The sequence below is a fragment of the Anabrus simplex genome, chromosome 7 (assembly GCF_040414725.1).
Source record: "Anabrus simplex isolate iqAnaSimp1 chromosome 7, ASM4041472v1, whole genome shotgun sequence".
NCBI lineage: Eukaryota > Metazoa > Arthropoda > Insecta > Orthoptera > Tettigoniidae > Anabrus > Anabrus simplex.
In genome coordinates this window covers 172,184,209-172,403,016 of record NC_090271.1, presented here as the reverse complement: position 1 = coordinate 172,403,016, position 218,808 = coordinate 172,184,209, and the positions used below count along the sequence as shown (strand labels likewise).

General features: G+C 41.3%; 1 protein-coding gene across 1 annotated transcript; it reads left to right on the top strand.

The window, feature by feature from the left end:
- The first annotated feature begins 11,456 nt into the window (after positions 1–11,456).
- On the top strand, positions 11,457–123,677 carry LOC136877014 (hemocyte protein-glutamine gamma-glutamyltransferase). Its single transcript, XM_067150806.2, has 15 exons — positions 11,457–11,576; positions 55,621–55,795; positions 58,125–58,337; positions 67,431–67,561; positions 76,584–76,719; positions 79,750–79,976; positions 80,817–80,994; positions 88,940–89,194; positions 93,666–93,834; positions 99,762–99,859; positions 109,639–109,805; positions 111,031–111,154; positions 114,187–114,347; positions 117,305–117,441; positions 119,851–123,677. Exons 2-15 carry the CDS (start codon positions 55,654–55,656, stop codon positions 119,990–119,992), a joined length of 2,280 nt encoding a protein of 759 aa, XP_067006907.2. The 5' UTR covers positions 11,457–11,576; positions 55,621–55,653; the 3' UTR covers positions 119,993–123,677.
- The last annotated feature ends 95,131 nt before the right edge of the window (positions 123,678–218,808 follow it).

The following is a 218,808-nucleotide window of genomic DNA, read 5'->3' as shown; positions in this document are numbered from 1 at the left end:
TATAGCACTACGGCAAGTAGTGGAGACTTTGCATGTGCTGTGAGGAAGGGTAGTAGGGGTACATTTTTTCTGCCAAGGTCGTGGCCACTGAGTTATAATTCACCCGCTTGCCGCGCGCATTCATCAGTTTGGCAGTCTCTTTAATGTCTGTTAGTTTCTTAGTGTGTATTTAAATACAAAATGATTTTTAATTGCATAATCATGCCGTACTTCTATTTAATTGTACCGCGCGAAGTGGCCCTGGGGTTAAGGGCGTGCAGCTGTGAGCTTGCACTCGGGAGATAGTGGTTTCGAATCCCACTGTCGGCAGCCCTGAAGATGGTTTTCCGTGGTTTCCCATTTTTACACCAGGCAAGTGCTGGGGCTGTACCTTATTTAGGGCCACGGTCGCTTCCTTTCCACGCGTAGCCCTTTCCTGTCTCATCGTCGCCATAAATTCTATCTATGTCGGTGCGACGTAAAGCCGATTGTAAAAAAATATTCATTTGTAAATATATTTCAACGTTCCTTTCACTGGGCTAAATTATTTCTTTGTGTTATGTTATTGATTAAGTAAATGTATTTAAGCTCATCCGCAGTATGTTTGTGAGACCTGGTGAAAATTTGATTATACAGCATTGAATCAAATTTTCAAAAGAAAACTATTATTATGAATAATCCACAGGGCAGGTTAATTACATTTACATATACAATAACATAATAAAACGAAAGAATTTAGTCCGGTGAAAGTAAAGTTGGTGTTCGCTCGCGTTGAAATTACAATTAAATATAAAACGAATTTTACAATTGACTTTACGTCGCACTGACACAGCGAGAAGGAAGCGGCCGTGGCCTTAATTAAGGTACAGCTCCAGCATTTGCCTGGTATGAAAATGGGAAACCACGGAAATCCATCTTCAGGGCGGCCGACAGTGGGATTCGAAATCACTATCTCCCGAGTTCAAGCTTACAGCTGCGCAACCGTAACTCCACGGCCAGCTCGCCCGGTACAATTACATAGAAGTACGGCATGATAATGCAATTAAAAGTCATTTAGTATTTGAATACACACTAATAAACTAACAGACACTAAAGTGACTGCCCGACTGACGAATGCGCGCGGCAAGCGGATGAATTATAACTCAGTGGCCACGACCATGGCAAAAAAAGTACCCCTAATACCCTTCCTCACAGCACATGCAAAGTCTCCACTACTTGTCGTAGAGTTATACAAGTCGCTTAGACGCGTATTTCCGCCAATAATTATGTTAATTAGAGAAAATAAAGGAAAGATTTAGCATATAAGACAACAAGGCTTGTACAAAGAGCTTTTTAAAAATAATTCCTAGTTCCAGTTGACTGAAGTGGAATAAAAATGTAATGTTTACTCCACAAAGTGAGGGGGGGGGGGCTGTCCCTCCTCGCCCCACCCCCTAATCAAATCGCCGCTACTGTTGGTAGACACGTCAAAGATGCAGTAAAGGATATCTAATTAATTTATATACGTGTAGATATTCAACTCGATAAAAGAGTTGATTGCACTGTTCGGTGAAATACGTGTGTAGAAGACATACGTCTGTTTGGAGCTTCTGTTGCATTCCGACCAGGTTGTCCAGTTTGAAATAATGTCTGTCTATTCATCGCTGCTGAACACACTAGTCATTGTCGATATGCAGACAGCAAATATAGCGCGGCTATACCATACAGCAGCCTAGAAGTATGCGGTGGAAAACGAGGTTTACTAATGCAAGAGGTGCATTAGACCGGTGTCGCTGAGTAACATGCTGCGAGCGACACTCCCATTCATATCTCTTCATATTCTGACGTAACCTGTCCGCTGGCAGTAGTTCCTCTGTGAAAATCAGTTGGTAGACATTCCACTCATCATTTGTGCATGCGGGACATTTATATGTAGAAAGTACGGCGTTCGTGAGCCACCTGGTATATTTTCTTTTTCAGATAGTCTAAGTCTATACATTTATTTATTCAAAATTAATTTCGGCAGACTGGAGAACCTAGCAGTTATAAATTAACTGAGTTGAAACTGAAAAGAAATGGCTTCAGATATCACCGAATAGGGTCACACGTGTTATACACAAATAACTGCACATTCGGTTTTTTTTCTTTTTTGTGAAACTTCCCAATATTAAAGTAGAGGTATCCAGAATTTTCCTATGCTTAGTTATATTTCAGTCAAGTATGAGCTGAGAAATGGCATTTTAACCTCGAGAATACCGTCTTTCAGCCACGGAGAAGCGAACAGTTAGTTCAGCTACTTCCCTCACGAGCCACCGATATCACACCCCGTCCACTGTTGGTTTCGTGTGAACAATAGTGGTTTTGCATTGTACTTCTTGTCTTCAGCTCGCTGTGTAGAATGCAAAGCCATTCGAACCAATTTCTTTCACATCCTTCAAACATGCACTGGCAGCAAGACTTCGCCTGCTTCACTGAGATCTTTGAATTGAATTTTCTTACACTAGCGACACACGTACTGTTGTAAGACTTCGGTTTAGTGCTGTATCATTTCGAGTGACCAGTAGCAGAGTTCCATGTTAAAGTGTAGACTCTCTATTTCTACAGTAACTCACCGCGTGAAATCGAAAGCCATTCGAAGCACCATACATGTTGTTTCGAGACCTCAGTTTTAGTGATGTGCCAATGGAGGTGCCAGTACGAGCATTTCTTGCCGATCGTGGTATTATACTCTCTTTCTCAGCGATTTTCTATGTGTTGCTCCTTTTCTACAGCCCTATTCCTTTCTTCATGCAAATATTCAATTGTTATCAACAAATCAACATAAGCCAATAAGTTCCAACCTCAAAACTTATTGGGAATTGTACAATATCTGAATTACTTATTTGATTACCGCTTGCTTGAAAGAGCTATACCAAATGAACGGAGAGTAGTTATGGTAGACCCGCTGTACGAACGAAAGAATAATGGACATAAAGCGGATAATTACAGGCCAATGTATTGCACGTAAGCTCTGGGAAAGCATTTTTTCTGATTTATTAGACACGTTTGCGAAATTAATAACTGGTTTGATAGAAGGCGGTCCGGGTTTAGGAAAGATATGGCTCACCTTATAAAATTTCAGCAAGATATAACAGATATTTTAGATTCAGGGAGGTCAAATGGACTGTATCGCTATATAGGATAGGAATGGTAGGAGGGGGAGTATTCATCCTGGTGAAAGAAGAATTTGTAAGCCACGAAAAAGTTAAAGATGACAAAAGTGAAATTCTAGGTGTATCATCTCTAAAGATAATAGGCAACTTGACGTCTTTGGAGTGTACAGACCGGGAAATGGTAGCGCAGAAGCTGATTCAGAATTATTTGATAAGATAACCAGCTATGTGGGAAACGACAAGGAAAGGAAGGTGATTGTAGCGAGTGATCTCAATTTACCAAATATCAATTGGGAAGGTAATACGAACGACAGGAAGCATCACCAACAAATGGCGAATAAGTTTTTTTTTGTTAGGGGCTTTACGTCGCACCGACATAGATAGGTCTTATGGCGACGATGGGATAGGAAAGGCCTAGGAGTTGGAAGGAAGCGTCCGTGGCCTTAATAAGGTACAGCCCCAGCATTTGCCTGGTGTAAAAATGGGAAACCACGGAAAACCATCTGCCGATAGTGGGATTCGAACCTACTGTCACCCGGATGCACGCTCACAACTGCGCGCCTCTACGAGCACGGCCAACTCGCCCGGTGGCAAATAAATTAATATGGGAAGGGCAATTGATTCAGAAAGTGATGGAACCGAGTAGAGGGAAGAATATCCTGGATGTGGTGCTGGTAAAACCAGATGAGTTCTATACAGAAACCGAAGTAACATATGGTATTAGTGATCACGAAGCATTTTTGTGGTAGTTAAAAATAATTGTGAAAGAAAGGAAGATATTCAAATTAGGACTATTAGGCAGTACCATATGGCTGATAAAACAGGCATGAGAGAGTTTCTAAAAAGTAACTATGTTCGATGGAAAACGGTAAATAAAAATGTAAACAGACTCTGGGATGGGTTTAAAGCAACTGTTGAGGAATGTGAAAACAGGTTTGTACCTTTAAAGGTGGTAAAGAACGGTAAAGATACAATATACTAAAAGAGAAGTAAACAGACTAATGAAGGAGGTGCAGGTTGGAAAGAAATAGAGTTAGAAATGCCTGTGGAAGTAAGGAGAAATTGAAGAAACTTACTAGAAAATTGAATCTAGCAAAGAAGTCACCTGAGTATAACATGATGGGAAGCATAATTGGCAGTCATACAAATTTTAGTGAAAATGGAAGGGTATATATAGGTACTTTAAGGCATAAACACGTTCCAAGAAGGATATTCCAGGAATCATTAATGAACAAGGGGAGTGCGTATGCGAGGATCTTCAAAAGGCAGAAGTATACAGTCAGCAGTATGCAAAGATTGTTGGTTACAAGGATAATGTTCAGAGAGAGGAGGTGACTAATACTAAAGAAGTATTAAAATTTACCTATGACAACAATGACATTTACAGTAAGATACAAAAGTTGAAAACTAGAAAAGCAGCTGGAATTGATAAGGTTTCGGAAATATACTAAAGGCAATGGGTTGGTATATAGTACCATATCTGAAATACTTATTTGATTATTGTTTGCATGAAGGAGCCAAACCAAATGAATGGAGAGTTGCTATAGTAGCCCCTGTGTATAAAGTAAAGGGTGATAGACATAAAGCTGAAAATTACAGGCCAGTCAGTTTGACATGCATTGCATGTAAGCTTTGGGAAAACATACTTTCTGATTATATTAAACATGTTTGCAAAATTAATAACTGGTTTGATAGAAGGCAGTTTGGGTTTAGGAAAAGTTATTCCACTGAAGCCCAACTTGTAGGATTCCAGCAGGATATAGCAGATATCCTGGAATCAGGAGGTCAAATGGACTGTATTGCGATTGACCTATCTAAGGCATTTGATAGGGTAGATCATGGAAGACTACTGGCAAAAATGAGTGCATTTGGACTTGACAAAAGAGTGTCTGAATGAGTGGCTATGTTTCTAGAAAGAACTCAGAGAATTAGAGTAGGCCAAGCTTTATCTGTCCCTGTAATACTTAAGAGGGGAATTCCTTAAGGCAGTATTATTGGACCTTTATGTTTTCTTATATATATCAACGATATGTGTAAAGAAGTGAAATCAGAGATACGGCGTTTTGCAGATGATGTTATTCTGTGCAGAGTAATAAATAAGTTACAAGATTGTGAGCAACTGCAAAATGACCTCGGTAATGTTGTGAGATGGGCAGCCGACAATAGCATGACGTTAAACAGGATGAAAAGTCTAGTTGTAAGTTTTACCAGGAGGAGAAGTTCTCCCAGTTTTAATTACTGGGTTGACGGGGATCAGGATAAGTAGTTAGATCTTCATTGGAGGGGTCGCAGTAACGAGGCTGTCAATGAAGGTTACGGGTCTCTTCATATGGTTATGACGGTATTGTAGGAATTGTAGTAAGGTTGTAAAGGAGAAGGCGTATATAAGTCTCTCGTAAGACACAACTTAAAGTATCTGGGAACTACACCAGCATTACTTGATTCTAGAACTGGAAATAGTCCCGAGGAAAGCTGCACGAATTTTTCTGGGTGATTTCAGACAAAAGAGTAATGTTATGTATATCCTGCAACGAAGCGGTATGTTCCGAGCTGTCAGAGGAGAGACGGCGTGGAATGATATTAGTAGATGATTAAGCTTGAACGGAGTTTTTGAATGTAGGCCTGATCATTATGGGAAAATAAATCTGGATGTGGCAAATATTCGTTTATAAGAACAGAAATGATTTGGCAAGGGAGATGTTCGATAAGTTTCCATCTTGTTTGAAATCATTTAAGAAAAGACTAGATAAACAATTAATAGAGGATTTGCAATCTGGGAGACAGCCCTAAATGCAGATCAGACTACTGATAAAAAATATTGTTCTCATTTTTTTGTACAGTTTAGACTGTTCATGATTTCTGTAAATGTCCACAAAATTAATTTAACTGAATACAGAGCCGCGAGTAATAACTAGTACGTAGATAAAGTCAGTATGGTTGCGTGTCTGTACATTGGTTATTCCGATAAATGTGTAGGATTTGAGGTGTAATAACAGTCATTTAATATATGTTTAGATTTAGTGTCTGGTTGCTTTTTGTTTGACTCCTTAAATGGAGAATAATGCCGATTATATAAATCTGTTTCTAAATTCTCTCCTTTGTTGCAGCAATCATTTTCATCACTTCGTTATACCTCCTCTTTCTTAATTCCTTTTGTGATTATTCTCTCTTATTTTGCGTAACTTTTTCTTTCCCTCGATATACGTCAACAAATTTCATATCCATGTCTGTTCTAATATATATAAAGAGGACTGTGAGTTCGTTTCATTGTAACGGCAAATCTCAGAAACTAGCGAACACGTTACGAAATTTCTTTCACCATTTGAAGGACAATATCATTCGGGTAATATCATCTGTGTATTATCCAGGAATATCAAAGAGTTCCCGCGAGAACCATGATTAAGGAGAAAAATGACAGCAATAATAAATCTCAAAATTTGTCCTGTCTGTGTTTTTTCACACAAAAACTTCTTTACTGATGGAGTTCAAATTTGGAAGGCTTATAGCTGTTACCTTTGGTAAACATACAAGCTAGTCACTATCACGTTATCTTTTAAGTGGGCTATGTAGAAGAAAGAAAATGTGAAGCAAATACGCTTGGACTTTTAGAATAGAATGCGTTGCATAAATGACTAGCCCTACTGAACAATGAAGCACAGCAAGTGTACCTGGAATTCAATTTCACAGGATTTTTTAAATATGAATTTTCTTCCTATCTCTAATAGTGTTCTCGAGAAGAAAGTTTACCGTGTTTTGGCGCATGCTTTATCCTTGGTCTTCACATAAAAACTACTTGACGGACCGTGCTCAAATTTGGCAAGCATACAACTGGAACCTTCGGTTAACATACAGGCTACTTCTTATTACAGTGTTTCTTAATGGGACCATGTAGAGAAATGCAGTTTCCCGGCAGGCGCGTCCAGCTTATCTGCCTCCCTTTGACTCATCACTCCCCGCTCCGCGGCGTAGCAACAAGGACACCACTTCGCTCACTTGATCCGTGCATGACATGAGATAACAATTAAAATTAAGAAAATAATAATTAAGAAAATTAGTTATTAAGAATTAAGTAAATAAGCTCTTACCTTATGACAGATGTTGGAAATGATCTCTTCCTGCATCCACATTTCTAGCATCGTCTTAGGAAACTTCGATTCACAGGTTGCAATTTTAACATTTTCGTAGGCCGCCATATTGAGCTCTTCTAACCCCCGGTTTCTTCTCCAAGTCGTCTTAGGGATATTGTAGAAGTATGTTCTAATCGTTGTGCGATTTCGTTCACTTTTTCCTCGTTAAGTACACGTTGTTTAACACTTCGCTTCTTATTGAGTAGAGAACCAGTTCCTATCAATTTTTTTACGACTTTCCGCGTGGTCTCTCTATGTGGAGCGCGTACACCTGGAAATTGTGTTATAAATCGCATAACGACTTCCCTGCAAGACTCTGTTTTCACTTAATTATCATACATAAATACCCTTTCCTGTACCGTGTACTCATGTGGAGACATAATGAGAATTATACCCTGAAGTAACACTTCAAAACTCGAGAACAGTTGAAGCGACAGAACAACACTGAATACACGTTCTAAGCGCGGACCTGAACTGCGAAGTGCGGGCATTTCAGTGCTGTCGCTGCCCTATGTAACAGGAAATGATGATGCCATTGATGTTTTCAAGGCCCATACTTATAGACATGATACTCTATAGGCTTTTGGGCTTATGCCGTGTCAAGAAAATAAGGTGAAATTCTTTACGTTTCGCAGAGAACTGTGTTCTGCGTCCTCAGAAGAAATCTCGACTGTCCACGAGAAAGGCTTCTTAAACAACGACTCTTCAAAAATTATACGTTATAATAGAAGTGGAAATGGTACGTTCACTCGCCACCAGATGGCTCCCAGGACGTGGCACAACGCTAGCGTTCGAAGCGGAAGCTGACCGAACCATAGAATCAGTCTAAGCGGTTCACATAAACGTGTGTACGTAACATATGACATTGACACAAGCCTGGAATAAAACATCTGGCGACGATGAACGTACGAATTTGGAAAACACCGAGACGAAATAACAATAGTGAAGGGATAGGGAAGGGAACTATCTACGTAAGTTCTTAATGGCTGGCAACCAGGTATTACTTAATTGATAGCCGGTGACCCTGTTGAAATTGTTAGGATTTCTACGTATTTCCACAGCTTCCCGTATAATCCTGCACCTGTAGTATCTAGTGTGGGTAAGAGATCGAGCATCTTGAAACATGACATCATGACCCGACGATAGAGCGTGCTCAGCTATTGCCGATTTGTCTGGAAATGATGAGTCAACGGGAGGCAGATAATCTGGGCGCGCCTGCCGGCCAACCAATGAGAGAAACCCACTGTACAAGGTGAAGCAAGTGCAGTAGCAGCCGGCCCTTGGGGACTCCCAGACGATGTCCTCCCTAGAATTCGAAGAGAGTTCTTTTATTTTCTCTCGACATTTCAAGTCAAATATTGGATTCGAATAATGCTAAGAAAATTACTTTTCACTTTAAAACTGTAAATTCTCATTAATAAGGAAGACTGTTGGGCAATAAGTTAACAAACTTAGGTGACTGACTTTCAGCGCACAGTTCACTGGTAAATGTTTTCAGGTTGAAGATAAGGCACGGACTCTCGAGCTTCCGTCCGAGGATGTAGTGACGTTGAGGGGGTTGAGATGCAAGGGGGAGGCGCGCAGGTAGACGGTTCCGGGGGAAAGGAAGGGTGCGGGAAGAAGCTTTCACGTGGCCAGAGTCCGTAGCAATGTAGCAGTAAAGAAGTCCTCACAAACTCTTATATGAACATGCGCCAGCCAAATCTCCACGGTTGCATACAATAAAATTAAATAATAATTGCCCTATTATTTATATTTTAAGAAGAAAAATAACCAATAATTATATCGAAATGTAACATTTGAGACCAGGAAATTTCATTCGCGTTTTTTGAGATTTGGCAGCAGTGAATTAGCTTGTTTTCACGCGGAATACTTGAATGCATGCAGTGATACTAGTCAGTAGCAAAGAAAGATTTGTGGGAAAAAGTACTGTGGCCGATCCCCCGATATGAGAGTCCACCGGCCGCCACTGAGAAAGTCATAGGAAAATGTACGCCTGGGACCTTTACAAGTGAATAACTGCCTAAACGGATAGTACTATTAAATAATTAGTTTTCCTAGAAAACGTTTCTAAATATTTACTTCGTAATTCTAACAATATTGCAGTAAAAGATGCTGAAAAAAATAAAAAAAAGTAGACAGAGGTGGTTCAGCCACATCGAACGAAGACCTGAAAATTATATGGTAGAGAGAGTGCGAGTTCTGAAGGTGTCACCAAGATGGAGGGTTTGCAGACTTTTGCTAAGGTGGTAAAAGAAAGTACACATTGAGCTTGATAGCTGCAGTCGCTCAAGTGCGACCAGTATCCAGTAATCGAGAGACAGTGGGTTCGAACCCGAATGTCGGGGCAGTCCTGAAGATGGTTTTCCGAGGTTTCCCGTTTTCACACCAGGTAAATGCTGGGACTGTACCTTAATATTAAGGCCACAGCCGCTTCCTTCCCATTCCTAGGCCATTCCAATCCCATCGTCGCCATAAGACCTGTCTGTGTCGGTGCGACGTAGAGCAAATAGCAAAAAAAGAAACAAAAAAAGAAAATACCTGATCATACAGAAATAGAATGAACGGAAGAATAAAGGATGGAGATGCCGACTCCACACGGAAGTGGGAAAAGGCTTAGTAAAAGAAGAAGTTCTAGAGTATAAATATCGGTTTGATAATCATTTTCAAAATGTATCATGTTCCATTTTTGCCTTAATATATTTGGATTTAGCATAGTTTCTCGGTGCCTTTGCTGGCGGAACCTAGTGTTTACAGTGCACTATGGGCTAGAGCAATTTTGTTACTTTCATTGATCTGTCTCAGCTTTATCCTTGGCTTTGACAAAATGAAAGTGACTGAGGTATGAGTGATACTAGTAATGCCATTCCTTCTGCAGCAAGACCCTGCTATGAATGGTGTGAAAATATTGCTCATAGGGTCGGTTGGTGCATGCATTTCAGTGGGCTTGGCAGACTGATATGTGATAGCAACTTCTGGCTCGGTAAGGAAAGCAACAGGAAACTACCTCACTCCTCATTTCCCTAGTACGCCTCTTCAGTGATGCCTAGGACTGAACATACATACATAGTTTCTCGAATTTATAATTTTAGTGACAATATTGTGGAAAGAAATGAAGCATATTAAGCATATATGTGCACATTTTACAATAGGAAATGAAGTATAGTAAGTACAGTATGTACAAATATCTTACTCTTCTCCTTTTTCTACCGCTTTTCCCACACTTGTGGGGACGTGGGTGCAAACTGTGTCGCACATATGGATTTCGCCCTGTTTTACAGCCGGATGTCCTTCCTGACGCCAACCCTAAAATAAAGTATATTAAATATATTTGTACAAAATATGTTAGGTAAGGGTGGTTCTGCCCTAAGGCAGGTCTGAACCTCTGCGGAGGTGTTCCTGAGCCGGAGTTTACGTGCGGTAGGGTAGCCAGTTCCTTTCCGCTCCTTCGTTCCCTTACCCTCCACCTACAGCGCGTGGCAACCCATCCAACTCCTGACCACGCCCAATGTTGCTTAACTTCGGAGATCTCACGGGATCTGGTGTAGTAGGAAATATGTAGTAGGAAATAAAGTAAAACTCTTAGTGGGAAATTAAACATATTGGTTATATTGGTGCTAACCACTGAGTGAGAAATGAATCTTATTATACAAATTGGTGCTAAATGCTATGTGGGTAAACGAGCATTTTAAACGATCTGGTGCTAAAGTCTACGTGGAAAATTATGTACATTTAACATAACGTTGAGGGAAAACTGAAGCATATTAAACGTATTAGTTCAAAAGTGTTCCCTATGGAAACGGCTGAATTAAGCTGCAATAGACTGCGTTGGTAACTGTTTTTTTTTCTACAATTTGGTTTACGTCGTACTGACACAGACAGGTCTTATCTTACGGTGATGATGGGGTAGGAAAGCGATAGGAATGGGATGGAAGCGACCGTAGCCTTAATTAAGGCACAGCCCCAGGATTCCTGGTATGAAAGTGGGAAACCACGGAATACTATCTTCAGAACTGCTGGCAGTGGGGTTCGAACCTATTATTTCCCGACAGCAAGCTGATAGTTTCGTGACGCCAACCGCGCAACCACTTGCTCGGTACATTGGTAACACTGATTCTTGAGCATATATATTTTTTCTTTTCTTGGAGGTACTCATAATGGGTACGGTAGTAGCTGAGACACGACACGACGCCCGCCTCCAGAGCTGACCAATGGTAGACTGAGAAGGAGAGGTATTTAAGTCTCGTAGAGCGAGGTCGAGTCATCAGTGAGGTCCGCTCCGCCACCCGCCAGTCAGCACAGCGCCCAGCCGCCACATCCTGCGTCACGCTTGCATCAGGTAGGACTCTTTAACTTACTCGAGTTTGTTTGTGATTTCTCATCGATATACAGACATGTCTTCATAAGAAATAATTTAATAAACACTCAACTATTCGTTGCGGTACCACTTGCTATTGAGGAGTCGTCATGACCGACAAAGCAATACTAATTCCAATACTTCAAACACTAATTTCATTTCATAAAACAATAACACTACCCGCGCTTCCGCCCGCATCAAATTCAATTAGAAATCGGATTTCAATACAGTCGATAACAATAGAGACCAGTCCAATACCAACTCATCCATGATCTTTATCTCTGTCGTGTCTCAAGATCTCTCTCTCCCCTCAGCTTACCGAGTGAGCTGGCTACGTGGTAGGAGCCACGTTCCTGTGAGTCTGAATTCGTAACGTTGTGTGTTCGAACCCCACCATCAGCAGCCCTGAAGATTCTTTATTCGAGTCAGAAGTACAATCTAATAATATAACATTGAACTTAGTAATATAAACTAGGAATGTTACACATTTCCTGCTCAAAATGTAGTCACATCCAGAGCATTATGTATAGCTAAAATGAGGTCCTTGATTGTGCGGCTGAGTGGACACAATCTGCATCAGAAGAGACGACGGGTTGTCTGCAGTTGGCTACGACTGCTTGTAGAGTAGTACCTCCTTCTATCTTGCGACTTCACCTTGTAATTTGGGTATGTATTCACGTTTGAAATAGCGATTTAGGTCAAAATTATCAATATTTGGTTTTTGATGTCATTTGAAAGCCTGGAGTTTCTAGACATATAGAACGGCCGTAAATTGCATTTAAATCGACCACTGCGTTCATGATTTCTCTGCTCTGGGGGCTTGGTCTGGTACTGACATTCACTAGCTTTCCATACTCAAGCGGGTAAGAGGCAGGAACACTACCCCTACACCACAGGGCCGGCACTTATGCATCAGGAGGGTTTAATTAGCCAAAGTAAGTCATTTCAATCCCGAAATAAACTTCCAAGATTCAAGTTCGATTTTCCACACAATGATTTTTTCCAGATATTCCATAATTCAAAAAATCATAATGTCTTTAAATTTTAAGTTATAGAATGCAATAATATGTCAAATTGAAGCTTATTAAACGTAGAATGTTTTGAACTAAACATAATAATAAATAAGACTATGATAAAGAAAGTTCCAAATGAAAAATACAAATCTAAATATTCTAAAATTTTGAGCACCATGAAAAATATATATTTTTAAAATACAATGTCAGTATATTCTGTTTAGTTCATCACATTTTAAGGATTATTGGGATGAATTATGCGCAATAATAATTGGAATAGAACTATTTTCCATAAGGCTATGATTTTTCGAAATTTATGAAATTTTGGAGTTTTTGACAGTTATTTAGGAAACGGTACCTTAAGTGTGAAATTTTTGTAGTGTAAATATCTCCGGTAAATACAAGTATTTCATTGTACAAATTTCAAAAAAAATTTTAGAATAGTACATATTTTGGTCCGAAACGTGAATACATACCTTAGGAACCCTGGGAAGTACAAGCACTGAAGATAGTTTTTCGTGGTTTCCTAGTTTCACTTAACTAATGCCACTGTAAACTTGCACTACTGATGAGTACCAAGAAAGATTTTCGCCCTGACAGTTCTACGCTCGACATTCGAGCCCACCAGACCGCATGTACAAAACTCGCCTTTAACACGTAAAACTGTTTACTTAAGAAGAAAATGTATTTTGGCATTTTCATAGAAAATTAGATTCTATATCCTGATATTACTAACAGTTTGCTCCGTATTTTGGCTTTTATCGGATAAAGCATATTCCAAAACACATAAAGGTATTCTTTTCATGGAAACTGCTTCATTTAGGATGCACATGATTTATTTTTTAGAAAATCGAATTCTAAGTACACTTGATGGGATCCACTCTTTACTAGGACTAATAGTTCAGGCAGGGAATTCACTCTAAAGTGCACCGGTAGGAAAATTTCTCCCACTTGGTCTATTTTTTAACGGTTCTCCTGATTTTATATGTATTGTACGGTCTGTAATCATCTGGAAGAAATAAGCTTTCGAACGGTGAAAGAATTGCTGAAGTCGGCTTAGTTTTTTCGGAGATTAACCTCAATATACAAACAAATTTACAAACCTTTCCTCTTTATAATATTAGCAGCTATACATTTATTATTGTACTCTACCTCCTAGATCTTGTTCAGTTCATCAAAATGATAAATACAAGTATTTAAAAAATACCTGTAACATTAATAAAAGTCGGAAACAAAAGCGAAATATAAATCAAGAGATCTTCACTTCCGTTTTAAACTCCTTCCGCAGATTAATGGTAGAGTGTGGTTGAGTGGTAGTGTGTCAGCCTCTGGATCACAAGATCAGGGGTTCAAGCCCGGAAGAGGCAGTAAGAATTTTGAAGGGAGGAAAGATATTCATTTGGCACTTTGTGCCGTAAGATGTTGGTATATACTTATCTATGTCACTCAGTAGAATTACGGTTTCTCTGCCATTTGGTGGAACGACATGTAACGTCGAAATTGCCACGCAGTCAGCCTAAATGGACCGAATGAAAATGCCTCCACACGATGGTTGAGGCCTTGCTATTATCATTACCATCGTTTTTATTTCCCTGAAAAAGATGCTACTGAGGCGGCTTTGCATGACTGTTCCTCGCGAAGTTTCATTCCAAAAATTCCACACGCACTGGTTGGAGTTCGAACCACGGCCATCTTGGTGAGAAGCCAGTGACTCAGCTTCTTGATTCATATGCCTTAAGACACTATAGAAACAGCTTATTTCATCGTTGTAGGTTTCCGCTTGACATAATATAGGCCTATATTAATGCACTCTGCTTTATTGTAATAATGATGACTGCTTTTTACAAAGGAGGGTATTAAGTGACATTCTTCCCCTTCATGTTAGTTCTTACGAGTGAAGACAATCATCACTGAAATGATTTAAAGTTTTCGTTCGCATTCATAAAAAATGATAGAATATTGATATAATCTGCTAGAAGCAATGTTCTAATGTCAAATCGCTGTCGACTGAATTTTGTATATTTTATTTCCTGTTAGTTGAAAAATACCTGTTTTTTAAAAATAATTTGCTTTAGGTCGCCCCGACACAGATAGGTCTTATGGCGTCGATGGGAGAGGAAAGGGCTTGGAGTGGGAAGGATGCGGCCGTGGCATTAATTGAGGTACAACATTTGCCTGGTGTGAAAATGGGAAAGCACCGGAAAACCATCTTCAGGACTGCCGATAGTGGGGTTCGAACCCATTATATCCCGAATGTAAGCGCACCCAATTGCTCGGTAGTTGAAAAATATCCTGAGTAACTGAATCGGTGGAAGTGGAATATTATGAGGCTTAATGGGAAAATTAACCATTATGATTCACAAAGGGTATGAATGTAGTTTACAAAATTCCTCAGCAGGTTTTATCATCTTCAGAAAACTGCATACAAATGCGGTACATGCATGCGCTCAATACTACCACTTTACCAAATTCTACTATCTTGAACGTAGTTTTGTCTGTAGTTGCTGGTAAAATGGGTAAGTTATTATCCAGAAGTATGATATTGAGAACGTTCAACGTTTCATATCGTATTTTTTAGGAATATTTTACATGTAGTTAAATAACTCCTCATAAAATGGCATTTATCATTTCTTTCATTTATTCCTAGTCCTAGTCCAGCTCCATGTCTAAATGGTTAGCGTGCTGGCCTTTGGCCACAGGGGTCCCAGGTTCGATTCACGGTAGGATCGGGAATTTTAACCATAATTGGTTAATCTCGGTGACATGGGGGCTGGGTATATGTGTCGTCTTCATCATCATTTCATCCTCATCACGACTCGCAGGCCGCCTACGGGCGTCAAATCAAAAAAGACCTACACCTGGCGAGCCGAACATGTCCTCGGACACTCCCGGCACTAAAAGTCATACACCATTTCATTTCATTTCCCAGTCCTAGACCTGCTCTATACTAACGTCACCGTAAGATCAATCTGAGTTGGTGGGACGTAAAACCAATAGAAAAATAAAGGAAACTATACACAATCGCACAGCAAGTACATTGACGCAGATTTTATCAGACAGATTTTACATATACAAAGTACATGTGGTTGATGTCCACGGCACTCCAAGTTCCTAATATGAAACAACAACAAATAATAATTTGCTTGGTTCTCTCATTGACAAATTGGGTGTAATATTTCAGCGTCAGGATTCGAACCAATGATCACCTAACCGTGCAAATTTTCAAGTCTTCATATGTATTGTCTGTTGACTTATTCATTTATGGAGATTAGTAAAGCAGAAAGATCTAATATATGTTTCTAGTATTTCTGGTCGTGGAGGGCTCTGTTAAAATTCTAAGACATCTGTCGCAAAGCCTTTTTCAAATACAGATACACTATGAGCGAAGCGAGTTCGGATGTCAGCATTCTTGACATTAGTTACTGTAGCTGTCTAGTGGTAAACTTCTGAATTTATTCAGTTAAACTCTTAGCATCTCAATAGTAGTTTTGGCACGTTGTTAAATGGTTGACAGGTATAGACCAGTTATGGTTCACACTAGCAATAATCTTAGTTAAACTATTCATGACTTTTATTACGTTCTGCTCTGTACGTACTGTACAGTAGGCCTTACACTATACCCGAATACTTGTACAGTAAAAGAAGATGTGAGAAAATATCAACAGGCCCTTAATTTTTGCATTTTATGGTGCATACATGAAAAAATCCCATACGTTGTAAGAAAGTTTCGATTCCACCATACATGGTTACTGTATCATTTCAAGTGAATCATGACCGGGCGAGTTGGCCATGCGGTTAGGGGTGCGCAGTTGTGAGCTTGCATCCCGGAGATAGTGGGTCCGAACCCCACTGTCGTCACCCTGAAGATGGTTTTCCGTGGTTTCCCATTTTCACACCAGACACATGCTGGGGCTGTACCTTAATGGAGGCCACGTCTGTTTCCTTTCCATTCCTAGGCCTTTCTATTCCCAAATTCGCCATAAGACCTGTTGTGTAGATGCGACGTAAAGCAAATTGTAAAAAATAATAACAAAAATGTGAATCATAATTGCACCACCACACCTGAAACTATACTAAAAGTCGTCCGACGTGTTTTTACTGGTCGGAGAAAAAAGCGAAGTTCTATCAGAATTGATAATGTTTACTTTACAGTACCATCTGTTAGACTGACCTTTGAGCAACATAGTGAACGTGTTAGCAGTGTTGCCAGCACACAGGTGGACGGAACGTTTCGTTGGAAAGGTCGCTAAATGAAAATATAGTGTTTTCTCTAAAAATGAAAACCTAAAACCTGTCTTGCAGTCTTTGACCGAATCAGGGTTGTAATGAATGAATCATATATAGGCTGTTAGTACGATGGGGTCACCACTCCCAAAGTGATTGATTAATGACTGATAGATGCTATGAAATGATAATGGAGAGTATTGCTGGAATAAAAGATGACAGGGTAAACCGGAATACCCGGAGAAAAACGTATCCCGCCTCCGCTTTGTCCAGCACAAATCTCACACGGAGTGACCGGGATTTGAACCACGGTATCCCGCGGTGAAAGGCCGGCGCTCTGCCGCCTGAGCCACGAAGGCTCTAGTTCTTTCCGTAAATAGGGTTTTATATGAGCCCACTTTAAACATACATACGTACACACATACATACATACATATATCTTCAGTAATGAAAGTTAATGCCTCTCAGCGTTCAGTCTGCAAGCCTCTGTGAATTTACTAAGCGCCGCCATAATCGTCTATTTGTAACTACTTCCGTGGCCTCGTTTAGTTCTGTACCTCTTATCTTTAAATTATGAGAAACTGCGTCTAAACATCGTCGTCTTGTTCTCCCTTTACTTCTCTTACCCTCCATTACCGAGACCATTATTCTCCTAGGTAACGTATCTTAATCCATTCAACGGGTGAGTTGGCTGTGCGGTTAGGGGCGCGTGGCTGTGTGCTTGCATCCGGGAGATAATGGGTTCGAATCCCACTGTCGGCAGTCCGGAAGATGATTTTCCGTTATTTCCGATTTTCACACCAGGAAAATGCTGGGGCTGTACCTTAATTAAGGCCACGGCCGCTTCCTTCCAACTCCTAGGCCTATCCTATCGTCACCATAAGACCTACCTATGTCGGTGCGACGTAAAGCCACTAGCAAAGAATTAATCCATTCACCTCACATGACTCCACCACCGAAACCGGTTTATGCGTACAACTTCATCAGTTGAGTTCATTCCCAACTTAACCTCTTGCTTTCCCTAGCGATCATTCTCGCTACTTTAACCTGTGCTTCTTCTTACTTACGAATAACATATCCTGAGTCCACCCAGCTTTCACTCTCGTAAACCGAAGTTGCTCTGAAAACAGACCGGTATAAATGTAGTTTCATCCGAAAGTTGACTTCTTTCCTGCAGAATACTCTTGATCGCAAAAGAGAACTCAGTGCTTTAGCTTGGCTGCACTTTGATTCAATCTCGCTTACTATACTACCATCCTGGGTGAACACACGTCCTAAATACTCGATATTATCTACCTGCTCCAGCTTTCTATTCCCAACCTGACATTCAGTTCTCTAATGACATCACTTTGATTTTGGAAATGATAATTTTCATATCATACACACTGCACAAGTTGCGAGATATTAGACTGCAGGTTTTCAGCACAATCTGCCATTAAGACCAAGTCGTCGGCATAGGACAAACTGCTTACTACATTTCCACCTAACTGAATCCCTCCCTGCCACTTTGTACATTTCAGTAGATGATCCATGTAAACTATGAACAACAAAGGTCAAATATTACAGCCTTGTCAAACACCTGTTAGTACCTTGAAACAAGAACTCATTCTACCATCAATTCTCACTGCATTCCAATTTAAACATATATGCCTTTGATTGTTTTCAATAATCTGCCCTTAATCCCGTAGTCCCCATGTATGGCGAACATCTTTTACCACGTCTCTAGATTGACGAAGCATAAGCATAACTGTCTGGGGCCGATGACCTTAGATGTTAAGCCCCTTTAAGCAACAAGCATCGTCATCATCACCATACCTGTCTATTCCTCTAGTGGCATTTTTCAACAAGCTGGCAGATATTGAAAATTCTGAAACTACTCTGGTTCAAATCCAATTTATTCGCAACCACTGATCGCGCCCTCACTTCCAGAATGTCAGTGTACATCTTTTTTGGTATACTGATCAATCACAAATCTCGATAGTTGTTGCAATTCTTCCCGTTCCCTTGCTTATATCGTATATAGTTGACATCACTTCTTCCGTCCAATCTGGAGGTACCTTATTATCATTCCATGCCAATCATGCAATCAGAAGGTGGCTTATTAACATTCCATGCTGATCATATCACTCTATGAAGCCATTTCATCCCTACCTTCCCACTATACTTCACCATGTCAGGTCTAATTTCATCTATTCCTGATGCTTTATGACAAGGAAGTTTATTTACCATTCTTTGCATTTTTCTCAAGCGTATGTTCGCCATCATTGTTCTCCTTCCCATGAACTCGGTTGTTCGCGAAGTCACCTGTGATTTTCTATTATGTTGAGAAGATTTTCAAAATATTCCTTTCCCCTGTCCACTGATTCCTTGGTATCTATTATGAGTTCACCCAAAACACTATTACTTTCCTTTCCGCTTCCCTTTCTAAAATGATTTATTACTGTCCAAAACGTTTTACCTTATATTGACCCAGCCTTTCCACGTCATCACCGAAATCTTCTCACGTCTTCTTCTTGGATTCAACAATTATTTTTTTCGTTCTGTTTCTTTCATCTATGTATAATTCCCTGTCTGCATCAGTCCTTGTTTAGAGCCATTTCTGACAGGCCTTCCTTTTACGTTCGCAAGCTGCTCTCACTTCATCATTCCACCAAGATGTATGATTTTTCCTATATTTACACATAGTTGTTTGCAGGTATTCCGTTGCTGTTTCTACTACAGCATCCTTGTATGCCACCCATTCTCATTCTATAGCCTGGAACTTTTTACTGTCTACTGTGTGAATCTTTTCACAAATAATACTTATGTACTTCTGTTCTGCCTGATTTACTCGTCCAGGAGATTTTTTACCCCATATTCGTCTGCAAACAGATTTCACGTCCTCTGTCCTATGACTAGGGATACTTTGTTCACTACATATCAGATAGTGGTCCGTGTCATATAAAAATACCCGCGAAATACCCGCACATTCCTAACAGATTACCTGAATTCGAAGTCGTCTATAATTTGGTCTGTTATAGATCTGGGGCCACTACTCACCCATGTGTAGCGGTAAATAGCCTTATGCTTGAAGAATATATTTGTAACGGCTAATCCCATACTAGTGCAGAAGTCCCGCAAATGCTTCCAATTCCTATTAGCCTCATATCTTCCCCGCATTTACCCATCACCTTCTCGTATCCTTCAATTCTATTTCGAACTCTCTGACTGAAATCACCCATAAGCACTAGCCTATTTTTGCTGTTGACCCTGGATACGATGTCACCCAGTGCTTCAGAAAACTTGTCCAACTTCCTCCTCATCTGCACCCTCACATGTTGAATACACTAAGACAATTCTCGTCCCAATTCCTCCTAACATTCGCACATTTACGTGCCTAAAAGAGACTATTTTGCGTGCAGTAGTGTTGCTAATGAACAGTCTTACCCCATACTCTGCCCTTCCCTTCTATACACCTGTCAAAAACTGTTTATAATCACCTATTTCTTCCTCGTTATATCCATTTGCCCGAATATCATTAACTCCTAACGCATCCAGGCGCACTTATGTTTTGCTGACTCAACCAATTCTACTTTCTTACATAAGTTACATTTATATTGATAGCTTCCCATCGAATTCCATTTCTGTTTCTGTTTCTACTACAGCATCCCAGTATGTCACCCATTCTCTTTTTATACCCTGAAGCTTTTTACTGTCTATTGTTTGGAACTTTTCACAAATCATAACTTATCATTGTTTCGAAGAAGTCCCTCGCCTGTCGAATGGAAGTGGAACTCCGTTACTCCCATAGGTCTGAGGCTTGCTTAAAATGTTCTCAGATTGGTAAATTCTGTGAACGGGTTAGGGTCCAACAGTAGATTGTTTAATCCTAGCCGCCTGAGCACGAGGAGGGCCACGTCCGAGATGCCCACTCCCATTCCATAGCAAATGGTATCCCGACACTCAGGACCCCTTAGTAGGCCACTCACTTGTTGCCCATGGTTCACGAACTACGGCATGACTACAGTAACCCACACCACGAACATTAAAGAGTATTAAAATATTTTGACTAGAATGAGATATTTTTCAAATTTTTCAGAAATCTGTGTTTTATTTAATTCCTTTAAATTAAAAAATGAACATTTCAGACTGTTTTGCTAGTGGCTTTACGTCGCACCGACACAGATAGGTCTTATGGCGACGATAGGATAGGAAAGGCCTAGGATTTGGAAGGAAGCGGCCGTGACCTTAAGGCAAAGCATGTTGTGAAAATGGGAAACTACGGAAAACCATCTTCATGGGTGCCGACAGTGGAGTTCGACCCACTATCTCCCGAATACTGGATACTGGCCGCACTTAAGCGACTGAAGCTAACGAGCTCGGTAGCGATCAATGTATACGTCTCTTGTGTTCATTGTTTCTCTGTAGAATTTGCTTTTCGTCCATCCCCAAAGTAAAAATCGAAGGCAGTAGATGTGTGTCTGGATAAGTCATTTGCGTGTTTTAATACTTTTGTAAGGTTGTTCGTATGCGTACCATAAAACAGCAGCTGTAACTCTACACAAATTGCAAATTGGACACATGTTTATATGAACATTTCTACTCGAAATAGTCTCTATTTCTGCCGTCTGAGGTGTTTACTATTCTCCCTGAAATACCTTGAATAGTTCCTTCGCACTTAAACGGAAGAAACAAACTACAGCAGTGATTCCCTCAAAAGGTCAGAAGTGAACGCTTAAGAAGCACGTACGCAGTACTTTTTTAAAGTTTCATTCCTTACCCTGAAGGGGTAAGGTGGGCCAGTTAGATGGCGATGCCCTCTCCCTGGCCAGGAGATGTGTGGCGGTGTTCTGAGCTGAGGTGAAGGGTGAGAAGGGAGTGACTGGCCTATGAATTGTAACTGTCCCAGCATTTTCCTGAAGCTAAGAAAACACTCTCACGATTGCCCACAGTGAGGTTCAATCCACCACCTTCCGAATGCAGAGCTCGCATCTAGACACTCACTGATCGGTGGCAGCGATTGACTGAGGAACGTTAATGGAGTCACCAATTACGCTCGTAATCATTTTTTTGTCGAAATGTTCAGCTTTTCAGCCATTGCACGGTAGGATTCCCTAGGTTCAAAATCCCCTACATTCACTTTCATAAATTGTTGAGGTAGTCACTTGTTCTTGTACAGGCTGTACTTGTACAATGTACATTATCAGAATATGAATGTGGATCCAGAAGAATTTATAAGCAATATAATATACTTAAAATATGTGTAATACAGTAAAATCCATGTTAAATACGCGCCATAATCTTTAGAGGGTTTTGAATCGAAAGGATTCAGTACTAACCGTAAGTCAACAGCCCTCACAATACCGCAACCATAAATAAATGACACTGAAGACATCAGTAAGAGCTGCATTTTGTGCAGTCTGAATTAAAAGACACATGTAGAAATAATACAACTCTCAAGTGATAGCAACAACCAGGGAAGATAACCTTTTGCCATCAAATATCGGATATGATCCGACATCACGATATCCTGTCGTGCTCGAAAGACGCAACTCTTCCAATATACTATGATTATTATAAGAATATATTGTGCAATAACGGTAGTAGTTGAGGTCTTAACAACTGTGGACTAATATTGAGATTAGAAGCCACTGAACGAAAAGCCACACTTCATCTAACCACACACTCAGATCACAAGGTCCTATAACTTACTGCGTGCAGTAACAGAAGAACAAAGCAAGGCGAAGAGGAAACCACTTCTTCTCCGAAATCTCTTCAGTAAATATTATAGGCAAGGGATGACGAAGTTGTGTTCACGACCTTGAAACTTCTACATGAAGTGACAGTCACGTAGGGCGCATGAGTACCTGTCTGTATTTTGTTGTGTGTTCTAACATCGAAAATAGACTGTACTTCAGGGTCGGGAGGTACTAGTCAACTTGCATCATGGCGCTGACAAGTTTTACCATTGTCGTTTCGTAATGTGAAAACGATTCGGTCGATATTAATTTAATGAAGTGTGTGTATGCGTTGTTGACATTAGAACACACAACGAAATACAGGCAGGCACTCCCGCGCACTCCTGATATTGGCTTCACGTCATAGTTTCAACGTCGTGAATCCAATCTGGCCATCCGTTATACATACCTCCATCGAGGTGTTTGTTTAAGATTTGGTATACAGTAGGGATGGGACAAATAGTTACTTTCCAGTATCATGTTCCTGTATATCCGTTACACCGTAATATTCAGTTGGAGTATTCGGATATAAAAGTAACATAATGCAAGTTGCAGGTCAACTTTTGGAAGGAACATACCTTATACCTGCTGTCTCCTGTAGCCCCTAACCGCACTTAGTAAGTACTTATAAATAGCAATAGGCCTACTATATCTTCATCTCGCTTTCTTCTCTCCCACTATCTCTTTCGCTAGCTCGTCACCCACATTCCTAACTATTCCTAGAAAAATGTTTGCAATGAACCATTTACATTCCGAGAACTAATACTTCGAAACCTTCATGTATAAAAAGCGCCGTGGCTGCTATGTGCATTCATAGATGTCCAAGGATCTGTAGTTAAACAGACATTACGACCAGACTTTATAAAATGAACGAGTGTCATGTACACTTCAGATGCCGCCGGAATGGGTCATGAGGAAATAGCCCTACCAGGCAAGATGTAAGCAGAGCTTAATCCAGTACTTTATTTTGTTAATTGTTATTTTACGTTGCACTGACACGGACTGATTTCACGGTGACGAAGGGATAGGACAGGATAGAACAGGACTAGGTCGGAATCAACCGTGGCCTTAACTGAGGAACAGTCTCAGCATTTGCTTGATGTGAAAATAGGAAACCACCGAAAACCATCTTGAGGACTTCCGGCAGTGGGGTTCGAATCCACCATCTCCCGAATACAAGCTAACAGCTACGTAACACAAACCGTGTAGCCAACTCGCTCCGTAAATCCAGTATAAAAGGCTTCAAAATAGTCTTTTGTCATTTACAGAAGGTTGTGGATATGTGGTAAACAACATTGTATGTGACTTGTCCAGCGTCTTTTTTTTTCTTTTCTGTATATCACTCCTCTATTGTACTGGTAAAAATTATGATAGCTGCTTTTGCTGCACTGCCTCACAGGTTGCAGTTCATGACGAAATTTCAGGACGCACAGATTCACGTGATGGGACTTGCGATAGCTTTTCAGGACCTGACATTTGAGAACCATGTACATTATCAGAACTATATGAACCGGTAGAAGTTTTATTTTTTAAATTATTATTATTATTATTATTATTATTATTATTATTATTATTATTATTATTATTATTATTATTATTGGGTACCTTATTTCAACGCATTTCTAAGAAACCATTTTCTTGTAATTGAGTTTTTGTCCACATTAATCGTATCGGACGTACTTCCACTCACTCATTGTCCAGAACACGGAGTGAAACTCGAGATGCAAGGTGGGAAGACCACATGTAACTGTTCCTAGGAACTACGCTACTGTATGTATTACCACCAGTAACCCTAATACAAAGCACTTCGAATAAATAAAGAATACCTATAACAGACCAGAAAGTAACAGGATAGGAATATCAGTACTGCCACTAAACTGTTTCAAATGTATCGCTCGCGCCTGCGCAGGAGTGCACGCTTAAAGCGAGCTGCTATGCTTCCTAATACCCGTTAGCAAATCAGAAACTTCCTACCCTTCCCCTCGATAGCTACAGTCGCTTAAGTGCGGCCAGTATCCAGTAATCGGGAGATAGTGGGTTCGAACCCCACTGTCGGCAGCCCTGAAGATGGTTTTCCGTGGTTTCCCATTTTCAGACAAGGCAAATGCCGGGGCTGTACCTTAATTAAGGCCACGGCCGCTTCCTTTCAATTCCTAGGCCTTTCCCATCCCATCGTCGCCATAAGACATATCTGTGTCGGCGCGACGCAAAAAAAAAAAAAAAAAAAAAAAAAAACTCTACCCTTCCCTTGGTTTCGCCGAGACAGTTACTTTTGTATTAGGATCTCCTGAGGAACATAATATTTCTGGAACAGCTTACTGTTATGGATTAGGATACAGTACAATGTTAACGATGTGTAACTCCCATCTGTAGTATACAGAGTGTAAAAGTAAATAACATCTGCATTTCCAGCATTTCTAAAATTAATGCAATCATATAAAGATTTTATTTTTGCTACTTGTTTAACATCGCACGAAGACATCGAAGGATTTCGGTGATAGAAGGATGGGAAAGCGCTAGGATTGAGAAAGGTAGCGGCCGTGGCCTTACTTAAGGTATCGCCCCAGAATTTGCCTGGTGAAAATGGGAAACCATCTTCAGAGCTGCTGACGATGGGATTTGAAACCACTATCTTCCGAGTGCAAGCTCACAGCTGCGCGACCCTAGCCGCACGGCCAGCTCGCTCAGTAGTCACATAAAACAATGGCTTGCTGATAGTGTTAATAGAGGGAGCAGAAATAAAGCAAATGGAACTCGTCGACAGGACTAGTTTGCACCACGACGAAAGCAAAGTTTGTATACAAAGTTTATCTCATCCTCAGAATTCCAAGACGCTCGACGCTTATTGAAGACAAGGCTAAAATTAGGTAACATAAACAAGTATCCTGTGAATTATTCCGGGCTGTATGTTAGTTTAATATAACATATGCCGTGGTGCAGCTATAGGAAGATGTAGGATGGAGGTTCTAGGCGAATTGAAGCACTACTTGAAGTTAAAATTTACGTAGATAAACAAATAAATAAATAAATGCATGTATGAATATTCCATATCTCCTTCTAAACCGCCGGGCTTAGTGGCTCAGACGGTTGAGGCGCTGGCCTTCTGACCCCAGCTGGGCAGGTTCGTTCTTGGCTCAGTCCGGTGGTATTTGAAGGTGCTCAAATACGTCAGCCTCGTGTCAGTAGATTTACGGTGCCGGAATTTTGTCCTACAGCTCGGCGTCTCCAAAAACAGTAAAATCAGTTTGTGGGACGTAAGACCAACAACATCTTATCTATTAGTATTTCCTCCTAAACCACTGGAGCAATTGCAATCAAACTTTGTACACATATGACTTACTATTTGGAGAAAAACACTGTGGGGGTAAGACACCCCCAGCACCCCTAGGGGTGGGAGTGGGTGATATATAAATTAATAGAAAATAGTGTCAAATCCATAGTTTTCGGAGCCACTGGGATGAAGAGTGACTCTTCGTTTGTCGTTTAAGACCAATATAAGAGCCCATCGCTATGGTGGATGAGAAGAGGTGAAAAAGAAAATTTCTAAAATGACTGAGATTATTAGAAGCATGTGTGTATGTTCCAGCATAGTTCTCAACCAATCTTGGTGCACATATGACTGACTCACTATATGAAAAATATACTGTGGGGGGAAAGACATTCATAGCACGACTTTTATCTCGGATTAGGTGTACAAAAGTCGAAAGCTATTTCAATTCAATTCTTTTATGTCTGCCTGTCTGTTTGTTTGTAACGTCGTGAGAAACCGGCTTAACAGAATGTCCCAAAACTTGGTAATTAAGTTCAGGGATAACTGGGTTCTGCACAAAGCTATACATCATTTGATCAGAATGCAGTGGCGTAGCGATATTGAAGGTGACAAATACAAGAAAATGAAAGTTCTCCGTTAATATACTATTAAGCCTGTACGTAATTACATTTATGAAAAATATAATTTCCGACCTTTCATGTTCCATACGTGTTTACCATAAGAGGACCAATATCGGAGGTATTAGCGATTATTACGTTTCCACATACGTACTTCCAAATATGTTCACAAACTGTACAAACTACGACTTCCAAACATCTGTCTTTTACACATTTCTACCGCGCGGGCTATGACAACAGAGATATTCAGAAATGTACATTTCTATTGCTACGTCCATCAACTGGGATGAGGAATTATTGTTCAGACGTCAAGGAACTAGCATGTGATGGTGGTGGTTGTCTTTACAATATTGCTATCGAAATGATACGAGAAACGTGAAATAACTACCAGTTGATGATGATAGTGGTGATTACTGTTTTAAGAGCAAGTATACCTAAGCAGCCATCCTCTTTTAACACTAATCAGAGGAAAAAATGGAAAAGGTCCGACACTTCGAAAAATAAGGAAGAAAGACAAGGGCCAGGAAGGGAATGAAAGACTCGCTAACCCACGGAATCTAATAGCGTTGGGGTCGAAAAATAACAAGAGTTGACCAAGGGAGGTCAGATAGGGTAGATGAAAGTGAGGAGCTTGACACGAGTAAGTGGACGCAATGCCAGGACTGAATTAGGGCCCCGGGTTCAGTGGCTTTGGGTCTCCCTTTTAATTGCCTCTTACGACAGGCAGGGTTACCATGGGTGTTATGCTACCACCCCCACCCACAGGGGGAGAACGATCAGTAGAAGAATGAGGGAAGAAAAGAATCACAAAACGGGTGTTGAAAGACCCTGATATCCTCGAGTCGAAATAAAAGAAACTGTGATTGTCTACAATTTCCTAAGCCCGTAAAACATACCAACAATAGTGTTTACACTGATTGACTTTTGATGTTATTTGAGCGGCGCTCTGTCTCTCCTGCTACATCTAAAATGATGGCATTACTAGTGCAATTACAAAAACACAACCACTAGTAAATAAATCAAATGGGATATTATAACTTCTATCAGATCCTTTCGTACGCTTCTCACACCGTCGACTTCCCTCGTCAATATTATCTTATACCATGATGTAAATACAACCCCTTATGGGCATACGTAATAAATTCAAGTTTATAATGCAATGCTTGCCATGTGAGATAGTCATGATTCACACGGGATATGTCAGAGCTCAATGCAGGATGAGTAACAGCAGGCAAAAACCTACTTACATTTCTGTAACTTGCTATCTGATAATACTGGTATTTTGCTTTAAGTCCCACTAACTACTTTTACGGTCTTCGGAGACACTGAGGTGCCAGAATTTGGGCCCGCAGGAGTTCTTTTGCTTGCCACTAAATCTACCAACAAGAGGCTGACGTATTTGAACACCTTCAAATACCACCGGACTGAGCCAGGATTGAACCTACCAAAATGGGGTAAGAAGGCCAGCGCCTCAACCGTCTGAGCCAATCATCCCGGCCCATGCTATCTAGTGTAGGCCAAATCCGTTTATCTATATCTTATATTATCATTCAGATACTCTTTTTCCTGCTGCAGTTGTTGCGGGAAGATTCTACAAAAATAACTGAAGACCCTCCCGGAATAAGGATGTAACCAACATATCAGTAATTCTTCAGGAGAAAGAAAAATTATTTTTGGGGTTTATTTCATGGTGTACACTACAACTTGAACCAATTGCATATACAAGTACACAAATTAGTTCATCTATTAAAAACAATTTTATTGTTATAATTTAATGTTTTAAAAATAATGTAAGAATTGGAAGTGATAAAATAGAAAATAATCCAAAAGTATGTCTTACGTTTGTATATAACAGAAGAGAAATCCTGTACGTGGGACACCAATGATACTAGATAATATTAGTGTGATAAGAACAATGTTCGCCTCTGTGGTGTAGTGGTTAGTGTGATTAGCTGCCACCCCCGGAGGCCCGGGTTCGATTCCCAGCTCTGCCACGAAATTTGAAAAGTGGTACGAGGGCTGGAACGGGGTCCACTCAGCCTCCTGAGGTCAACTGAATAGAGATAGGTTCAATTCACACTTCAGCCATCCTGGAAGTGCTTTTTCGTGGTTTCCCACTTCTCCTCCAGGCAAATGCCGGGATGGTACCTAACTTAAGGCCACGGCCGCTTCCTTCCTTCTTCCTTGTCTATCCCTTCCAATCTTCCCATCCCCCACCAAGGCCCCTGTTCAACATAGCAGGTGAGGCTCCAGGACACTGCCTTGAGGCGGTAGAGGTGAGATCCCTCGCTGAGTCCGAGGGAAAAACCGACCCTGGAGGGTAAACAGATAAAAAGAAGAAGTGGAAATGAAAACTATAAGTAATTCATTAAAGTAAACGGAGAGCTTTTGGTTTGTTGAACAATAGTAGAGGACCTCTCACAACTGTCCTCTGAAGCGCTTTGATTTGAATTTTAGGTGAATTAATCTAAAAATTTCGTAAACGGTAATATCGCCCTAAATTCTTCAAGCAGTTGGCGGGGAGGGGAGTTCAATAATGTGACGGACAATGTACCATTGTCGAGCTTTCGTGAGGTTAATATACATGGGAACCATGTCAATACCTATTTAGAAATTCTCTCGAATAGGCTTTCATTTTCTAGATTTTAGCGTTTCATCATTCAAACAACTGTTATAAGCCACTATGTCTAGGCTTGTTACAAGAGATCAAAACAAACATTTCGTGGTAAATAAACATGGATCTGGAACGAATTATTGACTGAAAAATCAGAAACTGTATTCTTCAAAACCATCAATATTACATGTTCTATTAAAACATGCCATTACGTCAGAATGCAGTGTCTGCGCTGTGACAACACGGTTCGATTTCGTTCATTAAGAACAGAGCAAGATATTGAAAAATGAAATGGCGTATGGCTTTTAATGCCGGGAGTGTCCGAGAACATGTTCGGCTCGCCAGGTGCAGGTTTTTGATTTGACCCCCATAGGCGACCTGCGCGTCGTAATGAGAATGAAATGATGATGAAGACGACACATACACCCAGGCCCCGTGCCATCGAATTTAACCAATGTTGGTTACAATTCCCGACCCTGCCGCGAATCGAACCCGGGACCACTGTGATCAAAGTTCATCACGATAACCATTTAGCCATGGAGCCGGACAGCAAGATAATGTATGAGACTCCCAACTGAATCCGAGGAAGAACCCGTCACTCGGCTGCTATGAGCTGCGTACTTTCTGCACTTGCCCGGGGTCTTTGAACTCTAACGACAGGCAATGGCACGTCGTTGCAGAGCGTATGTTGAAGCAGGAGGACGTAATTTTGAACAGTTTTTGTAAAAGATTACGAATGCAATAACTTTATTATCAACTGCCTAAGAAAATGACTTCAACAATTGATTTTCCATCTATGGTTATTTAACAAACATATCTGCTGTTGTCTTTTCTATTATCCTTGGAAGTTTAGGTATTAAATTTTGATACACTCTGTATCCGTCAGATGCACCGGGTGCTTCAGATACATACTCCGCTGTATATTGAATTGCCGTGCCTGGAAGGCGCACTCTTCGGGAGAGGAAAGTGAAGTGCGAACCACAATAATATTGTATGAATATAGTTGCATGATTACTCACAGCATATGCTTACTCCCGATCCACACACATACATGATGTATTACTCCTCTCATATTTCTCTCCTTGTATCCTGAGCAAATCCACAACAAACTGAGTTCTCAGTTATTCTGTAGTCCCTGCAACACACGACAACCATTGGACATGGCGTTGTTGAGGGTAGCCGTTTCATGCCTCAGAATGAAAGCCCCTACAGTGGGCCAGGTAGACTACCCACACTACGGTGGAGTAGACTGTTCTTTCTTTCATTTTTTTTCTTTTTTTTTCTTTTTTAGGTAGAACGTTATCAGCCATTCCAAGTAACTTTTACTGTACCAAATCCAGCGTGCTTGAAATATCTTTGTTCAATCCTGCAGACTATGGACTCTTCAACTGAAATGTCCGGCTCCATGGTTAAATGGTTAGCATGCTGGCCTTTGGGCCAGAAGGTCCCGGGTTTGATTCCCGGACCGGTCGGGAATTTTAACCTTTATTGGTTAACTCCATGGCTCCGCGGCTGAGCGTGTGTGCCGTGTTCAGCATTAGAATTCATGATAGGTAGGGCCCCACTCTCACAGATGCGCAGATCGCCTATACGGCGTCAACTCGAAAGACCTGCACCGGGCCCCTTCGGCCCCCTGTGGGTGGGGGAGATAGAAGAACAATCACGTGGCACTTAGCTGTCTACATACATTGCTTCCACTTACGGGTGCCAGGCTCCTCACTTTCATCTAGCCTATCCGACCTCCCTTGGTCAACTCTTGTTGTTTTCCGACCCCGACGATACCGAGAATTCGAGGCCTAGGGAGTCTTTCATTTTCACACCCTTCGTGTCTCCTGTCTTAAACGATACTTTCATTTTTCGAACTGTCGGACCACTTCCACTTTATCTCTCTGATTAGTGTTATATAGAGGATGGTTACGTACTTGTACTTCCTCTTAAAATAATAAGTACCACCACCACCAAGCCTCTCCGGAGACCAAACACCATTATTATTACTATTCTTCTTCTTCTTCTTCTTATTCTTATTATTATTATTATTAAAATAGTCATAATTGTACATATGAAAAAGGAACTATTAGCATTTATTTCTGTGTTTCGTTTCCCTTGATAAAAAATAATGTAGTTTGATTTATTCTCTATTATTATTATTATTATTATTATTATTATTATTATTATTATTTCTTTCTCGCGAACCGGTCAAACTTAGGATCACGCCAGTATCACTTCATTTCCTTCTTATTATCCCTTCTTCCTTCCTCTTTCTTCACAGCGCCTTCATTCTTTCAGAATGTTGCACTCTTCTTCCTTCAGTCCACCTTCCCCCTCTGCGCTCTTTCTTTTCTTCAACAAAAACTTTTATGTTTCCTGAGTTGGTCTCTATCACAACATTCTTCATCTGCAATTCCTAACCTCTTTAGTTCTTCCTTCATCTGCTTGGCATATCGCCCTTAGCTCTTCAATTAGTATAATTTAGTAAAAATTTGTCAACGAAAGATATGAAGATGTTTTTTGGTCGCGCATTGTAATATCTGATTATCATTTTTAGACTCAAGGTTTGATCCTGGCAAGAGCGCCCTCTCCTGAAGCCACCCTGATACTCTCCCAACTTGTGGTCAATTTGCGGTGTCAGTCTGTTCAATAGGAGTTTAGAAAAAATCTTATACGTGACAGATAAAAGTGATATTCCTCGGTAGTTGTTGACGTCTGTTTTCGCTTCTTTCTGACCATGTGTTCATAGAATCGCAACCGTCCTTTCCTTATTGTTGTTTCCAGGTCTTCTGTTATTTTGTATATCTCCTTATTTGATCGTAATCTGTAGTTTCCCTCTACCACCCTTGGGCCGTAAATCCTCCTCAATATTCACCTTTCAATCTTTAGTAGTTTTTCCAGGTTCGTTAGTGTTGCTGTTTCAACCCCATACAGAATCACTGGTTTTACCACAGCATCATAATGTCTTAGTTTGGCATTAATAGAAAGATTCTTTTCGTTGTATATGGTTTTGGTGGCAGTGTTTAGTCTTTCCAACTTAAGTCTTCTATTTTCCATGGCCTCTTTATCCATCCCGTTGCTACTGATAATCTCTCCCAGGTATTTAAACTGCTTTGTGCCCTTCACTTCGCCATATTTCGTCTTCATTGTTCTTTTCACATAATTCCTATCCGTGCTCATCATCTCTGTTTTTGTGAAGGAGATATTTAAGCCTGCTTTCTCGGCTATATCCTATAGTTCATTTATCTGTGTTATTGCTTCCTGTTCTGTCTCAGCGAAGAGTGGCAAATCATCAGCAAAGGCCAAACACTTGGGTTTGACATGTTTATTTTTACTACCTATTATAGCACCTGAGTCATTATGTTTCCACAGTGATTTCATGACCTTATCTAGAACCACGTTGAACAGTGTTGGTGATAAGCTATCACCCTGTCTCAGACCTGTTTTTATCTGGAAGGGTTTACTGATCTCTCCTCGAAATTTGACTTTGGATATGGTGTTTGTTAGTGTTAACTTAAGTAAGATGAGTGCTTTTTGATCGATGCCATATTCTTTCAGAATGTCCATCAATGTGTCTCTATCTATTGAATCGTATGTTTTTTGAAAGTCAACGAAAGATATGAAGATGTTCTTTGGTCGCGCATTGTAATATCTGATTATCATTTCTAGACCCAGGGTTTGATCCTAGCAAGAGCGCCCTCTCCTGAAGCCACCCTGATACTCTCCCAACTTGTGGTCAATTTGCGGTGTCAGTCTGTTCAATAGGAGTTTAGAAAAACATCTTATACGTGACAGATAAAAGTGATATTCCTCGGTAGTTGTTGACGTCTGTTTTCGCTCTTTTTTATGTATCGGGTGTATTAATGTCACTAGCCAGTCTTCTGGTATTTTTTCATCTCTCCAAATATTCCGGAACAGTTCTGTCGCTTTAGTGATAAAGGCGTCATTGGCTATCTTCCACAGCTCTGCTATTACTCCATCTTCACCAGGTGCTTTGTTGTTCCTTAGAGAGTTTATTATTTCCCGTACTCTTCCTCGTCTGATGGTTCAGAATCTGGATTCTGGATTGTGTCCTTCTCAATCTCCAATTTTTCCCATGGCGTTTCACAGTTAACGAGGTTTCCAAAGTACTTTGCAAGGATCTCACAGTTATCTTTATTTTTCAGGGCAAGAGTTCCATCTGTTTTCTTGAAATGCAGGCTCGGTGCTCTATAGCCTTTGATTCTACTTTTAAAGGCCCTATGGAATAATCTGGTATTGTTTTTCTTGAAGTTCTCATCCATTTCTGTGACTTCTGCCCGAAGGTGTTCTCTTCTGACTCTTCTCAGTGTTTGGTGTATTTGTTTCCTTATTTCTCGTGATTTTTCCAAATTTGTCACAGTCTTATTCTCGTTCCATGACTTCCATGTCTCAAATCTTTCTTTGATTGCATTTTAGCATTCTGCATTCCACCATGCATGCTTGCTTCGACGTTTCGTAGATGCTAAATTCAACTGCTGGCTCCTGTAGATTTTTTGCCACTTCATTCCAATTTTTTGGCACCTGTAGCTTTTTCCTGTATTCTTCCCTCTTTCCTTGGATGAGTAATTCACGGTCAATTTTTGGCACTCTATTGCCACAGTTATGTGTTTTTCGCGCGGGTATGAAATTCATCCTAATATGTGATAAGTAATTCTCTGATTTTACATTAACCGATTTTCTAACTTTGACGTTATGAATTTCCTTGTAATTGTTCTTGGATACCGCTACATGGTCCAGTTGAAATTCGCCTAGCAAGGGGTTTGGTGATACCCACGTTTTCTTTTTGTTGGGGCGTGCTTTGAAATGGGTAGACATGAGTTTTAAGCTACTCATGTTGCATAAATTGATCAGTCTTTCTCCGTTTCTATTCGTCCTGTTGTGTGCCGGGTATTGTCCAACTATTTCAATGTACTTCCTTTTCCGCCCCACTTGCACATTTAAATCCCCCAGGAGAATTTTGATGTTATTTTTTGGGATCTTAGTATTTCATCCCCCAGTCTGTCCCAGAACTCTTCAACCATACCGGGGTTCTTTTTATTGTCCTCATTTATTGGTGCATGAGCGTTTATCAGCGTGTATTTCTTATTCGCTGATTTTACCGTCATGAGCGATAGTCTTGAGTTTACACTCTAGAAGTCGACTATAGTTTTTGGAAACTTCTTGTTTACTACAAAGGCTGTTCCCAGTTTCGGGACGTTTTTCGCGATCTTTTTTCCGGCCTTTTCTTTGAAGATTCTGAACCCATCTGATTCAAAGGGTTCTTCATCCATGTACCGCGTTTTCTGGAGGGCCAGTACTGAGATGTCGAGTCTATGTAGCGCCGCTCTTAACTGTTTCAATTTTCCAACCTGAATAAGGGAATTGATGTTGAATGTTCCAAAATAGTATTTTCTCTTATTCTTGAATTTAGCAATGTTCTTGTGGTGCTCCGATTCACCCACGAGCTTCAAAATCTTAGGCACCCTGGAATCTGAAAGCCTGATTTTGTCTTCAGGGTAATTTAATTCACAAGAAGCTTGTTCCATGATATTAATGCTCATTTTAGGGGTTACACATAGTCCAACATTGTACAACTAAGGTTGTTAGCCTTAGAGGGCCTCATGATGTTTTCTGGCGAAAGGCAGGCATTTCCTCCTACCTTAAATAGGTATGGTTTTCCCGCCAATACTCGGGTGGCTAATTGCAGTGGTTACCCACTGGGCGATGGGGTCGCCACATCCCTACGCCTTATTATTACTGGTTCTCCTCCCCAGTTGTATACCTGTCCCAAAGTCTCACGCTCCAGGACACTGCACTTGAAGCGGTAGAGGTGGGATCCCTCGCTGAGTCAAAGGGGAAAACCTACCCTGGAGGGTAAACCTATTAAGGAAGAAAGAAATATTATTATTATTATTATTATTATTATTATTATTATTATTATTAATTAAATACAGAATATGTTTAAAATATTGAATACTGGCCAAGCACTTTGCATTACCTAGGTACGCATGACTCGGTTCATCTTTCTTAAACTCTTTACCCTCCAGGGTTCGTTTTTCCCACGGACTGAGAAAGGAATCCCACCTCTACCGCCTCAAGGACGGTGTCCTGAAGTGTCAGACATCGGGTTGGCAGATACAACTGGCGAGGAGTACCAGTACCTCGCCCAGGCAGCCTCAACTGCTATGCTGAACAGGGGCCTTGTGGGAGAATGGGAAGATTAGAGGGAAGGAAGTGGCCGTGGCCTTAAGTTAGGTATCATCCCAGCATTTGCCTGAAGGAGAAGTGGTAAACTACGGAAAACCACTTCCAGGATGGCTGTGGGGGGAATCGAACCCACCTCTACTCAGTTGACCTCCCGAGGCTGAGTGGACCCCGTTCCAGCCCTCGTACCACTTTTCAAATTTCGTGGTAGAGTCTGGAATCGAACCCGGGACTCTTGGGGTGGCCGCTAATCACGCTAACCACTACACAACAGAGGTGAACAGGATTCGGTGCACGATTACATTTTCGCCAGGGCTAACGTAAAGCATATTACATTAATTACTATTACATCACGGTCGATTGGCCTAATAATCCCATATTTTACAAATAATAAAGAACCCTTGAGGTTCCGTAATGACACAATCCTTTAGAAGACGCGGAATTTTGGGATTCTGTGTGACCATTTTCGACATCGAAGTTCAGGATTTATTTGTCTCACAACTTCGAACTAGTCCCAGTCAGATGCGGTTAGGAGCCATGATACTGTACCGCATTACATACGTTGTCTTCTCCAACATAGCAGCACTGGGTATAAACACGCGAATATTTTTGTTGCATCGGATGTGGGACGGCGCACAGCCGTAAATAACACCGCGATTTCGGTGGAAGCTTATTTTTCCATGGCATGTGCCAAGAGATAGATGAAAAAAATACTGCAACTATCAACAAAATAGCAGCAGGCTGTGGTGACATGTAGATTGGTGAAAAAAATTATACAAACACAAATGGAATTCTTGGTCTAAATATCTAAGTGTCGAACATATCATAATATTGTTGGAGTGCCTCCCAGGCTCAGAGGTGAAGCTCATACAAACATTGCAGAAAATTCGAGTATATGTATATATTTGAAGCCCCAAAATATGAACAAATTTAATAGAGAAGGACATTTCTGTTTGGATAAAACTGGACCTGTATTGTCTTTGAAGTCATTGATTAAATATGCTGTATTTTCAAAAATTCTTCTTCTTCTTCTTCTTCAATTTGAAAAGTGGTACGAGAGTTGGAACGGGGTCCACTCAGCCTCTGGAGGTCAAATGAGTACAGGTGGGTTCGATTACCACGTCAGCCATCCTGGAAGTGATTTTCCGTGGTTTCCCCACTTCTCCTCCAGACAAATGCTGGGATGGTACCTAACTTAAGGCCACAGCCATTTCCTTCCCTCTTCCTTGTCTAATCCTTCCAATCTTCCCATCCCCCCGCAAGGCCTCTGTTCAGCATAGCAGATGAGGCTGCCTGGGCGAGGTACTGGTCATCCTCCGCAGCTGTATCATCCGACCCAGAGTCTGAAGCTCCAGGATACTGCCCTTTAGGCGGTAGAGGTGGAATCCCTCGCTGAGTCCGAGAGAAAAACCGACCCTGGAGGGTAAACGGATTAAAAAAGAAGAAGAAGAAAATATGAACAAATTTAATAGAGAAGGACAAATCTGTTTGGATAAAACTGGACCTGTATTGTTTTTGAAATCATTAATTAAATATGCTATATTTTCAAAATACACTGAATTTATAATTTTCTTGAAGTATTTCGTTACATTGTTCTTTCTAATTTCTTTTAGGGGTCAAGTGTGACCCAGCTTGATAACTGGAGTTGGTCTTACAGCTTATAGTTTGAAGGTTAATGAGTTGCTACCGTGTGGATCAATGTGTATGGTTCGCGCTGAGACAATATTCAAACAAACTGAGCTGATCCTTTTCCGGAAATCCATCTCTTCTCTCTTCTCTTCGTTCCACTGCTTATCACTTGCATGCCGTTTAGCCTAGAGAGAGGTGGAATTGTCCTCTTCTACCTCCGAGCGAGTTGGTCGTGCGTTTAGGGGCGCGCAGCTGTGAGCGTGCATTCGGGATATAGTGGGTTCGAACCCCACTGTTGGCAGCCCCAAGATGGCTTTCCGTGGGTTCCCATTTTTACATCAGGCAAATGCTCAGGATGCACCTTAATTAAGGCCATGGCCGCGTCCTTCATATTCCTAGCCCTATCCTGTCCCATCGTCGCCGTAGGACCTATCTGTGTCGGTGCGACGTAAAGCCAATTGTAAAAAAATCTTTAAATATCCTTTTACCACCTTTTGCCCGTAGGCCTACCTGTGCCTTCCAGAGGGGATTTAATTGGCACTCCGCAAACCTATGGGACTCGCTGTCAGGGAATGCCAAGACATTGTCTCTTCCAAAATTTCAATTGTATATATATGAAGCATTATGTGGAGGAATTGCTGCATACATGCGAGTGTATGAGATAATGAGTGAACGTGGAGTGATAGAGTGAAAGTAAATACGTGAGCACACGAATACGTTGTTGGAAGATTAGAAATTAATCAACTCTTGAATGAGGAAATGAATGAGGAGTGCGAAATTATACGTATATAACACACTATTTATTTAGTAAACCATGTTAATATCTTAAATAATGTCTAATCTTAATCATTGGTCTAGGAAGCATTATTATGTTCACGTGAAGTCCTTTCACTAGACACTTATTTTTGTTGTCAGAAAGGTTAAATACTATAATATTAACAATACTGTGGATAAATGAATGAAGGAATGAATATTCTGGGGTCGTAAATAAGTAGATATTTGTTCTCTTAGGGTTGATGTTAGTATTTCGCCTTCATTGATATTCCTCACAAAGGAAAGTGGGTTATGGGAAACTCGATACCTGTTATATAGTGCACATTGTGGAGGCTGGCGTAGCAAGTTTCTGAGTAAGATGCCATCGCTTACGTCACGTCTAACATGCACGCCGAGTGCAAACTGCTGAGTCTTCCTGTTCACTGAGTTGATGCTGAACATGCAGCAATGACTCTAACATAAACTGTGACGTAACGATCTCCCCAGAATAGAACAGAAGGGTGTCACTGTCCAGCTGATCCACGTTTTGTTCGTCTTGAAGCACGTACTTGCACTGATAACCTCATCAACGAAAAACCAAAGGCATCTCCGCACAAACCGCCAAAGACACTTGGAGGGGTGGAGAATAAGGACTTCCATCATCTGTAACCTCGGCACTAAAATGGGATAGAGTGGTTAGTTCTGTGCCTGGCCACCTTCGCCCACAGGAAGTGACTTGTTACTAATTTTTGGTGTATGCTGAGTGCATCTTCGAGATATGTAACCCTTATGAGACGGGTGTCTAAATTCGTGGCTTACTCACCGGGAACTGAACCCATAACCTCCCAGATAAACCTAGAACTCCTTTACTGCCTCGGATAGGCAGTCACAGATATGTTCCTAATCTCATGAAATAAAAAATAATATCCTTGATAAATAACAGATATATTTTTCATACTTCGGATATTCTTTGAGTTTAACATCACACAAATAAATATAAGTTTTTGGCGTTGATGGGACAGGAAAGGGTTAGTGGCCGTGGCATTAGCAAAGGCGAAGTCGAGGATAAAAATAATAATTCTATATTTCCACCTGTAACCCTAGCAGACACAACCTTCGCAGGGGATCGTCTACTGAAAGTCAGACACTTGCCCTGTTACACATAACTGGTACAATAGGAACGATGGCATATCAGAACTAGGTTTATATTTTTCATATAATTATGTATATTTCACACCGGCTCTGCGATCTATAAGTAGTGAGTCTGTCTCTTACTCCGTGGCTCCAGGTTCGATTCGCAGCCAAGTCTGGAAGTTTTACCTAGATCTGAGGGTTGATTCGAGTTCTACACAGCTTGTGAGGGAACAACTGAGGAAATACTATACTTCACAGTGAGATTGCAGCCCCAGTATAGAAAGCTAAGAATCATGATCGAGGGCATTCATCAGCCAGTCAGCCTGACCATGCGCCACCTCGTATTCTGCAGGCCTTCGGGCTGTAGCGGCATTGTTCTTTTTATATACTTGGCAATATTATAGAAAAGCGCGTGTTTATTTTATTTCTTCAGATGCGCATTGCCAGATAAGCATATAACCATATATTTTTTATTGACGATTAGATCTGACATTTCTTGCTGATGAACGAACACGTGACAATGATAACTGCCGAAATAAATTTTTCGCTCGTATTAAGTTCTATTCGAAAAGAGAACACATATCTTGTCGTTGCGTCTGGCTCGATGGCTAAATGATTAGCACGCTGCCTTTGGTCACAGGGGTCCCGGGTTCGATTCCCGGCAGGGTAGGGAATTTTAACCATCATTGGCTAATTTCGCTGACACAGGGGCTGGGACACTCTCGGCACTAAAAGCCCTACGCCATTTCATTTTCATCGTCGTTGCGCCTGCGAAAACCGCTATGTGATAATATTCTCTGGGAAATACTGACCCGCAGCACATATGTTATCGAGAGCGAGGATCCTTCGATATTACTCGCACATCGAAACTTCAATGACAGAACCTTACCCGCCAAAGCTCTAAGCTAGTGTCTTTTTCAGCACAACGATAATGTCATATTCTGCTTTTGATTAACAAATGACAGTGATTATTGCCAAGCAAATGTTTCGATCATATTTGTAACTTTTTTAGACAAAATAGCAGAAGCTTGGTCTCATTTATAAAGACGTGCGCTCGCCATGGTAGGGAAAGTTGGGAGAAGAGCAGTGAAAAGGCAACGTTCAGGAACCTTCAGGATTTTTTATCCTATTCTTCTTTGATGGTGATGGATAATACGAGGAACGACTGTTCCCGTCACTGCCCCATCATGCTGGACCGTTTTCTGAAGTCGTCTCATGTTCTAGCTGTACACCAGATCATCCCCAAAATCGCATTCAGTGTCATCTTCATCGGTGACTTCTTCATCTACCGTAAGAGTTCTTTCCTCTTCAACAGGAACGTATTCATCAAGTAGCTGTCTTCTAATCTGTTCGAAAACTATGCGATCTACCCTAATTGGATCTTCCTCCGAAATACCGAAAAAATACACTAACAATTTAACGACCGCAGCTGGTTTCATTTTGTAACAGCCTAAACATACAACATGTCACATTCACCTCTAATACTTAACTAGCCTGCAGCCAGTCCCTGCTATGAATGGTGTGAAAATATTGCTTATAGGATCAGTTAGTGCATGCACTTCAGTGGGCTTGGGAGACTGATATATAATAAGAACTTCTGGCCCAGTGAGGAAAGCAACGGGAAACTACCTCACTCATTTCCCTAGTACGCCTCTTCAATGATGCCTAGGCCATCTATGACAGCTGATGGCGGAGCTGTTGAGGATCCAACCAGCCTTCGGGCTGAGGACTAAACATACATATACCTAACTATCAGGCCGTTTTCGCGCCTACTCCTTTCTTTGCGCTCCATACTCCCCTAGGGCTACGGCCCCTTCCTTCCAACTCTTAGGTCTTTCCTATCCTATCGTCGCCATAAGACCTATCTGCGTCGGTGCGACGTAAAGCCACTAGCAATACTACCCTCTCCCTCCTTTCACTTCCAGCGGTCCAGAGCACGTCAAATTGCACCAAATTTCGTATCTGATGTTCTGAAACATAAATAAACTGGTCTAAAAATCAGCGACAATTATAATTGAGTAAACTTCCTTGTAAGTGTAGCGCGATTGGCTTTGTTTTATATTAAACTGGCCTCAGAGCTGAAAGGTATTAGGAGACTATATGAAAAGTGATTTTAAAAATTGCTCATTAAATTAAAACTGACCTTCCAATAACACAAGTATAACCTGAGTAGTTTCTTCACAATATATACCATTAATACATTGTTTTCTTTATGCTCTGTTCGAGTAATGCAATTTTTCTCTCTCCTAAAAGTAGTGAAAAATGACTTAATGCCTTTTAGCTCCCGCCGATTCAATTTCATTTCACCTCATTCCCGATCCCGTATCAGGAAACGGGGCTAAGTGATGCACGTACATACATAGAATATGTTTTTCTGGTCAAGTAAAACACTATGTATATTACATGGTTCGTTTATCTATTTGTGCTTTTCAAACACTATTAGGGCAAATAATAATTGTTTTCTTCCTGGTCTTTTTCCCAACTTATTGGGATCGACACTTGGTGTGTTTTGCGCCAGGGTGCCCTTCCTGATGCCAGCCCTAGTGTTCACTATTACGCGTTTTGTGGTGATTGGAAGGGTGGTGTCTTGTGTGTAAATGGAGAGAAGAACATTACGATAATCACAAACCTGTAGTCCCCGAGCCAGAGGAATTAAATATACGTAGTTATAATCCCCTGCATGATCGGGAATCGAACCCAGGTCTCCTGACCGTTCAGCTAAAGAGCCTGACGTAAATAATAATTGTCCATTAGAATAAATCTGTAATAGTAGTAATAATAAACCACAATGTAGGGTTCTGTTTTTTTTTACAATTTGCTGTACGTCGCACTGACACAGATAAGCCTTACGGCGACGATGGGAAAGGAAGAGCTAGGTGCGGGAAGGAAGTGACCATGGTCTTAATTAAGGTACAGCTGCAGCAACTGCCTGGTATTAAAAGGAGAAACCACAGGAAACCATATTCAGCACTGCCGACAGTGGGGTTTGAACCCCCTATCTCCCAAATGGCCCAAATCGCGCAGCCACTTTCTTGGTTTGTAAATAGTTATCCAATATTAATAAAACAATAACGTTGGAACTTAATGCCTTGGTAGATGACACTTGAGATTATTGGAAGTTCCTCTAAAGAAAAGCGATTATAAATGCAGCATTGTTTTTACATTTTTATGTCGCTTTGTTGCTATATATTATTACCCGGAAACCCCGGGTTTGATTCCCGGGTAGGACAGAGCATCTGAATGCTAGTTCGAGGCCCTCTCTGCCTATGTTATTACTATTGAGGAGCTATCTGACAGTCTGATTGCGACCCCGGTCTGGAAAGTCAAAAATAACGGCCGAGAGGATTCTTCGTGCCGACCAGACGACACCTTGTTATCTGCAGGCCTTCGGGTTGAGCAGCGGTCACTTGATAGGCCATGGTCCTTCGGGGCTGTTATGCCATGGGATTTAGTTTCAGGGTTCGATGCTGTAAAAATACTCTCATAAAACTGTGTATTTCCCGCCTAAAACTGGATAGATTGTTGATTTATAAGGTATTTGCCTATTATATAAACCTGATGAAATAAAAAACATTTAGCCTGTTTTCGATTTTCTTTCAGTTTTCTTTAGCGTTCGTCATATACAAATTATTTTATATTTTTTGCAAAGCTTGTGGAAAAATTATCGACATATTTTCCTGTACCTGGATGAGAAGCTCAGATGTTAGTGGGCTGGTTTTCTGAGCCCAAGTTTGGGGGTTCGATCCCGGCTCTTTCGAATACGCCAGCCCTAGAGTTATGCCACACCCCATATATCCTAAAATATCCATTATTTTTTAATTTCTGGGGATGATTGAAGATAATAGCATACTTTTCGATGATACATTTGAATGGTCGTAATGAAATTCTGGAGAGGGTGGGTTTGAACCTCACCGTCAGCAGTCTTGAAGATGTTTTCATGTATGATTCCAGGGTCGATAAAACCCTATAGGTCCTATACAATATGTGTGTATTTAGGTGATTAAACTGCAAACAAGAATGAAGGATCGATTTCAAGTGTGTAATTTCGTAACCCTCCTGTTGTGTTTGAATACAAGTAAACTATCTCCTTTGCTTTGATTTATAACTGAATTATTTCAGGACGAATATGTCCAATCCTTGGCCAGTTTCTCTACCGTGTCGGGTATAAAATGAAATGATTCTTCATAGCGAGATTTTACGACCGGATGCCCTTCCTGACATCAACCTCATTAGAAGAGTTACGAATGAATTAAAACCTACAACCTGTTTTCCAGTCAATGACCGACTCAGGAATGGAATGAATGAAGCCCCTATCTTGCGGGGAGGCTAGGAATTATGCCGGCTGCTGAAGTCTGTCGCACTCTGTGGGCAATGGTTAATGACTGGCAGTTGAAATGAAATGATAGTGGGGAGTGTTGCTGGAATGAAATATGGCAGGGAAAATTGGAGTACCCGGAGAAAAACCTGTCCCGCCTCCGCTTTGTCCAGCACAAACCTCACACTGAGTGACCGGGATTTGAACCACGGAACCCAGCGGTAAGTGGCCGACGCGCTGCCATCTGAGCCACGGAGGCTTCATGAGAGGAGTTAATAACTTGAAAAGAATGACGTGATATATTATATGATAATAGGAAGGGAGAGGGTGAAAACCGTTTGCGGCACGTGACTTACTCCTGTTGAATAGCACCATGGGGTCTGGTCAAGGCTTAATGTCCCCCTTCGACGAACGAATCATCATCAACAGCGTCGTATGCCCTTTCTCCATATGGGGCACTGCGGAGAGATTTGGAATAGAACCACGGCTTTTGGCACGCAATCAGGTGATGAGAAATTGTATACCACCACCTCTCCTACCCTGCCGGCCAAAATTCTGATGGTGAAAATATTTTCGACCAACAGGATTCGAACCGGCTATCCACTGTGTCAGACCGTATAGACTTTGCGCCTTGCGAGGTAGGTTTAATTATTTCAGGAAGTACATGAAACGAAATTCTAAACGGTTTTCAGAGAAGCCGAATTTCCAGCTTCTCCCGCAGAGGTTTCCTCGCATGCCGGTAAATTTACCGACACTGGGCTGGCGTCAGAATGAAACTGGGATTGAGGCTGGGCTCGGAAAATCAGTGACCTGACGTCTGAGGTTTGACGCACTTAAGTTAGACCTTTGTTAATTTAAAATATTCATTTATACTGTATTAAACACAGAATGGCCCGTATTTTCCTTTACTGCGTTTTAAATATTATAATATTCGCTGGAAGACTGATGAAACTGAGCAATTTTCCCTTACCATGTCTGGTGACGAGAAATTCATTTTGAATATTAGAAAGAAAATGATGATCTCTCTTTTTGGTAACAAATGTTACAAAAGCGATGAGTCAAGAAATTTCCAACAATATCTAGTGGTTCACTCCGTATCTCTTGAGCATACTCCGTTGATGAATCATATGTTACTTTCTACATGCGGGGGTATTCTTGAGAGCCTTGTTTTATTTGACCGTGCTATATCTTATAAACTTCACAGAGTGACGTCACTGTCGGCCAGCTGTTCATTGCCTCAGCTCTTTCTCTCACGTTTCTACAGGATTCGATGTAAACTTGTGATGTTTTAGTCATTGGAACGGTTACCTCGTAGATATAAAATTGTTGTTTGTCAGTATTATTCTCTACAACATAGTAACAAAGAGACCTCCTGCAGGTTTTTCTATTTGACACCAGTGGGAGTCCTGCGCGTCTGGGACCCTACCTAGGATGAAGATGAGGCAAGAAACTCTCTGAGGACTACAAGAACTTGACAAGGCTCGTGTACACCTAGCAGATGTGACAGTTCAACAAATGACAAAAGAAGATAATGTTAATGTTATTTATTTTTACATCCCACTAACTACTCTACATTTACAGTTTTCGGAGACGCCTTAGTTCCTGAATTTTGTCCTGCAGGAGTTATTTATCGTGCCAGTAAATCTACCGACATGAGGCTGACGTATTTGAGCAGTTTCAAATACCACCGTACTGTGCCAGGATCGAACCTGCCAAGTTGGGTTCAGAAGGCCAGCGCTGTCCTGTCTGAGCTACTCATCCCGCCTCAGAAAAAGAGTAGAAGAAAACAACTGTATAGTAATGGGGAATTAAAGCACCCACATAATGAAACAGGACATGTTTTTAACACCACTAGTCTTGAAACTGTAAGATTTCTCTGTCGCTCATCGTTTGAAAATTTTGACGCTTAATATCTCAGAATGTCATTTGTTTACAAAAAATACCTCATTCTCTCTGCAGCCACTGAAGCTACAGTAGAAAATATTTGGCATGTGGCTTATCCCTATATTTTGAATTTTTGCTACTAGGTTTGCTAAATCGGTTTAAGGTAATTGAATCGCACCTTATTATATGATTGGTCTGTAGGACCTATTAATCTTGAACAATCCACTCTGCATGAACCTCGTAACTTCTTTGAACCAGGAACTCATCATATCTCGCAGCAGCATGAACGTCAAAATAAATGCAGCTTCTTGTTGTCTTCAATATTCTATCTTGAATTCCACAAAACTTCAGTAAAACATTTCTTTCTTGCAGGCGCTTCTGTTTACAGTCCGACTCCGTGGCTAAATTGTTAGCGTGTTGGCCTTTGGTCACAGGGATCCCGGGTTCGATTTCCGGCAGGGTCAGGAATGTTAACCATAATTGGTTAATTTCGCTGGCACGGGGGCCGTGTATATGTGTTGTCTTCATCATCATTTCATCCTCATCACGACGCGCAGGTCGCCTACGAGAGTCAAATCAAAAGACCTGCATCTGGCGAGCCGAACATGTCCTTGGACACTCCCGGCACTAAAAGCCATACGCCATTTCATTTTATTTCCTATTTGCAGGTACTTACTTTTTGCGTCAAGTATTTTTTTCTAAAATTCAGCAGATGCAATGATTTTTTTGTTAGAATCAAAGAAAGTATTTTGAATAGTGAAATATTGACTCAGTTTACCCAGTTTACCTAGTCTGCTGCAAACAAGGTGATGTAGGAGATTCTGGACATCACCGCATCTCGTACAGTGCGTTCAATTACATAGTAAGTTGTCCCCACTTCTAATGAGGGAGGGCTTGCCCAGGGGCCAGTTCGTATTTGATATCCAACTTCACGTCTGTAGTTTCGGCGGAATTGGAGGATTTGTGACCTTGAAAGGAAATTCCTCCTAGCTCAATTCGCAGAGCATCCGACATGAAATCGGAAGGCTATAATTTCGGTTCTCAGTGGTGTCTGGTTGGCCATTTTCGTTCTGTACTTAATATCTTCTCGACAAGTATGTAGTGTATGTTCAGTAGGAAATGAACAAGACTTAACACTCTGAAAGTTTATTACAAGTAGCCTTCAGAGCGCTCGTGTAAATTAAATATTCACTTCAGTTATCGTTATCATTGCTGAGACTTGTAACAGCGAAAATGAAATGGCTCTTGCGTAACAAAGTTTTAATACAGCAATTCTTTACAAATAGTCCTACACAGCGCTGGTCCGAGTGGCTCAGACTGTGGAGTGCTACCTTCTGAGTCCAAGTTGACGGGTTCGATTCCGGTTCAATTCAATGGTATTTGGAGTTGCTCAAATACGTCAATCTCGAGTCGATAGATTTACCTACACGTAAAAGAAATGCTGTGGGGCAAGATTCTGTCCCCTCGGCCTCTCCAGAAATCGTAAACGGGAAGTAAAACCGAGATTATTACTTTAAAAATATGTAAGAAAATGCACCGTGGAAAGATGTATAAGAAGGACACACCGGTTTACAAGGAGAAGGTAGTACTGCTGTGAAAGTGTGCACGCCAATGACAGCCGATCTGCACGCGTGCAGGAGCTATGCACGGGTGCAATATCCTCACCCATCCATGAGGTCTTGGTCACGTTCAGCCGCACCTCGCAGTCATTCACGGGTGACGGAGATCAACGCAGTCTTTCACTCACCAGGTGTTGCTGATCAGCTGATGCCTTCTTCGGTGTGATGGAGGGCTGCTCAGAGTAACAATGAAGATCAACAGTGACAGTATACCTACTTGTCACGCGCTTTCCTTATTTCCACCGTTCCTGCTGTGTTCGTGCTATTCTCGACTCTGACAATGTCTTGCTGATGCCAGTAGACATGGAGTATAAACCACAGATTATTTTCGTCTATATGCTCGTTGTTTCCAGGACATCAAACATCTTCTAGGGCTGAAACTTGTCAAACATCTTTTTTAAAATCAATGGAGCAAAAAGCGTTGACGTCGACGTCGAAGCAGCACTCCACCAAGACCTACATGATGAAGAGAGCTTCTCGTGTTTCGAGACCGTTCCGAAAACTGATTTGCGAGTCACTGATACCATAATGCATCCGTAGATTTTATCGTTAAGTTTGTGGAGAGAAAGTTTCAGCGCGTGGTTTTCTGTGGCTGATAATGCTCATGTCAGGATGAAACTTACATCCTGTGGGCGCATTTCAAAGAGTTGAGAAATAGCTACGTAAAAGGGTATCATATGGAATAATAATAATAGTAATAATAATAATAATGGGGGCATGTTTAGCTCAGTGACTGAGCTGCTGGCTTCCCAGCAAAAAGGCTGAGGTCCGATTCCCGGCCGATCCTTGGTTGACATTTTCATGTCAAATATCACATGGTGTCGGGAAGGGTACCCAGCGTAAAATACCCGGCCAGAACTAAAATCAGCCTGTGTGCCTCAAGTGATCCCAAAACTATCTGAGATAACCTGAAGAAAGTTGTTAATATTAATTATAATAGTAAATTATACAACAAGCCTATAATGGCAATAATTAAGACACGAGTATGTTTATAAAGCGACCGTTTAGGCTGGACGATAATTATAACTCTATTTTTTAAATATTCATAAATTTCTGTCGAGATGATCGCTCGACAGTTGAGTTTACTGAACAGAGGGCAGAGCGCATGCGCTGGGTTATTGAATTTCCGTGAGTGGATCAGAGACTTTGACAATGTCATATATTTTCAAAGCTTTGATAGAAGGCTATCATAACCTAGCTTTATTTCAAATAAAAATTGTTTATTGTACAGTTGGTGAAGTGAATTTGCGGGAATGTGCCGTGCGGTTGTAGAATATTGCAAGTAGAAGGTGCATTGGTGTTAATATGTGTGTCCGACATGTTTGATTTTGCAAACAAGTGCGAAGCTAGTACGTTGAGCACAGGTGCGATGCTATCCTTACCTAATTGGTCAAACACCTGTATCATAATGAAAATCTGAACTCTGATTGGTGGAGAACCTGTATCATAATGAAAATCTGAACTCTGATTGGTGGAGAACCTGTATCTTGAATTATAATGAGCCCCATTAAGATTCAGTATTTATATTTCGGCATCGTCGAGCATAAAAATAATAATAACTCGGCTCACCGGCTCAGAAGGTAAAGTGGATGGTAAGTGCGATTACGGTTCTGTCCGGTAGTATTTGAAAGTGCTCAAGTACGCCTGGCTCATGCCGGTAGATTTATCGGAAGAACTCTTGAGGGACAAAATTTCAGGCATCTGGACATCTTGGAGGAACGTGAAACCATAAATGCTATTATTTGAATAGTAATAGTAATAATAATAATAATAATAATAATAATAATAATAATAATAATAATAATAATAATAATAATAATAATAATAATAGCCGAGCTGAGTGGTTCAAACAGTTGAGGTGGTGACCTTCTGACCCCAAGATGCTTAAATACGTCAGTTTAGTGTTGGTAGATTTACTGGCTCGGAAAAGAACTCCTGTGGGGCAAAATTTCGGCACCTCAGCTTTTTGTAAAACCGTCAAAAATAGTTATTGAGACATAAATAATTATAATAATAATAATAATAATAATAATAATAATAATAATAATAATAATAATAATAATAATAGTTGTGACGCTACCTCATGAAGTTATACGACCAGAGGATGGGAAAGGAATAGGACTGGAAGAATAGTGGCCGTGGTCTTAATATTAATTAATGTTATTGGCTTTACATCCCACTAACTACTAGAAGTTCTTTTACGTACCAGTAAATCTACGAACACGAGGCTAACGTATTTGATTGGGCATCTTCAAATACCACCGCCGGACTGCGCCAGGATCGAAGCTGCCAAGTTGGGGTCAGAAGACCTGCGCATCAACCATCTGAGACACTCAGACCGTGGTCTTAATTAAAGTACATAATAATCATTTGCCTGGTGTGAAAACGTCAATCCATGGAAAACCATATTCATGACTTCTGTCGATGATGTTCGAACTCATCGACTCCTAAATGTAAACTTACAACTGCATGAATGACTCGTCCCACGTTATCAACTAACTTTTTATTATTATTATTATTATTATTATTATTATTATTATTATTATTATTGATTGATTGATTGATTGATTGATTGATTGATTGATTGATTGATTGATTGATTGATTGATTGATTGATTGATTGATTGATTGATTGATCTTTTCCTAGTGATTTCGGGTCGCCAATACATGCGTGTTGAGCCAAGTTTTATGTGATGTACTACTTGCTTTACGTCGCACAGACACAGATAGGTCATGAGGCGACCATGGAATAGGTGTGTCTGGTATGTAAATTTGAAACCACATAAAAGCATCTTCAGGGCTGCTGACAATGGAGTTCGAACCCACCATCTTCCGAATGCACATTGATAGCTACGTGACTCAAGGCGCGCAGCCACTTTCTCGGTCCAAGTTTTATGTGTATATACCCTTCCTAACGGTGGGGTGATATAGAGAGATATCTCCATGGTGGTTGGTAGTATGGCGTGAGTGTATGAAGATGAATACAAATACCTAGTCCCCGGCAACCAGACGTTGCTAAAATACCAACTGAGGTAGGGAATCAATGCGAGGTCCACCTGAACCAAAGGCTGTAACGCTACCATTCAACCAAGGATCCTTTATTGTTATTATCGTTATCAGTAGCGAGTTCTCCCAAAATTGGAAGACGTTAAGCAAATAACTCAATCATTTCTTCTGTGGGTTCTTCTTGTTCTTCCAATAGTTTTCCATTCTTTCCGAGAAGGCTTGTTTTCGTTCTGCAGACCACTTTGGTCTGCATTGTTTTTGTTGTGGTTGCTCTGATGTAACTTCCCGGTTGTTTACTTTGTGCCTACAGATGTCTCTGTCTAGGATATCTGTTGAACATATGTTTGCGTTTTTGAGGTCCTTTCGAAGTTCATTAAGCCAGGGTGTTGAGTTCTTAAGCGAGGTTACATAATCTATTATCCTTTTTGTCAATCGATTTTCTGGTAATCTCGTAAGATGACCGAAGAATTTTATTCGTCTGTTCCTAATGCCAATTTCGATGTTAGAATGTTTCTGTTGTTTTGATTGATTGTAACCTGTAACCTTCTTGGGTGTATCTAGCTCCTAAGATTTTCCTAATTATTATTATTGTTATTATTATTATTAATAATAATAATAATAATAATAATAATAATAATAATGTTATTTGTTTTACGTCCCACTAACTACTCTTTTACGGTTTTCGGAGACGCCGAGGTGCCGGAATTTAGTCCCGCAGGTGTTCTTTTACGTGCCAGTAAATCTACTGATACGAGGCTGACGTATTTGAGCACCTTCAAATACCACCGGACTGAGCCAGGATCGAACCTGCCAAGTTGGGGTCAGAAGGCCAGCGCCTTAACCGCCTGAGCCACTCAGCCCGGCTATTATTATTATTATTATTATTATTATTATTATTATTATTATTATTATTATTATTATTATTATTATTATTATTATTATTCGCCTTCTAGGTTTGCCGAGAGCGGTCCCTTGCCTATCCTCCGTTGTGTGTAGCTCGTTCGAGAGTTTAAAAATGATGGATCGTACTCTAAATTCGTAGCACAATAGGGAATGTAACCCTGACCAACGGAATGGTAACCGACGTCGCTAAAAATAGAAAATAAATTGAGTTGGAATATAATTTCCATGGAATGTATTTCACTAAAAGTTTTAAAGTTAAGGAAGTAGTTATAGGCCCTACACACATTAGCTTTTGTAATTTTTGTGTACGAAAGTCAGAAAGGAAAATCTAGAAAGACTGTCAAGTGCATTCCACATTTTTAGTGGCAGTGAATTTGATGAATTGGAGCGTGTTAGTCAGTAACTGTGACTATAAATAACGTTATTACAGGAGCGATAAGTTTTCGTTCATAACCTTGGAGCGTAGCCAAACTTTTAAGTGCGTTCACGTTTCCTATCCGGCTTATTATTACAAGTGGCAGCCTGGGAGCTGGCCACCAAATGTCTCTTTTCTGAGAACTACTAAATGAAGGAAACGAACCGTGTCCGTTCTTGGTGACATTTGTCAGCCGGTTGTTACGTTCCTTTAGCTGTTAACTGCTAACGTATTCAAATAGGAGAACGGTGATATATGTGACGTTTAACAGCAAACACAGTAGCACACGTGGCGGAGGCGAGTTCGGTAGCTGAGTGACTTCTCGAGATATGTATTTCGGTGTTCTGAGATGGAAGGTTAAAACGCTGTTTGAGATTCTACGTAAAATTGGATATCTCTTGGCATTGATGAAGCGCCGATCAAGGAAACCAAGGAATACGGCGGGGAAAGTTGTTACGCTGACCATGTAACACTCCATTTTTTACAAGTTGCTTTACATCACACCAACACAGATACGTTTTGCGGGGACGATGTGATAGGAAAGGGCTAAGGATGGAAAGGAAATGGCCTTGGCCTTAATTAAGGTACAGCCCTTGCATTTGCCTGGTGTGAAAATGGGAAACCACGGAAAACCATGTACAGGGCTGCCGATAGTTGTGTTCGAACCCACTACCTCCCGAATACTGGACACTGGTCGCACTTAAGCGACTACAGCTATCGAGCTTGGTACTCCATTATTTGTAGGCCGTCTGATTGGGAAGGGGTCAACCCGTCTCCCATTACTCTACGGAGTCGGATATAAAACGAGATGAATCTTAATAGGTAAGATTTTACGACCGGGCGCTCTTCCTGACGTCAACCTAAATGAATGACGTGAATACATGAGAGTAGGAAAGGAGAGGTCACCAAGGAGTCTGCTCAAGGCTTAACGTCTCCATCCGACAGGTGAATCACCAGCAACAGTGCCATATAGCCTCACTCCATATGAAGACTGCGGAGAGGTTTAGAATTGAATCCAGACACTTGACACGCAATCTATTGATATTGTATACCACCAACTATCGTACTTTTCTGGCCAATATTCTGACGGTGAAAATGTTTTCGACCAGCGGGACTCGAACCGGGTAACCACGGTGTCAGACAATATAGACTTGACTCTTTATGAATCACGGCCACCAGGTGAGTTACTCATTCAACACACTCCTCTGCCTGTATTGAAAAGAGGGTTATGTTCCACAGATCATGAGCAACCTAACACTATCAGACATTTCTCTTTGTGGGTATTTGAGAGATAAAGTATACAATAATGCTATTCAAAACGGATTTCATTTGTGCTATGTTATTCACGAGTTCAATTTAGTTCCCACTGAGTTGTGCAAATTAAGACTTCAAGCATATATCGACTTGAATAGAGCCCAGGTGGTTCACTGTGTAGGCAATCGATAACCAGGATATTTTTTTCAAATAATATGATATTATTATTATTTGTAAATGCCCTTGCTGGCGAGATGTAGTGTTTACAGTGCACTATGTCTTCTGGTATGAGCTAGAATAAATTTGTTATTTTCATTGACCTGTCACAGTTTCATCCTTGGCTTTGACAATATGAAAGTAACTGAGGGATGAGCGATGCTAGTAATGCCATTCCTTGTGCAGCCAGTCCCTGTTATGAATGGTATAAAAATATCACTCATAGGGTCAGTTGATGCGTGCATTTCAGTGGGCTTGGCAGACTGATATGTGGGAAACTTCTGGATTGGTGAGAAAAGCAACGGGAAACTACCTCACTTCTCATTTCCCTAGTAAGCCTTTTCAGTGATGCCTGAGCCATCTATGACAGCTATAAGCATAGCTGTGCAGGATCTAACGAGCCTTTGGGCCGAATACCCAACATACACAACAATATCATTTGTAATAAGATTTGTTCAATTCCTTCTCAAACATTTTGTTCCTTACTTCGCAGTCATCCTATAAAGTTGTTCAACGGACACTTTGTCTTCCCAGTCTACTCCAATGTCCTTAAGAATCTTCAGGAAGGTATTCCACTTTACTCTGTCAAAGACTTTCGTCCAAGCAATAAAGCTGACATGTATCTCCTAGTCTACCTCCATGCTACTGTCATGATACCTAACCTAACCTAACCTAACCTAACCTAACCTAACCTAACCTAACATTCTCATGAATCCTATGTTGTCTTTTGTTCCTCTACCTTTCCTGAAGCCAAATTTTGTTTCTCCTTTTTCATCTAACTCTCTACTTATCCTTCTCAAAATAATTCCTGTATAATGAAAAGAAATAAACACATATTTAGTGGCAACAACTTCAGGCGGGATTCTTTTCTTCCATGGCTTATTCACACTTTACTTGTGCTCTCTACCTTGTTCTCATTTAGCTGTTCTTTGACCTCAGACCAATCACACATCCCTCTGTTGATATTCTTCATTCCTTTGCATCTTCCTTGTCACCGTAATCTGTGCAGAGTCTTTTCTTAAGATTTCTAGGTAGGCTAGGAAGAGGAACTTCAATTTGTTGGAATTGGATTTCCAAACAACGAAAGCATTGATACGAACGTACCAACTTCGTTGGAGAGTGGTAGAAATGAACAAGCATTCACTTGAGTTCGTCATGCTGTGTAGTAAGTCTGACACAACTTATCATTGATATCGACATAATTGCGTACTCTGATAAGATAAAACTAGTTCTGGCTTCTTCATTTTTACCGTCAGCTGCATTATGATGCATGCTGGAGATAAGTACTACAGCTTTAAACCTCTTCAGGGAATATCAACGGCACTGAAGTATAAATACAAGTATTGCGGAAATATGCTAAAATACACTGGGTGAAAAAAATTTAAGCTCCCAGAAGGAGAGGAGGAAGCGAAATAAAACTTCACGTGTTGAGAGGGTACGAGATTTTATTTCAGTGACTAAAACTCGAGTCAAATTTGCAAAGAACGTGGCAGTACGACTTCACTTATCAGTATGACGTTGGACCCCCTCTGGGCTGGATGCATGCACTGATTCTATTGGGAAGAGTGTCATGATGGCGTTGTATCCTCTCCTAAGGCAAGCTGACATACAGCTGTTGTAAATGGTCTTTGATATCCTGAATACTGGCGCTGTGACGGAGCTGACATCCAAGCCGGCCCCACACATGTTCTATTAGGGACAGATCTGGAGATCTTGCTGGCCACAGGAGCACCCCAAAAACACGCAGACGGTTCATAGAGATACATGCCGTGTGTGGACGAGCAATGTCTTGTTGAAAAATGGCAGCACGATACTGTCGCATGAGAGGTAACACGTGAGGACACAGGATGTCTGTGACGTACAGTTGTGTCATTAGATTTTTCTCAATCACTACGAGCCGTGACCTGAAGTCACGACCGATGGCTCCCCATAACATGACGCTAGAAGTAACACCGCTGTGTCTGTTCAAAACCTTGGAAGAATGCAACTTCTTCCCAGGTCGCCACCATACTTGCAGACGATGGTCATCCAGGGTGGTTCAGAAGCGAGATTCATCGCTGAACACAATGCGATGCCATTCACCAGCAGTCGATGGTTCCCACTCACGGGACCACTCCATACGCAGCCGTTTGTCTTGTGGTGTTAACGGCAGCGAACGCATGGGACGGTAAATCCCAAATCCGGCTGCTGCGGGATGACACAAAATGTTGCAGAGTGCTCTCGGATGGCAGGCGCAGATGTGAATGGGTTACGATGTACTTGGTGCACAAGACGGCAATCTTCCCTTATGGTGGTCAGACGTGGTAGACCGGAACCTTGACGACGAATATGCCTGCCGTCTCGTTCCCATGCAGTTCGGCATAGAGCCACTGTCACATCTGTATGCCCCACAAATCTGGATATTGCACGATTCGAGCAGCTGGCCAAATGGACCCCCCAATGAAGCCCCTTTCAGACTCTGCCAGGTGCTGATAACGCTGTCTCGCACGAGTATGCGGCATCTCCGTATCCTTCACAGTGACCACTCAACATCTGACGCTGTCCACGCCCCTTTATACCCTATCAGGCCTGGTAAAAACACTAAACACGAACAACAGTAATGCACTCTGGTGGCCATTCTACCTGTCGCAGAGAATTACAACTCTAGTCATTTACAGTACATGCCCGCCGGTATTGTGTACGTGTACAAAGTTATATTGACATCCAACCCTTTCTTCTGGTTACTTCAAACTTTGTGTACAAACATGTCTAGATAATATTCTCACCTCTTCCATTCTTCTTACTCTAATCTTCTTGTGTCATATCTCCCATCGTTTCTTCCTCTTCTTTCATCTTTCCATGCGATCTTCTTCTTCTTCCTCCTCCTCTTCTTTTCTCACCTCTTCCACACTTTCTTCTTTCCATGCTCCTGATTTTTTCGAATTCTGATTAATATTAGTATACTTGAGAAGGTTACTTGGTTAGGCTCTACATTCCTCTGCTTAGGGACGTGGGTCGATTCCCAACGCAATTGGTTAGAGAGAGATTTTAAATAAATTAACATACCACCCTTAAGAACAATATTCTGCCATTCAGACGTCTTCTAAAACCGTCATATCATAAACACAGCAGTGGAATAATAATAATAATAATAATAATAATAATAATAATAATAATAATAATAATAATAATAATAATAATAATAATAATAATAATAATAATGGTTTGTTTTGTATCTCACAGGAAAATGTATTTTATCTTTCCGTTCCAGTGTCTGGAGAGATCCTGGTGGTAGTTCTGAGCTATGGCAACTGTGAGATATGCCCGTCCTGGGAACTTCCGGTACATCGGAGACAACCGGACTTACATGAGGAACCTGGCGACTCATTTTGATCATGAGTATGAGAGACACCGAACGGCTGAAAATGTGATAGACTCCGACAGAGGTAAGATGTACCACATATCACCTAAAAGTGAACTACCCTATCTGTTCGTTAGATTGAGAATGACAGGTCTCTTCAAGGGCACATAGCTCCAACTAGTGATCAGTATTTAAAGTATCCTTGTAAAAAATACTCGCTAATATCTCGCCAAGTGTATATTCTTGTTCCAACCAGAATCTTTTAATGGCAATGTTCCTTTATCTAAATAAGATAGGTGACCCGAAGCTAGCAATTTTAAATCATATAATCATTTCTGAAAATATCAAAAGATAGGAAAATAATTTCCTAGAGCAGCGGTTCTCAAAATGTTTCGAATTTCAAACCCCTTTCACAACGATCTAAACTAAACAAGCCATGAATGAAGGCTACTTAATATTCAACCTGGAGTTGCGGTAGTTAAGGTAAATAGGCCTACCTCAGGATTCCCCTCCAAAAAACCCGCAACAACGCCTACAATACTGAAACTAATTCTAATACGTGTATTTCACATTTAAAAATTTAAGGTCGAAATGAAATAGGCATGTAATGACTTATGGCTTTTAATGCCAGGAGTATCCAAGAACATGTTCGGCTCGCCAGGTGCAGGTCTTTTTATTTGACACCCGTATGCGACCTGTGCGTCGTGATGAGGATGAAATTATGATGAAGCGACACATACACCCAGTCCCCATGCCAGGAAAATTAACAAATTATGGTTAAAATTCCCGACCCTGCCAGGAATCGAACCCGGTACCTCTGTGAGCAAAGGCCAGCACGCTAACAATTTAGCCATGGAGCCGGACTTCAACAGTATATATCAGTGCTTCTAACTGCAATATAAAATAGATACTAAATGAAGTAACTTCTATATAATCACATGCACTCAACAATGTGGTGAATACATATCTCAAGCAAGGCGGTACTACTCACGCACGCTCTTCGATATACGAAGTTTCCAAGCACTATGCCAGTTCATACTGCATTCTCTTTGCTAAGTATTAATACGAATAAAACACTTCCTATTTTATCGATCTAATTTAATTTAGGATGACCCAATTAGTACAGACATACAATTATATTCAACCATGAATGACCACACTCCACTAATTCCTGTTTATTTACAAAGTATTTTGTCCTCACTCAGCGGGTGTCCAGCTGGACAGTATTTACCTACAAGGACAACCATCCGTATATCATGATTGATAACTTATCATACTTTCACTTCGCCTCGCACGCCCAACCACCCCGCACAGCAGCCGTACACCGACAGCCTCGAATACAGGCCTGCTGAACACCACAAGACACGATGGCTATTCCTTAGCTCAACTACAGAGAAATTACGTCACTCATTCAATCATCCCACGCGGCTGCTCCGCACAGTGAACTACTAAACACTGACAACTAAACAGCGGTCACATAGCAGCAACAACACAATAGCGCTAACCAGCACTACAATACTCCTCACAACAACAACAACGACAATTAACACTGTTCTAACTCTACTCACACCAACTGTTCCATCCTCTGACTCCACGATGGTCTACAGTTCACGGCAGTACACACAGTACTCCAGGACAGTACACACATTCAGTACTCCAAGGTAGTACACATAGTAGTATTCCATCAACACTCCAATACGACGTTACTCTGGCACTGACTGTGGCGGGACACCCACCACACATTCGACACTGCAACACAACAACAACAACAACAACAACAACAACAAATACAACAACACTAGCTATAGCCAGCGCTGCTGCTGTCCCATTCCAACTACTCACTGTTCGCGGCTAGCCTCCTTTTATATCGCTTGTAATAGAGTTCTAGAATCTTCGGCGCTTGGCTAGAGACATGGCATTCTCGTTTCGTCATCGAGAAGGTACACGGGTAAACCAGACGAAAACACAATAGAAGAAAATGCTGCTGCATATCTACGATATGGCTCGAAGGTTCGCGGCATGGCTTATCCCTGCAAGGAAATACCGAAGGAGGCTCCTATAGGGCTGGTACGTAACAATATTTTATCATCTGTAAAATGACGAGTGGCGAACTTTGGACTACCTACCTTATTTCATGTTTTGTGTTAAATTTTGTTCTGAATGTAATGTAACTTGCATAAACATACATTTATACTTATCCAATATTTATAGATTGAATTTTCAACTATTAAATCGGGCCCATGACCTTCGATGTTAGGCCATTTTAAACAACAGCATCAACTATTAAATCTGGTAATGTGCTCTGAGCAATGCCATAGATATGAAAGGTAAAGCTAAAGAGGTACACAAGATATAAGGGTCCAATAATGTTGCTCTCAATCGTTACGAAAGACTTATATTGTAACTGCTTTCAGTGGAGTCCCCGGAGAACCTGCCGCTGAACGTGGAGATAACGGAGTTCTATGCTCGTGACAACGCTCAGACCCACCACACGGACCTGTACGAGCTGACGCAGATGGTGCCAGCCACCCCTGTCCTCCGGCGAGGACAAACCTTCTTCATGGCTATGCGCTTCGACCGCGTCTACGACAACAAGAAGGACAGCATCAAACTTATTTTCAACTTTGGTGAGTTATGTTCCTCCAGACCAACCCCAGAAACTGTCTTATCTATAGCAATTAATTATCTTAATTACGGGGAACTCTGTTTCTCCTGCTATCATCAACAAACTAAAGGCTTACCTCTTGTTTTTGGAGCCAGCCTCTCCCATGTCTCGCAACTCTTTTTAACTGTTCGCTAGCGGCGCTATAATCAGCGTACAGAGAGCGATGTGGAGTCAGGTAGTTTTCCATTGCTTTCCTCAGTTTTTCATAAAATCATATTGCACTTCACACCGAGACAGATTCCCATTGAAGGTACATTTTGCTCTGGTCTGTGCCAGCGAACACACTAGGAAAGAAAACTCCTACGTTAGCATGAAGAATATAAATAGTCAGTAATTTTAATTTCGTGTGGCTATTTCCAGCCGAGTGCAGCCCTTGTACGGCAGACCCTTCTATGAGGGTGGGCGGCATCTGCCATATGTAGGTAGCCGCGTGTTATTGTGGTGGAGGATAGTGTTATGTGTGGTGTGTGAGTTGCAGAGATGTTGGGGACAGCACAAACACCCAGCCCCCGGGCAACTAGAATTAACCACTGAAGGTTAAAATCCCCGATCCGGCCAGAAATCGAACCCAGGACCCTCTGAACAGAAGGCCAGTACGCTGACCATTCAGCCAACGAGTCGGACTAAATAGTCAGTGAGCCAGGGAGAACATAAAAAATTATTGGTAATTTACGTAAACTATGGTAGTTTATTTGTTTAAGATTGCCTTTGCTGGCAGGACCTAGTGTTTACAGTGCACTATGTCTTCTGGTATAGGCTAGAGCAATTTTGTTACTTTCATTGATCTGTCTCAGTCTTATCCTTGGCTTTGACAATATGAAAGTGACTGAGGTATGAGCGATGCTAGTAATGCCATTCCTTCTGCAGCCAGTCCCTGCTATGAATGGTGTGAAAATGTTGCTCATAGGGTCAGTTGGTGCATGCATTTCGGTGGGCTTGGCAGACTGATATGTAATAGTAACTTCTGGCTCGGTGAGGAAAGCAATGGGAAACTACCTCACACCTCATTTCCCTAGTACGCCTCTTCAGTGATGCCTAGGTCATCTATGACAGCTGATGGCAGAGCTGTTGAGGATCCAACCAGCCTCAGGGCTGAAGACTGAACATACATACATTTGTTTAAGAATCACTCAGTATTAACCGCTTGGAGTGTAGGAATTAAATTTTCCTCATTTATAAACGGAAACAACCTTTTCGTCTCAAGAATTTAGAAGAAGTGTGCCTGGATATTATTGAAATTAGTCCTACTGTTTGCTGGCCCCGTGATGTAGGGGTAGCGTGCCTGCCTCTTACCCGGAGGCCCCGGGTTCGATTCCCGGCCAGGTCAGGGATTTTTACCTGGACCTGAGGGCTGGTTCGAGGTCCACTCAGCCTACGTGATTAAAATTGAGGAGCTATCTGACGGTGAGATAGCGGCCCCGGTCTAGAAAGCCAGGAATAACGGCCGAGAGAATTCGTTGTGCTGACCACACGACACCTCGTAATCTGCAGGCTTTCTGTCTGAGCGGCGGTCGCTTGGTAGACCAAGACCCTTCAAAGGCTGTAGTGCCATGTGGTTTGGGGGGGGGGGGTAGGCCTACTGTTTGTGTTTGGAAACGAAAGTTTTGCCATTTCATCACATTCAATGCTTAGCATATCCAAGAGGCTAAAGCACACACACATCGCACGTATATGTTAGCTGGACCGATCTGATCAATGCTACCTCACCATTTCTCCAAGAATGAGTTAAATCAAGAAAATTTGATGTGGGTCTAAAGATATGGTCGGCAGGAAAATAAGACGAGTAGGATAACACTTCTTAGCCAAAGGGCCAAAATATTTGGCTCTTCGTTGTTTTATTATTCAACGATTACCTCCTGGCAGTCGAATTACAAACGGTATTGGTGTCATGGTAGCCGAGTGACATCGAAACCTGCTTCTCCCCACAGAGGGCGTGTTTCCAGTCACGGCCAATACAAGTGGGTACCTGCTCTTCTGATTCTACGTAATACTGGAGGTCTCATGCTATGATCACGATGTCAACTATTATACAAATTCAAAGTCTTCTTGAATTTTGGAAACGATATTTCAACAATTTTATGATTTTACCATCCAGTTTGCCAGTAGTATTCATACATGAAGAGAATCCGCTGACAGAAATCGAGTAAACCACTTTTGTCATCCTCAGAACAGTATTTAACACTTCTCCATAAGCTGCAGAAGCCTTCCTTCGTACTAGTACTAGTAATGAATGGATTTATTTCGGTAATGGCAAGGAAATATCGTTATGTTTAATTCTTCTTCTTGCCAAGACTTTCCATGCTAAATAACCACTGAAACCAAGATGTCTCCCAGACACATAGTTGGATATTTGAAATGAGGAGGGATTTCGGCAAAATGTCTGTCTTCTTTGTGTAGCTGGCATGTAGAATCCCCCGTTAACGATACCAAATGAACTGGTGTTTATTCATGAACATGTTTAGGCTGTTCCTATGGTATGGCATTATTTTTCTCTCAAAAGTATAATTATAGCCATACTGCTCTTCTTTGTAAAGCTACAGGTCACTTGTGATGATAAGATTTACTGTCCTGTAACTTGTTTGTTTATATTAGATGTTTGAAATGCACATGGTGAACTAAATAAATGCATGATTTAAGGAAAAGACATCTGAAATTATTTCACTCGATTCCAATCAACAGAAAAGGAGTTACAAATGTATGTTGAGAAAATGTAAAACTGAAACATTTTCTATATTCAGTATTCTACACTTTTACAATATTTTATAAGACTGAGCATCCCTAATGAACAGATTAGAAAGCTTTCCTCGAACCCAATTCTCTTATGTTGCAAAAAAACAATCAAATTACATAACTTTTTCGTAATCAATCATAATCATCGTCTCTCTTGGCATTCTCTTGTTCTTGTTCCTCTGTTCCTTGAGTTTGGGTGTCAATGATGTCGACGAAGAACTTGCTCTACAGTAAGGAGACATTCAGTGATAACTGCTGTGTGTCCTTTATTTTTGTAGGAGGTGGGCAATTGAAGAGTCGTACAATTTCTGCAGATTATTTTAAGTTGTAAGGCAGAATTTTTCATGTTTGTAATTTTTGTCATTTTACTTTTGAAGTTTAACTAGTGTTTCCAATTCTAAATTATATTCGCTGGCACACAATGGCTTGAGCAGCAAAAGGGTAAAAGGTAGGTGCACTAAAAATCGCACAGAGGCTTGCGCAAACAACGAATAAAGCTGTTGAGTACGTCATTTGTACTCGCATCCATGTCGTTCAAGATCTTCGTTCAGTTTTCTTCAGTTGCTGGGCTGAGTGCGTCAGACGGTTGAGGCGCTGGCCTTCTGACTCCAACTTGGCAGGTTCGATCCTGGGTCATTCCGGTGGTATCTGAAGGTGCCCAAATTCGTCAGTCTCATGTCGGTAGATTTACTGGCACGTGAAAGAACTCCTGCTCGACTAATTCCGGCACCTCGGCGTCTCCGAAAACTGTACAAGTAGGTAGTGGAACGTAAAGGCAATAACATTATTATTATTATTATTATTATTATTAATTTTCTTCATTTCCTGTTATCAAAACGAAAGATATGCAAATACAATAAAGTTGACTCACATTACTGTTATCCATAGCTCATAATTCTAAAACGTTGAAGAAAATCTTCGTCCCGTTCTGAGTTCGCACTTTATCTTCGCAGCTTCTTGTTTTGCGTTTATCGAGTTATTTCTCTTTTCCGTGATTTCCAATTTTCAAACCAGGAAAATGCTGGGGCTGTACCTTAATTAAGGCCAGTGCCGCTTCCTTCCCAGTTTAGGTCATTCTTATGCCATCGTCGCCATAAGACCTATCTGCGTCGGTGCGACGTAAGCCAGTAGCAAAAAAAAAAGTTATTTCTCGTAACGAATATCCAACTATGTCCCCTCATTAAGATACAGCGACTCCGAAGAGTTGATGACACGCGGCTGCGCGCCGTCGCGGTAAACTTAGAGCTCGTTACGCTCCATATACTTGAGAGATGACGTGACCTCCAACTCGATTAATGTGTGACATCTCCAGTGACACGTCTCTGGCAAGAGTTACTCAGGCTTGACCACGGTCAACTGATGGCAGTTATGATAGTATGATACGGTCTATTCATGATGCACAAAATCATTAATTCGATTGCATCTGATCTCATGAATCATGCATCCGCATGCAAAAAGAAAATATATTAAAAAAAAGCCCTAAAGTCGAGTAGAGGTCTTCTGGCAAAGCAGAGATATCGGTACGAGAATGTTGGAGGGTGTTCAGTGTCTGCAGAATATATGTTAGAATGGGTGTTAAATAAGTAACTTTATTATTTTGGTATGCAAGCTCTTTAGGATTTATCAACTGTGAAATTGCGTGTTTCGCCCCGATGTGGCACTGGGTTCATCAGTTGGATTGCTACACCTGTCCGAGAAGCTGGCGGCTAGTGCACTGTTCAGACACCTCTGAAAGCCACCTTTATAGGACATTGTAGTGACAGAGCTCCACGGGAGGTACGTAGCTCCACTTGCACAAAAATCTGCCTTTGGCTTTTACAGCAAAAAAAAATTCAATTCCCGAAGGAAACGGTAATTACACTTCATTGATTGCGAATATTGAAGCTCTTTAGGATTTCTGAATCGTGAAATTACCAGTTTTTCGCTTCAGTGTGGCATTGGACTCCTCAATATATTATTATTATTATTATTATTATTATTATTATTATTATTATTATTATTATTATTTGTTGGTGTAAATACGCCCGTGCAGGACTACGCGACAGTCGTTTGTTTACCTCTTTTGTTCCCGCACTTATTTCATTCCTTTCCCCCTTTGCTTCAAGTTCTTCCGGTCACTTTCCTTGGTTTATCCTCTTGGTTAACTTGCGATTTGTATATTGAAGATCTAAATATATCCCTGTTTTAGATAGCTTGTTGTATACTTCCTGTCAGTTTAAGATCGTTCTTCTACTAAGCCGATCCATTTGATAGTGTCTGTTTTGGCTTTATTCCTGTCTTCATAGAATTCGACTGCAGTAGGCCTATTTGTTTTGTGAGTATGTCAAGGTTTATTCTTTCTAAGTGTCGATAAAAAATTAATCTGAGTTTTATAATGCCACAATACAAATCTGTGAATTCTTTGATTGATTTTAATTTTCTTATGATTTCACGTTCTTTTTTCTCATTGTTTTCTATGTCTGTACAAAATTAGTGTTTTTGTTCCGTAGAGACATTTTGGTTTAATGACGGCATTGTAACGTCTTCGTTTTGTGCGTTTAGAAGTGCATTCTCAGTTGTAGATATTTTGGGTGAGTGCTGTTTTAATTTATTTTGGATTTTGTTTGTCATTGACTGGTTAGTTCTTGTTCAATTATAGAAAACGTCTCTTTATAATCCCTTCATCAGCAATGCCACCTACTGGAGATAACTGGCAGCAGAAGAGACGGAGCATACCTCAGTTAACAATAATTTAGTCGGCGTGGAATATTTTTGCTCAAGGGCGCTGTAGGCCGGTTTATAGCCCAATAAACAAATAAATCTGAAATCGAACATTTGATTATATGTCACTCATTAGTTAAGATGTTTCATATGATGTGCTTTAAATCAGCCAGACATACATCAAAAGATCAGTAAACTCCATTCATAAGAAATTTGGCGTTCATAAGACAGATGAGTAGAATTGGAGACTGAGTTGCGTCCCCAGGTAAAATCATTCCGTAAGTTTCATCCCGCGGTTTTCTAGAAGTAAGGACTGTCCATGAGCATTAACTAACATGCTGTATTATTTAAGAATAAAATTTCGGTATGACAAAATTATCAATGTTAGCGGAATGTTTAACAATGTTTTGTGTAACTCAGTATTAATATTAAGATATATGTGCACCCACTGCAATGTTTTTTAAAGCTGTGGTGAATTCAGGACAGTTGATATTTACATAGCATGTTAAAGAAACTTGGTACAAGCCTCGTGCGACACATCTTTTGTGTCTCAAACATTCTCCCTGGAAATCATAAACAATCGACGAGATCATGTGATGCAGGTGATTCATTCATGTTTTGTACTGTAGGCAATGTCTGGCTCCGTGGCTAAATGACTAGCGTGCTGGCCTTTGGACACAGGGGTCCCGGGTTCGATTCTCGGCAGGGTCGGGAATTTTAACCATACTTGGTTAATTTCGCTGACACAGGGGCTAGGTGTAGGTGTCGTCTTCATCACCATTTCATCCTCATCACGATGCTCAGGTTGCCTACGGTGTCAAATCAAAAGACCAGCAACTGGCGAGCTGAACTTGTCCTCGGACACTGTCGGCACTAAAAGCCATACGCCATTTAATTTTTTTACTGTAGGCAATACGAATTATAGTTCGTTTGTAATCTGTTTACCCTCCAGGCTCGGTTTTTCCCTCGGACTCAGCGAGGGATCCCACCTCTACTGCCTCAAGGGCAGTGTCCTGGAGATTCAGACTTTGCGTTGGGGATACAACTGGCGAGAATGACCAGTACCTCACCTGCTATGCTGAACAGGGGCCTTGTGGAGGGATGGGAAGATTGGATGGGACAGGCAAAGAAGAGGGAAGGAAGCGGTCGTGGCCTTAAGTTAGGTACCATCCCGGCATTTGCCTGGAGGAGAAGTGGGAAACCACGGAAAACCACTTCCAGGATGGCTGAGGAGGGAATCGAACCCACCTCTACTCTGTTGACCTCCCGAGGCTGAGTGGTCCCCGTTCCAGCCCTCGTACCACTTTTCAAATTTCGTGGCAGAGCCGGGAATCGAACCCGGACCTCCGGGGGTGGCAGCTAATCACGCTAACCACTACACCACAGAGGCGGACACGAATTACAGTTGTTGGTTTATATTGGTTAGAAAAAGTAGTTTTTATTTGTATAGCGTACATGATAAGTTGAAAGTATCTAGAGTGCCATTCAAGCTTTTGGATGGTAATATAGCACAGAATTTTCACAGTTCGATAGTGTATGATACCACTTCTTTTCCCAGAAACCATTAAAGGTTTCAAAATTTAAAAAGGCTTAATATTGAAGGATACAGCATTTCAGCTACATTAAGGGAGAGATTAGATCGAGAAAATACCAAGGGAGAGAATTTCCAAACAGAATCCTAACATTCCAGAGAGATTCGATCTTTTGAACGTCCGGCTAAGAAATGGATCGAGATTACAGTATAACAAGCCACATGGACTAACACTTTTTCAGAAGATATATATTAATATTATTATGGATATTCGTATATATATATATCCTTATAGACTATTATAGCTTTGAGGTTTCAGTCTGCAAGCATCTGTAAATTAACTCTGTACCTCCACAACCCTGTATTTTCAACCAGCTCTCTTAAAATTTAGATCTGCAAGCATTTGTAAATTAACTCTGTACCTCCACAACCCTGTATTTTCAATAAGCTCTGTGACTTACCTCATATATACACTTCTTATCTCTAAATAATTGAAAACTGAGTTTAACCAACGTCATCTTGGTCTCCTTCTACTTCTTTTTACCCTCCATGGCAGAGCCCATTATTCTCCAAGGTAATCGATCCTCCTCCATTTGCACCACCGAAGCAGGTTTATACGCACAGCTTCTATCTTTATCGTCTCATTCCGGGTACCCTCATGCCGTTGTCTCCAGCTTGTAAGACCCTTCATTCTCGCTGCCTTCATTTCAGTTCCTTCCAACTTGCGAATAAGATATTCTGAGTTCACAGTGCAGCAAAGCCAGTCTGAAAACAGAGCAATGTAAAGATACTTTCATCCAAGAACATCAAACTCACAGCATTAGCTTTGTTATTCTTGTTTTTTAGGTATTCTCTACTTGAAATTCCTTTTTGGTTTCTTCCCTACTGAAATCAGTGTTGGAAATACTAATTTTCATGTCATGTCCGCCGCACCTCTTTTCAACCTAGAAGATAGATTACAGGCTTTCAGCACAGTTTATCATTAATACCAAGTCGTCGGGAGAGGCCAGCTGCTTACTAAATGTCCACACAACTGAATTCCTCCCTGCCATTTTATGCTCTTCAGTAAATGATCCATGTAAGTGGCCTCCGTGGCTCAGGCGGAAGCGCTACAGCCTCTGACCGCTAATACTATGGTTCAAATCCCAGTCATTCCATATGAGATTTGTGCTGGACAAGGCGGAGGTGGGACAGGTTTTTCTCCGGGTACTCCGGTTTTCTCTTTCATCTTTCATTCCAGAAACACTCTCCAATATCATTTCATTTCATCTGTCAGTCATTGATCATTGCCCCAGAGGAGTGCGACAGGCCTCGGTAGCCGGCACAATCCCTATCCTCACCGCAAGATGTGGGTTTCATTCATTCTATCCCTGACCCGGTCAATGACTGGAAAACAGGTTGTAGGTTTTCATTTTTCAGTAAATGTTCCATATAAATTATGAAAAATAAGGGAGGGGGATTATAGCCTCTAATTATCGTCCACATAAGTGTATTTGACTACCAGTAATAACCTACCCGATAACCCCTAAAAACTGTGCCAGCATGCCTTCTCTATTTCTCTTGTAGCATTTTTTGAACACTTGACACTTACTGAAAATCTTGTCCTGGCAGCCCGTCTGTGGTCTGAAACCGCCTTAGTTTTAATCCAATTCACTCTCCACCATTGATTGCATCCCCTTTTCTAAAATGTCTGTGAACGCCTTTTCTTGGGGTACTAACAACCTCAGGAGTTGTTTCAATCCTTCCTATTCCCTTACTTTTATTTGGATGCAACTACAGTACTGCTTTCGTCCAATTATCTCGCACTAACTATTGATTCCTGTCACTTTTTCTTTTCTCGGTTCCTTTTGTCTAACCATAGAACTCGTTTCTACTTGGAGATATTTTAGTGTACTTCCTCACAGTATAAAACAATTAGAGGCAAGAAATTCCTGGATACGCGTCTTCATATTTATACATCTGTTGCTCAAAGTATCCAAAAAATTGAGCTCTCAATGTGGTAGATTCTGGGAATCGCCCTGTGTATTTCCATGCACATTTCGCCTGTTGTGTTTACAAGATAGTGAATCCTTCATGTTCTCTTTGTTGAAACAGGTCCAAACCCCGCGGTGAGTAAGGGCACTCGAGTTATCATACCAGTGACCGACCAGCCACAACTCAGCGCAGACAAGAGACGATGGGATGTGATGATCCTCAGACAAGATGGCACCACGCTCACCTTTGAGGTAAACTATCCCGAGAAACCCTAAGCAAGATAACATATGTTAAAGGGATTACCTTGATAAACTTAATTAATCTGAGGGCAGCATACTAACTCATAAATAGATCCTAACTGTAACTTGGTCTACAGAAATACATATTATTATTGCAAAAGAAACATGGAAATTTAGCTCAACTTTATAATCCGAGCTAAACACTGTTGAAGTACATGAACTTTGAAGCGGATGACTTTCGTATTCGCCACTGTCTCCCTAAATATAAATATTAAATACATACATTTTTAAGAATTAGGAAAAAATGTTCAAGAAGAAGTAATCAAAACCCTGAGATTTGTCGATGATACTATTAATTTGTCCATATTTGCAGAAGATTTGTTGAAATTGCTGAATGGCATGGACACAGTCTTACAAAGGGAGCACAAGATAAATAAATAAATAAATAAATAAATAAATAAATAAATAAATAAATAAATAAATAAATAAATAAATAAATAAATAAATAAATAAATAAATAAACCCAAAAAGCAAGGACTGCAGTCGAATAAAGACTGGTGGTGCAGGGAATATATTAGAAGATATATATATTACAGTGTGCTTTCCGTATTACCGACACAGATAAGTCTTGTGGCGATGATTGGATAGTAGTGAAAAGGAGGCAGCCGTGGACTTAATTAAGGTACAGCCCTTGCATTTGCCTGGCGTGAAAATTGGAAACCATCTTCAGGGCTGCCGACAGTGAGGTTAGAAACTACTGCCTCCCGAATGCAAGCTCACAGCTGCGCGACCCTAACCGCACGGCCAACTCGCTCGGTGTATTAGAAGATGAAGTCTTAAATGAGATAGATGGATATTGTTACTACGGTGGCAGAATATGAAAGGAGTCGTCGTATGGCTTTTAGTGCCGGGAGTGTCCGAAGACAAGTTCGGCTCGCCAGATGCAGGTCTTTTGATTTGACTCCCGTAGGCGACCTGCGCATCTTGATGAGGATGAAATGATAATGAAGACGACACATACACCCAGCCTCCGTGCCAGAGAAATTAACCGATTATGGTTCAAATTCCCGACCCTGCCAGGAATCGAATTCGGGACCCCTGTGACCAAAGGCCAGGACGCTAACCATTTAGCTATGGAGCCGGACTATGGAAGAAGTAAGGAGCACAAAAATGCAGACTAGCACAAGCAAGCAAAGCCTTTCTTAAGAAAAATAAATTTTTTCTCATATCAAACATGCATATTAGAAATATATTTTTGAAGACCTGTGTCAAGCGTGGCATTAAATTGAAACATAGAAAATAACAAGTGCATACGGTGAATAGAGGGTTCTGAAACGCTGTGTTTCAGAAGAATGATGAAGGTCAGGTGGGTGGCTCGGATCCTGGACGAAGACATACTGAATCTAGTTGGTGAGAGGAGAACGGAATGGCGAAATTTGGCCAGAAGAAGGGATAAAACTGTGTTGCAAGGTCTACAAGTAAAAAATCGGTAGATTGTACGTAACAATTTTGGGAATTTTAATGAAAATTCGGTGGTTTCTCGAGCACTGAAATGTTATAATAGCCTATAACTAAATTAAATGCAATAGTCATGTGGAGTTATTATGAGAAAAATATACAATTTCAGTCACCCGTATTCTCTGGCCACTCTACGCTTCTTCTTCTTCTTCTTCTTCTTCTTCTTCTTCTTCTTCTCTTTCTCTTTCTCCCCACTCTTCCTGTAGATGTAGTTATTCATCCGGCGTAGAATTTGTGTGTCAATTTTGAAGTCGTAGCAGGATGCAGATTTTGTATTCTATACGCGGGTCGGGGATTTCCCTTCGAATGATACAGTTAAGCCTCAGATTTAAGGTTAATAAGAGGGGAGAGATCACGTAATTCGAGACTAAAATGAATGTGGCGGAGTACCTAACGAGTGATGTTATCGATAAAACGTCACGGAGTGAGACAAGGAAAGAGTTTTTCGCCACAAGTACAGTACATATATTATATACCACTGGGCGAGTTGGTCCGTGCGGTTAGTGGCACGCAGCTGTGAGCTTGCATCCCGGAGATAGTGGGTTCGAACCCCACTGTCGGTAGCGCTGAAGATGGCTTTCCGTGGTTTACCATTTTCACACCAGGCAAATGCTGGGGATGTACCTTAATTAAGGCCACGGCCGCTTCCTTCCCCACTCTTAGACCTTTCCTATCCCATCGTCGCCGTAAGACCTATCTGTGTCGGTGCGACGTAAAACAAATAGCAAAAAAACTGATATACCTTTAATAATTATTATTCATTTTCCTTAAATTTGGATTAGAAGAAATTTCAGATGATTTTTCCTTTTTTTGTTTTTGTTTTCTGGTGTGTTCCAAAAAAATCGGGAGGTCTGCTGAAATTTTGGGAGACATGGCAACATTGGGATAGATTGATAGGAAACATCTTGAGACACCCGGGACTTGTTCGGTAATTTTTTTAGGGAAATGTAGGAGGTAGGAACAGTACTGGTAGACCAGGGCATTAATATTATAAACAGATTACAGTAGATGTAGAAATGAAGTTATCGCAAGACACAGTGGCACAGAGATCTGCATTAAACCAATCTATGGACTGATGACTCGAAAACGAAATCCATTTTAGGTCATTTGGAATCACTTTAAGCCACTTGCCTAATTTTGTCTAATTTGCTTGTTCACGTATATTTTTCTTCTTTGATTCTTTACTTTTTCCTTAGTCTTCATTTCTTTAATACCATAGTTAGGTACAAAAGTTTGCTGTCATATAGTGTTGTCATTTTGTTACTTGTTCCATTCTGTCTTTCCTGCTATCGTAGAAGTCCGTCTGTAAAAGGAAACTCATTGGAATAGTTCCTCAGACTATAAACAAATAACAAGTGACGCGTATTATGAGCTTGTGGTTACAGGTGGAAAGGAAAAGAAGCAATGTAGTCTTCAACAAATATCAGAAACATTAAGAGAGGAAATGCGCTTCGAATTCACGATCATGTGAGGTAATCTACTCTGAGCAGTAATCAAAGAAATTGCTAATCTTCTCCCAGGGACTTCTTATTCGCGTGTTTGAATTAGTTAGCATAACAAGTGGCATCATTCAAGTAGTTCCCCTTAGCAACATGTGAAGTGGGGAGAACATATTCCCAAACATTAGGATATAGCAGTCGCCATTTGGTAATGCTCTTGGCCGCGCAGAGAGAGGAGATGACAGTGCCTGACTGCAATGTTGCCGGCCTTCCTTCCCTCACCACAGCCGAACGGAGAAGCGTTTCTATTTGCACGCTATTGGATAAAGGTCGTCACATGATTTACCGAGGCGCACACCAGGCAAAGGGCCTTCCGAAATGATTACTGCTATAGACATCAGTTTACATTAGAAAATTTACAGAAAATAGCTGAAACCCGTGAAGGCATGAAGGTCAATGGGGTAAATATTTATTGAAGGATTTCCTTTTATACGACATTCCTTGTACTTTATTATTTTACAATTTTCTTTACGTCACTCCGACACATACAAGTCTTACGGAGACGATGCGATAGGAAATGGCTAGAAGTGTGAAGGAAGTGACCGTAACCTTAATTAGGGTACAGCCCAAGGATTTGTCTGGTGTGAAAATGGGAAACCACGGAGAAGCACCTTCCGGGCTGGCGACAGTAAGGCTCGAACCATTATCCCCCGAATGAAAGCTGATAGATACATGACCCAAACCACGTAGCCCTTGCTTGGTGCATTCCTTATACATCAAACCTTGCACCTTTCGGCATTATTACAACTTTTAAATATCGCTCTCTTGACATTGCAATATTTAGCTGGCCATGGCTGAAAACTGGCTGAGGTAAACAGAGAACTTCACGTCCCTTGAGGTTTATTGATCGTGACACAAAATGCCAATCGAACTGGAAATTGATGACTCCTGAAAGAAAATGGAAGCGCTATATCGGATATTCTTAAGTCAATTCGAGGGATCAGAGCTCTCTCTCCAGCTTTATCTTCACTTAATATATCCAAATCTAAACAATGTGCGTACATACTTCTCAGAATTAGGCCCTAATCTGGTTCCGTTTAGGAGCCGTTGGGAAACGTTTCGATATTTAAGGAGCATAACTATGGCTCCAATTTTGAGAATAAGTCTACGTCGAGGAAAACTATTAATTCCAGGGAATTCAAGAATAATGTAGCTAAATTGCAGTAGCTAGCTTTCATCTTCAGTATTAATTTGCTGATGCTAGTGTATGGTTTTGAATTACCGGATATAAGCCCAGTGACTTTCAAATTAATTAATTAATTAAGAATGGAAACTTTCGAGAAAATTAAATCTTTCGCAAGTGAACGTTTTACTATAACGATATTATGTGCTAAAATTCTGGCTGGTAGGTCAATAACATTTGATCCGTCACCATCTACAGAGGGGCAGTCGTCGTTACCGATTTCTTGTAAAACATCATCATCATCATCATCATCATCATCATCATCATCATCTGTTTACCCTCCAGGTTCGGTTTTTCCCTCGGACTTAGCGAGGGATCCCACCTCTACCGCCTCAAGGGCAGTGTCCTGGAGATTCAGACTCTTGGTCGGGGATACAACTGGGGAGTATGGCCAGTACCTCGCCCAGGCGGCCACACCTGCTATGCTGAACAGGGGCCTTGTGGAGGGATGGGAAGATTGGAAGGGATAGGCAAGGAAGAGGGAAGGAACCGGCCGTGGCCTTAAGTTAGGTACCATCCCGGCATTCGCCTGGAGGAGAAGTGGGAAACCACGGAAAACCACTTCCAGGATGGCTGAGGTGGGAATCGAACCTACCTCTACTCAGTTGACCTCCCGAGGCTGAGTGGACCCCGTTCCAGCCCTCGTACCACTTTTCAAATTTCGTGGCAGAGCCGGGAATCGAACCCGGGCCTCCGGGGGTGGCAGCTAATCACGCTAACCAATACACCACAGAGGCGGACTCTTGTAAAACAAATCAATGAATTCCATTTATTTTGTGGTTTTGTCCGCATATCTTTATGTAAGCTACGTGGCGTATTTTGAAAACGTTTCAAGGAGGAGATTATTTAATACAATTATAAATACATGTTTGGCGATAAGCATGTGGCAAAAGGAACAAAACCTTTATGAAATCTCTTCATAGAGCAATAATATTCCCACCAGAAGGAATGGAATGTCGTTAACTATGATATATTTTAGAAGACGATTCACACACATTAATGAATGACTATTTGCCATTGAGGCTTTATTCCATATTGAGCCGTGTTAATCCAATATCGCCAGCTGCTTTGGAATTTAATTTTTAACCAGACACCAAATTCTCGTGTAAATTTAGAGGAATTTTGAATGTAATGCGCACTGTTCAACAGCTGGGTGGCTATTCCTATCCACGAAGTAGAGTACAGTTCACCAGTAAGATACTGACTGAGCACGCATGCCTACTCCCCTTCCAACACCCCTCCCCCCTATCAAGCCTGCTGTTCAGGAGGGCTTGAAGTACTGGCGAACGCAATCAGAATGCTATATGTTTCTTTGACAATTGAAAAATGTATAGCAAGAAGTGTTTATGCTTTTAAGGCCACTCTGCAGATCTACAGACTAAGAGCTTTCGTCAGAATGATTTACGATGCCAATCGATTCAGCCGTTCTCTAAAACTCGATGTAACAAAAGTCATCCTAATGATATTTCTTCGTGACGTCGACCTTTATAGATCTTTCGTCACTACTTTCACCATATGATAGGGACCTGCGTGTTAGTGGGATTGCGGAAGTGTAGACTCTTGAATGTGAGTAAAGGAACGTTAAGGACGACAGAAACGCCCAATCCCCAGGCCAGGGATATTAATTATTTACAATTAAAACCCTTGACCTGGCCGGGAATCGAACCCGGGACCGCCGGGTGACAGGCGGACGCCTTGCCCCCTACACCGCAGGGCCGGACGTCCTAGTTTTTTAAATACATAGATTATTTTCTCACTCATAATAGCAATTAAAGTAGGAAAACCACAATGCCGTATGTCCAATTTGTTGCTGTTGTTGGGGTGGTAGTATGATTCTACGGCAAACAAGAGAATCTAAAAGGAACATTGCAGTATTACAAGTGGATAGACGGAGAGCAGTAATTTGAACAAGGTGGCAGGAACCTCCTCGTATTTCTCAGTTCATTAAACGATTTTAATTCATTTACAATTATGTATATCTATTGTAATAGTAGGATGTTTGCCTGTATTTTATTTAGAAAACCATTCCTGCTATGGCGGACAATTGAATTTGAACTCCTTCGCTTTGAAACAGTCTACGTGGAGATGGTTGCCCATCTTCTTAAAACAATTATCACCATCACCACCTCAGAGAATCGCTATGTTGGCCTTCCGAAACAACACGATGAGATGAATAATCGACCCTACAGTATTAACACTGATCGACAAATAATTACTTTCGAAGGATATCTTGGCATCCAATACGCGTTCTAAGTCAATTGAAATCATTTAAATATGTATCAAGGAAACCAACTCACAGACAGAAGATTCACTACAGCATTAACTGCTACACGGAATTCTAATGAACATTACTTTAGCTAATATTAGTGCAAGTGCATCACATTGCACTTACTGGATTTGTTTGTTACAAAACCGCACACGTAGCCAAACAGATCTGGTGATTTTATGCAACTTCTGGAGTACATAATGTTCACTCTCACTGACAGTTAAAAAGAAACAAATGAAATTATCCGGCCTTGCATGAAAAATAACGAAAAATAATGTAAACAATTCTCGATCAACGCTGTTCCATGAAAAGTACAACTTTTTCAACATCTTCAAAATCTGACGTGATAGAGCAAATCGGATTTCAGATTTGAAATCAGCATTAAAGACTGCACTAGAAACAGTAAACATCATGCCAGATATTTGCCCCTTGTAAATCAGTTTAATCGAGATCCGCTCAGAACAACCAGCTGAAACCAAGTGTACTACAACGCTACAATTTCTCACTACAAAGTTAAGTACCAACTGTCAGACATCTCGGAGATTGGCCAGATGGTAGGGTATAGCAGGGTGCGAAGTCAGAAAGAAATTGGGGGGGAGAGAAGGATCATAGAGCTTAACTACTAGTGTTTATTTCAAGTTGGTATAACATGAATGATAAACATTGGGAAGTTATTCCCGGGTTTCAGACGGACCTGAGAGTGAGTCGTGAACAATAGGCTGCATGTGCGGAGTTGCCACCGCTATATTGCTTTATTGCTGAAGGTCTGACAGTCATACTAATATTTCTATATTATGTGTATTATTGCTGAAGTTTTTATGAAAATATGCTCAGTAAAACATTAATTTCAGTGGTTTATTTATTATTATTTTTTTTTGCTAGGGGCTTTACGTCGCACCGACACAGATAGGTCTTATGGCGACTATGGGATAGGAAAGGCCTAGGAGTTGGAAGGAAGCGGCCGTGGCCTTAATTAAGGTACAGCCCCAGCATTTGCCTGGTGTGAAAATGGGAAACCACGGAAAACCATCTTCAGGGCTGCCGATAGTGGGATTCGAACCTACTATCTCCCGGATGCAAGCTCACAGCCGCGCGCCTCTACGCGCACGGCCAACTCGCCCGGTCAGTGGTTTATATGTGTTCTACATTTTCTTCATTATTTTATAATAAAATAATTCCACCCCCTCCCCGGGCAATTTTAGTGGGGACGAACCTTTGAGATAAAATCACGATTTCGCACCCTAGGATACGGGGGAAATATCACCCAACATATTGTCCAGTTCTGTTGACAGTTTGGCCTAGATAAGACCCTAATATTGCAATCACGCCCTACAGGGTTACATAACCATCCTCAGGACACACTCGAATGGTATAAGACAAGTGTTCCATAAATAATTCAGTTATCATATGATCGTTTTGATATACAGTATACATACTGTATATTAATCATAATGGCTTTTGAAATACGGCTTTAGGTTTTTTTTTTGTTTTTTTTTGCTAGGGGCTTTACGTCGCACCGACACAGATAGGTCTTATGGCGACGATGGGATAGGAAAGGCCTAGGAGTTGGAAGGAAGCGGCCGTGGCCTTAATTAAGGTACAGCCCCAGCATTTGCCTGGTGTGAAAATGGGAAACCACGGAAAACCATTTTCAGCGCTGCCGATAGTGGGATTCGAACCTACTATCTCCCGGATGCAAGCTCACAGCCGCGCGCCTCTACACGCACGGCCAACTCGCCCGGTGGCTTTAGGTTTGATTTATTTTATAAGTACTTTATAAACCAATGGCTTAGTATACTCTGTACTTGTACTGTACTTGGAGCAGTCCTGTAAATAAATAAATTAATTAATTAATTAAAAATTCGTTCAGTCCGCCTCTGTGGTGTAGTGGTTGGTGTGGTAAGCTGCCCAGGTTCGATTCCCGGCTCTGCCACGAAATTTGAAAAGTGTTACGAGGGCTGGAACGGGGTCCACTTATCCTCGGGAGGTCAACTGAGTAGAGGGGGTTCGATTCCCACCTCAGTCATCCTTGAAGTGGTTTTTCGTGGTTTCCCACTTCTGTTCCAGAAAAATGCCGGGATGATACCTAACTTAAGGCCACGGTCGCTTCTTTCCCTCTTCCTTACCTATCCCTTCCTATCTTCCCCCTCCCCCCCTCCCATAGCAGGTGAGGCCGCCTGGGCGAGGTACTCGTCCTCCACCCCAGTTTTATCCCCCGACCCAAAGTTTCACACTCCAGGACATTGGCCTTGGGGCGCTATAGGTGGGACCCTTAGTTTAGTCCGAGGGAAAAACAAACCCTGGGCGCTAAACGGTAGAAAAAAGAAACTCCGTTCAATTGCTGTAGATATTACGAGCCGCGAGGTTATTCCCGCAGAAGTTATTTAACTTGCTGGAAGTCGTTGATTCGGAGTTATAGCATTTGGACATCCTCAAGTACGACTGACCTTATTCGGGATCGACGCTTCGCTCTTAGGAACAGAAGGGTAAAAACAAATCGATTGTGCTATACATTGGAATAACTGTATTTCATGATGCCAATGGTGAAACAATCTTACATTCTTTCAGGTCCAGGTTCCACCGTCAGCCAAGGTCGGCTTGTGGCGCTGTGTGCTGAGAACAGACCGCCTTGATCAAAAAGTGGTGAAGAAGGACTTCAATTGCCCTGAAGACGTGTACATCCTCTTTAATCCGTGGTGCAAAGGTGAGTCACTACGGCTGCATGGATCATCCATCGATCTCTGTCAGACGTAATATGTGCAGTACACTATACCGTAAAGGCGTACTCTGTTCACCCTGAAGTGTATGAGTTCGATTCCCCGCCGGAGTGTCGAAAATTTTAGAAATTATCCTTCCTTTTCTGACGAGGCACATGACTCTGGGATTCACTGACAAGTGAACCATTCCACCTGGGCCACAGCTAGTGTAATAAAAATACACAACTAATTTCTGTATGTTAAACATAATGGTAATAGGTGGTTTATTATTATTATTATTATTATTATTATTATTATTATTATTATTATTATTATTATTATTTTGCTACTTGCTTTACGTCGCACCGACACAGATAGGTCTTATGGCGATGGTGGAATATGAAGGGATTAGGAGTGGGAAGGAAGCGGCTGTGGCCTTAATTAAGGTACAGCCCCAGCATTTGCCTGGTGTGATAATGGAAAACCACGGAAAACCATCTTCAGGGCTGGCGACAGTGGGGCTCGAACCCACTATCTCCCGAATGCAAGCTCACAGCTGCGCACTTCTAACCACACGGCCAACTCTCCCGGTAATAGGTGTTTATGCCGCTTTTTTGTTATTGAAGTATATAAAATCTTGAAGTTACAGTTCATATATTCCGCCCTTGCAATTAAATGGGACACTAACCAAAGTATACAGTCTGATTTTGATGAAACTAGTTTCACTAAAAAACAATTTTGAACAATAACACATATTTTGTCGGCAATCATCAATGCGCAAGTGACCAACCACCTGTATTTCTCGTCATTATCAACACTTAGCAAGGTAAAATAATGTTTGGTTTACTAATGTTACTCATCACTGACCGTACTTTAATTGATTAGCGATGTAGAGTTTAACTTGTATCTTCTTCTTCTTCTTAATCTGTTTACTCTCCAGGGTTGGCTTTTCCCTCGGACTCAGCGAGGAATCCCACCTCTACTGCCTCAAGGGCAGTGTCCTGGAACTTCAGACCCTGGGTCGGGGGATACAACTGGGGAGAATGAACAGTACCTCACCCAGGCGGCCTCACCCGCTATGCTGAACAGGGGCCTCCGTGGGGGATGGGAAGATTGGAAGGGATAGACAAGGAGGGGGGAAGGACGCGGCCGTGTCCTTAAGTTAAGTACCATTCCGGCATTTTCCTGGAGGAGAGGTTGGAAACCACGGAAAACCACTTCCCGGATGGCTGAGGTGGGAATCGAACCAAACTCTACTCAGTTGACCTCCCGGGGCTGAGTGGACCCCGTTCCAGCCCTTGTACCACTTTTCAAATTTCGTGGCAGAGTCGGGAATCGAAACCGGGCCTCCGGCGGTGGAAGCTAATCACATTAACCACTACACCACAGAGGTGGACTTATCTTATATCTGAACACTAATATTCTTAAAAAATGTATAGTGTTCCTAATTTATTAAATTTTACAGGTATAACTGACATCTACAATGTGATCCAGACTTCAAATGTTAATAACGTGTCCACTGTCCATCCTCTAACGTGCGAAGTTTGTAATTATGAATATGGTTCAAATAAATCCAATGAACGTATTAACGTTGCTCATTTACTTTCTTATTTTGTTTTTGTTTTTAATTTTTTGCTGGTGGTTTAACGTCGCATTAACACATTGAAGGTTTTTAGCGACGCAAGGACGGGAAAGGCTAGGATTGGAAAGGATTTCGCCGTGGCCTTAATTAGGGTACATCCCCAGTATTTCCCTAGTTTGAATGTGAGAAACCACGGAAAACCATCTCCAGAGCTGTTGACGGTGGAAATCGAACCCAGTATCTCTCGAATGCAAGTTTGCAACTGCGCGACCTTAACTGCATGATAAACTTGCTCGGAAACAGTTTTTTTTCCTTTGATGGTTAGGCTTTCAGCCACAAAAGGAACTTCTGATTTAATTGCTGTGGTATAGTGTCTCAGTTTTGCATTGATCGATATGAGTTTCTTTGGTAAACCTTCCTGCATAGATTGTAGGCTATATCCATTTTTCTGACCCTTTCTTCATATTCTTTGTCATTTTTGAGATCCTGATTTATCCACTTCCCTAGATACATGAACTCTTTTCAACTTTTTGGATTTTCTTGATCGGCGAGAAGTATTCGGCACAAACAAGATATTGTCGTTGGTCTTGAAGACTGTTTTCTCGTAGAATCAGCAAAGGTCTGTCATTTTTGGTTATGTATTAGAGGGTTTGGATTTGGACTATTACTGTTCCCACGGAGTCGGCTATATCATCCACAAAGGCTAAGCAATCAACTTAAGTATTTAGTTTTTAATTTTCTAATTTAGGCTATAATGCCTGTACCCGATAGAAATCATCTCCATTATCGTATTATCCTTTCGAGTACACAGTAGAATGAGGTAGGTGAGAGCCCATCTCCCTGCCTGACTTCAGGTTTAATCTGAAAAGTGTCTGAAACATTTCCCCTAAATTTGATTTTGAAGAGGGTGTTCGTTAGAGTAATATTTGACGATGTTTAATGTTTCGTGGCCAAATCTCAATTCTTGCTGCGTAGTACATAAATTCACCCTATCTGTGGAGTCATGAGTTTTCCTAAAACCATCAAATTCAACTAACTGTAAATTATTGTACTTCTTCTTAGTTTTTGAGTCGTTCGATTTTAGATTGTGTGTTATTTTTTTCCTTGCATTATCTACCCTTCTGGAGAATCCTTGTATTTATTTATCTAGCTGCATTTCCAATCTTGTGAGTTGTATCTTGGAGGGAATTTTCTACGTTACAGAGAGCAAGGAAGTACATCTATAGTTGTTTCCATCGTCTGTGTTTCCTTTCTTGTGCAGAATGTGGATTAAAGCCATCTGGGATTTCTTCTTTTTCCTCTTTTTCTATTATTATGATTATTATTAACTGGTCGTTTACGTCAATTTGGAACATGAATCGTGTTTCGAGTTATTACCGTCATCGTGTGGAACAGTTTAAATTCAATAGATTTGGAAAATAGGATCTGATTTCTGTGTTCAACGTTTCCTGTACAGAGGATGCTGTGTACGTGGACAACGACGCGCTGCGAGAAGAATGTGTTCTGAACGACGTGGGAAAGGTGTGGATGGGCTCAGCCAGGAATCCTCGCGGGCATCGCTGGATTTACGGCCAGTTCGATGACGTGATACTGCCAGTGGTGTCATACCTGCTGGAGCTGTCCAATCTACCGCCAGTGGACCGAGGTAGTCCTGTTCATGTCACTCGGGCCATCTCAACTGTGGTGAGTTGTGAACTTCATCCTCTTAGATGTCTGATACAGCATGTGTGACAACTAGTCAAAAAACGAAATTCTTGCATGACTGCAGGGCCCTGGAGGAATGTAAGAAGTCTTTTACTTGCTCTCTATTTCCGTTTCCTGCTTTAACTTTCTATTTGCCACTCTTGACTTAGCCCTGCCTCCTTAGGCTAAAAGTAATCAACAATAACATTACACTATGATTCGTCTCTTCTGCTATCACTCATCGCGGATAGATGGCATTACTACTGCAATTATAACATATCTAACTTCTTAACGAGGGGTACAACAGCTAGTTATACGCACAATTATACGACCCGTACTGCGTAGCTATTATCTTAAGCTCCTCAACCCAAAGGTTGGTGGGCAACCTACAGGTAGTGTATTGGGTGCCATCACTCAGCCAGTTGTTTGATTTCCTGATAAGGTTGTCCTTGTCTGCTGTTATCGAGGAATACTGCTCTAGGTCTCTCTCTCTGCGTATTCTGCCTTAACACATACTTTCAGTAATGTGGTACACCGATTGAAGTGTCTTATCAGGTGGCCGATAAGTTGCGTTTTCCTTTTCCTAATGACATCAACGAGGCTGAACCTTTCTTGTATTAAAAGGAATATTTCTTCATTCCTTTCCCTTTCTGCCCAAGACATTCGTAACCTATGTCATCAACACCACATTTACAATACTCTTACTTTATCTATTTATAACGGTATTTAAATATCGTGGTCAAGCAAACATATGTAAGCTTATAATATATCTTGTTGTTAATGAGAGTTAGATAAGATAGGATTTGATCTGATGTGATGTTTTCGTTTTTGTAATGTAAGATCAACGCTAACGACGAGGGTGGATTGCTTGTCGGCAAGTGGTGGGGTAACTTCAACTACGGCACACCACCCACGGCCTGGACGGGGAGTATTGCCATCATGGAGCAGTACCTCAACAGTGGGTGGCGTCCTGTCCGCTACGGCCAGTGCTGGGTCTTCTCCGCCCTGGTGGTCACAGGTCAGTACCATCAGCTTACTTAACACATTTGATGTATCTATTGTACCTATTATAGTAGATTTATTCTGCCTGTGTTGAATACAAACACTCAAAAACTATAAACAGTATTTTGGAAATGTACCTTGTTCGTTAGGAGCTGCCTGTCCGAGGCAGTAAAGGCGTGCTCGGTTCACCCGGAAGGACGTGGGTTCGATTCCCCGCCAGGAAGTCGAAAAATTTGAGAAGCGAGGTTTCCACTTCCGTAGGTGCATATGGCCGTGCGTTTCACTCAGCCTACACCAAAAATGAGTACCAGGTTATTTCCTGGGGCAAAGGTGGCCGGGTGTAAAGCTAACCACTCTAGCCCATCAAGTACCGAGGTTACGGATAGTGGAAGCCTTTACCTTCCACCCCTCCAAGGGCCTTCATGGCCTGTACGGAGATGACTTTGCTTTCTTACTGTGTTCGTTATAATTATTTATTTACGGAAAATTGTGATACTAATTAAGAATGGAAAATGAGGAATGACTGAGCTCCAGCTACACATTTGTGTCTACATCACCGTGAATAAACTAATATACTAAGGGTGATGGGGCTAAGTTAGGTATTATATACACTATGTATATGGTTATCAATATTTACAATATATACAATATATTGATCTCATTTCCATATTCTCTCCTTCTCTCTGACACGCTTTGTCACATGTTCTGTCTTTCTCGCTCTTTTTCTGCTTCACTCACTCACTCACTCACTCGTTCACTCACACACGCACTACAGGATATTTTGTAACAGGATATTTTGGTAGAATGATTGGTTGAGGTCTAACACATCATACCGTTATAAGTAATCAACATATTTGAATGAAATATTTAAAAGTAACATTTGAACTTATTTACTTTGCTTCAGGTAGGATACACATACATTTCGAATCATTTGTTTCAGAATTGGCTTTTAGCTTAACACACTCCTCGTAGGCATTTGTGAATTAATGCACATACACACCTTCAAAATGTAATAAAACAATTCGTCGCCTTTGAACTAAATATAAATTCCGTCATTAAACACAGAAAGAATATAGTGCATTATACTGGTTAGAAAAAGTTATAATCATTTTACCTGACCATTACATAAGACAACTACTTCACTGGCGATACCTATTGTTTACAGTGCACAGTGTCTTCTGGTATGGACTAGAACTTTTTTAATTTCATTGATCAGTTTCACCCTTAGATTTGACAATATGAAAGTGACTGAGATATGAGTATTGATAGTTATACCATTCCTTATGCGACCAGTCCCTATCATGGTGTGAAAATATCATTCATAGGGGTGGTTAGTGGGCTTGGTAGAATGATATATAATACCTAACAACGGCTGGGCCGTTGAGGAAAACAACTGTAAACTACATCACTCCTCATTTCCATGGTATGACTCTTCCGTATCACCTAGGACATCTATAACAGCTTATATGGTGAAGCTGTTGAGGACCCAACCAGCCTTTGGGCTGAGTACTAAAAAAAAAAAAAAAAGGCAAACAAACAAACAAGCAAACGAACAAACGAAACATGAGACAAAACTTCACGAAACGTCATTTATAATTTCATTAATAAAATGCCCCAGGACAACCAATATACCACATCTTGTTCAGTCCCATTGTCTTTCCTCATCTCTGTTCTTCCACCAAGGAACATTCAGCACATTAAAACACACACACTGCAACCCAGTACAACCCGATACAACGCAACGGGACACAATATGGAACTTAAGATACTTCCCATAGTCCTTCTTCTTCTTCTTCTTCTTCTTGTTCTTCTTGTTCTTCCGACCGGTGAGTCTTCTGCAAATGTCAAAGTTTCTTAAAACGTGCAATTTCGAAAGTTGATCGTTAAAATTACAGCGTGTGGCCTCTAAAGAGGCCTGGTGCAGATCTTTCGAGCAGACACCATATAGGCGACCTGCGTTTCTGTGAGGACGGGACCCTACCTGTGATGAATTCTAAAGATGAAGACAGCACCACACACCCAGCCCTCGAGCCATTGGAATTAAGCAATTAAGGTTAAAATCCCCTAATCTGCCAGGAATCAAACCCACGACAACTGGACCGAAGGTCAGAGCGCTAACCATTCAGTTATTGATCAGGACATTTAACTGTTGATTCTATTTCTACCATCTCTACACCATTCACTAATTAGTCACAACAAACAGCAGAGCCTCAGGAAGTTGCCTGTATGGCGCGAAGGTATTAAGGTTTGCCTGCCCTGCAGGCGGTGCATTGCTCTATTTTCGACATCTACTGTTGTCTCTTAATGCATCCTCGTCTTTCTTTCGCATATGGCTTAATGAATAATAATAATAATAATAATAATAATAATAATAATAATAATAATAATAATAATAATAATAATAATAATAATAATAATGTCCGCCTCTGTGGTGTTGTGGTTAGTGTGATTAGCTGCCACTCCCGCAGGCTCAGGTTCGATTCTTGGCTCTGCCACGAAATTTGAAAAGTGGTACGAGGGCTGCAACGGGGTCCACTCAGCCTCGGGAGGTCAAGTGAGTAGAGGGGGTTTCGATTCCCACCTCACCCATCCCCGAAGTGGTTTTCCGTTATTTCCCACTTCTCCTCCAGCCAAATGTCGGGATGGTACCTGACTTAAAGCCACGGCCACTTCCTTCCCTCTTCCTTGTCTATCCCTTCCAATCTTCCCATCACACCACAAGGCGCCTGGTTAGCATAGCAGGTGAGGCCGCCTGAGTGAAGTACTGGTCCTCCTCCCTCTCGTTTCCACGACCCGAACCCTCACGCTCCAGGACACTGCACTTGAGGTGGTAGAGGTGGGATCCCTCGCTGAGTCCGAAGGTAAAACCAACCCTGGAGGGTGAATGGATTAAGAAATTTGAATTGAATTGAATTGAACTGAATTTATTGAATTTATTGATGATTTACATGGCACTGAGGCTGAAAAGCCCCTTTATGTAGCGTCTTCGTATAATAAAATACAGGTTTATGAACACACTAACTATACACTAATTACAGGAATGAGAGAAAGAAAGAGAGAAATAATAATAATAATAATAATAATAATAATAATAATAATAATAATAATAATAATAATAATAATAGCTTGATGGCCTTCTGATTTATATTTAACAATACTCAGGAATACCAGAAGTGTGTCCTAAAACGGAATTCTTTAACGTGCCAATAAATCTACCGATGTGATTCTCTCGAATTTCTCTCTTCTTTCTTTCTTAAGCTGTTTATTGTCCAGGGTTGGCTTTTCCCTCGGACTTAGCGAGGGATCCCACCTCTACCGCATCAAGGGCAGTGCCCTGGGGCTTCAAACATCGGATCGGGGGATACACCTGGGGAGAATGGTCAGTACCTCGTCCAGGCGGCCTCACCTGCTATATTGAACAGGGGCCTTGGTTGGGGATGGGAAGATTGGAAGGGATAGACAAGGAAGAGGGAAGGAAGCGGCCGTGGCCTTAAGTTAGGTCCCATCCCGGCATTTGCCTGGAGGAGAAGTGGGAAACCACGGAAAACCACTTCCAGGATGGCGGGGGTGGGAATCGAACCCACCTCTACTCAGTTGACCTCCCGAGGCTGAGTGGACCCCGTTCCAGCCCTCGTACCACTTTTCAAATTTCATGGCAGAGCTGGGAATCGAACCCGGGCCTCCGGGGGTGGCAGCTAATCACACTAACCACTACACCACAGAGGCGGACTCTCTCGAATTTAAGTTTCCTTATTTATAAACCATCTACACTAGGATTCGAACCCGAAATCTGGAGAACAGAAATGGAAAACTTCAGACACTTAAACACATTCTGTGCTGTTCATGGAATCTTCAACTATTGTAGAAATGAATTGGTGATGATGATGATGATGATGATGATGATGATGATGATGCTTGTTGTTTAAAGAGGCCTTACATCGAAGGTCATCGTCCCAAGTGAAATTAATTAGAAATTAAGGATGTGTTATATGCGATGTTATATCTGACCTGTGTTACTGTATGACATGGAGTCCTGCACGCTGAATCTTCACTAATAAATATGAAATGTTTGAGATGTGGACATATCACATCGCCTATTGTCCGACTCGTTAGCTGAATGTTCAGCGTACTGGCCTTCGGTTCAGAGGGCCCCGGGTTCGATTCCCGGCCGGGTCGGGGATTTTAACCTTCATTGGTTAATTCCAGTAGCTCGGGGGCTGGGTGTTCGCGCTGTCCCCAACATCCCTGCAACTCACACACCACACATAACACTATCCTCCACCACAATAACACGCAGTTCCCTACACATGGCAGATGCCGCCCACCCTCATCGGAGGGTCTGCCTTACAAGGGCTGCACTCGGCTAGAAATAGCCACACGAAATTATTATACATAGCCTATTGAACGTTCCCTGGACTGATCGAGTACAGAATGGTGGCATCTTGGAAATAATAGGGGAAACAGACAGAATTAATCCAGACACATACGCGCAGAAAGTACGTTTTATTTAGGCCACATAATGTAGAATCCAAGATATAAAAAATTAAACGTTTCCCTTTGCAAGAAATCAACTGATCATGAATATATCTCACATTGATAGAAAACAATACACTCTATTTAACAAGTGTTCAGACAATCAATACGTGTATTATTTTAAGTATTATTATCTCAAAAGCCCGTCACATACAGCGCATTAGTACCTTGCTCTACTGAGATAACTCCTGTCCATTTAGATGGTCAGCACGCTGATTATCAAGAAGACGGTGGCGATGCGGCGTGGCATGGATTCTACAAGACATCGTAAGCTTTCGGGAGTCATAATTGACCTCTGGGCAGCCTCCCATAATGCAGCAGAACTGGTCGAAGGAGGGTCCACGGCGTACGCAATTTCTTGACAGCTTCCCAGGGTGCTCAAAAGGATTGAGATTGGGTGACCATAGGGCCAGGCAAGCATCCTCACGTCCGTGAGAATGTTCATCGAACCGATCGGCCACGTTTCGGGTGCGATGAGTGGGTGTATTGTTGTATGTACAAGTCTCTGCAGGATGCTGGGGGCGAACAAATGGGTGGATACAATCTTATGATCTGACAGCAGGGTCATGTATTGTTAGCCGGTGAGGGACGGTGGTTTGTGTACCTGGGATCCCATTTCATCCGACGCAGAACAGTCCCTACACGAGGATACCACAGCCACCACTGGTATGAACTGTACCCGGCTGGAAAGAGGACTCCATTGCCTCATGTGCTTGGCGACGCACTCGTATCCTACCCTCGGCATGTACCAACTGGTACCTCGACTCAGTAGTCCAAGTGATCTATTTCCATGTTTCGAGATTCAAATGCGCTTTGTAACGTGTGACATGTGGCCACCAGTGGTACCCTGCTGAGACAGTAGCTTATATACTCCGTTGCGAGAAGGTGATTCATGAAGTACGGTTACTTACGCTTTGTTGTTGTCCAGCACTGAATCTTCGAGTGATTCGCTGCAGTATGGACCGTGTATCCACTCTTACCATCCGAGTTAACGGACGCGGAGGCGACACCTGTCATCAGCATGTTATGTACCACGGCTGTTGACCCTCGAGGCAGTGGTTTCGACAGAATACGCGTACTCTTGACATGCCGGCCCGTGATAAACCTAATGCCTGTACGACTTCGATCATAAATGATCCATATGGCTGACACCTACAATCTCGCCACGACGAAATGAGCTGAGCTTTCCTCTTTTACCTCAATTGCTGTTCACACGGCTAGTTAGAGGTCATGTGCCACGTTGTACTATTGCTTTCGCTGGGCCGTCCACAGTGCCATTTTACCAAAATCACAGCCCTCTATACTTCCATTACTCATCAGTGTATGATCATGTGATCAACGTGACAGCTTAGCCATCTTGACCTGGTCTTATACCTCTCATATCAGATATCTCCACAGTTGAACTTATGAGGCTGTGTGAATCTTGTTTTAAGCCTCAGTACAACGTCAAGATCCTTTAACAATCCAGGAATCGAACCAGGAACCTGCATGTGAAAGGCAGAAATGCTAGCGAAGACTGGTCCTTCTTCTTTTTTTCCGCATAGGCCAACTAAGGACCACGATATCCAACTATTGCATTTGGGGTGGTTTTGATATTTGCCCAGTAATTGCGAATCCTCTGCCTGTGTTGTTCCTTTCTCGCCGTTGTCCATTTATTTATTTTCTGGTTTATTTATTTATTTATTTATTTATTTATTTATTTATTTATTTATTTATTTATTTATTTATTTATTATTCGGTAATCGGCCGACTAGGACAATGATAAGTGACTTTACATTCTGGCGTTTGTTCGGTTTTCGATCGATCCAGTAGGTGTGTCGACCACGGCGTACATCCGACCATTGCAGTCCAACTTCGCATCCCGGAAAGCCCCCAAAGTCTCGATGCTTGTTCTGAAAAGGTCTTGTTTGTGCGCGTCATCTGGTCGTAGGCCCATTTCTTCGAGGTCTTTCTTGACGTTAGCTTACCAGGGAATTGTTGTTTTTACGTAGGTCGCGTCATAAGTCATGGCAACTATTTTTTTATCGCGAACAGGAGACAACACGGAAAATCTAAGATATGCATTTGGAAACGTACGGTATGTACTTAAACAGTGTGGGTCTAAACATGCCCCCAAGTTCAGTGTGTGAGTGAGAGCGTCACTAAATGGAAATCAACAAGCAGGAGCAACGATTGTATATTAAAATAGCAGTTCTCCGCGACAGCTCTGCACGCCAATGCCATGCAGAGCTGCGGGAAGCATTAGGTGTGCATGCCATGCCCTATAGAACAGTGGCGAGGTGGGTGGAGACGTTCAAACGGGGTAGAGTATCAACTGCCGATTTGCTTCGCGCAGGCCGTTCAGTGTACATGGACAACGATGTACCGCTGGCAACGCACAGTGGAAAACTTGGGTGATTATTTCGAAGGTCTGTAACCAGTGGAGACCTGTCCTTTGTACGTAGTCTTGCGTGTTTGCTGTCTACACCATAATAAAACAATGTTTACCAATGGCCTGTGTTCTGTCGCTTTCCTACGAGAATCTCCTGAAGTCAGAATTTGTAATGCAATGCTAGTTGCTTTACGTCGCACCGACACAGATGGGTTTTATGGCGACGATGGGACAGGGAAGGACTAGGAGTGGGAAGGAAGCGACCGTGGCCTTAATTAAGGTACAGCCCCAGCATTTGCCTGGTGTGAAAATAGGCAACCACGAAAAACCATTTTCAGGACAGAATTTGTCTTCAGGCACTATGCATAAGTACATGCCCTATATTTACAAATGCATATCTTAGATTTTTTGTGTTGTCTGCTGTTTGCGAGAAAAAAATAGTTGCCATGACTTATGACTCGACCGTCGTAGTTCCGACTCAAAATAGTTTAAAATGCGTTTTGTCCATCGAGAGTCGTCAATCCGTCGTAGATGACCGTAGAAGTGAGACCTGTGTTTTGAACATTGTGTCCGTGATCTTCTCCATCTTAGAGTATTGCTGTTATTATTATTATTATTATTATTAATATTATTATTATTATTACCGAGCTCGATAGCTGCAGTCGCTTAAGTGCGGCCAGTATCCAGTAGTCTGGAGATAGTAGGTTCGAACCCCACTGTCGGCAGCCCTGAAAATGGTTTTCCGTGGTTTCTCATTTTCACACCAGGCAAATGCTGGGGCTTTACCTTAATGAAGGCCACGGCCACTTCCTTCCCACTCCTAGCCCTTTCCTGTCCCATCGTCGCCGTAAGACCTATCTGTGTCGGTGCGACGTAAAACAACTAGCAAAAAATTATTATTATTATTATTATTATTATTATTATTATTATTATTATTATATACGAACTCGTATAAAGCGATAAATAAATATTGTGAAATGTACTCGACTAACAATGTTCTTTCACAGCTTTAAATGATTGAGTCATCGTTAAAGAAGTACTATTTTTTTCTCTGCAGTTTGTCGCGCTCTGGGTATCCCCTGCCGCTCTGTGACCAACTACGTCTCTGCGCATGACACAAACCGCTCCCTAACAGTGGACAAGTACTTCCGGCGTGATGGAGAGGAGATATACGGCGGTCCTGACGGTAACTGCCGTGACTCTTGCTGGAACTTCCACGTGTGGAACGAGGTATGGATGGCTCGACCCGACTTGCCCAGCGGTTATGGGGGTTGGCAGATCATTGATGCCACTCCCCAGGAGGAGAGCGATGGTAAGTCACATTCACTATGTAGAGCACCGCCCAAGAGAGGGGTATAGTCACTGGTTTCGCATTTAGGGGTCTGTGGTTCGAATTCCTGTACATTATTTTTGAATTTTTGAAATGACATTTCACATCCCTGTGGTTCAGATACCACGTAACTCTGGATTCTTGCGGTTATAATCATGAAATGACGTAGGTATTATCACCAAGCTTATGTTTTTCACGTTAAGATTAGAGGGTTATCTTCAAGACACGTCATAAAAATTACTTAAAATTCGTATACCGATTTATCTTAGCATATACTGGGTGAGTGTCTGCGTGGTTTGGGCCACGTAGCTGTCAGCTTGCATTCGGAAGACAGTAGGTTAGAAACCCACTGTCGGCAGCCCTAAAGATGGCTGTTTGTTTTCCCATTTACACACCATAATTAAGGTCACGGCCGCTTCTTTCCCACTCCTAGCCCTTTCCTATCCAATCGTCGCTGTAAGATTAATCAGTATCTGTGCAACGTAAAGCAAATCGTAAAAAAAGGGAAAAAAAGGTTGCGCCAGACTGACAGCAGTCAAGAGAAATTATTATTATTATTATTATTATTATTATTATTATTATTATTATTATTATTATTATTATTATTATCATTATTATTATTATTTTTATTATTACTATTATTATTATTATTATTATTATTATTATTATTATTATTATTATTATTATTATTATTATTATTATTATTATTATTATTATTATTATTAAACTTCGTAGTTTTGTAGTATTGTCTGTTTTAAAACTCAACTCACAATCTCATGGGGTCTTTTGTGGTTCTGTATCTACGTTCCCACTTTAAAATCACGTCCTCAATGGTAGACCAGGGTAAATTTAGAAATTTTTTCGCTAGTAGTTCAATGTTTCCAATAACATATAGAATGTTTTCAATGAAGCAAGGATGGAACAGGGCTAGGCCAGTGAACATAACAGCCAAGGCTTTAATTAAGGTTCAAGCACGGGAATTGCTTGGTGTGAAAATGAGAAATTATGGTAACTCATTTTCAGGTTTAAATCCACCGAGATTGAAATGTCACCGAGATATTAATTACTTTATATGGCGACCAATATCAAGTGAATATTTGAAGTCACCTAAATGCCGTAATTTATGAATTCTGCTATTACTTCATATCAGAGATCAACGCACTTCACCCGGCTTCATTCCGAAATTAAGCGGTGAAAAGTTTTTCCTCACAGACACTAGAGTGCGAAAATCAAGGTTGTAGTTTTACATTACATTTGGTATCGCAACATCAAATCCGGAATCTGGACTTCGAACTGCAGGAATGTGATTCTTTAAAATCTTATATACATATCCCGGGAGTGAAACCAAGACCGCCTTGGTTCGAGTCTAATGATAACAGTGGCCTATCTCGTCATCCAAAACGTGATACACTATTTTTCTTATATGGCCTGAAATGAGGTTTTAAAATGACTGGGTGAGGGAGAAGAGGAAGGATGTATATACTTTCTGAGGGCAAAGAAAAGTCACTTTATCACTTTGTACCATATAAAAGTGAAATCAATTTTCACCTTCATATCTGTGAAAACTGTCTGCATACCTCCATGAGACGGAGCGAGTTATGAATGAAAATGTACACCACTGTGGTCAGGGTTGGTGGACGTTTAAATGGACTTCAGCCTGTCACGCCTACATGTATCGCTTATTTTCCCTAAAACTAACGTTTTAACCATTTATACCATAACTTCTACACTTTTCAGCATAACTGCATGAACTTTTTGCATTAGTATCCTTCCTAGCACTGTCTATAGCCTGAACCTCTGTCTTTACCCTATATTTAATAGTAAATTTAATACAGAAAGCGAGGGAAAAGAAAATTAATAGTGTTTTGGGTGATTCAGGTGAATTCATAATAGATCCCAGGGAATCACAGGACAGGTGGAAGGAACATTTTGAAAATCTTCTCAACGTAAAAGGAAAATTCTTTATGGTGGTGTCGCGAACAACGGAGCTCATGGGAAGGAGGAAAATGATGTTGGTGAAATTTCGCTTGAGGAAGTGCAAAGGATGGTAAATAAACTTCATTGTCATAAAGCAGCAGGTAAATAGATTAAATTAGACCTGAAATGGTGAAGTGTAGTGGCAAGTCAGGGATGAAATAGCTTCATAAAATAATACGATTAGCATGGATTCTTGGTAAGGTACCTTCAGATTGGACAAAATCAGTAATTGCACCTATCTATAAGCAAGGGAAGAGGCAGGGTTGCAACAACTATCGAGGTATCTCATTGATTAGTATACCAGGCAAAGTATTCACTGGCATCTTGGAAGGGAGGGTGCGATCAGTGGTTGAGAGGAAGTTGGATGAAAACTAGTGTGGTTTCAAACCACAGAGGGGCTGTCATGATCAGATTTTCAGCATTCGCCAGGTAATTAAAAAAATCCTACGAGAGGAATAGACAATTGTGTTTATGTTTCGTATATCTAGAGAAAGCATATGATAGGGTACCGAGGGAAAAGATGTTCACTATACTGGGGGACTATGGGATCAAGGGTAGATTATTAACATCAATCAAAGGCATTTATGTTGACATTGGGCTGCAGTGAGAATTGATGGTAGGATGAGTTCTTGGTTCAGGGTGCTTACAGGAGTTAGACAAGGCTGTAATCTTTCACCTTTGTTGTTCGCGGTTTACATGGATCATCTGCTGGCAGGGAGGGATTCAGTTAGGTGGAAATGAAGTAAGTAGTCTGGCCCATGATGACGACTTGGTCTTAACTTGCAGACTGTGCCGATAGCCTGGAGTCTAATATCCTGGGACTTGAAAATAGGTGCAATGAGAATCGTATGAAAATTAGCCTTTCGAAGACTAAATTGATGTCCGTAGGTAAGAAATTCAACAGAAAAAAAGTTGTATTAGTGGTACAAACCTGAAACAGGTAGATAATTTCAAGTATTTAGGTTTTGTGTTCTCCCAGGATCGTAATATAGTAAGTGAGATTGAATCAAGGTGTATTAAGGCTAATGCAGTGAGCTTGCAGTTTCGATCAACAGTGTTCTGTAAGAAGGAAGTCAGCTCCCGGACGAAACTATCATTATATCGGTCTGTTTTCAGACCAACTTTGCTTTACGAGAGCGAAAGCTGGGTGAACTCAGGATATCTTATTCATAATTTAGAAGTAACAGACATGAAAGTAGCGAGAATGATTGCTGGTACAAACAGGTGGGAGCAATGGCAGGAGGGTACTCGGAATGAGGAGATAAAGGCTAAGTTAGGAATGAACTCGATGGCATAAGCTGTACGCATAAACTGGCTTCGGTGTTGGGATCATTTGAGGTGAATGGAGGAAGATAAGTTACCTAGGAGGAAAATGGACTCTGTTATGGGGGGTAAGAGCAGTAGAAGGAGACCAAGACGACGATGGTTTCTAACGATTTAAAGATAAGAGGTATAGAATTAATTGAGGTCACAGCAATAGTTGCAAATATAGGTTTGTGGCGACATTTAATAAATTCACAGAGGCTTGCAGAATGAACTCTGAAAGGCATAACGGTCCATAATGATGATGTATGTATGTGTGTGTGTGTTAATACAGAATATTTTCTGATGAAAAATATGTCATAATTTAATGAATATAAACAATGTATTTCATTTACTAGACAAATGTCCTAACCGTTGGGGTCTAGGTTGATAATCTATTTACTTTACCTCAAAATGTTAAACAATCTTGGAAGTAATTTGGAAACGATCGGTTAGTGCTAATTTTACAGTGATAATTTCAAAACCTAGCAATAAGAAACATTTTAAGGTATTGCATTTTTCTGCAGATTAAGGAGAATATTTCAAATATAAGGCACACTAAATTTAATTGTGATAGGGCTTGCAGGTTTGTGGGAACAACATTTATGAAAGAATGTCAAGTTTTCGCCGCCTCTGTGGTGTAGTGGTTAGCGTGATTAGCTGCCACCCCCGGAGGTCCGGGTTCGATTCCCGGCTCTGCCACGAAATTTGAAAAGTGGTACGAGGGCTGGAACGGGGTCCACTCAGCCTCGGGAGGTCAACTGAGTAGAGGTGGGTTCGATTCCCACCTCAGCCATCCTGGAAGTGGTTTTCCGTGGTTTCCCACTTCTCCTCCAGGCGAATGCCGGGATGGTACCTAACTTAAGGCCACGGCCGCTTCCTTCCCTCTTCCTTGCCTATCCCATCCAGTCTTCCCATCCCTCCCCAAGGCCCCTGTTCAGCATAGCAGGAGAGGCCGCCTGGGCGAGGTACTGGTCATACTCCCCAGTTGTATCCCCCGACCAAGAGTCTGAAGCTCCAGGACACTGCCCTTGAGGCGGTAGAGGTGGGATCCCTCGCTAAGTCCGAGGGAAAAACCGAACCTGGAGGGTAAACAGATGATGATGATGATGTCAAGTTTTCTATATTGGAAGGTGTATGAGTCACCTCAATACTCATGACATGTTGTTTCCAGGCAAGTATCGAGTTGGTCCTGCTTCCTTGGAAGCTGTACGTCGTGGCCAGGTTGGTTTCTCCTTTGACACTCCGTTCGTGTTCGCCGAGGTGAACGCTGATCTTTGTCACTTTCAGGAGAGTGACGAGTCTGACTGGGGCTTCGCTGCCCTCTTCATCGATCATTACCAGTAAGTACGACAGCCTGAATTAGTAAATAATTCAGCCTTTAAGTTTTACAATCATTTACTAACCTATTCATGTTGACTTTCTTTTTATGTTTGGATAAAATTAATGTGCATATTCATTAAGACAGAGCCTCCGTGGCTCAGGCGGAAGCGAGCCGGTCTTTCACCCCTTGATACCGTGGTTCGAATCCCGGTCACACCATGTGAGGTTTTTGTTGGACAAAGTGGAGGCGGGACTAGTTTTTTCCGGTTACTCCGGTTTTCCCTGTCATCTTTCATTCCAGCAATACTCTCCACTATCATTTAATTTCATCTGTCAGTCATTAGTCATTGCCCTAGAGGAGTGTGACAGGCCTAGACAGCCGGCACAATTCCTATCCTCACCGCAAGTTCGGGTCTTCATACATCCAATCCCTGACCCGGTTATTGACTAGAAAACAGGTTGTTGGTTTTCATTCATTCTCTAACATGTCGCCATTTCACCTAGAAAAAACGCTACGGTATGTGATAATATTTCAGCTTAGAAGTCTAACCAGAAAGGTCCTGTCACCAAGGTTCAGTATTGCATGAACTATACATGTGCCGCGGGTCAGTATCCCTCCCTTCAATATCGCCACATAACTGTATTTCGAGGCGCAATGACGGTATGATTGTATCCCAGCCCAGATCCTTGTCTGGTGAGGTGCAGTGTTTACAGTGTATTGTCTTCTTCTATGGGCTATAACACGTTATGACTGTCATAGATTTCTCTCAGTCTGAGCCTTGGATTTGACACTATGAAAGGTATAAGCAATGCTAGTAATACCACTCCGTATGCAGCCAGCCCTGTGATAAATGGTGCAAAATTATGTCTTTGTATGGTTCGTCGGGCCTCTGTGGTGTAGTGGTTAGCGTGATTAGCTGCCACCCCCGGAGGTCCGGGTTCGATTCCAGGCTCTGCCACGAAATTTGAAAAGTGGTACGAGGGCTGGAACGGGGTTCACTCAGCCTCGGGAGGTCAACTGAGTAGAGGTGGGTTCGTTTCCCACCTCAACCATCCTCGAAGTGGTTTTCCGTGGTTTCCCACTTCACCTCCAGGCGAATGGCGGGATGGTACCTAACTTAAGGCCACAGCCGCTTCCTTCCCTCTTCCTTGCCTATCCCTTCCAATCTTCCCATCCCCCTACAAGGCCCCTGTTCACCATGGCAGGTGAGGCCGCCTGGGCGAGGTACTGGTCATACCCCCAGTTGTATCCCCCGACCAAGAGTCTGAAGCTCCAGGACACTGCCCTTCAGGCGGTAGAGGTGGGATCCCTCGCTGAGTCCGAGGGAAAAGCCGAACCTGGAGGGAAAACATATGATGAATGAATGAATGAATGAATGGTTCGTCGGTTTATGCGCTTTAGTGCCATTGACAAACTGGCAGCAGATGAAGGAACGGTTGAGGATTCGACATACATACATACACCTCGATGTGCCTTCCCGTTACATCGATGGGGCTCCAAAACCTCTCCAGGATATGAATCCGAGGCGAAGTTCTGTACTATTTGGTAAATCTGGAATGAATGTCTTCTGTGCACGTATGATGGTAGTCTGGAGAACTTTGCCGAAACCTCGTCAGTGTTGCTACAGTGGGTGGAAGACTTGGGCATGTGTATCAAGATCTGTATTCTCCTATGAATATTCTTCTTCTTATTCTTCAAGGTGGTGTATCAAATCCACCTGACTTTGGTTATCAATCTAGTGTATTCGTCTTTGTTTTCTGCAAGACGGAAAAGCTTCTGAGGATTTCGTATACCCGTCCAAACATGGATGTTTCTCATTCACAATGCTCGTTTTCTTCCAACACTTCGGGAGATAGTGAGTTCGAACCCCAATGTCGGTAGCCCTGAAGATGGTTTTCCGTGGTTTTCCATATTCACACTAGGAAAATGCTGGGGCTGTTCCTTAATTAAGGCCACGGCCGCTTCCTTCCCACTCCCGGCTCTTTCCTATCCCATCGTCGCCATTAGACCTATCCGTGTCGGTGCGACGTAAAGCAACTTTAAAAAGAAATTCCAACACTTCAAAGTTTTATTTTCCCTCATAGGATCAATTCAGAAATTGGTATCCATACTCCTCAGTATATGTCATAAATATGCCAGTTTCCTACATCTTATGACTGTTAGAAATTCTCCTCCAACATTGGCTCCCATTAGCACTTCCTCGCTGGATTTTCGAGATGTCAATGGATTACGAAGCATTCTGCTGTGAAGCCACATGACAAAAGCTTCCATTCAGCTGATGCTGATTTTAATGTCCAGACTCCACACCCGTATAATAAAAAGTGACCAGGTGTAGGAAAAAATCTATTTTATTGATCTTTAAATTTAGATTTAGTACAAAATACTCATTTAAGAAGTTTTTCTTGTTATCTCGATCCGTCATTTAATTTATTTGTCAAGGTCCAATTTGTTGGTTATGTAGCAGCTCAAATATTTGAAGGAATTTACTCTTTTTACTTAATGGCATGTGTGGCCTTCGGACAGGCCTGGTGCAGGTCTTTCGAGGTGTCTCCCGATAGGCGACCTGCGCGTCTACTCTTTCTACTTGATGACAGTTGATATACAGACCGGCATCCGGGTGTAGCTCACGACTGAAATCCATACATTTTGTTTTTGATCAATTAATGTTTAAACCCATATTCGATCCTGTTTGAGCCACTCGTTCAATAAGTGCTGGAGATCTTCACCGTTATCACTTAAAGTAACAGCATCACCAGCATACCTAAATGTACTGATGATGTCTCCCTTCACTTTCACTCCAAAATATTGTTCATTGAGAGCTTCCTAAAACATTCTGTTCAAATAAAGGTAAATAGTAAAGGTGAAATACTGCAACTTTGACTTACGTCATGTTGAATTAACACACACTGTCCGGTTCCATGGCTAAATGGTCAGTGTGTTGGCCTTTGGTCGAATTGATTCTCGGTGGGGCCGGGGAATTTAACCTTAATTGATTACTTATTCTGGCTCGAGAACTGAGTGTGTACGCCGTCTTTAGCATAATATTCAGCATATGCCTTAAGTAGTGTTTTCACGCCCATAGGCGTCAGTTCTAAAGACTTGCGCCAAGATAAATATATCTAATATCTACATACTTACTACAACCACATATTTTTGTAAATTGTGTACATGCATATTTGTGTTTTTGGAATGTATTTTACCTCCGCATCGCTTATGCTATACGCTTTCTAATTAATAATAATAATATCATCGTGCAAAGCCTCCGTGGCTCAGTCGGCCTCACACCGCTGGGTTCCGTAGTTCAAATACCGGTCACTCTATGTGAGATTTGTGCTGGGCAAAGCGGAGGCGGAACAGGTTTTTCTCCGGTTACTCCGGTTTTTACTGTCATCTTTCATTCCAGCAACACTCTCCATTATCATTTCCTTTCATCTGTCAGTCATTAATCATTGCCCTAGAGGAGTGCGACAGGCCTCGGCAGCCGGCAAAAATCCTATCCTCGCCGCCAGATGGGGACTTCATTCATTCCATTCCTGACCTAGTCAATGACTGGAAAACAGGATGTAGGTTTTTCAATTATATAATTGTCACCAATACTCTTCAACATCTATTCAAAATGATCAGCCCAGACCTCATGCAACCAAACGTTTCATATATGCCGACGACATTGCTTTAACGGTACAGACAAGTGATTTTGAAGAAGCAGAACAGATGCTTACAGGAGCTCTAGAAACCATTTATGAATACTACTACAGGAAACACCTGAAGCCAAACTCACAAAAGACTCAGGTAAGAGCTTTTCATCTTCGAAACAGACAGGCAGGAAGAAAATTGAAAGTGACTTGGGAAGGCACCGAATTGGAGCGCTGTTTTACACCTAAATACCTTGGAATCACCTTAGATATATCCCTCGCCTATCAACGGCATTGCCTAAACACCAAATACAAGGTTTTAGCCCGTAACAACATCATTCGGAAACGTATTGATAGTAATTGGGGTGCTGAACCTCAGGTGGTCCGTACTTCTGCCATGGCACTTTGCTTCTCCGTCGGTGAATATGCCTGCCCAGTGGGATATAAAACGGCCCATGTAAAGCAAGTAGATATGTCCCTTGATGAAACTGCAAGACTAATTACTGCATTTTTGAAGCCAACTCCAGTTGACAAACTGTATTGTATGGCAGAAATTGCTCCTCCTGATATACGCCGGGAAGTAGACACAAATGCCGAAAGGAAAAAATTTGAAAATGAGCTACATCCACTACACAGACACACTCAACCAAGGCCTAGATTGAAATCTAAGAGGAGCTTCCTACAGTCAACATCTCCACTATATTGTAACGTGTTGGCGGGGTAGATAAATGAATAAATGCGTACAGAAGCGCCCTATTCTAAGATTTATTAACTAAGCACTACAATTACAGATTTACACACACGATAGCCGAGCTTACAACTTACGCAAGTACACTTACACACTTACACGGTTCGTGCTCTCTCTCTTAGTTTCTCATTTCCCATCTACAATGACACACACACACAGAGTCATCGATTATTTACAGTACACTATCTCAGCCACTCAGTCTCACTCGTTAGCGCTGTCACGGTCCACAGCCTACACGTAAGTCTCGCAGGTCGGGATAGTATCCGCTGTTCACTAATCCGTCGAACCCCGTTCGCAGTCCGCACACGTCGGCCCCCAGTGTTCCCTTCGCGTTGCTCCGGAACACTCCCGGTTCTCCTCCAGCAGCAGCCAGCCTCAAGGGACACACACACACGACATCAGGAAAACAGGAACGAGTCCCCGGCTCCAACAGACAGACACTCCATCAGGCTGCACTCTCCCAGGCCATCACTGACTGCGCTCCAGCGAACTCAATCTCGCTCTCACTCACTCACTAACTCAAACTGACTGACTCACTCCAAGTTACTCCTCTCCTTATATACCTGCTCTGGGCCTTCCAGAACAGTCCGGATGCTAGATGTATCCAGGAACCTCGCAAGATAGAAGACTCCAGATTAATAGTCGAGTAATTTCCGTCGTTCTCTGCTGGAGACCGCGGACGGAGGCGAGAGTGGCTGGCCTATCACTAAAGTGCTGCACGTGATTGGCGTGGCTGAAGTAAGGGGGTGGGCAGAATACGGTGACGAGGCGGGCCCGTAGCAAGTTGGCATGGCAGACACTATAACCATTACAATATATATCTCCAAAGAAAGCCAGAGAAAAATTGTGGGCAACCAGAACAAGTCATCTTCAAACATGGACAAAACCAGCTGAATGCTGACCAACCGGACACCACTTGGACAGGATCACACGGAGATCACTGAACGGGTTAAGAACACCACTATGTGAATGCGGAAGGTGCAGACTACCAAGCATCTATATCAGTGCTCGTGTTGGCCTGATTCTTGCAATGAGGAGGATTTGCTCAAGGCACAAGGAAATGCACTCGCAATTGCTCGCTTCTGGGCAAAGACTAGTTAATACTGTTTTGGCATATATGTGTAAACATTCCTTCTGTTTTATTGTTACTAAATTGTAACGTAAAAACAACAAAGTTCTATTGTATACTTCTGACTCGAGTAAATAGCCATAAGACGTATCTGAGAGTCTGCGACATAAAGCAGCTTGTAAAAAAAAAAAATCGAAACCGAAAACCTTCCATGTGTTAGTGCGACGTTAAACCAGCATGGTGTCAATATCTTCTGAGATAATGGCAGTAACTTTGTTTTTATAGATGGAACTATACTGTTTTCTACACCTGATAAATGCAATATATTCACACCAAAAATTCATCTTATCCAAAATGACATAAGAACTAATCGTTTGAAAGTAGGTCTCAATAACCGAGTTGCTGCCATTTTCAGCCAAGAACATTGTTGTAGGATGTGTATCAATTGTAAAGCTTACAGTAAGCATTTTAGTGACCCCTTCTGTCTCCTGTTCCAGTGTTGGTCGACGGATCGTGACGAAGATTGTGGGGAAAGACGACGACGAAGGTGACGCAGATCTTGAGGACATCACCCACTTGTACAAGGACCCAGACGGTTAGTGACAAGAAAAATACGTCAGGATAAGGAATTCAAAACACGAATTCTTAAGAAACGTCCATGCGTTAACAATATTTAATATATTGGTAAATTAAGATGGTGGTTGGGGGAGGAGCGGGGCACTAACTTAAGTTCAGGCTAAGGCTGGTTTTAAATTTTCAGTAACATATACTTTCTGGAAAACCATTTCAGATATCCAAATTGCTCTTAAAATTTTGCAGACTTCTTTCAATGGCCATTCCCATGACGATTTTCATAATAATAAGGTACATCCTGTCAAAGCCTACTGTACCAGTCAACTTAGAATTATTAAAGTATTATAATTACTGGCTATTGTGCATTCATGTGATGAATAAAAATAGTTGTAATGTTCATACAACGAGATAAATCTATATGTAAAAGAGTTTACTAAAAGTAGATTTGGCAAACCCGTCCGTCCGTTCTATTGGACCAATTTGCTTTATTTTATTTTATTCTCTCTGAAATTACCTGCCGGTGAATTAAGAGAAATTGATAGGTCTCTAACTTCATCCAAATTTGAGTAATCATAAAATTAAATCGTTAAATGATCACTCCAATAATTGCAGACAAAGGCTGGCCCTAAACTGCAATATATTCTGCACTTAGCAGGTTGCTAAGTGACAAAAAAATTCATTTATATTCTGATATTCGTGATTTTAATCCTTAGTAATGACACTGCATGTAGCCATGTTTTTTACTACCTGTGAAGCCAGAGAATATACACCTCCTCTGATGATGGAAGATAACTATTCTCTGCTAGATACTCTTTGATTCTCTGACCTACCCCAGCTTCTGAATAAACTCGACAGATGGCAGACCGTTCCTAATAACTTACATTCTGCTATGAGAAAACAGTCTACGTACTCACCACAGACGGAAAGGTATCAAGTCAACTAGCCTTCTGTATGAACATTAACAAAGCACAGGGACAAACCCTTGAAAAAAATGAGTAGTCTACTTACCCGAACCAGTATTGAACTACGGCCAATTGTATGTTGCACTATCTCGGGTAAGGTCGTTTGAAAATCTTAAGATCCAGATACGGCCGAATGGTGGAAGCACAGAGAATATTGTATGGAATGGTATTACTTGTTCATAAAACTATTGAAGAAGGCAGATAAAACAATATGACTGCCTATCGGACCTATTTATAAAAAATGCTACGGAGCAGAACTGGTCCACTAGTAATAATGTTCTTAAGGGATACTTAAAAGACCAGTCCATGGATCTTTCCTTGTATTGCAATATATGCGTGATTTCCAAGATCGTTATTTATTTATTTATTTATTTATTTATTTATTTATTTATTTATTTATTTATTTATTTATTTATTTATCTATGAAATGCCCCAACGAGCAAGGCTGACTTTAAGGGGCTGTATACATTGGACCTATGCATTACATTTGAACATTTTCAAGATTTGTAATATCAGTTAGTTACAATGGAATTTAAAATTGAAACTACTACAATAATACAAATAATATAAACATAAACTAGAATAAAATTGAAAGACACTAAGTTATATCCTAACTAATAACAAAATCAATGTTTACATGTTTTAACTGTCCGCCTCTGTGGTGTAGTGGTTAGCGTGATTAGCTGCCACCCCCGGAGGCCCGGGTTCGATTCCGGGCTCTGCCACGAAATTTGAAAAGTGGTATGAGGGCTGGAACGGGGTCCACTCAGCTTCGGGAGGTGAACTGAGTAGAGGTGGGTTCGATTCCCATCTCAGCCATCCTCGAAGTGGTTTTCTGTGGTTTCCCACTTCTCCTCCAGGCGAATGCCGGGATGGTACCTAACTTAAGGCCACGGCCGCTTCCTTCCCTCTTCCTTGCCTATCCCTTCCAATCTTCCCATCCCTCCACAAGGCCCCTGTTCAGCATAGCAGGTGAGGCCGCCTGGGCGAGGTACTGGTCATTCTCCCCAGTTGTATCCCCGACCAAGAGTCTGTAGCTCCAGGACACTGCCCTTGAGGCGGTAGAGGTGGGATCCCTCGCTGTGTTCGAGGAACAAGCCGACCCTGATGATGATGATGACATGTTTTAACTTAGTAATTTACATATATATACATTTTTACATTTTTTTGGAGAAGGTAGGACTGAAACAATAATTTCCTTCGATTACGTTTAAATTTATTAATTGTTGAAATACATTTTATTAATAGTTAACTCATAAATGTATCTTCTGTTGAAAGTACCACCGTTTTGAAAATCGGAAAGTACTTCTTCAGAAAATATAATGTATTCAAATGTGCTTCATTTGCCAGCTGGAGACTGCCCTGTTCGATTCGCGTTACGAAAGAAATATGAACTAGCTGTTGGCATACAGAATGCCTTCATCTTCTTCTGACAGCTAGGCATTCGCTATACTGAGCCCATAAATACACTATGATTTAACAGCTTTAATATGCCCGTATGTGCCTCCGTGGCTCAGGCGGCAGTGCGCCGGATCCTCACCGCTGGTTTCCGTGGTTCAAATCGCGGTTACTCTATGTGATATTTGTGCTGGACAAAGCGAAGACGGCACAGGTTTTTCTCCGGGTACTCCGGTTTTCCCTGTCATCTTTCATTCCGGCAGCACTCTCCACTATCACTTCATTTCATCTGTCAGTCGTTAATCATTGCCTCAAAGGAGCGCGACAGGCTTCGGCAACCGGCACAATTCCGCCGATAGATGAGGGCTTCGTTCATTCCAGTCCCGTCCCAGTCGAAGGACTGAAAAACGGATGTGCGACGGGTTCTATAGGACAACACTGTTACCCTGATATGACATAAAACCACACAGGACCGAACGAGCTAGCTGCGTGCTGTGGACTGCATAGCTGTTAGGTTGAATTCGGGAGATGGTAGGTGCCAATCCCACCACCGGCAATCCTGAAGATGGTTTTCCGAGGTTTGCCATTTTCACCCCATTTTTACTTCAGTTGAGGGCATGGCCGCTGCCTCGCATTCCTAGCGCCTTCCTATCCCATCGTCGCCGATCTGTTAACACTAGGAAAAAAAACCATACATGATGGACGTCAGGAAGAACATCTGGCCGTAAAACTGAGCCAAATCCACATGCGTGACACGGATACCAACATATCCCTACCAAGTTGTGGGAAAAGTGACAGGGCAGAAACATTAATAAACAAATAGAAAAAAGACGTAGTATGAATGTTAGGTAGTAGTTAACATCCAACTGAATGTTTGAAAGTAATGGTGGAAGTAGAAATGAGTATTACTTCAAGAAGTACAACTAGTACAACTGAGCAATCTTAACAGTGATCAAAGGGAAGAAAAGGAAGTGGTTCAATCCTTCGAAGAATGAACAAAAGAAAGAGATTGGCCATGAAGGGCGTGAAAATGAAAAGACTCCCTAGTCTTCACAAGCCTAATAGCGTCGGAATCAGAAAAGAACAAGGATTGACGATGCGAAGTATGATATGAAAGGAAACCCATGGAATGTCTTTACCTGTTAACTACGGCGATATTAGACTTTCCCGGCAGGGTCGGGAATTCTAACCATGATTGCTTAATTCCGCTGACACGGGGGCTGGATGTGTATGTCGTCTCGATCATCATTTCATCCTCATCACGACGCACAAGTTGCCTACGGACACCCCCGGCACTAAAAGCCATACGCCATTTCATTTCATGGACACGGTAGAGTGAACACGTAGCTGTCAGGACACGCTGAAGGAACTCTGCATGTCAACAGCTGGCTCAATGTTTCATACGTAGCGCAAATCGAACAGGGCTGTTCCCGACTGGTAAATGCAGCACGTTTGAATACCATTTTCTCAATAAGTACTTGTCCAATTTTCCAAATAGCCTAATCACGTCGCTGAATTTATAATATTTTTTTTAAATTTAAGTCTAGGTATAGAAAACAGCGTAGTTCTGTTTGAAAAAAGACGAAGTTAGTGCCGTTATCTCAGCAAATACTGACACCCTGGAAAAGTATTGCAAATTCAATGATGAGTCCCCGTTGCTGAAAGTAAAAGCAGAATATCGATATCTTGAACGATTCACGAATTATTTGAGGTTGACAACTTAAGCTGAATAACCTTGCTTACAAGGGATTTACTATAAGATTACAAAACAAATTGATAGATTTTACTTTGAAAGTTAATTATTTTGTAGGGTTTTGAAATGCAACGTAAATAAATATCTACTTTAATATTTCGTCATTACATTTTAAAAACGTTATTGTACTCACATTTGATTCTCAAGAAACTAGACCATGCAGCGTACTTACTGGGATACAAAGGCATTGATGATTTCAAAGATATCCATGGATATCACATTCCATGCCCAGGAGGGTGATTTCACAGAGTCTGGTTTTGGTTGCAACATTTCTTAGCCAGTTCATTATAAATTTCAGTTTCAAAAATGGTCAGTTTGCGAAATAAACAGCAACAGGAGTAATTAGGTCAAAATGTTATATTCTGGTACCAATTTTCGCTGTTTCCTTAATAATAACTTGGCGCAGATATTTGTGAAAGAGCGAGCCGCTAATGTTACGGGAGAGAAATGTCTTAGACTCATCACTATAACAATATAATTTGCAGACAGATGCAACCATCCGACAATTTACACTGCAACGCACTGTGAAACCAAACGTTTCCGGCCCATTTTTCAATCGCATGACAATATCACCTTTCCCGTGCAGAATGGTAATCGGGTAAATTTATTTATTTATTTATTTATTTATTTATTTATTTATTTATTTATTCTGGCGAAGTCTGCGGACCCTAAAGTTACGCCACTGTTCATTCATTTATAACGTTGGTAACAGTGGGAATTTTTTCAGGGTTTCTGTTCTTAGTAACTTAATATTGGAACAGGAGCATTCTGATATGTAGGTTAGTAATACTATAAGACCGGTAGCAGATAAAGAAGCTATCATGAGATATTATCACTTATATTATTATTATTATTAATAATAATAATAATAATAATAATAATATATCTAATGTTTTTTTAACATCCCGTCAAGTGCTACTATTGCTCTTGAGAGACGCCGGGATGTCGAATTTCATCCCACAAGGGAACGGTATATACATGAAGTAAGAGGGAACTCAATGAGTTGAATGAAGATGATGTCACAGATGCTAAATTATAGACAAACTAATGAAGGAAAAATCGTGGTGTTGTTCAACCCCTTAATAACATGAAAACATGATTGATAATACAGCTTGCTGTTTCACGATTGAAACTAATGTTGTAATTCAAAGCTCATAAAAGCTGAGTTGGTCTGCCTTTCAAATGGACTTAATTTCAAACTAGCTGAATAATACTAAGTATGCCATTACAAAATAACGTTACAAAATTTTTATACATGAAACACCAAGGTGTGTCCAATATAACATTTGTATTTTTTGAAGAACAATTATGTAACTTCCAGGTCGAATAATAGGGAAAGGTTAAACATTTCCATGCTTAGGCGCAATCATTTCTGAGAGAATTGTGTATTTTCATGTCATATTTGCAATTTCTGCGATTCGATGGCTTTGTAAATTCCACAGCGCACCATGAATAAAACAACGAGACAAGCAACTTGCTGTGAAGGCATGTACGAAGGATTGCCTATATACAGGCGCTTACTTTCAGTTGAGTTCCGTGTTTTTCATACTTCGTCTTTCTAGTCCAGCAAGCATAGCACATTTTTATTTTCTCCGACGCATATCCCACATCGTGGTGGCATAGTGGGTGAGTTCTACGTCAAACGTATGAACTTTTCTCAGTTTTATGGCCGGATGGCATCCCTGAAATCAACCATATCTTATGAGATGAATATTCTACTCTTAAGAATCGGTTTTGCATGCGAAGTTCTAAGATGACATAAGACGGGCGGTGTGCGGTATAATTTTTCCCCTATACCGTCTTAGGCTTGGCTCGAAGAAAATCTGTCGGCTGCTGATTTTTCTGTGTGTCTGTAGGTAAGTTGGCCAGCAAGTTGGAGCGTGTGTGAGGTCTTCGGTCTTTGCATCAGTTTTAACCAATTGCTCTAATTGCACTTCGCTTGTAGGACATAATGTCGGTCTTGAGAATGATGCCTCAAGCATTTTTAAATAGAATTCATCCACCTATACAATTCGAATCCATGTTTGTGGATAATAAAAGGTAGTGAGTACAAGGATACAATTAAAAACAAAATTTTTCTTATGAACAGTTATTGTACGCTAAAATGTTGTGGGAAATTGATCCCCAAACTACAAAATTAGCAGTAGTATAAAAAGCAACACATATCATTATTTTATAGCCTATTGTACTATAAGCTTAAGTTACATGTACTGTAGTTTACCTCGTACAAATAACTTAAAAGTAAATTCTATCTATTTAGAGATAGTGTTCCTCGAGCACCTTGTAGGCTACAGTATATTGCAGCACTGCTTTCAGCACTAATTACTCCCAAAAACTGGACTGAAATTACAGCGTATACTCCTAACTTCTTCCGGTTGCTAGGAAACGAAGTGTGACGCTGTTCATGTGGTGTTATTGTCCGTCACATTACACTGTCACTCTTCCTGATATGGGGCTATACCAACTGAAGAAAGTGCATATATGTACCTTTCGCTATCCGTTCTCAAATAACTGTACCAGTCACCTGGTTCAAGTGTTAAATCTTCCGTTAAATTTATTTGCGATAGCTTATCTAATTTAAGTAGCCAAGCTTTTACACATTTTGATCCAGTCCTTTTCTTTTTGGCTATTTATCTCAAAGCTAATGCAGTGGCGGTGTAAACTGAAAGCTCCTCTAACATGATACTCCAAGCACGACTCGGGAAAACTGAGGGCAAAATGGCACGTCTGTGTCCTCTTCCGTGTTCCATCTTATCTGTCATCTTAGAACTGCACAGACAAGATGGAAGCTAAGACGCGCCACCTAAATGTCTCTTTAAGGGTCTCTGTAGTGGTTGGCAACGCAGTGTGGTTTTCGTAAATGAAGAGACAAATGTAAACATCCAGCTCGTCTCTCCATTTTTATTCTTAACGTGGTGAGGAAATTTCCATTGCCATTCAATCCTACAGACTGCAAATAAATCACGAAATACACAATTCTCTTATAAATTAGCACAGTTATCAAACTAAAACTCTCATCCAGAGGAATTAAGCAATAAACGCTAAAAATATCCGGATCGAACAGAAAATCGAATGTTGTACCCTCTAAAATGAATGATGGTACGCTAAACATTCAACTAAAGAGCTGGATAATTCAGAAAACACAGCAAGTTGTAAAAATTGAACATGGCAGCAATACAAAAATATGTATATGATATGAATTAATCGTTTTGATAGGTAGATTAATGGTTACAACAGAGATTAGACCGAGTGGTTCCACGCGATTTTCTTCTATGTCGATGCTGAATTAGACATGCTTCGTTATTTTTGCTTTCAGGATCTTGGTCTTGTTTAGCCTAAAGCCGCAAAGCAGTCTCCGTACAGGCCATGAAAGACCTGGGAGGGGTGGAAGGTACTATCCAAAACTTCGGCACTCGTTGGGGTGGAGCGGTTAGCTCTACGCCCTACCACCTTTTCCCTCAGTCAGGAAATGACCTGGTACACAATTTTGGTGTAGGCTGAATGACATTTAATGCTCAAGGAAATGCTCTTTTTTTAGTGTATGTGGGTGAATTAAATTTTGGAAAATCACACAGAAAAAACTTTATAAAAGTACATACCGAGGTCATAATTCAATTATGTGTATAAATTCTTCTTCTCCTTCTTCGTCTTCTTACGCTGCCTCCTGACAGACTGTTCTATTTTGTGTTTGTCATATCACAGTGACCGCATTATAGCTGTCGCAGGTTCCACACCTAGGATAATCTTTTTTCGCTCACATCTGGGTTTCCCTCCTTTCTTGCTTTCTCACTTGTACCAGGCTGAATTTTGTCATTTCAGAAAAATTGATCAAAATATGTTGATTTTTTGCGTATTACTAAGGTTAAGTCTTCATATGATTTCCCGGTGCGACGAAGTACCTTCACGTTCGTGACGTAGTTTATCCATGATATCTTGAATATTGTGCTATACACTATCACTTCAAAGCGCTGCAGTCGATTCATTGATGAAACCATTAGTATCCATGAATTCAGGACAGATTTTTCGAAGAGTGCATCGTTTTCTTTTGAAACCTTAAGGCCAAATCTTACACGGTTTTGATATATGTCTGACTTAAGTAACGGAATTTGGACTGAATAACGTATCAAAAGTGTCCTACGTTCATTAGTGAGTGTATTATAGAGCATCTAATGACGCAAAGCAAAGCAATCTCAATACAGGCCATGAAGGCCCTGGGAGGGGTGGAAGGTAAAGTCTTTCACTATCCGTAACCTCGGCACTCGTTGGGGTGAAGCGGTTAGCTCTACAGCCCACCGCCTTTGCCCTCAGTCAGGAATTAACCTGGTACTCAATTTTGATGTAGGCTGAGTGAACCTTAGGGCCATGTGCACCTTCGGATGTGGACATTTCATTTCTTAATTTTTCGACTTCCTGATAGGGAATCGAACGCACGTCTTTCAGAATGAACCACACACGCCTTTTCCTCCTCGACCAGGCATCCTATAACATAATGATGACTGACTTATATTGCTTCTCACTAAGGCCGGTAGTTTGCACCCTAGCCTGTATGTGCTGTTTTTAAAATAACTTTTATATCTCTTTCCGTGTAAAATTATAAGTATTGTGGCTGTGATAACGAAACAAATTAAACTTTGATGTATTTCTTGTTACTCCTACAGGAGGACTGGATATCCATGAGTTCTCTCTTGGCCGAATGCCTTCATTTAGATCCATGTTATTTCCACATTTTATGCATTCTTCCTCCATAGCCCTCTTCCAGGTCTTCTTTGGGTGATCACGCCCTCGAGGTTCCCAATCGGGTGCCGATATTTCGGTGGTTCCGGTAGGCTTTCTCAAACTGTGCCCTATCCATAACCATTTACTCTCTTTCATTTGGACGTCGAATGGCTCTTGTTCTGTTACCTCCCATTTTCCTTCATTAGGTATAACATCCAGCCATCTGCTGTTGATAATTTGACGTATACGGTGGTTTGTGAAAGCTTCTAATAGATTTGCACACATCGTAGTCTCCATAATACTACAGTATCAGTAGTAACGGTGAATTATAAGGTTGATTTAAATCATGACTCCAGCATTCGGGAGGTCTATAAATCTCATTTCTGTCGAGTCTACTCTGTGAACAATAGTAAGGCCATGAGCGCCTAAGGCTGCGTTAATATTAATTTGTTTGACTCAGATCAACGAATTAAAGTTCCTTACTTCCACTTACACGCAGTAAGGAAAGGCATATCACATACGAAACACGTTGTTTTATCCCCTCTCCCCACTGTTGTTGCGGGTGGGAGAATATATCCCCTAACAGGTGGTTGAAGGTGAAACCCTCAGGAGGGAGCCTGGGTTGAAAAATACAGATCCCACAGCTGAATCTAACATTTATTCCACTCACTTGTGCCAGTCTCCACATCTTTACTATTCAGCCTTCCTTGTTCAAGTCTTGTTCTTTGCCTACCCCAGATATTATTAGGCGTTTGTGGCCTTCGGTATCTTTCATTCTCATCCCTTTGCTATCCTTTGCGACCCTTTTCTTTCCCTTCCTTTGCCGATAGCGTCATTCCTTGAAGGGTCGAAGCCCTTCCATTTTTCTCCTCTGATTAGTGTTAATAGAGGATGGTTGCCCAGTTATACTTTCGTCATTACCACCACCACATTGCCTAACTGTGTTGATATTGTGCGTTTTCTACTCTACAGGGTCACAGGCCGAGAGACTAGCTGTTATGAATGCGGTGCGTGGTAATGAACTTGCGGAGAGACATTACGGCATTCCGAAGAAACAACACGAAGACGTGACTTTTGACCTGGTGGAGATCGACAACATCGCGTTCGGCCAGAGTTTTAGCGTCACTGTACACATTCACGTAAGTATTGTAATTCTATTTCATTGTCTTTTTGCAACTCCGAATAACAGATAAAGAATAACAATTAAACTCTAATATATTGCTCCCATATGCGGCATATGGGTACAATATATGAGAGATATCACAACAGATGGAGGTGCCGGGGTAGGAAATATCAAGAGATATCCGAAAAGACGATATTAAAGAAGGTGGGTATACAAATGAAGAAAAATTTCTGAATGAGAAATCGGATAATTATAAAGTGGAGAATGAGGTCAGGATGGAACACTTATAGGGAACAATGCTGCTATATATTTAATGTAAAATCATTAGCGAAATTTTGGAGTAAGTTAACTGCTTTTCAACGAACCGAAAGAGACCAGAGCCTCATGTCTATTTTGATATTTACACCTGCCTTTGTAGATCAATATACTTCCAGTTTATACGTAGGTCGAGTCATAAGTCATGACTACTTTTTTTCTCGCGAACAGGAGACAACACGGAAAATCTAAGATATGCATTTGGAAACGTACAGTATGTACTTAAACAGTGTGGGTCTAAGCATGCCCCCAAGTTCGGCGTGTGAGTGAGAGCGTCACAAAATGGAAGTCAACAAGCAGGAACAACGATCGTAGTTTCTTCCACACCCAACTTATTCGCCTGATCTGAGCCCATGCGACTTTGATCTAATTGCCGAAGTCAAGAAGCCATTACGTGGACAACGGTTTGCTAACAAAGAGGACATCGTAAAAGCATTTCGAAGAGAGATGTCGCACGTTAGCGATACACATGCAGCGAATGATATTCAGCGCCTACCCCACCGCTGGCAACGCACAATGGAAACCTTGGGTGATTATTTCGAAGGTCTGTAACCAGTGGAGACCTGTCCTTTGTACGTAGTCTTGTGTATTTGCTATCTATACCATAATAAAATAATGTTTACCATTGGCCTTTGTTCTGTCACTTTCCTACGAGAATCTCCTGAAGTCAGAATTTGTCTTCCGGCACTATGCATAAGAACATGCCCTATATTTTCAATTTTCCGTGTTGGTTCCTGTTCGCTAGAAAAAAAAATAGTTGCCATGACTTATGACTCGACCCTCGTAAATATAAAATAAGAGCATTCTAGGCGAATTACCGCAAAATTCAAGGGCTGAGATTTATAACCCTCGTAAATTTTGAAATACTAATATATGATAATTATTATGAAGCTAAATAATAATGTTAGTGAATATTTTGTATCCAGAATAAATCCGATGAGCCACGAACGATATCCTGTGTGCTGTCAGCCAACTCAGTGTACTACAATGGGACGACGGCAAGCCGGCTGAAGAAGGCTCACGGCGAGTTCGTGGTCCAGCCACAGCAGCGTGAGTATATTAACCAAAAATTTGAATCGTTTAATTAATTTATGGGTGGCTTCTCAAGGGGATACAGGTTTGTGCAACCCCATGTTACTTTCCTGAATTTACGGTTTTGTTACTGGTTTATTATTTTACAGACTTTTACTGTCTGTACGTTGCGTCCTGTTGTGTGCGTCTGTAGGAGCCTTCGCGTTTGCAGGCATGTTGCAGACCTATGGAAAGTGGTTCGTAGAGAATTTCGACGTTACGGGGAGAGAGGGTCAGAGACGTGCCTTGTTTTTCTATTGCATACGGGAGATAGTGGGTTCGAACCCACTGTCGGCATCCCTCAAAATGGTTTTCTGTGGTTTCCCATTTTCACAACAAGCAAATACTGGGTCTGTACATTAACTAAGGCCACCGCCGCTTACTTCCCACTCCTAGGCCTTTCCTATCCCATCGCCACTCAGTGCGACGTGAAACTAATTTTTTTCTATTGAGAAAGATTTATCACACTTCCTGACATGGTTACCAACATAACTGCGGAAGAACCTAAAAATTATCGCGAAAGCTTCTGTTCACAGTTTTTCAGCTTGTTTAATGAACCGTCGCATATTTTGCACAAAAGAAAAAAGAAAAATAGACCACTCGGAACAGTAATTAAGATCTTGTTTACACCATTAAAATTCTGAAGCGCTGTCTATCTAAAACTCGTCATTTTCGTAAAATATCAGGAGAAAATAACACTCGTCATGCTGCTATCTAACTTGTCTCTAGACAGCTCAGGAAAATTGCATTTCAAATTGAGCTATTACTTGTTTGACTTGAAATTGTCTTTATAGATGGATGGACGTTCTGTATAAACAGATACGCTTGTAGCTAGTCGTTTTACTTACTATATCGTATATCAGTTGTATCGGTATAAGCCTTCAGGTATATGTTTTAAGTTTAAAGTATTCAAACCCATCCTTGCTATCCATTGTAAACAACCACATTTTCAAACCACTAGCCACCAATTTGGCAAAACGTTAGGTAATTGGATTTCGTAGATGTTCTCCTGTACTATGTGATAACAGAGGTTATACTTTTAATGCACCTGGATTTTAAAAATAATCAGTTAATTTTCTGGTTTTGAAAATTAATATTTTTGTCTTACAGGTTTTGAAAAGGTACAAACTTGTTCCGGGTCAAAATACATTCCAACTTTTACAGTAAAAATTTTACAATATTAAAATATTACTCAAGTTAGTTATTGCTTAGCACATTTGAAAATTTCCCAAATGAAAAATATTACCGTTTAAACGAAGACTATTTGCTTTTTCACTTAGAATATTACAACACCGAAACATTTTCGACGTCCAATTTTTCATCTATTTGAGTACCATGCTCACACAGGCATTTTCTTCATTAATAGGACGATATTCATTTCATATAATTTCTTGCAGTTTTCTGCAACATCGTACACAGAATAACAATGTTTGTAGAGATTTCCAATGGTTGCCGAAATGGCTTGTAAGCAAAGTTTTCACATCCTTCATTTTCAGTGTTTACACTTGTACTGCTGGTAACATTATAACCTGTGATCTGACATCCACTATTTTCTTATTTTTACAAATATTTTTGCATCGGCCAGTTTCACTTCCACACTTAATTAAAACGTCATCCTGACTGTGGTTATCTACATACAGTACATACTTACATGCATGCATAATGAAATCAAACCAGAAAAGGCAGTATCACAAACTCATATTTTCCCAAGATACACGACAGACTAAAACTAAAGTTAGATTTAAGTCCATAAACAACTATGCTAACAGGACGTGGTAATATCAAGTCATATTTATACAGGCCCAAATGTATAGATAATCCAATGTGTCGTTGTATTACTATAGACCATATTATTTTCGAATGTAAAATAATAGATGAAGAAAGAGGCATGTTAATCGTAGGAATACTGAAGGAAGAAAACTGGCCAGGAAAATCAAAATAGACTTAAAAGTAAATACAAAGACAAATTCTTAAAATTCATAACTAGTGTAAGGGACAAAATTATATCTAACTAAATAACAGATTAGCATTATTTCAGTTATGTAAAGAATAGAACATATATTAAGAAAATACCTTTGCATGTACTATTACTGCTGTAATGGACAGTGAGCAAAAGTAGGATAGTCAAAAATTATTTTAAACAGTTCTTACGTTTCACGAACTCAATTGTGTTTGAACAAGTGTGAAAAAAGGACATAGTTTCGTTTACATTATTATTATTATTATTACTTATGCACATCATAACAGCCATCGAATTAAGAATGTATCTCACATGTAATTAGAAAATGAAGTTATGTTTGAATGGATGAAAACCATAACGGTGTAAGTAGCATTTTGGTCATTCAGAGAAAAGGGCATTTAAACATCTTCAACACTCATATAAAGCATGCTATTTGTAGTTATACCACCCACCACTAGAGCGCAGAATATTACCGCTATCACTTGTATCCCTTTGCTGGTGATATGATACATCCTCCCGGAGTTGCATCCTGCACTTAACTCATTTTTAAAAAAGTCACTTTTACCGTTATGGTTTTCATCCAATCATTTGTAATATGATTACTCAAAGCATATAATGGGACATGCCGTGAATAAATGGTAAAAGAATACATACGATCACCCTATGCTCCTCCTCATTCCTGTATCTACAACCAAGAAAGATGTTACACTATGCGTACGTTCATCAATACAAACAGCTTATTGACTGAAAATGTCCCGGTAGTGTCTTACTCGTCTCATGTGTGCCCTCTCAATACATGTACTGTATAAATGGAAATGTTTATGGTTTGTTCAAGACATGCATAGAATATTGAGTTTTATGTTGTTTATACAGTGTAATTGGCTCATCGAAATGATTTGATTCTCGTAAGATGCAACTATCTGATCCTTGTACTTACCTGTAGGCAATGTTAGTAACTAATACTCCCTGTCTTAAATGAAATGTCCGACTATTCGGAATGAAACAAATTCAATCTAACATATTCAGCACTGTTTGTGATGATGTTTTTCAGGTGAAACGTTAAGAATCCAAGTGAACCCTGCTGAGTATTTGGAGAAGTTAGTGATACACAGCCTTGTCAAGATCTACGCCATTGCTAACGTCAAGGAGACTCAGCAGACTTGGAGCGAGGAGGACGACTTCCCGCTCGTGAAGCCTAAACTGAGTATCCAGGTCAGTACTATCGTTGATGATGATGATGATGATAACCAGGGAACATATGTATATGTCTAAAATGTATTTAGATACTATTATCTGTGTATGTGATTATATATGGACTTACGATAATGTTTCTGATGATGTTAATAATAATTTGGATTGGGAACTTTATGGCCTAAAGAAATCAAATATGCAAGAAAATATGTTCTAAAAACCACCTAAACATGACCTTAAAAAAAGTAAAATATGACTTAAGAATTTTAGGGATATGTAGTAAGTATTAGAGTATTACTAACCTTTAACGTGTCAAAAAGTGATTAGCGATAATACAGCAGACACATTTATCATGTAAACAGACAGAGCTACCGTAGGTACGTTGAAACGTATACATATTCAGTAGCATAGCCCTGAGGCACAATTCTCGCTATGTCCCCCTAACGAAAGACCAAAAAAATGGAAGTATTGCATTAGCGTGCTTTTTGGTATCTGTCGGTGTACGTTCGTTCAGCATAATATTTTCGGAATCACATCTTCTAAAGCTGCTACCTATTTGTTTCGGAAAAGAAAAGAAAAATATTGTGTTTGAAATTCGACGCAGATAATGTGCACCTTGTTAAAAACAATGCATCGATTTGAACAAAAATGTACGAAAAATAACCAAATATGACGTTATGTGACTAAAATGAATAAAATAAAACCAAAACAATAAAAATTGCCAAAATACGCATTTATATGCAACATAAAATTGCTTTAAACAGGGTCCGAGACCCATCATTCAAATTTATTTTTCAGATTTCGGGTAAAATGAGCTCAGCAAAGAAATATGACTTTACCTTCACATCCGAACCATAAAAATAATAATAATAATAATAATAATAATAATAATAATAATAATAATAATAATAATAATAACAATAACAATAATATTAAATGCATGTATATATTTGTAGCCTTGTGCAGACCTTGTAAGGCAGACTCTCTGACAAGAATGGGCGGTATCTGCCGTGTACAGCAAACTGCGTGTTATCGTGGTGTAGTCTAGTGTTGTGTGTGGTGAATGAGTTGCAGGGGTGTTGGGGATAGCACATACACCCAAGAGACAAGGGAATTAACCATTTACGATTAAAATCCCCGACCCATCCTGGATTCAAACCCAGTGACCTCTGAACCGAGGGCTACTATGCTGGTCATTCAGCCAAAAATCTGGACAAAATGGACTTAAAATTACAAAAATTAATGTTTCAACTTAATATTAAAATCCAATTAGGCTAAACCAGTTACACTCATAAAAAATTTAAGCATATACCAGATTCTGTTGTCTTGAGGTGGAATCGATATCAAAGGCCTATTATTTAACGTGAAACTGAGAATAATAAATACAACGAAAACGTACACTTCCCAGTAACAATATACCCAGTATGAAAAGAAAACACTTAGTACGTGACTAAACCATACAAATTAAGGAACTTCCTCAGTTAGAGCATCACAAATTAAAACAGTTCTCAATGCAGTCACATGAGTCAATAACGTGTTCGTCATCCACGATCCCTGAGGCTCTCTTGAATGAGACGGGGCATGTTCAGTACCAAATCAATGAGCATTTCTTGAGGCAAACAATCCAATAATAATAATTTGGGTATATTAGGTCTCATAATATTAATAATCTGCTGACGCATTTTGATCCTTCGACCAGGATCTTCTTCAGAGCAATAACAAATAATGTATTGGCAACTGTAACTCCATAGTAAACAGGCTCAAGGGAGACCCCATTAGAAATAAAGGTCATTCCAGAACCTCCAGAGTCAAGGAGAGAGATGTGACGAGTTAACTATGGAGGGTTACCATGATCTACTCAGTATGTAGCCGTCATCTTTGTTACAATTATTCGGGTGTTAAGCAATTTCTATCGACTCACAAATGATTCTATGTATAAAATGTTTCTCTCTATAAATGACAGAAGTTGCATAAAAATGATTTGTTGGTCATTATATATGGCATGTTCTGCCACAGCAGACTTCTCTGGCTGGCAAGGACATGAGTGCCTGCGATGTACTTTAACCCTCGTTGTTATCCTCCTACATGTTTGTCCAACATAAATCGATCCACGTGAGTAAGGAATCATATAACATACATTCCAGCGCAGTTTAAACCAACGGGATCTTCGACAGATCGCAAGCAATTGCCTATGTTATTAGGCTTAAAAATGGTCTTGATATTGTGCCCTCTGAGATTATTGCCAATCCCATCCGTATGGCAAGAAGGCCAGACTCAAAGGACGAGAATCACGTAACAATCTGTCTTTTGGATTAGGATGTAGCACTTCGTCAGTCACTCTTCATTGCAAGAATCAGCGATTGAAGTCTAGGGTAAGTTTCTTACATACGTCGGAATGCCTTATGAATTCACCTCAATCGTCAAGGTTAAAATCATGGAAGATTAGAAGCTCTCACCTTCCTGGGTGGGTGAATCCATCTAAAAACCTCCCAGCAGGCCATTAACAATCTTGGACCACGTGAAAGTGTCTGAATTGGTTGATTTCTGGGGTTGGTAGTACCAAGTGGGGTTTCCCTCGTGAGTCGACCCTCTTTGAATGCAGAGAGGAAGAAACCATGGCTAACTTACCCCTACTGCAGCTCATGTCCTCTCTAGTGCAATACGGAAGACCTGGTGAAGGCTTCACTCAATAGCTGAGAACTTACTAAATACTGGTCCGTTTTGATTGAGGAGAATGTTGTTCATATTGTATAAGTACATCATCTATTTTGTACATATCCATGTATCTTAATACTAATTTGTACATACGACTATGTTCCTTCTGATAATAGTAAGTAAGTAAACAAGTAAATAAATAATAAATAAGTTAAAAATTAATTCCTTAAATATTATTTTGAAGCAAGGCACTATTATTATATAATGTCAAGTTATTCCATACCTCGAGATGTACATGGTTAAAGCAAACTTAACTGTTCCAGGTGAGAGATGAAGTGCAGGTTGGACAATCCTGCCCTGCCGTGTTCTCCTTCCAGAATCCTCTGCCAACGGTCCTCACCGATTGCTGCTTCTGGGTAGAGGGACCGGGTCTACAGCGCCCTAAGGTGGTGCCTTACAAGTTAGTAAGCTCATCTTCACCATTTTAAAAATAAGTTTTATATATGTAGATTGTAACCATTGATGGTTTCACAGCCCGGCAGTGTGGAAATGGTATATGCTCTTTGGACTTATGCCGTGTCAAGATAATAAGGTGAAATTTTTACGTTTCTCGGAGAACTTTTCCCAAAATGCCTCTATCATGCCTATATGTAGATTGTTATGTTTTCCAGCGTCCAGGATACAGGCTTCTGTGAATGAACTACGCTCCTCTACAATCTTCTATTCACAATTAGTACTGTTGGTCCTTCTAGTTCTAAGGCATTTAATATTTAAATAATTGAAAAAAGTCTAGTCATCTTCACTTTGGTCTCCCCATTTCTCTTACCTCCGATGGCTATGCCTTTTTCACTCCTAGGAAAACTATCCTCCTCCCTTCGCCTCATATGATACAGCCGCACACCCATTCTTTTGAAATTGATGTCTCCTAGTGCCTGAATTCCAGAATTAAGACAGAAAATTTTTCATCCTCATTTATTCATTTGATATTGAGGCTAAAATCTAGCGTTTTGTGAAACTTTCATACAAGCAGGGTATTCTATGTTACTTTACTACCATTGTATTATACTTGACATAGACCAAATCTCTTATTTTTCTTGCGATGTGTTTCAAAAATTAAATACAATTTCACAATCTTTTCTTATTTACGATGTGTATTTAAAAGAAAGGTTTATAATACATTTAAAATACCTCAATAATTATCCAGGTACTCATATTTTTAAACCTATTAATTTTTTCGTAGGTCCGCGTCAGTGGTGTAGTGGTTAGTGTGATTAGCTGCCACCCCCGGAGGCCCGGGCTCGATTCCCGGCTCTGCCATGAAATTTGAAAAATGGTACGAGGGCTGGAACGGGGTCCACTCAGCCTCGGGAAGTCAACTGAGTAGAGGTGGGTTCAGTTCCCACGTCAGCCATCCTGGAAGTGGTTTTTCGTGGTTTCCCACTTCTCCTCCAGGCAAATGCCGGGATGGTACCTAACTTAAGGCCACGGCCGCTTCCTTCTCTCTTTCTTGTCTATCCCTTCCACTCTTCCCATCCCCCACCAAGGCCCCTGTTCAGCATAGCAGGTGAAGCCGCCTGGGCGAGGTACTGGTCATCCTCCCTTGTTGAATCCCCCGACCCAATATCTCTTGCTCCAGGACATTGCCCTTGAGGTGGTAGAGGTGGGATCCCTCGCTGAGTCCAGTGGAAAAGCCAACCCTGGAGGGTAAGCAGATTAAGAAAGAAAGAAAGAAATTTTCGTAGGGGTACATTGAACTTTTAGACATGAGTGAGGGGTGCAATCTCACTTTAGTTAGAGAACCTCTGCCCTAGCCCCCTGAGAATGTGGAGGATCACGACACAAAATGTTGCAGATTCTCAATTGTATTCCATAACGATGCTGTCCTGACTCCCAGGCCCTCTGAATAAGCCACTTGGCAGTTGTCACGTTTCAGGAACTGGACGTGACTACAGGAACATACACGGCAATCTACGGTTGTGTGATGATGACGATGATGAAGATGATGGTTGGAGAAAGACGGAGAAGTAATGATCGCAGTTTTCGAGTTGTGCGGTGTGATTTTATGCACTGGAATATTAACACGGACTCACTGTTCAGTTCCCTTGATTAATGGTAAAGGTTGTCGGCAGCAACGCTTACTCTGAAGTGAAATGGGTGGCATACTCAAGTTCGCCGCAGGAGATTATACAAGAACAGTCAATTCGTTCATACAACTTGTATACAGTTAGTAACTAAGATTACTTTATGATATCTATTTAAATTGTGTGACTTCAAATGGAAACGCAAATATTCTCTGATCAGTCCATTGCTCGATTTCTTAACAAATACATAAAAGTGGCACAATAAGAATCACTCATTTTGTGAATGAAGTTGCAATAAAACATTTTAAGATAGTGTTAACTCAGGTAAAGATCAAAATTATATTTATGAATTTTGAAAATGAAGTAATCCGAATCCAACCTAACTCATTGGTAGACATTATGTGTCTGAGAACTTTCTAGACGAAAGATATTGTTGTCTAGGACAGGACTGACCAGAGAAGAGTACTTTATCGAGTGCGAATCCTTTCTGCTATGCAACGTGTAGTTGTTAACTTGCATTCTGGATATGGTGGGATTTAACCCCCCGTCGGCAGGCCTGTATACGTTTTTCCTTGGTACTCCATGTCCATGCCAAACAAACCTTAATTAATGCCATTACAAGTACATTCCTAGGCCTAGATATTTTTTCTGTCAGTATCATGGATGTAACCTATCAGAATCAGTGCCACTTTAAACGGATAGCCACAGAAAAGTGTCCTATATGACGGTAGAGATGTTTAATGTTACTATTATTATTTGTAAGTCTCACTGTATAATTATTTTTCCAGGGACGTGAAGCCAGCTGAGCTGGTGTCTTTCACGGAGTACTTCATACCAAAGAGAGTCGGGCAGCGCAAGTTGGTGTGCACCTTCAACTCGAAGCAGCTCTCCGGGATCGCTGGATCCTGTACTGTGTCAGTGACAGCTTAACGACCATCACCGTGGTGGCTTCAAGAGGCCACATAACCACCAACTTAGAGGCTCTGTATCACTCAGCGCTGATTTATTTCACAGCTGTCTTTTGTACAGCCTCTTTATCCCCCAAATAAACTATGAACGTGGAGAATGAACATTAATTTGTGATTTTTGTATCAGACATGTTGTGCTCATGGTGTAACACTCGATCTCTAACTTACAAATAGTGATCCTGATGATTAAGTTCCGTCCCAACACTAATAATACGAAGACATACGAATGATGTGACTTGTGGCTTCTCAGATTGTAGTTTTACAGTATAGCCTTATATTAGGAATGTTCTAACGCTGTCTCTATGGAAAGTGGAACACTGACAAGACAAGGGCCTTTAGCGCTCTATTACATCTTATGTCGACTCGCCATTGTCTGGAGGTTTTAGGAACAATAGGAAAATGTTTGTTTCAAAATCAAGATCTCATAATAAAGCTTTTCTCCGTAGGCTTGATGTTACAGTCTTTCTCAATAAAAATTTGATATTGAATTTGTGCTTAATTTCCATGATCATTACTTCTTTTAATAATTCACCATTTTCGCCACCTTTCAGAAGACTACAGAACAAACTCCCAAGGGCGCACGGTTGTAGACAATAAGTACCGGTTTTGAATAAAACAAAAACAAAAACATTCTTCACATTCTGTAAGGCGTGAGTTGCCATCAAGGGACTCAACTAAGTCTGATTCCGTTTGATCAACTCCAGCTTTTCTCCCAACCACATGGAAAAAACTTTATTATACCAAGGGAATATTTTATTTTCCCGCTTTCTATCGTTATCTTTCTGTACCATCAATAATCCTTCTTATTAATCTCCTAACTCTTATTACAAGGGAGAGATAACGTGGTTGTTTTACCCAATCGATCAACAATCATTACTGCAAATATTAACAAAGTTTAGATATTTTTACTTATAGGTTGCTTCAGATCAACAATCTTTCTAATGAATATTTTATATGTTTTACTCCAGAGACAATGTTCTGGGCATAAGATCTAGCATTGACGTTATTAATAAATGGCCACGACGTTCCTAACTCTAGCCCTTTGCTAACTTACTAGCGTCACCGAAAATATTTCTTAGTTAGAGCGAAGTCAAATGGAGAACAAGATCAGAACTTCGGTCCTGTGTGTCCAGGACTTTCTCAAAGTGAATATAGCCCTGTACTAATATAATATGGTGAAATAGCGCTAGTTGAAGTCTCACTGAAAACATTTCAAACTTGTTTCTTTTCTAAGGTGTACCAATATATCGTAGCTGAAGGCTGTGCTAGCTATGGCACTGAGGAATATGAATCACACGAGTAAAAGTACCGGGACAATCCGTCCGTAATTACCTGAGGTATGCCAGATTGAATCTTAATATGTCTGCGAGTCAAGAAACCAGGTCAGCTGTGTTCTCCGACCTTGAACAGGCTCATAATAATCACATAATGCAGACGGCTTGAGCACTCTTCTCTACCTTATAGCTCAGTACATGTGTACTGAGGCAAGGACGAGACTGTAGGACGTACTACTTTCGCCTGAATAAGCGGGCTACCGAACACAAAGCTGACCTCAGTTCTCAGGGGAATTCATTTCAATAAAAATATATGAATCAATGGATTTTTCATTTTCCTAGGATTTATACTCGACAGACTTAGGTCACGAAATAATTTGTGATGAAGAAAGTCAATAACATTCTGCACTAGCGGTTTCACTTTAAATAGGGCATAGAGAGTCTACTGTAGTACATGTTAATAAAATTCCCTGGCACTACCGGCCCCAAGCGGCATTTGGCCTTTCAAGCGACCGCTGGTCAGCCTAAAGGCCTGCAGATGACGAAATAATGCGTGGTCAGTGTGACGAATCCTCTCGGTCGTTATTTCTCACTTTCTAGACCGGACGCGCCATCTCACCATCAGATAGCTCCTCAATTATAATCACGTAGACTGGCTGGTAAAACTCTCCGACCTGGCTGGGAATCGAACTTGGGGCTCCCGGGTGAAAGGCAGGCACTCTACCTCTACACCTTGGGAATGGCCATTATAGTTCATGTACTTCAATTTGAAATTTCAGTCATTCCTAGGCACTGTGCCTCAGCTAGCATGCATGTCTCTTATCCGAAGGCGCGAGGTCCGATTTCCGACAAATCCACGTAAACGTGAGATTTGGTGTGATGAATTTAGAAACTATACTTCCACTTCCGAAGAAGCACATGACCATCAGATTAAAATCCTGGGGCAAACGTGGCCGAAAATCAGGTTGACCGCTCTATCGCACCTAGTGCCGTGGTTAAGGAGACCTGAAGTATTTTTCTTTCAATTCTCCAAGGGCCCTCATTGTCTGTCTGGACATGGATTTAACCAGTCTTTTGTTAAACAACAAGTGATATAAGAAACTCTAGTTTACACTACACCTGATAATCTGTCATTAACATTGCCTCAGTGAGTACATGTGCAATAAGCCAAGGACGAAACTATAACGGAAAGACTTTACTTGAAATTTGATGACTGAAAATTGCATTGGTAGTCATAGTTTAAGAGAAATATATCTAAAAATCCGTAAGTACTGTTAAGGTAAATGGATTAAATAATAATAATAATAATAATAATAATAATAATAATAATATCATGATGATGATGATGATGATGATGATGATGAAAGTCTTACTGCTGCTTACAACGATCTTAACAGAATGTTGGAATTGCGTCCTGAAATTCTTTAACATACTGAATCAGTAAATCTACTGGCGTTTTCTACCTTCCGTTTGTATCCTAATTCACGAGAGAATAGTTTTATTTAAGAAAACGAATCAGAGAAAATGTACACGAAAACCTTTTACTTAATTCATAATGAAAGGAACAAAAGTAAGATTACAGTATTGCGTGTTTGGATCGTGATGATATCCCTAGGAGAGTGCACATAGAAAACCTACCCACGATTCGTTTCAAACATCGCACATGCATTGACAGGGATTCGGATCACAACTGCCTAAGTGAGAAGCCATTAACAATTCTCCCCTTCAAGAGGACATTTTGTAGCAATATACTCAGCAGGACATAAAGTGAATGGTATGCTTAATTAACAGTTTGGGACGTGCCACTTTCAATCTAAAATCCACACCACATGGTCTGTGTATGACACAAGCTTTAATATTTTAAAATAGACGGGAATAACATGTCATTCCTCATCTTTGATAATCCACAGACTGATTGATTAAACTATAATCTGTTAACTGTATGAATATTATAGCTTTAAATAGCAAAACAGTTAAGCTCCAAAAGGTAAATCACTCTTTAGGATAAATATTCTTCAGTATTTTGTTTCATATGTAGCTTTTACTGTATATATATTTTAGAGCACGAAGATTTAATAAATACCATAAGACGAATATGTTAATTATATGTAGAATACCTACTAGTCACAATTAGATAGAAAGAAGAGGTAATCTTCTTCAGTATAAATATATCGAATACCTAATCCGTGTAATGTTTAATCATGTTACTTGTAGAAGAACATTAATATAATTATATTTTTAACGTAATATGTATTCAAAAGAGTGTTTGTATTTCCTTACATGTTAATGAATGTGTTAATGTCAGCTATATTATTGTTCTGACGCATGTTGTATATCAGTATTACAGTTATATTTTAATAAAAGGATATGTATTCTAAAACTGGACTTCGTTTCTATAAGAAATAAAGCTACGTGGTACGGGCCGCAAAGCTGTTAGCTTGCATTCAAGAGACGATGGGTTCGAAGTCCACCACCAGTAGTTGTGAAAATGGCAGTCGGTATTTTTCCATTTTCATACCAGGCAAATGGTAAGTCTGTATTTAAATTAAGACCATAGTGCTTCTTTCCCATTCCTAGTTCTATCCCATCGTCAATCTAATTATCCTAATATTTAAAAGACGATTTTCACAGTGCTGATGGTGTATTAAAATGTATCGAACACCATACAGTTTATATCAGCACATCTTGTAAAATATTTGAACCATAACCGGCTTTCGTAATCTTTGTCCAATCCTCAGTGGATACATCAAAATTATATTTTAAAACGTAAAATTCACATTGTGGTATCGCTTAAATATTAAACTTGTATGTTATCTCTATTCGAAAGGTGTCTGTACTGGTGAAGAGAAACTAACACATTGATAAACGTATTTCTTGCCTTGTAGCTTGCTTCGGAGACAATTTTTGGCATGTTCTTAAGAGTAAGACACGCACTCATCATGGCTATTTTCATCTTATGCACGAGGAAGACTTATAGATATTTCGTAGAAAATACATTTCGCATTTTGTACCCAGTTTCACATTTTTCACGGAGTAAAAAACACAATGGGACACTTAACTGCCTTTTGGACGTCAAAAACACTTACCTTCACAGACTGGCCACATTTCACATTTTTCAAAATTGCAAATATCTACCATCACCAGTGACGACATCGTGCTCTGATCTCACTCCTGCTGCTAGTTCTGGGAGCAGAATGTTCTCAGTATGCAGTCTTGCACTAGGCGCTTGGTTCCTCAAGGAACGTCCACTGCACTGGCCTTTGGTAAAGTTTATAGTTCGAAATGTCGATGCTCTTGTTAACTTGTAGAACATAGCTTACGGAGTTATTTTTGATATTGTATCTGATGAATACCTCGCCAGAAATTATGTTTATTTGTACTGGTAGGGGATGTAAATGTAATGAAGTTAAGTGTGAATTAATGCGATTTCATGTACTGGATTAGAAATGTGTTGTCGTGGTGGGAAATCGAACATCTCAGCCCTAACCTTTTACAGTCTTTTCACAGGATGCGGTGAGATGGATAATGCCCCTTCCGACTCGTATTTTCATTTCCTTAACAGTATACAGTGTTCCCTTCACGGGTCGTAAAGTAACATTGCCTTTCCAATGAGTCTCACGGAGTCCTATGTGATAAAATTCAAGATTGTTAATTTCATTTCATTCTACTTTCTATGATTGCAAGCTTCCCAATGTTTACGTAACATTTTGCAATTTTTTCAGTGTGGTGTACAGACGGTTTGTCTTTGATATTGTAGTAGCTTCCCTCAGCCCTGTTTCTACCGGTATCCGATTGGAGAACTTGGAACTCCAAAGTGGAACAAGCCATAGGGCTGTCATGGAAATCATTACAGAGATAGTTTCCCATTGCTTTCCTAGTTGTAAGTTTAGTCGTGCAATCTAGATCAAACGCTGTTTGGAACCATGCAGTCTGGGGTTAGACGTCCTGATTACGAAGAGAATTCTTCCCACTTCGGGCCGCTGAGATCTGCGTTTTCATCTACATTCCAAGCCATTGCTTCTCCTTCACTGTAACCTTGTCAATGGGCTCTAAAAGGTACTAGCAATTGAGTCAGCTGGACCAAATTTTAAGTGGCGTTACTCCTCTATCACTTCTCCTTAGCGTCCGGCTCCATGGCTAAGTGGTTAGCGTGCTGTCCTTTGGCCACAGGGGTCCCGGATTCGATTCCCGTCAGGGTCGGGAATTTTAACCATCATTGGTTAATTTATCTGCCATGGGGACTGGATGTACATGTCTTCTTCATCATCATCTCATCGTCATCACGACGCGCAGGTCGCCTACAGGAGTCAAATGAAAAGACCTGTACCTGGCTAGTCGAACATGTCCTCGGACACTCCCGGCACTAAAAGCCATATGCCATTTCATTTCTCGTTAGTCCTGGCTCGTGATAGGCAGAGCTTAGGTTCCCAGATATGGGTTACGAATGTATGTGTTCCCTTGTTAGTACGCTAGTTTCTTATTCCTGGCTTGTATTGCACCTTCACCTAGACAATTAAACGACAGTGCATACAGGTTGCCCCATGGGGTGTACCGATGAAAAAGCAGCTGCGGAACTAACGAGTCGAACCTATTTTGGGGCATTCTTACACTAAAAAGCTATATATTAAACAATGAAAGTAGAAATAAAAATAAGAATTTTAACTTTTAATTCAGATTATTTTATGCTAGCTGTGAGTGTTTATTTTTCTTACTGGTTCGCCGCCTATATAATTGCACCTAAAGAGCATCTACTATGCTTAGACTTGTGAAAACAGCACATATCTCGTTTCAGAAATATCCCCTCAATGACAGTTTTAAACGATTTACTGGTATACATAACGAATATTTTTAGAGCTAGGTTTTATGAGCTGTGATGAAGTTCGTCTAAGTTTAAAACCCTTTACTTTGACATTTGTCTTGGAGAGATAGTGAGGTGGTTTCTACATGCTTTCTTCCCTTCCGCTTCTGAATATCCTCATGAGTGATTCTTACTTCTTGCAATTCTCGTGTGTGAATATTTATACGAGCCCTCCTCCCCTTCCTCTACCACTCCCTTAGTATCTGTAAGCTAATTGGTTGGACAGCAGTTGTAGAATTTTGTTTTGGATTACTAAGCGGAGTTGGGTTGATTATTTGAACGCACAGTGTGACTTATCAAGTAGAGTGATTGATCTTTTCCTTTTGGAACTTTACGTACTTGGGTACTAGTAGTCTCGAGATTTAGCATGGGGTTAACGTTATCAATAATTCTTTAAATTATATTTTTATACATATCTTACGATCTTGATAGGTATACTTGTACGTTGGTATGATGATGATATTCACATGAACTACAGTTTCACGTGGAATGCGAACCGCAGAGATGTGACGTTTCCGCCCGAAAATCCCTGGCATATTGGCCTGGATTCGAACCACAACTGCTTTGTTGAGATGCCAATGACGATGTCATTTATCTATCACGGCCCGAAACATTTATAATTAATTCATGGATTGTACCTATTGCAATTAATGATATCAACGTCGCAGTATGATTTAATGGGTCTCTCTGTGAAATGATCCTGAGGAAGGAATGACTCATTCTCCAAGAAGAATCTACAACATTCGCAACAATAACTGAGAAAAGAAGAGGATTCATATCTCGTTCTGGCCATCCTTGAAGTGGTTGTGTATTAAAAAAGCGAAGCGATCACCGTATAGGCCTTAAAGGCCCGTGGAGGTGTGAAAAATAAAGGCTTCCGCAATCCTTAACCTCGGCATTAAGTGGGATAGATTATTTAGCTCTATGACAGGTCACCTTCACCCCCAGGAATTAATCTGGTTTTAATTTTGGTGTATACTGAGTGAAATTCAGGGCCATGCGCTGCTCCAGAATTTTTCAACTTTCTGACGGGAATCGAATTCGCGTCTTTCCTTGTGAACCAATCATGGCTTTATACCGCCTCGGTTTGGTAGTCTCTAAGCTGATGTGCATGGTTATCCTATTTCCTCCTAAACTTACCCGGCTAGTGCCCAGCACACATGATACGACCGCTTATTTTCCGATGCAAGCAGTAATTCACACTATAGAGCGTTCCAACCTGAAATTGCAGTACAGCGTACATGGAGCGCGCTGTTGCGAAATCGACTCGTGAAGTTCACGCTCGAGTGTGACACAAACAGGGCGGCACAGTTCCACATTTTTCGTTTGTAATTTTGTAATTTTAAGTTCATTCACTCATAAATTGATATTTGTAGGATGGTAAAATAAATACAACATACCTTAATCACTGTCCTTGCTGTCAAACATTGGACGTACAACTTTTATCATTTCTGCAAGCCCTGATGTTGCCGCTTGGGATGAACCGCGTTCGAGAGATGAAATTGAGGATAATCCGGACGATGAAGAAAGTCTTATTAAAAACTTTTCATCATCGACATCGTCCTGTAATTTGTCTGCTTTCCACAAATCTCTTTCATTTTTCTTAACTTCGTTCACGTAATTAGCCCAACTGTCCACCGTAATGTTCTTATACGCAGCGATTATTAAATTTTCCATATCATTTTTCTTGAATGATACGTTATAATACCGGATGTAGTTTTTCATCTGGGACCACACCATCTCAATTGGGTTTAACTCGCAGTGATAAGGCGGGAGACGTAGAATCTGCCGACCTGCCGCTTTTGCCATTTCATCTATTCTCTGCTTATCATACAGAGCCCTATGCTGTGCAACAATTCTCGCTTGAGCATCCCGCCTTCGAAAGATATTTATTTTTTATGTAACCACAGTACGATGTCTTCTTTTCGCCAAGAAGCCACCGTCAAAGATTCCAACTTACGAGAATGATAAGCGGCATTATCCAGCACGATCACGGCATTTTCGGGAGTGTTCGGCAACAGTTGATCCGAAAACCACTTCTCATAGATCTCATCGGTCATTTCCTTGTGGGCGTCTGCCATTTTTTTATGGCACCAAAATTTTAGTTCAGCATTTGGAACAAAACCATGTTCATTACCCGCGTGGACTAAGGCGAATCGCGGTCCTCGGCTTTTCGGTGGCCTAAGCCCCGAACTCACCCCTTCAATGGCGGTCTGCCGTGCACTTTTCACTGTCGTATCCTTCCATTTCTTTTATCACTGCCTGCCCAATATTTACCCACGATTCATCTGTGTAAATTATAGCTTTATTTTGTGCCCTCAAACATTTTATCTCCCTGAGATATCTGTGCCTCCAATTAATAATTTCATCGGTTTCAATGAAACCTGCTTTATTACCCCGTCTTAAATAGCGGAAGCCTATATCATGTAAGAAGCGATACAACGTAGTTTTGGAAAATCGTGGCAAAGAATCTTCTCCATTTACCCGACTCAAAACCACGTTCAATGTCGGTGGCATGTTAGCAAATAAAAGAGAGAACCACCCGACGCACTCCACTTTGTACGATTTCGTCATATTTAATTTCCCTTGCATTTTTCTACCATCGTTCTCCTCTTTTTTCTTTTTGGTGGGAGTTCGTAAGGACCATGTGTGTACTCCTTCCTTGTAGCATAGACTGTTCTTTCGGGACAACCTGTAGCTTTAGCTGTTTCAATGACTGCGCTACTCACATTCATAGTCTTTAAAAAATATTCCAGGACACTCATTATAAAATTGCGTTCTTTTCCCCTGAGTTTACCTACGGAGCGTTTCTTTTTAATTTGACGATCCATTGTACATCCTTCTGCACTTTTTCTTCGAACTAAGAACCCCACGCACGAGCACGAACTCACGAACCACACAAACGAAATACACTTGCCCTCAAGAATTGTACATATGTCACTGATATGTATTTAATCACTATTATACACACTACTGACAAAATGAGCACTGCACTGCATGCGACTGTCTGGAAATGTTAAAAGCGCATGTTTGTGAGATCACTACCGGCACTTCAGCCAGTCAGACAGCCGAGTCACGCGCGAAACCAAAATTCAAGGAGATATTCTTCCTGTCACAAATTAAGAACTAAGCAAGATAAGAACTTCGGGATTGTTTTAAAAATAACTTCCATATCTGAAGTCCATTTGCCTCGCTTTGAACCCCCATGCAAATTCAATGGGAAAGACGCTGGCCAGCGACTGACTTTTTCGTGCCTGCACATAAAAATCCCTGAACATAACTGAAAATAAACGCATCTACTGCATTTTGTTATCATTTAAGTTTTAAAATAAACTTATCTACATCGAGCTGAAATGTTTCTATTTTAGAACCGTACGTGAAGACAAGTAACGTGTCTGAATACTGGTGAACGAGGCCGCGGTATGGAATATATGCCGGTACCCCGTTACTGTCGTAAAATATGGAGAGGTCCTCCAGGTGTCTGAATTTGTGTACTTGAAGTGATGACTACGAGGCTCGTAGTTGTGTCTGGTATTGCGTTCTCTTGTTTTGTGCCAGTCTACTCACTTCCATCCTTGCTCTCCGTCTTCTTTTGATTGAATCTAGTTCTCTTCTGAGCCCAGTAGTTCACCAAGGCAGCAATTGTGCCAGGCTCCTCGATTTCACCTTTCCTATCCGGCCTCCCTTGGTTAACACTTGTTCGTTTTCGACCGTGAAGGTATTAGGTCTCCGAGGCCTAGGGAGTCTTTTATTTTTACGCCCTTTGTGGTTCTTGTCTTCCTTTGGTCGATACCTTCATTTTTCCAAGTGTCGGACCTCTTCCAGTTTCGTTCCTTGGTTGCTCAGATTTTCTTACTCTTAAAAGAATAATCACCACCACCACCACGGCATCGATACCGGCATAGAAGTAATCTGAATCCAATCCCTGAAGCCACGTCATGACGGCCGAACCGTCGTTAAACTTCCCACTCATTAACGTCACACGTTATTTTATCAAGCTCTGTATTTCCGCTTCTCATAATCACAACGCGTTCGGACAAAAATAGCATCCTTGTAAAAAAGAAGATTCCAATACTTTATGTAATCCTGCTAACAAATGAGTTTAGATCGGACTGCTCCTTTAAGGACCGATGTGAAACTCGGCCAACCTTATGCAGTTAGGAATATAAGTGGTGATCACTTTTGTCAAGGTAGTTGAATAATAAGAGGTAGGGATCACGCACAGGTCTCCCCACCAAGGTTAGCCGTTGGTGACGTCATCGGAACCCTAACATCGCAGTGCCTTGTCCTCTGTATGAGATAGGCCTAATAAACATCTGTGAGCGATTCTATTTTAACCGCAAGTTAGAGATAAGAGAACTTTGTACCGAGCGAGTTGGCCGTGCAGTTAGGGCCGTGCGGTTAGGGGCGTGCAGTTAGGGCCGCGCAGCGGTGAGTCTGCATCCGGGAGATAGTGGGGTCGAACCCCACTATCGGCAGCCCTGAAGATGGTATTCCGTGGTTTCTCATTTTCACACCAGGCAAATGCTGGAACTGTACTTTAATTAAGGCCACGGCCGCTTCCTTCCCACTCCTAAACCTTTCCTATCCTATTCGCACCATAAGGCCTATCTGTGTCGGCGTGACGTAAAGCCAATAGCAACCAAAAGCCAGAGAACTTTATTGATATTTTAATCTTACCTATGTAAAGGCATTCCACTATTACATTAGAGATGAGATCGAATACAGTGTGGACCCGGCGGCATTTCTGAAGTATTTAGACGGCCTGTATAATAGGTTGTAACAATGCTAAGACTGTGATCGCAGTGGAATGGCCATTCCACTTGTTCATGTTCCCAACACCTAGCTATGACAACAATAACAACGGGCTATAATTGTTCCAGACTCGAACATTAAGAGCTTGATGACTGCGAGAAGTATGTCCGTTGTTACAAACATTATTAGGAAACTATATGCACTGTCCACAACACAAACAGTAAATTAATGTTATCTTCCAAGTGCCAAGAACCGAAAAATTCTGTGTTAACCTTAGATAGTCTATAAAAATTATTGAGCCTGTATATTAACACTGCTGCCACTGGTTTCATATACAGTATTGTAAACTGAATTTTGTAACAACATTAACAGGGGTGTTATACACAAAGAACAATGCTGATATTTTTTAAAAAAATTATTAAACACACTTTTCTATAGCATCAGTGGAATTACCGTGCTTTTCTTCTTTCTTTATCGGTATTGTGTTAACTGAAACTCGGTCACTTGAAAGCCTTACTTTTGTTTAAAGCGTTCATTCAAATAAAAGAATGGCTTCTCACGAAGCAACTTGCAAATTCATGAATTTCGTGGAATTTCTTCATCAGGACATCAGGACATCAGTACTTTCCCGTGGTAAAATTTGAACTCTTTGTCCATCTGCATTACCGTGGTGTACCATCTCTCTGTATCCTGCATCAAACTGTCTGTAGACGTCTTTGAAATCCGATTTCCACCCCTTGTTGTAGGTTAACCTGTTTTCTCTCCGTAATCGCTTTATATGCCGAGGTTCTTCTTCATAACCTTGAAAGCTATATAGCCAGCGAAGTCTTCAAGCAGATCATCACGAACCTTGGTTTCGCGACTGTCCTCGAGCTGTTCCACTAGCTCTTTAAGGGCTTTAACGAACCCTTGCTCGTCCTCCAGTAAAGACTGGGATGTTGTAGGCTCAACACTGGCGTTAGACTGGCACACGATACCATCCGAGTTTTGATCGACTTCCTCAGCAGCATACGATAAAATATTTGCACGCAATATTTCATAATCGTCTGGAGAACAGTTGGAACTTCTATCACCTCGGAAGCATTGATGCTGAGAAGCAATGATTTCAGCCTTTGCGTTACAGCTGTTGGAAGAGAATGGTCATAAAATCATCAGAACCCTCGAAGCTGAGAAAAATAGCTTTCAGTAATGTATTTTACTCCTTGCTGCCGCCATTTATTTAGTTCAGTGGCTTTAAGGAATAATAGTGTAAGTTTCGTTCCTTTGCGTGCCTGTTATGATTTGTGCAGCCTGCAATAGTGCAACAAACCATACTGAAAAGTATACACTATTACTGCTTTTTACGTTTTATCAAATAAAATAAACACACATGGTTTCTTATAGGTTACATCACAGATATGTTACTATCGGGTATTATTTGCTCCTAGCTTCTGCGTGCACAGCGATTCATATTTGAACTACTGGTACCTCTACTTCGTTCAGGGAAGCTTCGGGTTCAACCCGAGGGTCCTGCGTGACGTCATAGCTCCGCTTTGCTACTGCGCATCTCTCTCGTGATCCCTACCTTCTATTCTACGTACCTTGGCTTTTGTAAGCAGTTATCAAGATAAAATAATCAATTAATCTTGATTTGTGTTTTGACTTATGATTAGAAATGAACATTCAGTACCTTAGATCCCCCTGTGGGTGGGGGCGTTAGAATAACACCCACGGTATCCCCTGCCTGTCGTAAGAGGCGACTGAAAGCGGCCCGAGAGGCCCTCAACTTGGAAGCGAGAGTTAGCGACCACGAAGCTCGGAGCTGAGTCCTGACATTGCTTCCACTTACTTGTGCCAGGCTCCTCACTTTCATCTATCCTATCCGACCTCACTTGGTCAATTCTTGTTCTTTTCCGACCCCAACAGTATTAGGTTGCGAGGCCTAGGGAGTCATTCATTTTCACACCCTTCGTGGCCCGCATCTTCCTTTGGTCGATACGTTCATTTTTCAAAGTGTCGGAGCCCTTCCACTTTTTCTCCTTGATTCATGTTGTATTTCCTCTTAGAACAATAATCACCACCACCACCACCAGTATCTTAAAACTAAGAATTTAGCATGTAAAAATATTAATTTGGAATTCTCTAACATTATTGCTCGCATTTTAGGATGGAAGCATTTAACTGCTGTCCTCGCCCCGCGGTGATGCTGATATTTTACAATCGAACTGAGAAGCATGTACTATTGTAATCACATACCAGCCCTCCGGCCATTCTTAAATCTCTGGCAATATCGGGAATCGAATTCGGGCCACTGAAGACGGCAGCTATCAGTGCTGTTAAGATGCGGAGTGCGGACACCATTGAATTGATATTTTTGAATGAAGAATTGAATGCCTGTTAAAATATTAACATATCAACTGATAGATTTTATAGTAAAAAAAATACCGAACTGAACATACAAAATTAAAGAGAAAATGAAAGTGGAATAACTCCACAATTATTGTTAACATTAACAAACATATACATTGCTATGGATCTGTTGACTTATCCAAATGTATTTGGAAGTCCGTATTCAAGGCAAAAGGATATTTTATTTTATCATTTGACACATCTATTTAAAGTTTAATACACATTTCCTTTTGCTTCTTTTTAGCCGGACATTCAGTTAAGACATCACTATTCAAGATAATTACTATGTGATCTTATGCCATTTGAAGCACTCATTAAAAGTTTAACAAACAAGAAACTTCTTCAATAATTATTTTAGTCTGTTTTGTCTCTCTGTGAAAATTAAATTGTACTTTCTGAAAGATATTTCTACATTCATACAATCAGTCGATGAGCAGATAGTTTTAATGACCATTTGAGCAAAAAGTATGCCTTTCAACTGCATTTTTAATAAAAAAATTGCAGGCAGCCAACCACTGAATTCACCCTAATATAGTTGTTTGTGATGATAAGCATAACAACTACATCAGTAGAGTAGTGAGGGTCGACCGATGGTAGGGTTTGGTAGTTACAAAATGATGAAGAACGTAATGAAAGTGCGCGCGCGCGCGCGCGCGCGTGTGTGTGCGTGCGTGTGTGTGTGTGTGTGTGTGTGTGTGTGTGTGTGTGGTGCGCTCATTCACGAGTGTCATTATGACACTGAAACAAGTAAATTATATTAATATTCAGATTGCAGTACCGGTACACTACAAAATCTTACATTGAAATACAGGACAAGAACCATATGATCAAGGTGAATAGTTTTACGGCGAATGGTATATTCAGATTAAATCTAAAATGCCGCTTTCGAGCCGCCTTAGAAAATAGATTTTAGAGTTCTGTGCGTTTTACAATTATGCACCTATGTGCCAACCCATTGAGTCGACTTTCACTTGTTTATTGTCAGTTTTTGTTTATTTTGTAAAAATTCCATGCAAAGCAAAGTCACCTCCGTACAGGCCATGAAGGCCCTTGGAGGAGTGGAAGGTAAAGGCTTCCACCATTGTTAACCTCGGCACGTGATGGGGTAGAGTGGTTAGCTCTACGCCCGGCCGCCTTTGCCCCCAGGAATTAACCTGGTACTCATTTTTGGTGTAGGCTGAGTGAACCTCAGGGCCATATGCACTTCCGGAAGTGGAAATCTCGTTTCTTAAATTTTACGACTTCCTGACGGGGATTCGAACGCGCGTCCTTCAGGGCGAACCAAGTACGCCTTTACCGCCTCGGCCAGGCAGCCCCTAAAAATTCTATGGGGTGTTTCTAACCCCAAGTACCGGTGTCGTAAAACTTGCGCCGAGTAAAAGTTGCGCCGTGTTAAAATCAGTAAAACTTGCGCCGTGGTCATTAATCATCCTAGGATCTCATTAGCGAGAGGTCTTGTTTGGGAATTCCACAGGGAAGTTTCGTGTTTCAGAATGTGACAGTGTCCACTGCCTACTTACCCCTTATCAGGGATTTCAAAAAGTTTTCACGTCTGTAACAGCTTCAGTTTTTAAGATAAAGCATCCTCATAAATATATTTCAACTCCATATTTACTTATTTTCATATCCACACCCCTTACGTCGATTTTACGAAAAAAACACATGCGTGTTTCTTTACTTCCAAAGGAAATTCCAAATACTAATTTTCACGTCTGTAACATATTCAGTTTCGAGATATAAGAATCCTCATAAAAGTAATTCAACTCCTTTTTTCACCCCCCCCCCCCTCCTCCCTTTCCTACCCGTTGAGTACCCCTCCGAAAAAGTGCGTGTTTATTTTTAAAGGAGATTCCAAATACCAATTTTCACGTATTTAGCATCTTTAGTTTTTGAGATATAAGTATCCTCATACAAATAATTCAACTGATTTTTCAATTCGTTCACCCCCCTTAAGTGGATTTTCCGAGGACACAAGAACACGTGTTTCTTTACTTTGAAAGAAGATTCCAAATACAGTAAAAATGTTCATGCCTATAACATCTTCAGTTTTTTTAGACATAAGTATTCTCATAAAAAGAAAACTCTTTTTTCACCCCGGCCCGTTAGGTTGATTCCCAACACCCCTCCAAAAAATTCGTGTTTCTTTATTTTTAAAGGAGATTTCAAATACAAATTATCACGTGTGTAACCTTAAGTTTTTGAGATAGAAGTTTCTCCATAAAAGGAATTAAATTTTTTCACTTCCTTTCACCCTCCCCTCTTATCAGTTTTCCGAAAACCAAAAATACCCGTTTTTTATTTATAAAGTAGCTTCCAAATACCAATTATCACGATTGTAACATCTTCAGTTTTGAGAGTTGATTCACCCCCCCCCCCCAAATGCGTGTTTTTTAATTTTTAAAAGAGTTTCCAAACACCAATTTTCGTGTCTGTAACATCTTTAGTTTTTGAGATATAAGTATCCTCATGAAAGGAATTAAACTCCTTTTTCACTCCACCCCCGCCCGTTAAGTTGGTTTCCCCCACCCAAAAATGTGTGTTTATTTTAAAGATGACTCCAAATACCAATTTCCGCGTCTTGTATTCTTCAGTTTTGAGATATAACTTTCTACAGAAAAAGAATTCAATTTTTCACTTCCTTTCACACTCCCTACTCAAATTATTTTTTCAAAAACAAACAGTACCCGTTTCTTTAAAATAGCTTCCAAATACCAATTATCACGACTGTAATTTCTTCAGTAAAAGGAATTCATCTCCGTTTTTAAAGGAGATTCCAAATACCAGTTTTCACATTTGTAACGTCTTTAGATTTTTTGTATATATATTCTCATACAAATAATTCAACTAATTTTTCAATTCTCCGCCCCCCCCCCCCCGTCAAGGTTTCTTCCGAAAACCAAAGAATACGTGTTTCCTTATTTTTAAAGGAGATTCCAAATACCATTATTCAGATATACTGTAGATATGCTAATTTTAAACATTCACTCCATTTTTTCACTTTTTCTTAAGTGGATTTCCGAAAAAAATTTTGCTTCCTTACTTTTACAGGAAATTCCAAATACCAGTTTTCAAATATGTAATATGTTACGTATCTGAGATAATTTTCAGATATAGTCTTTTTAAAAATTCACCCCGTTTGTCACTTCTGTTCACCCCCTATTCGTCGGATTATCCAAAAACACAAAACGTGTTTATTTTCAAAGGAGATTCCAAATACCAATTTTCACGTCTGTAACATCTTAACTTTTCAAGATATGTCTCCTCATACAAGGTGATCAATACTTTTTCCCCCTTTTTTCACCCCCCTTAATGGGATTTTCTGAAAACAAAAAATACGTGTTTCTTTATTTTTAAAGGAGATTCCAAATACCAATTTTTACGTCTGTAAACTTTCAAGTTTTTGAGATATAGATATCCTCATTTTAAAAATTCACCCCCTTATCGCCCCCTCAGCGACGGAATATCCAAAAATCCTCCCTTAGCGAGCACCTACACTCTAATATAAATGTATCCCGAAAATTTCATTTCTTTATGTCCAAAAGTTTTGGCTCGGCGATGATGAATCAGTCAGTCAGTCAGTCAGGACATGTTATTTTATATAGAGAGATTTCAAAATCTCAGTTGTACAGATATTCACACCATTCGTTGAACATGGAAATAAGTCCCTGCGGTGCAGCCCAGGTAGCAGTTGCTTAAGACAGCTGTCAAACTACTTCTACTCCCTGCGGGAAATCTCCACGGCGCAACTTTAACAGAACCCAAGTACCACCACACACACACACACACACACACCCCACCTCACCCCTGGCTACGCCGCTGGTCTATATTGTTAAAACATGCAACACTTATCTTACAAGCTGACACTCATTGAAAGTTTAAATGCGAAAAGTGACCTATTTTGTTAAAGTACTGTATGTGCATTTGTCTTTTGTCCGATTCGCCGTCTGAATGGTCAGCGTACTGGCCTTCGGTTCCGAGGGTCCCTGGTTCGATTCCCGGCGGGGTCGGGGATTTTAACTTCATTGGTTAATTCCAATGGCCCGGGCGCTAGGTGTTTGTGCTATCCCCAACATCCCTGCAATTCACACACCACACATAACACTAACCTTCACCACAATAACACGCAGTTACCTACACATGACAGATGTCGTCCCCCCCTCATCAGAGGGTCTGTCTTAAAAAGGCTGCACTCGGCTAGAAATAGCCACACGAAATTATTATTATTATTATTATTATTATTATTATTATTATTATTATTATTATTTGACTTTTGAAAGACAATTAAGTGTAATCACTGCATTTTTTTATCATCATCATCATCATCTGTTTACCCTCCAGGGTCGGCTTTTCCCTCGGACACAGCGAGGGATCCCACCTCTACCGCCTCAAGGGCAGTGTCCTGGAGCTTCAGACTCTTGGTCGGGGATACAACTGGGGAGAATGACCAGTACCTCGCCCAGGCGGCCTCACCTGCTATGCTGAACAGGGGCCTTGTGGAGGGATGGGAAGATTGGAAGGGATAGGCAAGGAAGAGGGAAGGAAGCGGCCGTGGCCTTATGTTAGGTACCATCCCGGCATTCGCCTGGAGGAGAAGTGGGAAACCACGGAAAACCCCTTCCAGGATGGCTGAGGTGGGAATCGAACCCACCTCTACTCAGTTGACCTCCCGAGGCTGAGTGGACCCCGTTCCAGCCCTCATACCACTTTTCAAATTTCGTGGCAGAGCCGGGAATCGAACCCGGGCCTCCGGGGGTGGCAGCTAATCACGCTAACCACTACACCACAGAGGCGGACTGCATTTTTTTATCCACGTTAAAATGAGAATTTGCATACAGAATGTGAAATGTGTACATTTCCGCGAAATAAAGGTGAAATGACATTTTTATACGCCATCCTCAAGTATTAAGATGGATGTGTGTTTTTATCCCAAAAAGTTGCCCAGAAAAACTTAGGCGTAAAATTTGTAATGTGTTTGAAGAAGTGCCAATGAAGTGTCATTATACGGCAAGAACTGAAAGAAATAAGGTTTTCTCTGACTGTTAATGAGCTCTTCAATCCAACAGTGTCTGGTCAGGTTATTTGTGCTTTTGTAGGCCAATGCTCGTGCCACCATTACCACTCTGTCCGATAGGTGTGTGTCAATAGTGCACCATCCGGCTCTCCATTGTAGTTGGCTCGCTTATCAGGCTATGCTGATTCAGAAAGGAAAGAGGCGTGTTTTCGTGGACTTCCTGGGGCCGGCAGAATTCCCCATATCCTAGATTGATTACAACATTACAAAACAACGGCGTATTCTCATACTATAACGGTAGGATTGAAATTGACAAAGTGATGGTGCGTGACAGACTACTCGCAATAGCATAACCTGTGACTGTACAAAATATAAAATAAATGTTGGTGCCGGAAAAAATATCTAAGTAAGTAATAATCGAATTAAATAAGTCACAATTGCATTTACAGTAGTAAATGTCAGGTAGTGTCCGATGATTCGTGAATCCAGTTCCGATGGTTAGGCCTTACCTTACTCACACCTGAAAATGTGCTGGTAAAGATAGGTAAAGTGGTAACTGAGCAAGTAAAAACAACGGAAACATCTAATCTATAGTTTACACAACAAATAACGTTAAATACAAATTCACTGGACTACAGGAACTAATATGCCACTAGGATAATATATGGATAGATATGAACATGTACATATTGTGGCGAGTTATAGGTTCCTTAAAACCAAAAAACCGAGCGAGTTGGCCGTGCGGTTAGGGGTGTGCGGCTGTGAGTTTGCATCCGGTAGATAGTGAGTTCGAACCCCACTGTCGGCCGCCCTGAGTATGGTTTTCCATGGTTTTTCATTTTCACACCAAGCAAATGCTGGGGCTGTACATTAATTTAGGCCACGGCCGCTTCCTTTCCGCTCCTAGGCCTTTCCTATCCCATCGTAGCCATAAGACCCATCTGTGTCGGTGCGTCGTAAACAAACTGTAAAGAAAACAATTCACCCCCACTTGAGTTCTCCAAGTACCTCTTCACTCTATCGCTCGGCCGATCACACTAGACTTCAGTGCGTCGGAGTATTGTCAACCCACTTCCACCCACCCACCCGCAGTGCTAGAACAATTCACTTCGCAGCTCGTCGCCCGCTGCGTTATCAGACCGTCTTGATTCACTACAGTAGACAGGACTCGTGACCGTCTCGAAACTCACTGGCTATTGACGCAACACAATTTCATTCAGCTGAGTGGTTTTCATCTACTACTCTCTTTATATAGGCCTACAAAAGATACTCGTAGTTTCCACTTTCAGATCATCCTAGGCATTTTCCAGTTTCTTCTAAGGTGCTCCCTTATCGCAAGCCTGAATAAGTCGCCGGCGGCATTGTTTTGCTCACTGTTGTCCCCGCACATAGTGTCACTTCCCGCCGGCATTATATAGACTTCCGTCGACCCCCCATATTCTTGGCTTTTACTGGCACAATATTGATAATACATGAATAGAATGTCAATGAAAACAGCTTTGCTGGAGTCGCGCAAATTGGAAATCTCCTTTTGAATTCTTGAAGTGATGCAGTTATTTTATTACAGTCTGAATATTAAGCGAGACGACACAATTTTTTTGATTTTTTAATAACGATCTACATATGTACAAAAAAAGTTACATTCTTTACAAATTGTGTAAAAATGTGTAATATTACTGAGAATGTGTAAAATGAAACACAGGTATAACCATATCAGAACCATAGTTCGTCGACATTTTCACGTGTCTACAAGTAAGGAACTGGAATATTTAATTCCATTAAAAAACGTGGCCCTACTTATGCTCCTTTACTTGCTATATGTCTTGAGAGCCATTCGTGATGAACTTTGTGACACAATTTACAGTAATTTTAAAACTTGATATTAACGTTTTTCATGCTCCTAATTCCCTATTTACAGCTTTGGATTGCATTAAACCTTTTCGCTCAATATGATCCACATTCAGTTCCTGGCTCTGTCATGATTATTTGAATTCCTAATATGAAGAATGAATCTGTGTGAACTCTAGCTCGTGTCGACAACTAGAAAGACTTGTCAAAACTTGTGTAAGCAGTGAAGTGCCTCTTCAGACAGAAAACTGGGAAGAACTGTTCAGTAGTATTAATTATCTATAAAACTTGCACAAGCATCTTCCCACGCAAACTGCAAGTGCGAGAAGACAGGAACCTCATTTCCCACTATAGCTGTGCAGCTCCAAACATGACGGTGCACTATGTCATCACTTTATTCGAAACTTGGTGAGACTTACTGAAATACGCGTGCATTCGGGTGGTCTGCAGCGGAGCTTATACTTGAAGCATGGCCAATATACGAATACATTCTTACTTGAAGATTCAGTCAGTGGCGGTAATTTTCGTCGAATTTAAGAGCAATATAATATTCAAAATGTCACTGATGCGTTCATTTTATCAGAATATTTAACAGAATAATTCAAATTCTTTGTAAACAAATGCATCGCACGTTTTGTTGGAAAATTCAAATCATATATAAATATGCTGCATTATAAAAGTATAAAATAATTGAAGACCTCCCCGGAATGAGGATGTAACCAACATTTCTTTTTTTGGTGAGATTTCAGCTTTGTGTTATCACGCTTCTATGCTGTGGTGTCATCTTATGTCTTACATTTGAACTTCAAACTGGTTTACAGCCAGCAGAACATTGTCCTTCGTGGTCTATCAGTGAAGATGGTGGACTGTGTTGGTTCATCACCAGGTGTAACAGATCGTTTAAATAAAGTCCATAGACGAAATCACATCTGTATTTTGAAATATTGTCTTGACATATTTCTATTGTTAGTGTTGCTATTTTTATTATTACACTAATATTATTTGCTATCAGTTGTGTTCTAAGTAGCCTACATGTACAGGATTTCTCTTCTGCCCCTGTGGGTGGAAGCGATAGAATAACACCCACGGTATCCCCTAACTGTCGTAAGAGGCAACTAAAAGGGGACCCAGGTGCTCTCAACTTCGGAGTGGGGATTGACAACCACAGGGACCCTTAGCTGAGTCCTAGCATTTCTTCCAATTACTTGTGCCAGGCTCCTCAGTTTCATCTATCCTATCCGACCTCCCTTGGTCAACTCTTGTTCTTTCCGGACTCCGGACGGCATTAGGTTTCCTAGGCCTAGGGAGTCGTTCTTTTTCACGCCCTTCTTGGCCCTTATCTTTCTTTGGCCGATACCTTCATTTTTCGAAGTGTCGGATGCCCAATTGTATTTCCTCTTTAAACAATAATCACCACCATCACCACCATTTATCATCAGTTATATACAAATGCAGGACATACTTGCATATTATTTTCCAATGTATCACTTCCAATTCATACATTATTTTTAAAACCTTAAGATATAATAATAAAATATTGTTTCTAATAGATGAACTTATTTGTGTACTTTCAAATGCAATCGGTTCAAATAATGTATACCATGAAATAAAACCAAAAAAATATTTTCCTCTCTCCTAAATATTACTGATTTGTTGGTTATATCCTTATTCCGCGGAGGTCTTCAGTTATGAAATGCATTTATTACTCATACACTCACGCTATAACGTGAATTGAAGTTGGCGAGCTTTCTGTCATGCGAACTAGTCAGTGACGCCATCTGGTTCCCACATGAAGTGGAAGATTTTCGCTTTATAATTGAAATCCCTGCTGGGTTACTAACACGTTTCCCGATCAAAGTCGTCCTCAAGCATGTTTTGATAAGTTTGGTACTTGAGAAACTTCGCTCTGTCGTGACAGTAGTCGCAGGAAAAACTAACATAATTGTTAATAAATCTTTCATTTTCTTGGAACACCCTTTCATTTTGTTAATTTTTAAGAAAACTCCAACTGTGTTGTCATAATCCTTATGCATAACTTTTGAGAAAAGAGCAGTGATTATTTATAGGTTATAGTTTCTTCATATCTATTACATAATTCAGCAAAAGGTGCAGATGATTTTCGAATACATGAATAAATTTGAGGAAGGATCACTAGCAGCAGAAACGACTTGAAGTATATCTGTACTCTGGGGAGAACTCTTAGCCGTCGTGTAGAATATTGTCTATTACTTCGTTACATTCTCGGCATGCTCGTGCCTTTTCTGATGCCGTTAATCTCTTCTAAAGATATCTTTTCTTGAAATTTGAATGTCTCAGATTTTTGGGTGGACCTGGCCTTACTCGACCCGCCCTCTGAAACCGCTACTGGTTTCAGTGGTCCAACCCCATGTGTTCCCATATATTATGCCATAAATGATTAACAGTGGAGACAGATACTACCAGGTGTGAGCTGTGCTTTAGCATCAGCAGTTCCTGCGGCTTTGCCCACATTGGATGTAGTGGCAACGATATTAATTATTAATAACATACCGCTAATCAACATTTCTCTGTTCAGCCTCTACATCTATTGGCTTGTCAACTCCAGTGACCAGGGAACATTACTTATATAGTAGAGCATCGATTATTCGAATACCGATCAACCGAAACATTGGTTAACCGAAAGCTTTGCACGCGGCAAATTCAAATTTGCGCGTCATGTAGAAGTTCTGCTACTTGTCGTGCCGTTCGCAATGATGACTAAACGTACACGCATTGTTATCGGTGTTTCCTATGAAGTTCAAATAATCGATCAATGAAGAATGGTGCTAGTGGATTGAACTTAACTCGGGAATATGGAATATCGGATATTGAAATGAGCAGTGATGTCATTACATAATTTGCGAGTGTACTTGACTGTGAAGATGCTTTTCTCTGCCTTGAGACGTCTATGCAGTGGTTAGAACAACAAGAATAATGTGCGGCTGTCCAATTGCTGTCTTCAAAAGGTTTGCGTTAGCGGCACAGAGACGGATCTCACCTCTGAAGCAAAATAAAATGTTGGACTTCTTTTCCTAAACTGTAGGCCTACTAGAATGTATTACTTTACATAGGCCTACGGTTATTTGTAAGACATGAAATCCATATGCAGTAAATATAAAATAAGAGTTTTGTCTGTTCATTATTCAGAATGTGAAAAGAATGGTATTCCTGCATCGGTCGTGTGCGTAGTAACAATGCAATTTTTATTTTTCCGTCACGTCTGTCTGTCTGTCTGTCTGTCTGTCTGTCTGTCTGTCTGTCTGTCTGTCTGTCTGTCTGTCTGTCTGTCTGTCTGTCTGTCTGTCTGTCTGTCCGTCTGTTTGTCTATCTGTCTGTCTGTCTGTCTGTCTGTCTGTCTGTCTGTAGAGGCATCATAGAAAAATTGCTGAAAATAATTTAATGAAATTGGTATTAAAGTAGGAGAATAAGGCGGTGCAATCTAGGCTATAAATTATTTTATTAACGCTGAGTGAAATGGTAGTTTGGGAGGAGGCCTAAAATTCACATTTCAAAACTCTGTGTTATTATTGGTCCTATCGGTAAATACTACATACTGCATAACGAAAGTTATACAGCATTAAATTTCCGATCATTTATGTCTTATACATTTTACTGCATCGGCTACGATAGCATAGATATTCATGAATTTTTATTTTTGTTGCTAAGTCCGTATAAATGCCGAGCCACGAGAAAAATGTGTGAACAGAATTTAGTGAAAATCGGTATGTAAAGTCGGATAATAAAGGACTACAGTCAATGCTATAAATAACTTTATTCACACAGGATAAAATGTAGTTTAGAGGAAGGTGCTTAAAATGTAATTTTTAAATACCTGTGTTATTATGCAATTTAGAACCTCCGTGGCTCAGACGGCAGCGCGTCGGCCTCTCACCGCTGGATACCGTGGTTCAAATCCCGGTCACTCCATGTGAGATTTGTGCTGGACAAAGCGGAGGCGGGACAGGTTTTTCTCCGGGTACTCCGGTTTTCCCTGTCTTCTTTCATTCCAGCAACACTCTCCATTCTCATTTCATAGCATCCATCATTCATTAATAAATCACTTTGGGAGTGGCGATCCCATCGTACTAACAGCCTATATCTGCTTCATTCATTACATCCCTGACCCGGTCGATGACTGGAAAACAGGTTATAGGTTTTCATTTTCATATGCAATTTAATAAAATCTTATTCACAACGTGTACACGACTTCATATAGAATTCTGTATACATTTCTGATATCCGTAGAGAAGCACGGGTACACCAGTTGTTTCCAATTGTTTCGGATAATCGACGCTCTACTGCACATCTAACAGATTAGATAGTTGAGTGTTCCAGACGTACATTTCCAATATCTTGCTCTACATTTTCTTTCATTGCCTCCCGCCTTCCTCAAAGAGTGGGGCAGTTTAACGATTGCTGAATTTGCACCAGTAATGGATACTAATAACGGTTTTCGCCCTAATACACCCACTTGCACCACGTTGGACGTGCGAGCACTCCAGGTCAAAAGCTCAAAATGCTCCTTTTGAAACATAAAAGCGCAATTATCTAGCAAATTGTTTAGAGTTATGAAGAAAATGCATATAGGCATTTCTGTAAGAAATTTAATTTTAAATACTGCGTGATTCTCCTTTTTTTGATACGACTAACAGTTAACCCATTGTTTTCTTCTTTATTGAATAAGACATCCATCAAAACATAGAAAGATATTGTTTCCTGAAAAATTTGCTTTACCTCGCACCGACACAGATAGGGCTTACGGCGACGACGGGACATGAAAGGGCTAGGAATGGGAAGGAAGCGACGATGGCCTTAATTAAGGTATAACTCCAGCGTTTGCCTGGTGTGAAAATGGAAATTCACGGAAAACTATCTTCAGGGCTGCCGACAGTGGGGTTGGAACCCACTATCTCCCGAATGAGTTAGGAAGAAAATGCCTAAAATGTTATACGGACGATTTGAGCACAGCAGCGTGTTATCCACGGTGGAAGGCCAGTTAGGAACAGTAGCGGCGATTAACAAGGGGGGTGAGGGGGAATCCCCCTCCCCACTTTGTTGAGAAATTAAATTGTTGTTCCACTAAGAATTGTTAAAAAAAGGATAAATTTGTACAAACCCTGTAATGTATTAGGCTACCTAATTCTTTCCTTTCATTTCTTGAAATATTAAAAGAATACTCAGAGGAAATAAGCACAAAATGTCATTCGACGCAGCTAACCGATTTTTTAAAAATGTTTTGTTTACCCCCACTGTATTTCCCAGGCCTCCTGTACCTAATTCCCATTTGTCACTACTGGTTTGGAGATGATTACTGTGTGCTTCAGCTTGATGTTGCCCCCTGTCATAAAATGGGATCTGTTCGTGAATGGTTTGTGGACAGTAAGGTTCTAGAAGCGAATTGGCCAGTCCAGAGCTAGGCCTCAAACCTGTCACCTCCGAATTGAGCTGGAACAGCGACTTCGCTCCAGACCGTAACGACCAACATCACTAACTACCTGTGTTTTAGTGCTGCAGGTAGAATAGGCTGCCATTCCCCCGGAGACATTCCGACACCTGATACGCAGTCTCTCTCTTACAGAGTTCAAAGGCCACTTCGTTCCCACACTGTATTGCTGAGCAATATATCCAAGGAACACTTTAGGGGACAGTTGAAGTAGGTATCCGGAAAGTGTTCATCAAATACTGTAGGGTATATCTGTCCCAGGATCAATGGTCAGCGTTTAGGCCTTAGGTTCAGAGGACCCTAGGTTCAATTCCCGGCCGGGTGGGGAATTTTTATCGCGTCTCATTAATTCTTCTGACTCGGGAACTGAGAGTTTGTGTTTGTCCCAACACTTTCCTCTTCATATTCAGACAACATACCAACGACCACCGAAACACGCTGTAGTGAATACAACCCGCGAATAGGGTTGCGTCAGGAAGGACATCCGGCCGCAAAACAGAGCCAAATCCACATTTGCGACATAGCTCGCACCTGCGACCCCGCAACTGTAGGAAAGTTGGCAGAAGAAGAAGAAGAATACTGTATCGTATATCTGATGGTAATTGTTGTATAATTTAAAAACTGCATTACACACTGATAATGGACTGGGTGCAGCCTCTTCACACATCAGCAGAAGAATGACACCGCGCAAGTCATAAGATAACGAGAAGTAGTCTGAGTGCAATGTATTCTATCTACGAGAGGCTACATTAGATAAAGAAGGACCATAATATAATTAGAAGTAGCCCAAGGTTAGAAGAATGAAATGACGTACCATCCTGCCGATAACACTGAAGAAAAACCGAGTCAGTGTGATGATTTTCACGTTATTCTGTGACGTTACATCCGGTTGATGGTTATAAACATCCTTGGCTGATTAAGCGTCATGACGTAGTAAAATGAATGAGTGTATAACGCCTCTATTATCGTAATTTATTGTATTTTAATTTCTTCCTAAGTATTATGTTATTGTAGGTCTTCTTAGGAAGCAAAATGAGTTTATATTGTGTAATACATATAATAGAATGTTATGTACAGTAAGATAACATAGTAACAAAGTGATTTGTTTTAGTCTATTATTAAAAACTATTTTAATATTTGTATTTTATGCTATTCATGTGTTCACTTGTTAAGTGTAAGACATGGGCACGTGTCCCATAAATTTACCAGCTAAAATAAACCATATCTATCTATTAATTTAGCTGAATTACCTGGGCTGAGTGGCTCAGACGGTTGAGGTGCTTGGCTTCGGATCCGAACTAGGTAGGTTCAATCCTGGCTCAGTGCGGTGGTATTTGAAGGTGCTCGAATACGTCAGCCTCGTGCCGGTAGATTTACTGGCACGAAAAAGAACTCCTGCGGGACTAAATTCCGGCACCTCGGCGTCTCCCAAAACCGTAAAAGTAGTTAGTGGGACGTAAAGCAAAATATCGTTATTATTATTATTATTATTATTATTATTATTATTATTATTATTAATTTAGTCAAATTATTTCAACTAAAGAAATGAATTTAAAATGTTGAAATTCGGGTTAATTTTATAACATAATGTAGGTAAGTAAGTAAATGCTTGCTGGACAAAATCTTGGCAATGGTTTTTACATGTGTATCGAACGGATCAACAGTAAGTCTGATACATGTCCACTCAGTGGCTCGAATGCTGTAATACCATCTGGGTCGGAAAAGGAGAAGAGCTGACCAAGGGAGGTTAGATAGGATAGATGAAAGTGAGGAGCCTGGCCCAGGTAAGTGGAATCCATGCCAGGACTCAGCTAAAGGCCCCGTGGTCGCCAACCCACGCTCCCAAGTCAAGAGACCCTGGGGCATATGAGCGATAGACACATAACATATACTTATGATAATCCTCGAGGTGGGGAAGCACTTTTCAGGAACATCTGTAATGTAAGGGAGCTGTGTGTACATTTTAACCATATACCAGTCATCTTGCCCTGGTGATACCACAAAATGAATCGCGGCCTCCAAGGATTACCGGCAGCTAATAACGCTAACAATTACACAACGGAGGTGGATGTCAATTCAGGAAAATATAGGAGATGAAGAAGGCAAAAAAGGAAGATCTCAAACTGCATTTGAAACTTAATTTAGGAAACAAAAGAGTTTCACGATCCGCCGTATTGCTGATTGAACCGCATTGCGACCCTGAGACCAGGCATATAATCGTTTATTGAGTCAGGAATCGAACCCAGGGCTTCCAGGAAACAGGTGGAGACAGTGCCCCTACACTAGAGTCAGGTTTCTATAATGTTAGTATTGGAAGACTATGATTATATCGAATATGAACCAAACCAAACATCATGGCGCAACAGCTCCGAAGAGCCATAGCCTACCAAGCGACCGCTGTTCAGCCCGAAGGCCTGCAGATTATGAGGTGTCGTGTGGTGAGCACGACGAATCCACTCGGCCGTTATTCTTGGCTTTCAAGACCGGGATCGCCATATCATCGTCATATACTGTAGCTCCTCAATTGTAATCACGTAGGCTGAGCGGACATCGAACCGGCCCACAGATCCAGTTAAAAATTCCTGACCTGACCGGGAATCTAACTCGGGGCCTCCGGATAAGAGGTACGCACGCTACCCCTACACCGCGAGGTTTATATCGTATGCATCGGATAGAAAATGTGAAAAGAGATGGCTGAAGCGTGTTTTTCTTCACGTTTGTTCCCTGCGACGCCTCCCCAGATTCAAACTTCGTTACTCATAACGGAATCCCGCTACAATTCACAGCACTGTTCGTTGATAAACAATACCTTGCACTTATACTGAGCAGTCCATCTTACAAATAGCCATGTCTGTGATTAGGATGTCCTATGGTGCTTAGATGTAAAGAACTGAGCCACACCATAGACGTCAAAAGTGAATAGACGGATGACTTTCCATGGCCGCCCATAACTCATTATTCATGTTGGTATCGGTCACGGTATTTCTCCACCCGTAAACTGCCCGTGAACGTTCTCTTTTTCCCGCATATGTCCTCTATGTTAATATTCTGTCGGGGGAGCGGGAGGAATTTTCAATTATTTCAAAATGTTTAGCCTATATTTTGAAAAAAAAAAATTAAATTAATGTCAACTCGTCATATTTCTGTCATGATTACTTCAGACATTCTAAAAGAAATCTTGAATGTACAAATTTCTGTCGTAACATTCATATTTTTGTCGCAAAACTGGGAGTTTTTTTAACTGGAACACAGTTCACGTCGATGCCAGTGATTTCTATTTGCACAAATTAGGAGTTCATTCATTTTAGCTTTGCTTGGCATGCGAGAAGGTCGTGCATGTCTGATAAGTTCATTGGTGTTCCGTGAATCTGGAAACTTCGAAGAATGCCGAAATGTAGACGCCAAAGGCTAAAATTTGACCAGTAAATACAAATCATTCAAATGTGGAAGAAATCTGAAAGAAGTTGAGTGCACCATTTGTCCAGCGGGAATAGACGTTTCCATAGCCATTAAAGGAAATATATTGAAACGTGTGTTTTGTGAATTCACCTATATTAGAAAAAAGTATTGCGTTTAACGTTGAATAATTTTAGTCAAATTCAGTTGAAACATTACTTTTATGTCCCTTAATCTGCAATTTAAGTGTTTGTCAGAACAATTTTATTACTGTAGAGTGCATTATATACCGTAGTCTAAAATTAAACGCAGCAAAATCAGTATAATGGTGTTTAAACGTCTTATTTCTATTAACCACAAAAGCCATACATCTAATTTTTTATCTGATTTTTTATATGCTCTATTGGTGGAAAAATATGTAATTCCCTCCATGGGAATTTAGAATTTCCATTTGGAATTGCCAGGCGGGCATTAATTCCATTGTGGAGTTTTATCTCCCGTATGCAGTTATCAGACTGTGCCTCATAAATAGGCTTCTGATAAATTTCAGCTGCATACACCCCAGCATCAGTGGGTAGGGTCTGACACCTCCCACTCTGACGAGTCTAGTGTCAGACCTAAGACGAAATGCTGGTTAATAGAGCAAATGCCTGAAAAGCCATACATCTAATTTTTGATCTGATTTTTGATATGCTTTATTGGTGGAAAAATATCTAATTCCCTCCATGGGGGAATTTAGAATTTCCATTTGGAATTGCTAGGCGTGCATTAATTCCATTGTGGAGTTTTATCTCCCGTATGCAGTTATCAGACTGTGCCTCATAAATAGGCTTCTGATAAATTTCACCTGCAAACACCCAGCATCAGTGGGTAGGGTCTGACACATCCCACTCTGACGAGTCTAGTGTCAGATTTAAGACGAAATGCTGGATAATAGAGCAAATGCCTGAAAAGCCATACATCTAATTTTTTTTCTGATTTTAGAGGAGTTATATATGCTGTACCCCTAATATCTATGCAAATCTCATAGCATAACCGCTGTACAGTGTAGGGTATACTTGTTACTGGCTTAAGTAAGTTTGCATTCTAACCTATCAGCACCTAATAATCCGGACTCTACTGATGACACACTCGTCGTAACGACTGGTGCCAGAGAGCTGGTGATAATCATGGATCGACTGATTAGAACGAGCCTGGAGTAAAGCTTCGAGGTCAACAAGAGCAAGATGACAGGACAAACAACAACCTGTCACACGTGAGTAGAGAAACTGGGTTTGAGATAGTGAGGAGATTTAACTACCTGGGAACTCTTTAATATCAAACGGAAATTGCTCGGATGAGATATGAAGACGGCTTGGCCTGGCCCACACGGTGTCTGCGGAACTCAGTAAGATATGGAGGGATAGAACTTTCACCAAGAATATAAAGCTGAAGCTGGTAAATATTTTCAATAGCCACGCACACCGTTGAGACATGGACTGTTAGAACAGCTGACAGGGAGGAGATAGAAGTGCTGAGAATATGTGCCTAGCGTTGAGTCCTGCGCATATCTAGGAAGGAACACCGAATCAACGCTTCGGTTCCTGAGGAGATCAGTGTCAGAGACAGGCTCATGGGGAAAATCAACCGACTATTCTTAAGATACTTCCGCCATATCTCAAGAAGAAGGGAAGCCATGGAGAAGATAAGGTGGTGGTAAAAGAGAAGGTACCAGAAGGGAGACCTCAAGGGCAAGCACTACGGGATGGGTTGATCGGATAAGGATACTCGTTGGAAAGTCCTTATTCGAGGCTTCAAAGCTGGATAAAGATCGGTCACATGGCGAAAACTCTCCAACTACTCCTGATAAGTTACCACAACCTCTCAAGGGTAAGAAGTTAAGAGAGAGTGAAGCAATCCAAAGACGTAAGCAGAAACGAAACTTGGGTAAATAGAGGACATAGAGTATCGAAAGCGTGGCAGGATAGTACAGTAGTAGGCAATAGGTAAGTAGTCGCTGTGGGACAGCTGACAAGCGACAGGAGAAAACTGGGCGGTAGAGAAGTACACCCGGATTGCGGAAAGATATTTTCCTCGGTTCTGAACATTACTTGTAGAACAGTGAATTTATTTGTGTATTTAGCGTATGGCTTTTAGTACCGGGAATGTACGAGGACATCTTCGGATCACCTCGTGCAGGTATTCATGGGCGACCTGCACGTGTGGGTTTTGGTTCATGATGATGATGATGATGATGATGATGAGATAGGAAGAGGGTGAAAATCGGTGTCGGCACATAGCCTACTCCTATGGAATAACACCAAAGGGTCTGCTCAAGGCTTAACGAATCACCATATACCATATGCCACATGACCTCATTCCATATGAACACTGCGGAGAGATTTGGAATTTAATCCAGGATTTCGGGCCGCAATCTAATCATTAGAAATTCTACATCATTGCCCGATACCTTCATTTTTTGAAGTGTCAGATCCCTTCTCTGATTAGTGTTATATAGAGTATGGTTGCCCACTTGTGCTTCCTCTTAAAACAATAATCACCACCACCACCACCACCACCACTACCACCTCCCCTACCATTTTCTTTTTTCCAGTTTGCTTTACGACTCACCAACACAGATAGGTCTTATAACTACGATGGGATATGAAACGGCTCGGAGTGGGAAGGAAGCACCGTGGCCTTAATTAAGGTATAGTGTGAAAAATTGGAAAACATGGAAAACCCTCTTCAGGTCTGCCGAAAGTAGGGTTTGAACCCACTGTCTCCCGGAGTTTACAAACTTGAATGGCAATCCTGTAATTCCAGCTATATTGGTCAAACAGGCCACAATTTTTGTCATGAGATACGCCGAACATCGCAACGCTCTCAAATATAATCGTTTTCCAGCTATGAGTGAACATCATAAAGCTTCCAGCCACGAATACACTTTAATAGATAAAGATCTTAAGATCTTGCATTATGAGCAAAAAGGCACCTTGTTCAACATTCTCGAGAGCATCCACATCGATTTAGATCAGTTTATGAACCCTTCTCACAATTTAAATGAAATCAACGAAGAAAAGAACATTCCACTTGAAACATTCATTCTATATATTTGTCAGAACATCTATAATATAAACAAACACTCCCCCCTCCCCATCCTCTCCTCCCAGCCCTGTACCACCCTTCCCCCTCCGCTCCTTCCATCCTCGCAAACACAGCTAACCCAACAATAGACTCGATCGTACGTACAGGACGGTTAACTTATCTTCGCCCTCTCCCACCATGCTGGCCAACATTCTGACGGTGAAAATTTCTCCAACCGATGGGCTCGAGCTGTCTAACCATAGTGTTAGGACATATAGACTTAACCCCTTAACGGCCATTGACACTAGGCTAGAGTATAGTCAAATAACATGGACAGTATTAACAGGATTGCCATCTTTTCCGAATCTGAGCAATATTTCCCGTGTCCTCGATGACTTTCGGGTTGCAGAATGACCCGAATTCAGTTTGTTGTCCATGAATTAATTATGTACTAAGTAAAGGATATTAGTATACCTAAAGGGAGTCGTGACTGAAATACTGTGACTTTTACCAAAATATCTAATTTTTAATTTTAACCTTAAAAATCCCCCAATTATTCCTCTTTCAAATCCCGTTATTAGTTTCCAAACCCCCATTTTTAAATCTCTAACTGCTGGATTTAAAGTGTACCGGTTCGGCGTATACGGAGTAACCTCACGTTCCTTTCTCTCACGCTGTCAGACAACATCAGCTTCAAAGATCTTTCGGACTACGATTTTAATACATACGTGCATACATACATTATCATTATAGACCGTTATGCCTTTCAGCGTTCAGTCTGCAAGCCTCTGTGAATTTACTAAACGTCGCCACAATCCTCGATTTGCAACTAGTGTTGTGACCTCATTTACTTCTATACCTCTTATCTTTAAATCGTTAGAAACCGAGTCGTCTTGGTCTACCTCTACTTCTCTTACCTCCATAGCAGAGTCCATTATTCTCCTAGGTAACATATCCTCCTCCATTCGCCTCACATGACCCCACCACCGAAGCCGATTTATGCGTACAGCTTCATCCATCGAGTTCATTCCTAAATTAGCCTTTATCTCCTCATTCCGAGTACCCTCCTGCCATTGTTCCCACCTGTTTGTACCAGCAATCATTCTTGCTACTTTCATGTCTGTTACTTCTAACTTGTGAATAAGATATCCTGAGTCCACCCAGCTTTCGCTCCCGTAAAGCAATGTTGGTCTGAAAACAGACCGATGTAAAGATAGTTTCGTCTGGGAGCTGACTTCCTTCTTACAGAATACTGCTGATCGCAACTGCGAGCTCACTGCATTAGCTCTATTACACCTTGATTCAATCTCACTTACTATATTACTATCCTGGGAGAACACGATTTTAATAACACCGCTGAAATATAATAAAGATTTTATTGCACCCAATGGCCATTAAAATATGTTTACATGACTAATTACGTTAAACAGAATTTGGTTACTCCCATTTGTCTTTTAGTACACGTCACAACATGATACTTATAAGTCGCAAGTCTTCTCGCACAGTAGACATATACATCCCTTTCTCGGGGTGTGAAATGTTTTGTTAGCACACACGTGGTGATGAAAACCGTGTGTTGCTAATCTAGTCACTGTGTGCCTGAGTTCATAGTTGCCTTCATCCAATCTGCACTGGTCATAGTCTCTGTGGTGTAAAATGTTGCCCATATATCTCCCTTCTTGGTTCGCAGCTCTATTTGTAACTGGTCGAATGCATCTGTAGATGACAATGTTAATTTGTGACGCAGTTGTTCTGTACAGAAGACTTCTCTTGTCATCTCGTAACATAGTCTTGAAGGAGTGAATTTGGACAAACATAATACCTTTTTCATGTGTAATGCTTTTACACTTTCAATGTCTCGAATATTTCTTTTATTAGATGTTCCCATATCAATTCTAGTTCGTACGTCATTATCAGGGATATTTTTGCATGGAACAATTTCATAGCGACTTCAACCGAAAGTTTGCGTAAGATCAAGATGTCATTCATTGCTATTACGGCCGCAGCCGCTCTATTCTTGAAGTGTCTGGTATAAATAGTTCCTGATGTCCGTAATGTAATGTCCAAATATTTAAAGTTGGTTACGATTGGCATAGTTCTTCCTCCGTTCTCATATAAAATCCTCTCTGTTAATGCTGTTCTGCCTTCCTTGTGGAAGATCATCTGTACCGTCTTCTGTCGATTAATTCTGAATTTATTGTCCTCTGCCCAAATGTTCAGCTTGTTGAAATCAGCATGTAGTTTTTCGTTCCTTTTTGATACGAGTACCATGTCATCTATTATGTACCTCGTCGCGTTCGACCTGTATAGAGGGTATTAGGTCAGAGAACGCTGTATTGAAGAGTATGGGGCTCATTGGATCGCCCTGTGGTACTCCGTTCATCTGCGTTATGTTACCTTGTACAGTAGTAGGCCTACGCAGTGCGTAAGAGGAGAAGTACATCTGAGGGAGTAATTTACAATCCAGGGCAGTTTTAAGGCAAGTATGTTTCTTAAAACTTTGAACTGCTTTTATCTATCTATCTTAAAATATTTCAGCTCTTTGTCATGCATAAAATTCGCCTTGCGAAATATTTCTTATCGGATCCTCCCGCAATTTTTTTATCATGTTGGAATATGTACAGGAGTTAAAAGTAGTTCTGCATTTTATTATCAGTTGAACATTACCTTCATATCTTTACTCCTGATATACCACGAAACTAGATTTTTGTCTATTCAAAGAATAATGAGAAATTGAAAAACGGTTTCATCTCCAATAGCTTAAAACTCCCTGCAAAACCCGGAATTATTCTTAAATGCATAAGTATTTTTGACAAATCTGCCCATTATAGCCCCAAAAATTGTGTCGCAAGGAGCATTTCCCATGCAACATATAAAAATAAAATTTATGTGTCAATAACTTTGCAACCTTCTATCTATCTTAATCTGTTTACCGTCCAGGGTCCGTTTTTCCCTCGGACTCAGCGAGGGATCCCACCTCTACCGCCTCAAGGGCAGTGTCCTGGAGCTTCAGACTTTGGGTCGGGGGATACAACTGGGGAGAATGACCAGTACTTCGCCCAGGCGGCCTCACCTGCTATGCTGAGCAGGGGCTTTGTGGAGGGATAGGAAGATGGGATGGGGCAGGCAAGGAAGAGGGAAGGAAGCGGCCGTGGCCTTAAGTTAGGTACCATCCCGGCATTTGCCTGGAGGAGAAGAGGGAAACCACGGAAAACCACTTCCAAGGATGGCTGAAGTGGGAATCGAACCCACCTCTACTCAGTTGACCTCCCGAGGCTGAGTGGACCCCGTTCCAGCCCTCTTACCACTTTTCAAATTTTGTGGCACAGCCGGGAATCGAACCTGGACCTCCGGGGGTGGCAGCTAATCACGCTAACCACTACACCACAGAGGTGGACAACTTTGCAACCAATTAACTAATCAACTAAAAATTTTGTGTGGGGCTATATCTTATTTTAATATGTGCTTGTATCTTAAATTTGGTTTTGATAACTGGTAAATTGTAAAACGTTCAAAATTTCGGTCGCGACTCCTCTTAACGATTTCTGTCTTTTGCCTTGAGTCTTCCACCACCCAACACTTAGGTGTAAAATAGATTTTTTTTCTTTATCATGGACTTGAAATGGACAAGTGCTAGAAACAAATGTAGCGTAGAATTCATGAAAGAAGAAATTCAAATTTATTTAAATTTTTATTTACGTTGTTCTGAATTTGTATATTTTGTAAAAGACGAATAATAACAAATTAAAAATGTGAGAAGAGCAAGAGGTGGATATAGCGTAATAAAATCACAGTGAAATGAGAGAAAATAAGATGATTCATTAATGCGACTGTAGGTACTTTGTAACAATTTTAATAATATAGATTTTCGTTTTTGTTCATATGTGAGTATTCATAATATTAATAGTTGAAAGATCGATCTTTGACCCTCAGATTTATTGTTCGTGCTATGAAATCTCTATAAAGTTGTCTATGAGAACACACACTTAGATAATATACGGCAATAAAATGGCTTTCGATCCCAAGTCCCGAATTTTCATTGTTAAGAGGTGGCAACTCTGATAAGATGTTGCCGATCCATCTGGTACCCAATATGAGGTAACTACCAGATCAGCCTATTCAAAGATCCTGATCTCATAGCGCAGCTGGCATCCCTAGCTCATTAAATTACTGTTTCACTTCCTCAAGCACCAGACTTACTCCGTTTTCCTCTACTGAATTACTTTTATGATTGGTCTTTGCAACGTGTGGACCAACTCTTCCTGCTTCATCTATGAGGTCATCCTCAGTACACCGCCTGGGAAATAAAACACTGAACTGTCCCATTAAAACTTCCAATCCGTTACAACTACAATACGAGCTTTGTATAGACAGAGGTAAAGCAAGAAAACAAGCATTCAAAAATGTGAAAATATGGAATTATCGTAAAGGACTATTACTACCGGGCTAGTTGGCGGTTAGAGCCGCTGTGAGCTTGCATTCGAAGCCACGATCACGATATCATCTGTCATGGAAAACTACCAGCTTAGTTTACACTAACTACAGGACACGTGTTGCTTGGCAAATGCTGTTTCTTTTTTTTTTTTCTTTAGGTTTCTTTATTGTGACGTTATTATCATTTTCCCACACTACTTTGTAGTTTGAGAGATAATTAAGGCCACGGCCGCTTCCTTCCCACTCCTAGCCCTTCCCTGTCCCATCGTCGCCATAAGACCTATCTGTGTCTATGCGACGTAAAGCAACTAGCAAAAAAAAAAAAAAAAGTTTGAGAGATTTTCGTGTCTAATTGTTACGCGTGGAAGTTTTTCCTTGGTTCAGCCTATGCTAACTACGAAGTAGATGATCTTTTCAGATAAACAATAAAAATAAGTTATAACTATACATATTTCAGCGTCGCACTATAGATATAATGTACACGATGTCAACTCTCATTGGGATTGTCACCAGTTACCCTAGTGAACCCGAGACGTGTGGATTCAACTGTAATCTCGGTCAATTTTGACATTTTCTTTCCCAACCCTTCTGACTCCGATGCCGATTGAGGCTGAACTTGGACTTCAACGGCATCCAAAGTGTCACAATTCATTTCAGCGACCCTGAAATCGATACAAATATTGGTCATTTTCGATTATTTTTCTCATATCAGTTCCTTCCAACCCCCAATCCAGGGGTGCTATGGGTGCCTTACTACATAGTATTTTTATCCAGATAGTAAGTCATATAAGTAGGCCTACTAAGTTCTATGCTGGAATATACACACATAGATACATCGATAATCTGGGTCATTTTGGACATTTTCTTTCGCCCTCCCCCCAATTCATCCCTCTTCCTAATGCCGATGGAGACTTAAACGGCATTCGTAGCGTTACTATTCATCTTAGCCACCCCGAAATGTATGGATTCGACACTAATATGCTGTAAGTCGTTTTCGATTATTTCTCCATATCACTCCCTCCCAAACCCCAAACATACGAGTGCTAGGGGTGTCTGACCCCCTTCTCTTCAGATAGTATTAAATCATATGTGCACCAAGTTTGACTAAAATTGCAGGTTTGCCTCTAGACGCCCGTCGTTTTTAATCGTTTAGCTCGCTCATAGGTTCACGTAAAGGTAGTGCTCCTTAACTGTGTGCAACCCGCTACGTACAGTCAGTTGGCGATTTGATTTTAGGATTAGAAAATAATTGACTGAACTTAGAGATCTGTCAATGCCTTGTGATTTACCGGCAGGTAATTCCGGAGAGGATAAAAGAAGGATGAAGCCGTCGGTCCAGTAGATCGCCCAGACGTAATGACAAAGCTTTCTTTAGTAAACTGTTGAAATAATTATATAGAGTACAGGACCCGTGATGCTCCACAGCATTCATTATAAATAGGTGAGATAACTCGTCTCGATATGCCTGTCGTACTCATATTGTTTTGACCGCCCTTTTCAGTGTTTTATGAACATTTAATAAAAATGGCGTATGGTTTTTTTTTTGCTAGTTGCTTTACGTCGCACCGACACAGATAGGTCTTATGGCGACGATGGGACAGGAAAGGGCCAGGAGTGGGAAGGAAGCGGCCGTGGCCTTAATTAAGGTACAGCTTGGTGTGAAAATGGGAAACCACGGAAAACCATATTCAGGGCTGCCGACAGTGGGGTTCGAACCTACTATCTCCCGAATACTGGATACTGGCCGCACTTAAGCGACTGCAGCTATCGAGCTCGGTCGTATGGCTTTTAGTGCCGGGAGTGTCCGAGGACATGTTCGGCTCAGCAGGTGCAGGTCTTTTGAATTGACACCCGTAGGCGACCTGCGCATAGTGATGAGGATGAAATGATGATGAAAACGACACATACACCCAGCCCCCGTGCCAGCGAAATTAACCAATTATGGTTAAAATTCCCGACCCTGCCGAGAATCGAATCCGCAACCCCTGTGACCAAAGGCCAGCACACTAACCACTTAGCCATGGAGCCGGACAAAATTTAATAAGAAGCGCATTATTGTATGCCGCAGTTCGCATTCAGAATTCATCCATTCTGACGTCATTATGCCGTCTGTTTGGTAACATTATATCCGTATATTCGCTCTTTATCCTGCAGTTCTTGATGTAAACCTTGGAATCGTGTCTTAGAAGGTAATGGTACTTTTAATCCCAGTTCTTCTGTATAGAACAGTTGTTTGCTATTTGCTTTACGTCGCACCGACACAGATATGTCTTATGGCGACGATTGGATAGGAAAGGCCAAGGAATGGGAAGGAAGCGGCCGTGGCCTTAATTAAGGTACAGCCTTAAATGTGAAAATGAGAAACCACGGAAAACCCTCTTCAGGGCTTCCGACAGTGGGGTTCGAACCCACTATCTCCCGATTACTGGATACTGGCCGCACTTAAGCGACTGCAGCTATCGAGCTCGGTTAGAACAGTTGTCTTGTGAGCTTATGGGTTAGTCTCGAAGGAGCGTTGAGAACTTTTTAAGATACATGGCCTTTACTCTTTCTAGTGTAGCTGGGTTATCGTTCGATAGCTGTTCCCAGATATTGTCTAAGGCGTACTTGATGATGGGGTCTGTGTTCACGTAGACACTTTTTCTCTTAGCAGCATGTAAGTTATCAGGAACGCTCTGCCATCTGTTGGATATATTTGGAAGTTGGGAAAGGTTAGAGAATCAAAGAGTATCTAGCAGTGAATAGCAATCTTCCGTGCTCAGAGGAAGTGTATACTCCCTGGCTTACAGGAAGTAATCAAACATGGCTGCATGAAATGATATTACTAAGGATGAAAATCACATCAGAATATTAATGAAAGTGTTAGTCGCTTAGCCACCTGCAAATAGTAGAATGTATTGCGGGTTAGGTGGTGGTGGTGATTATTGTTTTAAAAGGAAGTACAACTAGGCAACCATCCTCTATATAACACTAATCAGAGAGAAACTATGGGAGGGATCCGACACTTCAAAAAATGAAGGTATCGGCCAAAGAAAGACAAAGACCATGAAGGGCATGAAATTGCGACTCCCTAGCCCTTAGAAATCTAAGAGTGTCGGGGTCGGAAAGGAACAAGAGGCGCCATAAGACCTATCTGTGTCGGTGCGACGTAAAGCCCCTAGAAAAAAAAAGGAACAAGAGTTGACAAAAGGAGGTCGGATAGGATAGATTAAAGTGAGGAGTCTGGCACAAGTAAGTGGAAGCAATGCCAGGACTCAGCTGAGGGCCCGTGGTCGCCAACCATATTAAGAGCCCCCGGGGCCCCTCTTAGTCGCCTCTTACGACAGGCAGGTGATACCATGGATGTTTTTCTACCGCCCCAACCCACAGAAGAATTGCGGGTTGGGGTAAGCCAAACCAAACCAAACCCCATGGCACTACAACCCTTGAAGGACCTTGGCCTACCAAGCGGCCGTTGCTCTGCCCCAAGGCCTGCAGATTACGAGGTGTCGTGTGGTCAGCACGACGAATCATCTCGGCCGTTATTCTTGGCTTTCTAGACCGGAGCCGCTATCTCACCGTCAGATAGTTCTTCGATTCTAATCACGTAGGCTGAGTAGACCTCGAACCAGCCCTAAGGTCCAGGTAAAAATCCCTGACCTGGCCGGGAATCCGAACCCGGGACCTCCGGGTAAGCGACAGGCACGCTACCCCTACACCACATGGCCGGCGTTAGGGTAAGCCTTCGTCTGCAATTATTGGGGTGATCATTTAATTATTTGATTTTATGATTACTCAAAGTTGGCTGAACTTAGAGATTCTCCGGCAAGTAATTCTGGAGAGAATAAAGCAAAAATAAAGGAAATCGGTCCAGTAGAACGGACGAACAGATTTTCTAAACCTGTTTTTTTAGTAAACTCTTCTAATATATAGATACTACGCATTATTGATTATTGCGATGCTGTCCTCATTCAAGGGACTGGTGACCATAAAATCAATCTACGAGTTTTGAACTCTCATCTTCGGTTCTTCTTTAATTTGAGCTACCAAGTCCACTTACGCCAAGCTACTTAACTCTTTCCTGACTAAAATGTAAATTTTAGAAGTAGGCAGCCTAAATGATGCCCAACCAGAAAGTCCGCACACAGTAACTTCACCTACAGAAAGTATGCCTACCAAGCTAATGTTTCAAGATTTGGGCCTACAATCTTGAGCACAACAGGCGAGTGCTCAGGGAACAGCGCTACTTGGCCGTCCGGATACAGTAGTGAAAAAAATGAAATGGCGTATGGCTTTTAGTGCCGGGAGTGTCCGAGGACATGTTCGGCTCGCCAGGTGCAGGTCTTTTGATTTGACTCCCTTTGGCGATCTGTGCGTCGTGATGAGAATGAAATGATGATGAAGACGACACATACACCCAGCCCCCGTGCCAGCGAAACTAAACAATGATGGTTATAATTCCCGACCCTGCCGGGAATTGAACGCGGAACCCCTCTGAACAAAGGCCAGCACGCTAACCGTTTAGTCATGGAGACGGACGATACCGTAGTAAATGTTGTTCATTCATGATGTATTCCATTCAAAAGGTACAGTACTGTGACCGTGAGTGATTGCTATTCCTACCCACTTACAGTGAAATCATCCGCTGCTGAGAGCTAACATTCCATACAAGGCTGTGTCGCTATATCAGTGTACTTCCTTGTTAATGCAACAAGTGTCCGCACAGATGGTGCAGCTGTACCGCTCAGAACAATGATGAGAGTGCAAGCCGTATTAACTCGTCACCTGTTGTGTAATACTCGATCCGCTGGCTGGACTTAATCTGAAAATGACGGTAGTGTAGTCCGCTAAATTCCTTCTCAGAAGTGGCGGCTTGCAGATTCTCTCCACTGTTCGGTCGATCTGGGTTTGATTCACGCGTCGGTCACGAATTGAACATTATTTTAAGAACCTGGGAGATGACTGCTCAGCCGGGGCGGTTAAAAAAAATCGAATCAAAATCACTTTATTTGCAAATGAGTTGTCTACCTCGGCGGCAAATGATACACAAAAATACATTATTATCAAGCACTAAATTTTAAAAAAGAAGAAAATTTCCTAAAATACAGTACTATACAATCTACGCCAACAAGTTTTGTATTAAGCACACAGCTTTGCCTTAATAAATTTATATTATTTACAAAGTTCTACTCATAATTTATTCTGTACTCACACACTTAATCATCTCATAAACAGTATGTAGGGTTTCTTTTCTGTACCCATGTTGGTACGTAATATGCATAAGGACTTTCTGCGTCTTAACCAGAGCCCTTTTGCCACCGCTTTTGTCCGGCCCACCTGATTAATAGTAATAATGGCGAAATGCCAGCATTCCTAGGGCTAAAGTGATGTCAACAGAGCTGAGATGCGAGAAGTTAAATGGCAGGTAGCGATTTTGAAATATAAGTTGGTGATAAATTCAAGCCAAAGTTATAAAGGCATTCTCATTAGACTCGAACGGACGTATGCTCCGTTCTTTTCCAGCAAGTACAAAATTTAGAAACGAGATTTTCACTTCGCAAAAGGCCCTGATGTTCACTCAGCCTACACCAGAAATGAGAACCAGACTGATTCCTGGGGACAAATGAGCGAGACATTGAGCTAATCACTCTACCCCATTTAGTGAAATAGTGGAAGCTTGTATCTTCCATTCCTCCAAGAATCTCCGTGAATTGTAGCCTACGTAGATGACTTCGCTTCGCTGTTTGCCTAACTTTTACCAGTCAAACGACAGAAAGCATGCTAAATAAAATGTGAAGGCTAGACTTTCATCTGGATCGTGGCATTGCATGGAAGTGAAACATGGACGATAACTAGCTCAGAAAAAGAAAATAGAAGCTTTTGAAATGTGGTATTACAGAAGAATGTTGAAGGTGAGATGGATAGAGTGAATCACTAATGAAGAGATACTGAATCGAATTGGTGAGAGAAGATCGATTTGGCTAAATTTGACGAGAAGAAGAGATAGAATGATAGGACACATCTTAAGACACCCAGGACTTGTGCAGTCGGTTTTTTGAGGGAAGTATAGGTGTAAGAACGGTAGGGATAGACCAAGGTGTGAATATGACATGCAGATTAGAGCAGATGTAGGATGCAGCAGTTACGTAGAAATGGAAAGGTTAGCCAAGGATAAGATGGCGTGGAGGGCTGCACCAAACCAGTCTATGGATTGATGACTCAAAACAACAAAGTCAGGGAATATGTATGAAAATGTATTTACGCAGTTCATGGACTGGGAAGAAACCTGAGTCATTTCCTATGTCTTATGTATCTTGCTTTGAGATTAAACTCTGCTCCACGCATGCCATCTGTTGAACTATTCGGAAACACTCATGGTCAATATATGTCATACCTGCCATCTGTCGCAATAATGGAGAATAAGCTCAAATGTCACCGCTTCATTATCAATAAAATAACAAGCTAATATTATTGTAAAAACTCAACACTTAGACATTGGAGCAGAGTTTAATCTCAAAGGAAGAGACATTTAGATATAGGATATGAACTCAGGTTTTTCCACTCCACGAACTGCGCAAATAATTCTTCATATATCTTCAAATCAAATCAAAATCGCTGTATATGCAAATGAGGTGTCTAGCTCGGTGGCAAATGACACACAAAAATATATTATTATCAAGCACTAAATTTTAAATTAAAAAGAGAAGAAAACATTTTACTAAAATAAAGTATTATACTATTTACGCTAACATTTTTTCTATTAAACACACAGCTTACCCTTAAAATATATATATATTTTTTTTTGCTTTACGTCGCACAGACACAGATAGGTCTTATGGCGACGATGGGATAGCAAAGGCCTAGGAATGGGAATGAAACGGCCGTGGCCTTAATTAAGGTACAGCCCCAGCATTTACCTGGTGTGAAAATGCGAAACCACGTAAAACCATCTGCAGGGCTGCCAACAGTGTGGTTCGAACCCGCTATCTCCCGGATGCAAGCTCACAGCTGAGCGCCCATAACCGCACGGCCAACTCGCCCGGTAATATATATATTAATTACAAAATTCTACGCATAATATCTTCTGTTCTTATACACATAATCAACTGATGTACAGTATGTGGAATCACTTCAAATAATACTATACGACTGCTATATGATTTGAATTGACATAGCTTTATTTTTTACCCATTTTGGTACCTTGACTTTTGCGGCAAAAAAATGTTAATAACATTCAACGCTTCTGCCGCAATTTCTGGTGGTATTAGTGATTCGAAATCAATGTCACTTTCAAAATTGGCACTTCCATTACGTATTGCTGCCATTGCTGCTTTCAAGGCTTGAGGATTGTACCACGTACGATAGTACGATCTACTTTTTACTTTATGCCGATGATCTATCCTACTGTCTGACTTATTGGCTGAACGATCAGCGTACTGGCCTTCGGTTCGGAGGGTCCCAGGTTCCATTCCCGGCCGGGTCGTGGATTTTAACCTTAATTGGTTAATTCCTACGGCACGGGGGCTTGGGTGTATGTGTTGTCTTCATCATAATTTCATCCTAATCACGACGCGCAGGTCTCCTACGGGTGTCAAATAGAAAGACCTGCACCTGGCGAGCCGAACCCGTCCTGGGATATCCCGGCACCAAAAGCCATACGACATTTCATTTCATTTCATTTCATCTGTCCTACTTACGTAACGGGGCTTTTCTAGTTGACTGCTCAACTCTCCCCAAGCTGGTTTATTCGTGTAGACATTGTACATGGCACATAACCGAGTTCGTTTCCTTCTAGTCCCCGGTGTCTCCCGCCCAAGTTTTTCTATCATACTTGCCACACTACTTCTAAAATTGACATCGTTATGTAGCTGGGGAGTAAAATAACTTTGCATATGCTATGTGACTGTCCCCTCAACGAGGGGTACTACAGATAGTAAAGGTAAGGTAAGGGTGTATTCTGCCCGAAGGCAGGTCCAAACCTCCGCAGACGTGTGCCTGAGCCGAAGTTTACGTACGGTAGAGTGGCCAGTTTCTTTCCGCTCCTCCACTCCCTTACCCCACACCAACAGCGCGTGGCAACCCATCCAAGCCTTGACCACGCCCAATGTTGCTTAACTTCGGAGATCTCACGGGATCCGGTGTTTGAACACAGCTACGGCCGTTGGCTACAGATAGTAGTAATATGAAAATGAAGTATAATTGCAAAAAGCATTGAGACACAGAAATAAGTCCAATAACAGCAGTTCAGTGTAATGAAGTAATGCCAAAACAATACTAGTATTATGCATATCTACCACAGATTTCTCCATTTATCACGACACGGAGATTTCACAAGCTCGGCATAGCATTCGCGTAGACAGCAGAGGTCTCCTTTCAACATCAAACGGTGGCCCTACCTATCACCTGTAGTATCGCATCAAAATCGAACATTTCGCAAAACCTGCAGAAGTCCCCTTTCAACATCAAGCGGTTCATATGTCAAGTTGACTGGCCTGTAATTAACTCCTCTATGTTTATTACCCTTTCCTTTGTACATAGGGTGTATTATAGCAACTCTCCATTCATTTGGTATAGCTCATTCGGGCAAAACCGGATGAGTTGGCTGTGCGGTTAGGGCTGCGCAGCTCTGAGCTTGCATCCGGGAGATAGTGGGTTCGAATCCCACTGTCGGCAGACCTAAATATGGTTTTCCGTGGTTTCCCATTTTCACACCAGGTAAATGCTGCGGCTGTACCTCAATTAAGGCTACGGCCTCTTCCTTCCCGTTCCTAGGTCTTTCCTCTCCCATCGTCGCCATAGGACCTATCTATGTCGGTGCGACGTAAAGCAAATAGCATTCAGGCAAACAGATATGGTACTATATCCCAACCCATTGCCATTGGTATTCCCCAGAAATCTTATCAATCCCAGCTACTTTTCTAATTTTAAACCTTTTTATCTTATTGTAAATGCACTTCTTATCATAGGTAACTTTCAATACTTCGTTAATAACAACCGCCTCCCCTAAAATTCGTATGACTTACAATTATGCTTGTCATCGTGTTATATTTAGCTGATTTTCTCACTAGGTTGAATTTCTTAGTAAGATCTTTCAATGTACCCCTACTTCCACAATCATTTCTAACTGTATTTCCTTCCAACCTGACCGAGCTCGATAGCTGCAGTCGCTTAAGTGTGGCCAGTATCCAGTATTCGGGAGATAGTAGGTTTGAACCCCACTGTCCGCAGCCCTGATAATGGTTTTCCGTGGTTTCCCATTTTCACACCAGGCAAATGCTGGGGCTATACCTTAATTAAGGCCACGGCCGCTTCCTTCCCACTCCTAGCCCTTCCCTGTCCCATCGTCGCCGTAAGATCTATCTGTGTCGGTGCGACGCAAAGCAACTAGCCTTCCAACGTGCACCTCATTCTTAGTTGTTTAATTCTCTGTTATAATATAGCGGGTCCTTACTATTCCTTACCACCTTTAAAGGTACATACCTGTTTCCACATTCACCAACAATCGCTTTAAACCCATCCCAGAGTATGTTTACGTTTCTATTTACCATTTTCCACAGATCATAATTCGTTTTTATAAAACTCACTCATGCCTGCCTTATCACCCATATTGTACTGCCTAATAATCCATTGATTGTGAAAATATATAAGAACATCGCTTGAATCTGTCTTTTGTAGCCTATGCCGAGGTTCGTTAACTGGCTTGGTATTATATTAATTGTCAACATCACTTCTTAATTTGATTTTATTGGTTTCTCCATATACCTTAAGAAGTGAATTATAAAATATGTTATGCGTATTCACTACAGATATGACAGACAGCTCAAGAAAAAAAAAGTGGACCGCGGTAAACATTCATAGATGGTTTTGTTATAATTTTAAAATGTGGGACGTCCTTTTCTTCAGAAATCATATGTGCTCATATCGTAAAGTCATTAGTAATGAGACAGAAGTAAAGTGCAGTCCTTAAATGGGTGACCACCTCTGGAACTTCACCTGGTGATTTATGTCAAGGGCAGCCTGGTCTGTGACGTCACAGTGCGGCAGTGTGCCAAGGCTGCGACTGAGTGCGTCTTCCGAGAAGAACTCGAGGAGTGAGTGTCTAGTCGCTGCACCACTAACCCACTGACGTATTGCGCGTGAGACAGTGCAGAATTTAACTGGGAATACAATTCGGAAGAAACATTATATTGTATCCTGGAATTCTAGCTGATCAGTGGTACATGAGTTCGATACTGGTTGAGACTGCCGATTTTTGAAAGGAGGTCAAACAAGTTGGGACTCCATGTCATTGTTGTTGGTTGGTGGAGTACTCAGTGTCATCCGACACAGGAACTGCAAACTAGAACTGAAGACGTCCCGGAATAAGGACGTAAGCAACAAATCACGAGAGAGGAAAATTATTTTTGTGGTTCATTTCGAGGTATACACTACTTGAAGCAATTCGCATATGCAAGTACACAAATGAGTTCATCCATTAAAACCAATATTTTATTTTTATAACTTAAGGTTTTAAAAATAATGTATGAATTGGAAGTGATAACTTGGAAAATAGAGAGCCTCGGTGGCTCAGACGACAGTGCGTTGGCCTCTCACCGCTGGATACCGTGGTTCAAATCCCGGTTACTCCATGTGAGATTTGTGCTGGGCAAAGCGGAGGCGGGACAGGTTTTTCTCCGGGTATTCCGGTTTTTCCTGTCATCTTTCAATCCACCAACACTCTCCATTCTCATTTCATAGCATCTATCAGTCATTAATAAATCACTTTGTAAGTGGCGACACCATCGTACTAATATGCTTCATTCGTTACATCCCTGAGCCGGTCAATGACTGGAAAACTGGTTGTAGGTTTTCATTCAACTTGGAAAACAATATGCAAGTATGTCTTATATTTGTATATAACGGAAAGGAAATCCTGCACATGTACTTGGAACACAAATGATAGATAATAATATTAGTGTAATACAACAATAACTATAAAAATATCAAGAAAATATTTCAAAATACAGGTGTGATTTCGTCTATGGACTTTATTTAAATGATCTATTACACCTGGTGATGAACCAACACAGTCACCATCTTGACTGATATTCCATCCTTACACCGCGGACGATGTCCGGCTCCGTGGCTAAATGGTTAGCATGCTGGCCTTTGATCATGGAGGTCCCGAGTTCGATTCTCGGCAGGGTCGGAAATTTTAATCATCGTTGGTTGATTTCACTAGCACGGGGGCTGGGTGTAGCAATAACGTAAATAACGTACAACGGGTGATTGATTTACACGTACATGTTTCGGGAGCCTTAACTCCCTTCGTCAGCGTATTTACATCAAAATCTACCTTACCTAAGTTGATATAACATCTTATCACATTAACATTCAGCATTGTCCTTTCTAACCTCAACTCTAGATACTATATGTACACTTTGCATTTTTGTATAATAATGCATGTTGTACCCGACACGTAAGGCATGGAACAGTTTAATAACACTCTTGAATCGTCCATTCATTCCTTCTGTTCTTTGCACTCATACACGTGTCTCATGATCCAGGATGGATCCACTAGCTGTGTCGACCACTGATGAAATGTTACTTGTCACTGCTTGCATTGTGTTGTCACTATGAAGCTACTATCCTACGTCCAATTTGATATCCTTGGAAGTTATAACCCTTTGTTGCACTGAATATGGTCATCGTTGTAATATATATTTAAAAAATTTGTTTTAGCCATGCATGTGCCGTCCGGGCAGATGACGTTTGCTCGATTGTTGCAGGATCGGAGTTTTTGAATCAGAGCGGAACAAACCTTTATATTTCTTCAAATGCTCCTCTAGTACTATAAAAAAACGAATAAAGAAAGAAAAGCTATTTTACCTAGTTAAAATGCATAATCAGATTCTATGTGATATAAAATACTTGGACTTACATAAAATGATAAAGCGGAGGAAAAACTATCCGCTTGCCGGCCAGCCATAAACAGAAAGAATATTGCCCATAAGACCTAACAATTTAGCGGATGGGGAGGGGGAGCGGTGGGGAGTGGGCCTGACGTTATAATTGATGCTATCTATTATCCTTTTTCTTTCTCTTCACATATTGGTTAGCTAACTTAAATAACGGATTTTCTTCTTTAATGTAGCTGCCAGTGGGTCAATATTAATTTCTGCAAGGTCGCTATGAGTGTCTACCAGTCAGCGTAATTCGGTTTGTTGGGTTCCGTTAATAATGAAAAAGATTTTTTTGATCAGTCAAGAATCATCTTTTTGTGCTATGTGACCGTAAAATTTCATACGCCTCTTCCGTGCAACTGAGGAGAATCGCCCAGTCATAGAATGCAATTCTTCTGAGCTTTCACGCATCCAGGTACCGTCTTATATCTTGGGTCCAAATATCTGCCTAAGTATCTGCCGTTCTTTTTTCTCTGTGCCCTTGCATGTTGATGGTTAAGCATAGCGTCTCAATTGCATAGAGTGCTTTTGGGAGAATAACTGTGTGGTAGTGGCGGAGTTTGGCTTTGGTGGGAAGTGATTTCTTATTGTACCTATTCTAAGTGACTCTGTAGGCTTTATGTAATTTTTCCGCACGTGTTATATTAGCTGTCTTTTCACTTCCAGTGTTCCCAATAATTTCACCTAAGTACTTGAAGCGCGTAACTTTGTGTAATGTTGCCATATTTGGTTGCAAGTGATGTCAGACTTTGGTTCTTGGAGCCCATGTATTGTGTCTTCTCGTAAGAGATTTGGAGGTCAGTTTTCATGCCGATTTCATGAAGTTTCTCAATGGCATGTCTGGCTTCGTTAGGAGTCCGGGTATTTATTGCTAGGTCGTCAGCAAAGGCAAAGCACTTTATGTTGATTCTCTTATCTTTTGTTCCCATACTCATTCCAGGTACTTCCTTCTCCCAGGTTTTGATGATCTTATCCACTACCAGATTAAACAAGAAATGATGAGAGAGGATGAACATTTTCAACCATTTCATGTTATCATGATGACGCCAGGGGGTTCTTGTGACTTCGCCATGGAAAGCAAGAGATATTTAAATACTCAACATCTTAAGATTAGTACTGTGAGCTGGCGAAGGATTTCAGGAGCTGAACTTCCGTCAGTCAAGACAAGACAATCATTCAAAGAGAACCGAGGAAGGAGCATAACATCCTCAAAAGCGGGCGTTCCTATCACGTGATTAGTGCTTATAATCACTTGGAAGGAGACGAACCATTGGTGAACAGAAAGAAAAGGACTTATTGGATTTCTTCGATGAATAATATCTTACGTTTTACCGTGAAATTTGTGCTTGAATCTTACACGTCAACTGACAAACTGATTAGACATTGATTTTTTCACAATGTGTTTTACCACATAATTTGTGCCTGAAACATAACATTAGCATAACTTTGTGTGTTAAACTGATGAACGGATACCTCCTTGATTTTATATTATATTTGTTCAATATTATCTGTTTCACAATGCTTACAAGACTAGTTTCTTCTTCTGTAAAACGTACTTTTAATGACTTACTACTTTTTCCGTGTCAATGCCGCAATTGAACCAAGAGATGTACAGCTTGTTGTGAGTAGTATCCACAGAATTTGTGTCTAAATGGAAGGATTTCGTTTCAGAGAGGAATATAAGTGCTTAGAGAACTATTTTTTGGAGATATACATCTTCAGCGGGTCTCGCCGCCCTTTAGAAGTGATCATATCTGTTGTGGTGGTTCCAGACAGCCCTGGATGATATGGGTCTCCAACAAGCTGGAAGCGCCACCTGACAGCAGAACATGTTTTAAATTTCAACATTTCTGCCCTCTTTAAATAACAATATTAAGAAAAGATTGGGTGTTTCTTAAAAATATTGGAAGCATTTCGATGTAGCAGTAAACTTGTTTGTGAGTGGAAAGGAGTAAAAATAACTCTGAAAGGAGACAGCTCTCAGACAGGAGATTGTCCCTTACCTGAGCAGGAAGCTGTGATGGTGACGTACCGTTCAATATGAGCTACTGAACTAGATACCATTTGAATGTGTGGCTACAAGATTCTTTTGATACCAGTCAAGACTGTGTCCAGTATGGCTGCCCAGATCCGGTTCTCAAGCTCCTTCGTTAGCATCAATTACTGTCCCGTAATCGTGAGAGGCAATCTGTTAACAAAGCAGGCTCGGCATACAGAGAATGTTTCAGAATAGTTGAAATATAAGTTATTATTATTATTATTATTATTATTATTATTATTATTATTATTATTATTATTATTATTATTATTGTCCGACTCGTTGGCTGAATGATCAGCGTACTGGGCTTCGGTTCAGAGGGTCCCGGATTCGATTCCCGGCCGGGTCGGGGATTTTAATCGCTCCTGATTAATTCTTCTGGCTCAGGGACTGGGTGTATGTGTCCGTCCCAACACTCTCCTCATCATATTCAGACAACATACCACACTACCAACCACTACAGAAACACGCAATAGTGATTACATCTCTCCATATAGGGTTGTCGTCAGGAAGGGCATCCGGCCGGAAAACAGGACCAAATCCACATGTGCGACACAGTTCGCACCCGCGACCCCACAGTTGTGGGAAAAATGGTAGCAAAAGAATATTATTATTATTATTATTATTATTATTATTATTATTATTATTATTATTACGAGTATTTCAAAATATATCTATAAAGATTCAATTTTTCATAAGGTAAATACTGCCGTTGCTCATGGTCCAAAGAAACCATTCATCACATTACACCAGCTTGCCCACATCTAAGAAACTCGGAGTACAAACCTTGAAAACCTACAACCTGTTTTCCAGTCATTGATCGGATCAGGGATGGATAAAGCCCCCATCTTGCGGCGAGGATATGAATTGTGCCGGCTGCCGAGGCTTGTCGCACTCCTCTGGTGCAGTGATTAACGACTGACAGATGAAATGAAATGGTAATGGTAATGGCGAGTGTTGCTGGAATGAAAGGTGACAGGGAAAATCGGAGTACTCGGAGAAAAAAATGTCCCACCTCCGCTTTGTCCAGCATAAATCTCACATGGAGTGACCGGGATTTGAACCACGGAACCCAATGGTGAGATGCCGACGCGCTACCGCCTGAGCCAGAGAGGCTTCAGACTACTACCAAGTAGTAAAAAGAAAACATCTACCAGAAACTTGTCTTCTAATGAACCCTTTATCTTATTTTTCTTCTTCTTCCATGCCAGTGCTTTATCCGTTCCTAATGTTGGCTATCATGGTGATTTTAGACGTGTTAGTGGCTTTACGGGAAAGTTCTGTTTCAGACATTTCCAGTCTCCCAGGTTCCTGACCAGGAGATCTGTCAGTGTCGTCTACCTCTCTTTTGAATATCTTCCTTTCAATAGTGAACTGGAATTTTTGATTCGCCCAAAACATAGCAACTTAATTTGCTAACTGGCATTTTGTGGCTCTTTTCCTTTATTCATTCGGCTCAGTGCTTCTCGGTTAGGCACAAGGTTAACCCATAATATTTTAAACAGCCAGCTCTAAATTCGCATTTCAAAGGCTATCATTCCATCCTCTGTCCGACTCGTTGGTTGAACGGTCAGCGTACTGGCCTTCGGTTCAGAGGGTCCCGGGTTAGATTCCCGGCCTGGTTGTGGACTTTAACCTTAATTGGTTAATTCCAATAGGACGGGGGCTGGGTGTATGTGTTGTCTTCATCATCATTTCATCCTCATCACGACGCGCAGGTCGCCTACGGGAGTCAAATAGAAAGACCTGTACCTGGCGAGCCGAACCCATCCTGGGATATCCCGGCACTAAAAGCCATACGACATTTCATTTCATTCCATCCTCTGACTATTTCAAATACACATCAGAAGCATTATGTGAAATTCCAAGCTACAAGCATCCTTGGAACAAAGATGTTAATAACAAATGTCATCACCACCACCAACAACAACAATAACAACCATTTTTCTGCTAAGACCATGAAAACTGCATTCCTCAATATAAATTACCTGGACAGACACCTGCAAGCAAGTAAAGTATAAAAGTGCACAGAAGTGGCAATAGAAACACATCGCTTGTGGGAACTTAACTCTGTTATACCCATCAGCGTTGAATCTGGAAGCGTCCGTGGATTAACTAAGTACCTCCACAATCCTCTATTTGCAACTAGCAGTGTAGCCTCTTTTAGTTCTACACCTCTTGTCATTAAAAATGGACTCTAACCATCGCTGCATTCTCGTACCCTACATGGCCGAGTCGCCGGCCCCGTGGTGTAGGGTAGCGTGCCTGCCTCTCACCCGGAGGCCCCGGGTTCGATTCTCGGCCAGGTCAGGGATTTTTACCTGGACCTGAGGGCTGGTTCGAGGTCCACTCAGCCTACGTGATTAGAGTTGAGGAGATATCTGACGGTGAGATAGCGGCCCCGGTCTAGGAAGCCAAAAATAACGGCCTAGAGGATTCGTTGTGCTGACCAAACGACACCTCGTAATCTGCAGACCTTTGGGCTGAGCAGCGGTCGCTTGGTAGGCCAAAGCCCTTCAAGGGCCATGGGATTTGGTTTGGTTTGGTTTACATGGCCGAATCATTTATTCTCCTAGCTAACCTATCTTCCTCCATTCACCTCACATGACCCCACCATCGAAGCCGATTTATGCACACGGCTTCGTCCATCGAGTTTATTCCCAACCTAGCCCTTGTCTCTTGAATTCGAGTACCCGCCTGTTTACACCAGCAATAATTCTCACTGCTCCTGTTACTTCACTCCCGTACAGCAAAGTTGTTCTGAAATCAGACCGATCTATAGATAATTTCAACCGATAACTCTCTTTTTTTTTTGCCGCCTCTGTGGTGTAGTGGTTAGCGTGATTAGCTGCCACCCCCGGAGGTCCGGGTTCGATTCCCGGCTCTGCCACGAAATTTGAAAAGTGGTACGAGGGCTGGAACGGGGTCCACTCAGCCTCGGGAGGTCAACTGAGTAGAGGTGGGTTCGATTCCCACCTCAGCCATCCTGGAAGTGGTTTTCCGTGGTTTCCCACTTCTCCTCCAGGCGAATGCCGGGATGGTACCTCACCTAAGGCCACGGTCGCTTCCTTCCCTCATCCTTGCCTATCCCTTCCAATCTTCCCATCCTCCTACTAGGCCCCTGTTCACCATAGCAGGTGAGGCCGCCTGGGCGAGGTACTGGTCATACTCCCCAGTCGTATCCCCCGACCAAGAGTCTGAAGCTCCAGGACACTGCCCTGAGGCGGTAGAGGTGGGATCCCTCGCTAAGTCCGAGGGAAAAACCGAACCTGGAGGGTAAACAGATGATGATGATGATGATGAACTCTCTTTTTTCTTACATTATTATTATTATTATTATTATTATTATTATTATTATTATTATTATTATTATTAATATATAATAGATAATTTTGGGATATTCGGTCGTGTACTTGGCAACTGTCACTCCATAGTAACCAGACTCAAGATAAGAGAGACCCTGTTAGAAATATAGTTCATTCCAGGACCTCCAGAGTCAAGGAGAAAGATGTTGCGGATAACCATGATCTACTCAGTATATAGCCGTCACCTTTGTTTAAATTATTCGGATGTTTAGTAATATCTATCGCCTCAGCAATGATTCTAGGTATAAAATGTTTTCTCTTTATCTCGTAAATGACAGAAGTTGCATCAAAAATGATTTGATGGTCATTGTGTATGGCATGTTCTGCCACAGCAGACTTCTCTGGCTGGCAAAGACGTAGGTGCCTGCGATATTCTTTAACCCTTGTTGCTACTTTCCTACATGTTTGGCCAACATAAAAAGATCCACAGGAGCAAGGAATCATTATTGATTTTACTTCACACCGACTCAAACAGGTCTTTGGGCAACGATGGGATAGAAAGAATGGGAAGAACGGGAAGGAAGCAATCATAGCCTTTACTGCCCCGGCATTTACCTGGTGTGGAAATGAAAAACCGCAGATGATCATCTTCGGGACTCCCGACAGTGTGCTTCCAACGCACTATCTCCCAAACTCAAGTTAACGAACCAAGCAGCCAACTCACTCGATATTATTATTACTATTACCGGGCTGTGTAGTTCAGGCGCTAGAAGCGCTGGCCATCTGAGCCGCAGTAGGTGGGTTCGATCTCGGCTTGGTGTGATATATTTGAAGGTGCTCAAACTATACCAGCCTCGTGTTGGTATATTTACCAGCACGTAAAATAACTCCTAAGGGACAAAATTCCGGCATCTCAATGTCTCAGAAAAGTGTAAAGTAGTTAGCGGGGTGTAAAATTATTATTATTTTTATTTTTATTTTTATTATTATTATTATTATTATTATTATTATTATTATTATTATTATTATTATTGTACCGGGCGGTACACCTCCACACCGTTTATTTAAAAGTTGCGCCAGTTGAAACTCCTCTTCTGGAGGAAGTCTGAACTTTATCTACGGTCTTAATTTTCAAATTTCTCAGAAGATGTCACTACCTGGAAAATTTTGAGTTTGTGAACTGTGTCATTTTCGACGTACTTTTGTCTTGCTTGTATTAAGAAGTGTGAACTTTCTCTTCTAGAGGACACTACTGAAGATCAACAATTGTGCACCCTAGTGCGGAGTCAAAGAACTATTTTGGTGGAGAAAATTTAATTTCAGGAGTTTGTTCTTTGTTAAATTTCTTTCTGTCATTGTTTAAGTTGGCAATATTTACCCCTTTCTTCCCCTTGTTTTGAATGTATCCAATCACGAATTTTTTCAATTAATTTCTGACCAATCTGGTGTATCTTTCCCCAACTTGAATCTGTTGCGGGGTCCTACCCAATAAAATCTTTGTGGGAGGGTGTTTTCTTTCCCCTAACGCCTAGAACTTTCTGCGAGAGTATTTAAACTGCTGAGTTTAGGGTCTCCGAGCCACTTCTGTTCCATCTTTCAGTGTATTAAGTACATAGCTGGAGGCGGGAAGCGCCTCTTTCCTCGGCAGCGGTCAACAATAAGGTAATGGCCGGTTAATAAATTTTTTCTTTGCCAGCTCAGCAGTTTAACTTTCGGGGCAGGTTCTAAGCGTTCCCCTATGTAACCTTTACCTAAAATATAACTTCTCTTTTCTTCTATTCTCTTGTAAAGCGACATACTGGGATAGAGAGTGTTAACCCTCTCGAGCTCCCACTCACATTGTTTGAGGTGAACTTATTTTTCGCAACCTATTCTTCAGTAATGTAAGTTAGTAGTTTCTTAAGTCACCTCTGTAGTATGGGATTAGCCCTTGCATCAGTGGCCTTAGAGCCAAAATAGGTCTTAAAGACAAAGTGTATTAGGAGTGCAAGTTCGCCTCCTCTCAAATTGTGATTTTAGAGGTCATGTATTAACTTTCTTGTCATTTAACAGACCTCAGTAGATTGGGTATTTTGCTCCTGTGTATATGTCCTTTGAGGACGGCTTAAAGGTGGAGTTCGGAGTGGCCTATGATAGGCTTGTATTTTAAGGGGAAGTTGCCCTTTTTGAAAATTGTGTTTCTGCCTCAAGGAGGTTTTTGGATGTAATTGGAAGCCGGTGTTTCTGGCATGTTTGGGGGTTTTCGGCCCCTTTGTTGTATGGTGTTCATTGTAAGGTTGGGCTCATGGCTCAAGAATTATGTTTCTGACTTTTTGAAGCCCCAAATGGGGTACCTATGTAAATGTAATTGTCAATCGTGTTTCGGCTACTAAGTACCTGTTCTATTTGTTGTTACCTAATTTTGAAAAGAAAATATAACCTTGCTAAATTTTAAAATTAATTTCACTTTAGTAGCTTGAGACCCCTTCACCACCCAGCACCTTCTTTCATGCACAACTACCACCAAAACACGGTAACAATTATTATTATTATTATTATAAGGGCTCGGAAGTTGAAGACTGATAAAGTGCCTAAAAGACCTAAAAAAAATCAAAAATGCAAAAAATACGTAAAAATGCGAACCAAATTAATTCAAAATTTTAGATTTAATTACATATTAATGAAGTAATATAATGTTTAAAAATGCAAAAATTCCCGTGGTATGCAACATTAGTACAAAAATATATAAAAATACTTCTTTCAGACAGTATATATTTTTAAATTAACATAATTTTAAAATTCCATGTTTGTTAAAAAACTTGCAGAATTTAGAATGAAATATTTTTTCCGCCTAGAATGAATTCGCAATGGACTCCAGAGAAAGAAATTGAAATTAGTATCTTCTTCCTCTTATTTTGCTACCGCTTTGCCACACCTGTGGGGTCGCGGGTGCGAACTGCGTCGCACATGTGGATTTGGCCCTGTTTTACGGCCGGATGCCCTTTCTGATGCCAACCCTATACGGAGCGATGCAATCACTATTGCGTGTTTCTGTGGTGGCTGGTAGTGTAGTGTGTTGTGTGAATATGAAGAGGAAAGTGTTGGGACGGACACAAACACACAGTCCCCGAACCAGAAGAATTAATCAGAAGCGGTTAAAATGCCCGACCGGGAATCGAACCCGGGACATCGGGACCCTCTGAATCGAAGGGCAGTACGCTTATCATTCAGCCAACGAGTCGGACAAATTGAAATTAGTATAACTGGAATAATATTTGCTTCACCACACTAGGGTACAGAAATTGGAATTCGGAAACCTTACCTCAGTTGGGTTTGTAGTATATCACAACAGTCATCTCCAGGTTCTTAGGTATAAAGAATCGCCGGTTTTCAGACAGCACGTTACGAAACATCGCGAAACTTCTTTCCTCGTCAACGGATGTTAAGGGTTCATAATTGAAGCAAGTAATATCTTCCTCTTCACAAACACTCACATCAAAATTTTCTCCTTACAGTTTGCACATAATTTGATAGCCATGAATTTTTCAAGCATTAGTTTCATTTTTTTTCATTTCAATTCATTTTTATATCATTTCCTCTCTTTCCAGATATATGTTTTTACTAGAAAAAAAATATGTTTATGAGGTGATGTATGAACTAATGGGGATTCGAACTGAGAATAGGCAGGCAAAATGTAGTAAAAAAACACACCAAAAAAAGAGGACGAAAAGGACCTTTAAGCCAAAAACCGCCGACAAAAGCAAAAAAGGACAAATCAAACCCACCATTTTCTGGCCTACAATGACCCAGAATGTACATATATTATGTTGGACCTTCTTCGGACATTCGAGAAAAAATGGATTTTTCCTCGACTTCCGAGCCCTAATTATTATATAACCTGGTCAAAGTAGATTACTGTCACATAAAAACTGTGGAAGTTTTCCAGCGTGTTGTTTGCAGACGGAGCGAGCCTTTCACTTGCATTAGGAAAGAGTGTTTTGGGAGAGACTGAGTAGCGATTAGACGGAGGAATGCGCTGGGATGGTCACTTCGAGGAGACACTTGTTTTCCATTAAGTCACTTCCGTTGATGTTCTGGACACTGACGGCTAGCGATCTATCTAGGCCAGGCCAGACCACACCACTTTAAAGAATGCCGCGTGATCCTATCATTGCCTGGATGACCTCTGACCAGCTGCATAACGAGTGCTGAGGACCTCCTGCAATATCTCGCTTTTGTGATGCTCTACAAATTCCTGCCACCATTAAGCATCTTTTCTTTCCTTTTCTCTTTTGACATGATTACTGCTGTAAAATGAGGCAGCATAAATTACAACCTCAGTGTAACGGCATAACGTGCTCACATACGACTTCTTAAAGATCCAATCCGACATGTGGGACATGAGGGAAACTTGATCCTCGATGGGAGTAACCGAAATACGTAGCTTTAAACCAAGCGGCGAATTTGAAGTAAATAGGCCTAAATAGGTTTGCGATTATTATTGTTATTATTATTATTATTATTATTATTATTATTATTATTAAGTATGGTCCTACTCGTTGACTGAATGGTCAGCGTATCGCGTCTGATTAATTCTTAAGGCTCGGGGACTGGGAGTTTGAGTTTGTCCCAACACTTTCCTCTTCATATTCAGACAACATACTACACTACCAACCACCGCAGAAACATGCAATAGTAATCACATCCCTCCATAGAGGGTTGGCGTCAGGAAGGGTGTCTGACCGTAAAACAGTGCCAAATCCATATGTGCGACACAGTTCACATACGCGACCCCTCAGATGTGGGAAAGGTGGTAGTAGTAGGAGAAGAAGAATATTATTTTACAATTTGAGTTACGTTGCACCGACACATAGACTATAGGTTTTATGGCGACGTTAGGAAAGAGCTAAAAGTGGGGAAGGAAGCGAACGTACAGTATCCTAAATTAAGGTACAGCCCCAGTATTTGCCTGGTTTGAAAATGGAAAAGCTCGGAAAACCATCTTCAAGGCCGCCAACAGTAGGGTTCGAACCCACTATCCCTGAATTCAAACTGAAAGCTGCGTGGCCCAAACCGCGCAAGCACTTGCTCGACTTTGAGAACCAAAAGATATAAGAAGGTAGTTAAGATGCCTTTAACGCCTTACACTCGCACAACAAAAGAGTTCTGAATTCCGAAAATAATAACATGAGAAGGGAGGTGTCCCAAATTTGAAGTTGGATTTTTCTTTTCAAATCTGTAATTTGACAGTTTAAATTTCAATTGTTAGAAATCTATTGAGCTGTGAGCTTGCATTCGGGAGATAGTGGGTTCGAATCCCACCATCGGCAACCCTGAAGATGGTTTTCCGAGGTTTCCCATTTTCACACCTGGAAAGAGCTGGAGCTGTACCTTAATTAAGGCCACGTCCGACTCCATGGCTAAATGGTTAGCGTGCTGGCCTTTGGTCACAGGGGTCCCGGGTTCGATTCCCGGCAGGGTCGGGAATTTTAACCATCATTAGTTAAGTCCGGTGACACGAGGCTGGGTGTATGTGTCGTCTTCATCATCATTTCATCCTCATCACGACGCGCAGGTCGCCTATGGGTGTCAAATTAAAAGACCTGAACCTGGAGAGCCGAACACGTCCTGGGAATCCCGGCACTAAAGGCCATACGCCATTTTATTTCAATTAAGGCCACGGCATCTACCTTTCCAGTTCTATCCCTTTACCATCCCTCCGTTGCCGAAAACCTTCGATGTGTTAGAGCGACATTAAACAAGTTAAAAAAAAAAACATCTGTCGCTAGGACCGAGATGGTGATACCATTAATGGTTACACTATGAACCTCAAGGACGAATTTATGTTGGGTAAAAACTGTAAGGCTTTCTCAGTTTGCGTCTTATCAACTTCTGAATGTAAAAGTGATGTGTATATCATTGCGCATGACATGACGGTACCACTGTGGTAGACTTAGGACAATTAGCAGAGAATTACTTGTGTACAAGATCTTGAAAATGACGAAATGTTTTGGAACAATTAGCCGTTACGTGAAGAAGCAAGTTAGTCTGAAATTAATAACAGCCATAAAGATAAAATCAGTTAATCGAGTTTTTTATTTATTGACGTGGCATTTGCCTGCTACAGTGCCATTCGTATCTTACTTATATTGAATCGACTTTTTTCTTAATTTGTATTCCGTCGCACCGACACAGATAGGTCTTATGGCGACGATGGGATAGGAAACGGCTCGGAGTGGGAAGGAAAGGGATCTTCAGTGCTGCCGACAGTCGGGTTCGAACCCACTATCTCCCGGATGCAAGCTCACAGCTGTGCGCTCCTAACCCCATGGCCAACTCGCCCGATGAATTGACTTTCTAACGAGTCATTTATTTCAACCGAAATCAGACTTCCGTCGGACGACGTTGTGACGAAATCCCAGTGAGATTGTCCCTCATCCGACCCAAACCACATTTTTCATTATCGTAAATAATATAGCAATGTAGCAGATAAATATAGTCATTAAAATTATGTGATTTATAAGTCGATGATAATAATAATAATAAGAAGAAGACATTTTCCTCCAAAATTAGAATAATTGAGACAAAATAAAATTACCAATCGATTCAGCAATATCAAATCATGTGTCCAGAACCAATACCTAACCTAAATAATAACTTCTTGTAACTTTTGCTAGCCAATGCAGCCGTTATAAGGCAGAAGGAGGGTGGCTTTTGCCACGTGTGGAAAAATGCGTGTTATTGTAGTGGAACTGTGGAAGTGGCTGCACGGTTTGAGTCACGTAGCTGTCAGCTTGCATTCGGAGAGATAGTGGGTTCGAACCCGACTGTCGGCAGCTCCGAAGAGGGTTTTCCATGATTTCCCAGGTCGATTCCTTCCCACTCTTAGCCCTTTTCTGACCCTATCGTCGCCCTAAGATCTATATGTGTCGGTGCGACGTAAAGCAAATTGTAAAAATTAATTAAATAAAGAAATAAATGATTACCTACATAAATAAGTCCGCCTCTGTGGTGGGTTCTGTACACATGTAGTGGTTAGCATGATTAGCTGGCACACCCGGAGGCCAGGATTCGATTCTCGGCTCAGCCACGAAATTTGAAAAGTGGTACGAGGGCTGGAATGGGGTCCATTCAGCCTCAGGAGATCAACTGAGTATAGGTGGGTTCAATTCCCACCTCAGCCATCCTCGAAGTGATTTTCCGTGGTGTCCCACTTCTCCTGCAGATAAATGCTGGGATGGCACCTAACTTAAGTCCACGTCCTCTTCCTTCCATCTTCCTTGCCTGTCCCTTCTAATCTTCCCATCCCTCCACAAGGCCCCTGTTCAGCATAGTAGGTGAGACTGCCTGGGCAATGTACTGGCCCTCGTCCTCACTTGTATCCCCCGACCCAAAGTTTCACCCTCCAGCACTATGCCCTTGAGGTGGTAGAGGTGGGATCCTCGCTGAGTCCGAGGAAAAAAACCGACCCTGAAGGGTAAACAGATTAAGGAAGAAAGAATGATAAATAAACAAATTAATTCATCAATTAATAATAATAATAATAATAATAATAATAATAATAATAATAATAATAATAATAATAATAATAACAACAATGAAATGAAATGGCGTATGGATTTCAGTGCCGGGAGTGTCCGAGGACATGTTCGGCTCTCCAGGTGCAGGTCTTTCGATTTGACGCCCGTAGGCAACCTGCGCGTCGTGATGAGGATGAATTGATGACGAAGACGACACATACACCCAGTCCCCGTGCCAGAGAAATTAACCAATGATGGTTAAAATTCCCGACCCTGCCTGGAATCGAACCCGGGACCCCTGTGACCAAAGGCCAGCATGCTAACCATTTAGCTATGGAGCCGGACATAATAATAATAATAATAATAATAATAATAATAATAATAATAATAATAATAATGTGGATGATAGTATTGTGTGTAGTATATGAGTTACAAAGATACTCGGGACAGCACTAACATTCAGTCCTCGAGGCAAGAGAATTAACCGTTTAAGATTAAAATCCCTCGATTCGGCCAAGAATCGAACCCGGTTCCCGAAGACTGAAGACCAAGACGCTGACCACTCAACCGTGGAGCTGGTCTATGTCTAAAGTGACAGAAGTGAATGCCAATAGTCTATTTTTGAAAGCTCTCCTCATGAAAACATCAATCCATTGCAAACGCACTGTTCATAGGTCTGCGTACATACACACAAACACATACATACATACATACATACATATTCATTATGTTATAAACACGTATGCCTTTCTGTGGCTTAATTAAGCGACTCCACATTGTTTATTTCTACATCCCTTCTTTCTAAGTCATTAGAAACTGAGACGAAACATCGTACAGGTCTTCCCCTTCTTCTCTTTCCCTCCACGGTCAAGTCCATTATTCCCTTAGGTGACTTAATCATCCCCCATTCCTTACTGTATCCATGTGTCTCATTCCTAACGTAGCCTTTTTCTTCTCATTGTGAGTAACCTCCTGCGTTGTACTAGGGAACATTCACGCTGCCTTAAGTCTATTACTTCCAACTTATGAATGAGATATTCTGAGTCCAAGCAGCTTTCACTCCCGCGCCGTAGAGGGGGTTTGAAAATTAACTGATCTAAAATAATTTCGTCCGATACCTCGCTTCTTTCTTACAGAGCACTGTTGATTGCAACTGCGAGTTCTCTTGATTCATCTCACAAACTGTGGTAGGGACGTAGGAGAAGAAAACGCGCCTAAGACTGAAAATCAGTGCATAAAAAACAAAAATTGAACTGATAAATGTATTTTTAAACCGAAATTATTCATGTTTAATATGGTACCTTTACCGAAATTAACCTTCCAATCACTACACGCGTGCCGTTACATTGTCATAAATGGCCTATGAATGTACTGGTACAATTCAGAATTTGTTTGCCTCAGTTACTATGCATGTAAATGCACAGTACGACATTCGTCTCTCTTCCCCGAGTTGATGTTATTCATGGACACAGACCAAACAATATGGTTGTTTCTCTACGGCTGTGCGTGTGGCTAATGTCAGGTATCATGTTTTGCAAACAACAATGGCGACGTCAAGTCGTTCGCTCAATGAAGAGGAAATAGACTATTGCGAATTATTATTCATGACGAGTCAGATACAGATGAAAATGACAGCAATATATTAGAGAATGAATCTTTCTCAGTAAACAGCAGTGAAATTTTAGAGGGCCCGGGCTGAGTGGCTCAGACGGTTGAGTCGCTGGCCTTCTGACTCCAACTTGGCAGGTTCGAACCTGGCTCAGACCGGTGGTATTTGAAGGTGCTCAAATACGCCAGCTCCGGGTCAGTAGATTTACTGGAACGGAAAAGAACTCCTATGGGACAAAATTCTGGCTTCTCGGCGTTTCAAACAACCACAAAAGTACTTACTGGGACGAAAAAACAATAACATCATTATTGAAAAGTTAGACCGTGACGCTGGAAATCTTTAGTGCCTTTTGCAGAATAGAGATACAGTGACTAAATGTACTACAAAATGTTTAGGCATACAGAAATGATTCACAAAACGTGAATAAATCACAGAACAGGGGCTAATACCAATTGTTCGAAAACTAGGCCTTAAAGGATTAAAAATCAGATATATTTGGATGAGATTGTGAAAAATATAATATACACTGACTGAGCAAATGTCACGCGATAGCGGAGAACTGATGCGCAGGTGTGTTGTCTGCGCAACCACGCCCCTTGTGCCAGCGGCAGTGACAGGTGTAACATGGAACGTCGTCGGGAGCTGACACCGTTCGAACGGGGTATGGTGGTCGGTGCCCGACGGATAGTAAGTGCGATTTCGGAAGATTTGCGGGAATTCGGCTTCACACGATCAACCGTGTCCAGGGTGTATCGTGAATGCTTGAATGCGGGTGTCACCGTCCACAACAGACGAACGACTGTCCGTCCAGCCACCCTCGATGACCGTGACCGCCGACATATGAGACGTGCTTACACGTCTCCCAGTGGACAATCCGTAGGAACATGGGTTCTATGGGGTATGGGAGCCGGCGCCGCACACGGGTGCCACTGTTAATCCAACATCATAGAGCACAACGACGCGCATTTGTCGCCAGTCACCAGGGACGGACACTGGAACAATGGCGTAACGTGATATGGTCGGACGAATCACGATTTCAACTGCACCATGCCGATGGGAGGCACCATGTATGGCACACACCACATGAAGCGATGGATCGCGCCTGCCTCGAAGGTGTGGTCCAGGGCGCTGGTGTCTGTGTTATGGTCTGGGGTGCATTTTCCTGGTATGAAATGGACCCCCTAGTTGTTCTGGAAGAGACTTTGAATGGTACGCTGTATGTTGAGCTGCTCGGAGACCATCTCCACCCATTTTTGGCCTTCCAGCGCCCAGACGGTTCTGCGGTGTTTCAAGATGATAACGCGCCGCCACATCGCTCCCACGTCGCCCGGGAATGGTTCCAGGAACATGCAGCGGAGGTCCAACGACTGCCATGGCCATCCAGGAGCCCCGATATGAACCCTATCGAGCATATCTGGGATGTCCTGGCCAGCAGGCTCCGTGCCATGGATCCTGCACCCACGAACAGACCAGCATTGGCGGCCGCTCTGCAAACGGTTTGGTGTCAGCTGCGTCCAGAGGACTACCAGGGACTTGTCGACTTACTTCCACGGCGTCTCACTGCAGTTCACAGGGCCAGAGGAGGCCCCACACGCTATTAGGGGACTATCCCATGACATTTGCCAAGTCAGTGTATATCCTTCCGCAAGATTTCACACCGATTAGGGTAATGGAGCCCAGAAGTTGGGCGATGGTACGCATCAAATATATTTTTCAAAATTACAAAAGTCTCATACATTTAATTACTTATTCTGAAGTAATGAAATAAAATAAAGTCAAAAAGTTCGAAATGGCGTCACTTACAGTCTTACTCATGACAAAAACTTCTACTAACATCTTCCATGAATTATAAGTTTTAATCCTATTCAGGCTAGTTCCCTCAGGATGTCTCAATGCTATTTCAGGATAACGACAGCCATATCAGCATCTTTATTAAAGTTATTAGGTAAACTATTTTCTTCAGCGTGCCTAAAGATTATCCTCCTGAGGCCTGTTAGTGTTAGGCCATAAAAGAGATTGGCTAGCATAAGAATATAATTCTTCAGTTCATTTTCAGTCTGATTGTTGAAAATTGGATTACGAACAAGACGAACCTGCTGCGGCTTAGTTAACTTCAATTGCTTCCTCAACGTCGACTCAAAAATCCCCAAAATTTTGTGTAACTTCCTTATTTTCCTGCCATATTTGAATAGCTACTAGGGCATTGTTTAAGGTTTCGGAATTTTTATAAAAGGGAAATTGTCGAATTAGTTTCCATTTAAATTTAAGTCGGCACATCGTTGCGCCATTCTGTTTTAAAACTTACACTTCTATCAGGTAAACTATAAATCAGTATCAGTAAATTTTCAACTCCAGAGACAGTCCACTAATTCACACAGTCACATGCATTGAAAACTAAACAGCAACAGCTCAACAGTATTCAGCAGCATGACGATATTCACAACAGCGAACATTAACACAGGTTTATTTACCCTCACCCTCACGATAGTGGCTTGTCTCGCTGACTCACAGCGATCCTCAGTCCACAGAAGCATACAGTACGTTTTCCGTTCCGCACGTCTTCACTCCAGCTACTCACTGGACTCTCCGACATCGCAACAACAGCTCATCGTTCAAACCTCGGTGGGACACTAACGACAGTCAATACCTCTGTCGCCCTCCGCCAAGCCACCGAACCCCAACACGCCGAGTCTCACACTGACTTCACCATGGAGTCCAACACCGACCCCGAGTCCAGCACCAACTCTGACTCCACGACGGAGCCTAAATCTGACTGACTGTCCGCGGCTAGCCTCCCTTTTTATAGCTCGGGTGATGTGAGCCAGAACTTTCGAGGGTGGCTATAGGCAGAACATTCTCGTTGAATCTCCAAGTAACGTACAGGTAAGCCAGCCTACGAGAACAATACACGGAAAGGCTGGCCCTACCCCACAAGCCGGCTGGGAGTTTCCCGGTCGTCTGAGTCACTAGCCCCTTTCCTGGAAGAATAGAAATGGGCTGGGACTCCAGGGGGATGACACGTAACAATATCATCCACATTTGGCACTGAAAAAAATTCAAATAGCAGAATAACTGCTATGCAGTAGTGTTTAAGGGAACCACCAACACATTTTTGTCACGTATTGTCTCTACGACTATGGAGTCAAGTTCCATATTTGGGAGATGAGTGGGTTCGAACCCCTCTGCTGGATGTCCTGAGAATAGATTTCTGTGGTTTCTCATACTAACTTCCAGGCAAATGCTGGGACAGTTCCTGTTCATAGCTCACAGCCAATTCCGTCCACCTCCTTACCAAATTTCGTCTTCATTACCTCCTCAGCTGAGGCTGGCGTCAGGAAGGGCAGGCATCCCTCTACCCCGTATCAGGAAACGGGACCAAAGGGCATACATACATACATACATACATACATACATACATACATACATACATACATACATACATACATACATACATACATACATACATAGCCTACGTTTATGAAGTCTGTCAACTTAACAGTTCAACAAATTCCGATAGTATTAACAGACAGCACAGAGCTGAACGTCAGTGTAAACATCGTAGCACTATCCTTACATGTTATCCTCAGGAACCTCTACACCTGGATCATTTTGAACAACAAAGGTATTTTCTGAAAGACAAGCCTCAATACATTTGTTTCTTATATGTTAAATTAATTGTATACCTGTCTTTCTTCAAGCTAGTGTATGTACGCCGACCAACCAGACGAAGTAGACGAGGAAAAAGTCTATCTACCTGCGTACAGTGCCATATTATATGAATAAATACGAGCTGGACGACGAGGATGTGAGGGGTCTCTTGATCAGTACGAGAGGGACCATCCCTAAGAACACGATAGAGCTGATAAAGACCTTCGACTGGGGACTGAAAGCGCTCAGGGGTTCCCTTTCGATACTCAGACACCACTTATATTCGCCAGATTGAGACATAATTTACTAAAATTCTCTTATTTTTGAATGAGATTGTTTTGTGTATTATTTGTCTTAGGCAGCCTCCAAGTGGAGAAAGATTTTGAAAATATAAGTTAGCTAATACTTTGTGAATGCTATAGTCTTGTATAATAGTCTACATTACCCTCTTTATCACTTTTTAATTACTTTTAGTATAAATTGTTTAATATAATAGTGTATGGTTTAGCGGTTTGTTGATAGAAAAACGTGGACAGAAGATCAGCAAACATTTCAGTGTCGTCTTTTAGAACCGCAACACTGCTATATACAGTAGACTGGGTGAAACACAACTTATTACTAGCTTAACTTCTTCTTCCACCACATTTTTATTCCACCATGGTGAGTTTCATGGGTTTGGTACTACCTTAATATTGTAATTAAACACCATCACATAGAAATGTACAATAAATATTCAGCATATTGGAATCCTTTCTCTCTTTCTTTCAGTGAAAAGACTCTAAGACAGTTGCAGTTAATATTATCAATTCCCCGATTTATATATGAATATTTGCCACAATTTATTTTCTGAGTTCTTCCTTTCACTGGCTATGTAGCAGGGATTTTCTAGTCAACTGGTCCATTAATAAATAATAGACTAACGTCGTTGTGTCTGGTTCCGTGGCTAAATGCCTAGTGTCATGTGCTTCTGTCATCGGCATCCCAGGTTAGTTTCCCGGTCGAGTCATGGGATTTTAATCTTGAACATTTAATTCCCTTGACTCGGCAACTGTGAATTTTTTATGTCATCAACATTTGAGCAACTCACACTCCACTACGCAACACAATCCTCTACTACAATAACACGCAACTTGCTATGTAGACTACATCTCACCATGTGAGCGTATTCCTTCTCCCCTGTTAGTACTGAAGGATTTATAGTTACTTTACAACTGTTCAATTTGATTCAGTGTCGCCTACCGTACAGTTTAGGGACCCTACTTGCCGATACGACATCCTACATTTACCGTTCATCGGGCATGTTGGCACTATTTAGTCCTAATTTTGTCCTAACTTGCGAGATTATATGTATTGCCACGGCTGTGTTGTCAAAAGTCACTACTGTTACATCTGAGAGATTAATTAATGCATATTTTCTTTTTCTGTAGGATTGTAAAGCAATTTGGATAATACCACGTAAGTGGAATTGTGGCATGTACGAATGACGTATTTAATAAAGTAGTTGGTGTGAAGTGACGAACGCAGCGTTTTATTAATACGGTCTTATTTCGTCCAATTCTTACGCATAGAATTCTATTAGGATATCCAACAAGCAAGAAAAATCTGCAAAACTGCTCCGAAACATCATTATTATTATTATTATTATTATTATTATTATTATTATTATTATTATTATTATCGTAGATAAGTCATATCCACTGTTATTGAAGGTGGGAAAATAATGGGGCCAATGACTCACATACTAAGCCCTTTAAAATATCATCATCATCATCATCTGTTTACCCTCCAGGTTCGGTTTTTCCGTCGGACTCAGCGAGGGATACCACCTCTACCGCCTCAAGGGCAGTGTCCTGGAGCTTCAGACTCTTGGTCGGGGGATACAACTGGGGAGAATGACCAGTACCTCGCCCAGGCGGCCTCACCTGCTATGTTGAACAGGGGCCTTGCGGGGGATGGGGAAGAGTGGAAGGGATAGACAAGGAAGAGGGAAGGAAGCGGCCGTGGCCTTAAGTTAGGTACCATCCCAGCATTTGCCTGGAGGAGAAGTGGGAAACCACGGAAAACCACTTCCAGGATGGCTGAGGTGGGAATCGAACCCACCTCTACTCAGTTGACCTCCCGAGCCTGAGTGGACCCCGTTCCAGCCCTCGTACCACTTTTCAAATTTCGTGGCAGAGCCGGGAATCGAACCCGGACCTCCGGGGGTGGCAGCTAATCACGCTAACCACTACACCACAGAGGCGGACCATTTAAAATATCACTCATCAAAATCATAATCATCATCGTGATAAAAAATACCGGTGCTTTTAGCTACAGCAAGCACTGTGGCACTAGTGGCTTTATAGTGTAGAGTCTTACGTGCCGAGTACTATACACAGCAGACCGGGCGAGTTGGCCGTGCGGTTAGGGGCGCGCAGCTGTGAGTTCGCATCCGGGAGATAGTGGGTTCGAATCCCACTGTCGGCAGCCCTGAAGATGGTTTTCCGTGGTTTCCCATTTTCACACCAGGCAAATGCTTGGGATGTACCTTAATGAAGGCCACGGTCGCTTCTTTCCCATTCCCAGACCTTTCCTGTCCAATCGTCGCCATAAGACCTATCTGTATCGGTGCGACGTAAAGCAAATAGCAAAGAAAATATATATATAGACCTACACATCAGACGCTGCCCAAACACTTCAGAGGATCTTCCATATAAGGCCTGCCGCAAGCTAATAAAAGTACATTAAATTATTATTATTATTATTATTATTATTATTATTATTATTATTATTATTATTATCGTTACCGTAGAGAACTCATATCCATTGTTATTGAAGGTGGGAAGAAACGGGGCCGATAACTCACATGCTAAGCCCTTTAAAATATCATTCATCATCATCATCGTGATAAAAAAATACCGGTGCTTTCAACTACATCAAGCATTGTGGCACTAGTGGTTTTGCAAGTATCGGGAAAAACGTATTCATTATAAATAACAAGCAGGTTATTTAAAAATAAAATGCTTGATGGACAAAATCAACGCAGTTAACAATTTTCTTCCGAACGGATGGAATCACTCACTGGACACCTTTCTTGTGTTGTGCCAATGTAGCAGCTGACAGTAAACTTGACGTCCTCCAGCTTCTTGCGGAAACACCTGTCCCCGTGGGCGTTGTTGAGAAGGACTGCTCTAAAGATGAAGTCATCACATTAAGTATGAAAACTTATCATCAGGGCTCCAATCTCTACGGCCTAAAAACTGGAAATATGCACTCCCTAACAATACCAAAATATTACATCAGAAAAGCTGGATATTTACAGCATATGTCACAAAAGAAAATTAAATATTGTCCAAAAATTGCATAAGAGATATTTATTCATAAAATTGTTATCGGCCGTAGCAAACTGATCGCCGTAAAATAGAATGAACTGAATTACTTTTTCCCCTCAAAAACATGAAAGTGTACTTAAATTAACCGGAGTTTACTGTAAAGGAGACGAAGGAATTCTGAGGAAAAGTTGAACGAGACTAAGTTTTGTCTTGAGATACATGCCGTGTGATAGGCGCTGTCGAAATAAAATATCTTCTTAGTTCGGATATGAAATGTTATTGCTGAAAATTAATCTCTTAATTGTAAACAAATGTAAACATCTTGAGGACAAAGTCGGGTCTGTCATATGATAAGTAACATACGTATGGTAAGATATCGACATCAAATTTATGGGTGAAAGTTAAAACTATTGTACCACGCAAATTCGTGTAAGCCTCTTCATCATCAGGGTCATCATTATCCACATCCAAGATGTCGATAGATCCGGCCGCGTGGTGTAGGGGTAGCGTGTCTGCCCCTTACCCGGAGGCCCCGGGTGCGATTCCCGGCCAAGTAAGATATTTTTACCTGGACCTGAGGGTTGGTTCGAGGTCCACTCAGCCTACGTGATTAGAATTGAGGAGCTATCTGACGGTGAGATAGCGGCCCCGGTCTCGAAAGCCAAGAATAACGGCCAAGAGGATTCGTCGTGCTGACCACACGATACCTCGGACTCTGCAGGCCTTCGTGCTGAGCAGCGGTCGCTTGGTAGGCCAAGGCCCTTCAAGGGCTGTAGTGCCATGGGGTTTGGTTTGGTTTAAGATGTCCATATCATTGGGGCAGTAGAGGGTATCTAGGGTTTGGAGTAAGGATGTAAAGGAGAGGGCATATAAGTCTCTGGTAAGACCTCAATTAGAGTATGGTAACAGTGTGTGGGACCCTCACCGGGATTACTTGATTTTTTTTTTTTTTTTTTTTTTTTTTTGCAAGTTGCTTTACGTCGCACCGACACAGATAGGCCTTATGGCGACGATGGGACAGGAAACGGCTGGGAGTGGGAAGGAAGCGGCCGTGGCCTTAATTAAGGTACAGCCCCAGCATTTGCCTAGTGTGAAAATGGAAACCACGGAAAACCATCTTCAGGGCTGCCGACAGTGGGGTTCGAACCTACTATCTCCTAAATACTGGATACTGGCCGCACTTAAGAGACTGCAGCTATCGAGCACGGTAATTACTTGATTCGAGAACTGGAAAAAATCTCAAGGAATGCAGCACGATCGCTGGAAAGACTTGGGAATAAGGAGACGAGCTGCTCGACTACGCGGAATGTTCCGAGATGTCAGAGGAGAGACGGCGTGGAATGACATTAGTAGACGAATGAATTTCGAGTGGGTTTTTTAAAATTAGGAAAGATCATAATATGAATAAAATGTTTGTAATTCAAGAGGACAAATTGGGACGAATATAATTAGGGATTGGAATAATTTATCAAGGAAGATGTTTGATAAATGTCCAACTTCCCTGAAATAATAAGAAAAGACTAGATAAACAACTGACATGGAAGCTGCCACTTGGGTTACAGTGCATATCAGTGGTGACTGATTGATTGATAATCAGGAGCCGAACACAAATAAATGGATATACAGTAATGTCATACTGGGCCAACTTACAGTAATCTCCCAAGTTGAGAGCTCCTAGGGATAGTTGCAGTAGACCCACCAACAATGCAGAACAGTGGTTGCAGGGAAAGCATTTTGTAAGTGAAGGTAGTACAAAATCCATTCGATTCTCTCATTTAGACATCGTCCATGCCTTTGACCTTGGCGCTCCCATCCATTAGCGCGCTGTCAGGCAACCATTGAGGAGGTGCTATATACAATCAACAGTGGATTGAAGGCCGTTCTATATCAGTCTTCAGCAAGCCCAAGAAGGCGAGACCGGTGTCCGGATCAGCCCACGTGACCCTGAGAGGCTACTGCTGATCAAGTTAGGTTAGGTACAAACTTAAAGTACGCAATACATCGGGAAGTAGACCGTCAGAAACATAGTTCAGAACATTGCAAGTGTCTTCTCTTGTATGAAAGTTTGTCTATCGTAATAATAATAATAATTTTTTTCAGATACACGGTACAGAAGCATTTGTAAACAAACGTTTTATAATAATAATAATAATAATAATAATAATAATAATAATAATAATAAATGTACTGGGTTTTTGAAGTCTATTATGTACTTTTCTAGAGATTTCTGAGGCTGAATGAAATATTTATGTGAAACTCAGCTCTGCATATTGCGTAAAATAGAACGTGGGAGCTCTGTGACTAAGCGATCTACATAAGACCGTGGAATATAAACACATTGAAGTCAGTTACGGCCGCAGCTTCAGCGGATAGCAATTGAAGCTGTACTGAGAATAATACGAGGCAGAAAATTTGTTCGTTTAAATATCAGGAGAAGAAAACACCATAATGTTTCGGCGTGTGCGGGATTACTTCAGCAGAAGACGACCTCGAGGATATTACTTCAGACCAAGTAGGTTGATCACATCATCAAAAGAACTAACATGCATGTCCCGAAAAATTAGCGACGATAACAGGATTGACCAACAATATGTAATCAAATTTAGCATTAAATAGTGCAACGAACAATTACTTCATTATGTAACATACTTGATTCTCTTGTTATTCTTCATTCAGAGGAATGTATATAGAATCGTTACCTTCAACGGCACTAATACTCCCAATACTGAATTTGCTAATTTTTAATAGATCCTTTAAGGAACACCCTTAGTCATTTTGGAGCTAAAATCATCTAATTGTTATACGCTACTGACATAATTTCCAAACGGAGAGGAAGGCCATTTCCATACAGATCATAAAGACCCTTCGATCAGTGCAAAGTAAAGGCTTCTTATGTTCGTAACCTCGGCAGTAAAGGGGATGAAGTGATCAGCTCTATCCCCCACAAATTAACCTGGAATTTGTTTCTGGTGTAGACTGAACGTATTATATCGGAGCCATGTGCTTCTTCAGATGCGGAAGACTCGTTTCTAAATATTTCGCCTTTCTGCCGTGACATCGAAACCTCGCTCTTCCACCTGAATTGAGTGGACCTTTACCACCTCCTTTAGGCAGCCTTTCCAAAGATTCTTAGCCTTCAGATTAACCGAACCGAAATGGGGTCAAATGAGAAATATTTTAGTTTCGTTAATATTAGTAATAAGCTAATAAGTATGTAGGAAAGCATAAAATACAACAACAACAACAACAACAATATTTTTGCGTCCCACTAACTTCATATGACGGTTTTCATAGATACAGAGGTGTCGGAATTTTGCTTCGAAGGAGTTCTTTTTCGTGCTATTAAATCTACTGCCACGAGGCTGACGTATTTGAGCACCTTCAAATAGCACTGGAGTAAGCCAGGATCAAAACTGCGTCAGAAAGGCAGCGCCTCAACTTTCTGAGCACCTGAGCCCGGCGCATAAACTACAGAAAGTTGAATTGTTAACCGTCTTAAAGGGTTTATTTACTTCGTTGCTAGAATGATATAAGCTTCTTCAAAAAATTAAATGTAAATATTAACTTTACCAGCATCTTAAACCTAAAATTTCAACAGTCGTTTTATCACAATTAACATTTTTCAATTAATGCGTTTTAATTTACTCTAACGTACAAGATCATGAAACCTATGTTACGTATAATACATTTTACTATTTTAATATACTAGTTTTGATAGTCCTTATTCTGCGTTACCCATACTCAAGAGGTGGTATAGATTAACAAAGCTAAAAATTAAAATTAATTTATACAAATTATATACTAGAAGCACAAAAGTAATAGATCATCTACAGCTAAAATAGACCGAACATCTTTAAATTAGATGATACTAAAAGCATGTTAAAATGTCAAACATTCCTTTACATTTCTATTATAAACTAAAATGTTAATGAATTCTACATTAGTGTGTGAATGTTTCTTGAGGATATATAATTAATAATCCTTCACAGTCTATCAAAGTGTGTCTCCAGACGAGCTTTCTACAGAAATTGACAAACCTCAAGGGTATTGTTCCTCTAGAAACAATCATGAAGCATAGTTTCAACAGATGTTAGTTGGTATTTTACTCGATAGCATAGGATCTCAGACTTTTCTTAATGTACTGCTGTACCCGTGGTGAGGTCGATAATGAAACTATTAGTTGAGCTCTCCTGGACAGCGGTCATGAAATACGTCTGGATGACATTTCCTCAGCCAAACCGTGAACCTCCTCATACACCTCATAGTTTCTATTACACAGGTCTGATCTTATTCCGTAGAGGTGTCCATACTATTCTCATAACTACATGTTTTCTAAAGACATGTTCATTTTATAGTATTCCTACATACAAAGTGGAATTTCTTATCAAACTTAATTCGCGAGCGCAAAGGTAGCCGAGTGGAATGGGCAACAAACCCGAGAGAATAATCTACGCTCCCCTGTGGGTGTGACCGAGCTTGGTAATAATTTCATTGTTCGCATGGCGCCTCCCAAGGACATGCGAGTTACAAAGGACTGTTCCTGAACAAGTGAAGAGAGTATCACTTGAAAGCTATGATTTCTAGTATACATACGACCATCTTCATTATAGAATGTTATACACCGGGAGAGTTGGCTACGCAGTTAGCGCAGTCTAGCTGTTAATTTGCATTCGGAAGATGGTGGTTTGAATCCCTTTATCAGCAGCAGTGAATATTGTTTTCCGTGGTTTCACATTTTCACACCAGGTAATTACTGAATTAAGGCCACAGTCGCTTCCTTCTCAGTATTAGCCCTTTCTCATCCCATTGTTACAAAACAAAAACGACCTATCTAAGGTGATGCGACATTAAACACTAACAAACCGGGCGAGTTGGCCGTGCGCGTAGAGGCGCGCGGCTGTGAGCTTGCATTCGGGAGATAGTAGGTTCGAATCCCATTATCGGCAGCCCTGAAGATGGTTTTCCGTGGTTTCCCATTTTCACACCAGGCAAATGCTGGGGCTGTACCTTAATTAAGGCCACGGCCGCTTCCTTCCAACTCCTAGGCCTTTCCCATCCCATCGTCGCCATAAGACCTATCTGTGTCGGTGCGACGTAAAGCCCCTAGCAAAAAAAAAAAAAAAAAAAAAACGAACACTAACAAAACGTAAATGACTGTTATGTCCTTCAGCATTCAGTCTTCAAGCTTCATCGTAAGAACTAAGCTCCTCCTTCAGAAACTAGCTCTGTGGTCTCGTCTAGTTTTACACCTCTTTCCTACAAAACAATGAAAACATATCTAACCTCATAAAAACCAGTTTGAGGAAAAGTACCATGTTTTAGTAACTTCCTATACGACCATCTTCATTATAGAATGTTATACACCGGGAGAGTTGGCTACGCAGTTAGCGCCGTCTAGCTGTTAATTTGCATTCGGAAGATGGTGGTTTGAACCCCTTTATCAGCAGCAGTTGCGAGATAAATTAGAGCAGAAAAGCATTTTACATAGTTGTTTGTCTATTACCATTACACGTGTTGACAATTTTGCAGGAAAGTAAAGAATTTTTTATGATGATGATCGCCATGTGAAGTAATTTCACGATTTTCTCCTTGACTTTCAGCTCTTCGAGTATTTCCTCATTCTTTGACTATGTTTTCTCTTTCTTTCATTTGTTCAGACAGACTTCTTTTGTTTCTTCTCTTTCTTCTGGAACATCCCCTCCACCCTTGGCTCTATCTAATATATATTTTCTTGTGTAAAGAAAAGGGCATATAAGTCTCTGGTAAGACCCCAACTAGAATATGGTTCCAGTGTATGGGACCCTCACCAGGATTACTTGATTAGAAAGCTGGATAAAATCTAAAGAAAAGCAGGTCGATTTCCTCTGGGTGATTTCTGATAAAATAGTAGTGTTACAGAAATGTTGCAAAGTTTGGGCTGGGAAGACTTGTGAGAAAGGAGACGAGCCGCTCGACTAAGTGGTATGTTCTGAGCTGTCAGTAGAGAGATTGCATTAGTAGACGAATAAGTATGAGTGGTGTTTTTAAAAGTAGAAAAGATCACAATATGAAGAAAAAGTTGGAATTCAAGAAGACAAATTGGGTCAAACATTCATTTATAAGAAACAGAGTTAGGGACTGCAATAATTTACCGAGGGAGATGTTTAAAAAATTATAAATTCTTTGCAATTATTTTGAAAAGATTAGGAAAATAGATAGGAAATATGCCACCTGGGCGACTGCCCTAAAAGCAAATCAGTGTTGATTGATTGTGGTACCCAGCTAAGCCATATCTTGTTTAACTTCGATGAACCATCGGATTTGTGTCCTGTTTCTGATACTGTCAGAAAGCTTCCCATTTTTCAAATAAAGTTCTTATTCTTCCTTTTCCTCCATTAATTTTTACTTTTCTTTGGACCAAGAGTTTTCTTAATACTTCCTTATTTTCTGATGCACCAATTTCTCCTGTTTTGTTTAAAACCAAACATTCAGTTGCATACAGGCACTCAGGTTTTATGACGGTGTTGTAACAATGAAGTTTCACGTGTTATTAATAGTGGATATTATTGCCGCTACAGATAGAATGTTATCGACCAGAAAGGATAGTGTTACGTGTCATGCGATAGTCAGCCCTTAGGTAATGTAATAATCCGAACTTATCAATTATTTATACTGTCTTTATCCGCCATTCATAATTATCTTGAAGGAGAGCTAATTTATGCAATAAGGATGTTAATTATCATACTGTAGTTTCTTCGTAACCTCATTATGTGAATTGTATTTATCAATCAATCAATCAATCAATCAATCAATCAATCAATCAATCAATCAATCAATCAATCAATCAATCAATCAATCAATCAATCAATCAATCAATCAATTCTGATTTGCATTTAGGACAGTCGCCCAGGTGGCGGATTCCCTATCTGTTGTTTCCCTAGCCTTTTCCTAAACGATTTAAAAGAAACTGGATATTTATTGAACATCTCCCTTGGTAAGCTGTTCCAGTCCCTAACTCCCCTTCCTATATTTACATGTGAACAATCCATGTTTTTATTTTTTATTTTACGAGTATAAGTATCTATGGTTCATGTTTGTGGATAACTGTAGTCACGACCTAGTTCGTGAACCATGGACAACGGCTGAGTGGCCTAGTAAGTGGTCCTGAGAGTCGGGATACCAGTGGCTATGGAATGGGAGTGGGCATCTCGGACATATTCTGAGTCCTAGCCCTCCTTGTGCTCAGGTGGCTAGGACTATACAATTCACCGGTGGTCCATAACCCGTTAGAAGAGAGATCCTCACTTGGACTATGTGCAAGTAGGGTAGCATCCTGCTTCATGAATTTACCGAGCTCAGAACACTTTAAGCAAGCCTCGGACCTATGGGAGTATCGGAGTCCCACTTCCATTTGACAGGCGAGGGACTCCTTGGAAACAACTTGGCGAACGAAATGGAATTCGATGGGGAGCTATCAATATTAATGGGGCTTATGGAAGAAAGAAAGTAGAACTGGCTGAGTCAGCAAAGAGGATGCATTTGGATGTGCTAGGAGTAGGTGATATTCGGGTAAGGGGAGATAACGAGGAAGAGATAGGAGATTGTAAAGTGTACTTGACGGGTGTTAGAAAGGGAAGGGCGGAGTCTGGGGTAGGGCTCTTTATCAGGAATACCATTGCACGCAACATAGTTTCTGTTAGGCACGTAAATGAGCGGATGATGTGGATAGATTTGTCAGTTGCAGGAATTAGGACTACAATTGTGTCCGTGTATTCACCATGTGAGGGTGCAGATGAGGATGAAGTGGACAAGTTTTATGAAGCACTGAGTGACATAGTGGTCAGGGTCAACAGCAAGGATAGAATAGTGCTAATGGGCGATTTCAATGCGAGAGTTGGGAATAGAACTGAAGGATACGAAAGGGTGATTGGTAAGTGTGGGGAAGATATGGAATCTAATGGGAATGGGAAGCGCTTGCTGGACTTCTGTGCTAGTATGGGTTTTGCTGTTACGAATACATTCTTCAAGCATAAGGCTATTCACCGCTACACATGGGAGGCTAGGGGTACCAGATCAATAATAGACTATATCTTAACAGACTTCGAATTCAGGAAATCTGTTAGGAATGTACGAGTTTTCCGCAGATTTTTCGATGATACAGACCACTATCTGATCTGTAGTGAACTAAGTATCTCTAGGCCTAGGGTAGAGAAAGTGAAATCTGTCTGCAAACGAATAAGGGTAGAAAATCTCCAGGACGAGGAAATTAGACAGAAGTACATGGATATGATTAGTGAGAAGTTTCGAACAGTAGACAGTAAGGAGGTTCAGGATATAGAAAGTGAATGGGTGGCATACAGGGATGCTGTAGTAGAAACAGCAAGGAAATGCCAAGGGACAACTGTGTGTAAAGATGGGAAAAGGCGAACATCTTGGTGGAATGATGAGTGACAGCAGCTTGTAAACGTAAAAAGAAGGCTTATCAGAAATGGCTCCAAACAAGGGCCGAGGCAGACAGGGATTTGTACGTAGATGAAAGAAACATAGCGAAACAAACGGTTGTTGAATCCAAAAAGAAGTCATGGGAAGATTTCGGTAACAACCTGGAAAGGCTAGGTCAAGCAGCAGGGAAACCTTTCTGGACAGTAATAAAGAATCTTAGGAAGGGAGGGAAAAAGGAAATGAACAGTGTTTTGAGTAATTCAGGTGAACTCATAATAGATCCCAGGGAATCACTGGAGAGGTGGAGGGAATATTTTGAACATCTTCTCAATGTAAAAGGAAATCATCCTTGTGGTGTTGCAAACAGCCAAGCTCATGAAGAGGAGGAAAATGATGTTGGTGAAATTATGCTAGAGGAAGTGGAAAGGATGGTCAATAAACTCCATTGTCATAAAGCAGCAGGAATAGATGAAATTAGACCTGAAATGGTGAAGTATAGTGGGAAGGCAGGGATGAAATGGCTTCATAGAGCAGTAAAATTAGCATGGAATGTTGGTAAGGTTCCTTCAGATTGGACAAAAGCAGTAATTGCACCTATCTATAAGCAAGGGAACAGGAAGGATTGCAACAACTATCGAGGTATCTCATTGATTAGTATACCAGGCAAAGTATTCACTGGCATCTTGGAAGGGAGGGTGCGATCAGTCGTTGAGAGGAAGTTGGATGAAACCCAGTGTGGTTTCAGACCACAGAGAGGCTGTCAGGATCAGATTTTCAGTATGCGCCAGGTAACTGAAAAATGCTACGAGAGGAATAGGCAGTTGTGTTTATGTTTCGTAGATCTAGAGAAAGCATACGACAGGGTACCGAGGGAGAAGATGTTCGCTATACTGGGGGACTATGGAATTAAAGGTAGATTATTAAAATCAATCAAAGGTATTTATGTTGACAATTGGGCTTCAGTAAGAATTGATGGTAGAATGAGTTCTTGGTTCAGGGTACTTACAGGGGTTAGACAAGGCTGTAATCTTTCACCTTTGCTATTCGTAGTTTACATGGATCATCTGCTGAAAGGTATAAAATGGCAGGGAGGGATTCAGTTAGGTGGAAATGTAATAAGCAGTCTGGCCTATGCTGACGACTTGGTCTTAATGGCAGATTGTGCCGAAAGCCTGAAGTCTAATATCTTGGAACATGAAAATAGGTGGAATGAGTATGGTATGAAAATTAGTCTCTCGAAGACTAAACTGATGTCTGTAGGTAAGAAATTCAACAGAATTGAATGTCAGATTGGTGATACAAAGCTAGAACAGGTCGATAATTTCAAGTATTTAGGTTGTGTATTTTCCCAGGATGGTAATATAGTAAGTGAGATTGAATCAAGGTGTCGTAAAGCTAATGCAGTGAGCTCGCAGTTGCGATCAACAGTATTCTGTAAGAAGGAAGTCAGCTCCCAGACGGAACTATCGTTACATCGGTCTGTTTTCAGACCAACTTTGCTTTACGGGAGCGAAAGCTGGATGGACTCAGGATATCTTATTCATAAGTTAGAAGTAACAGACATGAAAGTAGCAAGAATGATTGCTGGTACAAACAGGTGGGAACAATGGCAGGATGGTACTCGGAATGAGGAGATAAAGGCTAATTTAGGAATGAACTTGATGGATGAAGCTGTACGCATAAACCGGCTTCGGTGGTGGGGTCATGTGAGGCGAATGGGGGAGGATAGGTTACCTAGGAGAATAATGGACTCTGCTATGGAGGGTAAGAGAAGTAGAGGTAGACCAAGACGACGATGGTTAGACTCGGTTTCTAACGATTTAAAGGTAAGAGGTATAGAACTAAATGAGGCCACAACACTAGTTGAAAATCGAGGATTATGGCGACGTTTAGTAAATTCACAGAGGCTTGCAGACTGAACGCTGAAAGGCATAACAGTCTATAATGATAATGATAATGATAATGATAATATTCTCTTTAGTATAATTCACCCTTCATCATTTAATGGGGTGGCCTTTCTTACTTTATTGGAGCGGAAGGTTTTAGGTTATATTCAAATTCGTAAAGGGCCTAATAAAGTAATCTATAAACAATCTATTCAGTATTCTCAGATTAGTCGGGTTATTTAATGTGTATAGAATTTATGGTAATTTGGATTTAAGCTTATTGAGAAATGTAAGTTTGTTTAATGTTATGTTTTACTTGGTTTTAATTTTGGCCTTTTTAGTAAAAATTCCGATATTTCTCCCTTTACTGCAAATAATAAATTCCGTGGAATCCAATTTTATCCAATCAACCAAATTCTATTTTGATCTATAGTTTCTATTGTCATCCTTTTAACATGAAAAATTCATTAAACCCTTATTTACTAGTATTCTTCGTCATGTAAAGTGCGTAAGAGTCAACCGTAGTTTACATCACGACAGATGTATGTATAAGTATCTTTAAATTGTGTTTCTTCTACTGTAGAGATGTACTGTACATGTACACAGCACAATGATCTAGAGCAAAGTGCGTCACTAGCAGCCGTTTTTATAGAACAATACAGTAGCTCTATTTTTGCACGCCCGTGAAGTAGTAGGCAGCCGTCCATCCTCGAAGGCCCATGATATCACACCCTGGTTCATTTACGAAATTGGAAGAAACTGAAAAGTCCTATTCTGGAGTGACAGTCCTTGGCACAGTTTTGTTATGTGAAGTAGGTGGAAATACAACCATGTGCCACTCTAAGTATCTGTCGAGCTCCTTCTGAGAAAAATGCATCGTTTCAGTTCTTCTCTGATATCTTGAAATCGTATGCATTTCTTTAGAATTTGCTTTACGTCCCACCGACACCGATAGAACTTGTGGCGACGATAGGATAGAAAAGCTCTAAGAGTGGGGAAAAGAGCGCCCGTGGTCTTATTTACTGGCATGTAAAAGCATTTGCCTTGCGTGAAAATGGAAAAACCACAGAAAACTATAATCAGGGCTGCCGACAATGGGGCTCGAACCCATGATCACCAGAATGCAAGCTGATAGCTAATATCATTTGTTTTATGTCCCACTGACTACTTTTACGGTTTTCGGAGACGCCGAGGAGCCGGAATTTAGTCCAGCAGGAGTTGTTTTGCATGCCAGTAAATCTACCGATACGAGGCTAACGTATTTGAGCACCTTCAAATACCACCGAACTGAGTCAGGATCGACCCTGCCAAGTTGGGATCAAAAGGCCAGCGCCTAAACAGTTTGAGCCACTCAACCCGGCAAGCTGACAGCTGCATGACCCAAACCGTGCAGCCAACTGCTCGGTGAACTCGTGTGTAACTGCGTCTGCCATTCACAGTGCTTTCCCAATCGTTTATGTCGATTGCAGTCTGCCTCCTGTACTTTTTACAGACATTCTTCAATCACGATTACATCAACATTCTTGTAGGGGAAGTTCCTGACAGGTCTGATCTAAAACAATAAATTTAATAAAGAGAACTTCCAAAACACGAAGTCTGTGAAAAGTTTGTTGGCGGTCAAAGGCGCTTAAATACCATAACACTTCTTCTTCCTCTTCTTCTTCTTCTAACCAGCTATTTAAGTCACTTTCATAAATTAGGTATATGACGGATGCCTTGATGCTTACGTCTTGATATGAGTGTACTTCCTGTCCTCAGTGTGGTAGGCCTACAGTGAATCACACACCGACACAGAGGCACCTTGTGTCAGCCGCCTTGTTACGCAGATCGAACAAACAATTGTGTCGAGCAAGTCTTTTATCAAATATAGTTATGATGACTCAATACACAGAAACACATGTCAGTAACGCAACCCGAGTTCTCGGCATTCAGGGCTATTTTCGATGATTGCTTTGAGCGATGATTCGTTTGGTGCTGTAACTCAGTCGACCCTCGAATGAATATTCTAATTTGAAGATCAAAAGTTAGATCCAACCTCAGTTGGGTAGCATTTACTCGTTTTCGAAGACTGTGCTGTCGATTGATCTTAGATTATTATTATTATTATTATTATTATTATTATTATTATTATTATTATTATTATTATTATTATTATTATTATTATTATTATTATTTCGGGATACTATTGAGATTTCGATTCTGAAGGCTTCGGATTCGATTCCCTGTTCAGCAGGACTCAAAGTGAGTTCACTCAACATCCTGAGGACAATTCACTAGCTCTCAGATTCAGGTAAAAGTCTCCGATCTGGTGGGGAATCGAAATTGGGGCCTCCAAATAAAAGGGAGACTCCCTGCTCTTAGACAGCGCGGTGGCCAATTCAGTATAGATGGTTTTAAATATGTATCTGAATTACTTATAGATTTATTTAACTTTTGAATTACGCGTGTTTTATTTCTAATCACGCGTATCTTACATTTTGGAAAAAAGACAGAAAGTCTCCACTGGATTTAAAAAAGGGATGCTTAACCTATTTTACTTCTGAACCCCAATTTGGAACCTTCTAGTTTGGTCCCTTCGGGGAATTTTGGAAATGTACATTTTTTCTTGGAATATAGGTGGCATTAGATTCTCTAGTACCATGTTTTTAGTTTCCTAGGCTATCTGAAAGTACCTCATAAACGTACGTCAAATTTCATTTTTATAGTAGTTTAACGTCATACTAACACATCGAAGGTTTTCGGCGACGCAGGTTTAGGAAAGGGCTAGGATTGGGAAGGTAGCAGCCGTGTTCTTGATTAAGATACAATCCAAGCATTTGTCTAGTGTGAAAATAGGAAACTAAGGAAAACCATCTTCAGGGATACATTCCAAGCATTTGTCTGGTGTGAAAATAGGAAACTACGGAAAGCCATCTTCAGGGTCGCTGAACCCACCATCTCTCGAATGCAAACTCACAGCTACGCGACCCTAATTGCAACGCCAACTCGCTCGGCATTTTTTATATCTACTTTCATACATTGATGCACTTCGATTTGCAAAATGTCTACTTTTAACTCAGCTCTTAATATCTCGAAAATTTCTCGCAACATTTTCTTTGGCTCTGATGTTAAGATTCATTTTGAACTTGTAGGGAACTTTTTGGCTTGCGAAAACTATTGCTAATCCCTTTGGAAAACAGGGTGCTCCAGTGGGTGAAGAAATTATTACATTTGCGTACTTGGTTTGGATCCTCAATTTCGAAATCTTCGAGCTCGCTCCCCCCCCCCCCTGGGAGTTTGGGAGTTTTGGGAATTTTCAATTTTGCTTGGGATCTAGAGACTTTGAGAATCGATGGTACTGCTTTTAAATTTTCAACGGTATCTGTCTAAATCCGTCCTATACACACTCTATACTTTGGCTTCTATTTGTCAGTGGTATAACTATAGTAATGTATATTACAAGTGGCTGAATTTGTGCTTTTATTATGAGTAGGAAGTGTAACGAGGGAGTGCTTCATATCACAGAAGTAAAAAAAGCACCAATTTAGTTATAGGCCTATACATTGTTTATTTTCATCGCCATTCGAATATTTGCCGAACAATATAATATTAATTCTTTTAATGTACACATTTTAGTTAATTATGAAAACATAATTGAAACAGCCTAGTTGGATCCAGTGCTTAGGAAGTGGTTTTATATTTTAGTAGTTTTCAAGGTAACAATACTATCAAGAAACCCAGCATCTCGTGCCTTTGCTGGTGAGACCAAGTGTTTACAGTGCAATATGCCTTTCTAGATCAAGTGTGTTACTTTCACTGCCTGTCTGTCCGACTCGTTGGCTGAATGGTCAGAGGATCCCAGGTTCGATTCCCGGTCGGGTCGGGGATTTTAACCTTCATTGGTTAATTCTAATAGCCCGGGGGCTGGGTGTTTGTGCTGTCCCCAGCATCCCTGCAACTCACACAGCACACACAACACTATCCTCCACCGCAATATCACGCAGTTACCTACACATGGCAGATGCCGCCCACCCTCATAGAAGGGTCTGCCTTATAAGGGCTTCACTCGGCTAGAAATAGCCACACGAAATTATTATTATACTGCCTGTCTCAGTCTCATATGAAAGTGTCTGAGGTATGAGTAGTAATGTCACTCCTTACACAGCCAGTCCCTGTTATGTATAGTGAGAAAAAAGTCGCTTGTAAGATCGGTCGGTGCATTCATTTCGGTGAGCTTGGCAGTCTGGCAATAATAGTAGTTCCTGGCTCCGTGAGGAGAGAAACGAGAAACTACCTCACTCCTCATTTCCTTAGTACGCCTCTTCAGTTATGCCTAGGCCGTCTATGACGGCTGATGGCGGAACTGTTGAGGATCAAACCAGGCTTCGAGCTGAATACTCAACATACATTGACTTAGCAAATGTCATGGGATAGTCACCTAATAGCGTATGGGGCCTCCTCTGGCCCTGCGAACTGCAGTGAGACGCCGTGGAAGTGAGTCGAGAAGTCGCTGGTAGTCATTTGGACGCAGCTGACACCAAATCGTTTACAGAGCGGCTGCCAATGCTGGTCTGTTCGTGGGTGCAAAATCCATAGCACGGAGCCTGCGTTCCAGGACATCCCAGATATGCTCGATAGAGTTCATATCGGAACTCCTGGATGGCCATGGCAGTCGTTGGACCTCCGCTGCATGTTCCTGGAACTATTCCCGGGCGACGTGGGAGCGATGAGGCGGCGCGTTATCATCTCGAAACACCGGAGAACCGTCCGGGCGCTGGAAGGCCAAAAATGGGTGGAGATGGTCTCCGAGCAGCTCAACATACCGCGTACCATTCTAAGTCTCTTCCAGAACAACTAGGGGGCCCATTCCATACCAGAAAAGTGCACCCCAGACCATAACAGAGACACCAGCGCCCTGGACCACACCTTCGAGGCAGGCGGGATCCATCGCTTCATGTGGTCTGCGCCATACACGGTGCCTCCCATCGGCATGGTGCAGTTGAAATCGTGATTCGTCCGGCCATATCACGTTACGCCATTGTCCCAGTGTCCGTCCCTGGTGACTGGCGACAAATGCGCGTCGTTGTGCCCGATGACGTTGGGTTAACAGTGGCACCCGTGTGCGATACCCCATACCCATACCCCATAGAACCCATGTTTCTACGGATTGTCCACTGGGAGACGTGTCTAGCACGGCCTGTGTTGAATTGAGCCATGATTAGTTGCACGGCTGCTGTCTGTCACTATTGACAATCCGTCTCAGATGTCGCTGGTCACGATCATCGAGGGTGGCTGAACGGCCGGCCGTTCGTCTGTTGTGGACGGTGACACCCGCATTCAACCATTCACGATACACCCTGGACACGGTTGATCGTGTGAAGCCGAATTCCCGCACCACTTCCCAAATCGCACTTCCCATCCGTCGGGCACCGACCACCATACCCCGTTCGAACGGTGTCAGCTCACGACGACGTTTCATGTTACACCTGTCACATGCACAGCCACTGCTCACAAGGTCTCCTATAAAACTGCCGCTGGCACAGGGGGTGTGTGGTGCGCAGACAACACACCTGTGCATCATTGCTCCGCTATCCCATGACATTTGCTCAGTCAGTGTACATATCACCATCTCAATATATTGTAGACGGAACATATATTTCCAGCACAAATCAAAATCGGTATTTCAGGAATTAACATCTAGGCTGTTATACCTTTCAGTGTTGCATCTGTGAACCTTTGTGAAATAACGAAGAGTCTTCCACAATTCTATATTTGCATCTAGCTCAGTGGTTTGTTTAGTTTTACTCCTCTTACTTGTAAACTATTAACAAATGATTCTAATCTTCGTCTTCTTTGTCTCTTTCTGCTTCTTTTACCTTTAATAGTCGATTCCATTATTCTCCTAGCAACTCATCTTCCTCCATTCGCCTTATATGAACGAACCATCGAAGCTGGTTTATATGCACAGCTTCATCCTACGAGTTCATTCCTAATTTAGACTTAATATTATCCTTATTCCGAGTAAGCTCCTGCCATTGTTCCCAACTGATTGCACCACTAATCATTCTACCTACTTTTAAGTCCGTTACTTCCAATAAGAAGTGTTGATTCCATCCAGATTTCACTCCCGTACAGCAAAGTCGATCTGAAAGCAGATAGATATTAAAGATAATTTCGTTCGCGCCGGGCTGAGTGGCTCAGACGGTTAAGGCGCTGGCCTTCTGACCCCAACTTGGCAGGTTAGATCCTGGCTCAGTCCGGTGGTATTTAAAGGTGCTCAAATACGTCAGCCTCGTGTCGGTAGATTTACTGGCACGTAAAAGAACTCCTGCGGTATAAAATTCCAGCACTCCGACGTCTTAGGAAACCACTAACATTTAGTTAGTCGGACGTAAAACCAATAACATTCTTATTACTATATCAGCATCCTAGGAGAATACCCTTCCTTGGTATTGGAAACGATCCAGGTTTGTAGTATTTCTTACTTGATATTCAGTCCTCCTAACTTTCTGCCCAACTTTAAAAGTAAATTCGTGTCGTCGTCCCGAGACGGTGCAGCTCCTTTCAAGCACACCACCAGTGCAGTGGGGTGGTGAGCTGCATTTATATTTCTAACCACATGCCAGTTCTCCTGTCACTCTTAATTTTTTGGCAGTACCGGGTTCGATGCGGCCTCCGAGAACAACAGCTAATAGTGCTAACCGTTGCTCTGTGGCGGTGGACTTCTTCGCAAGTGACAGCACTTTAGCGTTGGGAATGTTCATTTTCAAACCCAATCAATATGAAAATTAAAATGTATTATGCTGCCTCTGTGGTGTAGTGGTTTGTGTGATTAGCTTCCACCCCCGAAGGCCCGGGTTCGTTTCCCATATCTGCCACGAAATTTAAAAAGTGGTACGAGGGCTGGAACGGGGTCCACTCAGCCTCGGGAGGTCAACTGAGTAGAGATGGGTTCGATTCCCACCTCAACCATCCTCGAAGTGGTTTTCTGTGGTTTCCCACTGCTCCTCCAGACAAATGCCGGGATGGTACCTAACTTAAGGCCACGGCCGCTTCCTTCCCTCCTCCTTGTCTATTCCTTCCAATCATCCCATCCCCCGCCCACCCTCATCGGAGGGTCTGCCTTACAAGGGCTGAACCCGGCTAGAAATAGCCACACGAAATTATTATTATTATTATCCCATCCCCCGCCAAGGCCCCTGTTCCGCATAGCAGGTGAGGCGCCTGGGCGAGGTACTGGTCATCCTCCCCAGTTGTATCCCCGACCTAGAGTCTGAAGCTCCAGGAGGCGGTAGAGGTGGGATCCCTCGCTGAGTCCGAGGGAAAAACCAATCCTGGAGGGTAAGTAGAAGAAGGAGAAGAAGAAGAAGAATAAGAAAATATGTTATGCCACAAGCATATGAGGGCTAATTATAATAATATTTAACGAAGTATTGCCTTAAAAATGACAAGTGTTTGGTGTTTTCTTTATTCTTCACATCTCTAGTATCCGAAAAGGTACTCGTAATTCTGAGATACGAACAGTAATGAAGTGGAATGGAATGCCGGTTGTAAGAAGAGATAAGTATTTATAGAACACGCGATAAGCTTGTTCTGACGAACGTGCGTGATGAGTTGGACGTCTAACAAAAACAAACAGAAAGTGGTACACCGCTGCTTCTCGGTTTACATCTGCTGGACCAGAATCCAATCTGGGTATTATACATAAAACACCTGCTGCTCAGTAGCGAAATGTAACATTGAATTAGGACATAATGTCTTTAAAAAAATAAACAAACGTAGTAACTTATATAGGTTTTCATAGGCACTGGAAAATATTAGCATTTTTATCGCCGTTGTTGGAAGACTGCAGTAAGTTCTGTTTGTCTAGTCAATATCTGGTCCCAGTCCGATTTAACTAGACGATATCAAATGCATAGTATCACCTGCATGCTCTAAATGGTGAATGTAACGCCAGAAGGACCCTCTCCACTTTGTGACTTGAATATAATAATAATGTTATTTACTTTACGCCCCACTAACTACCTTTACGGTTTTCGGAGACGCCGAGGTACCGGAATTTAGTCCCGCAGGAGTTCTTTTTAGGTACCAGTAAATCTACCGGCACGAGGCTGACGTATTTGAACATCTTCAAATACCACCGGACTGAGCCAGGATCGAACCTGCCAAGTTGGGGTCAGAAGGCGAGCGCCTCAACCGTCTGAGCCACTCAGCCCGGCTCTATATGACTTGGACGCAAGCAATGCCAACCCTTTTTCTTCAGAATTTAAGTTTCGATGACAACTGGATAATGTTTAAACGTAGCGAATCTCAGACGAACTAACTTTCGTAGCCTGCCTCGTCCATCAGCAAGTAGCCCTTGTACATATTTCACGCCACTCGCGTGAACGCGGCGCGCATAGATTCGGGGAAACGCCCTAACACGATCCAAATCTCGATTAGATATCGCCGCAGATTACGACGATAGAATATTTTAACCAATGTTAGGGGCACGCCATAGCTGTTGCTAGGAGACACGACGAGGCCGCACTTCTAGAGTACAGATGCCGTCTGTAGCCGCTTCACTGCAATACAAATTCTGTCAAACAAAGACAGTTCTTCGGCTTTATCTGCCATTGGGATACAGGGCCTTCTTCCTTCAAAATCTCTGACCATCCTTTCCGTTTGGTAAAGGGAAGGGGCTCTGTGGTGTAGTGGTTAGCGTGATTAGCTGCCACCCCCGGAGGTCCGGGTTCGATTCCCGGCTCTGCCACGAAATTTGAAAAGTGGTACGAGGGCTGGAACGGGGTCCACTCAGCCTCGGGAGGTCAACTGAGTAGAGGTGGGTTCGATTCCCACCTCAGCCATCCTGGAAGTGGTTTTCCGTGGTTTCCCACTTCTCCTCCAGGCAAATGCCGGGATGGTACCTAACTTAAGGCCACGGCCGCTTCCTTCCCTCTTCCTTGTCTATCCCTTCCAATCTTCCCCATCCCCCGGAAGGCCCCTGTTCAGCATAGCAGGTGAGGCCGCCTGGGCGAGGTACTGGTCATTCTCCCCAGTTGTATCCCCGACCAAGAGTCTGAAGCTCCAGGACACTGCCCTTAAGGCGGTAGAGGTGGGATCCCTCGCTGAGTCCGAGTGAAAAGCCGAACCTGGAGGGTAAACAGATGATGATGATGATGATGGGAAGGGGCCCTCATAAGGTACTGCAAGCTGGGCCGGCAGGATTGAGGTTTTTCTAAGGAGGTATTGAAATGAAATGGCGTTTGGCTTTTAGTGCCGGGAGTGGCCGAGGACATGTTCGGCTCGCCAGGTGCAGGTCTTTCGATTTGACACCCGTGGGCGACCTGCGCGTCGTGATGAGATGAAATGATGATGACAACACATACACCCAGTCCCCGTGTCAGCGGATTTAACCAATTATAGTTAAAATTCCCGGCCCTGCCGGGAATCGAACCCGGGACCCCTGTGACCAAAGGCCAGCACGCTAATCATTTAGCCATGGAGTTACTTCTCCATCACGCATCATTTGTCTTGGCTTGTGACTGGCAGAGTCTGGCTGTCTCAGGTTGTGGATCTATAGCTTGGTAAGGTTTCATCAATAATCGCCCAAAATATGCTTAATGACATTAAGTCCAGACATCCGATTGGCCACTGAATACTTGCAGAGCTCTTAGGAGCCACGTGCCTCCCAGAGCCCATGCGAATTAGCCCGCGAAGCGATCCAACTGGCTAACTTCAACAGCTAATAAAATGACAACGACGCGGCGCGAGATAACGATTTTTCAAATTAGTATGACCAACCCTCTAACGCTGCCGGCCTACATATATGCCATATTTAAATAATAATAATAATAATAATAATAATAATAATAATAATAATAATAATAATAATAATAATAATAATAATAATAATTGTTGGCCGCCTCTGTGGTGTAGTGGTTAGCGTGATTAGCTGCCACCCCCGGAGGTCCGGGTTCGATTCCCGGCTCTGCCACGAAATTTGAAAAGTGGTACGAGGGCTGGAACGGGGTCCACTCAGCCTCGGGAGGTCAACTGAGTAGAGGTGGGTTCGATTCCCACCTCAGCCATCTTCGAAGTGGTTTTCCGTGGTTTCCCACTTCACCTCCAGGCGAATGCCGGGATGGTACCTAACTTCAGGCCACGGCCGCTTCCTTCCCTCATCCTTGCCTATCCCTTCCAATCTTCCCATCCCTCTACAAGGCCCCTGTTCACCATAGCAGGTGAGGCCGCCTGGGCGAGGTACTGGTCATACTCCCCAGTTGTATCCCCCGACCAAGAGTCTGAAGCTCCAGGACACTGCCTTTGAGGCGGTAGAGGTGGGATCCCTCGCTGAGTCCGAGGGAAAAGCCGAACCTGGAGGGTAAACAGATGATGATGATGATGATGATAATTGTTACCTTGGTTTGGTGGATCAGCAGAGGTGAAAGAAGATGCCGGGGTGAATGGGTCTAACTACCAAATCAAAGTTAATTTAAAACTTTAACAAAGGTTATATTTTCTGAATTTTAACAATTAATAACAACAAAAATCTAACAACTTTTGACTAGGTGAAGAAATAAGACTAGGAAGGATCCAAGATTTCAGAATTATAACACTTTTGGGCTACAAGCCCCTAGTTTTACAAGTTTGAGTTCCTAGCTCAGCATTACCAAACAATGATTTGTTCAAAGGGCAGAAATCCCCTAAAACATGGAGCACCAGCTCCGTAATTTACAATGTCAAGCCTCCTAGGGGCACTTTTACAATACTCGAAAAGAGCTGACACCCTCTCAGTTTTTCAAGCCTAAATAAGGCAATATCAGACCTTACAATAACTTGTCATCAAGGCACAATTTACAAAAATGAAACAGGGGTATCTCGTAAACAAACCTACAGGGCCTTCGTGTAAAATAAATAACAGTTAACTAAATGGCCCAAGCACAAAATGAAAGGAGGCGAATACTTGCACTCCTCTATGCAGATTCTTAAAACCTAACAGGCACTAGGCCGATGAAACAGGGGCTATTCCCAAACTATGAAGGTGACCCGTCTGAGAAAGAAATTGAAAACATTAAGGAAGGGAAGAAAATCAGTTACCGAAACGTAGTCACCTCAAAACCAAAATGAAGGGGAGCTCGAGGGGGTAAATCACTCTCTATCCCCGAATTACAGTTACAGATTTTGTAAGTTTTTACATAAGCCGGCAGAACTTACATTTTAGAGGAAAAGGTTACATATTAAAGTTTCGGACCTTTCCCGTGGGTTAAACTGCTGAGCTAGCAAAAAATAAGATGTTAAACAGCCATTACCTTGCTGAAGACCCGCTGCCTGATGAAAGAGGCGCCACCCGCCTCCTGCTTCACATCTACACACTTAGATAGACGTTGATCAAATGGCCAAGAGACGTGAAAATCAGCAGTTAATAAACCCTCGGGGAAAGTTCGAGAACTTTCATGAATAAAACAGCCACACCCTCTCAATTTTATTCGGTAGCTTAAAGTTACACACCAAATCGAAGAAGAAGCCTGTGATTGGTTGGAAATTAATTACAGAAATTCTGGATTGGTTAAATTCAAAACAGGCGGAAAGAAAGGATAAATACTGCCCACCCAAAAATGAATGAACGAAATTTAGTAAAGAAAAAACTTATGAAAACAAAATTACTTCTGAGAGGTTCTTTCACTTCGCACCAGGGTGCATGATCATAGTTTTTGGTAGTGACCTCTATGAGAGAACGTCTAAACTTCTTGATGAATGGAAAACAAAACAAGTAGAATTTCACATAGTTCAGGAAACTTCACCATTAAAAAAATTACGGTAGCGACATCTTCTGAGAAAATTTACAAGTTGGTCCAGTTTTAAGTTCAGAGTTCCTCCTGTAGAGGAGGTTTTATTGGCGCAGGATTTAAAAGTGCGGCGTAGGGGTGTACCTCCCGGTATAATAATAATAATAATAATAATAATAATAATAATAATAATAATAATAATAATTGTACCGGGCGGTACACCTCCACGCCGCTTATTTGAACCGTGCGCCAGTTGAAACTCCCCTACTGGGAGAAGTCTGAACTTTGTCTTATGTGTTAATTTGCAAGTTACCCTGAAGATGCCACTACTTGGAAATTTTGAAGTTTCTGAACTGTGTTGTTTTCGATGTATTTTTGTTTTGCTTGTAGTAAGAAGTGTGAACATTCTCTTCTAGAGGACACTACTGAAGAACTACAACGGTGCACCCTAGTGCGAAGTGAAAGGACTGTTTTTGTTGAGAAAATTTAATTTCAAAAGTTTGTTCTTTGCTAAATTTCTTTCAGTCATTGTTTAAGTTGGCAATATTAACCCTTTCTTTCCCCTTGTTTTGAATTTAGCCAATCCCGAATTTCTCGAATTAATTTTTAACCAATAATATGTTTCTTCTTCGTATTGTGTAGGGGGTTTCTTGGTGAACCAATGAAATCCTTGTGGGAGGGTGTTCTCATTCCAAAAACGCCTCGAACTTTCCGCGAGAGTATATAAACTGCTGATTTTCGGGTCTCAGTGCCACTTCAGTACCATCTTTCAGTGTGTAAAGTACATAGCAGGGGGCGGGAAGCGCCTCTTTCTTCGGGGAGCAGTTCAACACCAAGGTAATGGCCTTTTAATAACTTCTTTTCTTGCTACCTCAGCAGTTTAACTCTCGGGGTGGGTCCGAAGCGTCTCTACCATGTAACTTTCCCTAAAATGTAAAGACTCTTAGCCTCTATTCTCTTTCAAAACTACATATTGGGATAGAGAGTGCTTAACCCTCTCGATCTCCCACTCATATTGTTCTGAAGTGAACTTATTTTTCTCAACCGATTCTTCCGTAACAGTAATGTAAATTGTTTCTTTCTTAAGTCACCTCTTTAGTATGGGATTAGCCCTTGCATTAGCGGCCTAGTGCCAGATTAGGGTTTTAAACAAGTGTATTAGGAGTGCAGATCGCCTCCTCTCAATTGTTATTTTAGAGGTCAAGTAATTAACCTTTTTCTCACTTAATAGACCTCAGTAGGTTGGGTATGTTACCCCTGTGTATATGTCCTTAGAGGACAACTTGAAGGTGGAGTTTGGTGTGGCCTTTGATAGGCTTAAAGTTGAGAGCGAGTGGCTCTTTTTCGAAAACTGAGTGTTGTATGCCTCGAGGAGGCTTTACTGTGTAATTTGGAGCAAGTGCTCCTGGGCTTGATTGGGGTCTTCTGCCCCTTTGTTGAATTCTGTATATCGTAAAGTTGGGCTAATTGCTCAGAATTGTGTGTCTGGCTCTCGGAGCCCAAATCTTGTAATTGTACATTCTCGATTAGTGGTTTTGCTACTCTGTACCTGCCATTATTGTTATTTCTTGGTTTTTGCTAAGAAAATATAACCTTGTTAAATTTTACCTTAACTTTAATTTCGTAGTTTGAGACCCGTTCACACCCGCACCTTCTTTCACCTCTAACTACCACGGAAAACTCCGTAACAAGTGGTAGCAGAGCGTGGTTGAATGGGTCTCAATTTAGCCCCTTTTGACGGCTAAACATTGTTTTGATTCGAACTCTAGCAATTTTCTCTGTTGCTGGAATTTTTTGACTTTTTCCTGTTTCAAAATTGTTCTGTCATCATGCCCGGCCCTCGCGATGTTCTCCATCTTAACTATTTGCGCAAGGAGGAGTTGATCTATGAATTAACTATTAGAAATGTGCAATCTGGAGGCACGGTTGCAGTAGACACAAACAAGCTTAGAGAGTCCCTTGATTTGCCCATTTCCATCCCCACTTTGGGAGACAAAGAAATTGACGACTCTCTTTCCACGATCATCGAGAATATTACTGGGCTAGCATCTGTAGTTAGTTTTTTTGACGAAAATGATCCTTCTCCTAATCAAATTAAGCGTGTGCAAGCCAGGCTATTTCATTTTTCAAATAGAGTTAACGTTCTGTTGTCTCTGATGTTGAATGACGTTCAGAGGAAGGAAACTAGTACGGTGCTTGAAAATATTTCTGAATTATCTAATAAGGTAACTCATTTGTTAACTGGGGAAGTTCCTCCCAAAATCGATCAACCCACCACGGTGAATATAGGTAGTGAGGAAGAGTCTCCTAAGGGAGAAGTCAATAGGATAACCGTTGGAGCTCAAACGATCTCTGCCCCATTGGACAACGAGTCTGAACGCCGTGCATCGTTGAATAATGTACGTTCTGAATTAACTTCTTTGCCACTGAAACCTTTAACTACTATGTCACCTGGGTTCAGCAGCTTGCCTCATCCATTGGCAATGTTGCTCAGAGGTATCTCGAAGTTTTCGGTTAACACTACCAGTGAAGTTATTTCTTTCTTAAGGTTTTTAGTTGAATTTCAGGATCATGCCCTTGTTTTTTCTCTTTCTCCATGTCAGATTTTGCAAATCATCTATCCCTATGCAATAGGTATTCTCTCAGACAAAATAGTAAGAGCCATTGCCGAGCAATCATCTATTGAAGACTTCCACGCCCACTTGCTAGCTAACTTCATCCCGGCTAGGGCAAGGTCATCTCTGATTCAGAAGTACTATTATCGAGTACAGAGATTGGATGAAAATCTGGCTGATTTCATACAAGGCATTAAGTTTTATACTAGGGTTTTTGCTCTTCATTTTCCTGAAGATCAGATTGTACAGGCTATTGTAGAAGGAATTTCACCATCCTATAGATCATATTTGTGTTTCGCGGCGTGCCCGCAAACCTTCTCTGAACTTGAAGCATTGGCCGTCTCAGCGGAAGGAGTTAGATACACCGATTCCTTGCGTGTCGCGAAAGAACCCCCTCCTTCGTTTAGTAATACTCGGCCTCCACCTCGCCGATCAGTCACACCTCGTAAATGTTACGCTTGCGGGTCGCCGGACCATCTTCGGAACAAGTGTCCATTGATCAAATCTAGTAGGGCAAATAATGGAGCTGGTTCATCACAAGGCTGTTTTAAATGTGGGGCTTTCTCACATATCGCCAAGAATTGCCCAAATTCAAATAGCACCCCCTCTTGCTCAACCTCTGGTGCAAGTTCCACCAATTTCACTAATAATAAGTGACTAGCGGCTTTGGCTGAGTCGACTAATCCATCTTTCCGAGGCTCAGCCCCTGGTAAACAGATCGAAACTTCAGGGAACGTTCAATTTGCAAATCCATCTTTTGAATGCCCCAAAGAGTGTCTTAGGATTGCGGCGGATACCCCCGCACCTGTTCCTTTTCTTAAAATTGAGTTAAAAAATGAGCCTATAACAGCCCTATTAGATTCAGGCAGTGTTTGTTCTATTATTTCGGCTGAATGGTATGCAAAATTGAAATCTGTTTGTAAACTTCCTGACTATTGTTCCTCTTCGATCCAATATGTTTCGGCTAATTCATCTCCATTAGAAATTCTAGGTTCTTTACAGGTCAAAATTCGTATTTTTAAATTTACATGGAAAATCAAACTGTTTGTGGCTAAGCACTTGTCTTGCCCCATCATATTGGGAGCGGACTTCATTTCTCACACTGGTCTTGTGCTCGATCTTCAGAGTAAGTCGTGCACATTCAAATTTGCTTCCAATTGTAAAATCCCCTTATTAAAATGTAATTCTGCGTCATGTTCATCTATTTCGCCTACCCAGGATGAGATGTTGTTAGACCTTAGACATCTACCTGAGGAGCAGGCTGATAGTATTCGGAAATTATGCCAGTCATTTCCAGAGGTGTTCTCTGATACTCTTGGTGTTACTGACCTTATCGAATACAAAATTGAGGTCACGGATTCGATTCCTGTCCGTTTTCCACCTTATAGGCTATCTCCATCTAAAATGAAGGCTCTAAAAGAAATCATCGATCAGATGTTGAAGGATGGTATTATTAGGCCCTCTAAGTCGGCGTATTCTTCGCCTATTTTTCTAGTCCCGAAACCCCAAGGGGGCTTCAGGCCTGTCATTGATTATAGGGCTCTCAATCGGAAGGTGGTGTTACAATCTGTGCCCCTTCCCGACCTTCATTCTTGTTTTTCATGGTTCCGTAAGGCCAAGTTCTTCACCATCTTGGATTTGAATCAGGCCTACAATCAAATTCCTCTAGCCGAAGAGTCTAAACATCTTACAGCGTTTGCCACGGACTGGAACTTATACGAATACAACCGCGTGCCTTTCGGGCTCCCCACGGGAGCAGCTGTACTCACTAGGCTGCTAGATAGGGTCTTATCCGACATCAAATTTGAGTACTTGTATCACTACTTGGATGATGTCGTCGTATTTTCGAAGACCTTTGAAGAACATCTAGATCATCTGCGAGAAGTTCTCAATCGCCTTCGTAAGGCTGGGTTAACTGTCAAGTTGTCCAAGGTTGCCTTTGCTAAGCCCTCTATGTCATTCCTAGGGCATATTGTGTCACCTGATGGTGTTGCCGTCGATCATTCTAGAACACAGGCCATCCGTGATTTTAAACCTCCCAAGGACATTAAAGGTATCGCCATGTTTATTGGTATGGTGAATTTCTTCAGGAAGTTTATTCCTAACTTCGCTAATAGAGCGGCGCCCTTAAACCTTCTTCGTAGGAAAGGCATCAAATTCGAGTGGGGACCTTCTCAACTAGCCGCTTTTGAAGATCTTAAATTAGCTCTCTGTAATGCCCCTGTCCTTGCTATGCCTGATTTCTCAAAGAAATTCATCGTCCAAACTGACGCGTCGTCGTCAGCAGTAGCTGCAGTCCTTCTTCAAGAGACTGAACTAGGGAGGCGACCCATCGCCTATGCATCTAGGACTCTATCGGCTCAAGAAGCAAAGTACTCCATATATTAGCTCGAAGGTTTGGCAGTCTTATTTGCCTTAGAAAAGTTCCGTCTCTATCTGGAACATGTCAAATTCGACCTGGAGACAGATAATCAAGCCTTAAGCTGGGTCTTAGGTAGGCCGCGTCGTACTGGTCGTATAGCCCGTTGGGCCATCCGAATCTCTGCCTTCCAATTCGATGTCAGGCATATCAGAGGTACCGAAAATGTTGTCGCCGATGGACTCAGCCGCATGTTTTCCAACGACGTTGAGTACCATGAACCGGTCGATAGTTCATCTCCTCCCGAGTCCATGCTATCTGATGTTAATGCCATCTTAACAGATGCTCCCATGCTCTTTAGGGATATCGAGAAATACCAACGTGCAGATCCGACTCTGGCTCCGATAATGGAAACCCTTTCTTCTGGGGAACATGTTGTCCCTTATGTTCTGAGGAATGGTGTTTTATGTTGCCCATCGAGGCATGATAAGATGATGAAAGTTGTCGTTCCAGCTGTTCTTGTACCTATGATCTTCAAGTATTATCATGAGACCCCATTAGGAGGGCATCTTGGAATCTTTAAAACTCGTGAGAAGATTCCTGAAATGTTCATCTGGAAGGGTATGGACGGTGAAATCCGTGAACTAGTAAAGGCTTGTAAATACTGTTTGCTTAGTAAACCAACCATCTCCACCAAGGTAGGCCTTCTGTCTTCGCATCAAGCGTCGCGCCCCATGGAACGCCTGTATATTGATTATGTAGGACCCTTCCCCCAGTCGAAGGGAAATGCCAACAAGTTCATCTTTGTATGTGTAGATGGTTTTACAAGATTTTCCTGGTTATTTCCGACTAAGCTGGCTACCGCTCAGTCCACCATTACTTGTCTAAATTCTATCTTTGCTTCTTTTGGTCCGTGTCAATATATTGTATCTGATAATGCTAAGGCTTTCACATCTAATTTATTTCGTAAATTCTGCTTTGACCTATCCATATCTCATGTGACGACTTCTGCTTATTACCCTCAACCATCTCTGGCTGAACGGGTTAATCGTAATCTCAGGTCCGCGCTTATTGCCTATCATCATGAAGATCATTCTAGATGGGACACGTCCCTGCATTGGTTAGCTTTTGCTTTGAATTCGGCGGTTCATGAATCACATAAATTTACTCCAGCGTCTTTGATGTTCAAGTTTGTTCCCAACACGCCGCTCTCTAACCTCTGGTCTCTGAGTGACATTCTACCCGAGACAATAGACCCGGACAATATTAAAGATCTTTGGAAGAAGGCTAAAGCCAATGTTAAAGTGTCTCATGAAAAGGTTAGGGAAAGATATGATGGTGGACGGAGACCCACCAATTTGAAGGTAGGTGACCAGGTGATGGTCAAGAACTTTGTTCCCGCGGGCAAGCTTGCCCCCAGATTTCATGGGCCGTGTATCATTCTCGATTTCCTTACGCCGGTTACGTTGTTATTAAGTAATCCAGCCACCGAGAGGATATTTAGGGTTCACCTGTCACAGGTGAAACCGGTGTAATTTCTGTGTTAACTTGCTTCATATCATTTTGAAAGAAATATGAAGGTTATATTTTTTTTTTGAGGTTTTCACCTTTAAGGCTTTCTGCCCCTTCTATAATATTTTGTTTTATATGTAAGCATTTTTGTAAAACCTTCCCCGAACCGTTAAACTGCCATCCTGTCGTTGCCACGGCCATTACCACGTTCCCGTCTCCTGCTCCACACACACTGTGGCTTGCTTATATAAAATGCCATGGATATCTGCACGCCGCTGGCCCCTCAACCTCTCCACAAAGCCTGTGCCCCCCCCCCCAAAAAAAAAGATGATGGTCCAACAAAATTCTGCCGCCTAGCTTTAATGTTTCAGTGCCCCCGCAGCCGCGCGGCGCCGTGCCGCGACTGGAATAGACGA

Bases quoted from the DNA above. Each gene is read 5' to 3' on its own strand.
- LOC136877014 (XM_067150806.2), top strand. From the start codon at position 55,654: ATGGCAACTGTGAGATATGCCCGTCCTGGGAACTTCCGGTACATCGGA. The intron at 55,796-58,124 runs GTAAGATGTACC...AACTGCTTTCAG, and splicing joins TGTGATAGACTCCGACAGAG to TGGAGTCCCCGGAGAACCTG. The intron at 117,442-119,850 runs GTTAGTAAGCTC...TTATTTTTCCAG, and splicing joins CCTAAGGTGGTGCCTTACAA to GGACGTGAAGCCAGCTGAGC.